General features: G+C 46.5%; 3 protein-coding genes and 1 non-coding gene across 4 annotated transcripts; 2 read left to right on the forward strand and 2 right to left on the reverse strand.

Annotated features, from left to right (window-relative positions):
• Positions 1-63,651: 63,651 nt before the first annotated feature.
• Positions 63,652-224,343, forward strand: CEMIP (cell migration inducing hyaluronidase 1). The gene is made up of 30 exons (XM_060259820.1): positions 63,652-63,837; positions 103,890-104,029; positions 106,561-106,659; positions 127,629-127,731; positions 136,874-137,023; positions 139,086-139,224; positions 139,386-139,622; positions 140,819-140,998; positions 142,755-142,825; positions 144,882-144,977; positions 146,777-146,895; positions 149,804-149,945; positions 151,776-151,967; positions 206,591-206,766; positions 207,799-208,008; positions 209,742-209,947; positions 210,642-210,711; positions 211,445-211,573; positions 211,870-211,955; positions 212,727-212,858; positions 214,463-214,654; positions 217,080-217,260; positions 217,371-217,586; positions 217,711-217,922; positions 218,375-218,560; positions 218,669-218,873; positions 219,020-219,097; positions 219,211-219,368; positions 220,423-220,523; positions 222,515-224,343. Exons 4-30 carry the CDS (start codon positions 127,674-127,676, stop codon positions 222,640-222,642), a joined length of 4,050 nt encoding a protein of 1,349 aa, XP_060115803.1. The 5' UTR covers positions 63,652-63,837; positions 103,890-104,029; positions 106,561-106,659; positions 127,629-127,673; the 3' UTR covers positions 222,643-224,343.
• Positions 224,344-233,313: 8,970 nt separating this feature from the next.
• MESD (mesoderm development LRP chaperone) lies at positions 233,314-237,996 on the reverse strand. Its single transcript, XM_060260321.1, has 3 exons — positions 237,635-237,996; positions 235,789-236,021; positions 233,314-234,536 (listed from the first exon to the last, which is right to left on the reverse strand). The coding sequence occupies exons 1-3, from the start codon at positions 237,884-237,886 to the stop codon at positions 234,272-234,274; spliced, it is 750 nt and encodes a 249-aa protein (XP_060116304.1). The 5' UTR covers positions 237,887-237,996; the 3' UTR covers positions 233,314-234,271.
• Positions 237,997-243,250: 5,254 nt separating this feature from the next.
• On the forward strand, positions 243,251-245,085 carry TLNRD1 (talin rod domain containing 1). The gene has a single exon (XM_060260322.1). It carries the CDS (start codon positions 243,251-243,253, stop codon positions 244,307-244,309), a length of 1,059 nt encoding a protein of 352 aa, XP_060116305.1. The 3' UTR covers positions 244,310-245,085.
• Positions 245,086-245,305: 220 nt separating this feature from the next.
• TRNAL-GAG (transfer RNA leucine (anticodon GAG)) lies at positions 245,306-245,380 on the reverse strand. The gene has a single exon. It is a non-coding gene; the product is annotated as a tRNA-Leu (tRNA).
• Positions 245,381-288,358: the final 42,978 nt, after the last annotated feature.

Consider the following 288,358-nt stretch of genomic DNA (forward strand, 5'->3'; position numbering starts at 1 on the left):
TCATCTTCCTACCTGTGGGTATGTTTGTGTGCTGGACTGCTGTTGCTGGGTGTGTGTGTGTTTGGGTAATTGTTACTCTTCTTTGCTCTCAGCCTTCTCAGGTACTATTATTTTGAGCATTTCTACCCTTTTTGCTATTAAACAAATAAAATTAAAACTTATCTGAGTCATCAGAATGGATGTGGATGTGTAAACCAGTACTCTGCAAGCAGGATATGTGGCTCCCTGGCAGAGCCTTTGCTTTGCATGCAGATATCCCAGGTTCAGTCCTTGGCACCTTCTATGAAAAGGATCAGGTAATAGATCCATAAAAGAGCTCTGTCCGAGACCCTGGAGTGCCGCTGCCAGTCAGAATAGACAGTAGTGACCTTGATAGGCAAGGGGCTGACATAGTAGCAGGCAACTTCCTTGAACAGGGAGGCCTTGGAGCATCTGATTTGCATGCAGAAGTCCCCAAGCTCAATCCTGGCATTGCCAGTTAAAGGAAGCAGGTAGTAGGTGATAGACCCTTATTGGAATCTCCAGAAAACTGCTGCCAGTCAGAGCAGACTCAGACTAAGGCACCTTCATGGGTTTGTATTTATCATGAAGGGGCTCTGATGCACTTGTAGAACGTCTGTTTTGAATGCAGAAAGCCTCTGGTTAACCCCCCACCCCCAATAATCAACTGAAACAATCAGATAGGTGATGGGAAATACCTCTGTCTGAGACCCTGGAGAGCTGCTGCCCGTCAGAGTAGACTATACTGGGGTCTGACTCGATAGAAGGCTGCAAATGCCAGAATCAAAAGCAGCTGGCAATTTGGGCATTGAGGCTAGACAACTGAAGCCTGTTTCTGCCCTTCCTCAGGCAGCCCTGGGCTCTGTTTGGGATCCTTGAAGACAATTCATCTTTGATAGTAGAAGTTGCAAAGCCCTTTCAAGGGAATGGAACCGTGGGGTTGGTGGTTGCAGCAAAATGCTTTCAGACCTGTGGGTATCAACTTTAGAATCACTGCCTCTAGTGGCTGGATCAAGGGCAGGGTGCATAGATCTCTTTCTTTCTTTCTTTCTTTCTTTCTTTCTTTCTTTCTTTCTTTCTTTCTTTCTTTCTTTCTTTCTTTCTTTCTTTCTTTCTTGGCTGGGAAGAGCCCACCACCTCCCGAGGAAGCCTGTTCCACTGAGGAACTGCTTTGTTAGGAAGTTCTTCCTAATGTTTAGTTGAAAACTCTTCTGATTTAATTTCAACCCATTGGTGCTGGCCCTGCTCTGCCCTGCCCTGTCCAGGTCTCTGATTTGCTTACATATATCTAGCTTTGCTGGCATGTAGTTCTAAGTCCCCATTCTGCCACAGGTTTCAGAGGCATGGGCATTATTGATGCTATGATGTTTTTTCTTGCCACTTCAATTTTTTTCTTTGCATCTCTCTTTGTCTCAATAGATCCAGAGGAATTTTACTTATGTCCATATGGCAGATGTGGAGCTAAAGAGCATAGGCCAGGAAATCTTGGGAAGTTATCCTGTGCATTTTGATTGGATAGGCGACATGGATAAGAAAGGAGGGAAGGACCTGCCATCGTAGTTACACAACCTGGCTTCAACCACTTCTTCTCTAGGTGTGTTGCCATCCATGTTGTGCATGGCCTTTTGATGTGCCAAGGTTGTGTTTTCTGTTGCTACTGACATCTGTTAAAATGTTGAACAAAGAACACACATCTTGGATGAATAGTTTTCAAACTTAATTCTGGTGAATGCTTGCACCCCCGTGTAGAATGAGAAGCGGTGGACAAGCTTCTTCTCTGAAATTCTGCTTGCTCTCTGTTGGTGATGATCCCCTAGCAATATGCAAATCCCTTCACAGTCATTAAGTCCTGAAACATTTTTTTATTAACAGATCTTTGCATCTTGGAAATTTGAATTCCACTCCCAGCAGTGGTCCACAAATATCTGCCAACTGTAGACAAAATACCTACAGCTAGGAGGGAACACCTCTTTGCCATAGGAGCTCAAGCTGTTGCTTTGTTTTTTAAATAAAAGAAGTACCTCCAACACAGCAGGGCAGAAAATGCCTTGTTCAAACTGGCAGAAGGCTATGTGCCTGGAGTGACAATATTTAACAGGAATGTTTTTGCCTGGCCCTTGTAGCAGCCTTGATGGTTACTGGGTTCTGTATCCCAGTAGCAGCACAAGGTACAACCCTGCAACATGGTAATGAGAGCTAGCATCTTGTTACACATATGTGAATGAGGATTATTTAAAACTCCAAAGGCCACAAAAATGCAACAATTGTCATTGTTTTTCCACCACCAATCCTGTTAAGTAATGTGTGTGACAAGGAAATCTACCATTGTTTGATTTTCCATTTGAGCTTTCTGAATTCCCTTGTACGTTGTTATTAGTAGGCCCTGGCAGTTTTATTTATGTTTAAATAGATATAGATTTTTTGTGCATTGTCTCACAAAAGCAAAATTTGTACAAAAATGAAGTCCTGATTATTTACATTCCTAAAAGACAATTATATATGTTGATGATAACTGGTTTAGAAGGGTGTAAAAGTTTAGGACTGCACCGTCAGTCTATCTAGGGGCCTTGGGGGCTCTCAAATATGAGATGATTTTGGGATGCTTCCCAATGTGTATATATAGCTCAGTAATGTACCAAGTGACCTTCATGCTCTGCAGCACCATATGTTGATGGTCATTCAATGATCATCAGTCCTGCTTTGCTATGGCAATCAGCCTCTCTCTTAGAACATGAAGCTGAAACAATCTGATTGAAATATTTTCAGCAGTGCATCATCTGGGCCAGCAGCCAGGAATTTCCTCTGAGGTAGAAGAGACCACAGATCAGTGCAAAACAAGGTTGTTTGGCATGAGCACTCTAAACGCTTGTTTAATTTACTCTTGCTTAATTTGCATCTTTTAAAAACTATGATGTGCATTTTTAACCAAAAAATACCAGCACTTCTTAAGCGTCTTTGGATCTGCTTCTTAAAATTTCCCCTTTACCCCATTTGCCAGTTGTTTAGCTGGCAAATGGAGGTATGAATAAAACGGGTTATTGAGATGTTTTAAATAAGATCAAATTTGTTTTGTTTATTTGTATAATAGGAGAAAATTTCCAGAGAAACAGTTCTGCAATGGCTGTGTTAGCCAGATGAGAAAATGTGAAGGAATACAATTTTTAAAATGTACAGTAAAGTTTAAGTATTAAAGATACAACTGGAATCCTGTTGCCTGTTACAATTAGACAATAAAGAAAGAATATGATCTCAATGAAGTAAGATGGCCATACTTACCAGCTTAGAGTGACAGAGTTCTGGGCAGAAAACCACCCCTCAAAGGGAGGGTCCGTTACAACCTAATTCGCAGTTCTCAGTCCCACTGCTTTCCAAATTGTAATAGGCTTCACCATTATAATAGGGTTCAGCTAACTTGGCTGTTGTTAATATGGTCTTCAGGTCCTCTGGTTCTTGTATTGCAACTGATCTAATTAGAAAAAACATCAGATATGGAATTTGTGTATTTAGGGTTGTCATTCCTAGCTGGGGACAGGGAATGTCCTGGTTTGGAGGTAGGGTTGCCAAGTCCAATTCAAGAAATATCTGGGGACTTTGGGGGTGGAGCTGGGAGACTTTGGGAGTGGAGCCAGGAGACATTGGAGGTGGGGCCATAAGTTGTGACAAGCACAATTGAACTCCAAAGGGGGTTCTGGCCATCACATTCAAAGGGACTGCACATCTTGCCTTCCCTACATTAGAAATAATGAAGGATAGGGGCACCTTCTTTTGGGGCTCATAGAATTGGACCCTCTAGTCCAATCTTTTTGAAACTTGGAGAGCATCTTGAGAGGAATCATCAGATGCTATGCTGAAAATTTGGTGCTTTTATCTCAAAACACAACCCCTCCAGAGCCCCAGATACCCCCAGATCAATTCTCTATTATACCCTATGGGAGTCAATCTCCATAGGGAATAATGAAGTGCCTGGCAGACATTTCCCTCCCCCCCCCTCCCCGTTTCTGATGACTCTGAAGCAGGGGAGAGCCTGCTCCCACCTGGGAATTGGCATCTCTACTCACGAGTTGCTGAACTTCCAACTTCTTCAAAGTAACACAGAGCAACCAAAGATTCAAGTTTACCTTTCCTATGCAAATGACCTCTGAAAAGATTGTGCAACCAACGGAGGGTCTGGGCTGCCTTCCCAGCCACTGGGAGCAGCCATGTTGTTCTGCCTCCTCTCCCACCTGCTCCCCTTCAGCCTTAAAGACACAGACACACCATCCCAAGAGGAAGCCTCCGGAAGTGGAAAGGCACAGGGTGACTGTGGGGGTGGGGCTTCCCCCCCGCTGGCCAGCTGACTGGGAGTGGGAAGGAGCCTGGGAAAGCGGGAGCAAGGGTGACTGCCAGAAAACTGGAAACAACTTTACTAAGCAGTTTGGTGAAATAATATCTGCATGGTTTGCCTTGTAAATATAAAGGGACTGAAGCAGAGCTTTTTTTGAGCACAGAAACACAGTTCCAGCTGGCTTGTCAGTGCCGGCTCTAGGCTCTCACTCCCATAGCCAGCATGGATTAGCATGTAAGTATCATTGTAGATCACAGAACAGAACAAGAATACTTGCACATGTCTTTTCAGATGAGTCTGCAGGTACATAGACAGCATTCATTCATCCTTCATCTCATGGAAATCCATCCTTCATCCATAGTGGCTGGAGCATGGATTTATGCATGTGGAATTTGCACACCAGGGAAAAAAGCTGTGTCGGTACGCAGCTTCTGGCTGTGCACATAAATTGGGGACAAAAATGTAGGGGGCGTGAAACCATTGCAGGTAACTTTTTCAGTTCATACACATAGCATATAAATTGGCTCCTTGTATCTTACTAGTATGGAGCCTGGAATGTTTCTGTTTTGGAACTACACTGAACCCCAGGGTTCTTTAAATTCCTTGTTAACTATCTGAATTAAAAGTGTACGCTTGAATTGTAAGTTTAAAAGTTGCTCAGTCAGTTGAAGAGCTAGGGTGTGTCAGCCATTCCAAAGAAGGGGACAGAGTTCCATTTCCTGTCAGGCACTGAATAGGTCCAAAGGTATTCCAGCAGAGGTTCAAACTGGGAAGAGCAGGGTTGATTTTCTTTATTGAATTAAATATGGCTTACGAGTTGGTGGAGAGTAAACTGTTTTGGGTGTGTGTATCTTTGTGTACTGGCTTTTAACAGTTTTAACTGCTTTTAGTTTTGTATTAGCTTTGATTTGGACACTTACAATGTTTGTGTCATATAACAGCTTTTGCTGTTACATTTGCTGCCTTGAGTTAATGGAGGGAGACAAGGTGGGATGTCAGTAATTTTATTTTATTTTTTTTAAATGACTTCTTGCTGTTAAAAACTGAATTGCAATACAGAATTTGTAGGTTCAAATGGATTTACATGTTTCTTTGCAGGTTACTATAAGATTTTTTAAAAAGCTGGATCCCCATTTTATTTTGTATTATCTAAATGGGGAAACTGAATCCACAAGGTTCTGTATGGCAAATTCCAAGCACCCCAGGGGAGGGTCTTGGGTAGCTTAAAACTTGGAGAGGATCGTCACACTTTGCTAGAGTCTGAGAGAACAATCCACTCATGCTGGAACCCCGTTACCTGACTCATTGATCTAGAATAATGCCTCCTCGTTAGAAGCAAGTGAGGTCAGCACTGTGGTTCCTGTAGAAATGCAACAAATAGCCTCCTGAGGCTGGGTTGGTCAGGCTCACAGTAGTCTTTTTAATTAATACTGTTTCTTAAGGCGCACTCCTGGTTCTCTTGCTTCAAGAGCACAGTTTGGATGTGACTGCTAGAGGGTTTCCAGGGGCCATTATAATTGAAAAGATTGATTGATTTGTCATGCTTGTGCTGTCAGCCATAAATATGGTTGAGAACTTGCACGGGAAATCTGGTACTATATATAGACTTCAGATAACACACCGCTGTCTATAAATGAGAGTTGCCAATAGTTGCGCTGAGAGCTTCCTGATAAATTTTTTCCAGCGGGCAATGCTGAATAAGCAAATGGCTTTATCCGTTACTTGTTAGCAGCCCCTGGGGCTTTGGGCTTGTTCTTTGAGTTGAAATTGATAACCTGTAACCACCTTTGCTTTTATAAATAGCCTATAACCATCTTGCTTTCATTACAGAATGAAACTGCGGTGGTTTGAATGCTATTTTTGCACCATACTTCATAATAGGTTAATTGCCAACAAGAAAAAGGACTTGGACTGGGGGGCAATTAAGCTAAGGCAAACTCGTGTTTCCATGAAGGGGGAACCTCTGGCTCCCTACAGTCCATGATTTGCAAGTGGAGATCTGCCCCAGGCCTTCTCTGCAGATAATCCCACCTCCTTTCTCTTCTTGGTTACATGGACTCCGATATTAACCATAGTTCTCTATGCTACACTTTCTATATCTGATGAATTTTCCATAGGCCTGGAAAAGCTGACAGAATGTTAGGAAGTGGCCATAGAAGATGTGTTTTGCACATGGAAGTTTCCAAGTTCCTGACTTCTCCAGTTGCAACTAAAAATCTGTGTTGTATTCTAGTTGAAATGTTGGACTAGGACTGAGGAGATCCAGGTTCATTTCCCTCATTAGACTTAAAAACTCCCTAGGTCAGGGATGGCCAACGGTAGCTCTCCAGATGTTTTTTGCCTACAACTCCCATCATCCCCAGCCATTGGCCATGCTGGCTGGGGCTGATGGGAGTTGTAGGCAAAAAACATCTGGAGAGCTACCGTTGGCCACCCCTGCACTAGGTGACTTCGGGCCAATCGTTCTCATAGGTGTTTCAGTTTGCCCTCTTGAATGCCATCAACCATCCCAGCACATGAATACATGGAACTGCCTTCTACTGAGGCCTTTGGTCTATCAAGCTCAGTATTGTCTACTCTAACTGGCAGCAGCTCTTCGGGATCTCAGATCATCTAGTTCCTGATTCTGTTCAGTGGAGTGGCTGGGGACTGGACCTGGGACCTTTTGCATGCAAAGTAGGCACTCTGCCACTGAGCTGTCCCCTTCCCCAGAAAACTGGGTTCAAGGGGTTTTAAAAGTTTTTGTGCTTGTAATTTACAACATGCCTTGTATCCAGCTCCATCACAGTCAGGGCATTTGTTTTCCCACCCAGGTGGGAATTTAAAGACAGTATCATGGCTAAGCTCCAAGAAGTACAGTATTATGAAATATTTTATTTCTTCCTGTTGAGTGAGTCACGATAGAGTTTTTTGGATCTCCTGTTCGGTTTTTCAGGGCTGTCAGGTCCTTTTGGATCACTAACCCGAACAATCACCTAGTAGGGAATGCAGCAGCTGGCACTCAAGAAAACTGGCTTGAACTGTGAAAACCGTAGACAGGCCCAGGTTTCAAGGAAGCCTGGGAAGCATGGGATGCAGATTTACATTACAGACTTCAAGTTGTTTTCAAAGCTAGTTCCACTTCCCGCTTTACCCATGGGATTTTGGGTATTGTAGTTTTGTGTGATACTGAGAACTTTCCACAGGGTGGTTTCCTTTACCAAGTACGGTATGGTTTCACTTGTTTAAAAATAATTGAACTCAGATGGTGGATTTCCGCCCCCCCCCCCCCCTTTCCAGGGTGCCTTGTTTATTGGCGAAGGAATCAAGATGACAAAAGCCAGTACTGCAAATCCGAGAGCGCATCTGACGGAGGATAATGCCAGGTGTGTAAACAGCATGTCGTGCGGCCATTTTGCAGCTTGTTTAATGTAATGTTATTGCTTTGGGGAGTTTCCAGGGTGTTCAGTGGGATGGGAGCAAAAGCCCATTAACTAGCAAACAAAGGGGCCGTTCCTCCTGGAAGGACATTGCGTCATGCATTATAACAGACCTTCAAGTATGTACTGCATCTATGCATGGCTTATATGCAGATACCTATTGCATGTTCACTATAGGACATCTGCAAGAGTTGCATCAAATCAAGTTATGGGGGAAAGGGGAGGTTTTACCCTCAGAATAAAGTGCTTTACTTTGCCTGTAGGTGAATGCAGGGCAAGCCCTGCCATGAGGCAAACCAGGTGATTGCCTAGGGCACTGGCCTTCTGGGGGCACCGAATTAAGCGCCCTCCCCATGTGACTTGTTAATTCCCCCACACACACACTTTCCAGGGTGCCTTGTTTATTGGTGAAGGAATCAAGATGAGAAAAGCCAGTACTGCAAATCCGAGAGCGTATTTGCCCATTCACCTGTCCTGGGTGAATGGAAACCATTAGCTGGTTATGGAGTAAAGAGATGCATTTAGGGGACACTATCAAGATGGTGACTAAGCCTCTTCCCAGTCCCTGCTGAGGTCAGCTGCTGTGGATCAAGCTCAGTCCTAACAGTATAACTGTGCCTTTTTATGTGCTCAGCCCCATGTTGGGTTCTGTGTTTTGGTCCCATTGGAGAGCCGGAGAGCATGAAAAGGTGAGGCTCAGCTGACCATCGCCTTGGTGACATTTAGGGTGACCATAATGTCTGAAGGCCAGCCAGGGACACTGGGGGGGAAGGGTGCGCGCGCGCTCCGCGCGCGCGCCGCCGGAAACAGGAAGTGACGTCACTTCCCCGCGTCACCTGCCGGAAACAGGAAGTGACGTCACTTCCGGTGACGTCGTTTCCGGCGACGTCATGCCACCACCGGAAACAGGAAGTGGCATCACTTCCTGTGACATCATTTCCCCCGCGTCACCTGCCGGAAACAGGAAGTGACTTCACAGCACTTCCTGTGACGTCCCCAAAAATCCCCCAAATATCACCGCCGGAAACAATTTTGTTCTCAAATCCTGTATATACTTCATCAGTATATGGGATAAGGCACTTTCTCAACTGTGCTGCATAATGCAGCCTATTTATTTTGTCCTGTTGGCTCTGTTGGCTCTATCTGCGCCACCTTCATCACTTTCGGGGTGTGGATCCCCCAGTGGGGTGGTCTCCCGACTCCCTCCGCTGACTGTTTCTGATAGCCCTGCGCCCCCTCTTTCATTTGATATGTGTCCCGTGCGGGTGCCACCCTCCCGCCGGGAGATGCCGCAAAATGAGCCCCCTTGAGGCTTATGGCGGCAGGGCTCGGGGGAAGCGAGCTAGACTGCTGTTCTTTTGAGGGGTTATAGAGTGTTTCGAGCCCGTCCCTGTGGCATTGGTCCCATCGTTGTGGGACCCAGGGGGCCGGCGCAGCGGCACGCCGAAGCAGCCTGTCACTAATAACACCGGTCAAGATGCAGGACAGGAACCTGGAAGTGACCGACAGGCTGCTTCAGCGTGCTGCTGCGCCGGCCCCCTGGGCCCCACAATGATGGGACCGATGCCACAGGGACGGGCTCGAAACACTCTATAACCCCTCAAAAGAACAGCAGTCTAGCTCGCTTCCCCCGAGCCCTGCCGCCATAAGCCTCAAGGGGGCTCATTTTGCGGCATCTCCCGGCGGGAGGGTGGCACCCGCACGGGACACATATCAAATGAAAGAGGGGGCGCAGGGCTATCAGAAACAGCCGGCGGAGGGAGTCGGGAGACCACTCCACTGGGGGATCCACACCCCGAAAGTGATGAAGGTGGCGCAGATAGAGCCAACAGAGCCAACAGGACAAAATAAATAGGCTGCATTATGCAGCACAGTTGAGAAAGTGCCTTATCCCATATACTGATGAAGTAAATACAGGATCTGAGAACAAAATTGCACTAGAAGACACAAACACAAAGCTCCCTTACACTGAATCAGTGCTTGGGTCCACCAAAGTCAGTATTGTCACATAAGAGAAGCCCTGTTGGATCAGGCCAGTGGCCCCTCCAGTCCAACACTCTGCGTCACATAATAACATAAGAGAAGCCCTGTTGGATCAGGCCAGTGGCCCATCCAGTCCAACACTCTGCATCACATAACAACATAAGAGAAGCCCTGTTGGATCAGGCCAGTGGCCCATCCAGTCCAACACTCTGCGTCACATAACAACATAAGAGAAGCCCTGTTGGATCAGGCCAGTGGCCCATCCAGTCCAACACTCTGCATCACATAACAACATAAGAGAAGCCCTGTTGGATCAGGCCAGTGGCCCATCCAGTCCAACACTCTGCGTCACATAACAACATAAGAGAAGCCCTGTTGGATCAGGCCAGTGGCCCATCCAGTCCAACACTCTGTGTCACATAAGAACATAAGAGAAGCCCTGTTGGATCAGGCCAGTGGCCCATCCAGTCCAACACTCTGCATCACATAACAACATAAGAGAAGCCCTGTTGGATCAGGCCAGTGGCCCATCCAGTCCAACACTCTGTGTCACATAAGAACATAAGGAGGGAGGGAGGGAAGGAAGGAAGGAAGGGAGAAAGGGAGGGAGGGAAGAAGGGAAGAAAGGAAGAAGGGAGGGAAGGAAGGAAGGGAGGGGAGGGAGGAAGGGAGGGAAGGAAGGAAGGAAGGAAGGAAGGAAGGAAGGAAGGAAGGAAGGAAGGAAGGAAGGAAGGAAGGAAGGAAGGAAGGGGGAGGGAGGGAAGGAAGGAAGGAAGGAAGGGGGGAGGGAAGGAAGGAAGGAAGAAAGGAAGGAAGGGAGGAGGGAGGGAAGGAAGGAAGGCAAGGGAGGAAGGAAGGAAGGGAGGGAGGAGGGAGGGAAGGAAGGAAGGGAAGGGAGTGAGGGAAGGAAGGAAGAAAGGAAGGAAGGGAGGAGAGAGGGAAGGAAGGAAGGAAGGGAAGGGAGTGAGGGAAGGAAGGAAGGAAGGAAGGAAGGGAGGAGGGAGGGAAGAAAGGAAGGCCGCCCCCCGCCCCCCCCCCCCCCGCTTTCGGCCCCCTTACCTTATTCCAGGGCGGCGGAGTCCAGCGGCGGCGGCGGGGAGTCCTCCGGCGGCGGCCTCGCGGCAAGGGAGGGAGGGAGCTGCCGGCGCTGGCCTCCAGGGACCAGCGCCGGCTGCTCCGCGGCTTCCCCGCGGCCTCCGCTGGTCCCTGGAGGCCCTCCAGAGACTCTGGAGGGCCTCCAGGGACCAGCGGAGGCCGCGGGGAAGCCTTCGCTGGCCGGCGCTGGTCCCCGAAGGCCTTCCAGAGGCTCTGGAAGGCCTTCCGGGACCAGCGCCGGGTGCCCCGCGGCTTCCCCGCGGCCTCCGCTGGTCCCTGGAGGCCCTCCAGAGACTCTGGAGGGCCTACAGGGACCAGCGGAGGCTGCGGGGAAGCCTTCGCTGGCCGGCGCTGGTCCCGGAAGGCCTTCCAGAGCCTCTGGAAGGCCTTCCGGGACCAGCGCCGGGTGCCCCGCGGCTTCCCCGCGGCCTCCGCTGGTCCCTGGAGGCCCTCCAGAGACTCTGGAGGGCCTACAGGGACCAGCGGAGGCCGCGGGGAAGCCTTCGCTGGCCGGCGCTGGTCCCCGAAGGCCTTCCAGAGGCTCTGGAAGGCCTTCCGGGACCAGCGCCGGGTGCCCCGCGGCTTCCCCGCGGCCTCCGCTGGTCCCTGGAGGCCCTCCAGAGACTCTGGTGGGCCTCCAGGGACCAGCGGAGGCCGCGGGGAAGCCTTCGCTGGCCGGCGCTGGTCCCCGAAGGCCTTCCAGAGGCTCTGGAAGGCCTTCCGGGACCAGCGCCGGGTGCCCCGCGGCCTCTCCGCGGCCTCCGCTGGTCGCTGGAGGCCCTCCAGAGTCTCTGGAGGGCTTCCAGCGACCAGCGGAGGCCACGGAGAGGCCTCCACCACTGCCGCCGGGCCGCGGGCGCGGGCGGGGAAGGCGGGAAGTGAGGGAGGGAGCGTCCCTGCGCGTGCGCAGGGGCCCTGCGCAGGCGCAGGGACGCTCCCTCCCTCACTCCCCGCCTTCCCCGCCCGCGCCCGCGGCCCACCGGCTCCGGGGCTGCCTAAACCGGGACCTTTAATGGTCCCGGTATAGGCAGCCCGGGATCCGGGATTGGGTGGCCAGATCCGGGAATGTCCCGGGAGACCTGGACGGTCTGGCCACCCTAGTGACATTACAGGATGACTTTCAAGTGCAAAAAAGGTTTTGCAGACCAAATTGATACTGGTGGGACTTTCAGATCAAATCATTAGCACTGCTTTGTAATGGAACTGGGTCGTGTAGTTGGTGCCAAAAAGCCCAGTTGTGCCCTTGCATTTGTGAACCAGCCCAGGATGTGGAGCATTTGTGAAGCAGAAAGAGGTGGTGTAGAGGGCTAGGGTCAGGGGAGAGAGAGGAGGAGGCAAGTAAAACTGCAAAGAGGGTTTCCTGGGACTTCCAGAATGATGAAGAACACCCAGTCCTTTGGGCTTAAAGTAGAGCGGAGGTTTCTACTGTACTCTTCCAGCTTTTGGCTATTTTTAGCCCTGCTGTACAACATGCAGTAATAGAAAATGAGTTTGCATTGTTGAATGTGTTCCAGACTCATTTATGTGGCCAAAAATACAAATGCCATGGCTTTGTTTCAACTCAGTGTGCAGAGAGAATGGTTTAGCTCTGATTGACGGGGCCCCCTGTAGGTTTATGTCCCATTCCACTCAAGTCGGGGTTATTAACTCATTCCTTTTCTCCAGGTTTCACCCACAGCAAAATGCCAATGCTGAAAAGCCATGGACCCCAGCTGTAATGGATGGCCTCATTGCTTTTAAAAATAATGACCATGGAGCCTGGGCCAGGGGAGGCAATGTTGTTTTCCATAACTGCTAGGAGGTCACAGAAATGCCAGAGGAAGGGGGTTCATTGTTTTGGTTTGGGGTGATATTAAATGGCAGTGTAAGAAAGATTAGCATCATGTGTTCTCTCGTGGTCTATGTGTATTCCATCTTTTCTAGCTTTTCAGACAATGGGATTGGACTCATACTTGCTAGATAGGGTATGTTTTTAGGAAATGCTAATGGAGACATATTTCTGGTACCTCCTTTTTCTGTCCCAAGCAGCAGAAGATACAATCTTCTTACACAGCTTGAGGCTGTCATCTGGTGTTCGTCTCCTGTGCGTATCTTCATAGAAGAACTGACCGTTGAGTGTCTGTAACAAAGCACACCTTGCTGTATCAGACCAGCACCCACCTTGTGCGGTAGAACACATTTCGAATCCACTGGTACCTTTAAGACCAACAAAAGTGTTTTTGAGGTATGAGTTTTCATGTGCATGCACACTTCTAAAACCTGATGCTCTAGGATTTTGTTGATTTCTGTGCCTTTTCCCTGTATCTAGGCCCCCTCCCATACTTTCCCGGGATTTCCAGACAGATGATGAAGAAGATATTGGATTTATATCCCGCCCTCCACTCCGAAGAGTCTCAGAGCGGCTCACAATCTCCTTTACCTTCCTCCCCCACAACAGACACCTTGTGAGGTGGGTGGGGCTGGAGAGGGGTCTCACAGCAGCTGCCCTTTCAAGGACAACCTCTGCCAGAGCTGTGGCTGACCCAAGGCCATGCCAGCAGGTGCAAGTGGAGGAGTGGGGAATCAAACCCGGTTCTCCCAGATAAGAGTCCTCACACTTAACCACTACACCAAGCTGGCTCTCCACACCAAACTGGTGGTACCAGGGAAGGTATCTTATCCAATGTTTTCCTCCTTTCTGTAGATTGTTTTAACTTGTACTGTTTAATGGTTTTATTGATTTTATGATTGCAATCATAGCATACTATGATTTGATGTATACTGCCCTGAGCTGCCTCGACAGGGAGGGCGGGGTATAAATTGAATTAAACATAAACTCTCTTCATTTCTAACCTTTTGGGCATGTAGCGCTGAAGTCTTTTGCGTGGTCTTTATGGGACATAAACCTAGATACAGGGGGTCCCGTCTATCAGAGCTAAACCATTCTCTCTGCACACTGAGTTGAAACAAAGCCATGGCATTTGTATGGTCTTGCGCCTATGGAGCAGTTGGTAGGATCCAACTCAATGTAAAGGGTTCCTAGTGGCTACAGTGTCATATAAGCAACAAGAGAGAGAGATGTTTGTTTATTTATGTGTTTGTGTATTAAAACATTTATATCTCAATCTTCCTCTTGGTTCAAGACAACTTACAATAATAATGTAACAATACAATAACAATATAAGCAACATGTAGAGTTTTGATAACTACCAATGTGTAGTTTGTATAATTAAAAGGAAAAAAGGCAGTGATTTAAGACACAAAAAGTTCATCGCGAGTTCCCAGTTCTGTAGCAAAGTATTTCTATATGATAAATTGTCCAGTGTATCAATAACAGTTTGAAGTAGTTGTGCTATGGAGAAAGTCAAAATAGACAGATGGAAGGAAGGAACATTTCTCAGATTGAACCAAATATTTGAAACTTTGTCCTACTGACAGTAAATAATTATATAGAAATTTTTGCTATAGAAATGAGAGCAGAGGGAGCCGGTATGGCTTATATGCAGGGAAAGGGATGGCTTATATCCAGGAGAAGAAAAAAAGAAAGCTATAAGAAGGTGGGAAAATGCCAAAAATGAGGAAAAGATGTCCAAGATGTGTACGTGTCCTTGTACTAATGGAGAACAGGCGAACTAAGAATTATTATAGGAAAGCAAACAACAAAGTTTTTAAAAAGCTGAATAGGCACGTATCTGAGCAGAAATAAAACTGTAAAAAAGGCCATTGTGACTGATTGAGGCTCCTCTTTCCTAGAGGCAGGAAGCACATGAGAACTTCCTGGCACTTTTTCATTGCAGACAAACCAAGGTTTGTTTGTGACATTTGACCAAAGCAACAGGAGTTGATTTTAAATTTTAAAAATGCCACCTAGACAATGGATTAGATTGTGTTTGAATAGAGGGAATAGTGTCTTTCAGCACAACAAACCTAAGTCCTAAAGATGAATTCCTAAAGTCCTAAATTGCCAGCCTGCGGGCAATTTTATCTTTGTGACCCTCAGAAGCAATTGATTGGAAGAAGTTAAAAGTCAAGTAAACAAGGAACCTGCAACCCAACTAAACCTTGCTAATAAAGACAGAAAGTCCATGTTCAGAAATACATAAGACAGTAATATTTCATTTAAGGGAATACAAAGCCAAAGAGGGAAGATTTTATCACAAATTTAACTTTACTCACTGTACTCTGCTCTGGTAAGACCTCACCTAAATTATTAGGCACCACCACAATTTGATGAATATATAGACAAGCTGGAATGTGTCCAAAGGAGGGCAATGGAAGGTGGTGAGGGGTCTGGACACCAAGTCCTATGAGGAAAGACTGAAGGAGCTGGATATGTTTAGCCTGGAGAGGAGACAACTGAAAGTATTTGAAGGGCTGTCATATAGAGGATGGTGCAGAATTGTTTGAAATTAAATCAGAAGAATTTTTGGCTAAACGTTAGGAAGATCTTCCTGGCAGAGCAGTTCCTCAGTGGAACACGCTTCTTCGGGAGGTGGTGGGCTCTCCTTCTTTGGCGGTTTTTAAAGAAAGGCAAGATGGCCATCTGACTGCAATGATGATTCTGTGAATTAGGCAGATCATGAGAAGGAGGGCAGGAAGGGTTGCATCAGTGCTTAGTTCTTGTGGCCCTTTCTTGCACATCCAGGGAACGCTGTTCACCACTTTCTCCAGGACAGTTTGGCCATGGATCCTAGAGGTTCTTTTTTTCCTGTCTTCTGGGTGTGGAGTAAGTGTCACTGGGGGTTGTGTGTGGAGGTATTTGTGACGTTCCAACATTGTGCAGGGGGTTCGACTAGATGACCCTGGAAGTCCCAACTCTGATTCTATGATTTTTTTTAAAAAAAAGTTATTGGAAGTATACCATATCTAGTAACTTCAGCAGAAAATCATAGAGTTGGAAGATGCCACAATGTTCACATTAGATGTGAACATGTGCCACATTAGATTTAGATTTATTGGATTTATATCCCGCCCTCCCCGCCAAAGCAGGCTCAGGGCAGCCCACAACAGTAAACGGTAATAACAATTCAATTCAATAAATACTGAGTAAACAAGTAATAAAAAAAGAAAAATGAGAAGTATTTAAACACCAACTTTTTAATTTCTACAATTTTAGGCATAATCGGTTTTGCAAATGAAAACTATTGTTCAAAATATGAAACTTTACGGCCAATGAGCTTTAGTCAGTTAGAAGCGGAATATAGTGGAGGTGGTTTTGGATTCAAATCTCCTCTCAGATTTGAAGTTTCCAGACAGGAACTTACCTCACAGGATGCGTGCAAAGATAAATGGAATTTTTATGTATAAAGTTTATATCCTGACCTTCCACTTAAAAAAAACACTTGGGATAGCTTAAATAAGTAACCCCTCTGTAAGATGCTATTGGACTTGAACATAACCCCTAGCAACCTTTGCATAAAAGTAACTAAATTATGAAAGAATACAAACAGGCAATGATTAAAAGGATACTGTATGGTTCAGCTGAGCCCCACTTACACTGCTCTGAGTCCTATGGAGGATGAACAAAAAAAAACTGGTCTGGTTTATTTGTGGCCTTTCAAGATAGAATACAAGCACCTTTCTCTTCTAGCCTACAGAATACTACTTGGTTTTCTTCCTTCCCTAGGACTTTTATTTTATTTATTTTATCAAATTTATATCCCGCCCTCCCCAATCCATGGCTTCCAGATATATGATCATCCAGTCTGATTTACAGAATGCACTTTCAGAAAGTTTAACCCCACCCCACCCCCACCAGATGTTCAAGTGCCACTGACTTCTTTATGAAGAATGCTTGGCGGATGAATCCTCAGAACAGTGTGTTACTGCTGAGAATAGAGAGAAGCGTAAGGGGACTTGTTTTCTTTTCAGATATGCTTGTCTCTTCTGGGTCAGGAACTTTATCTGAGGTGGATTCTGGTGGAGTTTAAACATGGCTTTACTAGCTGAGATGTTGCCATCCTCTTGCAGGATTGTGTGGACCTTGCTGTGTAAAAGTTACACTCTATATTGGAACAGAAAAGAAAGGTTTTTCAACTCTTCTCCTGAGGTAATAAATTTGAAGGTGACCTAGATTTTTCACTTGGGGTATTTTTAACCCACTCATACAATGTTAACCCATTCATATAATGTTTAGTGCTCTGAAAAGTAAATCATGTTAACACAGTGATGACCAGTGTGGTGCCCACTTTTGGTTTTCTGGCACTGTTTGCTTCTTTAACAAAGCATCTTTTCTCCAGAGCAGAGAGCCAGTCCTGGCTTTCCTCCACCATATTAGAACAGGAGGTGCTTCAGAAGAGCTCAGAAGTAACTCCTTTATGTCCACAGGAAGCAACAGCTGCCTGCCTCTGTCATAGGATTTTCTTATGAGCCCAAAAAGCCCATGGCAGCCATTTTGTGATTGCCCCTCCTTTTTAAGCCATTTTGTGATGTTGCCCACTCCCTGTCCTCAAAATTCCAAAAAGGTCCACAAAGTCAACAAAATTCAGGGGCCCTAATTTAACATTCTGTCGCACAACTCTGCACTCTACCATGTAATCTGCCATCTCAGCACATTTTCCCTCAAAGATGAATCTGGAACTCTGCTGCTCTGTCTGATGTGTGTGTGTATGAAAGTTTTGGCAGGTACAGACAGAATTTGACTAATCCCTTGAAAAATGATGGTATTAGGAATACCCTCCCACCTGGGAATACTTCAGGAGTAGGCTTGGCTTGTTGAGAAGAATTATAAGCCTCAGTAAATTTGGACCAAGTTTTGGCTTTGTCTTTTGCAGCAGAAAGTTCTAGAACTCCATCTCATGACTAATAGTCATGCTAAATGGTGAACACCTTCCTAGTGATAATTGAAATATGTGTTTTTAATAGGTGCGTCAACCACCCCTCTGCTGCTTGTATCCTTCAGGGGAAGAAAAAGTCCTTTTGGCCTCATGCCCTCTGATGACTCACATTTCACTATTTATTACTTGTATAAACACTGCTATAAGGTCAGGTAGAGGGTGAGGAATTATTCAGTTTTTTATGTTGCCATATGGAGAGCCCTCTTGGATCAGACCAGCACATTGTCCAGCATCCTGCGTCCCACAGTGATCATCTAGATACCTATGGAACGTGTACAGGCAGGCCATGGTGGGAAAATATTTTCAAGTGTTGCAGTCCCACGACATGCCTCTGAACACTTAGCCATCATAGTTAATAGTTGTTTCTAAGCCTGTCTTCCATTAATTTGTCTAACCCCTTTTTATAGCCATCTGAGCCAGCTGCCGTAACTATATTTTATGCTAGTGAGTTCTACAAGTCAATTATACTTTTGTATATATCAAAATGTGGAGAGCCAGTTTGGTGTAGTGGTTAAGTGCACGGACTCTTATCTGGGAGAACCAGGTTTGATTCTCTACTCCTCCACTTGCACCTGCTGGAATGGCCTTGGGTCAGCCATAGCAATCGCAGGAGTTGTCCTTGAAAGGGCAGCTGCTGTAAAAAGCTCTCTCAGCCCCACCTACCTCACAGGGTATCTGTTGAGGGGGGGAAGGTAGAGGAGATTGGGACCGCTTTGAGACTCTGAGATTCAGAGTCTAGAGTGGGATATATATCCAATATATATTTTTGCTTGTCCTGAATTTGCTGCCTCTCAGTTTCACTGGGTGTCCTTGAGGTGTAGTATTGAGAAAGAGAGAACCATTTTCTCCTTCCACACACTGTGCACTTTTATAAAGCATGATTATGTTTTCCCATGCACATAGCCCTTAATCTTGTCCCCCCCCCTCAACTGAAAAGTCACAAACTATTTAGTTTTCCTCGCAGGGAAGGTATTCAGGGTTGGCTGATCATTCTCCAGCCATGTAAATTAGTTGCTGTGCAAGAGTATAGGCTCATATAAGCTGCAGAAGTTTGATTATGCAGACTTTTCTTGAATTTTTCAACCCCATTTAAAGCCCATGCTTGACTCAGTCTAGAAATGAACATTATTGTAGATGCTTTCCCAAAAAGACTAACTTTTCTCTCCCATAGGGACTCAAAGCCATGATGAGGTTTCAGCAGGTAAACTTCTGGATCATAGTTTGTTTCTTTAGCCACTATGTTATACCAGCTGCCAACTAAACATGTTTCATCTTGCAGCCTCAGAGTTGTAGGGCTAGGCTTTTGACACACACCCCGCCCCACTCCGCAATGAATAGCAACTATTTTTTCAAAGCTACACCTAATGGTGGACGCAAACTGGCCTCTGAATCCTAGACCCTACAAAAACTGTGATTTGCTTAATGAAAAGTTCTCTTCTTGTGATTAATGTTACATACAGTCACCTCAGGAGATTTGTTTTATTGTTCTCTTTCTGACTGATTTGGAGCAACCAAAATACTATGGTGAATTGTTGAGTTGAGATTAAATACAACATTGCTCAGTTGGATGACTAGATAATTATTTTGTAATTAGCTTGTGGATTAGAAGGCTAAGTAATAAAACTAGTCAAGTCTTGCTTAATAGCAGTATAAAAAATCACACTGCTAGCCTGAACCAGGAGTGCTGAACGTATTAGCCTTTGGATTCTAGAGGTTTTGTTCCAAATTTTGTAAGCAAGGCTGAAATGTATTTCATAAAGATAAATATTTTATTTTTCACTTTGTGGGTTTCATTTTGCTGCAAGAAATATGACGCAATATATGGAGGTTTCCACAGGCAGTTCTCCAGTTCCAGTATAGCTTCAACATGGTGGCTGTTTCATCAGACCCTGTGACAAATAGTGTTGCCAACCTCCAGGCAGGGCCTGGGGATCTCCCAGATTTACAGCTGATCTCTAGACTACACAGATCAGTTCCCCTGGAGAACATAGTTGCTTTGAAGAGTAGACTCTGAAATATTACAGTTCTCTGTTTGTAGAGTCTAGGAAGATTGAGATTTATGGAGTTATTTTAATTTATTTGTTTCATTTATACCCCGCCATTCTCTGCAGCAGAGATCCAAAAATGGCTTACATCGTTCTCTTCTCCTCTGTTTTATGTTCTCCCTGTTTTGTGGAGCCAGTTTGGTGTAATGGTTAAGTGTGTGGACTCTTATCTGGGAGAACCGGGTTTGATTCCCCACTCCTCCACTTGCACCTGCTAGCATGGCCTTGGTCAGCCATAGCTCTGGAAGAGGTTGTCCTTGAAAAGGCAGCTGCTGTGAGAGCCCCCTCAGCCCCACCCACCTCACAGGGTGTCTGTTGTGGGGGAGGAAGGTAAAGGAGATTGTGAGCCACTCTGAGACTCTTCGGAGTGGAGGGCAGGATAAAAATCCAATATCTTCTTCTTCTCCTCTCTTCTGTTTTTATCTTCTGCACAACAACCCTGTGTGGTATTTTAGGTTAAGAGTGTGTGACTGGCCTGAGGTCACCTAGCAAGCCTCCAGGGCAGAGTAGGGATTTGAACCTGGGTCTCTCAGATCTTTTGTAACCACTAAACTGTGCTGGACTATTCCCCTTCAGAAGAATAATCCAGCATGAAAGTGCTACATTTAGATTTATCCAGGGATTCAATACTGTCTCTCTGCTAGGTTAAACAAAAGCTTCAGTTTCCTCACTTGCTGTACATATTAATAGCTTAATATGCCTGTATGGATGTACACCCCATGCATCGGGCAAGTGCTTTGACTTATGCTCGAATAAATTTTGTTAATCCTTGAAGTGCCACTGAACTTCTGTTTTTGTTTTTGCCCAAAGAATGTCTCCCTGTCACATAAATGGTTGTACAACTGATGATGTAGCTGAAGTCTAGGTCCTATGACAGTAGTCTGGCTTTAGAACCACCGCTCCTTTTCCCTTGGTGGACATTCCATACCTTCTAGCAGCCTTGTGGCAAATACATCCTTGCTTGAAATGCTTCAAGCTCAGAATATTTGATGTGTTTCCAGCTCTGTTGGAATTAGAAGCATGCAGCAATAATGCAGTAGCTAAAATTAGAGTAAATATATTTTGATTTTTTTTGGCACTGTGTCTAAAGGTTGGGCTGCAGGTGTTCTTTGGTGCACCAGGCCAGTGGTTTGGAGACAATGATGGTGACAAAATCTCAATTTTCCACAATTTGGATGGTTCAGTGATGGAGTATCCTGGTACCTTTGTAGGCAGAGCAGACAACTTCCTGATTTGTCATGGAATGGAATGACATGTGCCGGGAAATATGCTCAGGTAATTCTGAGTGACTGTTCTATACCTAGAAATGCCATATGCTTTCTGTGGGTTTCCAGGGAGAGCAATAAACTCTGTATTAGTTTAAACAGCACATTTTAATATATAACAGTGTGGTCTTTGCAAATGCTATCCTGCCTGGTTTACGTTATAGTCTCTTCAACTGAGTGTACAAAAGCCTTTTTAGTGGTGGGTATCTCCAGAAGAATACAGAAATTGGCAAAAGTGATGAATGGTGCTTGCACCAATTTTTAAGAAGCCTGCTCTAGGTTAGTGATTAAAGCACACACTTTGGAGGCATCAGTGAAAAAAGATCTTGGATGACAAAGAAGAACCTTAAAGCAGCATTGCACTCATTTATTATTTATTTACTTTATCAGATTTATATCCTGCCCTCCCCTAATGGGCTCACGGCGGCTAACAACAGTGTAGGCTACATTTTCACATTTGCCTGCTCTAGAGGAACTTACACAGATCTGGAAGGAGCACGAGAGGCAATGTTTGCTTTGGCAAGTGGAAGGCAAATTTCGTTTTCCAATATGCCATTGCTTTCAGGGCCTAACTGCAGCAAGCCCCTCCCCCCCAAGCCAAACTGGTGTTGCATACATACACTGTGACTTTTAGCCCTGAAAGGCATAAAAGGAGAAATCTAGTCAGGCAGAGCCACAAAGCTTAAAATTGCATTTTGATCTTGGAAACTCCATTACCAAATGTGCTTTTCTTTCCCCTCCTGCTTGGATCCAGAAGACAAGACCCTGTATTCATCCCTGGCACAAACAGGTGCAACTGCCATTTTAGTCAATGTGTGTTCTGATAGTTTTATGCTGGGCTTGGTTTTGATCCAAAGATGTGGGTGCCTATTAGGAACTGGCTCCCCCCCACCCCAGATTCCGTCCATCCACTTTTTCTCTCCTGCTTCACCATGAGACTCTTAGTATACAGTGGTTTCCTGAGTCCCAAGGTTTCATGGATGCTTGTCAAGCATTCCTCAGTGAAACCAGGGGCAAAATTTATCTGAAATTGGTCTCATTTTTATTCCAGACTTCCTGCAATGAGCTCAGGGAGATCTAATCATGGCTCTCCTGTTGCTTCCCATACACAGAAAAATTAGTGTAGGAAGGGTTCCCTAGAGGTGGAAGAAGTGAAAACCACAGCTGTGCTGTGTCTTGCTGCATTTGACATGGGTAGGATTTGTCCCTGTGCCTTTTGTGACCCGTGTGTTCATGAGGATGTATGCTGTCATAAGCACTTTATTCCACATGTTTGGGCCAGACTCTCGGAACTGCTTTCTACTGAGTCAGACCCTTGGTCCTTCTAGCTCAGTATTGTCTACTCTGTCTGGTGGAAGCTCTCCAGGTGTCTCAATTCATTCCCACATTTTGATGTTTTTTCACTGAACATGCTAGTGCTTCAGTTGGGTGAGCTTGTGCATGTATGAATGAATATTTATTTATAGTCAAAGACCATTATTTACAAGCCAAAGGTGATTAACCATAATACATCCTTATTAAAACCACCAAAAATATTCCAAAAAGTATATTTGAACCTTCAAACTTTGTAAGAATCCAACAAGTCTGAAAGAAGTCTAAAATAAGTCTAAAATGTGCCATAACTTCAAACCTTGCCAGAATCTTTATCATAAAGTTCTTTCAAGTGCTGCTTGGCACCACCTGTCTTCAGAGCTTTAGCTTCTCTTCCACATCCAGGAACTTTTTCAGTTAATTAGCAAGCTGCGGGATAGGGCTGGTAGCTCATTGATTGTGCACCTTGCTTTGTACATGGAGAGTCCAGTCCCTGGCATCTCCAGTTTAAAAAGGATCAGAGAGTAGGTGATGTGAAATAAATGCACCTGAGAGCTTGAAGATCCACTGGTGATTGAACTCTGTAGAAGGCAACATCATGTATTCTGGGCGATTGGTGGAATGGCATACCTTGTATAGCTCACCCCTGCTCTAGAATAGCTGTCTGTTAAAGGAGCACTTTCCCCTACCATTTTCTCATCCATTTCTCCTTCCTCTCTGCACATGCCCCCCCCACTCCACGCATACCTGTTATATGCCACGGCTAGTGTGTTGCTTGCTCCAGCAGCAGGGAGGGCAAAGAAGAGGAAGCCGTGGTTGCATTTTCTCCCCGGTGGATTGCAGGCAGCCAAGGACATCTCTAGATTGCAGTCAGGCAATGATGAGTTAAAGGCACAGGAGTCGGGCCAAGGGGGGCTTATTCAGCCCTGAGAGCCCTATATATAAGCACCAAGCATTTGTCTGGGTTTGCTTGCACATGACATCTTATTTCAGGGCCTACTGTAAGCTCTTGGAGGATTGGCTACATCAAGGATGTGTGGCCTAATATGCAAAGGAGCTCCTGCTACAAAAAAAGCCCTGCGTATATGTGCACAGGATTCTGACCCACTGCTTTATTATCAGACTACTTGGTCATGCCGATCCAAAATGCTGAAAAATGGATAATAGGGTCGCCATCCCCAGGTAGGGGCAGGGGATCCCTTGGTTTGGAAGCCCTCCCCCTGCTTCAGGATCACCAGAAAGCATGGGGGGGGGGAGGAAATGTCCGCTGAGCACTCAATTATTCCCTACGGAGACTGATTCCCATAGAGTATAATGGAGAATTGATCCATAGGTATCTGGAGCTCTGGGCGGGGGGCTGTTTTTAAAGGTAGATGCACCAAATTTGCAGCATAGCATCCAGTTCCTCTCTTCAAAACACCCTCAAAGTTTCAAAAAGATTGGACCAGGGGGTCCAATTCTATGAATCCCAAAAGAAGGTGCCCCATTGTAACGTACTCAGGCAGGAGACGCGAGTCGGGCAACATTCTTTATTGAGAGCACGTTGCAAGAGAGAGAACACGCGGGCCGGGCCCCGCTTATATACAAAACCCCGGTTCAGCCTACTGGACAGGTCAGGCCAATAGTGGCCTGTTGAACTTCCCGCCACTGCTGGTGAGGGGCGGAGCTCGTCGTGCCTTGCACTGGGCGTCCAGCCACCTGGTCGCCGTCGCGCAAGGCCTGACGCGCTGCCGATACACTACACCCCTCCCCTCCTAGTGAATGCACATAGTCTTGAAGATAAGCTGGGGGACGCCGTTCCCTGGTGGACCGGCGTAGGGTTTCCGGGGGGACCTCGGCTGGTGGTTCCGCTGGTGTTGGCCGCGGCTGCTGGTCCGATTCTGCCGGTCTATCGATCGCTGCCGGCCCGGCCGCTTCCGGTGTCGGGCTATTCGGTGGGGGGGCTGTGTCCTCCGGGTGAGCCCTGGGCGGCTCCTCTTTGGGTTTCCCTTCTTCCCACCCCACTGGTTCCTCCGGTATTGTGCGGCGGCGTATTTGGTCGATGTGTCGCCTCACTACCTGGCCCCCCTCTGTGGATATGTCGTAGTGGCGGGAACCCGTGACCCTCAGTACTCGTCTCGCCACCCACTCGGGGCCCCTGGCGTAGTTTCGTGTGTACACCGGATCGCCCGCAAAGAACCCCCGGGCTGCGTCCCTGACCTCAGGGTCCCCGCGAATGTCTGAAGCCCTGTCTGGGTGCAGCCTGTCGAGTCGTGTAATGAGCTTGCGCCCCATTAGGAGTTCTGCAGGGCTCACCCCGGTGGCAGGGTTGGGAATCACCCGGTTGTCGAATAGGAAGGCCGCTAGCCGGTGTTCCCAATCTCCCTGTACTATCCGGCTTAAGGCCTCCTTTGTCGTGCGCACCATGCACTCGGCTTGGCCGTTGGTGGCCGGATGGAACGGGGCGGACCGTATGTGTTTGATGAGGTACCTCTGGAGGAACGCCTGGAATTCCCCCGAGGTAAACGCCGCCCCGTTATCCGAGACGATGGTGTCCGGGATGCCGTGGGTGCATAATGCCCTGCGTAGGGCCCGGATGGCAGAGGCTGAGGACGTGGATGCTACGGGAAAAACCTCCAGCCATTTGGTGTAGGCGTCCACGAGAATCAGGAAGATTTGCCCCTGAAAGGGCCCGGCGAAATCGAGGTGAAGCCTCGACCACGGCTTCCTGGAGGGTTCCCAACGTGTGGCGGGCGCTCTAGGCGGATCGGGCCTCGACTCTTGGCAGGCCTGGCACCCCCGCACCCAGCTCTCGATTTCCCCGTCCATCCCCGGCCACCATACGTAGCTTCTGGCCAGGGCCTTCATGCGAACTATGCCGGGGTGGGTCTCATGTAGGGACTCTAGTACCCGCTTTTGTAACTGGGGCGGCACCACCACCCTGCTTCCCCATAAGAGACACCCTTTGTGGGCCGTCAGTTCCTCCCTCCTGGTCTTGTAGGGTTTGAATTCCTCCCCCATGTTCCCCTCCGGCCACCCCCTCACCACCTAGTCGAGCACCCGTGCCAGTATCTTGTGCTTCTGAGTGGCCTTGGCGACCTCCGCCGCGTGTAGGGGTTGATCCGGGAGGCTTTCCACTAGCATGATGTGGTGCGCGGGGGCTGGGTCTGAACCCTCCTCGGGCAGCGGCAACCTACTGAGGGCGTCTGCGTGGCCCATGGATTTGCCCGCCCGGTGGACCAGCGTGTACATGTAGGAGTTCAGGAACTGGTTCCACCTCAGTACCCTCTGGGACAGGATTTGGGGGGTTTGGCGGTCCGGCGCTAGAAGACCCAAGAGCGGTTTGTGGTCGGTGGCGATCGTAAACCTACGCCCATAAAGATAATAATTGAACTTGTGGACCCCCGCTACTATGGCCAGCGCCTCCTTATCGATCTGCACGTAATTTCACTCCGCCTGCGTGAGGGTGCGAGAGTAATATGCTACTGGCACCTCCCTCCCGTCCGGGAGTTGGTGCCCGAGGACGGTGCCCACCCCGTATGGCGATGCGTCGCAAGCCAGTATGACCGGGAGGTTCTCGTCAAAGTGGTGGAGCACCGCATTGGAAACCAGCGTATCTTTCACCGCCTGAAACGCGGCGGCTTGGCGTTTGCCCCAGACCCAAGGGGCGTTTTTGTCCAGCAGCCTGTGTAGGGGTTCCGCCAGGGCTGCCTTGTGTGGGAGGAACGTGTGGTAAAAATTTAATAGGCCCAAGAAGCTTTGGAGTTCGGCCTTGCATTTTGGGGCTGGGGCCTGAACAATGGCCAGTGTTTTCTCCTCCATTGGGTGGATCCCTGCTGCGTCTACAGCGAACCCCCGGAACTCCACTCGCGGAACGCCCAGTAAGCACTTTTCCCGCTTGACCTTGAGCCCCGCTGACTGGAACCGACGGAGTACTTCTCGGAGGCGGTTGTTGAATTCCTCTGGGTCTGGGGCGGCGATTAGAACATCGTCAAAAAACGGTTGGACTCCGGGGATTCCTTTAAGGAGGGCATCCATTATGCTTTGGAAAATCCCCGGAGCCACGCTCACCCCGAACTGTAGCCTCCGCACCCTGAAAGCCCCCCTGTGCGTAACTATAGTTTGGGCCTCTGCTGTTTTTTCGTCTACCGGGAGCTGTTGATAGGCCTGCGCCAGGTCCAGCTTCCCAAAGATTTTAGACCCGGCTAGGGCCGCCAGGACGTGGCTTACTACCGGGACTGGGTACGGATTGTCTTGAAGTGCCCTGTTTATGGTGCATTTATAGTCGGCGCATATGCGCACCTCTCCGTTGGGCTTGACCGGTGTGACTATTGGGGTCTTCCCCGTGGCGTACTCTACTGGCTCCAGTACCCCCTGGGCCGTTAATCGGTCCAGTTCCGCCTCAATCTTAGGCTTGAGCGCGAACGGCACCCGCCTGGCCTTGAGCCTGATGGGTCGGACTGTGGGGTCCAGCGGTAGGGAGATGGCCGGCCCCTTGTAACTGCCCAGGGACCCATCGAACACATCGGGGAACTCTCGGCATACGTCCCCGACCCCGCTGGTGGATAGGATTTGCCCCACCCCCTCCAACCGTATTCCCAGGGGTTTAAACCACGCCAGCCCCAACAGGGTGGTAAGCTGGCGCTTGACCACCAAAATGTCCAACCGCCCCTTGAAGGACCCTTGCTCTACATTCACCCGGGCCCACCCCGCGGTCTGGACCGGGTTCTTCTGGAAGTCTCTTAGAACAAAGTCCGCTGGTCTTGTCTGAAACCACCTCCCGGGGCACAGATCTCTCAGGGTCTCCTCCGATATAATCGAAATGGAGGAACCCGAGTCCACCTCCATTTTGCATGGAGCGCCCTCGATGCGGACCGCCATTTTGATTTTGTTAGGGACGCATGGGGGCAAGTTCAGTACCTGTAGGGAGGTGGATGCCGTGGAGTGGTAGTCTGCCGACTCTTGGTGCGTTGCTGGCCTTCGCCGGCCCGTTCTGGCCCGGCAGGCCCTCGCGATGTGCCCGGTCTTTCCGCAGCTCCGGCAGTCCCAGGTCCTGTATTGGCAGTCCCGCCTGTCGTGGGGGCCCCCGCAACTGGCACACTTGGGGGCAGGCGGCCTTTCCGACGATGGGGGCCGTTCGGCCGCTCGGGCGCGCTGCGAAGCTCGGTGGGGCGGGCCGGCTGGTGGCCGGCGCAGCTGGTGGGCTTCCCCCTCCTCTGGGCAATCCTGGTCCAGGTCCTCGTGGTGCACGGCGTCCTGTCGACCCCTGGGGAAGGTCTTCGAAGTCCGCTCGAACACCACAGCCTCGCTGAAGGCGCTCTGTAGGGTGAGCTCTTCCTTGGCGAAGAGCTTCTGCTGGAGCCTCTCATCACGGAGACCCCACGTGAAGCGATCGGCCAGGGTTTCTTCCAGCTGGGGGAAGTTGCAGTTCCCGGCGATCTTGCGGAGAGCCGCCAGGTAGTCGGCGGCCGATTCCCCCACTCCCTGGCCCCTGGAACAGGAACCGACGGGCCACCCGCGAAGGCCGTGGCGAGAAATGACCGGTGAGGAGCCTGATGATCTCCTCGTAGGACTTCTCCGTGAGGAGGGCGGGAGCCGAAAGACCCTTGGCGATCTCGAACGTGGCTGGCCCGCAGATGCTTAGGAGAACGTCCCTCTTCATGCCGGCGTCGGTGACCTTGTTGGCCCTGAGGTAGAACTCGACCCGCTCCGCGTAGGACTCCCAGCCCTCGGGATTGGCGGGGTCGAATGTCTCGATGTAGCCGGTGGTCCCGCCCTGGGTGGCCATGGTGGCTATGGTGGTCGGTGGTTGCCCTCGATCTCCGTCGTAGCCGATGAGGCTAGAATCCCATCCTCGTCGCCAGTGTAACGTACTCAGGCAGGAGACGCGAGTCGGGCAACATTCTTTATTGAGAGCACGTTGCAAGAGAGAGAACACGCGGGCCGGGCCCCGCTTATATACAAAACCCCGGTTCAGCCTACTGGACAGGTCAGGCCAATAGTGGCCTGTTGAACTTCCTGCCGCTGCTGGTGAGGGGCGGAGCTCGTCGTGCCTTGCGCTGGGCGTCCAGCCACCTGGTCGCCGTTGCGCAAGGCCTGACGCGCTGCCGATACACTACACCCATCTTATTTCCAATGGAGACAAGGCATTTAAAAGGTGTGCAGTCCCTTTAGATATGACGGCCAGAACGCCATTTGGAGTTCAATTATGCTTGTCACACCCTTGGTCCTGGCTCCACCCCCAATGTCTTCTGGTTCCATCCACAAAGTCCCCAGATATTTCTTGAATTGGACATTGCAACCCTAATGGATATGCAGATTTAGATACAACTGGAAAGCAGTCTTTGTTATAATCCTTGAACTCTTGCATATGTTGGCTGCAGTTAGAAATGAAGTCAGTCAGGAAATATTTTTATATAACCAAAAAACCTACCTTTTTTAAAAAAAATGTTGCTTGTACCATTTATTGTATCTTTGTCTGAGAAACAATATTTGTTGTTTCTTTCTCTGAAGCTAGAAGTGCAGCATTTTAAAGCAAAGTTGCCTTGGACTCAGGCTGTTGCTGTTGGTGAATGCCTACGTCTCTTCTTGTGGTGAAAGTGACTGCTGTTAGGGTTGATTTTCCTACAGGCTTCTGATTGTTTAACCAATGAATGACAAGCCAGAATTCAAATAAATGAAGCATTTCTCCCATGTAGCTTCAGGGATAAAGTTATATCTATTGAATTTCTGTCTGTTATGTGGCAGATTGGAAGACCTGCCAAATCCACCAACCCTACTTAAAGCATTCAGAAAAGCAATCCTAAGCAAGTTTACTCGGAATCCCACTCAAGTCCACCCAGTGGGGCTTAGCCCCAGGGAAGTGTCCATAGCACTGCAACTGCAGATGCGGTAAAAATGGCACCATCAACAATGGTGCTTCTGCTTCAAAGCAAGAAAGGGATGGGAGTGTGTAACAGACACTATGGGGGTTGTCTGGATTGGGCTGTAATTCCCAAGTGTGTGTGGATGGGTGGGGGCCTTTGTCATTCACAGTTTGTATGGTTTGCTGTTGGAAAGGCTATGTGAACAAGCCCAGGGGGCCCCCTTCTCTCCTCATATGGGGTCAGCTTAAGTAGAGAATTCCAGGCTCATGGCAAATGGTGGGTTTTGCTTGCCAAGCAGCCCCTGATGTCAAACTGGCAATGACACCCCTCTTTTGAGGCCTTGCTTATCATCATCTAACTCAGAATTCAGTAGCAAATCATGGGTTGCTGTGGCATCGATCCAAACTGATGTTTTGGTGAACGTCTGCAGTTTGGGGAAAGCTTAGTGACATGCAGGAAAATGAAGAGGTATGGATAGGTGAGGAATAGGTAAAGAATCCCCATTGATGTTCTGTTGCAATGCCCTGTCCTTTAATTTCCTCATATGGAATTCCTCACTCTATTTAAAAAAAACAACACAGCTTTAAAAAGGGATTTGTCCACCTTCTTCCACCTCCTTGCTCCCCTTGGCCCCTGCAAGATCTCATGTGTTGCTTTAGAAATGGTTTCTGAAACTCTTTTTCCCCCCACACGGAAACCCAGTTTCTGCCCAGATTGATTCCCCAGGCCTTCAACTGGTCTGAAATCTTTGCATGCCATCTGTGGGAGAGTTCCAGCCTTTGCTTTGAAATAACTTGAAAGAAGGGAGTGGGGGGGACCAGCTCCTACATGCCCTAATAGTCATTAGAATTTAATTTAGAACTTGTTGTGGCTTATGGCTGAGTCAAATACATGTGAACAGGACAGAGCAGGACTTATTTATGTTTAGGTTACTAAGGCTGTACCAAACCTACACTGCATCTTAATGCACTAATGATTTTGCCAGAACATTTCTGTTAGCTCTTAGGAGTTTATCCAGCCACGCTTTCTAGGTCTGCACATAAAGGGAAGAGTGCAGACTCCATAGAGTCCAACTGGGAGGGTAAAATAATGTGTTCGTTTCCAGCAAGAGCCAATCTTGATATTAAAGAGTGTTTGTGGATTTTTTAAAAAAATCTGCAAGTGCCAAGAAGCCCACCAAAGCTACCGGCCATCTTGTCTAGTTTCCTACACAAGCTTCCCCTTTTACAAGTAGAGAATTCCCGCTTTCTTTTTACAGAAGTTCCATTGTCCAGGTGTTGGGAAATAGTTTGTTCTTTTCCCATGCAAGTGTCTCTGTATGACTTCTGTGCCGTGTAAGAAGAACTGCTAGAGTGGTGGTCCAGGTCTGTAAGGTGCACCTGTGTGCTTCCTCACCAAGGACTGAACCATTCATTTTGATGGATGTTTCAGATCAGTGTGCACCTTTCCTAACAACCATGGTCTTCTCCCTTCATTAATGTGAATGGCACTGATTATGCCTTTGGGAACCCTTGCTATTTGACAGGATGAATTACATTATGTAAAATCAGGTGGCTGGTTTGTTTTTATCCCACTTTTCTCCCCAAAGGGGACTCAAAGCTGCTTACAACATCGTTCTCGCCTCCTCCATTCCCAACCCCAGCCCTGTGTTTAGATAAGCCAAGAGAGAGCGAAGCTGGCCCAAGGTCATCCAGGGAGCTTCCATGACTGAGTGAGGATTTGAACCTGGGTCTCTCAGATCCTTGGAGATATGATCACCATCTTCAAGCGCTTGAAGGGCTGCCATATAGAGGATGGTGCAGAATTGTGTTCTCTGGTCCCAGAAGGTTGGACAAGAACCAATGGGTTGAAATTAAATCAGAAGAGTTTCCAGCTAAACATTAGGAAGAACAGTTACAGCAGTTCCTCAGCGGAATAGACTTCCTCAGGAAGTGGTGGGCTCTCCTCTTGGAGATTTTTAAACAGAGGCTACATGGTCATCTGGCAGCAATGCTGATTCTGCAAACTTAGGCAGATCATGAGAAAGAGGGCAGGAAAAGTTGCATCCGTGCTTAGTTCTCATGGCCCCTTCTTACATGCCCAGGGAAATGCTGATTGACACTTTTTTTTCCTCCAGGCCAGTTTGGCAAGAGATCCTGGAGGTTTTTGTCATCTTCTGGGTGTGGAGCAGATGTCATTGGGATGTGTATATGTGTGTATTTTTGAAGTTCCTGCATTGTGCAGAGGATTGGACTAGAAGATCCTGGAAATACCTTCCAACTCTATGATTCTATGATCCTAGTCCAGCACTTCAGCTACCTCACCCTGCAGAGTTATCCTATGATTCACATATAACCAAAACCTATCGCTCATTTTGCAGTGTTCTGTCTTGGCCAAGGCTGCTGTTAGAAAATGGAGGGTCCTGAAAATTCTCAGCCATTTTTCTAGGTTTGGACAATGGAATAAATTCTGACTCATTTGGCAAGAACCAACTTTTCCCTGGCATCTCAAGTTGCTTTCTTTCCCAAGGGGTGTGCATTGCAGTGTCTTTTGTTGTGATTGTGAATGATAAATGGTTTCAGTGAAGTTGGAAGGTATCTCCAGGGTAAAATTCCAAGCCTTGTGCTAGCAAAAGTATGCCAACGATCAAACACTTATGGGGCAACAGAGCTTCACTTCTTCTCTCCCCCCACCCCTTTCCTCTTTAGCTGGACATTCAAGCCAGATATCCTGAGAATCTGACCTTATCAATTGCCAGTGCAACATACCATTCCTATCCTCTGAGGCTACATGGGATCTAGCAGCAACAGTACCAGCTGATGGTGATGATGGCTCAAGTCTATATTGTCCAGTGAGATGGGAGAACCCTAGAAGAAGTCATTCTTTATCCAGCCAGCTTCAACAGGTACCAACAGAAAGGGCACGGCAGGATGGGTTTTAGGTTGTCACATTGTGCTCTAGAGTTGTTCCAAGTTCCTAGTGACTCTGTTTCTTTTTGGCCTTTTAAAAAATTTGACATGAACAAAAGGGGGGGAAGGAATTCCTCTGTTTTCACTTTCTCTGCCATCTCTCTGATGTTCAAAGCTGTTTCTCCTTCCAATAATTTTTTAAAAGAAGACATTCAAGTTTACTGTTGGCATTCTGGCTCCAGGATCAAATCCAGCAGATCCTTGGCATGCACATTCTCATTAGTTTACTTTTGCTGCCGCACTCATAATTTTTTCCCCCATTGCTCTCTGCAGAGGACAGAGATGGTTCCGAGGGCATATGGAGAGCTGCGTTTTCCTTCTGTAGTCTAAACACTTGATAGCTATTTAATTCTTCTGTTATATAAGAGCTTGAAAACACCAGTATTTTCCCTGCTGAAATAATTCAGAAATGACACACGATTCTCTGGGCTGTGCTCCATCTCGGATTCCATGTTTTTCTTCTGTTTTCTGTTATATAAGCTATGATGATACCCCGTTAGAAACATTCTCTCCCCTTCCTCTTTTACTTCTGAAGGTTATTATGTGTTGTACAGATTGAACCCTGCCTTGACTCAGACAAGGTAGCTTCCTTTGGCGCATACCTCTTTAATTTGGAATGGATTCTCAATGCAGGGCAATCCAGTGTGTTTGAAAGGTGGGGAGCCAGGGGTGCAGCTGGCCTGTTCTGAAATTGAAGCAGTGAGAATCCAGTGTTGTCTTCTCATGGTGACATTTCTTCAAGCTTGTTTGATGATAAAGGTTTGTGTCCAGTGGCAGTTTTCTGCTGGCAGAAGGCACTTCCGTCACCTTCCTGCCTTGCCTCCTCCTGCAGAGGTGCCCCAAACTCCCGACTGCTGCTCCTGGGAGACCAAAAGCACCCAAGAATGGCATGGGGGGGGGGGTCTGCAGTGGGAGGGGGAAACTGGCAGCACTTCTACCTGCACATCTCTTTCAACTGGAAAATTACGGCTTGATCAGATTGAAAAGTTCCAGTTTCTTGGGTTTCTTAAATTGCCAGGAAGGTGGGAATGACTATTGTGGTTATGTATATGAGGTAGCTGGAAGACTGTAGAGAGCTCTAGAAACACCTTGTTTTGCAGACTGTGCATAATATGCAAGTTGGAAAGAGGAAACAGACCCCCTATTTTTAACATAGTGTCTGTAACAATGTCTTTTGCCAATGTTCCGCTCCAGAACTGCTCTATCCTGGCAGGCAAGAAGTCATGCCAGAAATGTGGGGGCGGGGACAGAAATCTAATATAACATGTTGCCTTGGGGAGCAGAATCTGAAGCCTTCCCCAGCCCCTAAAAAGGGATCTCTTGGTGCTGAAGAGTCAAGGACCTTCCATGGGGCCTTCCAGCAATGACCTTCCTCTTTTGCTCTTGCTCGCTTGCTCTCGTCTGCATGTCTGAGATGGTGAGCCTGGAACAGCAAGCTAGGCCATGCTGGAGATTCCCAACAGCTGTTTCATAGAATAGCTTCCAAAACATCCAGCCCAGTAGATGAGGATAAAATAACTGCTGTGAGACATTGACTGTGTTGACATCCTAGATCTGAGCTGCCTCTTTGTACTGTGGGGTTTTATGGTGACACACAAGCCCTTGCTTTTGACATGCATGCTATGTGGGCATAACAGGAAGCACAGCCTGCCTGTGCTGACATGGCTAAGGACTATTAGTACTGTCAACATGCAGGGTTTATGAAGCTTTGTAGAGCTGGCTGTGGTGACTGTGTTTTCAGAGATGTGGGGAATAGAATTATTATCATCCCTCCCTCAAGGTCCCCAAGCTGCTATCAGGAAGGAGAAGGGCTGGAGAGAGGAGAGGTACCAAGCAGCTGCTTGGCCTGAGTGAGGAAGCTCCCCTTGCCCCCACCCCATTGGTGTCCTTCACTGCCATAATTTGACAGGAGGGAAGAATCGAAAGAAGGAAGCCGTAGATGCAGCAGCTGGGTGATCAGGAATGTTGGCAAGAGGACTAGAACAAAACTCTTTAGGTCTGCAATCAGAACATAAGAGTAAGCCATGCTGCATGAAACCAGTGATCCATCTAGTCCAGCAGAATGTTTCCAGCAATGGATACAGACAACAGCTCTCCTCTCCTGACTTCTCCTCAGCATCTTACAATTGGAGGCATTCTGCCACCGAACCCGGAAATCCCATTGGACATAAAAAGTAGTAGCCCACAGCAGACATCTCTTCTGGAATCCGTCCAACCCCATTTTAAGACGATCCAAGACAGTGGCCTTGATCACATCTTGTGGCCACAAGGCATTCCATGAAGTAGTACTTCTTTTTCTTAAATTGTCCTCAACCTACCACCATTTGGTTTCATGGGCAATGTTCCTTCTAATCTGTGGAGTCCTATGAGCAAAAATTCTACTTTGTGAGCTACTGGCATTAAAGTTGTGAGCTACTGCATAAATTAGTTTGCTCTAGGGCCATTTTTCCTGAGCTGAGACAAAAAATGTGTGAGCTGGATGCTAAAAAATTGTGAGCTATCTCACACTAACTCAGCTTAGAGGGAACATTGTTCATGGAGTGACCTGAGTTATACTATTACAGGAGAAGCAGAAACATTTCTCTTTATCCTGTTTCTCTACAATATGATCTCAATCATGCCCCCCCTGAGTCATCTAAACTAAAAAGCCCCAGATGCCTTAAGCCCGGCCTCAAAGGGCAGGGACTCCAATGCTGTGATTATTTTGGCTGCCCTTGTCCACTCCTGAAGCATCCTCAATAATCAGGCCTCTCTGGTGTGCAGTAAAGGTTAATTTTATTGATAAACACTCTACAGTGTCAGATCTGACTCTCTCAGGAAGGGCCAGATGTTTATACCCCCTCCCAGACTGTTGTGAGCCCTCCAAAACAGTTAAAAAGCCCACAGTTAAAAAGCAAGGGTGAGTGCTTCTTGCCCAGCCCCCTTTGTGCAAAACAGGTGCCAAGGCAGTCTCTGAAAAAGAGATAGCATGTCCTTGAAGTTCAGACACAGGCCTCTCCATCGGGGCAGAGTGATTATTTTGTAAGTTACAGGTAGAGCAAAGCAAGCAAGGCAAAACAGAATATAACTCTGCCAAACATTCCCATTACATGAGCCCCATGGCACAGAGGTGGCAAGCTGGAGTATTGCAGTCTGAGCTCTCTGCTCACAACCTGAATTCAATCCTGGCGGAAGCTGGGTTCAGGTAGCCGGCTCAAGGTTGACTCAGCCTTCCATCCTTCCGAGGTTGGTAAAATGAGTACCCAGCTTGCTGGGAGGGAAGTGTAGATGACTGGGGAAGGCAATGGCAAACCACTCTGTAAAAAGACTGCCGTGAAAACGTGATGCGACGTCACCCCAGAGTCAGAAACGACTAGTGCTTGCAAAGGGGACTACCTTTACCTTTCTTCTTTTTTTATAAATTTCTCAACTGGTGTTTTTATCTCAGTCCCCTATTCTGATGATCCTGAGCATGGGACTTGCCTTTTTTATATCACCACTGCAGACTGAGTTGACATTTTTGACAAGGTATTTCCCACAACCCCAAATATCTTTTTTTTTCGGGGGGGGGGGGGACATAATCACCAACATGAACTCCATCGGTTTGCATATGAAATTAAGATTTTTTTTTGGCCCCAGCATTCAACAAAGTCTCCAAAAGAGGCCTCCAAACTGATCTTGCAGAATTGAGAGATGTTAAAGCAGCAGGTATACAAGAATTGTCAAGGGTGGGAGTAAGAAAATTGCAAGGGGGCAGCATGTGACCCTGACTTTGCTTTAAATGGTATATCACTGTTACTTTTTAGAATGAAAAGAGGGAATACATTTCAAGATGCCAAGTGAGCTAGAGGAGCTGGGATCATTTGAATCCGACTTGACAAAGAACACATTTGATAATTAATCCCAAAACGCCATTGCTTTGGACAGAGGGAAAAATGTGTAAAATGCAGATTGCGCAAAAGCTTGATGTGTGATAGATGGGCTTAATAGCAGTCTCCTGGTCTTTCTAAGTGTAGCTTGATAGAATCATTAAGGTATTTTTTTTCTCCACTGCATGGACTGGGATTATGGGGGATGCTGATGTTTCAGAGAATGCTGCCTCAGTGTTTCTGGAGAAAATATTCATCATTGGCTAAGAAAAGGCCATCAGGGAAATAAAAGAATTTGATAATGGGGTTTAGGCTGTTCCCAGGGTCATCTGTAATCTTGACACTTGTATGGTTTGCTTCTCTACCATATCTTGAAATGCCAAGAAATCTGCCAAAGCAATGGAAGGATAGAATTAATTAGATGGAACAGATTGTGATGGGAGATAACTTTAAACAGTTGATACTAGGTGATGATCAGGACTCTCTGTTAAGACCACTCTTGGACTCTGAATAGGTCTGCAGTTGGCCAAGGAGGGCAAGGTCAGAGATGGAATACCTTCTCTCCTCCCCCCACTTCTTAAAGGCCTAATTCACACATTACGGAGTACACAAGTTGGGGTTCTGGGTTCCCTGTATCATAGGTGCCATCTGCACCTTCCAAAGTCTTTGCAAATTTATTTATTTATTATTACTTTAAATTTCTATCCCGCCCTCTCTGCAAGCAGACTCAGGGCGGCTGACAACATTCATTTTTACAGATTAAAAACCAATAAAAATAGCTACAGTTTAAAATTATTTAAAAACATTTCATTTCATGATGCTGTATCACTACAATATAATATAAGCAGTGATTATGGTACTCTATAATGATGTACGGTGGCAGCTCTCTCCCGGTTAGATCTCAAAGGCCTGTCAAAACAGTTGTCTTACAGGCCCTGCGGAAAGTAGAGAGATCCCGCAGGGCCCTTATGGCCTCCGGGAGAGCATTCCACAATTCTGGTGCTGCCACCAAGAAGGCCTTAGCTCGAGCCAGCCGCAACCTAGCCTCCTCTGGTCCAGGGATGGACAATAGATTTTTTGTTCCTGAATGCAGTGCTCTCCGGGGAACATGTGGAGAAAGGCAGAAATGATGAGGACTTCATACCACATGGATGATGGGTGATGTGCTTCCCAGGCACACATTGGTTCTTTTCTGTTTGTGACCACAGCACACGGGGAGATGCAGTTCTGGCCCCCTCCCCACAATGCTGTTTCACATCCTCAAAAGGCTCCACTGAGCTGTTGTCAGCTCCATTTCACAACATGCAGCCACATAAGTAACGTGTTCTTTAGAACAGAGCCAACAGCAGTTCCATGGGGCAGTTTTTAGATACAAAACTGGTATTGTAGCTGGTAGGCTAAAGCTGCTTCTAGAATACTAGAGTTGGAAGGGACCGCCATCTAGTCCAACCACAATGCAGGAAACTCACAAATACCTTCTTCTAGCATGCTGTGGTTCCAAGCAGAAAAAAAAGCCAGTGTGTGTCTGGGAGGCACAATGCTCTGTTGGCATATGTGATTTGAAGTCCTTTGTTGTTCCCCAGCAAATGCAAGGACTTTGTAATGTGTCAATGGAGCCCTCAAACATGGATTCTCCTCAGTTGCCTCACATGTTCTGCATGATACAGATCAAGAATATGAGTGGGTTTCCCCAGTGGGCAAAATATCCCAGCCATGGAACCGTTGTAGGTCAAGAAGCTGACCTCTCAGATGGGGAAATGTCTTCTCCATATGTGTTGAAGTCCAGTCAAAATTAGGTCTAGCACATGTGGAATTTGAGAAAACCCATGACTGTTAGTGGAAGTGGAGACCCTTCCCATGTACTCTATTGTGTGAATCAGCCCTTTTAAAAATATAGTCACATATGGAGTATAAACAAGTATCTATACAAATCTGCCACTCTCTTGCATAGTTGTTTTCTCTCCCCTCCCCCAAGTAGTGTGGTGGGATTTGTTGCACAGAAAATACATTTTTTGTTAGGTGAGCAAAACAATCTGGCAGAAGTTTGAATTGTGATATGTGGAGGTAATCTTTATGCAGTTCAAACATTTCTTGATCCTGTTCCATAGGACAAGGGGGACATAAGATAACATTTGGCACAAGAGTATAGAATTTTGGTTGGAATTTTAATTGCAAAGAATAAATTTAGTCCCCTGTAGAACTGATTGCAATACTTTAATGTCTGTTCTTGGCTAACATCAAGAACATCCAAAGACCTAAAATCTTTACATGCTGTTGAAACTGATCTCTTTTCTGGCTAGTGTACCATCATCATATGTCTAATTACAAGGGGTGGCTCCATCATAAAGATAAAAAGATCTATAGAATCAGTCCACGAAAAGCTAAGGGGTGGGCTTCTGAAAATCAGGAGGAAGACTACCAGTTTTCAGAAAAATCTTGAATGTTGCAGGGGAAAAGATGGAGAAGCAAACTCCCCATCCCAATACAAGCAAAGCAATGTCTCTGTATTTGCAGACATTGCAACAAGGAACAGAGCTCCTTGATACATGGGTGCTTGCAAAAACACATTGTGAGATCTATATTGCCAGTTTACGTTGTCAAGGCGATCCAAAGCAACATTTGCCTCCTGTTGAATAAATCCATGAGGCAGAGCTACAGTGAAGAGGTGGAAAGGAAGCAGAGAAAGAGGGGAAGTGCAAGGCAGGGAAAGGATTTCCCTTCCCCTGCAAGGCATCACAGGTTCCCCCACTCATGCCTTCCTTATTTCTGAAAACTTGCACTGCATTCTTTCCGTTTTTGATTTTCTTTCATGTCAGGATTAAAATTGCCTGCAAAACTGGGCAAAGTGGCTTGTTGAGACTGGATGCTTGTTAAGGGCCTCTTGAGAGGAAGGATTGCTTGAAAAAGGAAGCACAGCTGGCAAAAGGGCCGGTGGTAAAAATATGGGCAAGAAGTAGAACCACTTGACATAAGCAAGCTAAGATGTGCCCCGGGACTTTTGGCCCTTCCAAGCTAAAGTAAAAAATCAACATTAAACATATTCTCCAGTTATGTGATCAAGTGCAGTGGATTGCTTGAGTGTTCGTTCTTTAGTTTCAGGCTGAAATGCTCTCAAGAGCACCGGACACAGTGACCCTGACAGAGTATGACATAACATCCAGTTCCATTACCAGAAGTGATGTTACATGGTGTAACATGATACCAAACAATGCTCATCCCTGTCTAGATTTGACAATCTAGTTGTGTATATATATATTTTATTTTAAACATTTCCAAGAAGAAAAAAACCATAAATTGGGAAATGCTTGTTAAAGCAACAGAAATGAAACAAAAAGAGACTGAGACTAAAAGAAATTATAATGAAACAAAAAAAAAGAGGAGGGAAGACTGCCAAATATGGAACACTGCTTCCGTGCTAACATGTATATGAGAATGCATGCAGCCAGCCAGAGCATGTGAGTATTAAAACTGAACTATCAACGTGTTAGGTTAGATTATATGCCTTGCAAAACAGAGACCTTTCCATTCATTGAGTTTGCTTGTAGTTCGTCTTTCCCCCTGACACTCTGGGCAGACTGTGCAGTTAAAACCAGTACAGTCAGAACAACATAATACAATTAGCAATGCAATAAAATAGGGTTGGAAAATTAGAGAGTAAAACACTAATAAAAAGGTAAAGGTAGTCCCCTGTGCCAGCACCAGTCGTTTTTGACTCTGGGGTGACGTTGCTTCCACGACGTTTTCACGACAGACTTTTTATGGGGTGGTTTGCCATTGCTTCCTCCCAAAACACTAATAGTATCCTACATATAGTAAAACAGTATAATACATTTTTTTAAACCCTGCAGAACTAGAGAAACATTGCAGCGGTATATGCATGCCATATAACAAAGCAAAGAAACTGACCTAAAGTAAACAGATTCAGGTGGGTAGCTGTGTTGGATTGAAGCAGCAGAACAAAGTTCAAGTCCAGTCCGAAGATGCGTGTGTGCGCACGAAGCCGATACCTTGAATAAAACTTTGTTGGTTTTAAAGGTGCCATTAGACTTGAACTTTGTTTGAAATTAAACGAGGCTGGAAGTATTTAAATTACTAGGTATTAGAATACTGTTAAAAACAGAGTAAATGCAACAAATGTAATTTAGATTTGTCTGTAATTTAGATTTAAATCCTAATGGCCAAGTGGAGACTTTGGAAGACTGTGGAGAATGAAATAACTGAAGCGCAAACGCTGAATTTGATCCTTCGAGCTTCGGACACGGAGAGGGGATAAAGCTCAAATAGACTTTACCTGTTGCCTAAATTGAGTTCTGGGTGCAGACTGGAAAGGCAAGTAGCACAATGAAAAAGTTAGCATCCCTGTTTCAAGGTCTGGGTACCAGACTGCAGATACCAGTCCTGACCAGAGAGTCTGCCATGCTTGATTCTTATCTAAACACTTCCATTTTTCTCCGTGGTTGCAACTGGCAGTGAAGGTAAGCAAGATAAGCATGCAGACTCTTTCTGTCTGGAACCAACAATAGCAATGTTAACCAGAACCCCCTGGACAAGACGCTTATCTTTTCTGGTTCATTGCAAGTCGAGTTAAGATTAGAGCTAACAGAACAGAACAAAAGACCAAAGAGAGAGAGAGAGAGGCTGTAATTGACTTCAGCCTAAAACTGCAAGCGATATGAAGTGTTGGAATGTTTAACATAAAATGGGAAAGAATGCAGATTTTAAACCACTTAACCCAGCGTTATTGGCTTGGTCTCCGGATGCTTTAGGGCTGTGTCTTGGATTGGGAGCCGTGTGGCTGCCACCAAAGCATTGCCTGCCCTCTCAAGCAGATGATGTTCCTGCCACGCGGTCTCCCCACTGAGGCTTAAGCACAAAGTATTGTGATGGCAAGGTCAGGGCCTTTGAATTGCGGTATTGATTATAAACTTTACGCAGAAGGGTTTTTGTTTCTTTACATTCTCTGTCGAACCATCGGTGTGTAGAATTGACTAGAATAGTTGCTTGGGCACCCTGAACTGACACTCAGTGATTCAGAGATATAAGATGTTAAAGAATTGTAAGTCGATACAGATACATTAGGGTCAGATGCACATATTAAAGAGGATCTGTATTCTACAGCGGGACCAGATCTGAAGAGCTGTTGGGTTTTCCAAACTGTGTGATTGTTCCATGGAATTCTGGGCAATAAGTCAGTCTTATAAGGTTGCAAGGACAAGTTACAGAAGGGATAAATGTGAGGACCAATTTGAAGAGTCAAAATGAGGGGAAAATGGTCACTAATAATAAAATCCCTCAATGTAAAATCTTTGACATAAGGTTTCAATAAAGGAGAGATTAAAATGTAGTCAATTACGCTACAGCCCCTTGGGGAGGTGAATTCTCCTGAATTTGGGTAGCCAATCAAACCATTTAGCCTGCTGAATTTAGAAGGCTATCCTTGGAGTATCTTGGATAGGAGAAAATGGGTGGCATGGTGTCGTCTTGGTTAAAATCAAGGGCTTTTAAAAATATGATACAGTCCTTCCCTACCCTAGCATTAAAGTCGCCCACTAGAATTATTTCTACAGTTGGAAATCCATTTTTCCATTGGTTACTGCTTGCAGAAATACAAAAGCCTGTTGGGTGGGGATGTATGTTGTGCAGATATTGGCAACTGCCCTGTGGCCTCCTGTGTGAATGGTGAATCATAGGCATTTCTGCGTATGTTATTTTCATTGATTGTGGGGCCATACTGCATTGGGTTCCCAACCCCCCCCCCCCCCTTTCCTGCATGTTTTGCCCCCTTTAGGGATTACTTTGATTTTTCATAGCTGTTTCTCTGGGTTTTTTACAAGGGTTTTTTTTGCCATCAAATAGGGTTGCCAGGTCTGACACAGAAAACATCTGGGCACTTTGGGAGTGGAGCCAGGAGCAAGGTTGTGACAAGCACGATTGGACTCCCAAGGGAATTCTGGCCATCACATTTTAAAGGGACGGGACCGCACTCCTTTTTAAATGCCTTGCTTCCATTGGAAATAATGGAGGATAGGGGCACCTTCTTTAGGGGTCCAGTCTTGGTCCAGTCCTTTTGGAATTTTGTCAGGTGTTTGAGGAGAGGCACCAGATACTATGCTGAAAATCTGGTACTTAAATCTGGCCTTAAAAAAAACAGACCCTCTAGAGCCCCAGATACCCATGGATTGATTCTCTACAGGGAGTAATGAACTGCCCAGTGAACATTTCCCTCCCCCTTCCCCCGCTTTCTGATAACTCTGAAGTGAGGGGAGGGCCTCCAAACTGGGGGATCTCCTGCCCCCAACTGGGGATTGGCAACCCTACCATCAAGTCACAGCTGACTTATTTTGACCCCTTATGGCAGGGGTGTCAAACTCATTTCCCCACTCCTCCACTTGCAGCTGTGGGAATGGCTTTGGGTCAGCCATAGCTCTCACAGGAGTTGTCCTTGAAGGGCAGATTCCATGAGAGTTCTCTCAGCCCCACCTACCTCACAGGGAGTTTGTTGTGGGGGAAGAAGATAAAGGAGATTGTAAACCGCTCTGAGACTCTTGTTCAGAGAGAAGGGCAGGGTATAAATCTGTTGTCATCGTCTTCTTCTTCATTTGTTATGAGGGCCGGATCTGACATAAATGAGACCTTGTTGGCCGGGCCGTGTTGGGCTGGGCCATGTGTGTACCTATTTAAGATTAGGTAGCAGGGATATACACTTTAAATGACACAGACAAACACGATAAAAGATTGTTTTTAAAAAAACTTGAAACTTGCTTAAAACATTAGCACTTGTTGGTCTTAAAGGTGCTTTCTTTGTTTTTCTCCTATGGGATCCAGGGAGCTGGGCAAAGGAAGCTCTGGCTCTTTCCTTCCTTCCCCAGGGGACCAAGGTTTTGCTCTGTTCCTCCTATGCGATTGAGCAAGCCTTGCAAAGCAAGCTGAGATGCAGAAGAAAGCAAGAGAGAGGGAGAAAGAAGAAGACAAGAGCCAGTTGCTTGGGGACCTGATAGCCCTCTGAGGGCCTGATTTGGCCCTCGGGCCACATATTTGACACCCCTGCCTTATGGGGTTTTCAAGGCAAGAGATGTTCAGAGGTAGTTTGCCATTGCCTGTCTTTGCATCATGACGCTGGTATTCCTTGGAAGTCTCCCGTCTAAATACCAGCCAAAGCCAACCCTGCATAGCTTCCAATATCTAGCTATCCTAGTCTATCCAGGTCAGGACTTACATTGCAATCCTAAGGAGAGTTACTCCAGTCTAAGCACTTTGAAATGAATAGGCTTAGACTGGAGTAACTGTCCTTAGGATTGCACTGTAAAGAACTTTGGCCACTTGCTATATTTATCACCTAGCCTCAAATACTGTTCCCACCTTTTTTTCCAATGGAAGTAGAAGACAGGTTTATCTATATTGATTGAGCCTCATTATTGACATTATGAACTCCTTAGATTGAGTCTCAAGTCCCCACCCTGTGTCATGTGTAGCAGTCACACAAGAACTGAAGGTTCTCTACAATTCCTGCACCTGTGTGTCCAATTCTGTCTGCAAATGAACACCCACTGCATTATTTTTCTGCCATAAGACAGGCCTGGGGTTGCTTTTTGGCCTGTTGAGGACACCCACAAGTGTACATGTGGGTTTCCCCAGAAGGCAAAAGAAATTCTCCTCCAGGACCATTTCTGGTTGGGGAAATGATGCCAGGGAGAGGGTGAAACCTCCTACACACATGCCTTTGCCATGCGGATCAGGGACCAGGTCCAGGAATGGATCAAACCCCACAACTTACATGTGATTGTTATATCTGGTCAAGGGGTAGGGATGCAGGACCCGACCTATATGTGCCATTAACTGTAGAGGATTAAATATTTTGGAAGAGCAAAAGCAGCCAGGGTGGATGTGATTGGCAACAGAGTGCAGCTGCAGGGGTAATGGAATTGCAAATACTTGTTTAGAGATCTTGCTCGATTTCAGTCAAGAAGTTAGCACTCTTTGGTCTTAGTTGCACAAAAGCCTGGCACTTAACTCCTGTATGCTGCAGTTGCTGCATGGGGGAAACCGCCCCCCTCCCCCCGTGAATAGAACTAAATGTTGAGAGATTCTGGTCTGGAAAAATGACTGTAAAACAGTGTGGAAGAAGGCAATCCATGGCACACCTAGGTGACTTCCTAGGACACTGGAAATGAAGGGGCACCAACCAGCCCAACTGCTGCCTGTGCAATTGGGGTCTACTACAGCAAGCAGCAGTCCTGGAAAGTACTCTGGTGGGCCACCTTATTCCCACCTCCACAGAGCGGGGTGGGGGGCTGAGGAGGAGGAGGGGCTTTGTCTTCCTGCATCCCTGTGGCAGGTGGAGGTGAGTAAGAAGGGCAGGCACAGTGTAGGTGAGGCAGCTAGCCTGCCCAAGCCAAGGGCACCAAAAACCCTCAGGCAGCCCTGAGGCAGTCTGAAAGTGAGGAGCTGGGCAGGCTATGATTGTGGGGTGTATATGGCAATGCCAACTGCTTTGTTATCTAGCCAGGATCATTGTCAGAACTGGAACGAACTTCAGACGATTCCAAGACTTGTTACAAAGTATAGGATCTTTATTAGAGAACTGCAGTGCTAGAGCTACGAGATAACAGTAATGCCGAGTCCGGCATTTGGTTACATTTTATGCCTTCAGCAAAAGTACAATAAAACTATCATTCACACGGGTTACAGACAAGTGTCTCCTTCCCAAGCTCTGTTATCAGAAGGGAGGATGCTCTCCCGTGGCGAAGGCCAAACGGCCCGGCTTCAAAGGGCACCTGTGGATGTTGACCAGAGCCTATCTGTCACCCTTCAGTGAGCACAGAATATTTAGAATAGCTGCAAGGCACTTGGGTTAATTGCTTAGGCTATGTGCTCTGGGTTAGTGTTAGGTTACAACATGGAGTCGGTTTGGCTAACAATAGGCAGAGAAAGTTACAAGTTCTGACATACTGCCCCCCCTAAGCTCTTCGCCTTGGGCTTGTGTGGGTACAGTAGGTGGAATTTTTTAAGCAGTTGCGGAGCAGACACATCACTTGCTTTCACCCATTCATCACAGCTCGGGGGAAAGTACTTCCACCTGATAAGGTAGTACAAAACCCCCCGCTGGACCTTAGAATCTAGGATCTCCTGCACCTCATGGTGGCTCTGGCCCTTCACTCGAGTAGGAGGTGGTTCTGGAGGGCGAGGGTGATAGGACGTAGCTCCAGGATCTTTGCGAAGAAGGCTGCAATGAAACACAGGGTGGATCTTACTCAGCAATTTGGGCAGTTCTAGCTCCACGGTCACCTTATTGATAACCTTTTTAATCTTGAAGGGCCCTAGGTATTTGGAGGCCAGCTGGCGGCACCCTTGAGGAAGAGGGAGGTTTTTGGTTGGTAGGAACACTGTTTCCCCCTCCTTTAGCTCCCATTGGGGGGTGTGCTTTTTGTCAAAGTGCCGTTTGTGTCAAGTCGGCTGAATTCAATAACGAGTCTCTCGGTGAAACAGAGCAACAAGTTTATTGTAAACAGAACTAGAGACCATGGCAAAGATTGAAGGACTAAAATACATAGGCTCTAAACCAGCATTTAAGGTATAGATGAAAGGAATTCCTACGGTGGGGGTAATCTATGCAACACATTTTCGCACTAGGATGCTACTCCCTTCGTTCCCAGGCCGAAGCCTCTCCCACAGAGAGCAAGGCTGGGAAGGCGCCCTTATCTTATTCACATGTTAGCATTTCAAAGCAGACTACACAACAAAGGCTTCTCTAGTGAGGGGGCAGGAAAGTGAGCTAGCAGCAATCGGTGTACACTGTAAAGTACCCAGACTCCTTCACTTCAGAACCAAACTTAATACAGGTATTGAGTAATTCATAGCAGACTTGACATACTGCCCCCCCTAGGCCCCCTCCCCTGCCGGGCGGCCTTGCGAGGAGGGCGATTCACATTTATGGCTCAGCAACTCGGGCCCCGAGAGGCTCCGGCACTCCCCCTTCGAGGGGAGGGTTGGTGAATCTTGTGAGTGCCACTTGGACGGCCCCGGAGATCGGCGCAGTAGGCTGCAATGAAAAACAGGGTGGACTTTACCAAGAGCAGGGGGAAGGTCTAGCTCTACTGTCACCGGGTTGATTACCCGCTTGATCTTAAATGGCCCTAGGAACTTAAAAGCCAACTTTCTAGACGGTTGTGCCAGAGGCAGGTTTTTTGTTGACAGAAATACAGAGTCCCCCACCTTCAAGTCCCAGACTGGCACATGGCTTTTATCGTACTGTCTTTTATACGCCTCTTTGGCCAGCTTCAGGTTTTCTTGTATGGCTGGCCAACATTGGCTGGGACCTTGCCACCATTGCTCGAAACTTGAGCCCGTCAATCCCTCCCCCCCTGGCAACATGGGGATCGGCTTCCCCTCATACCCAAACACTGTTGCAAAGGGAGATGCTTTGGTGGAACTGTGAGCGCTGTTGTTGTAAGCGTATTCTGCGAAGGGGAGGAGGTCCACCCAGTCTGATTGGCGTAGGCTTACAAAGCACCGTAGGTACTGCTCTAGCACCCCGTTCACTCTCTCTGTCTGTCCGTCCGTCTGGGGGTGATAGGCAGAGCTTAGCCCCTGTTCCATCCCTAATAATTTACAAAACTCCCGCCAGAAGGTGGCAACGAACTGAGGGCCCCTGTCACTTATGACCTTGTCAGGGATGGAGTGATGTTTGGCCACGTGGTCGAAAAATAAAGCTGCTAGTTTCTTGGCTGTGGGTAACTGGCTGCAGGGGATGAAGTGGGCTTGTTTTGAAAACGTGTCCACTACCACCAGTATGACTGTTTTCCCCCGGGAGGGTGGCAGCTCGACTATAAAGTCCATGGACACCACGGCCCATGGCCGTTTCGCTGTTTCTAACGGCTGTAGGAACCCTGGGGTTTCCCCCCCCCTCTTTTTTGCCATCACACACACCGGGCAACCAGCCACAAAGTCCGACACATCTTTCTTTAGAGACGGCCACCAGAACTGCCGGTGCACTAAGTGCAAGGTTTTGACATAGCCGAAGTGCCCAGCTAGCTTGGAGCAGTGACACAGTTGGAGAATTTCTTTCCTTAAGGTTTCCGGGACGTACAGTTTCTCTCCCTTGTACCAAAGACCATCTTTTCTTTTCTGCAACCCCTCTGGCCGCCCACCTCCCTCCCGTTCGGCCTCTAGGGCGATTCGTTCTTTGCTTAACCCACTCAATTCCTTTTTTCTCTGTGAGCGGGTGGTAACCATAGCCGCCACTTGCGTGGGGGGGATCAGGGAGTCTATCACCTCCTCCCTCTGGCTCTCATGCTGTGGGAGCCTGGACAGGGCGTCTGCTAGAAAATTGCGGGTCCCCGGGATGTGCTTCAGGGTGAAATCGAATTTGGAGAAGAAGCCCGCCCACCTGATTTGTTTTTCACTCAATTTCCTTTTCCCTGTTAGGGCCTCTAAATTTTTGTGGTCCGTCCATATCTCAAAGGGCACCCTGGCTCCCTCCAACCAGGACCTCCAAGTTTTTAGTGCAAACATGACAGCGAAGGCCTCTTTGTCCCACACCGACCAGTTCCTCTGCTCCTCCGAGAACTTTCGCGAAATGTAAGCACAGGCTCTGAGCTTCCCCTCCTCATCCCTTTGCATGAGAATGGCTCCTACGGCGACATCGGAGGCGTCGCATTGGACCACGAACCCCTTCCGCTCATCTGGGTGGCTTAAGACCGGCTCGCTTGTGAACAGTTGTTTAAGCCGGTCGAAAGCCGCCTGACAAGTCGGTGTCCAATTCAGCCTGGCCCCTGGTCGCTTTGCCTCTTCCCCCCTCCCCTTCGTCTTCAGGAGGTCTGTTAGGGGCAGAGCGATCTGGGCAAACCCCTCAATGAATGCCCTATAGAAATTGGAGAAACCGAGGAAACTTTGGAGCTGTCTACGTGTCCTCGGGGGGGCCCACTCTAAAACTGCCTGAACTTTGGCTGGATCCATGGCCAGCCCGTCCCCAGACACCCGGAAGCCCAAATAATCTAGTTCAGTGCGGTGAAACTCGCATTTGGACAACTTGGCGTAGAGCTGGTGCTTCAGCAGGGTGGCCAACACCTCCCTCACTAGTTTCACATGGGACTGTTCATCTTGAGAATAAATAATGATGTCATCAAGGTACACTACCACCCCCTTGTACAGAAATTTCCGCAATACATCATTTATGAAATTCATGAACACCCCCGGTGCCCCTTGCAATCCAAACGGCATGACCAAGTATTCAAATTGTCCCATCGGTGTGTTGAACGCCGTTTTCCACTCATCCCCCTCTTTGATGCGCACTCGGAAGTACGCGTCCCGCAGGTCAAGCTTTGTGAAAATTTCCCCCCCCGCCACCGTGCTTAGCAGGTCTTTGATGAGGGGGATGGGGTAGGCGTTTGACATGGAAATCGCGTTAATCCCGCGAAAATCAGTGCAAAGCCTAAGACTGTTGTCCTTCTTCTTTCTAAACAACACGGGGGCCGCGTGGGGGGCCGTCGCGGGTCTGATGAACCCCCTTTTCAAGTTCAGGTCTAGAAATTTACGCAACTCCTTCTTCTCAGCCCACCCCATTTGGTAGAGTTTGGCCCTGGGAAGGCTTTCCCCGGGGATCAGTTCTATCGCACAGTCTGTGCTCCTGTGGGGGGGTAGCTGGTTGGCCTCCCGTTCACTAAACACTTCCATTAGGTCGCGGTAGGCGTCCGGGACATGGTGCACCTCTTCCACCAGGACGCACGCCCTCTCCCGAGCGGTTGGCGCTCGTGGCCCCCATGCCGCTTGCCAAAGGTGCTGGCTGCAACTTGGGTCGGGAAATCTGATGGTCTGGGCTCTCCAGCGGATGAGAGGCTCGTGCTTCTCCAACCATCCCACTCCCAGGACCACGGGGTAACCGCAGGCGGGAGCGATCACAAACGTCTCTGAGTCCCAGTGGTCCTCAATCCCCAGGGGGCACGGCTCAGTCTCTTGCGTGCAGGGTTCCCCCCCCCATTACTGACTCATCCATCTGTTCAAAGTGCATGGGGTGGGGTAGTTGAAAGCGTTCCAACCCCAGAGCCTCCACCACCTTGGGGGAAATCAGCTCTCTATTACAGCCCGAGTCTATGAGGGCCCGGATCTGTAGGAACCTTTTTAGCTTTGGGTTCAACAATTTGACCACTATAAAGTACAACCTTCCCGTGGGTCTCACCGTTAGTGGTGCCTCCTCCCGGTCGACCTGCTGGCTGGCACCGTTCAAAGCAGGTCGGCGTCGTTTCCCGCCGGCTCCTCTTCCCACGCCAGCTCGGCCAGCTCCTCGGACAGACGCACCTCCTCCTCCTGCAGGTCCTCTTGCACTAGGAGCGCGCTGCCCTTCGCCGCATCCTTAGGGCGGCCGGTGGTCTTTTTGGGGCCGGGGGTGCCCGGGCGGGTGGCTCCCTGCGATGGGGCAGCCCCGGTGGCTGGTTGGGGGCAGCCGGAGGCCAGATGGTTGGGGTCCCCACACCGGAAACAACGTCGGGGCCCCCCTGGAGCAGCCGCCGCCGGCTTCTTGACTTTAGGTGGCTCAGCCTTCCCGGGGGCTGCTTTCGGCGTTCCCCTGCCGGCGGCTAGTGCTTGGCGCAGCATTGCCACTCGTTTCAGGTTGGTCTCCACCTCCCCCGCCAGCTGAATCCACCCCACCAGGGTATCGGGGCTGGCTTGCGTGAGCGCCCTATCCAGGATGCTCGGGTTCAGCCCATTGGTGAAGTGCTCGATCTTCATCACCTCGTTCCAATTCCGAGCCCGGGCGGCGTTGGCCTGGAAGTCGGCCGCGTACTCTCGGATGGATCGGGCCCCTTGCTTCATGTTCCGCAGCGCCGCCAGCGCTCGGGCTTCTTGCAGGGGGTCCTCGTATTGGGTCAGTAGGGCTTGCACGAAGGTGTTTACGAAGTGGAGGACCGGGCTGTTAGTTTCTCATAGGCTCACATACCACTTCTTTGCTGCGCCCCGCAGCTTCGACCCGAGGTAGTCCACGCGGCTCATCTCATCGGGGAATAGGTCCCCCCAGTAGTACATGTAGCTGTTCGCCTGGATCGCGAAGTAGTTCACTTCCTCCGGGTCTCCATCAAACGTGGCGTCCAGCTCCCGGCCTCCCCCCAGGTCTCTTTGTCTGACCGGGGCAGGAGGGGGCGCCGCTGGGGCTTGCGGGGCCGCTCCGGGTGGAGGGGCGGCAGGGCCCGGTTGAGCCGGGGGTCCCCGCGGACCCGCCGGGGCTGGCTGCTGCTGGCGAGCCCCGGTCACCCCCAGCGCTCTGCCCAGCTGCGCGGTCAGGGTCTGCATCTGGTCCTTGAGGTCTCTCACCGCCCCGTCAATCTCCCTGCGGACCATCGCCCGAAACGTTTCGTAATCCTCATCGGTCTGGTCCTTGGGTCTCGCCCCTCCGTCATCCGCTCCGCACTCGGCCCCTTCGCCTCCACTCCCGGGGTCTTGAGTCCCCGCAGCTCCGGCGCCTTCGCTCGTCTCGCCCGGGTTGGCGGCGGCGGCCTCGGCCAGTTGGACCCGCTTGGTGTGGCGGGTCATGATCGCCTCCCGTCGGATCGGGGCTTGATCCATCAGCGTGGTGGAGGTCCTTGGCTGGTATTGCCGTGGGGTCACCACCAGCTGAAACTGGGGAGGGGAGGCCGCGGTCCTTCTGGCCGTATGGATGTGCCAGGGTGTCTCGGCCCCCTCCACTCTGGTTGGGAGTTCTCCGTTCTCCGGAGACTGTTCGGACATCGCCTTTTCAGTTGCCGGAAAGGTTGAACTCCAAGATAGGGGAGTCCTTCAAAATGTCAAGTCGGCTGAATTAAATAACGAGTCTCTTGGTGAAACAGAGCAACAAGTTTATTGTAAACAGAACTAGAGACCATGGCAAAGATTGAAGGACTAAAATACATAGGCTCTAAACCAGCATTTAAGGTATAGATGAAAGGAATTCCTACGGTGGGGGTAATCTATGCAACACATTTTCGCACTAGGATGCTACTCCCTTCGTTCCCAGGCCGAAGCCTCTCCCACAGAGAGCAAGGCTGGGAAGGCGCCCTTATCTTATTCACATGTTAGCATTTCAAAGCAGACTACACAACAAAGGCTTCTCTAGTGAGGGGGCAGGAAAGTGAGCTAGCAGCAATCGGTGTACACTGTAAAGTACCCAGACTCCTTCACTTCAGAACCAAACTTAATACAGGTATTGAGTAATTCATAGCAGACTTGACAGTTTGTACTCGCCTCCTCCAAATTTTCTTGAATTACCTTCCAACCCTCACGCATTCCCTCCCACCATTGTTGGCATGAAGTGGGCTCGGGGGCTCCAGACGGCAGAGGGAGATTTGGGAAGGGTTTCCCTTCGTAACCGTTGACGATCTGGAAGGGGGAGGTCTTAGTGGAGCTGTGGAGGCTGTTGTTGTAGCCATACTCCGCAAAGGGGAGCAGTTCAACCCAATTTGTCTGTTGGTAGTTGATATAGCACCTAAGGTATTGCTCGAGAAGCCCGTTCACCCTCTCCGTCTGTCCGTCCGTCTGGGGGTGGTATGCGGAGCTGAGCCCCTGTTCAATGCCTGCGATTTTGCAAAACTCCCGCCAGAAATTGGCAACGAACTGAGGCCCGCAGTCGCTAATGACCTTGTCCGGGAACGAGTGGAGGCGGACCACGTGGTTAAAGAACAGTTGTGCCAATTTCTTTGCGGTGGGGAGTTTTTTACAGGGGATGAAATGGGCCTGTTTCGAGAATGTATCCACTACCACCAGAATCACTGTCTTCCCCTGGGAGGGGGGGAGCTCGACTATGAAGTCCATGGAGACAACAGCCCAGGGGCGGCTCGCCGTGGGAAGGGGGACTAGGTGCCCCGGCGGTTTCCCCCTCCTACATTTTGCCATGATACATGTTGGACAGGCGATCACGAACTCCGACACGTCCCTTTTTAGCTTGGGCACCAGAACTGTCTGTTGACTAAATTGAGGGTTTTCACATACCCGAAGTGCCCCGCGATTCGGCTGGAGTGACATTGCTCCAGCACGTCTTTTCTCAGAGTTTTGGGTACGTAAATTTTCCCATTGTGGAACCAGAGTCCCCCCTCCCCTTTTTCGAGGCCTTCGGGCCAGTTGTTTCCCTCTGATTCTGCTTCGGCTGCGAAGCGCTCCTTTTGCTGAGGGTCGGGGGTTCCGGTTTGTTTCCCTGATCGGGTAGTCACTCCGCCTGTGACGGCTGAGGGGAGAATGAGGGAGTCAATTACCTCCTCTCTTTGGCTTTCGTGCTGTGGCATGCGCGATAGCGCGTCGGCCAAAAAGTTTTTAGTGCCGGGGATGTGTTTCAGCACGAAGTCGAATTTGGCAAAAAACCCCGCCCAGCGGATTTGCTTTGCGGTCAGTTTGCGGCGGCCGGTAAGGGCTTCGAGGTTTTTGTGATCAGTCCAAATTTCGAAAGGGACGCGGGCCCCCTCTAGCCAGAACCGCCATGTTTTCAAGGCAAACGTGACCGCAAATGCTTCTTTGTCCCACACTGACCAATTTCTCTGCTCGTTGCAAAATTTGTGGGAGATGTATGCGCAGGGACGGAGCTCCCCCTCATCATTTTTCTGCATTAATATGGCTCCTACGGTGACGTCGGAGGCGTCGCATTGCACCACAAAGGGTTTCAGTTCGTTGGGGTGGGCTAGTACCGGTTCGGAGGTGAATAGCTGTTTGAGCTCATTGAATGCTTGATGGCACTCGGGCGACCAGGATAGGCGCGCTCCGGGCTTTTTTGCTTCTTCCCCTTTCCCCTTTGTCTTAAGGAGCTCGGTGAGTGGGAGCATGACCTGTGCGAACCCCTTTATGAACCCGCGATAAAAATTTGCGAACCCGATGAAAGATTGGAGCTGCCATCGGGTTCGGGGTGGTTCCCAATCCAGCACTGCTTGGATTTTTGCTGGATCCATGGCTAGACCCTCCCCCGACACCCGGAACCCCAGGTAGTCTAGCTCCGTTTTGTGGAACTCACATTTGGACAGTTTGGCGTACAATTTGTTCTGATACAGGGTGGTTAAGACTTTTCTTACTAGCGGAACATGTGACCCAAGATCTTTCTAATAAATAATGATGTCATCAAGGTACACCACCACCCCCTTGTACAAATACTCCCGCAGCACTTCATTTATAAAATTCATGAACACCCCTGGCGCCCCTTGCAGTCCGAACGGCATGACTAGGTATTTGAACTGTCCCATTGGCGTATTGAACGCCGTTTTCCATTCATCCCCTTCTTTGATCCGCACGCGGAAATACGCGTCGCGGAGATCTAGTTTGGTGAAGACTTTGCCTTCAGCTACTGTGCTCAGGAGGTCTTTTATCAGCGGGATCGGGTAGGCGTTGGACATAGAAATCCCGTTTATCCCGTGAAAATCTGTGCAACGTCTCAGACTTCCTTCCTTTTTCTTGCGGAACAGGATGGGGGCAGCGTGGGGGGCCGTGGCGGGCCGGATGAACCCCCGCTTCAGGTTCTTGTCAATGAATTTTTTCAGTTCCGCTTTCTCAGCCCAACCCATCGAGTAGAGTTTGGCTTTGGGCAGCTCCTGCCCTGGTATTAGTTCGATGGCGCAATCAGTGGGGTGGTGGGGGGGTAGTTCGTCCGCCTCCCGCTCACTAAAGGCCTTTTTCAAGTCCCGGTACTCCGTCGGGATTGCCCCTATTTCTTCAAGTGTGAGGCAAAGTCTCTCATTTTTGGGGGGGGCTTTGGGGCCCCATTCGGTTCTCCAGTGGTGGTGCTCGCATCGCCAGACGGGGAAGCGCACAATCTACTCCGCCCAGTGTATGTCTGGTTGATGCCTCGCGAGCTACCCTGCTCCCACCACCACATCGAATGAGGACAAAGGGGCTATTACAAAAGTCTCTATTCCCCAGTGCTCTTCTGTCCCCATGGGGGTCGCTTGGGTTTCCTGGGTGCAGGGTTCCCCTCTCATGACGGACCCGTCCATCTGCTCGAATTGGATCGGGTGGGGCAGGGGGGACTTGGCTAGGCCCAGAGCCTCTACCAAACGTGGGGTGATAATGTCCCGAGTGCACCCGGAGTCTATTAGGGCTTGGGTATGCATAAACCGTTTAAGGTTGGGGTTCAGTAGGGTCACTGCCATGAACAAGAGCCCCCCGGTAGTCCTCACCGTTACTGGTGCCGGCGTCTCCCGGACCTGCTTTGCGGCACTGATTAAAGCAGGTCGTTGTCGTTTTCCGCCGACTATTGATCCCACGACTCCTCGCTCGATTCCCCAATGGTGGTAACCTCCTTGTCAATCGCCATGGAAGCGGCGACGGTGCCCCGACTGGGCTCCTTGGAGCAGCCCCCTCTTTTCTTCTGCGCGGTCGCGGGCGGCTTGGACGGGGTGGGGGTCGGCGTCTGCTTCACGGGGCAGTTGGCGGCCAGGTGACCAGGGTCTCCGCATCTGAAGCATTTCCGGGCGGCAGCCACGGGGGTGGATGTTGTGGGGGGCCGCCTCCCGTCGGGTTTGCTGGTTGCGGGGCTCGGCTTTCCCCCTTTCTTGCCCTGCTGCTGGCGGCGCATCCCGACATGTTGCAGGTCGGTTTCCACCTCCCCCGCCAGCTGAATCCATCCCACCAGGGTGTCGGGTCGTCCCTGGTGGTAGCACCGGTCGAGGATGTTCGCGGTCAGCCCGTTCTTGAATGCGGTGTACTTCATCACCTCGTTCCAGCCCCTCGCAGCCGCGCAGTGCCCCATGAACTCGGTGGCGTATTCGCGGGTCGTGCGGTTCCCCTGCTCGATCCTTTGCAAGGCCTCGATAGCCTTCTCCTCCCACAGGGGGTCCCCGTACTGCCGTAGCATCGCCTGGAGGAAGTCGGCCACTGTGGCTAACTCGGGCTTGCGCCCGGTGTACAGCCCCACGTACCACTTCCGCGCCGCTCCCTTCAGCCTGGAGGCGATGTGGTCTACTCGGCTTGCTTCCGTGGGGTAACTCGCTCCCCAGTGCGTGAAAAAACTGTTGCACTGGATGGTGAAGTATTCCACCTCGTCTCCGTCCCCGTCGAACGTGATCTTCAGTTCTCGGGTTCCCCCCCCCTTCTGCTCCGACTGGTCCCCCGGGCGCCGCCGGAACTGGTGCCCTCGGCGCCGCGGGGGCTGGCGGTGCTGGTGCCGCGGGTGTGGCTGGGACTCCCGGGGCCGCTGGCGCTGGCGGCGGCGCGGGGGGCGCCAGCCCCGCGGGCGGTGGAGCCGGAGGAGCAGCCGGTGGTGGCCCAGCGGGGTCCCCTCCACTCCCGTCACCCGGGCCAGCAGATGCCGGGGCCGGCGGCGGCGGGGCCGCGGGTATACCTCCCTGCAGGGCGCGTATCTGGTCGCGGATTGCGCCCAGGTTCTGCTGCATTTCTTCTGCCATCTGCACCCGGGACATATGGACCTGGTCGTGGATGTCCCTCACCCAATCGAACAGTTCGTTGCGTAGTGCTCGGATTGGGTCCCCCCCGCCGTAGGTGGAGGAGCTGGTGCCGGTTCCTTCTTCTCTGTCTTCGCCCTCCTCGTCTCCCCGGGCGCCGGTGGCGAGAACCCGGTACCGTAGTTCCGCGGCCTCCATTGCAGCCGTGGACTTTCGCGGGCTCCAACTCCGCGAGGGGAAGGCGTCGGTAGAGAAGGGTGCGGGGACCTTGAGTTTGCGTCTCACCCCCGTCACCTTCGGGTCTAACGGTTCTTCTTCTGGGGGAGGGCTGGGCTCTCCGTTGTCTGGAGCCTTTGCTGCCATTCAGCCAGGTTGCCAGTTCAGATAAGTCCCAGAATAAAGGATTACTGTTATAATGTCAGAACTGGAACGAACTTCAGACGATTCCAAGACTTGTTACAAAGTATAGGATCTTTATTAGAGAACTGCAGTGCTAGAGCTACGAGATAACAGTAATGCCGAGTCCGGCATTTGGTTACATTTTATGCCTTCAGCAAAAGTACAATAAAACGATCATTCACATGGGCTACAGACAAGTGTCTCCTTCCCAAGCTCTGTTATCAGAAGGGAGGATGCTCTCCCGTGGCGAAGGCCAAACGGCCCGGCTTCAAAGGGCACCTGTGGATGTTGACCAGAGCCTATCTGTCACCCTTCAGTGAGCACAGAATATTTAGAATAGTTGCAAGGCACTTGGGTTAATTGCTTAGGCTATGCGCTCTGGGTTAGTGTTAGGTTACAACATGGAGTCGGTTTGGCTAACAATAGGCAGAGAAAGTTACAAGTTCTGACCATCATACCCTTGCCAAGTATAAAAATGAAGGGCGGATGAAATTCCTGAGCTCTGCATCTCCACCGAAGAATGTGTTCTAGCCTAAAACTAAGCAATGATGTTAGCCCTCTCCAGGTGCAAATATACAGCCTAGCTTTTAGCAATTACACCCTTCAAGTATAATTCTTTCTGACTTTCTAAGCTCTAAATCATACATACAATTAAATTCTTTGCCAGTGATACACTCGGGAGGGAGAACCAAAGTGATCAGACAAGGCTAGAACAAGCCTATTAACTGGGCATGTTGCAAACATGCTCAGTTAATAGGATTTCCTCCCCTTGCTGTATGGAGAGTCATCTCTGTGTTTGGCATGATTAGGTGATGGGTAAATAGAAAGGAAGATAAAAAGAATGGTTGGCAGGTCCATGAGATATTAGCAGCTATTAATAGTTAGGATGCCAATTAGTGATTTGGCTGCCCTTTTTCTGGGGGGGGGGTGTTGTACTTAAATGACCTCCAAAGAATAAAGTGTTTTCTGTTGAAGGGCTTAAGGAGCAGGTGGTATTCAAGGTCAGGGATTTCTGCTGGAGGGTTCTCAGCACCTTCTCAAGCCATACTTGATGGCTGAGCTGTTTTTGTAACTTTAGCATACCGGTCTGAAAAACAACCAAGCCATGCTGTCCAGTGTTCCTTGGAGGAAATCATGCCAAGGAAATATTTTGGTGTGAACAGAGGAGAATACATAGAGCTGCCTTCTACTTAGTCAGCCTATTAGTCACTCCAAGTCAGTGTACTCTGCTCTGGCTGGCAGCAGCTCTCCAGGGGCTTAGGTCTTCTGCATCACCTACTACCTGCTCCTTTTCACTGGAGATGCCAGCATCCATAGGGCCTTTTGCATTAAACGCAGATGCTCTAGCACTGAGCCGCTGTCCCTAGGTGAAGCTGCTTCCTATGGAATTGGGTCTTGGTTTATCCAGGTGAGTATTGTCTGCTTTGATGGGCAGCAGCTCTCCAGCGCTTCTGGTGGGAGGTCTTTTTAACTGGGGATGCTGGGGACTGAATATGGGACTGTCTCCATGCCAAGCAGATGCTGTACCTCTGATCCACAGCCCCTACACAAAATTAAGAAGAGAAGCCAAGTTCGTTTGGCGCATACCTCTTTATTTTGGAATGTATTCTCAATGCAGGGCAATCCAGTGTGTTTGAAAGGTGGGAAACCAGGGGTGCAGCTGGCCTGTTCTGAAATTGAAGCAGTGAGAATCCAGTGTTGTCTTCTCATGGTGACATTTCTTCAAGCTTTTTGATGATAAAGGTTTGTGTCCAGTGGCAGTTTTCTGCTGGCAGAAGGCACTTCCGTCACCTTCCTGCCTTGCCTCCTCCTGCAGAGGTGCCCCAAACTCCTGACTGCTGCTCCTGGGAGACCAAAAGCACCCAAGAATGGCATGGCGGGGGGGGGGGGGGTCTGCAGTGGGAGGGGGAAACTGGCAGCACTTCTACCTGCACATCTCTTTCAACTGGAAAATTACGGCTTGATCAGATTGAAAAGTTCCAGTTTCTTGGGTTTCTTAAATTGCCAGGAAGGTGGGAATGACTATTGTGGTTATGTACGGTATATGAGGTAGCTGGAAGACTATAGAGAGCTCTAGAAACACCTTGTTTTGCAGACTGTGCATAATATGCAAGTTGGAAAGAGGAAACAGACCCCCTATTTTTAACATAGTGTCTGTAACAATGTCTTTTGCCAATGTTCCCCTCCAGAACTGCTCTATCCTGGCAGGCAAGAAGTCATGCCAGAAATGTGGGGGCGGGGACAGAAATCTAATATAACATGTTGCCTTGGGGAGCAGAATCTGGAGCCTTCCCCAGCCCCTAAAAAGGGATCTCTTGGTGCTGAAGAGTCAAGGACCTTCCATGGGGCCTTCCAGCAATGACCTTCCTCTTTTGCTCTTGCTCGCTCGCTCTCGTCTGCATGTCTGAGATGGTGAGCCTGGAACAGCAAGCTAGGCCATGCTGGAGATTCCCAACAGCTGTTTCATAGAATAGCTTCCAAAACATCCAGCCCAGTAGATGAGGATAAAATAACTGCTGTGAGACATTGACTGTGTTGACATCCTAGATCTGAGCTGCCTCTTTGTACTGTGGGGTTTTATGGTGACACACAAGCCCTTGCTTTTGACATGCATGCTATGTGGGCATAACAGGAAGCACAGCCTGCCTGTGCTGACATGGCTAAGGACTATTAGTACTGTCAACATGCAGGGTTTATGAAGCTTTGTAGAGCTGGCTGTGGTGACTGTGTTTTCAGAGATGTGGGGAATAGAATTATTATCATCCCTTCCTCAAGGTCCCCAAGCTGCTATCAGGAAGGAGAAGGGCTGGAGAGAGGAGAGGTACCAAGCAGCTGCTTGGCCTGAGTGAGGAAGCTCCCCTTGCCCCCACCCCATTGGTGTCCTTCACTGCCATAATTTGACAGGAGGGAAGAATCGAAAGAAGGAAGCCGTAGATGCAGCAGCTGGGTGATCAGGAATGTTGGCAAGAGGAATAGAACAAAACTTTTTAGGTCTGCAATCAGAACATAAGAACAAAAGAACATAAGAACAAAAGAACATGTTGGATCAGGCCAATGGCCCATCCAGTCCAACACTCTGTGTCACACAGTGGCCAATATGTGTTTGTGTGTGTATACACACGCACACACGCACACATATATATACTGTGGCTAATAGCCACTGATGGACCTCTGCTCCATATTTTTATCCAATCCCCTCTTGAAGCTGGCTATGCTTGTAGCTGCCGCCACCTCCTGTGGCAGTGAATTCCACATGTTAATCACCCTTTGGGTGAAGAAGTACTTCCTTTTATCCGTTTTAACTTGACTGCTCAGCAATTTAATTGAATGCCCACGAGTTCTTGTATTGTGAGAAATGGAGAAAAGTACTTTTTTCTCTACTTTCTCCATCCCATGCATAATCTTGTAAACCTCTATCATGTCACCCCGCAGTCGACGTTTCTCCAAGCTAAAGAGCCCCAAGCGTTTTAACCTTTCTTCAATAGGGAAAGTGTTCCAAACCTTTAGTCATTCTAGTTGCCCTTTTCTGCACTTTTTCCAATGCTATAATATCCTTTTTGAGGTGCGGTGACCAGAATTGTACACAGTATTCCAAACGAGACTGCACCATCGATTTATACAGGGGCATTATGATACTAGCTGATTTGTTTTCAATTCCCTTCCTAATAATTCGCAGCATGGCATTGGCCTTTTTTATCGCACACTGTCTTGACATTTTCAGTGAGTTATCTACCACGACCCCAAGATCTCTCTCTTGGTCAGTCTCTGCCAGTTCACAACCCATCAACTTGTATTAGTAGCTGGGATTCTTGACCCCAATGTGTATTACTTTGCACTTGGCCACATTGAACCTCATCTGTCACGTTGATGCCCACTCACCCAGCCTCAGCAGATTCCTTTGGAGTGCCTCACAATCCTCTCTGGTTCTCACCACCCTGAACAATTTAGTGTCATCTGCAAACCTGGCCACTTCACTGCTTACTCTCAACTCCAGATCATTAATGAACAAGTTAAAGAGCACGGGAGCCCTGCGGCACTCCACTGCTTACCGTCCTCCACTGGAAGACTGCCCATTTATACTCACTCTCTGCTTCCTATTAATTAGCCAGTTTTTGATCCACAAGAGGACCTTTTTACTCCATGACTCTCGAGCTTACTAAGGAGCCTTTGATGAGGAACTTTATCAAAAGCTTTCTGGAAGTCAAGGTAAACAACATCTATTGGGTCCCCTTTGTCCTCATGTTTGTTCACCCCCTCAAAGAACTGTAACAGGTTCGTGAGGCAAGATCTTTCCTTACAGAACCCATGCTGAGTATTCCTCAATAACTTGTGTTCATAAGAGTAAGCCGTGCTGCATCAAACCAGTGATCCATCTCGCCCAGCACAATGTTTCCAGCAATGGATACAGACAACAGCTCTTCTCTCCTGACTTCTCCTCAGCCTCTTACAATTGGAGGCATTCTGCCACTGAACCCGGAGATCCCATTGGGCATAAAAAGTAGTAGCCAACAGCAGACCTCTCTTCCAGAATCTGTCCAACCCCATTTTAAGACGATCCAAGTCAGTGGCCTTGATCATATCTTCTGACCACAAGAAGAAGAAGATGATATTGGATTTATATCCCGCCCTCCACTCCGAAGAGTCTCAGAGCGGCTTACAATCTCCTTTACCTTCCCCCCCCACAACAGACACCCTGTGAGGTGGGTCGGGCTGGAGAGGGCTCTCACAGCAGCTGCCCTTTCAAGGACAACCTCTGCCAGAGCTATGGCTGACCCAAGGCCATGCTAGCAGGTGCAAGTGGAGGAGTGGGGAATCAAACCCGGTTCTCCCAGATAAGAGTCCGCACACTTAACCACTACACCAAACTGGCTCTCCAAACAAGGCATTCCATGAAGTAGAACTTCTTTTTCTGTACCTCTGATCCACAGCCCCTACCCAAAATTAAGAAGAGAAGCCACATTCGTTTTTATACCCTGTTCTTCACTACCCAAAGGAGTCTCAGAGTGGCTCACAATCGCCTTCCCTTCCTTTTCCCACAAGAGACACCCTGTGAAGTAGATGAGGGTGAGAGGGCTCTGAGAGAGCTATGATTGACTCAAGGTCACCCAGCTGGCTTCATGTGGAGGAGTGGGGAATCAAACCCAGTTCTCCCAATTAGAGTGCTGCCATTCTTACCTACTACACCAGATTGGCATGTTTGTAGTGTAGAACCTTGAGCAACACTGGTTCTTACAGTTTTCAACAGTCTCTAGAGCAATACTAGCCTGCCTCCCACTTCCCTACTTCTCCCTGTGTGAATTCCCCATGAATCTGATCAAGTTGCCAACTGCACAGTGGAGCTTTAAAAAAATATTCCATCAGCTGTGTGATTTTGCTTAAACTCGTGGGTGCCAAAACTAAAAATGTCAACTGTGCAATTAAAAAAAGACAACCACAAAACAGCCATTGGTTCTGTTTCATCAGTAATTTCCAAGCAAACACAAACAGAGCTAAATCATTGGGGGGGGGGGGATGTTTGGCAGGCTCTGCTGTGTGGTGACTGCACTGAGCCTTGCTGTGGCTTCATTGAGAGCAAATATTTAAAAAAGAGAGCACAGAGGCAAATACCATCCTGAAAATAAAAGCTTAAAATCCCTTACCGAAGAGGTGAAAGTGATCTGTTGTGTAGTGGTGGTGTTCCTGCTTTACAGGCAGAAGACCCTGCTTCAGTCTCTGCCAGCTCCACCTGAATGTTCCCCGGAGGGCTGCCAGGTCCAACTCAAGAAATATCTGGGGACTTTGGAGGTGGAGCCAGGAGCAAGGTCATGACAAGCACAAGTGAACTTTGAAGGGAGTTCTGGCCATTACATTTAAAGGAACTGTGCTCCTTTCTCTTCATTGGAAATAATGGAGGATGGAGACACCTTCTTTAAGGGTTCATAGAATTGGACCCCTGGTCCAAACTTTTTGAAACTTGGGGGTGGGTGTTGAGGAGAGGCACCAAATGCTATGCTGAAAATTTGGTGCCTCTACCTCAAAAAACAGCCCCCCAGAGCCCCAGATCAATTCTCAATTATACTATATGGAGACCAGTCTCCATACAGTATAGTGGAGTGCCCAGCAGAAATTCAACCCCCCCACCCCATTTTCTGCTAACCCTGAAATGGGGGGAGGGTCTCCAAACCAGGGGATCTCCTGCTCCCTTTTGGGGATTGGCAACCCTAGCTCTCTGGGTGGTGATAAAGATGATGGGGAGCCTCTACCAGTCAGACTAGGCCACTGCTGCCCATGGGTGCTGTGGCATCATGTGTTTCCTGGTGCCCACTTGCGTGTTCTCCAACACAAAGAGCCAATCCTGATTCTCCTCTACTTCACTGGAGCAGGAAGTGCTTCAGAAGAGTCAGGGATAGGGTTGTCAACCTCCAGGTAGGGCCTGGAAATCTCCCAAAATTACAACTGATATCCAGATGGCAGACATCAGTTCCCCTGGAGGAAATGGCTACTTTGGAGGGTGGACTGTATGGCATTAGATCCTGCTGACTCAGTATAAGGCTGTTTCGTATGTTCAACAAGATAGTTAGAGGAAATTTCTTATCATACATGACTTTTAGTTTTGTTTGACTGCCCAGCCATCAGTTTGTTTAAATATCTTGTCCCTAGTGAGCACATCTTTCCAGGAAGGTTTGCTACCCCCCCCCCCCCCGCCTCTGCTTTTCAACAGCCACCTAACAGACGTTTAACAGGCGAAGCTTCTCTTGCTCTGGAGGAGGGAACAATTTTACCTGCTAAATACCTACTTGTCAGGATTTGATCTTTCACCCAAACAAATCCCCACTCTGGAGAACCCCTTTAATCTATTGATGATTCAAATCCAAAGTACACCAAGCTGAAGTTCATACCTTCTTCAGGCATGGGTTATTAGCCACCTGTATTTACAAGTCAGTGGAGGCAAGCTGATGTGAATTTGGAAACACTGGGAGTCCAAATGTATAAATTACAGGCTGCAGTAGCAATAGAGCGGAGCACAAACTAGCCCTTTCGAGAATTGCTTGATTCCTGGGTTTCCCATCATGCTGTTTGGTAGGTCAACAAACCCATCATATTTTACAAGGGAGCAGAAAGGACAGACTGTTCTAGCCTCCCAAAGCCAACTTCTGATTCGCTTTCCTTTCTCCTGCTCATTACCAATTGCAGCCAGACACTGCCCTCTAGATTTTAAAGTAATGTCACTTGTGAATTACTGCTGACAGAGAAATTTGCCGGGAAAGCTTTGGTTCGGCAATACTGAAAGAAATCCCACAGGCAGAATTGTTCATGGTATTTTCTGAAGACATTAAAGACTGATTGCTTTCTCCTCCCTTTCAAGAGTTGCCTGCTTTGTTTTTTATGTTTTTCTTACTTTTACTTTGTTCCATAAAGATGCAGCTATCAAAATATTATCTCAATTGCAGGACATTAGGCAATTAAAAAAACTTATTTAGATATTTAAACCCCACTTTTCTCCCTGCTAGCAACTGTAGGCAGCTTACAATATTTTTCTCTCCTCACAATAACCCTGTGAGGTAGTCCCAGGTCACTCTTGGATAGAGGAATACAGATTCAAACTCAGGTCTCCCAAATCCTAGTCTGACATTCTGACCACTTCACCACACTGACTTTGCAGTGATATCACATTATGAATGACACTATCTTCAAGGGGGGAAGAAAACATAGAAGTAGCCTACAGCAGGAGTAGTAATGGGATATAGCTGAATGAAAAGTCCCTAGAGCAGGGGTGTCAAACATGCGGCCTGCGGGCTGCATCAGGTCTGCAGAGGGCTCCAGTCAGGCCCTCCAGCAACTGGCTGTCATCTGCTTCATTTTCCCTTGCCTGCTTTTTCGGTTGCCGTTTTGTATTTCTCCCGGGACAGGCCAGAGCAGCAAAGCAGCCTTTCCCTCTCCCCACTCCCTTTTCCCAAAGGGAGGGGGAGGGAGGAGCAGCCGCAGCCAATGAGGGAACTTGGCTCTATAGCTCTGCTGGGTGATTAAGTTTGCCAGGCTCAATTAATCACTCTGCAGAGCTACTGAGACAAACCTCTCTTCCTTCTAATAAATGGCTGAAGCTCCTTACCCTCCTCATGGCTCTTGGAAGGAAAGGAAGAGCAGGAGCTTCCTTTGCCCATTCTCCACCATCAGGAGAGCTACAAATAATGCTTTTAAAACTATCAACGTTTTAGTGAAGGTATGAGCTTTTTGCCTTGCTACAGAGAGAGAGAGAGAGAGAGAGAGAGAGAGAGAGTTTTGTTGGGCTTGTAACTGGGTTCCCCTCCTCTTTTTCACTGTACTCATGCCCTCCAGTCTTTCTCAATAGGAAAGCATGTGAACTATTTAGAAGAGAAATATCAGCATTAGGCTGAGAGTGTTTTCCACCCCAGGTTTAGCAAATTTTCCTTATTTTTTTCTTTCACATTTTCCTTTGATTGGGGGTCTTGAATTTAGACTTCCCAGATAGTAGGCTGACATTGACCACTGTACATGGCTGTTTCTCTGTTCTTGTTTTTTTTTTTTGGGGGGGGGGGGAGTTGTATTTTTTTTTTTAGTTGCAGTCATTTTTCTGGGGGAAATTATAGTTTTGTAGACAAGCACATAGCCCTCAGTCTGTGCCATGGTGCCTTCACATGTTCTTGAATAGTACTTGAAGCAACTTCTGTACAAAAGTTCAAATGCCCAGCTGCTTCATGTTCCTCTGGGTCTTAGGCTCAAAGCATTGACCATGAGATGTCTGTAATGAATGTCAATGAATCAAAAGTAGGTTTGCAGCTTACAGATGTGCACACCTGAATAGCACATATTCAAGACTGGTACAGCACAGATATTGTCTGCAGTTTTTGATGCAATAATTCATAGCAAGAGGTGACATTTATCAGAGACTGTAAAACAAAATATTGCAAGTGGGCAAATATTTTAAGCATGTTTTATTTTAAGCAAAAATTTTTTTAATTGTGTGTCTGTGCCCTTTATAAAGTTTGTATGTCCGCTACCTGGCATTATATTTTATGATACACATGGCTCGGCGCGACGAGGTCTCATTTATGTCAATTCCAGCCCTCATAACAAATGAGTTCGACACCCCTGCCCTAAAGTATCCATACACTTCCTTGTAGTACAAGCGCAACAAACCATTTGCCAAAACAGATGGAGGAGAGGGATGAAGGGGAGAGAATTTTGAAATCATCCTGTTTTCACATATTGTTTTTCATGCCTAATGTTAGAAAAAGCAGTAGTGTGTTCCTTGCTCCCAGAGGCTCATATATGCTCTTGTTGATTAACTTACTGTTTTTTGTGTACCTGTCTAGACTCTTTTGTGTAGCTGCCTAGGAGAGAAGGTGGGGTTATGAGTGTTGGAAATAAAATAAAATAAAAGCCCCCAACCCAGCCAGAAAGATCCACACACATGGATCTGCCTTCTATGCATATGGCTAGTGTGGTTTTTCATTTGGATGTGCTGGTGTGATATGTGAATGCATATGGAGAGGAGCTGGGTTTTGCTCTGGTCTTTCAGGAACCTTTTGTAGTTGAAATAAAGGTTTTTGCAACCATTGGCTCCTAAATGATCACAGGTTCTGTCCTGTGTACACACAATTCCCCACATCCCTATCTCTGTTTTATCCCCTCATTGCATCTGCAGTGAGAGTGGTCAGCTTGTCTTTTATTTTCTTTTGGCAAAGTTCTTCTGCCCTAAACTCAGCATGTCTGAATGCTTTACTACTTACCTGGCAACATCTCTACCAATTGGATTTCAGTCTGTCGTATAGCTGCTAAAAGCTGGATACAGCCTTTGCAAAACAGGGGGTGGGAATGGTCTCTCCAGTGGGTGCAAAGGTGAAGTTTGAAGTGTAGAACAAATATTATTTTCTTTGTTGGGAACTCTGGCCTTGGGGCACTGATTATCATGTCCTGTTTTGTAGGGTAATTTGTTTGGAATGTTTGGCTACAGAAAATTCTTTTTTTATAAAAAAAATAATGTCAGTGAATTAAACCTATATGGTTTCTGTTGCCCTCCATGCCAGGGTTATGTTAGAATGCCTTGGGTTGTTTACGAGCTTTATCTGTACAAGTAATGGCAAAAATTACATGTTGTTGAAAGTGAAAGGCATGTCCATAAAGCTGGCTGGAGCAAGCAAGTTGATTTAAAGTACCTACCTGGCAGGAGTGGTTTCATTGCCACTCAGCCCAGCACCAACACCCTTCTTGCAAGGCAACTTCAAGTTGTTGTGAAACATGGCAAATTTTCACAGCGAACCCAGTCAACATTTTATTTATTTAGAAAATATATATGCTGCCTCTGCAGATATTAACCTGTAAGTCTGAGGACTGTTGAAATGATACTGTCTGTCTCCTAGCTTACCAGCTGCCTGCCCACAGTGGGTAATCTCCTATCCCTGTACATCACCTTCGTGTTTGCAGAAGTAAAAAACGGGGGCAGGTGGGGGTGGGGATGACATCATGGCATCCACAACAATCTAGAATCGGCTTACCAGGTGCCCCCTAAAGGCAGGCAAACTTCTGGTAATTGTTGCTGATTCCTGCTGACACACACTTGTTTAATGGGCAGAAGCCTGTTGGCAAATGGGAGGGAGATTTTTGTTGCTGTGTGATGATATCACTTCCAGCACAACCTGGAAGCATGGGCATCACCCTGAGATGATGCTTTAGCACTCGCCCAGAAACTCCATAGAATTTCAAAGTACATCCCGCATACAGCATCATCCCGGTGAGATGCTGGCACTTGCAGGTCACAGCAGAAGTGATTTCATTGTTGCCCCCCTGCAGTAAGTACCCACTTACCCCATGTCCCACCTCTCTAGGAACTTCCCCACATCTCTGTGGTCTCTCTCATAGAGAGTGGGGGAAGTTCCTAGAGTGTTGAGGACACTGTGAAATTACTTTAGGTGCTCACTCAGAAGTGATGCAACTATGTCAGTGATGTTTCTTCTCCCCAGGTTCCGCCTCGCTACCAGGGGCTACCCTCACCCCCAGTTCAAAATGGTTATAGGGCTCATCTTACAGCACAAGCATAGTGTAGCGGTTAAAGTGGAAAAGGATCTGGGAGAGCCAGGTTCAAATTTCTACTCTATCATGGAAGCTCATTGGGTGACCTTGGGCAGTTTTGCACTCTCCACCTAGACTACCTCACAGGGCTATGGAGGAGGGAAGAACAAAGTTGTAAGCTGCTGTGGGTTCCCCATGGGGGAGAAAAGCAGAGTATAAATATCTAAAAGAAATCTTTTTTCTTCCATGACCCTTATATAGAAGTTTTCTGAGTTCCTTTTATAGAACTTCTCTGGAGAACTCCTTTGATCCTGGGATGTAAGTTCAGCTTTCAGTCAGGGAATTATATCAGGGTCATTCAAAGCAAGGAGGTCTCTCTTGGTTCAGATTTGAGTACATAGGGTGAGGACATTACCCCGCAGGCCCCAAGATATGCTACTCAAGTTCTTTATCTGCTGAGGTCTCTTGGCTCGCCAACAAATCGCAGGTTAGAGAGTATGCTTGGGAGATGCTCGGCCGACCCTGATTCTTCCACCAAGAATGGCTGCCAGAGTGCCCTGCTGTTTCCTGTGCTGCAGTTCTTTCTTGGCCCACTGCACAGACACATTTAGCAAACTGGCCATCTGGATGTATCATTATGGTGGGAAGGTGGGAGGGAATGTTGTGAGCTGGCATTTGGGGGGGTTGGCAACTGAGGAAGAATTGGCAGCTGCAACATCAGTCTGGCCATATGAATTAAAAGTTAGGGCGCTTTTTCTTTGGGGCTAAGGGAAACTATGTGATGGTTCAAAACAAGACTTGTTAACTGTGGCATGTACACTTCATGATGCGTGAAAAGGGGAAAGGACTAGGATTGCTAGCCTCCAGGTGGAGCCTGGAGATCTCCTGGAATTATAACTGATCTCCAAACAACATAGATCAGTTCCCTTGGAGAAAATAGCTGCCTTGGAGGGTGGACTCTATAGCATTATACTCTGCTGAGGTCCCTTCCCTCCCCAGACCACTCTTTCCCCAGAACTCACCCTCAAATATCCAGGACTTGCCTAGCCCAGCCCAGAATTGGAACACCTAGCAAAGGACCGAAACTTGAAGAATGGCAATTCCACCTGAACTCATGAGTTCACAGACATTTTCAAAAAGCATTTCTCAAAGCCAAAATGGGGATAGTAGCTTACTGAAGACAGACACTAGAAAAGAGGGACTGTCCTGTGGCCGGCTGGGGTGAGGAGGAAATATTGTTTTTACCACAGCCGGTGTTACCCAGGACTGTTGTAGCTGCAGTGAGTCACAGCCCTGTTGGAGATTAAGCAGAAGCCAGTAAAAAGCCAAAAAAACTTCCCAGATATGTTCTGGAAAGACTTCATTACAAATATGTGAATTCTGAGAAATCATTTGCTGGAGGGGAAAAGTAAGGGGGATGCTGTTTTAAGTTCCTAGGCTGCATTTTTCACCTTTGTTATTGGTTCTGGTCTAGTTCAAGGCCTTGCTTGTCCCCCTAATTAGGGAAGATCACTGGAGGTGGTGCAGAGCGGAAGGACGAAAGTGCAAGGCCTCAAGTCAGTTTTGTCTCTATGGTTGTCACCAACACAGTGGAATGACTAATCTTTTTTGGAGGGGAGGTAAAATTGGTACAAGAGGTTCTGTCTGCCTGGAAACCTGTCAGAAAACTGAGCCCTGGGCCTAGGGCTGTCAAACTCTAGGTGGGGACTGGAGTTCTCCTGGAATTATAATTGATTCCCAGGCAAGAGGTCAGTTACTGCAGAGAAAATGGCCGCTTTGGAGGGTGGACTCAATGCCATTGTACCCTGCTGAGCTGCCTCTCTTACCCCATCTCTCTCTCTCTCTCTCTCTTTCTCTCTCTCAGGCCTGCCCCTCAAATGTCCAGGAGTGTTCCCAACCTAGGGCTGGCAACCTTAGCACCTTAGATTCAAGTAGTCAGCCGTGTTGGTCTGAAGTAGTAGAACCAAATAGGAGTCAAGTTGCACCTTTAAGACCAACTTAGTTTTATTCAGAACATAAGCTTTCATGTGCTCTCTAAGCACACTTCATCAGATGAGGAATCCGGTACAGTGAGCAAAGCCACACATAGCTGGTAGTCAGTGGCTCGGAATGCAAACTGGTACAAATGTAAGATCCAAAGACAGTATAGTAAAATTATCTGGTAGGGCGTGGTTTAGAATGCAAAATGGTACAAATTTAAGATCCAGTGACAGTATAGTAAAATCTGGTAGGCAGTGGCTCAGAATGCAAACTAGTACAAATTTAAGATCCAATGACATTATAGTAAAATTATCTGGTAGGGAGTGGTTTAGAATGCAAAATGGTACAAATTTAAGATTCAACGACAGAATAGTAAGATTAACAAATTGAGCAAGCCTTTGATCTGAGTAGCATGAGCATGCAAAAGCAATTGAACAGTAATATGTCAAAATGTGAGACTATCTGTTTATTTATTTATTTATTTTATTCCGGGATTTATATCCCGCCCTTCCCACGAGTGGCTCAGGGCGGCTTACAACAGACAACAAAACAATAAAATCGGAATAAATTAGTTACATTTAAAATCAAGCATTTAAAAACCTAAAACCTTAAAATTAGTATTAACTATAGAGTTATCACAGAAATCTAGAAAGCTACATTTATCCAGTCAGGGGTAGGCTAACCGGAAGAGGGTCGTCTTACAGGCCCTGCGGAACTGGGTAAGATCCCGCAGGGCCCTCACCTCTTCCAGTAGCTGGTTCCACCACATAGGGGCCGTTGTAGAGAAGGCCCTGTCTCTCGTTGTCTTGAGACGCACTTCCTTGGGCCCGGGGATGTTGAGAAGATTTTGGGTCCCAGACCTCAGTACTCTCTGGGGAACGTGTGGGGAGAGACGGTCCCTCAGGTAGGCAGGTCCCAGGCCATATAGGGCTTTAAAGGTAATAACCAGCACCTTGTACCGGACCTGGTATGTTATTGGGAGCCAGTGCAGAGCCCGAAGACCCGGCCGAATGTGCCCCCATCTTGGGAGGCCCAATAACAGCCGGGCCGCAGCATTCTGCACCAGCTGCAGTTTCCGGGTCCGGCACAGGGGCAGCCCCATGTAGAGGGCATTGCAGTAATCCAACCTCGAGGTGACCGTAGCGTGGATCACTGTTGCTAGGTCGTCGGGGTCCAGGAAGGGGGCCAACTGCCTTGCCCGTCTAAGATGAAAAAACGCGGACTTGGCAGTGGCCGCTATCTGGGCCTCCATCTTTAGGGACGGCTCCAGTAGCACCCCCAGGCTTCTGACCCTGTCCGCTGGCCTCAGCGGTACACCGCCAAAAGTTGGCAGGGGGATTTCCCCCCCCCCCCCGGTCCCCGACGGCCCAAACAAAGGACCTCTGTCTTCGCAGGATTCAGTGTCAGTCCACTCAGTCTGAGCCACTCAGCCACGGCCTGTAATGCCTGATCTAGGTTCTCTGGGGCGCAGACCGGTCGGCCGTCCATAAGTAGATAGAGCTGGGTGTCATCAGCATACTGGTGGCACCCCAGCCCATACCTTCGGGCAATCTGGGCAAGAGGTCGCATATAGATGTTGAATAACATCTGTTAATATTAAGCCTGGGTCAGCTACTTTGAGGTCATTCCAAAGCATTCAATGGGTGACCTCAAAGTAGCTGTTTTACTGCAAAGGATCTTCAAGAACAGAACGGAGAGAGAAATTGCTGAATTACAAATTATTATGAAACTTGGAACAAACACTTCCTCAGGACTGAACAGGGATATTGGTTTTTTTTATCTCATTACAGATGCTAAACCCACTCTCACTGAGTAAGTTATACATCCATAGTATTCCAATGTATTTCTCTTTTAGAATAGTGTATCAGAACGATTTTTTGTATTGACACACTCAAAATAGGGATATTGGCTGTTTATCTCATTGCATATACTTAACCTATTCTCACTATATTTTATTGTATTATTTTTTTCTATGGCAAACTAGAATGATGTCTACATGTTAAAAAGTAAATTAGGTGGACAAGAACATCACTATCCAATGTATTTCTCTTTTACCTGTATTGACATACTCAAACAGGGATATTGGCTATTTATCCTATTACATATACTGAACCCATCTCCCACTAATTTTAATGTATTTTTCTCCTAATGGCAAACTATATGTATGTTACATGTTAAAAGGTAAATTAGTTGGATGGGAAATCTTCTGAGATATAAATACCTTCCTTTTGACCCAGGCTTAATACAATATAGTCATTAACAGACATTCTCACATTTTGACATATTACTGTTTTATTGCTTTTGCGTGCTCATGCTATTCAGATCAAAAGTTTGCTCGATTTGTTAATTTTACTATTCTGTCATTGAATCTTAAATTTGTACCATTTTGCCCCAAATCTCCAGTGTAGAGAGAGTGGATAGAGAGGACTCTACTCTCTTTTTGCCACAATGCCAGAACTTGGGGTCACCCTATAACAATGGTTGGCATTAGATTCAATGTAGCAAACCAAAATCCTGTTTCACATAATGGGCATCCAACAAAGGGGGCTTTGGTTCTCAAAACCTCCCACCCTGGAAATCGTGTTGATCTCTGAGGTGCTGCCAGACTCGTGTCTAGCTCTTCTGCTGCAGACCAACACAGCCACCCACCTGACACAAGGGGTGGTCGACTTGTGGAACTTACTGCCCCAAGATGCTGTGATGGCCACTGGCCCAGAGGAATTTATAAGCAGGTTAGGTCTATGGTGTCAAGCATGCGGTTTCAATGACGAGTCAAAGTTGATACAAAACTACGTTTGATAAACTGATACTTTCAGTGTAACAGATTCTTGAGAGTGATGCTGCAAATACATTGATACAACACTTTTAAGGCTTACTTCAAAAGGATTCCAAAGGGTGGGGGCGAGGGATAGCTCTCACACATAAACTATCATAAATGTCTACATTCTCATAGCATTATCGGGACTCTGTCCTTGCTTTCCCCAGATGTGTCGCACTTCCTAATAGGAATGTATGGGAAGGTGCTGATTACTTCTTCTCAAGTTAGTTTCGTTTCTCTCTACTTCTACTTTGCAACCAATAAAGCAGGAAGGGGGAGGGGAAAGAATAACAGAGCTAACAGGCCTTGGTCCTCCAAGATACTTCACAGACCAGTGTTATGGAGGATCCTAAAACAATCAATTAGCAATGGAATTTTACCATGCTTGACATATGGAGGACAAGAGATTTCCAAATTGTCTCTGCCCATGAGGACTCTTAACTTGTGAATAATCCTCCCTGCCTCCCCGCTTGGCTTTCTAGTTAGACTTAATTCCCCCCCCCTTTTTTTTTTTGGTGTGGGGAGCCTGTACACTCTCCCCTGCCAGTCATCATTTTGTTTTTAACAGTTCTTCCTTCAATATCACTGCTTCCATTCCCTGGCTCCATTGTGGACTTCTGGTGCTTTTTTAGTACATACAGTTTTTAAAGCTTACTAATAATAGTAACAGCTGCATATGTTTGTCCACAGTAAAAAGCACATGTTTTTAGTTAATGAACGAAATACTTTGGAAGAAGGGGGTTCAGGAGGGATGGGAGTTTCTTAAAAGCGAAATACTGAAAGCACAATCACAGACGATTCCTATGAAAAGAAAAAATGGAAGAAGCCTAAAGAAGCCGAAGTGGCTCCATAAACAGCTCTCTAGAGACTTGAGAAATAAAAAAGACTCCTTTAGGAATTGGAAGGAGGGCCTTATAACCAAGAATGAATATAAACAAATCACCAGTGCTTGTAGATAAAAAGTTAGGAAAGCTAAAGCTCAGTATGAGCTTAGGCTGGCCAAAGATGCTAAAAACAACAAAAAAAGGGTTCTTTTCTTATGTTCAGAGTAAGAAAAAGATCAAGGACATGGTAGGTCCATTGTGAGGGCAAGAAAGTGAAATTGTAACGGGTAATGAAGAGAGGGCGGAACTGCTCAATTCCTACTTTTCCTCAGTCTTCTCTTCTGAGAGAAACTGTGCTCAGCATGGCAAAAACAGAACATATAAGGAGGGTATGAAGTTCCAACCTAGGATCAGCACAGGGATATTACATAAACCCCTAGTTTCTTTAAATGAAACTAAGTCCTCAGGGCCGGATGAATTGCATCCAAAGGTTCTAAAAGAGCTTGTGGATGTAATTTCTGAGCCTCTGGCTATTATTTTTGAGAATTCTTGGAGAATGGGAGAGGTGCCGGAAGATTGGAGGTGGGCGAATGTTGTCCCCATCTTCAAGACAGGGAAAAAAGAGGATCCGGGTAACTACCGACCCGTCAGCTTGACGTCTGTACCTGGAAAAGTTTTAGAACAAATCATCAAACAGTCGGTCCTGGAACATTTAGAAAGAATGGATGTGATTACTAAGAGCCAGCATGGTTTTCTCAAGAACAAGTGATGTCAGACTAACCTGATCTCTTTTTTTGAGAAAGTGACTACCTTGCTAGATCGGGGGAATGCTGTAGACATCGTTTATCTTGATTTCAGTAAGGCTTTTGATAAGGTTCCACATACTGTCCTTGTTGACAAGTTGGTAAAATGTGGTTTGGATCCTGTTGCCCTTAGGTGGATCTGTAACTGGTTGACAGATTGCACCCAAAGAGTGCTTGTGAATGGTTCCTCATCCTCTTGGAGAGGAGTGACAAGTAGAGTGTTTCAAGGATCTGTCCAGGACCTGTTTTGTTCAACATCTTTATCAATGATTTGGATGAAGGAATAGAGGGAATGCTTATTAAATTTGCAGATGATACTAAATTGGGAGGGGTTGGAAACACAGAAGAAGACAGAAACAGGATACAGGATGATCTTGACAGGCTGGAAAACTGGACTAAAATCAATAAAATGAATTTTAACAGGGAGAAATGTAAAGTTCTGCATTTGGGTAGGAAAAGTCCAATGCATGGTTATAGGATGGGAGAGACTTGTCTTAGCAGTAGTATGTGCAAAAAGGATCTAGGGGTCTTAGTGGATCGTATACTGAACATGAGTCAACAGTGTGACTAAAAAGGCTAAAAAGGCAAATGCAATTTTGGACTGTATCAACAGAAGTATAGTGTCCACATCACGTGATGTGATGGTATTGCTTTACTCTGCTCTGGTAAGACCTCACCTGGAGTATTATGTTCAGTTTGGGGCACCACATTTTAAGAAGGATATAGACAAGCTGAAATGAGTCCAGAGGAGGGCGACGAAGATGGTGAGGGGTCTAGAGACCAAGTCCTATGAGGAAAGGTTGAAGGAGCTGGGGATGCTTAGCCTAGACAGGAGGCGACTGAGAGGTGATATGATCGCTATCTGCAAGTACTTGAAGGGCTGTCATATAGAGGATGGTGTGGAATTGTTTTCTGTGGCCCCGGAAGGTAGGACCAGAACCAATGGGTTGAAATTAAATCAAAAGAGTTTCTGGCTTAGGAAGAACTTCCTGACCATTAGAGCGGTTCCTCAGTGGAACAGGCTTCCTCGGGAGGTGGTGGGCTCTACTTCCTTGGAGGTTTTTAAACAGAGGCTAGATGGCCATCTGACAGCAATGAAGATCCTGTGAATTTGGGGGGAAGTGTTTGTGAGTTTCCTGCATTGTGCAGGGGTTTGGACTAGATGACCCTAGAGGTCCCTTCAAACTCTATGATTCTATGATTCCATTAAGAACAAAAAAATGGAGGAAAGGCTAACTGAATAATGGGAGACAGAGGAATCATCTTCTAATTTTTTTTTGGGGGGGGGGGGAGAAATGTACGCTGTGTACCAACACACGTTTCTTCCATTGCCTAATGCTGTCTTTAGAGCTGCATCCAATCTATAAATGTCAGTATTAGAACTAAAAATAGGATCTCCTTCTGGATCCAGACTTCATCAGGAACCCATCAAATCTTGAAATTAGTATTCCAGGATCCAAGAGAATGACATTGTACCATGCATCTTTCATGACAGGATTGAGAAAACAGTTGTTTTTGACCCATTCCTGTTTATATGAAATGTTATTCTCAAACGATGTAAACAGGTCGTTTACTGGCATGTCCTTCACCATACAGTTATTCATTTTGGCACATCATAGCTGTCTTATTTTCTGAATACTGGACATATGAATTTGATTTTTTTTTTTGGTGGGGTGTCTGACCTCAGTGGAATTCCACAGTTCAGCATGTCTGCTGTTAAGCAAATGTCAGTTGTTGTTGTTTCTTAAACAGCTCAACTGAGCAGGGGAGATCTTTGTAGTTTATGTTAAGCTTCATTTTACGGGTACAACAGCAAAACAATGTAATATGAACAAGCCACAGGAGGTCACCGATCCTGATCTGGCCTAGGCTTCCCAACCCTCCTGCCCTGGCGGGGGACCCTAGGATTTCCAGCCTCTTCCCCCGCTCCCCAAAAAAACGGAAGCGGGGGGAGGGGGAAACGGCGCCAAGGAGCGCGGCGAGCCGCCCCATCTCGGAGTGGGCAACACCGCTGCGCTGCTGCCGCCTCTTCTCCGCTCACCGTAGCTGCTCCTCCGAGATGGGCTCAGGCTGAGCCCATCTCGGAGGAGCAGCTGATGAAGCGGACTCGGGGAAGAGCAGCCAGTCAGCTCTCCGACTGCAGAGCCGCTGCTTCTTTTTCCCAGCCAGCCGCTGGTCTCTCGTCTTTAGCGCCGCTATTTCTCTGCTCCCTCCCCTGCCCGTCCCTCACCTGCTCCCTGCAGCCTTCGAGCAGCCCCCTCCCTCTGGCCAAGCCGCACCTCTTGCCCAATTTGCTGCGAGCCGCCAGTTGCAAAGGCTGGCCGGGAATGCGGGATTTGGGGGCCTCTCTAGAAGGAAGCACAGCTCGGTGCCTTTAACCCCTTCCCGCTTCTCCTGGGAAAGTCATCAATAACCGACTGAGAGCTCTTGGGTTGCGCCCTAGCAATTCCTATCCTCTGGCTGCAGGGAAACGTTCAAAAGGAGGACGGCAGCGCTGGGCCGGAAAAGCTGAACCAGCAGGATTTTGCCGAAGGAGGAAGGGCAGGAAATTCACTCTCCTCACCTTTCCAAAGTGGAACACAGTAGGAGTGAAGTAGTAACTTTAAGACCAGCAAAGTTTTATTCAGAATGGCAGCTTTCCTATGCACACTTCTTCAGATGAGGGGATAGGGAGAGTACAATGGGCTGAAATACATGTAGCTGGTGGGTTAAGAGTGTAAACTGATACACTTAGAATCAAAGTAGGAGTCAAGTTTCACCTTTAAGACTAGCGTTGCCAATCCCCAGGTGGGGGCAGGGGATCCCCCAGTTTGGAGGCCCTCCCCCCACTTCAGGGTCATCAGAAAATGTGGGGAGAGGAGGGAAATGTCTGCTGGGAACTCTGTTATCTCTATGGCGATTTATTCCCATAGAAAATAATGGAGAATTGATCCACAGATATTTGGGGCTCTGGGGGGGCTGTTTTTTGAGGTAGAGGTACCAAATTTTCAGTACAGCATCTACTGCCTCTCCCCAAAATATCCCCCAAGTTTCAAAACGATTGGACCAGGGGGTCCAATTCTATGAGCTTCAAAAGAAGGTGCCCCTATCCTTCATTATTTCCTATGGAAGGAAGGCACTGAAAAGGTGCGCCGTCCCTTTAAATGTGATGGCCAGAACTCCCTTTGGAGTTCAATTATGCTTGTTACAGCCTTGATCTTGGCTCCACCCCAATGTCTCCTGGCTCCACCCCCAAAGTCTCCTGGCTCCACCCCCAAAGTCCCCAGATATTTCTTAAATTGGATTTGGCAACCCTAACCTGGCCTCTGCCCTGAACTCACCAGGCAGCCTTAGGCACGGCCTTCTTTGGTATTCCATTTGCCAAAAAGGAATGATAACGCTGGTTTGCTGTATGGGGCTGTTGTGAGAAGTATAATAAAATCATGTTATGTGGAATGCTCAGAATATTCTGAATGTGATAATAGAATTCTGGACTGCCCAACTTGGGAGTGTCTCAATTCCCTGGATGAAGCAAGCTAGCCCAGCAAGGGGGGGGGGGGGAGCTGGAGGCCCATAGCCCCTCTCTCCCTGGTGTGCTACTTTGCCTTGTACAAAGAGACAATTACTAAGGGGGCAGGAGCATTCAACCACCTGATCCCCCAGCCTGCAGCATAAAGTCTCAAATTTTGTCATCTTGTTCTGTGCAACTTGGATAATAGCAAACATCAGCTTGAGCTTATAAAAGCTGCTGCTCTTGGGGACTGTGAGGAGGGTCTTTGGCTCAGTGGTGGAGCATCTGTTTTGTATGCAGAAGGTCTGCTATTTGAGCCCCAGCATCTCCATTTAAAAGGATCAGGTAGGAGGCAATGTGGAAGGACTCCGCCTGAGATCATAGAATCATAGAGTTGGAAGAGACCTCCAGGGTCATCTAGTCCAATCCCCTGCACAGTACAGGAAACCCACAAATACCTATCTCAAATTCACAGGATATTCATCGCTATCAGATGGCCATCTAGCCTCTGTTTAAGCCCCCCCCCCCCCCCCGAGGAAGCCTGTTCCATTGAGGAATCGCTCTAACAGTCAGGAAGTTCTTCCTAATATTGAGCCGGAAACTCTTTTGATTTAATTTCAACCCATTGGTTCTGGTCCTACCTTCTGGGGCCACAGAAAACAATTCCACACCATCCTCTATATGGCAGCCCTTCAAGTACTTGAAGATGGTGATCATATCACCTCTCAGCTGCCTCCTCTCCAGGCTAAACATCCCCAGCTCCTTCAGCCTTTCCTCATAGGACTTGGTCTCCAGACCCCTCATCATCTTCGTCGCCCTCTGGACCCATTCCAGCTTGTCTATATCCTTCTTAAAATGTGGTGCCCCAAACTGAACACAGTACTCCAGGTGAGGTCTTACCAGAGCAGAGTAAAGCGATACCATCACATCATGTAATCTGGACACTATACTTCTGTTGATACAACCCAAATACTACTGCCAAATACAAGCATTTGCCTTTTTAGCCACCGCATCACACTATTGACTCATGTTCAGCATCTGATCCACTAAGACCCCTAGATCCTTTTTGCACATACTACTGCTAAGACAAGTCTCTCCCATCCTATAACTATAGATGTTGGGGAACTGCTGGTACTTGGAGTAGACAAGAGTGACCATGCTAGATAAGGCAGCTCTATGTATTTAAGTGCTCACCTGCAAGGCTGGTGCATGGAAGGTTTATACTCCTTGCTTGTCTATGATTGGTAAAATCACCTCACAAAATGGTTGCTGGCAAGTGGCCACCACTGTAAATGGTCCTCTTTAGCTATTATTTGTTGCTGGGGTTTTGCATGAGGTCTTTGACTACCCATGAAACTGTCAAACTAAGGGATGTTTGTGGTTCTAAACAGCGTCCATGATTCCTGTTTTTTTTGTTCCCATCCCCTCAAATGCTTTCAGGTTTGTCCACCTTCAAGCTCACAAAAGTTTACAAGGGACATAGCTATTGTTCTCAACATGGCTGTGAATGTGCTTAAATTTTTATCTTGATAGTCTCTGGGCTACCCTGGAAATGTGCCCCTAATTCTCTCTGGAAAAATGATATTGCAAAGCAAACTTGGTGGCCCTCAAGGATTCTGCAGTGGGCTGTGCCTTGCAGTCAGTGTAGGGCTCCTCAAGTACAGCACCACATTCCCCTTTGTGTCTGTAGGAGGCTGATGGAACAACTTTTGTCAGGAGTTCCTAGGCAAGGGGATCACTGTCTTCGTCCCCCTAACTCTAGGTTGGGTGATTTTTGGGGTGGACTCCGGGGAGGGAAGGATATGGGGAGTGACCTTAGTAGGGTATAAGGTCATAAAATCCACCTTCCAAAGCATCCATTTTCTCCAGGGGAACTGATTTCTGTAATCTGGAGACCAACTGTATTTCCGGGAGATCTCCAGCCACCATTTGGAGATGGGCAGCCCAGCCCTACTTCTGGTCCCCATCTCCTTCCTTTGTTCTCCTACTTCAAGGCTGGGGTTGCCAGCCTCCCAGTGGGGCCTGAGATCTGGAATTACAACTGGTCCTCTAGAGCAGGGGTGGCCAACGGTAGCTCTCCAGATGTTTTTTTGCCTACAACTCCCATCAGCCCCAGCCAGCATGGCCAATGGCTGAGGCTGGTGGGAGTTGTAGGCATCTGGAGAGCTACCGTTGGCCACCCCTGCTCTAGGCTATAGCGTTCATTTCCCCTGGAAGGAATGGCTGCTGTGGAGGGTGGTCTGTAGGGCATTATGGCCTGCCCTCCCCGGGCACTATGCCACAGATCTCCAGGTATTTCTCAGCCTGCCTGAAAAGCCAAGTATTCAAGCCAGTGTGTTCAGTACAGCAGATGGCTCTGTCAAGGATAAAACTTTTTGAAATGTGTTTTTGATGTTTTTCTTCTCTATTGTATCTTAAGGTTCTGACCCCCTACAGGGTAGCTGAGACCAGGGGAGGGGGGTGGCAGGAGAGAGAAGTGAGTGCTCCTGTGAGCTTTGTGGCTGAACAGGGGTCGGAGCTGGATCACCCTGTTTTGTCCAGGACTTCTGTCCACTGTGCCTTGTCCAGGACTTCTGTCCACTGTGCCATGCAGTTACTGTCTCTTGGATCCTAACCCTCTGACATCCTGACTGTTGCTGAAAGCTTATGATCTTGATCGTGGTCTCTGTGCAGTCCCACACATGGGTCATGCCGCAGGCAATGGATCCATACCTCGGAGTCTCCAATAGCTCACCTAGAGCGTTTTTTGGCGCGCTCTCCCGCTCGCCCTGGGGAGCAGGCATCGACTGTGCATGTCTGGAGTGAGCAGGAGGCGCCCCTCCCACTCAGTTTCTTCCTTTCCGCCGCCCGGACAACACCTACCTTGCTGCGTCCCTCTCTCCTCAGCTCGTCTTCTCCTGTTTGGTATAGTATTCCTTTTTTCTCTTTATCTCCATTCTGCTGTCTTTTTCGTCCTTATAAATTTTTGTTTTTAAAAAAGCCCTTGTTTCTGCACTTTCCTTTCCCTTTATTTCTTCCCTCCCTACCCCTCCCTTGTCCAGAGCATATGGAAGGGAAAATTACTTTCAAAAAGTGTCAGAGGTGTGGATCTAAAATCCCTACTTCAGACAGATACTCTTACTGTCTTTTTTGCTTGGGTGAAACTCATCGGGTTGATACTTGCCCCCACTGCGCCAACTTCAGTAAACAGGCTCGAAAAAATTGAGCAGCTAGACTTCAAAGTTTCCTGCTCAAAAAATCTCTCCGGGCCATGCCCAGCTCTGATTCACTGCCTCCCCCACACTGAGCGGGAGATTCAGCTGCGTCGGCTGCTCCTCAACTCCTCAAGAAGCATAAGTCCGACAAGAGAGCATCCAAGTACTCCGACACCGGCCATAAGTCTTTGAAGAAGTCTCACCACACCGATTCATCAGCCTCGGCTCTGAAGAAATCTCGTGATCCAACAAGGTCGACTCCGACAACTTCTCCAAGGGCTACCACTTCGACTACTATCTCGACAACTATGGCTTCGGTTTCCACCCAATCGGTCTCGACCCAACTGCTAGTTCCACCAGAGCTTTCGGCGCCCTCTGACATAATTTCTGACATGCCTCATCTCACTCTCCAGCTCTAGTCGAGGTCATTCTGGTTTGATCTTGTTCGCCCTCGGTCCATAGTGTTATGCCGTTTGACATCCCCGAACCCGACCCGCGTTCGGATCCTCTGACTTTCCCTCAGGAGCGTCCCCGATCTCTGCTTCAGATGGGATCTTTTAGCGACATTAGAATTTCCCCTCTATACCGGGAGTCTTCGACACAAGTTTCTACCCAACATGTCCGCTCTCGCTCACCGGTTTGACATCGTGATCTCCGTTCATGCTCACCAGTCTACCGTGGCTACTGGGATTACTACCAGACGGGGCAATATGAGTACTCCTTGGTCTCCAGATCTCCATCTCCTAGACCCGTCGAGACTACCATTGCTACTTTAGTTCCCCCTCGGAGGAAGGTTTCCGACGCTCTCGGTACTATGAACTAGATGTTGTGCCCCACAGAGACCGTGAAGTATCAACACCTTGAATTTGTGACTTTGAATCGCCTCGGTACCATGAGCCTTCTCGAACCTGAGACCCGGAGTATCTCGCTTCTCGAGACCGTGAGCCTCTTCGGTACCGTGAGTCTTATATGCCTCGAACCCATGCCACAGCTTGCACCACTATATCTTTCGCACCAGCCACAACTTCGACTGCCTTGCTGTCACATTCTAAATCTCTTCCTCCCGAAGACCCTGCATCCACGTCTGCACCTACCAAGCCTGTAGCTTCTCCACCCCAACCAGAGGAATCCGAATCTGACAAGGACAGTTCTGACTCCTCTGACTCCGAAAATCCTCCTGGCTCTGATACTTCACATCCAACCCGTCTCTCTCCATCTGACGGTTCAAAAGCCTACCTTAATCTGATCACCACTATGGCTGAGGCCTTGAATGTCACTCTTCCATCCAACTCTCCCAAGGTTTCAGATGTGGTCCACAATCTGGTTCAAGCGGATTTCCCAGCAGGGTCACTCCTACCTATGCTGCCAGGTAGGAGGCCTGGGACAAACCTGCTTCCATTCCACCTACCTTGAAGTGCTTTGATTCCCTGTACAGGGTACATGCTCACAACAATTCAACCGGCCTAGGCCCTGGAGACCATCTTTTCAGAGGCGTCAACACTCTCCTAAACAATCCGACTACTGGAAGAGGAAAACTCCTCAACAAAAACAACTTTTCCAACCGAAGCCACGCTCTCAGCAGACCAAGAAGTCTACCCAGCCAGCCAAGCAGTCTCTTTGACTTCCCTCTGTATCCTTCCCAACAGCTGAATCCCCATTATCACACACGACTCTTCCCATTCTATCCGACTTGGAGCTCAATCACCACGAACTCCTGGGTGCTCACCATAATCTGCCTAAGTTATGCCATCGAGTTTGTTTTGCCACCTCACCATCACCATTTCGTTGTTACCCCACCCCCCCTCATCTCAAACAGGAGATTGTGGACTTGCTCCAAAAAAAATGCGATAGAACCTGTTCCTCATCACCATCAAGGGACAGGCTTCTACTCATGATATTTCCTAGTTCCCAAGAGGGACAGGGGCAAAAGACCCATTCTGGATCTCAGGAGACTAAACAAGCGGATAGTCTACAAGAAATTCAGAATGATCTCCGTCCAATCCATCCTACGCTTAATTCTGCAGGATTCATGGATGGCCTCCCTGGATCTCCAGGATGCCTATTTCCACGTAACCATCAGACCTCAGCACCGCAAATATCTTCGCTTTGCCATGGTACAACATCACTTCCAGCTTCGATCCCTCCCATTCGGACTGTCCACTGCCCCAAGGGTGTTCACGAAATGTATGGCAGAGGTGGCAGCTGCCCTGCATCTTAGCAACATTCCTTTATTCCCATACATAGATGACTGGTTGCTCATCGCTCCAACAGCACATCAACTGGCAAAGAATCTCAAAACAACTCTCTCTCTTCTCGCCTCCTTGGGCCTGTGTGTGAATGCTACCAAATCTCACCTCACCCCAACACAGGACCTACAGTTCATAGGTGCTCGTCTCTGCACCTCCCCTCTCCTCGTCTATCTTCCCATGGATCAAGCCCATACTATTCTGTCTTTAGCCCAGGAGGTCATACGTGCCCCAACACAACCTGCAATCACCATCCAACATCTTCTGGACCTCATGGCTGCAACAACCTCCGTTCTTCACTTTGCAAGACTACGTATGCGGCCACTCCAGCTTTGGTTTGTCCGTGCCTACCACCCACACGTACAACCTCAGCATACTGTTTTCACTGGCTTCTGGTTTGAGAATCCAACAGAGCTGACGTCTCCTGAATAAGAGGAAAACTTAATTCTTTGTTCAGGGTAGTAAGAAGCTTTTCTGGGGCTTCCTGCCTGCATTTCTCAGATAGAGATTTGCCCAGGATTACGTACAGAAGACTTTGAGCTGGTTAACCTCAGCGAATGATTGATCTCGGAGGGGGTCTTTCTGAAGCTTTGAGGACTGGCAGAGAAAAGTGGCGCCATTCAACATCTACAAAGGATTAAAGAGCCATTTAATTGGCATAAGCCTGTTTGGATCTCACTCTCTTTTGGGACTGATAAACATCTGAGAAGTGACAAGACCGAAGTTTAAGAGGCATAGCCGTTTAAGGTACTTTGATTACAATTTCTCGCTCCGAGACTTTTCTAAGCTAATCTAAATAACATTGGAAGGTGGGAAAAATCGAATAACAAAGAAAGAGAGGGGAGAAAGAGGAAACCTGAAATTTGGACTCTGTTAAATTAAAGACTTTGATAGAATCTGGGAATGAAAAGAGTTGTTTTGAATACCTGAGGTCACTGACTTATGCTTCGGTGTTATGGCTCTGCACTCGCAATCAACATAACAAGCATTTTAAAGACCGTGATATTTGGAGAACGTGAACTGGGCTCAGTGAACCAGGAAGTAAAAGCTGAAGGTGTACTTGCATCAACATAACAAGTATTCTAAAGACCGCAATATTTGGAGAACGTGATCTGGGCTCAGTGAACCAGGAAGTAAAAGCTGAAGGTGAGAGGAGCAAGAAGAAGGTCTTTGCTAGGAATTTTTAACCATAGAGAAATTGCGATCGCCGTTTTGAAGAAGGGAAAATTGCCAAAAACTGTTAAAAATCAATATCTCAGACCAGGAAGGTAGGAGGACAAAGTAGTCTTATTTTAAACAGCAAGTTCTAAGCTACTGGACTTGGTGCTGGATTTAGAATTGGGGTCTTTGGATTTTTGAAGGGTTTTTTTTATGTCAGAAGACTAACTCGTGCAAGATCTCATTCTTTGGACAAAATGCAAAGTCAGTTTGATACCATGGAGGCCAGGATCATGAAGGGTGTGGAGAAGATGTTAACAGCTTGTAAAAAAGAGCTTAAGAAGGACATTGGAGACCTTAAAAAAGAAGTTGAAGATTTTAAAAATGAGTTGGGTATGGTTACAAACAGAGTCAAGGATGTTGAAGAGAAAGTTGATGTACATGCTTCCACCTTATTAAAGCTTCAGGAGAAGGTAACAGTTCATGACTGCAGATTAATGGAAACTCAAGTGCGTATGAGAGGAGTCCCTGAAGGGGAGGGAACTGATTTAATGGACTATATGGTGAAAATAATTGCTGACTATTTAGAGGAAGATCCTGAAAGGTCCAGAAACATGTTTGACAGTATCTATAGAGTTAATTCATCATATGCAAAAGATAAAGGCTTACCAAGAGATATAGTTATAAAACTAAGGACAAAAGACATGGCAGGGAAAATTCTGAATAAAAATTTTCAAAAGGCTCTGATAGTAGAAGGGATTAGAGTCAAAATAATGAAAGAGCTGCCAAGACAAGTGATAAACGACAGGAAGAAATACAAGAGGTTAACAGAGAAACTACATGCAGAGGGAACGAGATATAGATGGATAATACCCGAAGGTTTGGGCTTTGAGCAACGTGGAAGAAGGATTACAATAAGGAATGAGCAAGAGATGTGTAGTTTTTTTGAAGAGAATAAAGACTTTGCATCATAATGGATTACAAGTTATTATCTTGGAATATAAATGAACTAAATTCACCACAAAAACAAAAAGCAACATTTCATTGGATTAAAAGACAAAAATGTAATATAATTTGTTTACAGGAAGTTCATATACAACAAAAGGATTACAAATTTTTGTGGAACAAACAATTGGGGTTGGATTGGCGGATCAAAAGAAAAGGGGTGTGGTCTTTTACATTAAAGAACAATTAGAACCAAAATTGATATTTAAAGATAAAGATGGAAGATATATAGCAGTGGAAGTGATGATGGATGCAAAGAAAACGTTGTTACTAGGACTATATGCACCTAATGGAGCAAAAGATGTTTTTTTAAAGACATTAATCGACAGTTGGATGAAGTGTCCTATGACTAGATCTTGATGATGGGTGATTTCAATGGAACAATACAAAACAATATAGATAGGTCTGGCCAAAAGAGCAATAATAAAGAAGGGAGACTGCCAAAATCATTTTTTGAGTTGGTTAAACAAGAAAGTTTGGAGAATATTTGGAGAAAATTTAACCCTGAAGTAAGAGACTATACTTTCTTTTTCAGCAAGACATAATACTTTTTCTAGAATTGATATGCTATGGGGCTCTAAAAGTTTGGACCTCATAACTAGAAAAGTAGAGATTCTACCAAAGGTATGTGCAGATCATAATCCAATATTTTGGGCTACAAAATTGCAAAAAAAAAAAGAAGATGGAGAATAAATGAGGATTTGTTACAAGATAAGGATATTGTGACATTTCTAGAAAAAGAAACTATAGCTTTTTCCAAATAAATGATACCGATGATATAGAATTCCAGACGGTTTGGGATGCTTACAAAGCAGTAATGAGAGGACTATTGATTACATTGAATAATAAAGATAAGAGGGCAAAAGAAAGCAGATGTTGGACATTCAAAATGAAATAAACAAAAAAGGGGAACTAAGAAAAAGACCAGGGAAAAAGAAATAGGGGAGGGACGGTGGCTCAGTGGTAGAGCATCTGCTTGGGAAGCAGAAGGTCCCAGGTTCAATCCCTGGCATCTCCAAAAAAGGGTCCAGGCAAAGAGGTGTGAAAAACCTCAGCTTGAGACCCTGGAGAGCCGCTGCCAGTCTGAGAAGACAATACTGACTTTGATGGACCGAGGGTCTGATTCAGTATAAGGCAGCTTCATATGTTCAAATTAATAAGGGAAATTACTATATTACAAGCCCAAGTAAGACATTTGTGGAATAAAGAATTAGAATGGAATTTAAAAAGTTTGCAACAAAAATCGTTTGAAGGTGCGAATAAACCTGGGAAGTATTTAGCTTGGCAACTGAAGAAAAAGAAAGAAAATAAAATTATTAATAGAATCATGGCTAGCGGAAAAGAGATAGTAGACCAAGAAGGAATTAAAAGAGAATTTTTTAAATATTATGCAAATTTATTCAAAGGTGTGAAAAAAAAAGAAAAAATGGAAGAGTATTTACGAAATATTAAAATAGCACCCTTGACTGAGTATATTAAAAAGATTTTGAATGATCCAATAGAAAAAATTGAAATTGAAGCAGCAATAAATGTAATGAAAGTAGGTAAGGCTCCTGGGCCGGATGGATATACAACTAAATTTTATAAAATTCTCAAAGATGAGATGGTACCAAAATTGCAAAAATTGATGAACACGATAAGAATAAAAGGGAAAATTCCAAATACTTGGAAAGAAGCTGTAATCTCGTTGATTCCCAAGGAAGATAGAGATGTCACAAATGTAAAGAACTATAGACCAATTTCATTATTAAACAATGACTATAAGATATATACAAGAATCTTGGCAGAATGACTCAAGCAATATTTGATTAATTTTATAAAGGAAGATCAAGCGGGATTTCTCCCTAAAAGGCAAATAAGAGACAATGTAAGAACTGTTGTAAATATTGTAGAATATTATGAGAAACATCCAGAAAAAGAGGTGGCGTTATTTTTTGTAGATGCAGAAAAAGCCTTTGACAATCTGAATTGGGACTTTATGTTTGCAGTAATGGAAAAAATGAATCTGGGAGAGTATTTTATAAGAATGACAAAAGCAATATATATGGATCAACATGCAAAATTGTGTATAAATGCAGACCTTGCAAATGAAATGAAGGTGAGCAAAGGTACAAGACAAGGATGTCCGCTTTCACCATTGTTGTTTATAATGACTCTTGAATTTTTGCTAATGCAAATACAAGACGACAAAGAGATAGAAGGATTGAAAATTAGAAGATTTTCTTACAAATATAAAGCATTTGCAGACGATATTGTGTTTATAACTGAAAATCAGATACAAGTGGTACCTTTGTTGCTAGCTAAGATAAAAGAATATGGAGAAATGGCAGGACTCTATATAAATAAAGAGAAATCGAAAATTTTATGTAAAAATATGCAACTAAATAAACAGAAAGAATTGCAGAGTTTGACGGGATGTGAAGTCACTTCTAAAGTTAAATATTTAGGTCTAGAAATAACAATTAAGAATATTGATTTGTACAAAAACAACTATGAAAAGTTATGGCGTAAGATGGATGAAGATATGATGAAGATATGATGAAATGGAATAGACTTAATCTGTCTTTGTTGGGTAGGATTGCTGCAATTAAGATGAACATTTTGCCAAGAATAATGTATTTGTTCCAAACTATTCCGATTGTGAAAGATAGTAAACAATTTAATAAATGGCAAAGGAAGATCTCAGAATTTATATGGGCTGGGAAAAAAACCAAGGATTAAGATGAAAATTTTAACGGATGCTAAAGAGAGGGGAGGATTTCAGCTTCCAGATTTAAGATTATATCATGATGCAGTTTGTTTGACGTGGATAAAGGATTGGATGATGCTGTTAAATAAAAAGCTTTTATTGTTAGAAGCTCATGGAAATAAATTCGGCTGGCATGCTTATATGTACTATGGGAAAAAAAGATGGATGGTCTTTTTTCTCACCATTATATTAGAAACAGCTTGCTAAGTACATGGATAAAATACAAGAAATATGGTGATGAAAGAAAGCCATTATGGATAGTGCCAGCAGAAGTAATAAAAATAACAGTTGAATCTGATGAAGAGAGAGGGTTGTCATATAATCAACTGCTAAAGATCCAAGGTGATAAAGTTGAATTAAAATCTGCAGAAGAGCTAAACAAGTATGACTGGTTTCAAATGCAACAAATAAAAAGTTTGATGGAGAATGATATTAAATCTGTTGGAATTAGACATGAGCAAACGGAATTGGAAAAGGTTCTGTTTGGAGATAATGAAAAATTAATATCGAAAATATATAAATTACTGTTGAAATGGTCTACAGAAGAAGAAGTAGTAAAATCTCAAATGATTAAATGGGCAATTAATGTAAATAAGGAAATACAGATGGATACATGGGAATATCTTTGCAAGAACTCGATGAGAATATCAACATGTCAGAGCATTAAAGAGAATTGTTTCAAGATGATGTATAGGTGGTATATGACTCCGAAAAAACTGGCAAAGATGAGTAAAAAGATGTCGGATAGATGTTGGAAATGTAAGAAACATGAAGGTTCTTTTTATCATATGTGGTGGACTTGTGGAAAAGCGAAAATGTTTTGGCAGATGATACAAAAAATATCTAAAATTTTGGGATATGATTTTAAGAAAGGTGCAGAGACTTTTTTGTTGGGATTACAAATGGAAAAATTTCCAAAAGAAGATAGAACTCTAATTTGGTACTTGCTCTCAGCTGCTAGGACACTGTATGTGCAGTTGTGGAAGCAAGAAAAAATACCAGAGAAATGGGACTGGATCGTGAAAGTTTTATCGTGGAGTGAGATGGACAAACTAACAAGAACTTTAAGAGACTATGATTTGGAAGTGTTTAAAAGGGAGTGGAAGAAATTTAGAGGATATATAGAGAAAGAGTGGAATGTAAAAAGACATTGGACAATTTTTTAATAATGAGTATGAGAAAAGGGAGAAATTGAACTTTGATTGGTTAAGGATACCTTTATAAGTGAACTCAAGTATATAACTTCGGCGGGAGCCTAGTAACAGAGGGAGGGGGGATTAGAAAATATCATATGGGTTAGGGATAGTAATGATATAAACAGACATTGTTACCATATGTTATCAATAAAATTGTTTAAACAGAATACCATTTTCACTGTACCTCAGAAAGTTCAACTCTCCCTTTTCTGGTGGACAGTACCAGACAACCTACTCTGCGGAATGCCTTTTGTCCTTCCTCCTCCTTCTGTCATTGTGACTACAGATGCCTCCAAGTGGGGATGGGGAGCCCACTTAGAGGACAAGACTGTCAGGGGTCTGTGGACTGCGCCCGAGAAGGCTATGCATATAATTTGCCTAGAACTTATTGCTGTTCACAGGGCTCTTCAATCATTTCTTCTATCTGTAACCGACTGACATGTTCAAATCACAACCGACAACATGGCCACAGTTTTTTATGTGAACAAGCAGGGCGGGACTAGATCTCTCCATCTGTGCTGCATAGCCAAAGTCCTTTGGGAGTAATGCATCAAAAACATCTACCTGACTGCCATTCACCTGCCAGGGATAGAGAATGTGTTGGCCGATTCCCTCAGCAGGATTCGCATAGACGATCACGAATGGTCTCTCAAGCCACACTACCTGCATCGCATCTTTGCATACTTCGGGTTTCCACGGATATATGTCTTTGCTGCGAAAGAAAATTCGAAATGCCCTCTCTTTTACTCCAGGAGAGGCAATGATGCCTTCCTGCACACTTGGAGGGGTCCACTTCATTACCTCTTCCCCCCAACTGCTCTAATTACTCGATCCCCACTCAAGATCGTCGGGGACAGTACAGATTGCATACTGATAGCGCCATGGTGGCCACGGCAACCGTGGTTCATGAGACTCTTTCAGATGTCAAACCATACCTACCGCTGCCTTCCCTTGGCAGACGATCTCCTTACCCAAAATTACGACCAAGTATGGCACCACAATCCCCAAATCCTGCGACTCACAGCATGGAGAATTCGGCCTTGACTTTACCACCAGGAGTCGCAGAGGTTATCCTAAATGCCAGGAAACCTTCTACCAGGCACTCATACCAATGCAAGTGGAAGCGCTTCTGCTCTTTTGTGTCTTCTCAACAACTTGATCCACAGTCCATACCTCTCCCTTTGATCCTGGAATACCTTCTGTCTCTACAGGTTTCGGGTCTCAGCTATTCCTCCCTGAAGGTTCACCTTTCAGCCATCTCAGCTTTCCATAAGCCTATTGATGGTCAGACTGTTTTCTCCCATAGACTGTCCAAATCATTCCTCAGGGGCATGTTGCACCTTCACCCTCCTATCAAACCAATTGTGCCAGTTTGGAGTTTGTTGTTAGTTCTTGCACAACTTATGAAACCCCCGTTTGAACCCTTGGCTACTGTGGACCTCAATCTTCTCTCTTAGAAGACTGCCCTGTTGGGCAGTGACTTGCGGGCCAGTGACTTGTGTGCTTTCCGCTCTGACTCACCTTACACAGTTTTTCATAGAAACAAGGTGGTCCTGAGAGCGGATCCTGCTTTCTTATCCAAGGTTGTATCGAAATTTCATCTTTCAACTTCTACTTCGTTGCCCATGTTTTTTCCTGATCCTAAGGACTCTGGACAAAGAGCTCTACAGACCCTCGATGTCAGAAGAGCTTTGTCTTTTTACCTCTCTCGTACACAACCTTTCCGTAAGGACCCTAACTTGTTTCTGGCCTACGGCAATCCTCAAAGAGGCTGCAAAATTTCTACCCAGAGACTCTCTAAGTGGGTATCCATTGCAATCCGGTTGTGCTACGAAGTTGCTAACCAACCTCTACCTGAGGGTCTTAAGGCTCACTCGACTAGAGCAGTCTGAACCTCCTCAGCCTTTCTGGAGGGCATCTCCTTAGAGGGCGTTTGCTCTGCTGCATCATGGTCCTCGCCATCCACGTTCGTCTCCCACTATGCTTTGGACGTTCGTGCCAGACAAGACTCCTCCTTCGGCCAAGCGGTCCTCAGGTCCATCTTCCACTGAAATCACCCCAGGTGAGTGCTTGTATACGTTGTAAGTATGAAAATGTTTTTTCTTGCCAGCACCCACCTTCCTTTTTGACTTTCAGCTTGCTAATCATCCATGTGTGGGACTGCACAGAGACCACGATGAAGATAAACAGGTTGCTTACCTGTAACTGATGATCTTCGAGTGGTCATCTGTGCAGTCACACACGCCCACCCAGCCTTCCCCTCTGCTGGCTTTTTCTGCTCTGGTTTTTACCTGTGTAGACTGTCAGTAGCGGCTGGAAGAAACTGAGTGGAAGGGGCACCTCCTGCTCGCTCCAGACGCAGTCAATGCCTGCTCCCCAGGGCAAGCGGGAGAGCATGCCAAAAATGCTATAGGTGAGCTATTGGAGACTCTGAGGTATGGATCCGTTGCCTGCGGCAAGACCCGTGTGTGGGACTGCACAGATGACCAATCGAAGATCATCAGTTACAGGTAAGCAACCTGTTTATTTATCACATCGTTTGTTGTTCAGTGTACACTTTATATATACATGGGCACAACATACTTTTCAGTTGTGGACACTTTCCTTTTCAGTTTTTTTGTATCCAGGCAATAAGCCACAAAAACGTCATTTTGCACAACTGTGTTGAAAGTGCATCGTAAATATATATACAACAGAAACCTTGCAAGCTGTTAGAAAATGCAATTAAAATTCTTTTGGATACTTAACTCCCCCCTCCACAAGAAGCCAGCAGTTAATGATACCCCAATTCACTAATGTTGTATCGTTAACCAAGCCAAAAGGCCCATTTATCACTAGGACCTGCCAAAATGGATTCAGGTTTGTGTCCCGTTACCACCCCCACCCCCATACATGCATCAAGACACTAATGAAAATGACCCATTCTCAAGTCAGTGATTGCAGAAGATCCCAGCATGGATTGATTGAAGCTTTTGATATTTTTAGCCATGATATCATCAGATAATTGGTGATTTGGCGTACTGTCTCTCCTCCCTCCTCCCAAGTCACCAAGAATCTCTGGGTTTGTTTAAAAAACAAGATCCTCTACTGTGGTACCAGACTGGTGATTGTACAAGGTCAAATCAATGGTTGGCTGTGTTTCAAAGTGTCAATCAATGGTCAGTTTTGCTTCAAATTGTCTATCTTAACTGGTGGCAGATTTTCAGATTGAATGAATGACCTTCCTGCAGGAAAACAATGGGACAAGGTTCTCATACAGCCGTTGCATGAAATTGGCACCTTTACACTGCAGAAATACTCCTGACTTCATTTTTAAGTACATAATTGCCATGTTGGCCTGGATTAAAGGCTAGAATTTTTGGCATCAGCTGTAGCTGGATGCTCATGGGAAGTCCCAGGAGAGAGCCATGTCTGGCAGCCCTTTTCAGGTCTGTTGCTCCTTGTAGTTGCATGTAAGAACTGCTGGAGCTGTTGATGGGTCTGTCACCTGGCCAGGATTGTAGATTCTGTGCAAGGCATGCCCATGCATTCACTATGATTTTGTACCAGCTGTGAATATAATTCCCATTTGGGGGCACCAGTTCACAAAATATACACCCCTGAGCAATACCAGTTGCTTCACTGGGCTGCAGGTTGTGGGTCGCACACTTTTGAAGGCAGTCAAGTATAGACCCCCCCAAGTATTTAGCCACATCTGCTCAAACACGAATGTGAAGGCCAGTGCAGTGTAATGGTTAGAGTGCCAGGCTAGGATCCAAGAGACCCAGGTTTAAATCCCCACCCTTCCACAGAAGCTGGCTGGGTGACCTTGGGCCAGTCACACACACTCCATCCAACCTTTCTCTCAGCGTAGTGGTTGCTATGAGGATACATGGAAGAAGAAGAAGATATTAGATTTATATCCCGCCCTCAACTCCGAAGAGTCTCAGAGCGGCTCACAATCTCTTTTACCTTCCTCCCCCACAACAGACATCCTGTGAGGTGGGTGGGGCTGGAGAGGGCTCTCACAGCAGCTGCCCTTTCAAGGACAATCTTTGCCAGGGCTATGGCTGACCCAAGGCCTTGCTAGCAGGTGCAAGTGGAGGAGTGGGGAATCAAACCTGGTTCTCCCAGATAAGAGTCCGCACTACACCAAACTGGAAGAGAGCAGAATGCTGCTAGCCATTTTGAGCACCAGTGGAGAGAAAAAGTGGGGTTTGAAGTTTTAATGAGATTGTTATGTATTGAACATAAGTTACCCCCTGGGTCCCCGGATGGAGCTCGCCATTCGCCCCGCCCATCAAGATCTGTGGTGGGAAGTTTGACCGACCAGGATTGGCCTGGTCAGAGGAGGGGGGTTGTTCCGGGTACTGTATATAAGCGGGGCCCGGCCCGCGTGTTCCCTCTCTTGTAATGTGCTTCTGAATAAACTATGTTGCCGTCAAACCGTCTCGGTTCTCAGTACATTACAGTGGCGACGAAGGTGGGATTCTAGCTAGCCCATTCCAGAGGGCTTAGCAGATCTGGTCGGAGACGTCAAAGGCAAACGGTTGTAGACCGATGCGCCCGCCGCCGCAGCCACCATGGCTAACCAGAGCGGAACCACGGGCCGGCTCAAAGACTTCAACCCCGCTACCCTGGAGAGGTGGGAGACCTACACGGAGCAGGTCGCGTGCTACCTGCGAGCGAACAGGATAACGGAGGACATTCTCCTGAAGAGGGACGTCCTCCTGAGCGTCTGCGGAGAGGCCACATTCGAGATCACCAAGGGTCTCTTGGCCCCCGCGAGGATTATGGAGAAGACCTACGAGGAGATTATCAGACTCCTCACTGGGCACTTCTTGCCCCAACCCTCACTCGTCGCCCGCAGGTTCCTCTTCCACAAGAGGGATCAAGAGGCGGGAGAATCGGCAGTGGACTACCTGGCCGCCGTCCGCCAAATCGCGGGCAACTGCAGCTACGAAAAGCTGGAAGAGACCCTGAGGGACCGTTTCGCCTGAGGGACGAAAGACTGCAACAGAAGCTCTTTGCGAGGGAAGAACTCACTCTCCAGAGAACCTTCAACGAGGCCATTGCATTCGAGCGGACCACGAAGACCTTCCCCAAAACGAGGGCAGAGGCCGTCCATCAGGAAGAGATAGGCCCCAGCCAACCAGACGAGGAAGAGGCACTCCAGCTACGCCGCCAGATGGGGACGGGCCCACGAGCGCCCCAGTGACCCCGAGCGACCGACAGACCAGCCGCCACCAAGTGCGACAGCTGTGGAGACCAACACGAGCGATGGGACTGCCCCTACCGCAACGTGGTCTGCAGAGGCTGCGGCAAGATGGGCCACATCGCGAGGGCCTGCAGGGCCAAGAGCACCCGCCGCCGTCAGACCACCCACCAGGAATCGACCGAGGACCACTCGATCGCCTCATCCTTCGTGCAGATAATGAACTTGCCCAACAAGACCCCCCCCAAAAGTCAAGGTTTCGGTCAGGATCGAGGGCAACCCCTGCCTGATGGAACTGGACACGGGTTCCTCCAACTCCATAATTTCGGAGGAATCCTTAAGGAAGCTGTGCCCACGTGGCCTGCCTAGACTGCGACCGGCAGCCTTCGTGCTTCGGGACTTTCAAAAAAATCCCATGGAAATCCTGGGGTGGGCAACGGTGGGGGTGGAGTACAATGGGTTTAGGGATAAACTCGACATCTTGGTGGTTAAAAGGAGTCAGCTCACCACCTTGTTGGGCCTGGCCTGGTTTTGGCCGCTGGGAATAAAGATCGTGGGGGTGCAACAGCTGGGGACGAGGGGATTCGAAAATGTGTGCCGGGAGTTCCTGGAGGTGTTTGACGGGGCCCTGGGGTGCTACAAGGGCCCTCCCATTTCCTTACCCCTAGATCCCCACGTAAGGCTGAAGGCCAGGCGGGTTCCATTCGCTCTGAAACCAAAAATCGAAGCAGAGCTGGACTGCCTCACAGCCCAGGGAGTGCTGGAGCCCGTGGCCTACGCCACGTGGGAGACTCCAATAGTAACCCCGGTGAAGCCGAACGGGGAGGTGCGCATATGTGCCGATTACAAGTGCACCATTAACAAGGCGCTACAGGACAACCCCTACCCCGTTCCAGTAATCAACCATGTTCTGGCAGCGCTAGCGCGGTCCAAAATCTTTGGGAAACTTGACTTGGCCCAGGTGTACCAGCAGCTGCCGGTGGGTGCCGCCACAGCAGAAGCGCAAACCATAGTAACCCACAGGGTGGTGTTTAAGGTGCGGCGGTTGCAGTTCGGGGTGAGCGTGGCCCCGGAGGTGTTTCAGAGCCTGATGGATTCTCTCCTCAAGGGGATTCCCGGGGTGCAACCGTTTTTCGATGACGTTTTGATCGTCGCACCAGACGCGGAGGAATTTAGCAACCGGCTGTGAGAAGTCCTCCGCCATTTCCAAGAAGCCGGTCTGAAAGTCAAGTGTGAAAAGTGTTCCCCGGGGGTACCGAGGGTGGAGTTTTTGGGGTTCGCAGTGGACGCTGCTGGAATCCACCCGACGCCGGACAAAACCCGAGCCATAGTGGAAGTCCCCACCCCCAAGAGCAAGGCGGAGCTACAAAGTTTCTTGGGGTTATTAAATTTCTATCATTCGTTCTTACCCCACAAAGCCGCTCTAGCTGAACCCCTGCACAGACTCTTAGACAAAAATGCCCCGTGGGACTGGGGAAAGAAACAGGACGCAGCGTTCCAAGCAGTCAGAAGGCTGCTCATATCCAACAATGTGCTCCACTATTTTGATGAGAGCCTACCGGTAATCTTGGCATGTGATGCGTCACCATACGGGGTGGGCGCGGTCCTGGGTCACCAACTCCCAGACAGGAGGGAGGTTCCAGTAGCCTACTACTCGAGGACCCTGACCCCAGCGGAGTGGAATTATGCCCAAATAGACAGGGAGACCCTAGCAATCGTGGCAGGGGTGCATAAGTTTAACGATTACCTGTACGGGAGACGTTTCAGCATAGCCACAGACCACAAACCGCTCCTAGGCCTCCTCGCCCCAGACTGCCAAATGCCTCAGATCCTTTCCCAACGCGTTTTGTGGTGGAACCAGTTCCTCACTTCCTACACATATGCGCTGGTCCACCAGCCGGGCAAGGCGATGGGACACGCAGACGCTCTCAGTCGCCTACCGCTGCCCTCCACAGACCCCGACCCGGCTCCAGCCCACCATGTGATGCTCATCGAAACGCTACCGGAGAGACCCCTACACGCAGCAGAGGTAGCGAAAGCCATGGGGTGGGACAAAGTACTCGCGTGGGTCCTCGACTGGGTGGTGAGGGGCTGGCCAGAGGAAAAACAGGGCAATGAGTTCAGGGCATACACTACACGCAAGGAAGAACTATCAGCACACAAGGGATGTCTGTTATGGGGGAGCAGGGTGGTGGTTGTTTCCCCCGCTGAGGAAACAAGTGCTGGAGGCCCTTCATGAAACATATCCAGAAATTGTACGAATGGACTTCCGGGGAGGAAAATGGCGAGCTGAGTTGTCTCTCGTAACGGGAGCAAGCTGAAGGTCTTGTTCGGGGTAGTGGAGGGCAAACCAAAGCCCACTGCCTACCTTTCTCAGTGAGAGAAAGGTCCAAGACTTGCACTAAAAACTTTAGAAGAGATTTACCTTGGCTGAAAAGGAGCTTTGGAGAAGGGTCCTTTGAGGCTTTGAGGAGTCTCAGAAGTTTGCAAAATTATCGTCTGCAAGATCTCTCAGAGCCATGGATTTGGCATAAGCTCGTCACGATCCTAACCTTCTGGGACATTTTTAAACAACTAAAGTCTTGGAAGACCAGTGGAACTTGGATAAACAGAGGAAAAAAGGTACAGAAACTCTTCTTTCACTCCGGAGCTATTTACAGACTAAAGAGACGTTTTAAAGGTGGAAATAAGGGGAAAATATAAAACTTGCAAGTAGAAGAAGGGAAGGGTGAAGTTTGGACTATTTTGACATAAAAGACAGTGTTAAAAACTGCTAAAAATTGAAGAGAAATCATTGTTGTGTCTACTTACGATTTGTGGAATGTAAACAACCATACTGCGCAGGAATATACTGGAACAGTCCTCTAACTCTACTGAGCAAGACAGGAAGTGCGTCAAGCAATCTATAAGGTTGAAGGTGACAGAGACAGGAAGCAGTAAAGAAAAAAGCCTACTCTACATCATAGAGAAACATCGGCAGCCATTGCTGGGAGGTCCAATTTAAAACATCGTTTTAAAAAGATTTGGGACTTTAAAAAGTGACAGAAACGACAGGGAAAAGGGTAAGAAGATAAGAACTATTGACTACATTATTGGTGGGCTCCTGGGGTGATTTTAAAAGGGGAAAAAAATCTTTAAAAGGAGAAAAAATCGCGGCCGCCATTTTGGATTTTTTAAAGACTTTTTTGTTAAATATCTTTGCTTTGGGGGCTCAGAAACCAGCGAAATTGGGCTTGCTGGAAAGGGCAAGCCCTGCTCTATTGAACCTGACTGTCAGATTTTAAATTGGTGAGGTCAAAAATTTCGTCATTTTTTTAAAGGGGAAAAATTCTTCAAAAATTTATATCTGGGCCTGGGAAGCTCAGAAGAAAACAGAACAAAGTTTAATTGAGAGAGAAAATTTAGACCTTCTGAACTTGGTAGTCAAACTTGCAAATTGTGCGACGGAAATTTTTGGTATTTTAATTGCATCCCCCTTGCTCTTTGCTTAAATGTCAGAGCCCAGGCAGCTCCGAACAAGAGCCCTTTCATTAGAAAAAATGCAAGACCAAATGGAGGCTATGGAAGCCAGGATTATGAAAGGAGTTAAGAAAATGATGGAAGAGTTGAAGGAAGAACTTACTACAGTGATTAAAAAAGAAGTGGATGACCTCAAAAACCAAATTGGGAAAATAGACAAGAAAGTACAGGAGGTGGAGGAGAAAGTTAAAACACATGATACCACCTTGCTGAAAGTACAAGAAAAAGTGACGATTCACGACTGCAAATTAATGGAAAATCAGCTACGTTTGAGAGGAGTACCTGAGGAAGAGAATGATGATTTGAAAGGATATATAACAAACATAATCGCAGAATTCTTAGAAGAAGACCCTGATAAGACTAAAAGCATGTATGATCACATGTATAGAGTCAACTCGTTATATGCCAAAAAAAATAACTTACCAAGAGATGTGGTTGTAAGATTCATGACAAAGGAAATGGTGGGAAGGATTATGAAGAGAAACTTTGAACAATCATTGATAGTAAGAGGTAGCAGAGTGAGAATTATGAAGGAGCTACCGAAAGAAGTGATAAATGACAGGAGAACATATAAAAAGTTGACAGAAAAATTGAAAGACAATGGCACAAGGTATAGATGGATAATCCCCGAGGGTGTGAGCTTTGAACTTCAGGGGAAGAGAGTCACGATCACAAATGCCCGAGAACTGAGGAGATTTTTTGAAGAAAATAAAGAATTTGCACCATGATGGATTACAAACTATTGTCTTGGAATGTTAATGGACTAAATTCACCACAAAAAAGAAGGGCAACTTTTCATTGGATTAAAAAGCAAAATTGTAATATAATTTGTTTGCAAGAAGTCCACATTAAACAAAAGGATTATAAATTTTTATGGAACAAACAATTGGGAAGGGAATTTTTTTCGTTAGCTGACCAGAAAAAAAGGGGAGTAGTTTTTTATATTAAACAAGACCTGGAGCCAAAATTGGTATTTAAAGATAAGGATGGAAGATTTGTAGCAGTGGAAATAACATCAAATGGGAAAAAAACGCTGTTATTGGGACTATATGCACCTAATGGTGCAAAAGATGTTTTTTTTAAAGACATTACACAACAACTAGATGAGTTGACCTACGATCAAATACTCTTAATGGGAGATTTTAATGGAACAGTTGAGAACTCATTGGATAGATCCGGAGGGGAAAAAAATAGTGGAAAAGAAGGAAAATTGCCAAAGTCTTTTTTTGAATTAGTAAAACAGGAAAATTTGGAGGACATATGGAGAAAGTTTAACCCTGAAGTGCGGGACTATACTTTTTTTTCTGCAAGACATAAGACATTTTCTAGAATTGACATGCTATGGGGAACCAGAGATTTAGGCCTCATAACAAGAAAGATAGAGATTTTGCCTAAAATTGGCACTGACCATAACCCAATAATGTGGATTACAAAACTGTCCAAAAGATTGAGAAGATGGAGATTGAATGAAGACTTGCTACAGAACAAAGAAACAGTGACTTTCCTAGGAAAAGAAACTAAAGAATTTTTCCAAGTGAATGATAAAGAAGATATCGATTTTCAGACGGTCTGGGATGCTTATAAAGCAGTAATGAGAGGGTTGCTGATTACTTTGAACAATAAAGATAAAAGGGAAAAAGAAAAACAACTACTGGATATTCAAAATGAAATAAAGAAAAAAGAAAGAGAGCTGAGGAAAAGACCAGGGAAAAAGAAAATTCTAAGGGAAATTTCAATATTGCAAACGCAACTAAGACATTTATTAAACAAAGAAGTAGAATGGAATTTGAAAAGGCTCCAGCAAAAATCGTTTGAAGGAGCAAATAAGACGGGGAAATACTTGGCGTGGCAGCTGAAAAAAAAGAGGGAAAATAAAATAATTAATAGAATTGTGATAGATGAAAGAGACGTAGTTACTCAAGAGGGAATAAAAAGAGAATTTTTTAAGTATTATGCCAAGCTGTTTAAAGGTGCTGAAGTAAAGAGAAAAAAGATAGATGAATATCTACAGAAAATAAAAATTGAGCCATTAACTGAGAATATGAGAAAAATTTTGAATGACCCAATTGAAAAAATAGAAATTGAGGCAGCAATCAACGTGATGAAAAATGATAAAGCTCCCGGGCCAGACGGTTATACAGCCAAGTATTTTAAAATGTTTAAAGATGAATTAATACCAAAATTACAGAAGCTGATGAATGCAATAAGAGTCAAAGGGAAGGTACCAAATACATGGAAAGAAGCTGTTATTTCTTTGATACCTAAAGAAGAAAGAGATGTTACAAATGTGAAAAATTACAGACCAATTTCACTTTTGAACAATGATTATAAAATATTTACAAGAATTCTGGCAGAACGTCTTAAGCAATATTTGATAAATTTTATAAAAGAGGACCAAGCCGGTTTTCTTCCCAAAAGACAAATAAGAGACAATATTAGAACTGTTGTAAATATTGTAGAATATTATGAAAGACATCCAGAAAAGGAAGTAGCGCTATTCTTTGCGGATGCAGAAAAAGCATTTGACAATTTAAATTGGGACTTTATGTTTGCAGTGATGGAAAAAATGGAGCTTGGAGAAAGTTTTATAAGAATGATAAAGGCAATATATTCTGAACAAAGTGCAAGGCTGTGCATCAACGCAGATCTTACAGATGAAATGAAAATTAGTAAAGGTACCAGACAAGGCTGCCCGCTTTCGCCATTGCTGTTTATAATGACTCTTGAAATTTTACTAATGCAGATTCAAGAAGAAAAAGATTTAGAAGGACTACAAATAAAAGGATTTACCTATAAATACAGAGCATTTGCAGATGATATAATGTTTATAAATGAAAATCCTTTACAAGTTACACCTTTGTTGTTAATGAGAATACAAGAGTTTGGGGAGTTGGCGGGACTTTATATAAACAAAGAAAAATCAAAAATCTTATGTAAGAATATGCAGAAAAATAGACAACAAGAACTACAAAGACTAACGGGTTGTGAAGTTACCTCTAAGGTAAAATACCTAGGGGTAGAGATAACAATGAAAAATATTGATTTGTTTAAGAACAATTATGAAAAGCTATGGCGTAAAATAGAAGAAGATATGCTAAAGTGGAACAAGCTCAATTTGTCACTGTTGGGTAGAATAGCTGCAGTAAAAATGAATATTTTACCAAGGATTATGTATCTGTTTCAAACCATCCCCATTGTGAAAGATGCTAAGCAATTTGATAAATGGCGAAGAAAAATTTCGGAATTCGTGTGGGCCGGGAGGAAATCTAGAATTAAAATGAAAGTCCTGATAGATGCGAAAGAGAGAGGTGGATTCCAATTACCAGATTTGAAACTGTATCATGAAGCAATTTGTTTAGTATGGTTAAAAGAATGGATAACGTTATTAAATAAAAAACTTCTAATGTTAGAAGGCCATGGAAAAAAATTCGGCTGGCATGCATATTTGTACTATGAAAAAAAGAAGATGGACGGTCTTTTCTCTCACCATTATATAAGGAGTAGCTTATTAAATGTGTGGATAAAGTACAAGAAATATGGTGATGAGAGGAGACCTTTATGGATAGTGCCGGCTGAAGTGATAAAGTTAACGGCCAAAACAGTCAAGGAAAAACAACTATCATACAACCAGTTACTAAAAATACAAAGCGGGAAAATAGAATTGAAAACTGCAGAAGAACTAAACTATAAATATGATTGGTTTCAAATGCAACAAATAAAAAGTTTGATGGAGAATGATATCAAAGCTGAAGGAATAAGGAAAGAACAAACAGAAATGGAAAGAGTTCTGCTTGGAGATAATGAGAAATTAATTTCAAAAGTGTACAAATTACTTTTACAATGGGCTACAGAAGATGAAGTAGTGAAATCTCAAATGATAAAATGGGCAATTAATGTAAATAAAGAAATAAAGATGGAATCTTGGGAATATCTGTGGAAAAATTCCATGAAACTCGCAACATGTCATAGTATTAAAGAGAACTGTTTTAAGATGATGTATAGATGGTATATGACTCCAAAAAAATTAGCAAAGATGAACAATAAGATGCCAGATAGGTGCTGGAAATGTAAAAAGCATGAAGGTTCTTTCTACCATATGTGGTGGACTTGTGAAAGAGCTAAAATGTTTTGGCAAATGATTCAACAAGAGATATCTAAGATCCTGGGATATGAATTCAATAAAGAGGCAGAGACTTTTCTGCTGGGATTACAAATGGAAAAATTTCCAAAAGAAGATAGAACATTAATATGGTACTTGCTCTCAGCTGCTAGGACATTGTATGCGCAGTTGTGGAAGCAAGAAAAAATACCAGAAAAATGGGACTGGATTATGAAAGTTATGTCATGGAGTGAAATGGACAAATTAACAAGAAAATTAAGAGACTGTGATTTAGAACTTTTTAACCAAGAGTGGAAGAAATTCAGAAGATATGTAGAGAAAGAGTGGAAAATAAAAGGACATTGGACAATTTTTGAGGATTAAGATTTTTAAGATAACAATATAACTCTTGAAGGGGGTTCTTCTTCCCTATGTTTCTTTTTTGTTTCGTTTTTTTTCTTGATAGTTAAGGGTACCTTTAATATCTGTTTTTTTAAAGAAAATAACACTGGCGGGGGTCAAGTAATTGGGGGAGGGGTGGGAGAAAGTAAGATGTGGGGTAGAATGATGGTCTTTTTCTTAATATATATTAAGCTTTTTATAAGTTGTAGTTATAGTTCTACTACCATATGTTACTAATAAAATTGTTTATTCAGAAATTGTACGAATGAAGGCCTTAGCCCGCAGTTATGTATGGTGGCTGGGGACAGACGAGGAAATAAAGGGGTGGGTCTGGAGGTGCAAAATGTGCCAGGAGTCCCAACCCGAACCACCCAGCGCCCCCCGCAACGCTGGGAAACACACAGGAAGCCGTGGTCGAGACTGCACATAGACTTTGCAAGACCCCTCCAGGGCCAAATAGTCTTCATCTTGGTGAACGCCTACACCAAGTGGCTAGATGTCATCCCGGTCGCTTCAACCTCGACGGCGGCGACCATCCAGGCGCTTCGAAGGGCCCTGAGCACACACGGCATTCCACACACCCTATTCTCGGACAATGGGACCGCCTTCACCTCCTGGGAATTCCGGGAGTTCATGCAGAGATACCTGATACAACACATCAGGTCCGCCCCCTTTCATCCGGCCACCAGCGGCCAAGCCGAGTGGATGGTGCACACCACAAAGGAAGCACTGGGCCACATTGTGCAGGGGGATTGGGACCACCGCCTAGCCGCCTTCCTATTCGATAATAGGATAACTCCCAGCCCAGTCACAGGGGTTAGCCCAGCCGAGCTTTTAATGGGATGAAAGCTAATCACGAGATTAGATAGGCTGCACCCCGACCGAGCCACTGACATTCGAAATTCCCCGGAGATCAGAGAAGCAGCCCGAGGATTTTTCCCAGGGGATCCCGTATACTCTAGGAACTACCCGAATGGGTAGAAGGCCGGGTGCTGAGAGTAATAGGGTCCCGCCATTATGAGGTGTCCACCGTGGGAGGCAATGTATTGCGGAGGCATATTGACCAAATACATTGCCGCACATTGCCGGAAGAACCGGCCGCAATACGGAGCAAAGAGGGGCTCACAGCCGCGCCCCCACAGAGATCTACCCCAACACCGCTGACTGCTCCACCCAATCGGGAGGTAGAGCCCAACCGCAGCAAGGGCGACTCCCAGGAAACTGGGCCACCAGACGCGTTGCAAGGTGCAGACAACCCCGGACCGGCGGTGCTCCCACAAGGGGGAACCATCGCCCCGGCTGCAGCAGAGGCCGCGGCCCTGGCCGCTCCAGCGACCGCCCCGACTCCACCAGTCATCCCGAGGTGGTCTACCCGGGAGCGCACGGCCCCCGCATACTTGCGGGGCTATGTGTCCTGAGCTAGCGGGGAGGAGTGTTATGTATTGAACATAAGTTACCTGGCCGCATGGCGATCGCTACTAAAGGCGGCCCCCTGGGTCCCTGGATGGAGCTCGCCATTTGCCCTGCCCATTAAGATCTGTGGCGGGAAGTTTGACCGACCAGGATTGGCCTGGTTGGAGGAGGGGGGTTATTCCGGGTACTGTATATAAGCAGGGCCCGGCCCGCGTGTTCCCTCTCTTGTAATGTGCTACTGAATAAACTATGTTGCCTTCAAACCGTCTCGGTTCTCAGTACATTACAGAGATAAAGAAATAATGAGGTAATGATGGTGGTGGTAAGTGCTGTCAAGCTACAGTTGACTTACAGCAACCTTGTAGGGTTTTCAGGGCAACGGACAGATAGAGATGGTTCACCACTGCCTGCCTCTCTGTAAGTAACCCTGAGCTTTCTTGGGGGTCTCCCATACAAATACTAACCGGGTCCAACTTTGCTTAGGTGCCAGGATCTGATGAGATAGGGCTAGCCTGGGCCAGTAATAGGATGCTGGTCCCAAACACAAATGTTCTGTTTCTAGCTGCCATAGATAGCAGCCACTGGCAGAACCACATGCTATGAAAGTGTGTTCCTTTAGTTTGATTTCCATTCCACCTTCTAGGCTGGGGATACATCAAAATACTCCAAGATGTCAAATCTTTGTTGGATGCCGACTACATCTGCATGCTCCGCAATTAATTCCGTTTGTTAATGAAAGCGTCCTTCTTCCCTCTTCTGTAATTGCAGGTTGCTCTCACTAGTATTCCTTCAGTTAAATATATTCGAATCCAGATCCAGTCTGTCATAAGAGCTGACAGAGAAAACCACTCTAGGCTGGCTTTCATTAAGATATGTCTTACAACTATTGACATTTACTATTGCATATTCACTGCAATATCTATATATCTGTCTATATCTATATATGGATGTATATGAGGGGGGGGGGACCCTGGCTTCCCAAACCAATTTGATGCAATTGGTTGAATTGTTTCTAGCCTTGGGGAGGCTGCAATGCATTTTTTTTAATCTGTCAAGATTTCCCCAGTCTCTTTGCATTTGCTAACCCACCTCTTCTGTTGCTGTTTGCCTATAGATTGGCCTAAACAAATCCTGACCTTTTCTTTGATGCAGGTCAACCATGATGTCAGCTTATTCTGCAGCCGGGCATTACTCTTCCTGGTTCTAGATGTGTGCTCCGGCACCATTGTGAACAAATGGCACTTCAATCCAGCCAACACTGCAAAGGTTGCCAAGATGTCCATGAAAGAGAGGTGAGTTCCATTGAGCCAGCCAGAGTCCCCCTAGCCAGGACGTGTGGGTGATGGTGGAGGAGCTGACCTACTTTTTTGCAACTGAAACGTATCCTGGGAAGAATGTGATGGAAGCTAAATGCAAACAAAACTCCAAACTATGTTTCCTCCTGGAGGTTTGCTGGGGTCATACCAGATGAAAGCAGAGTGCTGGAAAATTGGCAGCCCTGTGAAGTTAATGGCTAGTTTCCCACCAATCCATAGATAAGACCAGGGGCGTCTTTGCTTCCCCCCCACTGGCCACCACCAAAAAACACCCTCACATTCATATTATTATTACTTTTGCCAGCTTCCCCCATCACAGCAGTTTCCTGGCAGCAGTTTCAATGACTGACTTTTCCATTTTCTAAAATGTGCCCTATTTATTCTTGACGGTGTATTATTCCTCACCCACTCTCTTCTTGGGGACAGATGAGAATCAGAGGTGTTGCCAGGCTTTCCAATAATCCTCATTCCCCACCACCACCTTTATTCCCCCCTCCCCTTTTTGAACAGCTCTGTGACTGGATTTTCTCCCGTCAGCATGCTGAATCTTTTGACTTGAATGTGTTTCAGCAGTGGGGCTGGATCCTCTCCACTGTGCATCTGTTTCACATTCCTTGTGGTTTTCTGCATCACCACATAAACATGGAACAACAGACTTTTATAGACAAAACTCTTGGCTGCTGGCAAAAGCAGGTCAAGTAACCTGAAAACAGAGTTCATGTCTAAGACATTTCAGAACAGTTCATGACCACAAATCTGATGGTTCAGCTGCTACTGCATCTCCTATACATAAAGCGCTCTTCTCGATCGCCCCTGAAAGAGCCAGAGAGTATGCTTTATAGTCTCAGTCTGACTTTACCCTGGCAAGCAAGTCTTAATAATGGTTATTAACATTTTGTGATCTGCAGCTGAGATAGAATGACTGAACCAGAAACCATTTAAATAGCCTGCGTTTTGTACTCAGATTTCTGCAGGTTAAAACTCAACACAGTGTGTAGCCACTCTGTGTGTGTGTGTGTATATATATTGGCCACTGTGTGATACAAAGTGTTGGACTGGATGGGCCACTGACCTGATCCAACATGGCGTCTCTTATGTTCTTAACATCTTTCCATTCTAGCTCTAAAAAGTATTCCTTGAATTTATTTGAAACATTTAGAAGCTCACTTTCTGCCTGCAAACTGGGGCCTAAGGTGAAAAAACATCAGTTAACAGTATAATTCTAAAAACAGCACCATTAAAATAACCAGCAGCAAAACTGGAAAGTCCCAAAAGAGGCTGAGGTCTTCTAAGATGCTGTATATTCTCCTTTTCTCCTAATGTGCTCAAGGCAGCAGAACCTTCTCTCATTCAACCTCACAACATCCTGGCAAAGTAGGTTAGACTGAGACACAACATGTTCTAGGATATCCAGTGAGATATATGGATAAATGAGAATCCATTTATCAGTCTCCAAGTCTGGTTGCACTTATTGTTCTCTGGATTATATTATCTTGTAGCCCCCTGCTTTAGGCAAAATTTGAGCACGATGCTTTCCATGCTGAGGAAAGGCTATGACACAGGGCCAGGGGTCCCTGACCTTTTTGAGTCTTTGGGCACTTCTGGAGTTTGATAAAGGGGTGTGGGCACCACCACACAATGGCTGCCGTGGAAGGCAGCCCAATTGCAAAATGGCTGCCATGGCTGCATGGTACCATTACAAAAGATGGGGAGGTCTCAAGCCAAGCATCCTCCTGTGATGAAGGCAGCTATTTCCAAATGAGTGCTTCCAGCAATGCCTTCTGCAGTCTGAAGTTCTTCCTGCTTCACTGCAGTGGAGGAAAGCCAGGACTTGCTCTTTGCTTCGTGGAAGAAGCAAGGGGTGTCAGGAAACACACTGCTGTTGGGGATCTTTGTGACAGGTGTTAGAACCCTGGCAGGATCAAGTTCCACTATGGGGGGGGGGGGCACTAACAGCTATAAGGAATTTAGGGAAAAGGAAGGTCAAGGCTAAGGGAAACCTTACTGAGGGAGAAGCTGACTCAGGGATAGTGGGTTATAAAATGGTAATTGGCACTGGTGTAAGACCAGACTATTATACTGAAGCACAAACTGAGCAACTTGGTAGGTGAATGAAAGTAAAGTAAGCCAGACCAGCAAAGAAAGCTGTCTGTTGCGGCTTGAAATCCTAAGCAGGTCTGCTTGGAGGTAAAAACCACTAACTTCAATAGGATTTACTTCTGCATGGGACTGTGGCTGTGGATGGATTCCTGTCAAAGGTCATGTGCCTCAAGCGCTATGCTCCTTGTATTACTTGATGTGTTGTGAAGTTGGGTTTAATGCTGATTAACTTGAGAGGAATCTTAACATGAAGTATATTCTTAGGTGTAAGTTCACAATAAAATATTTTCTTGAACCAACTGTTAAAAGTATGAGAGAGAGAGAGAGAGAGAGAGAGAGAGAGAGAGAGAGAGAGAGAGAGATCCTTTCTGTTGTGCTATATGGGCTGCTTGTCTTTTACTTTTCAGGTCAGTTGTTCTTGTGTGCTTGGGAGGCATTGCAGAAGGACCAGGAGAAACTGAGATTCTCATCAGGTTCAGCAAAGCCTGTCATTTTTCACAAAGAAGGTGACTATACAAAAAAAACCTGGTAATGAAAGGGGCCATGACTCAGTGGTAGAGCATCTGCTCTGCTTGCAGAAGGTCCCAGGTTCAATCCCCAGCATCTCCATTTGAAAGGCTATGGTAAAAGCCCTGAAGAGTAGCTGTTAATCAGAGGGAGACAACACTGACACTGATAGACCAAGAGTCTGACTCAGTAGAAGGCAGTTTCAATGTGTGTCCCATTCCTTTGACAACAATGGAAGTTTATTTTTATTTATTTTACTTCATTTATACCCTACTTCTACTCCCCAGTGGTGACCCAAAACAGTTTACATCCTTTCCGCTCTTCCATTTTATCCTCACAACAACTCATGGGACACTGGGCTATAAAACAGCAGGTAGGTGAGGCTGTGTGTGTGTGACGGGCCCATGCTCAACCAGCACGTTTCCATGGCAGGATGGGGTGGAGTTAAAAGTGGAGTCTCCCAAATCCCCATCTGACACTGTCTTTGCCTCACCAGCCATTTTGCCCCACTCTGTGGATTTGGGCAAGAATCTGAGAAAAGTGAGTGCAGCATTTCCAAACCTTTTAAGCAAAGCCATCTTAGGAACAGGCAGAGCATGTTGAAAGGGGCATGAAAGGGGTCATGACTCAGTGGTAGAGCATCTACTCTGCTTGCAGAGGGTCCCACCAGGTTCAGTCCCCAGCATCTCCATTTAAAAGGCTATGGTAGCTGTTGATGTTAAAAGCCCTGAAGAGTAGCTGTTCGTTAGAGGGAGACAGATATTTTCCTGAGCAAATCATATAACATTAAAAATAGTTTTCAGTGAGTCAAACAAGGGAAATATTCTGAAGTGAAATAGCAGGTTTTGGGATGGGGGAAGAGCAAAATTAACACTAGAGAATGCGGAGAGAACATTGCAAATTTTTTAGAGCCTTGCATGTGTGCTACTTTTGTTTTCTTCCAGATAATAATGCTGTCATAGGAAATTCTGCCATTTGGATAACAGGTCTGTAATGGAAGACTAAGAAAACAGAAGATACCTGAGTTTTTCATGTTCAGAACTGAAACATGGGGAGTGGTAACCATTTGCAGTGGTAACCATTTTGGCTCAGTATTTTTAAAATCAGTTTATGCCACTTCTTTACTTCCCACAGTTAGAAACAGACATTCCAATAAGTCATGCAGGGTTTTGTATCATTGTTTTCATACCCTGTTTGTACAGAAGCTGTCTTCAGTACAAAGAGGATCAGATAATTTTAGATAATTCTGTCTGGGAAGAACTGGCCATTCTGGCTGTTTGATGCTTGGCCAGAAATGCCATCAAAGCTTCACTAGAGTAGTTTGCCACCCTGGTCTTCACTATGCCACTGTAAATCAGAAAATAAGAATTGTTTTGCTAGATCAGAGCATCTAGTTAGTGTTACTATCCTCAAGATGGCACCTGAAGTTGTCTCCGAATTCCAACTGAACTTCAGACTTCAGAGACCCATTCCTTTGGAGGAAATGAAAGCTTTGGAGGGTGGGCTTTTCGGCACTGCATCCCCATCGAGCTTCCTCCCCTGAAAATCTCCTGGAATTTCCCAAGAGCAACCCTGCATCTACTGGATAACAAGGAGAACTCTGGAAACACAAATGGGGCCTGAAAAAACATAACTTCCTTTGTTGGAACCTGGTACACTATGATCAAACATAAGGGCTTCTATTTAGCTATTGTGGTCTGCTGTTTTTAAAAGGGGCATTTTGCCATTGGTAAATCACTCTAGGCACCTCAGAATTCCTTACAAAACATGGAAAACAAGGTCCCATGCTACTTCAAGCATCTTTAGAACCATAAAATGGTCTGGGCCTTACATGCTTGTTTACATATTTACACATGTTTACACATGCTTAGTGTTCTGAAGGGACACTGTTTTCTCTGAATAAATATCAAATTGTATAATACCTTAATCGCAAAAAAAATATTAAATAGACAAGTTTTATGTTGGGGAGTCACTGTGGGAATGCGTTCTTCTGATGCTTCACCAAAAGTCGAGATATCATAAGTTTGTATTAAATCCCTTTTAAGTTCCAGAGTATGCTAGTCTAGACAACAGCTGTTGGTGAGAAGGTATTCAGCAGTTAACAGCCCACCGAAGGATAATTTTAACTGGATTTCACTAGGATTTTTCTTCAATTACTTTGAGGCAAGATAAAAAAAAATTAAAAGAATGCTTTGATCGATCTGACTTGGTTGTACCTGCAACATCCATTTCTCCATCCATTTACCTTGGGTACCTATGGACATCCTAAAAGCAGTTCAGCAGAAATTGCATTTTGAAGAGGCTAAATGGAACCCACCTCCTAAAAAAATACAAAAAGGAAGGCCAAAAATTCTTAAATAATGAAGGTCTTGCTGACTTTTTCCATCATCTTTCAAATTTTTATTTATTTATTTATTTTTGAGGGGTGCACCTGGAAGTCATGTCAGCCTCTGGTGACTGACCCCTGCTGGGCACCTGGAAAGGCAGCTGAAAGCTTGCTCCTGTCCTCTTGACTTGGGATTCCAAGGAGGTCTCCCATCCAGATACTAGCCAGGTTTGACCCTGCTTAACTTCTGAGGTCTGACGGGATTGGGCTTGCCTGGGCTATCCAGGTCAGGGCCTTCCTTTCAAAATTAATGGGGAGAAAGTCAGCAAGGCCTTCATTCTGCAAGATTCTTTTCTCCCCCCCCCCCCCTTTTTGCTGTTTTTTGTTAAGGGAAATTGCAGAATCCAGTGCTTGTCCCTGAGGACAAGAAATCTGTGTCCTAGCCAGTCAAACACAGAATTCTTGTCAGATGGAAAGAGTGTGCAAATGTAATTGCCGTATGCCTCCCATCCTTTCTGTGGCATTATTTCTTTACAATAATTCCCCTGGAAAGCAGGTCAGGAGTGCAGCCAAATCTTACTTTTGCAAAGTATAATTCCTTTTCTTTCATTTTTTTGATAAAAAACCAGCCAGTCATCTGTGCCTCAGCTTAGTTGCTTTCTCAAGGTCAACAGTGGACTTGGATTTGTTTCCAGTCACAGATTATGAGTAGCCTTACTTTCTGGATGCTGGAATGTGCCAGTTCTTTCTCCTCCTTTTTTTTTTTTTTTGCTTTGGCATTCTTTCTGACACTATCAGAAAGAAAAGTGACTGAAATTCTGTCTGATGTATACTGTTAAAATATCCATGTTGAAACACACTTACCTCTAGCTCTTTAAATAGTTCAGGTACTGAAGAGCAAAGTGTATTGTTAGGTCCTATTGATTAGAAAAGTTCCGTTTTGTATTTCTGCCCTTGTGTGTACTGTGTAAAAGTGCAGTGGCAGGCGAAATGGTGTCCCGGCTGGATCCTTTTGTCATGAAAATGTACAGGATTTTTTTCTTCTTGAGGGGTGGGTTGGTAAGAGGGCAGTGTTGGGAGACAGTCTTTGTAGAAATGCCTTTGTTGAATTGAAAATCCAGAGCCTGTTGGTAGGTGACTCTTCCCTTGGTAATGGATAAATTCCACAACATGGTGTTGGCAGGACCATACCCTTCATGTTTGGCTGGGAGGAGAGATCTTGACAGAGAGTTACCACATGTGGGCTGTTCTTTGCATGCTTTTCGAAAGGAGCCCGGGTGTTTCAACCTCCCCATTCCCCATTCTATTTGAATTCCTATCTGGATCATCACAGCAGGACTAATTGAAATCCATCCACCCTCTGATTCTACTGTGTGTGGTATTTGCTCTCATGCTCTTTAATTACATTGTCTTGCGTATTTGAAAGGGGTGATGCATTCCTCTGTAGCAGGCTGTTGGAGGACAGATTCTTGCTGTACATTTCCAAGGCCTGAATGTATAGTCTGTGGTGATATTGGTCCTGTGCTGCTGAATAAACCTGTACAGGTAGTGAGGGACTGGGATTGTTCTTGCCTGCCTTTCCTCCCATGGCATTGTAGTCACCTGCTGTTCATATGTTAAGAATTTGTGTTCTTAACACATGAAACACAAAGAAGTTTGCAGAGATAGAGACCCTTTATGTTCATAGGTGGTGGCTCTTAGTTCTTTGCAGATCTTACACTGGGATTCCTGTTCATGTGGAAAGGGAAGCCCCACCAGCCACATAAGTGGATTGGGCAACACACACATTCCCTGCAATTGTTCAGCTTTCAGGCATGTAAACCAGAACCCTGCTTTTCCTGAGTTCTGGTGTGCATGAATGGAACCAGCTTCCACATGGAAAAGCCCACATGTTGCTTTATTTTACATGTATGGATTTGCATGAATTAGTTGCACTGTGTGGATGCAGGTACTCCTGATGTGTGCCACTGGCAGGCTCCTGCATGATGTAACTAGAATGTCAGCATAAGATCTACAGGGGGCTGTAGTCTTATCATGTTGTGGTGTACCCCATGTGGGGCTTCTGAGCAAATGTGAACTCTAGAGTATAAATGACAGGCAGGGCTACAGCTGACTGAAGCTTTCTTGATTCAGACTATCTGAGCAGGTGTGCTTACCCAAAGCTCCTGGGACAGCAGACTTTCCAGTTCTGTAAACTTTCAGGAACATGGAAGCCTCATGACTTAGAGTTTTCATTGCATGAGTAAACATAGGTCAGAACGATGCTCTTAGGAGTCTTTCAAAAAGGGTTTGCATCTCAGGTTGTCCAGGCATTTGCACCAGTGTTATTTGTCAACCAGCAGTGGGGTTAACAGTGTGACAGCACACTGGTGCACCCACAGATTGAGAAGGTTAAGTGTGTGGACTCTAATCTGGAAGAACTGGGTTTGATTCCCCACACCTCTACATGCACCTGCTGATGTGACCTTGAGTCAGCCACAAGTTCTCTTAGAACTGTTCTGCTCAAGAGCAGTTCTGGGAGAGCTTTCTTAGCTCCACCTACCTCACAGGTTATCTGTTGTGGGGAGGGGAAGGGAAAGGAGATTGTAAGCAACTCTGAGAGAAGGATGGGGTATAAATCCAACACCCCCCTCTCTAAATTCTAAGCACTTTTCTGGTCTCATGGGGTCCCTGGAAATGTCAGTTCTGTTCTTCATGGTTCTGCTCACAATCCCTGTGTGTGACGATGCTCAGATTCCAGAACTGTTAATTGAACAAAGAAACATGGATCATCCATTATGCGACAATGAGGTCCCCCCCCCAAAAAAATGTATGTGGGTTTGAGGTTGCTTTCTTAAATAATAACTGGATTAGGTATCTGCTTGCCGAGTTAGTAATGTTTATCCTAAATTGTTTGTCTACCACTGTGATATTAATCACAATCAAGTTCATTTCTCCCCCCCCCCCTTTCTTTATTCTCAGGTAGTTTTGCTATGCTTGGATATAAAGGAAGCCCCAGACCCCAGGCTAAAATCTGCAACCATGCTGCTGATCAAAAATCAATCAGTCCTCTGTCCAGTATTATGAGCCCCTGATTCAGAGAGGATGCAGCGAAAGACACAAAAACTTGGGATGACAGAGGTCACAAATCCATGGCAGTGAGGAAACCTGTGGAACTGAATCTGCTGTATCAAGGAAGCAGCATAAATTGAATATTTGTTTTTGATGAGATTGTATCAGGGAGTGCTTTTTAAAAAAACAATCCTATTTTACAACTAATAAATATGTTATGCACTGACCAAATAGTTTTTAAAATGCTGACCTCTTTTTATCAGACAAAAAAACCTTCATTAAGCAAGAATTAATTTAGCAAGGGAATTTAGCATTAAACAAGAATTAATTTAGCAAGGGAATTAAACAGCAGCCAGTAAATGAAGTGAATGTTTCCCAAGCACAGAGGAAATCTTGCCTGTTATTTTACTCATGGTCATATAGCAACTATATGGACTGTCAGCATGGGGTGTGGTCCAAAGAGAGCCCTGTGTATTAACAGCTTCCAGAATTAATGAAATTTAATTATGTTGATATGAAAGCCTCCAGTTTAAAAATTTCCTTTCGTATCAGATGTTGTGCCCCATGCAATAAAGTGCTGGTATCATTTCATCCCTCTGTCTAGTAGGTAAACCCAGGGCTTTCAGGAATTTCAGCTTGAAGCGATCTTGCATTTGACTCAAGAAGATGATATTGGATTTATATCCTGCCCTATACTCTGAATCTCAGAGTCTCAGAGCAGTCACAGTCTGCTTTACCTTCCCCTCCCCACCCCACAACAGACACCCTGTGAGGTAGGTGGGGCTGAGAGAATTCTTACAGCAGCTGCCCTTTTAAGGACAACTCTGCCAGAGCTATGGCTGACCCCAGGCCATTCCAGCAGGTGCAAGTGGAGGAGTGGGGAATCAAACCTGGTTCTCCCAGATAAGAGTCCACACACTTAACCACTACACCAAAGCTCTGAGTTCTGTTAGCTAAGTCTATATTTAATTTCTTTTTCCTAGGGTATCCTCGTGGAAGGAATCTGCATGCGCTACAGCAGTGGCTTGCAGATTTTCTGCTGAAGAACTCTTTTCTACGCTGAGTTGTCTGCTGAAGAGTCACAGCAAAGTACCAGGGTGGTGGTGGTTTGTTCTAAGCCAGGGGCCTCCTCAGTGTAGGCAAAACCTCCTGGGTCTAGCCATCGCCTCACATGAAATACATAAAACATAACCCAAGTTTCCTTGGGACTGAACAACATAGGACAGAGCAATTGTCCTTCTGGAGGGCTTGTTTGCTGTTAATGAAGAAGGTTATCGTTAGAGCTTTCTGAAGAATGTCAGGGTTCCTTGGCTCAGCATTGGAACATCTTTTTGTGCAGAATGTCCCAGGTTCAAACCATGGCATCTCCAGGTAAAAGGAGCATGTAGTGGGTGATGGATCCACATGGTGCCAGTCTGAGGAGACAGCACTGGCCTTGATAGACCCAAGAGTTTATGACTCAGTAGAAGGCAGCTTCAGGTTTTCCACATGTCTTCTGTCAACCACAAAAGGTTTTTTGGGTGTCATGGAGCTCAGCTTCCAGGCAAACTATCCACCCAAGAACTACTCCCAGAAATCCTTTAGGGCATGCGATTGTCTGTTTGGGCCCATGCCTTGTGCCTGCGGGAAAAATGGCTCCTGAGGTAAGTTCCATGTTTTGCAGAATATATGCAGGAGTTCTTCAGTAGACAAACCCATGCAACAGGTTGTCCTGAAGAGGTAAAAGAGTCTGAAAACCACAGTTGTATGGTTGCACATATTCAGGCTAATTCTTACTGACTTTCACTGTGCACCATGCATTACATAGTACAGTGGATGGCTGCGTTACTGTGCAATCCTAAAGGGAATTACACTCTTCTGAACTTTCATTAAATCATTTATACTCGACTTATACTCCACCACCGCCCCCATGCAGACTCAAAGCAGCTGAGGACGTCATTCTCCCCTCTTTCATTTTATCCATACAGGGACTATCATGTGAAGCAGGTTAGTCTGAGAAAGAGTGACTGCACCAAAGTCATCCAGTGGGGATTTGAACCTGGATCCCCCAGATCCTGGTTGGACAGTCTAAATGCTACATGATGCTGGTTTAGGGGTGTAACTCTTCTTAGGCTTGCCCTGCTAATCTGTTGTAGCAAAAATATTAAACAGGCTCATGCCACTTGTTAGTTGTACAGCAGTTATGACAGGAGTACAGTAACAGGATTCAACTCGGAATGGAACTGAAGTTGTGAATCCAGTTGATAGCAGATTGAGTTCTTTGGCACCTGAGCGTCGATTGCTTTCATTTGGAATAAAAAAGAGGAGTTCAAAATGTGCTATACTTCTGCACATGGTGAAACAAAGTTTAGTGTCCCCAGCCCCAGGTGTTTTTCAAAATTATACCCTGCTCAAGAGATCTGTGTTGTATTAGAGGTTTGTTTTGAACAAAGCTGTGCATCTTATACTCACCCTTCCAGAATGAGTCGTTCCCCACCCCCACCCCCCGGTATAATTATGTAGAGTAACGTGAAACCATAATCCGGTGGTGAGACCATTGTGGGACACCGCTGCTTGGTCGTTTTGCAGCATTGCTGATCTTTCCTTAAGGTAACCTAGCTTAAGATTTCTTCAGTTTCTCATTTGTCCTCCGGCTAGAAGCTTTTGTGCCTCAGTGACAGCTCCTGTGCTCTTGAGGTTAATATTGCTGGCCAAAGTTTGGTGAGTAACGTCTCTGTAACTGGCACTCTCTCTCTTTCTGTCTTGACTGACATCACACTATTAAATCACTTCCAAACCACAGAGCATCAAAACTGATGCAGCTCAAAAGTGTGTCAAAGAAAACGGGGTCTCTTGAGAACCGTGTGGCAGAAGGCTGCTGGAGGCTGCCAGGAAGCAAACAGACTGAGGAGGGGAACCTGGATTGATTTGCTAAGCAGAAGGTAGGAGAGCTGTCCTCCTTTCTTTAATCATTAGCTACTAGAGCAAGCATTGGTGGAGTCCTTGGTACTACAGCATGCACAGCAAAGCTGCAATGTGTGTTTGTTTCATACTGTTTTAATGGCCATGGCTTTCTTTACATGATTCAGGAATTTATATGTAAGGGCTGTGGCTCAGGGCATCTTTGCATGAAGAAGCTCCCAAGTCCAAGTTCCAGCCACTCCGCTTAAAAGGATGAAGTAGTTGGTGATGGGAAAGTCCACCACCAGAGCAGAAAATGCTGACCTGGATAGACCAAGAGACTCAGCTTCAAATGTTGATCTGTAATTGGATGAGGGTGCAAAGGATTGTGTTAAGAGATCTCTTCCCCATCCCCTCGCTCACAAAAATTAAATGGACCCGGAAGCCTCAGCTCTTGGACCAGTTGGGGTCGCAACACTGTGCATCAGAATGGCATCTGATGGAGCGGGAATGAAGTCTTATGTAAGGCTGGAGGGCAGGATGGAGACAAGAGAGCATACCTTGTTCTGGAAGCCTTGTGATTGTTGAAAGACAAAATGAAATGCCTGTCTGGTGGCACTTTAAAAGCCTAACAACATTCATTCCAGCATGAATTCCAGCTTCGTCCAATGCACTGAAGCAAACTTCCACAGCTATATTTAAAGTTACAAGTGGCAGAAGGGTGGGAGCAGGGAGAAAGGGCAGCTCGAAACACGAACTGCTGGAAAAGAAATTGGCCCATTCATAACTTGAAATGCAAATGTAAGATAAAGCTGATAACCAGGAGTTTTTCCCTCCCCTTTGATAGCCCAACAGTTGTTTGCATCATATTTTGTCCTCCTTTGACTGTTATCTCTTAAGGCATCTCACTAATCAGAGGAGTGTTAAGTGAGAAACTGATTGCCTCTCATTAATGCCTTGACTGCAGTAACTGTAACTGAGGAGCCACTTAACTCTCTCTTAACTTTGACAGGCAGCAGGGTTTGTCCTATAAAAGGGAGGCTGGAATCCTTAAGTGCTCCATTGTGTTTAATGAGACTTAGAACTGATCTTGCGTCTTGCACCCAGGGGGACATGCACGAGCCTCTTGGAAACCCGACAGCTACATATTTTACTTTATTATTTACTTCATCTGTAGTCAGTCAGTCTCACTCAGGCTTGGTTATGGTTGCCAACATCCAGGTGATACCTGGATGCCTCCTGGAACTTCAGCTGATTTCCAGACTACGTGGAAAGACAAAATTCAATGGCAGTCTGGTGGCACCTTAAAAGCCTAACAAAATTTATTCCAGCATGAAGTTTTTGTGAGTCAGAGCTCACTTTGTTGCTATGTGGTGTGTAATGATGGCACACAGTGGCATTATGTAATCTGGCCCCTCCCCAGTCCCTTCTGTCCCCAGGCTGCACCTCCAAATCTTCAGGACTTTCCCAGTCTGGAGTTGGCAACCCTATCTACTCAGTTAAACAGTATAACACAGAAAACGGTACAAAAACTCAAACTGGATCACAGGATTATAAAATGAGAATATTAGGTTTTGGTAAAACTAGAGGTGTGAAAGAATCTACTTCTAGTCTAGTATGAAAGAGAACAGTGTCTTACTTTAAAGGAAGCATAATTTTACTCTGGACTGAATTCTGCAAAAAAGAATTGAGTTGGCGAAGTTGTATATTTATGAGGGCCATCTTGTTGTCCAGTTTTAGAAGGTACACAGGTGGAAAATTGTATAGTTCTAGGAGAGAGAGAGCGGGGAAGAACCCCATGAGGCTGGACCACTGCTTTACTGAGATCATTTAAGAATTATAAGTCCAAAAACAGAAGAAAACAGATTCTTGGGAGGCAGAACTTTGTACCTGGTACCAAATTCTGCAATTCCACAATGGAATGCATCATATACTCCCCCCCCCTCCCACCAGATATACTAGGGACTCCTGATCTGGCATAAATCAAATTAAACGGGTATGTAAATCTCATGTTTATGAGCATTTGTTGCAATCTCTTTGATAATCTCTGACAGGTCTGGCCTTCATTCTCCAAGATGATAATATCCGACCCTGAACCAAAGGCAAAAGAGCTGGCAAATTAGAAGCCAGGCAAACAATATGCCTGACCTTCTGGAAAATTACAGGAAAATTACACATGCTAAATCCTGTCTGAAAGTGTGTGGGGGACGGGACGGCGGGGGGGAGAGGCCAGGAGCTGAGGTGAGCCACGCATAAACAGGCACAAAGGGAAACAGCTCTCCACCCTGCTGCTTAACAGCAAACACTTAGAAGGAGGTTTCAGGAGCTACCTTGCTGGACCAGCTGAAGGTCAGCTCCTGTACTCAGTGGGGAAAGGATTGTTGAGCCTTGAAGAGTCTGTGAAGAAAAACCATATTCAGTTGAGCTGTCTGGAAGATTGCAGGTACTATCCACTTGTTCCTTGAGCATGTCCTCAAAGAGGCATTGATGCTGGCTGTTTCACGCCCCCCCCCCCCCATACCATGCTTTTCTTAGTGGGTTTTTTTTTTCAGTACTGAGATTGTGACCAATTTCGCTCTAGGGCTTGTTCCGGGAAGAGACCCCTTTTGTCCCTGGGGCTTCTCTCCATTTTCGCATAAGCTGCCACAGAGAGGATCTCGCTTGCTGTGGAATAGCGGTGCACCAACTCACAGCTCCAGGGCAACTTGTGTGAAAAACGGAGAGAAGCCCTGGGAGCAAAAGGGCTCTCCACTCGGAACAAGACTAGTGTGAAATCGGTCTGTCTTACAGAGTAAAAACTAAAAATGCTACCTCCAGATGGGCATGCAGAACATCTTCTGTTTCTATTAAGATCAGCATTACTCAGAGCTTCCAATGGAGGTAATCAAGCATTCAGCACATTCCAGTAGAATAGCTATGTTCAGTCTTTAATAGCGGGGGGGGGGGGGGAGGGAGTCTGAGAGTGCTGTGGTAACTGGAAGACTACCCAGTTTGGTTGCAGCACATCAGACTGGCAGAGGTTGTGGTCTGTAGTGAGGAAATACTACAGGGTTATCTTTTGATGCAGAAAAAAGGTTAGCTATAGAGCATGAGAATACAGACTATAGAGGATGCTTTTTTGAAAAACAAATGGGGGTCAAGAGTTTTGTAAGTGTAGAAGACTGCAAGCTTTTGAATGAGAATTAATTTTAAAATATCCCTTAAGGTTACAAGATACGCTTACAAGTCCACTGACGTTCCCTGACAGATCTTTTCAGAGGAGCAAGTGCAGAATTTCAGTGTCCTGTATTTTTTGCCCCTTCCCAAAATCAGCAGGCTTAACAGTACCACCCTAAGAACATTTTCGTGGGGGTAAGTCCCACTGAATAGACTTGAGCAGGATTTGGAGCAGATGTGACTTAGACCACTCCCTAAATTATGCTAAGTGAGCACATATGTACAACCTTTAGTTACTTGTCATAATTTTATCCAGGTTGAAGAATCCAACTTTTCTTGACATGGAAATTTGATTTTTCCACCAGCAGAGAGTATATATGAGCAAATCAGACTGTGAGCTTTCAGATCCTTTCTAGAACCGCTAAGCTGCTTTCCAGGCCTTGAGCAATGAGGGAGGGGATTGAGGCCATCTCTGCAGTAATTATGTGAGGAGACTGACACCTCCAGTGGGCAGCTGGCACCGGCCCTGACTAACCACTTCCTGTGTCTATTTTTAACATTGTCTGCTAATATTTGCTCTTTGGAAGTCTCCCAGCAGCTGGGATTATTTGTGTGTGTGTGTGTGTGTGTTTGAAAGAAAAGAAAGTGTCCTGCCAGAATGAAAGATGTAAATCCCACTTGCAGTTGCCAAACAGCCTTTAACGGCTAAGCAAAGAAGCTTTTCTTGCCCAGAAGAGAATTTGCAGCTGGAATCAGACTGACCTTTGAGATTTTCACAGCACTGGCTGCCTGATAAGCTTGTCGCTTTTTTTTAAGGCGTTAAGAGTTGGCTGTTTTTCTCCACCACTGCACTGCACTGCACCTGCTGGACTTCAGTCTGCCAGGCAGTGGTTAGAACTATAGCTTCTGTAAAATTAAGAACATAAGAGAAGCCATGTTGGATCAGGCCAATGGCCCATCCAGTCCAACACTCTGTGTCACACGATGGCCAATATATGTGTGTGTGTGTATACACACACACACACACATATATATATACTGTGGCTAATAGCCATTGATGGACCTCTGCTCCATACAATTGCAGTTGTATTAGTCCTTTGGAGGCATTGTTGTGTATTGAAAAAAAAATGGCAATTTTTGGGTAGAAGTGATTACTTCACAGTAAATCTTATTAATACAGGGGCTGTTCAGGTGAAGTCTGAATACAGTGGGTCACCATTCCCATGTGCCTCCAGGACTCAGAAGCCAGCTGGCAGCAGGGAAAATGTTCTAAAGTTCTTTTTGGCTTTAGGAGTCGATGTGAAAAATACATTTCATTTTAGCTCTTTATTATTATTATTATTATTATTAGTTTATTTATATTCCGTCCATTCCCCCATTGGGGGCTCAGAGCGGAGTACAGCAAATAGAAATAAAATCACAATAATTGTCACAAAGATTGCCAATCCTTCAATCAAAGTCTTTTTAGGAAAAGAAATATTTATTTTATTTATTTAAATATATTTATTGAATGGCTATGCCCTTTCAGTGCTGCTGCCAGAAATGCAAAATTTGGCTTGGAGCGGTTGGAAGTGGAGTGGTTTTTTTAGTGGTGGTTAGCCATTTAGAAGGTGGGAAATCAAAAGGTGAAGCTTTTCCCTCTACCAGTGCATTGCCATACTTTGAAAACTTTCATACGACTGGTAAAGTCGCAGGAACCCCCTCATTATCTATCAAACAAATGGTGATATTTCTTTGGGAAGGACAAGAAAAGTATTGCAGCATTTGATGCTATATACGGGTAAGGAGAAAGTGCTCAGATAGAATAAATTTACTACAAGGTCACTGATTTTGGTAATGAGGAATAAATTGACTAATTGTATAGTCCCATCAAGTGGTTCTTTGGTCTTCCAGGAAAAACATGAGAGGGCATCAAATAATGTTTATATGAAATACCCCTAAACTCTTTGTGCATCTGCAGCCAGCAACTGAGCTGCTCTTTGCCCGACTTGCCTGGTGTGGCTGCTGCTGATATTGCTGCCTCTCCCCCACAGCTTAGTAAAAGGGGCTTATAAGAAGGTGACTGCAGGTTGCAGTAGGTGCCGTGGGCAATGAGGCAGGCACTCAGACTCTGAGATAATTTGTGAGGGGGCCCCCCCAAGATTTCGATTAATCCAGCACTACAGTTGGCCATACCAGGCTAGGTGGACCAGTGGTCTGCTTTGGTTTTGTGGCAGGTTCTTAAGCTCAGCAGTATTCAGGTGTACCATCTGCTCTGCAATTTACAGTGGAATGATGCCACCTTGGATTTGATTTGTGCTAACATTGCCAAAAGAAGTGCCTGTTTGCAGTTGACAGTATTGCTGGTCAAGCGCAACCCCAAATTAACCACTACTACAAAAAAATTGGTCCACCTTAACTGTTAACAGTGACTGTTGTGCTTGAAGGTAATTGCAGGAAAGCTTTGGCTTATACAATATCAACACTTAAAACATCAGTCCTGCTAGTGACACAATTCTATTGAACTGTTGGTTTATAATGTGTTTTAAATGTAAAACTGTATTCAATACTTACCTACCAGTTCCCCCCGTCCCTTCTGGCATCATTTAATGGTCTCTCTCTCCGGGAAACCGGTGTTGATACTGCCCAAAAGAGTGTATGTCTAGAATTTGGGCTGCACGGCTGTATAATATAGGACCTGATGGATCAATTATGGGGGAAGCATTTGTAAACTTGCATGGTGGCGTGAACAGTTCTTGGATTCATGTCTCCGCCCATACAGAACACGCTAGTGTCAAGCAGGCGGATCTCAAGTAACCAGTCCTTGATTTGAAACAGTTTATTGATAATCCATGTGCTTCTATTGAGCCAAGAATTGGAACTGATACAGAGTAATAGCAGAGTGTATACTTAAGGATGGCACATCAAAGGTTCTATCAACAAAGCTACAATTACTAAACAGTCTTGTATTCATGTGTGAAAGTTCATACAGTACTTTCTTTATCTCCCTGCGGTTATACTTCCTGGTCCATTCTTGCCTGGGAAAATGCCCTTGGAGGCTTTATCTTCAAAGAGCAAATTCCTGCATTTGTTAGTAAAAGCGAGAGAGGCGCAGGGAGGAGGCGCCAGCTAACTTTTCTACTTTGATGTGCCTTAGCTTTATTTCAGTGTTAGTAACAGGCACAGTATAGCAGTCACATTCTGATAAAAATAGACAATTAGGGTAAAATGAAACATTGCTTGACATACTGCCCCCCTCCCTAAGCTCCTGCTCAGGGTTTGTCTGGGTGCAGCAGGTAAAATCTTTTGAGAAGGAGGGGGGCCCTCAGGTCGGAGGATTTTACCTATTCATCACAACTAGGGGGGAAATATTTCCAATGGACTAAGTAATATAATACCCCCCTCTTCTTCTTGGCGTCCAGCACTTCCTGGACCTCATGATGACTCTGACCCTTCACTTGAATAGGTTTGGGTTCTGAGGGGCGGGGATGCCAGTTCGAAGCCCCTGGATCTCTCCGAAGAAGACAGCAATGGAAAACAGGGTGAATTTTACTAAATAGTTTAGGCAGTTCTAATTCCACTGTCACTTTATTGATCACCCATTTTATTTTGAATGGCCCCAAGTATTTGTAGGCTATTTTTTTGGATGTCTGTGGCAATGGCAAGTTCTTGGTGGATAAGAACACTGTCTCTCCTACTTTGAAATCCCACTCCGGAGAATGCTTTTTGTCAAAGTGTGCTTTGTAATCCCTTTTGGCCATTTCCAGGTTGTCTTGGATCACAGCTCAGCCTTTTCCCAATGTCTCCCACCACTGCTGGCACGAGGTAGGGGGTTGGGTCCCACTGTTACTGGGTAACAGAGGGAAGGGCTTCCCCTCATAGCCATTTACAATTTTAAAAGGTGATGTTTTGGTGGAACTATGGAGACTATTGTTGTATCCATATTCAGCAAATGGCAGTAACTCCACCCAGTTGGACTGTTGGTAGTTAATATAGCACCGTAAATACTGTTCTAGAAGGGCGTTCACTCGTTCCGTCTCTCTGTCCGTCTGGGGGTGGTACACGGAGCTTAACCCTTGCTCCATGCCTGTCAGCTTGCAGAACTCCCGCCAGAAGTTGGCAACAAACTGTGGCCCGCGATCGCTAATGACCTTGTCCGGGAATGAGTGTACTTTAACAATATGCTGAAAGAACAAATAAGCCAGCTTCTTTGCAGTGGGCAATTTTTTGCAGGGGATAAAGTGGGCTTGCTTTGAGAAGGTGTCCACCACTACTAATATCACAGTTTGTCCCTGGGACACTGGCAATTCCACTATGAAATCCAAAACCATGGGCGTTCGGCTGTGGGGGTTGGCTGGAGGAGACCTGGTGTCCCCCCACCCCTTTTCTTTGCCATTATGCAGACCGGGCAGGTGGCCACAAACTCTGAAATGTCCTTTTTCATGTGTGGCCACCAGAACTGCCTGTTGACTAAATGCAGGGTTTTCATGAACCCAAAATGACCGGCCAGTTTGTTACAGTGGCAATGTGGTAAAACCGCCCGGCGCAAAGTCATGGGGACGTTCAGTTTTTCATCATAATACCAAAACCCTCCTGCCCCTTTTGTAACTCCTTCTGATCTCCCTTCACCCTCGCACTCCGTTTCCTCGATCAGTCTATTGCCCCCCCCCCCCACGGCTCGGGTGCTCTGGGCTTTTTCCCCGATCGTGTGGTCACTGTGCCTGCTATGGCGCTAGGGGGAATGATAGAGTCTACCACCTCCTCCCTTTGGCTTTCATGTTGGGGCAGCCTCGATAGGGCGTTGGCTAAGAAGTTTTTCAACCCAGGAATATGCTTGAGGGTGAAGTCGAAGTTTGCAAAGAACCCGGCCCACCGAATTTGCTTTTCGGTCAGTTTCCTGCGCCTGGTGAGCGCTTCTATGTTCTTGTGATCAGTCCAGATCTCAAATGGCACCCTTGCTCCTTCTAGCCAGGACCTCCATGTTTTTAATGCAAAAGTCACTGCGAACGCTTCCTTGTCCCACACTGACCAGTTGCGCTGTTCTTGTGAGAACTTTTTAGAGATATAGGCGCATGGTCTTAACCTCCTCTCTGAGTCTTTTTGCATTAATATGGCGCCTACGGCCACATCGGAAACATCACATTGGACCACGAAGGGCTTAAGCTCGTTAGGATGAGCCAGCACCGGTTCACTGGTAAACAAGCATTTGAGGTGCTCGAAGGCTTTGTGACAGGTGGGAGTCCAAACCAGCTTTGCCCCGGGGTTTTTTGCTTCGGGCCCTTTTCCTTTAGTTTTCAACAAGTCTGTTAGGGGCAGCATCACCTGGGCGAACCCCTGAATGAAGCCCCTATAAAAATTTACGAACCCGATAAAAGATTGTAGCTGTCTACGTGTCCTCGGGGGTTCCCAATCTAGCACAGCTTTTATTTTGGCGGGGTCCATCGGCAGTCCATTCCCAGAGACCCGAAACCCCAAGTAGTCGAGTTCTGATTTGTGGAATTCACACTTTGACAGTTTGTAAGTAAGTAAGTAAGTAAAATTTTATTTATATCCCGCCCTCCCCCGCCAAGCAGGCTCAGGGCGGCTAACAACAGCAAAATAACAATACATTTAACAAAACATTAAATTAACCCCAAACCGATTAATACATTAGTTAAAACAGTTACTAAGTCTAAAAACATTAAGTTAGATCTGACAGTACCGTTATTAATCGACGCTATGCCTGTCAGTTTGTGTAATGATGGTGGATCTCCAGACTGGACCATTTTGATGTTTCTTTGTGGACTTGGTCAGCCGTTCATGAATGCCTGTTTGAAAAGGGTGGTCTTGCAGGCCCTGCGGAACTGATCAAGGTTCCTCCTCTGGGAGTTGATTCCACAAGGAAGGGGCCGCGGTAGAGAAGGCCCGTGCATAGGTAGTCCGAAGTTTAACTTCTTTTGGCCCAGGGGTGGTCAATCTGTTTTTACCTACTGACCTCAGTGCTCTCTGGGGCTCATACGGGGAGAGACGGTCCCTCAGGTAGGTCGGTCCTCGGCCATACAGTTTGGCATACAGTTTATGTTCATACAGGGTAGTGAGCACTTTCCTCACCAACTGTACATGGGAGTTTAGGTCTTTTGAATAAATAATGATGTCATCCAGGTACACGACCACCCCCTTGTACAAGTACTCTCTTAGGACCTCATTTATAAAGTTCATGAATACTCCCGGGCCCCCTTGCAGTCCGAAAGGCATCACTAAGTATTCAAACTGTCCATAGGAGTGTTAAACGCTGTCTTCCACTCGTCCTCCTCCTTGATTCACACTCTAAAGTAGGTGTCACTCAGGTCCAGTTTTGTGAATATGGACCCCTCCGACACCGTGCTCAACAAATCTTTAATCAGGGGGATGGGGTAGGCGTTGGACATCAAAATCCCATTTATCCTGCAAAAGGCTGTGCAAAGCCTGAGGCTCCCATCCTTCTTTTTCCAGAACAGGACGGGGGCGGCATGCAGGGCAGTGGCCAGTCTAATGATGCCCCTCTTTAAATTCTTGTCTATGAATTCCCTTCCGCTTTTTCTGCCCACCCCATCGAGTACAGTTTAGCTTTGGGTAGCTCTTGGCCAGGAATCAGTTCAGTAGCGCAGTCGATGTCCCTGTGTGGGGGGAGCTCATTCGCCTCCTCCTCGCTGAACACCCTGCGCAGGTCCAGGTACTCTCTGGGGATGGACTGGACCTCTTCCACGAATATACACATTCTTTCGTTCCTGGGGGGTGGATTAAGTCCCCAATCCCCCAGCCACTGATGGTGGGTGCACCTCTTGTTGGTAAAGTCTATAGTCTGATCCCCCCACTGTATGTCCGGTTGGTGCTTAGCCAGCCATCTGACTCCCATCACTATATCAAAAGATGAGGAGGGAGCGATCATGAAAACCTCTACGTCCCAGTGGTCCTCTATTCCTACCAGGACGCCCTGAGCCTCTTCTACGCAAGGCTTCCCCCGCATTATAGACCCGTCCATTTGTTCAAATTGGATCAGGCGGGGCAGGGGGTTTCGGGTTAGTCCGAGGGTGTCCACTAACTTTGGGGTGATAATTTCCCTCACGCACCCGGAGTCGATTAGCGCTCGGGCATGCATGAAGCGTTTGAGCTTCCGATTCAACAAAGTCAACGGGACAAAAAACAGGGATCCGGTTATTCTCAGCCGTAACGGTGCCGTTAGATCCACGACCTGCCTCCCGGCACCTCTCAGTGCAGGTCGCTCTCGTTTCCCGCTGGTTCGGCTTCCCACGACTCCTCACTCAGGTCATCCAGAATTATAGTATCCTCGTCTAGCACCATCGATGTAGCGGTGCTTCCCTGATTCAACTCTTTCGTCCTGGCTGTTGTCTTCTTAAAGCCCATTGCCGTTGGCTTCGGGGTGAGGGGGGGCGCAAGGTTTCTCCGGGCAGTTAGCCGCCAGATGGCTCAGGTCGCCACAGCGGAAACACTTGCGGCCCGAGGGGGTTTTGGTGGCTCCCCCCTGGGTTGACCTTTTCTTCGGCTCTGATTTGCCCCCTTACCGAGCCTCACGTCCCCCCTTTCCCCCTTGCTGCAGTTGGCGTTGGAGGGCCACTTGTTTCATGTTGGTTTCTACCTAACCGGCTAGTTGCACCCATCTCATAAGAGTTGTGGGGCGGGCTTGTTGAAGGGCCCGATCCAGAAGGCTGGCATTCAGGCCCCGCTGGTAAGCCTCGATCTTCATCATCTCACTCCAGCCTCAAATTTTGGCACACTGCGCTCGGAAGTCGGCCATGTAGTCGCGTACCGATTTTGGCCCCTGGTGCATGTCTTGCAGTGCAGTGATGGCCCGGGTCTTCTGGAGGGGGTCTTCGTACTGGACTAGTAGGGCTTGTAGGAATCCGGCCACATTGTCGAGTTCAGGGCCTCGCGTCTTGTACAGACTCACATACCAGCGTCTCGCAGCCCCCTTCAATTTGGACCCGAGATAGTCCACCCAGCTGAAGTCATCCGGAAATGTTTTCCCCCAATAGTCCATGTAACTATTGGCTTGGATGGTGAAGTATTCCACCTCTTCGGGGTCGCCATCAAAGGTGGCATCCAGATCCCGGCCTCTCCTGTATTCTCGCAGCCCGGGGGGCACCGGTGCGGGTGCAGGAGCTGCCGGCGGGGCTGGGACTGCTGGGGCCGCTGGAGCTGCTGGTGGAGCTGGAGCTGGAGCCGGTGGCGGTGCCGGTGGGGCTGGTGGTGCCAGTGTTGCTGGTGGAGCCCTTCCAAAGTCACGCAGCAGCAGCCGGTCGATCTGCCTCTGCATTTCGTGCCATGAAGGTGGCATTTGCTTGTATCTCGTCCCGCAGCTCCCGAGCCATGGTCGCCATCTCTCCCCTTACAGTTTTTGAGACCCCCTTTTCCTTCGGGGGGCTTCCGTTCTCCTCCTCCGAGTCTGACCCCTCGCGGCAGTCCTCATCGGATCGCAGCCCTCCCTGTTCCTCCTCATCTCGGCTGGAACCCTCGTCTCCATGTTCTCCGGGGTTCCCGCTCTTCCCCCCTTCACGGGCCTCATCAGGAAGGTCTCGTGCCGTGCCGGGGCCTCGTCCATCAGGGTGGTGGAGGTGCAGAGCTCCCACTTCCGAGGGGAGATGAACAGCTCTTGGGTGGGTAGTTAAGACCCACGTCCCGTGACTCTTCGGGCGCCGACAACGTGCCGGGGGGGGGTCTTCTACTCCTTCCCAAGGATCAGTAGGTTCTCTGCTATCTGGGACCTTTTCAGCCATCTGGCTTAAAAGTTGCCAATGCAGATAAACCCTATTAGTGGGATCAGTTCCAAAATGTCAAGCAAGCGGATCTCAAGTAACCAGTCCTTGATTTGAAACAAAGTATCGGTTTATTGCTAATCCATGTGCTTCTATTGAGCCAAGAATTGGAACTGATACAGAGTAATAGCAGAGGGTATACTTAAGGATGGCACATCAAAGGTTCTATCAACAAAGCTACAATTACTAAACAGTCCTGTATTCACGTGTGAAAGTTCACACAGTACTTTCTTTATCTCCCTGCGGTTATACTTCCTGGGTCCAGACTTGGCCTGGGAAAATGTCCCTGGAGGCTTTACCTTCAAAGAGCGAATTCCTGCATTTGTTAGTAAAAGCGAGAGAGGCGCAGGGAGGAGGCGCCAGCTAACTTTTCTACTTTGATGTGCCTTAGCTTTATTTCAATGTTAGTAACAGGTATAGTATAGCAGTCACATTCTGATAAAAATAGACAGTTAGGGTAAAATGAAACATTGCTTGACAGCTAGTTTGTTCTAAATTGTATTACCGTAATTTACTGTTTTGCAACAAATAAAGATTATCAATTTAAAAAGTTTCAGTGTTGTGTTTTTATCATGCCAAGGGCATACACCAATTCATGTAACCCTACTGATGTGTGAGTATAGTTTAACGACCTTTGCGCGTCATGCTGAGGGCGTGGGGTTTATGTGCCCTATGTATTGAAAACTGACACCAGTTTCTACAGTTTGAACCTCTGTATAATTTTGCATGAAACAAATGCTAGACAGTTTCTTACATGGTGGTGGCTTCCCCCCTTTCTTTACAGGTCTTTGGAAGATAAAGAACATTGAAGAGAGTGTCACACCTCAAGATGTCCATGCAAGTCAGCTTTGTTTTGCTTCTCTTTGTGCTGCTGGCTATATGGAGAGGTAAGCAGTTGGGCAACTCTGTGGCAATAACCAAGTTGTCACTGTTTATTGTAAGGGCCAGAGCCATTTACAATTCAGGTGTTTCTTTAGCATCTTGATCCATTTTATTCTAAATGTACTTGGATGGTAGATGGGCCACCCCAGTCTTTAAAATATGCACTGTTATTTAAATTTCTACGTTATCTTGTCCTCTAAGATGATTTGGGAATTAAAAGTGCTTGCTTCTTTGTGAGAATCTTTCTGACTATTACTAGACTTCTTTAAACCTCCTTGGGAGGTTATTAGTACTGTTAACACGATGGGTACCTTTTTAAAAAGGTTATTTAAATGCAGAAAAGCTCGGCCACATGCTGTTTTGCCTCCAGTTCACTGCAGGAACCTCCTCACCTGCAGAGCCCTCCTGCCTGATTAGATAACAACTCTTAGTCCTTGCTAAATCCTTAGAGTGCTTCCAATCCCTGCCATAAGCCATGAACTAACACTGAGCCTCAAAGTGCCCAGTGCTGATCTCAACTTAGCTGTGACTATTTAGGCAAACTTCCCCTGTCTCTTGCTTGAGCCCCAGTTATCAAATAACAACTCTGGCACACCAAGCCTTGAAGCTTCCCGCCACACCTGCCCAATACAAATCCCCCAGTACAGTTTTCCATCACATACCTATATCTGACACAGAGCACTGTGATCCACAAAAGCTCATAATTAAATGTGTTACTACTAGTCTTTAAGGTGTCGCTAGATTTGTTTGGTTTTATTTTGATACAACATACTAAAATGGCTATCCCTTTGCAACCAACTTTGCAGGGCAGGAGTGAAGGAATATTGAGAATTAGAGGGTTGCCAACCTCCAGCTGAGGCCTGGAGATCCCCAGGAATTACAACTGGTCACCAGACAACAAAGATCAGTTCCTCTGTAGAAAATGGATCCTTTGGAGGGTGGATTCTATGGCATTACACCCTGCTGAGGTCCTACCCAAACTGTGCCCACCCTTCCACTCCCAAATCTCTAGGAACTTCCCAAACCAGATTTGGCAAACCTAAGAATTAATATGAGGCTCAATTGTTGAGTTGCCAATAAACCATCACTGTGGGTGCCAGCAATTTGAAAAGACAGCTACTTTAGATTTGGCATAATTAATAGAGAGTGAATTACAATTACAGTAGTCATAGAAGGCATTCAAATACCTTTGCAGACCCACACTTGTGCAAGAGAGGATGGTAGTATCATCGGCATAAAGTAATAAGGGGACCTCTCAGCCTGCTAGTTTAGGTGGATGACCATTAATAGGGTTCAAAAATTGTACTAGGTCAGTTAAAAATAAATTAAAAAGATGCGGGGTTAGCACGCAACCTTTTTTAACCTCCTTTAACACTGGGATTTTGCTAGTCAAGTCACCACTAGAAGAAAATTTCACTTGGCAAAAAGTATTAGAATGAAGTTTCCTCAAGAGAAACAGCAGACAAGGGTCCATTCCCAGGTAACCTAGCTTAATCCATAGTTGGGCTCTATCTATTGAATCAAATGTGCCCTTCAAGTCAATGAAGGCAGCATATAATTTTTTTGTCCCGGTATGCATATATTTTTCAGCAAGGAAGGCCAGAATGCAGCAATGGTTCATAGCAGATTTGCCTTTGGAGAAGCCGATTTGTTCAGAACCTATGATGTTGCCTAGGCGCATCCAGTCAATCGGAGTTCTAAATGTTTGGCATACAATTTGCCCACTATAGATAATAAACTAAAGGAGTGGAAATTTTCTGGTAACTCCAACCCCCACTTTGTCTATTCTGCCACCCTGTTATTATTTATTGAACGATACTGAGGGGGAGGTTAGCGAGGCTGTGGCAAAATGTTTGGCTGACATCCTTACATTTAAATCTGATCATGTATGAATGCAACTGTAAGCTTGGTTTCATTTTGATTTTATCTCCAATGTTTAAATTTTTATATTCTGTGCATTTTTATTTGCAACTGTTATGCCATTAAAGGTTTGGTATGGTATGGTAATTAATATGAGGCCTGTGACGGAGTCAAAGGGTTAATGGAGAAGCTGAGGACCCAGAGAGCCCTAAGTCATGTGAGCTGAAGGTGGGGGCCAGGGGTGCTCAGAACTCTCAAGTCCTGAGTGACAGCTAACGGCTTAAAGGTTAACTGTTGGGGAAAAAAACGGTCAGAAAGGGGAGTTGGATGGAGAGTGTGTGAGAGAGGCTTGGTGTGAAGTGAAGCTCTATATACACTCTGTGAAATCAGCCAGGTGGCTGAGCATGAGGCATATCTCTAGGTCACGAGTACCCTCTAAGGAAGAGGAAGGTGACAGAGAGTGTCTAAGTGGAAGACCTTAGTGGTCACAGACATATGATACACTGCTCCTAGGAGTTTATAAGGTGGCTGAGGGAGAGCTGTGGGTCTGAGGGAGTCAGGAGAGCTGGGGCTTGTCAAACCAGACGACTCGAGGGACCAGGCACTCAAAGCCCAAGAGGCCAGCCGGATTAAAGTTTAGGAGAGTGGATTACAAGAAGAACTGTGTACCCTGAAATACCTCAGAGCATTGCTGGAGGGTCTAGCCGACATACTGTATAGAAAATGTTATTCCTACAAGATACAAACTAGCCTCTGTATATACATCCCATCTCCCAGTTAAAGCCTATTTTGTAAATAAAGAACAATAGTTTGCTGTTACATTCTCTGGTGCCTGTGTGATTGGGAAAGACTTCAAATCTGCAGTGGTCCCCTTCTCATCTACCGTATCAGACCCCCGAAGAGACTAACTTATATTTAGCTGCCCTTGCTGAGGCAGGAGGCGATAGGCTGGCGTCACCGTAGTAGTTGTGATAAGGCCCTTTGAACTAAATGCCTTTATTGAATTAGTTCCTACCAGATTTTTCACCGGGTAAAGAGAGAGAACCTGATTCCACCTTCTCCTTGCAGCCCCCTTCCATGTGGGTCTAGAAAGCCCCACCATAACCTTTGGGGGGGGGGTCAAAGGAGGTTCCTCCTCCCTTGGCAGGTAGAGAAGGGGGGCAGTGGAGCTATTTAGAGATGTGTTGCATGAAACCAACCCTGCCTTTGATTTGTTTCCTAAGCAAAATGGCCTAGCCATCAGTTGTGCTGGAATTATTTGCTTCAATTGCCTCTTATTGTGGGCCAGTGACATCATTCCTTCTGTTCTGCACAGCTGTGAATGTCCATGGTGAAGATTAGGCAGAATTCTCCAACAAATTGTTATAACCCAATCATCCCCCTTTACATAATTATCTGGGTCATGTTTTCCAGTTAGATGGCTCAAGAAATTACCCAGCCAAACTTGATGGAGATGCCTATTGCCTGACAGTGGTCCCTAGTAGCTGCTGTTTAGAATTACGTTCATACATAATAATTACCTTGTCTGTCAAAGGTTCATCTAGCCAGGGGTGTCAAACATGCAGTCCAGGGACCGAATCAGGCCCCAGAAGGCTCCTATCAGGCCCCCAAGCACCTGGCTGTCATCTGCTTCCTTTTCTGTATATTTTTATTTCTTCTGCATAGCAGCTTGCTTTGGAAGGCTTGCTCAATTGCACAGGAGCTGCAGAGCAAAACTTCTATTTTCTCCATTGGCTGAGGCTTGTGCCATTGGCCTCTTGTGGAGGAATAGCTTGCTTTGCCAGGCTCTCTCAATGGCACAGCAGATCTGAGTCAAGCCTCTCTTCCTTCGATTGGCTGAGGCTCCTCCCTCCCTAGTCCCCTGGGGAAGGAAGGAAAGAGCCAGAGCTTCCTTTGCCCAGTTCCCTGGATTCCATGGGAATGTTTTAAGCATGTTTTAAGTTTTTAAACTTAAAATGCTAATGAGTGCTAATGTTTTAAGTTTTTTTATCTCTGCTACCTAATCTTCAATAGGTACACACATGACCTGGCCCAACATGGCTCGGCCCAACTCGACATGGCCCAGCCCAACAAAGTCTCATTTACATCAGATCCGGCCCTCATAACAAATGAGTTCAACACCCCTAATCTAGACTTTCTGTCCTCCCATTGGGGCTTTTTTTGAGCAGGAATGCAAAGGAACACAGTTCTGGCTGGCTTGGTGTCAAGGGGTGTGGTCTAATATGCAAATGAATTCCTGCTGGACTTTTTCTACAAAAAAGCCCTGCTTCCCATGAATCCCTTTTAAAAGCCATCTGAACTAGTTGCCACTGGAGTGACAGCTTCACTATTGGGCGAGGTTCTTGAGTCAAGCACATACTATTAGTCCGTTCACCAGCAAGGACTGGCATACAAAACTAAGAATGACCAACTCTGTCCCCAGACTTTTCCAAATGGTTCCACCATGCAAAATGACAATGTTGGCATTCTTGGGGCAACTACAGGGGCCAGTTTCCCTAGAGAAAACGGCTGGTTTGAGAGTAGATCCCTCAGCATTACACCCTGCTGAGGTCCCTCCCTCCACAAACCCCACCCTTTCCAGGATCCACCCTCAAAATCTCCAGGAATTTCCCAAGCCAGAGTTGGGAACCTTAGACCTGTGGCCAGCCTTTGGGCCTTGGTGGCAAATGCTCACCTTAACCTTTCCTTTGGGAACTTAACATTATGGCTCATACTCCTATTTTGTGGTAGCCAATTCCATAAGCTGAATTGCTTTTTGTTTCTCCAACCTAATGCTGTTCAGGTTATACGGTGACAACTTCAGTGCTCTGAAAGGAGTAAATTTCTCTTTATCCATGTCATTCATAATTGTATAGTGCTCCATCATGTGCCCCCACCTCCTCCGTCTGCTTGTCTGTTTGGTGTACTAAAATGTCCCAACTATTCTAAAATTGCATTTACAATGCTAATAGATCTATCCTCTTAAAAAAAAAAACTTTTATGCTAGTGGCCATCTTACTGTTCAAGAGCAATTAATTCAGTTGCAGAGTTGTCAGCTCTGGATTAGAAAATACTTGGGGATTTTAGAGTTGGAGCCTGAGGGGGTGGGGCTTGAGAAGGGACGGGGCTTCAGTGGGGTATAATAGTGCTATAGTGCTCACTTTTCAAAGCTGCCATTTTCTCCAGGGTAACCGATTTGTCCCCTGGAAATCAGTAGTAATAGTGGGAGATCTCCAGCCCCCCTATTCCATTGATTAACCCATAGATTGTATGAAGAATTTCTTCCTTGTGTAATCACCTTACCAGTTTCAGCGGAAGACCCAGAATTCTGGTTAATTTCTTTCGTGTAGTAGTTTATGTTTGCTGAAGACCAGGACCTGGCCTTCTAGAAGCAGAGAGATCCCATGTGCAGGAGAGCAGAGCTCCTTCTTCATTAACTTGTGCCAAAGTGTGGCTTTTTTATTTTCATTTGATTTGATTTGTATCCCGCCCTCCCCACCGAAGCAGGCTCAGGGCGGCTGACAACATAAAACCTCACAGAATTAAAACAATACATATTATAAAATAGTACATTCTATAAAATTATATATTTAGAGATTAAAACAACATATCATTTAGTGCTCAGATCTAGATATTATCTTGTTATATTTCACAGTGTGACGGTATTCCATCTATGATGTAGGCTCCGTATCAATTAAAGGCCAGCTGGAAGAGGATAGTTTTGCAGGCCCTGTGGAACTGACCAAGATTCCACAAGGCCCGCATATCCTCTGGGAGTTGGTTCCACCAGTGGGGGGCAGCGATCGAAAAGGCCCTTTCCCTGGTGACCTTCAGTTTGGCCTCCTTCGACCCGGGGATTACCAGTAGATTTTGTGAACTGGATCGAAGCACCCTCTGGGCAGTATATGGGAAGAGACGGCCCCTAAGGTAGGCAGGTCCTCGGCCATATAGGGCTTTAAAAGTAATAACCAGCACCTTGTAACGAATCTGGTACACTATTGGCAGCCAGTGCAGTTCCCGCAGCCCCAGCTGTATGTGCTCCCACTTAGGGAGCCACAATAACAGCCTGGCCATCGTGTTCTGCACCAGCTGCAGTTTCCGGGTTTGGCACAGGGACAGTCCCATGTAGAGGGTGTTACAGTAATCCAACCTTGAGGTGACCATTGCATGAATCACTGTTGCCAGGTCATCATGCTCCAGGAAGGGGGCCAACTGCCTCACCCACCTAAGATGAAAAAAGGTTGATTTAGCAGTGGCTGCTATCTGGGCCTCCATTGTTAATGCAGGCTCCAGCAGCACCCCCAAGCTTGTGCGCCATTTTCAGTGGTGCACCGTCAATTGCTGGGAGGGGGATTTCCCTACCCAGACCGCCCTGACTCAGGCAAAGGACCTCTGTCTTCGCCGGATTAAGCTTCAATCTACTCAGCCTGAGCCATCCCACCAAGCCTGCAACGCCAAATCCAGATTTTCTGGGACACAGTCAGGCCAGCTGTCCATCAGCAGATAGAGCTGGGTGTCAGCATAGGTGACAACCCAATCCATACCTCTGGGCAAGGGGGCGCATGTAGATGTTAAACAACATTGGGGAGAGCACCACCCCCTGTGGCACCCCACAGTTAAGCGGGTGCCTCCGGGACAGTTCTCCCCCTTTTCAGTCCTGAAGGCTGCTGCAACTAGGCAAAGTTTCTCTTTTAGACAATGATTCAAGATGTTGGAATCTTGACCTCCTTTATGTTTGGTTGTTCCAGCAAAAGGGTGGCAGTGGATGTCCTCCAGAGGTACCAGGGGCGAATGAACGGACTGACTGATCCATCTCCAGTTGTCTCAGTCAGAATGTTTTTGTTTTTTGGAATGTGACAGGAAACTGGATGCAGATGGGGAGAGTTTTGTTTAGCATTCTCAGTTTATCTTTCCATTGGCTAAAATATAAGAAAATAAAAATGTCCAATATGGCTCTGTCAGTCAAAGAATTTCCGGAGTTTTGAAACTGGAAAATATTTAAAGTGGAAAAGGGATCCATATCGGCTCTTCTTTATTCGACGGAATGTGATTTTCCTTTCAGAGAGTTTGCAGCATGGTGAGGATTGGTTGGTTGATTTTAAAATAACTTCATTTAGACACAGTTCACTCCAGCTATTATATGTATTGTGGCAGCAGATTTTTTTAGACCCAGGATGACAACTACTAGCCTATTAACAATATGTTCTTTTAGATTTTCTATCTCAGATTCAAAAATGCCCTAAAAGCTCAGCTGTGTTTTGTGGTTGGGGTTGAATAAACAATATAGGAAGAAACAGATTCACACAAATGCCTTACGTATATGAACTGTGGGTAACCTACCGTAATTCTTTTGTGAAGAAGCATCAGTTATGCCCCTCCCCTCCCCCTAAATCACTGAAGGATTAGCTCAGTGGTAATATTGTAGTTAGGGATGCTGGCCTCTAGGAATTACACCTCATCTCCAGACTAAATAGATCAGTTCCCTTGGAGAAATTGGATGCTTTGGAGAGTGGACTCTGAGGCATTGTAGAAAAAGAAGATATTGGATTTATACCCTGCCATACACTCTGAATCTCAGAGTGGCTTACAATCTTTACCTCCCCACCACCACCACCAACAGCCACCCTGTGAGGTAGGTGGGGCTGAGAGAGCTCTCCCAGAAGCTGCCCTTGTAAGGACAACTCTGAGATAGCTATGGCTGACCTAATGCCATTCCAGCAGCTGCAAGTAGAGGGGTGGGGAATCAAACCCGGTTCTCCAAGAGCCCGCACATTTAACCACTACACCAAACTGTACTCTCTTCAGGTCCCTGTCTTCTCAAAGATCCACCCCCAAATCCCCAGGTGTTTTATCAAACTGAATCTGGCTACCCTAACTGCAAATATGCCAATAGTAGAGTTGCCAAGTCTGTGTTGGAAAATATCTGAAGTTGGGAGTGGATCCGAGAAACGGTGGGGTTTGGGGAGGGGAGGGGCATCAGCATGGTACAATGCTGTAGAGTCCACCCTTCCAAGCAGCCATTTTCTCCAGGGGAGCTGATCTCTGTCAGCTGAAGATCAGTTGCAAAAGTGGGAGATCTCCAGACCCTACCTGGAGAGAGACTGGCAACCCAGAAGAGGAAGGGAAGGGGGGATGTACTAGATTGCCTGTCACCTAGCACTGCTAAAATGTTTCTATTCACCCAGGCTAACTAGACTTCATATTTTTAGATGTATTATCTTGGTCTGTTTTACCATTGCTTTGAGGGTTATAATGTTATAGTTTTCATTCTCTGCAAAAATAGTTTTCTTCTCTCTCCACTCCACATTGTTTATTGGATACTGTTTTCATTTTGTTCCTCTGTAATGATGTCATCCAGTTCTTGCATTCCTTATTAGATGTCTTATAATGGACTTTTATTACATTGTTTTTATAGTTCAGTGATTCCCCCTGAGTTTCACACAAGAAAGGCAGATGATAAATTTAAAAACAACAATTGGCATTTTATGCTACTGACTGTTTGTATATGGGATGCTTTCACACACACTGAATAATGCGCTTTCAGTAAAATGGCAAAATCCACTCGCAAATGATTGCTGAAGTGCATTGAAAGAGGATTAAAAGGACATTATTATGCTGCCAGGTTGTTGTTTTTAAATACTTTTTTAACTTTATGCTGGAATGGTTTTATTGCACATCAGTGAGTTTTACTGAATTGGTAAACTGCATGCTTTGAAATTTCTATTTTTATTATTCTTTTTGGAATTTTGTAAGCTGCTTCAGGCAGAGAGGTGGAGTCTAAATAACCACATCAATCAAATTAGTTCCCCATGGTGTGTGGGGGCTTTGGGAAGGCCAAGTCTCAGTCAGTGCTCTGCCAGACCTCAAAGGACACAGGCCCGTTGGGTTCAGACCAGGCACTTCTCAGGAAAGGCTGAGATTTGATTTCTAGGATAGCCTAGGAAGGCCTTTATGTCTTGCCCAGCTTGCACAAAGTTGTTTGCAAAATTTCATTTTGCCTCATGACATCCCTCCCTTTCCCCTTGTGGTGACAGGATGATGGGGTTCCTTTTAGCCTCTATAGTGGGGCTGTGGTTGAGTTGCAGAGTATCTCCTTGACATGCAGAAGGTCCCAGGTTCAATCCCTGGCGTCTCACATTAAAAGGATGAGGCGATGACAGATGATGTCAGACCTCTACCTGACATCTTGGACAGCCACTGTCAGTCAGAGTAGACCAGACCGACCAGACTGGAACAAGGGCCTGACTTGGTGTAAGGCAGCTTCATGTGTCCAGTGGCGTTAACTATTTCTTTTCTGTGTCCTGACAGCAATGGCCTCATCCTGTCCTGACCAGGACCCACAACTGAAACTCTGGACCCCTGGACATGATGAAGAGAATTTCGTAAATATCAGCCATGGCCAAGAGCTCCTGTTAGCTTCCTCTGCAACTGTCCATTCCATCCACATCACAAACGGAGGTAACCCAAGGAGCTGGGAGCAAGTGATGCCTTCTGAGATAAGAAGAGGAGCAGCAACGTAGTGGAAGGGCACAAGCTTAGGGTTGCCAAGTCTAACAAAGAAAATACCTGGGGACTTTGGGGGTGGGGCCAGGAAACTCTCCCATTCTCTGAAATAAATAAATAAAAATACAGCAATACAGTTCCCCTGAATATAGTCTTCATTTCCTCACTCCCAGCAGCTGGCTGCAGTTCTACTTCCACACTCTCTCACACATACACACATTCACTCACACACAAAGAAGCCAAAATAAACACAGTTTGGAAGCACACACTTTGTGGTCTCACTGGGGCAATTTACTCACCATGGGTTGAATGCTGTATACTTATCCAAGTTCTTCACAGGGAAACCAGAGGTTCTCTATATTTTACTTTGCAAACGACTTCTGAAAGGATTGTAGAACAAACAGAGGGAGTGGGCTGCTTCCCTTCCCTTTCTCACAACTGCCATGTTGTTCTGCGGGCTCACCTCGCCCCCATTGAACCTGGCTCCAGAGATTTAAAGGCACACATTTCAAAATGCAAGTCCTTCCCAAAAGTCTTGTAAGCCTTCTGAGGTGGAAAGGCACATGGTGGCTGTGGAGGTGGGGCTTCCCTCCACTGGTCGGTAGACAGGGGGTGGGAAGGAACCTGCAAAACAAAGGGATCCCCTGCTGGGACCTGGGGATTGGCAAGCTTATGCAGGCTTCACATTCAATTCCTGCCACCTCCTGATGCAAAAGTCTTGGGCAGCCCTTCTGGGAAGGCCCTTTGTCTGACACCTCAAGAGCTGCTACCAGTCAGAGTAGAAAACACTGAACAAATGGATCACTACTCTACCTCGATAAAAAAGTAGTCAAGTAGAATGGACCATGGTAGAGCATCTGCATGGCATGCTGAAGGTCCCTGATTCAGTCCCCTGCATCTCCATTCAGAAGGATCAGGTGTTGGGAAAGACCTCTCTCTGCCTGAGACCAGAGAGAGAGATGCCAGCAGTCAGAGTTAGGGTAGCCAACCTCCAGGCAGGGCCTGGGAATTACAACTGGTCTTCAGAGTACAAAAGATCAATTTCCCTGGAGAAAATGGCTGCTTCAGAGAGAGGGGACATGCCAAAACAGGGACAGAACTGAACACCCTGGGAACCTCACCTTTCACTTTTGAAGCTAGGTGTGAAAATGTATAACTATTACCTGATGAAAGTGAGCCAAGGAGCTGGGTAGGATTTCCAGTAAATGACTGTGGATTTAAGTGAATTGTTTGTTCCTTGCTCCCCTCCTTGCAAGTAGCAGGATAAACAATGGAATCAAATATATACAAATTTACTTGCTTTCTATGTGCTGTTGAATTCATCTTTTCTTAGTGCAGAAATCTGATGACCTATGCACACCATGCTCTCTAAGTGCAATCCTAAATTGAGCTATACACTTCAGTGTCTTCCTGCTTAGCATTGTGCTGTCAATGTATGTGATTTCAGACATATTGTTCAAAATGAAAATTGGATTCTCAGCATGTTCCTATCTGTCCTTGGAAGCAGCTCTCGCACACCTGTGTAAGAAACATTAAACAGGAGTCCAGTAGCACTTTGAAGACTAACAAGATTTATTCCAGTGTAAACTGTTGTGAGTCAGAGCTCACTTCCTCAGGTGCATCCCTTTCATGACTCAGAACAGCTTTTGCTGGGAAAGTTTGGTTTTGCCTTTAAAGTGCCACTGGACGAATTCTGGTGCAACAAACAAACCTGGCTGCCCCTGTATGTAGTCAAGCTATAGCCTTAGGAAATATGCAGAACTTTGCTTTTCTTTCAAAAAATATTTTAAAAGAAATGGGCTGAGATTTTGGTTTTGGTTTTTTTTAATGAGAAAGGAGATGGGATTTTATGTATTAAAAAAAAAAGCATTCTAGGGCACATTTTGCCCTTGTGAGAAAAGCACTGTTGGAAAACACAGAGCCAAGTTGATGAAAAAGATGCCCCTTGATTTTGATGCAGTGGTAGAGTTTTTAGACCAAGCAAACAAATAAAGATCCTCTGGTTTTTCCCTGTTAGGGAAGCTGATCATTAAAGACAACACAGGCCCCATTGTTTTGCGCACTCGACACATTCAGATTGAGAATGGTGGGGAGATGCATGTTGGGAGCGAGAGCTGTCCTTTCCGGAGTAACCTGACAATCATCTTGTATGGACGGTATGTAATTAAACAGACTTCCTCCTATAATTTTAAAGATTAGCCCTGTGGAGCCTGCAGAATTTTTAAAAATACATCAGCCCAGGGCTGCTTAAAGTGCACTCTGCTCTTCTCTATCTTGCGAGCCAATCAAATGACCAGAGTTAATTTTCACTCCACAGGGCTGATGACAGTGTCCAGCCAGACAGTTACTTTGGCCAGAAATATATTGGGGTTGGCAGTGGCGGCACTCTTGAGGTTCACGGTGAAAAGAAGCTCTCCTGGACGTTTCTCAACAAGACCATGAATCCTGGTGGCTTGCAGGAAGGCGGCTATTACTTTGAGCGAAGCTGGGGCCATCGTGGCATCATCGTCCACGTGATTGACCCAAAGATGGGATCGGTTATCCATTCTGATAGGCGAGTTGGCATAAGCACATTTGACTTAGTGAGGTCTCTTCTCACACCATGCAATTCCTGTGTGTCAGCTGGTAGGAATGCTACTTCTGGAGTGCTGTGTGGGCTGATCCCCTGTCTGTGTGACTGATGGCATGGATGTGCCACAGCTCTATCTCCAGAGGCAGTAAGATTCAAGGGCCTTTGCTTTGGTGTCTCCCTGTCCCAAGAATTCTGACTCACCTGCCCTGATTCATAAACTGGCTTTCAGAATTCTGAAGATTTCCCTCAAAGTCCTTTAGAATTTGAGTGGGGCTGATAAAAACCAAGCTTAACAGACTTAAATACTTTTGTGATAGATTTTTAAACTCTTTATAAATGATCCTTGCCATAAACCATTTTGAAGGCCTAATGCTGGCTTTGGGCCAACTGAAACGATCCACCCAACACGTGCCAGGTCATCACAGGGACGAAGCTGGACTCCCAGTGAGGTGTACATCAGAGGAACTCACCTTGAAAAGGACTTGTTAGCTCCATGTGGAGCGAAGCAGCTCCCTTTCTGCTGTCAGAAGTGGGGAGGGGGGCAACAGGAAGTTTCTTCTCCTCCTTTGCAGCCCTGAGCCAACGAACCCTTTTAAATATGAGATCCCCTGATGTACATCGGACTGCACATCCAGTTGCACACTGGCTGTGACCCAGCTTGCATCAGACATCTTGTAGAGCTACACTCTTAGTTTGGGATAGGGGTGCAAATAAACAGCTACATTTGTGTAAATCCCTGTGTGGAGTTTCAGTTGTTAGAAGATGATGAAATAGAATGTTGCATGGCAAAGAGTGGGGAAAAAACCTGGGCGCTGCAGTGGTTCTGAAGGTTGCACTCCTGTCTCCTCCTGGGCACAGGATTTCTCCATGGGCTGCTGAAGAAAACTGTCCCCATCCTCCTTGCCCCTTCATGAGCAGTGGCACCTATGAAGTGGAGAGCCAGGTTCCAATCTCCACTCTGCCGTGGAGACTCACTGGGTGACCCTGGGCCAGTCACACACCCTCAGCCTCACTTGTGAGTCGTGTGGTGGTTGTGAGAACAAAGTGGAGGAGGGGACAACGTTGTGAACAGTTTAGGGTACTCACTGGGAAGAACAGCAGGTATAACTGTCCTGGATAAATGAATGGATGCCCTGCATGTTCTGCTGCTGCTAAACAGCCCCTCCTCCTCCCTTTAGGTTTGACACGTATAAACTCAAGGGCGAGAGCCTCCGCCTTGTCCGGTACTTGAATGCAGTTAACGATGGCATGATCTTGTCGGTTGCGGTGAACGACGAAGGATCCCGAAGCCTGGATGATTCAGCTCGGAAAGCGATGACCAAGCTGGGCAGCAAGCATTTCCTCCACCTTGGTTTTAGGTAGGAGCCCGCTGGGCCAGGGCTACCACACAGAAGCGATATTGTATTCTTCCTGTGCCTCAGTAATTCCACTCACCCCACAGCACACAGGCCGTCTGCACTGCAAAGTTTTCCTTCACGCTCCATGGAGTTTTCAGCGGCTCATTAGATAATTTTAAGAGGAAGACAAGAACTGTTTTATTGTGAGTCTTGAGCGTCAGCACCGGAGGCCAAAATGGAGCTTGAACTGGCAGCCGGAAGGATATCGGGTGGGGATTTTTCTTGAGTGCCACTAGCCGATTCTTGCCAAAGGAGAAAACAGCCCATGCATCAGTGAAAAGGCCTCTTTACCCTGATAGGCCAGAGTGGGTCAGGTGACCCTCCCTGACCCCTATAAACCCCGTCCTGCCTGTTTGCTGATTTTGGCAGCCACGTGGCATGCACAAAGCATTTCCAAGGGCTCACATCTGGGACATTTGCATTAGAAGTTCTTCAGGACTCTGGGGTTTTAACTTGACATTTCTGAATCCCGGACAGACTCCGAAATCTTAGTCACCAGGGAGGACAATTTCAACTCCAGCACATTGCATTGTAGTCCTGTCCCTTGGCCTTTGCCAAGCAGAAAATAGGTTGTGGCTGGTTCCCCTGTCCGTCTGCCCAGATTGCAAGGGGGAAAAAAACCCCTCCTTCCTTGGCCTGTTCTGCCTGGACAGGCACATCTGTCATCCTGCTCTGGCCATTCATGCCCCATAAAGACAAGTCATGGTTGGGGAAATATGTCCGTTCAAACCAGTATTCCTCATTCAATGAGACTGACTGCGAAGATTCAGTCCCCACTCCTGTTCCCTTCCCACCATCAAAGGAAACTTGAAAAAAACAGGGCTTGTTGACTTTTTATTCTGGAAGGGACCCTGAGCTTTAAAGAGGTGGACAACTAGAATGGGGAAGGTGGAAAAGAGATCCTTGGGGATTGCAAGATCTGTTGTTGTATTTGTCCTGTTGGTGACATTTGTAGAAACCATGTCAAAAGAGAGCATTTTGTTTCCTTAGTGCAATGTGTATCTGTGTGGTTTTATGTGGCCATGAACAACGTTTAGATTCCGACCTGAGAACACCAATAGCTCTCTAAAGCAGCAATGAAAACGTATAACTTTCCTGAGGTTTATTAGAACCACAGATCTAATTCATACACCATCAAAATCCAAGAACTTGGCAGACCTTAGACTCATTTTGAGCCCCTTTAAAAGTATTTTGCCAACTAATCAATAAAATGGAATCCCCCTATAAATTCCCAGTACGATGCTTGTGTATAAAATGCTTTCATCATTACAATGTTTTGCCAAATTTGGATTATTTTGAAGGCCAGAGTAGAGAATGCAGCCAAATATTTTTTCAGTTTTTTAGGAGTTTGTTTTACAGAGCTTTGCTTCTGAGTTTTTCATGCTTCTGGTCCTCCAATGGAGTAGTCCTACTAAATTTAATGTGCTTCCTGCCAAGTTTGTACTTTTAAAACCTTATGTCAGAGAGGTATTTACAAGATTGGTTAGCTTCAGTTAAACTGGTATCCAATTTTGAACTGGAAAAGTACATTGGAAATAGAATAGATTTGTCATGATTGGGGAAAAATATAGCTGGAAAGATAGTCTTAGCTTTACATAAGCTGGAGAGTCTCATAATAGTCAGGTTGGAGTACTTTGAATGAACCCTAGTGTAAGAAAGTACAGGAGAGCATGCTTCTTGCAAAATAGTGTACTAATGTGTTATTTTCACATTTTAGACATCCCTGGAGTTTTATTACCGTAAAGGGGACCCCTTCTTCTTCAGTTGAAGACCACATAGAATACCAAGGTAATTCTTAGAAATGGCAGTTTGAAATTAGGAGACCCAACAGTTAATTCCACACAGAGTGACACCTTTCTATGTCCACTGAATTCCATGAGCTTCAAAGCGTGTAACACTGCTTAGGATTGTACTGTAAGGCTATGATCCTAAATCCATGAATTTTACTTGAAATTGTCTTCTACTGTCGTACCCACTGGTCTGTCAAGTTCAGTCCTTCCTAATCTGACTGGCAGCAGCTCTCCTGGACTTCAAGGCAGAGGTCTTTCACATCGCCTTCTACCTGATGCTTTTCAACTAGAGGCCAGAAATTGAACCTGGGACCTTCTGCAGGCCGAGTCAGTGGCATGTCAGTGGCATGTCCTTCTGAGTACACATTTAGGACTGTGCTGGATAAATGTAATCCTGTACCCATTTCCTTGGTGTTCTCTCTCTCTCTCTCTCTCCCCCTCCCCCTCCCTCTCCTTCCCCCTCTCCCTAACCTGCACTCTTAGCTTAGGATAAAATAGGAAGGGAGAACTGCAAACTCCTTGGAGAAAAGCCAGGATAAAAAGTGTGGGTTGAGTCATCTTGTGTGGGGAGGGGTTAGGGTAAATTAGGCTTGCCAATCCCCAGGTCCCAGCGGGGGTTCTTCCACTTTCTCAGGCTCCTTCCCACCCCCAGTCAGCTGGCCGGTGGGGGGAAGCCCCGCCCTCACAGCCACCATGTGACTTTCCACCTCTGGAGTCTTCAGTCTCCGATTGCAAGGCTTCCTCTTGGGATGGTGTGTCTGGGTTACTTTGAAAAAGTTGGCAGCAACTTGTGAGTAGAGATGCCAATTCCTTGCTTCAGAGTCGCCAGAAACAGGGGGGAGGGGGGGAAATGTCTGCTGAGCACTTCATTATTCCCTATGTGGAGATCGATTCTCATAGGGTATAATGGAGGTTTCAGGGGCTCTGGGGGAGCTGTTTTTTGAGGTAAATGCACCAAATTTTCAGTATAGTATCTAGTGCCTCTCCCCAAAGTACCCCCCAAGTTTCAAAATGATCGGACCAGGGGGTCCAATTCTATGAACCCCAAAAGAAGGTGCCCCTATCCTTCATTATTTCCTATGGAAGGAAGGCATTTTAAAAGGTGTGCTGTCCCTTTAAATGTGATGGCCAGAACTCCCTTGGAGTTCAATTATGCTTGTCACACCCTTGCTCCTGGCTCCACCCCCAATGTCTCCTGGCTCCACCCCCAAAGTCCTCGGAAACTTCTTGAATTGGACTTGGCAACCCTAGGGTAAATGTATTTTAAAGAACTAGTTGAAATATTATAATGGCAATCTTTTTTAGGGGGGGGGGGGGGGACAGAGAATACTAGAGGTTTTATTAAAGTGTCTTTGTACTCACTGTTTCCCTACAGACTTATATTGCAACAGGGGGAGCAGGGAAGCAGCCAGTGCCAGACTCTAAAGCTATACTGGTTTCCAACAAAGCAAGCAGCATGTATCCCCCTATATTACTCTCTCACACACACATACACGCATGCAATCCTAAGCAGGGTGACACCCTTTTAAGGCCACCTGAAGTGTCACTGTTTAGGATGGCACTGTCAGTCTTCTACACTTAGACTTCCAAACTGTTTTTCTCCAACTGCCACCAGAAGTAAGTAGAAGGTTTTGGATTGCCCCATTTTGAATTGTAGGGAAATAATTCCCCATCCCTTCAAAATTCCTGGAGAAAACACACGTGGAATCTCTGCAGAAACAACCATTGTTTCTTATGCCAGAAGTGGGTCTTGCCTTGCCAAATGCTCTGGTCAGCTCTGGGGACTTGCAGAAAGACATTCAAATGTTCACTACAATAAGGGGAAGGGTGAACCCCCTGGTTTTCCTTCTGTCCTGCTGCTATTAGTAGTCTTTCCCAGCTGGGAGTAAGCATCCCATAATGAACATGGGGAATCATGCCAAGATCTAGCACTTGTGTTTGAAATTTTGCAGATACTTACAAAACCTGCCCTAAACCCCCAAGAAAGACAAAAAGGTCAAATTCTTGACAGCCTCCTTCAATTACTGTTTGAAAGACCTTTCGCTCTTTTGCAGGATTCAAAGGGTCAGCTGTAGCCAAAGTATTTAAACTATTTCAGGCTGAGAATGGAGAGCATTTTAATGTGTCTTCGACCAGTGAGTGGGTTCAAGGTGAGACTTTTTAAAAAATGCTTCTTTGCCAAGAAGAGTGTGAGTGTGTGTGTGTAGGCAGCTCAATACAGTATTAAATCTTTTTCTCTCCTTTGCTGATTAGAGGACAGTAAAGAATTACTTAACTGCAACAATCCCACAGAGTGATGATCAGTTTCCACAAGATGGAACCTGTGAACTCCAGCACAATCGTGCATGATTTGCGTTGATCTCCCATGTTCTTGAGCAGGGGCAGACTGGTAATTTAACTGATAGGGAAACTTCCCAGTTGCCAGTGCCTTAAAGGGACATTGGTGGCCAAGCCCCAGCAACTCTGCCAGTGACTCAGAGGCCATTGGGCTCAGACCTCTTATAGGTAATTGGTGTGAGATCACACGTTGCCTCTTCCTCCTCTGCTGCCATTGTGGGGGGTGGGGGGGAAGGCAACAGGTGAGCCAAGGCCTGCTGTTGGCACCATTGAGATTTGCAACCCCAGAAGGCCGCTCAGTCAGGCCTGCTCCAGGGCCATTTTCATTACAGTCCGCTCCTGTTCTGGGTGTGCTGTTCTTGCCCTGGATCGGACTGCAGTGTGCATGCAGAAGCGCCTTCAGGTTCCCCTCCATCTGTCCCCATTGCAGACAATGACAACGTGGCCACAGAGTCTTCCGCAGCAGGCCAAATAGCTCCACCCCTGGATTGTTTCTGTTTGGGGTAGAGGGTGTGTGTGTGTGTGTGTGGTGGGCGCTTTGAGAACTGATCCAGAGAGCCAGCAGCACTCATGGGAATAAGGGAGCATATTCAGATGACAAATGACAATGAGCAGTTGACAGGTGGGCTGTGTTGCCTCCGCCCATTTGACTCCATCCCCTAGGCATCAGCCTTGAGTGGAATGGAGGCCTTTCCTTGAACCAACTAAATCGGGGGGGGGGGGGGGCAATGGTACCTCTCCAGATGTTTTTGCCTACAACTCCCATCAGCCCCAGCCAGCATGGCCAATGGCTGGGGCTGATGGGAGTTGTAGGCAAAAAACATCTGGAGAGCTACCGTTGGCCACCCCTGAACTAAATGGTTCTAAAATGTTGTAAGCTTTCTTATCAATAGTCTGTCATGCACAAGCCCAGAAATAAGATGCTCTCTGCACCATTAAAAGTGTCAACTTTTAGAATATTCCTGTTCCCCACACATGCTCCCAGTTATCATTCTTTTAAACTTAAAAAAAACCCCAAAACCCTCAAACAATGTAGCTTTCCTTTACTCATCTTCTCAGTCATTTTAATAGCTCTTTTCTGTATCCGTCTCCATACTTTTACCGTTTTTGCACTTGGCTGACCCCAACTGCTTCTTTCTATTCTAAATCAACATTAAACATTAAACAAAAAAGACTTGTTTGCTTAGTGCTCTGAGTCTTGACAGAGAGCATGGAGGGAAATAAAATCGTCTAAGATTTTATTATGGTGTAGGAGATAAGATGGGGTCTTTCCACAGCCCTGTTTCTTCAGAGTGCCCTTTAGCTATGCCATGAGATGCTGCTCGCTCAAAAGCAATGAAGGTTTGGCTTAATTATGCCCTGCTGTTATGTTATGCCATATTTGTGTTGTGAATCTAAGTGGTGCAGCTTTTTCACCCTGCCCTGCTTTGCCTTCCTTTCACCTGGCACAACATAAATAGCACCGGGACAGCCAGCAAGTGGGCTGTTGCCAAAGAGCATTTGACAGCCACTTGTCTGTGAAGCAGAGTTTTGTTGCTTTGTTGCTGTCCAGAATGCTTGCGGTTGTTATGTCCAGAATGACCTTTTTTCTCACTGCAATGACCTTTTCCAGATGTTGAGTGGACAGAGTGGTTTGAGAAGCCAGAAAAGGCAAAATCCAAAGGTGGAGAAAGACTGTTTGATTTCAGAGCGGCTCACCCAGAAGTCTGTGATCACCCTGTCGATATGCAGGTATGACAGATGAGACCACGAAGCTGCTTTCTCTTCCTGTCGCCATTCTCTCCGCCAACCTGGCGCCCATCCATTCCGGTAGTTTTGTATTAAGCTGACAGCTGGAAAAAGAAAAAGAAAAAAAATTGATGGCAGGCTTTTTTAAATGGCCTGCAGTTTTCTTTGCACTACTGGGCGTAGGTCTTCTAACCTTTCTAGCATAGGGCCTGCTGAGCTGCTGGTAGGATAATGACCTCAGCAGGGTCAAGGCCAGGGCTGTGGCCAGCAGGCCAAGAGAACTTGAGACTGCAAGCACAAGCCAGGTGCTTTGCTCTCCTTTCAAAAAGTCATGCCCCCAAATGGCAGTTATGTAGAGGGCCACAACCCAGCTAGAGATACCAGCCTCCAGGTAGCACCTCATTTCCAGGCTACAGAGACCGGTTCCCCTGGAGAAAAGGGATGCTCCCAGGGCCTTTTTTTTTTTTTTGTAGCAGGGGCTCCTTTGCATATGAGGCCACACCCCTGATGTAGCCAATCCTCCAAAAGCTTACAGGGCTCTTAGTACAGGGCCTACTGTAAGCTCCAGGAGGATTGGCTACATCAGGGGTGTGTGGCTTAATAGACAAAGGAGTTCCTGCTACAAAAAAAAGCTCTGACTATGGGCATTGTACTCCACTGAGGTCCCAGTCCTCCCCAGGCCCCATCCCCAAATCTCCAGGAGTTTCCTGGACAGGATCTGACAATTCTAAACCCAGCAGAAGGGCCTGTGCCATTCAGCTAAGGGTCCCATTCCATGACTTAACAATAGGGTTGCCAGGTCCAATTCAAGAAATATCTGGGGACTTTGGGGGTGGAGCCAGGAACAAGGTTGTGACAAGCATGACAACTCCAAAGGGAGTTTTGGCCATCAAATTTAAGGGACCCACACCTTTTAAATGCCTTCCCTCCATTGGAAATAATGAAGGATAGGGGTACCTTCTTTTGGGGCTCCTTCTGGGAACAGGATGATCAATTTGAGCAAGGCAATTGAATGTACCAGAAAGTACCAGAATCAGCCTTACAGGAAGAAAACTTTTCCCTGTCTTAACTGCTTCCTGTTGGCTCTACCAGCTCTCCTCTGGCAACTGTCTCTGTCCTCAACATCAGTGGATTTTTAAAACTAGGATTGCCAATCTCCAGGTGGGGTCAGGGGATTCCCCAGTTTGGAGAGACAGTTTATTTATTTATTTATTTATTTATTTATTTATTTATTTATTTATTTATTTTTATATCCCACCCTACCCCACCGAAGCAGGCTCAGGGCGGCTTACAATACAGAGATTCTAACATACAATTCAAATTTTAAATATAATAGCAATTTACATAGTTAAGAAATTAAAAACATTAAAAAACATTAAAAACAGTGCATCAGTCCAACAACGTTCAATCTATACACTTCCTTCAATATTTTGGTAATTTGGTGGTTTGGTGCCGGTCAGTTATAGGCCAACCAGTTGCCAGAGGAGAGCTGGTAGAGCCAACAGGAAGCAGTTAAGACAGGGAAAAGTTTTCTTCCTGTAAGGCTGATTCTGGTACTTTCTGGTACATTCAATTGCCTTGCTCAAATTGATTATCCTGTTCCCAGATGGAGGTGGTCCATTCTGCCAGCCTTGTAACATGTGGAGGGCACCACATGGAGATCTTATTTACACCATCTTCATGTACATGTGCGTGGGGGTGGGGGGAGAAAAGTGTGAACATCCATTCTGAAAGACCAGCGATGTTTGGCGGAAGAGGGCAGGCACACCAGTGAGCCTCTGCCATAGGTATCAGAGTCACAGAGAGAGCACAGATAATCCCAGTGCTTTGGAAGCTGATTCCCATTCTTCTTACATGCATATAGTAGTATCTGTGCTATACAAATGCTATAATAATAATAATAATTTATTTATATCCCGCCCTCCCCGCCGCAGCAGGCTCAGGGCGGTTCACAGCATATAATGAATACATAATTACAATATAAAACATTATCAATACAATATAATTCATTAATTACCTTAAAACCAATGCAATTGGTTATAAGCTAACATTTACAGGTGCTATGTTCTAGATGTTCTCCTCTTGTAATTTATGATGGCTGCATGTAGTAGACTAAAATCCACCTTAAGAAAAGGCCAGTTGGAAAAGGGTAGTCTTGCAGGCCCTACGGAATTGAGCAAGATTCCACAGGGCCTGCACTTCATCTGGTAGTTGGTGCCACCAGTGTGGAGCTGCAATCGAAAAGGCCCTTTCTCTCGTACTCTTCAATTTGGCCTCCTTCGGCCCGGGGATTGTCAAAAGCTTTTGTGCACCTGATCTCAGCACTCTCTGGGGCACATATACAAATGTGTTATACAAATATAGGCATATTTCAAGTGTTTAAATCTATTAACATGCAGTATCAGTAATGCCTACAGCAACCCTATGAGGAGGATCACTGTTCATTCATTTTCTAAAAATACTGAGATGTGCTTAAGAGCATCTTATACATTTGTGACTGGACCAAGATTTCTCAGATGGATGGGTATGGCTTGGATCTTATAGCTTTTCTCCATGTGTGCTACTGTTGGGGCGCTATGGGAGCAGTCCTCTGCTGGAGAGCTTGCTTCCTCCAGTGTGCAGGCATTTGGAGTGGCACAAATGGACGTGGCTGGTACTAGAGGAAGGGGAGAACAGCCTCTGGGAGAAGGGCATGCAGTGTTCTGAATTTAAAAAATTGTTATGTGCAGCTGGATTCTGACCCTGATCGTCTATTCTGTTGAAAGGATCCACTTTTATCTGGAGACAAAACACCTGTTTTCTTCATCATCTCATAGATGTTGCCGAACAGATTGTTTTGGTTGTTCTTCAAGAAAAAGAAAAAGAAAAAGCGCTTATTACATCCTGATTTGCCTTTCTGTTATCATCCCAGGCAGTCACACTGGATGGAGCCAAACTGACAACTGAGGTTCTCTACAAAAGTGGCCGTGATTATAGGTTTTTCTGCCATGGCCCAGAACAGACTGATGGAAGCTGCCAAAACTACAGAGTGCGTTTTTTATGTGGTAAAAATGGTATGTGAAAACTGTACGATCAAGAGGAGTGGGGGTGGGAATCTTTTCTGAAATGTCCTTTTCTTGACCTAAAGGAAGCAGCATTTTACCTCAGACCAAATCAGCAGGACCTCAGAGTTATGAATACCTCTGGAGCAACCACCCCAGTGTGCAGGAATTGCTGAAAATCAGCCACTATTGGCTGTGTCTTGCAAAAAAAGGTTGCGTGAATTGCATTCTCAGTGTGAATACATGCATGTATGTTCATTGCTTGGAGGCTACTGGCATGGACTGGTGATTTGCATGTGTGAAGCAGCCATTGCAGATCAAATGTCACAATGAGCTTTTTGATTACTTCTGCTCTGCTCAGACTAAATACATCAATGGAAATTGTTCGTACCTTTTGCTGGGCTTTGTTGAGCAAAATTTATCAAATTTATCAAAGATTTGTCAAATCATGTGACAGTAAGCAATGACAAGCATGCACAGGCAACTAAGATGTCAGAAATCCAGGGTAGAATCCATTTGAGCCTCCCCCTAACAGGCTAGCTTTCCACATGCAGGGAAATTTAGCATAGTGTGCTTCCAAAGAAGTACCCTAATGCTTTGTTCAAGCTAGTATAGATTTGACAGAGGACAGTAATTGCCCAGGCACAATAATGTGCCTTAGGAGAATTGCTGTTGCCCAACAAGAAATATATGGATAGAATACTTAAATGTTCCTTTTAGTTCACAGAGCCCCAAGTACCGTACCTCCTCATAGAGGGGGGTCCCAGCAGCAACTCTGTCTGATTTGCTGGGCATTGCTTCTTCCCAATCATCTTCCACTAAGAATGGGTACTTCTGCCCCAGCTCTGCATTAGGAGTTACTGGGCTGGTCATTTGCTTCCGGTGCAGAGATGCATATAGAAATGCAATGGACAGCTTCCACTAAAGGTATTCAGCTACTGCATATTAAATGGAACAGGATTTTTCCCCTTTCTCTGCAGCCCACTAAGCTTCCTCAGATTTTATTTTTGGAGTCACTGCACCCTCAGAAGCCATATGGGGGCAGTGGGAGGGAGGCAGTGGTCAAAATCACCCCCTCCAATTCTTCCAATTACTTTTGGAGCAATGTGTTTGCTATACAAATGTATATTCTCAGCAATATTCTCAGCAATTTCCTTCAGGAAACATTTAGTAACTTAAATTTAAAGGTTTTTAAAAGGATGCAAGAATTCCCAGGCTGCTATTCAAGGGACACAAGACTTGGCAAAGGGTAGCAAAGAAAAGTGTACTGAAATTTTTGACTGGGCACATGAGGGATTGACAGTATGCCAAGTAAATACTGAATGTTTCATGCCACCATTGTTGGGGAAGCAAGAGTGTTCTCAGAAACAGTTTTCTTTTTTCAGCCATTCATCTAAGCAAACAGGTGATCATGTGCAATTCTTTCTAACATTCTTTTGGAGAGGCAAAAGGTGGGCATTGATTAGTATGAAGAACCATCATTATGTTGGATGTTGCTTCTGCAGTGTCTATAAATAACAGCTCCAAGTGACCACAAATGCTAGGGCAAGGAGGGTGTGCGATAGCCACACCATGAAGAACTACTTTTAAATTTATTTAAGGAGTTAGTGGAAAAATACACTTGCTGGTGAATAATGAATTGAGCCTTTTTTTGTTTGTTTGGGTTGTTGGATTTTACAAAAAAGGCCCCCAAAAACCAGTCCTGTCAATATGAGCTGTCTCCTGTTTCCTTTGGGCCAGTCAACTGCTGCTTTTGTTGATATGAAACACATGTGGTTCAGTGAATTGTTTTGGGGCAAGCATGTTACATAGTCTCCTTTCCCTTTTTTTCTTCCTTCCCAGTGAGACCAAAGCTTACTGTAACCATTGACACAAACGTGAACAGCACCATTTTAAGATTAGCGGATGAGGGGCAGTCATGGAAGGCTGGAGATAGAATTGTGGTGGCCAGTACCGATTATTCCATGAACCAAGCTGAAGAATTTCAGATCTTGCCTTGCAGGAAGTGTCGACTCAATGAAGTCAAAGTGGCAGGTAGGCTTCCATCTTGGAATTTGTGTTTTTCATATTGATGTTGTTGCACAGGAGTGAATGGGTGAGCCAAGGTCTTTGCTAAGGCTAATTAGACTACTCTATGATCTAGGACAGGGGTGGCCAACGGTAGCTCTCCAGGTGTTTTTTGCCTACAACTCCCATCAGCCCCAGCATTGGCCATGCTGGCTGGGGCTGATGGGAGTTGTAGGCAAAAAAATATCTGGAGAGCTACTGTTGGCCACCCCTGATCTAGGAATTCCTCAACTATGTGTGTTTGTGTGTATAATACTTTACTAATCTCCTAAAAAGAGATCTGATGCCTCACAAAGAATAGAAATGGATTGTCCCTCCCTATTGGCTTACAGTCTAAAACAAGGCACAAGAAAAATGGCCCCAGGAATGAGATGAGAGGTAGAAATTCTGGATTTCAAAAAGAAGATGGGTGGCAAAAGTGTAAAAGCAGACAAGGAGGAAGGCAACCCCGTCATCTGTAATGTGGGGATAATAATACTGGTCTATCTTCTAGAATTATTGCAATAACAGATGTGATTGAGATATCCTGAATAATGCAGAGACATGTGTGGAATGCATGAGTATTATTATGAAGAGATATTTGACCTACTCTAAAACCATATAAACCCTTCCTAAGAAAACACACTGCAGATCAGTCCTCTGCAACAGCAACAACAACACACCGTTATCTCTGGTACAATCTGCTAGAAGGAGCTGTAGGTTGGCTTGTTATTAAATGAACATGAAAGTAGGTTGTTGGTTTGTGCCAAGAAAAATATTGTCCAGATTTCAAAATGTCTCATAGTCTCATGACTGAAGATGGCAGGTTCCCTGCAAGAGAAAGTATCTGCAAAACCCAGTGTTTCTGTTTTTGCTCCCCCCAGCAACATTGGAGTGATTGGAAAAACCACATCAAATGCAAACGAGGCAAATGACATCATGAGAACAGTCTTGGGGAACAGTCAATTAAAATAAAGGCTGTAAATGGACATATGTGCAGGTTCCGGGCATTGGAGTACAGAGTTGCAGGAGGAAAGCAGCAGGGAGAGGGGGAGACACCCTCTGCCCACCCACTAGCCTCTCCCTGCAAATTTTCCCTTCTGGATGCTGCTTTTTAGTGGAGTAAGGGAAAGAAATGCCCTGCTGTCTGATGCATCTTCTGTGGGCCGGTAGTAGAGCACCTCCTTTGCATGCAGAAGGTCCCAGGTTCAATCCCTGGTCCCTCCAGATAAAAGGATCATCAGGTGATGGGAAAGACAATACTGACCTCAGTTAGGGTTGCCATCCTCCCAGGCGCTGCAGGCAAGAAGCACCATGCCCCACCAGCCTCCTTCACTGCAGTGAAGCAATGTTCCAAAGTGTCATGTTGTCACTTCCAGTTTGTACCCAGGAAAAACATGACAACACTCTCTTCACATCTCTATGGTAAAAAAACAAAACAGATGAGCGAATTCCTAGAGCATCGTGTAGTTCCCTGCTCCCTAAGGACCCCTGCTGGTTGCCAGCATTCATCTGACCACCCTAGATAGGTCCAAGGTCTGCTCAGCAGAAAGCAGCTTCTAATAGAAGTGCCAGAATTCTTGGCAGGCTGGGTCTTGCTCAGCTCAAGATGGGACTGCTGGCTTTTTTGTTTTTGCCAGAGCCAGACAGGCAGAAATTAAACACCTTTGCATTCTGTGGTGGGAAATGCTGCTCCTGTTGTGCCACCTTAAAGATGCCATGCCAACTCCCAATTCTAAGGCTTTTATTATTAGAATGGCAGTGAACATGGATCTGGCCATAGTTTTATATGGAAAGCAGATGAAATGACCACAAGAGCACTCCATGGTCTTTAAAAACCCCTCCCCCCATGTTTCTGTTTTCCCTTCTGTTGTTTTTACAACAAGACTAAACTACTTTCTAATTCCTTAACAAGGTGTGGCAAAGAATGTTTAAGTGGTATAAACGGTGGATTTATCATTACATGCGTGACTGAGCAAAACCCTAATTGCATATTGGTGTCCTTGTTTTTTAGCAATGTTTTTCTGCACTTGGCCTAGGATATTTGGCTGAAGTGTTTATATTTGACACTTCCTGCTAATAAATTATGCTTGCTTTATAAACAGATAGGAATTTGACGATGGCTGATTTTCAGTAGGAGTCCAGGTGCTCAGCTGTACCCTATAAAAATTATATCCACACGATGTTAATGAATTAGAATACAATGTGGCTTAATACTATGGTGGTGGAAAGTGCCATCAGGTCATAGCTGGCTTATGGGGACTCCATAGGGTTTTCAAGGCTTCAGAGGCAATTTTGGGCTGTATCAACAGAAGTATAGTGTCCAGATCACGTGATGTGATGGTATCGCTTTACTCTGCTCTGGTAAGACCTCACCTGGAGTATTGTGTTCAGTTTTGGGCACCACATTTTAAGAAGGATATAGACAAGCTGGAACGGGTCCAGAGGAGAGCGATGAAGATGGTGAGGGGTTTGGAGACCAAGTCCTATGAGGAAAGGTTGAAGGAGCTGGGGATGTTTAGCCTGGAGAAGAGGCGGCTGAGAGGTGATATGATCACCATCTTCAAGTACTTGAAGGGCTGCCATATAGAGGATGGTGTGGAATTGTTTTCTGTGGCCCCGGAAGGTAGGACCAGAATCAATGGGTTGAAATTAAATCAAAAGAGTTTCCAGCTCAACATTAGGAAGAACTTCCTGACCATTAGAGCGGTTCCTCAGTGGAACAGGCTTCCTTGGGAGGTGGTGGGCTCTCCTTCCTTGGAGGTTTTTAAACAAAAGCTAGATGACCATCTGACAGCAATGAAGATCCTGTGAATTTAGGGGGAGGTGTTTGTGAGTTTCCTGCATTGTGCAGGGGGTTGGACTAGATTACCCTAGAGGTCCCTTCCAACTCTATGATTCTAGGTGGTTTGCCATTGTCTGCCTCTGCATCACAGCCCTGGTATTCCTTGGAGGTCTCCCGTCCAAGTACTAGTCAGGGTTCACTCTGCTTAGCTTCCAAGATTTGACAGGATCCACCTAGCATGGGCTATTTAGGTCAGGGCAGCTGGATAGTATAGTAACAGCTTATAGTCCTGCAGCCCAATGAAGGCTGCCTGTCCCAATAAGGAGCAAGAAGAGTACTCCAAAGAGGAAGTTGTGTGGAGCAACTACTAAAAACTTTTCTTGGTGGGTAGATTGGATTCAGGCAACTATGTTCACACATGATTGTTGAAGTTATCACTTGATAGCTTAGTGGTATGAATCCTGTGTTATCTTAGGGTTGCCAGGCCCAACTCAGAAAATCTGAGGATTTGGGGGGTGGAGTCAGGAGACTTTCCCTAAAATAAATAAAAATACAGCAGTGCGGTTTCCCTGAATACAGTCTTCATTTCCTCATCCCCCAGCAGCTGCACTTCCACTAAATGAAAGTGAACAAACACACACTCACAAAGCAGCCAAAATAAACAGATTGTAAGCACACACTTTTGTGATCTTACTGGGAAAATTTACTCATATTGCTGAATATAACCATCTGCTGTATTTCAACCAACTTCTTCAGACAAATAGGAAAATAAAAGGAGAGCAGTCAAGGGGTGGAGTTTTCCTTCATTCCATAATCAGGTTAATTCCATTTTGCTATACACACAACTTCTGCAACCAATGCAAAACAAACAGAGGGCCTGTGCTGGCTTCTCTTCCCTTTTCACATGGTTCACATGTTCACCAGGAAGAGCCACATGGCTCTGCTTGCTCGCCCTGCCCATGCAGATTTCCTCCAGCTGAGATTTAAAGGCATACACACAATCCAAAACACAAGCAGTTTGCAAGGTTCTGCTAAGCCTGCTGAGGTTTAAAGGCATGATGGTGGCTGCTGGAGTGGGGCTTCTCCCTGCCAGGATCTGGGGGCTGGCAAGCTTAGTATCTCACCTGGTCTTTTTCACTTCCAGTGGCTGCAAGTTCATGTGATAAATTAATAGGCTGTTGGAATCCCTCCTTTATACTTTCATTTATATGCACTTTACGCACAGATTAAATATGACATATTACTATGTGCTTTCTGCACTGACTCTGTAAGTTCAGAGACTTCAAAGACTTCCCAAAATCATAATGCAATCCCAGTTACCTAGGATTGCTGCCCTCCAATTGACCAAGGTCAGTTCCCTTAGGGCAAATGGTTGCTTTGGAAGGTAGACTCTATGGCATTATACCCTGCTGAAGTCCCGCTCCACCCCCAAAGTCTTCAGGCATGTCCCAAAACAGAGCTCGCAAGTCGCAACCCTATCTAAGTCCTTAAAATTGAGCCTAGACTGGTGTAACGCTAGACTGGATTGTACTAGAAATCTCTAACTAATTGTTTGGAAGCTCAAGGTACTTACAGCAGTTTGGATCCTGTGGACCATTTTTGCCAGTGGAAGGAGGTGGGTTTTTTTGCAGATTTCCCTCTCCTGTTGCAGAATTTAGATTCTCTCCCTCATGCTTTTTCTGCGAGTCTCTAGTTTCCTCACCCCTTTCACAACCAAGAAGCATTTAAGGGGAAACATGGGGCTGCAGGAGGAGGTTGGGGGCAGGGGAATCACCAGTGGATCCAAGCCAGCACCTGAAGCTGCTCTTGCTGGTCAAAGTGTTTCTGCTCTGAATAACGTTTGTGTTCCTCACATGGACTTAGGTTTGCCAGGTCCCTGCAAGACACTGGTGGGGGATGGGGGAGCAGGGTTGCCTGATCCAAGATGGAAAACTCCTGGAGATTGGTGGATGGAGCCTATGGAAGACAGGGACCTCAGTGGAGTACAATGCCGCAGAGTCCACCCTCCAAAGAATCCCTTTGCTCCAGGGGAAACTGATATCTGAAGTCTGAAGATGAGCTATAATTCTGGGGGATCTGGAGGCTGCTGGCATCCCTACGATGGCTTCCCATGGTGAAGTCTCAGGGGTGTGCCACCATTGACCTTGACAGTCATAGAGTCCTCAATAAAGATTTGCTGGCTGGTCCAGCTACCTGGAGGGAAATGTCCTGTCCCTTTAGGAGAGACTTAATGTGTAGAAAATGGCAGCTGAAGCTTCTCATGGCAGATATAGGTAAATAACTGGGTTGTTCTGCCTTTTCACTAAGCAGAGCTCTTTATTAATTCAAAATATTTATACACCACTTTTCTGTTTGGCTCAAGCTTGAAGGCTTCCTCCAAATTAAGTGGCTCTTTCACTGCAGGAAGGCTCCTTAGAGGACGGCTGGACCTGATGAGATCTGATGAGATGTGTCTCACTAGTGCTATTCAAATACATAGAGCAGGGGTGGCCAACGGTAGCTCTCCAGATTTTTTTTGCCTACGACTGCCATCAGCCCCAGCCAGCATGCTGGCTGGGGCTGATGGGAGTTGTAGGCAAAAAAACATCTGGAGAGCTACCGTTGGCCACCCCTGACATAGAGCAAAATAAGCAAAATTCCTACCCCAAGAATTTTGCTATTTACATTTCAACAACAGTGGGAGATAGCAGAAGAGATGAGGCAGGCATGGACTAATGCAATCCGAAGTATTAAGAGTACATTTCTGCTTGGCTTTATTCTTTCAGGGCTTATTCCAAGAGTTATGAGGGGAAAGGTGGGGTTTTTCCACCTTCACTTAGGATGTGACTCATATTCGTTGTATAGGGTTGCCAGGTCCAGCTCAAGAAATATCTGAGGCACCAGATGCTATGCTGAAAATTTGATGCCTCTACCTCAAGCAACAACTCCTCCAGAGCCCCAGATATCCAAGGGTTGATTCTCCATTATGGAGAATTAAGAAATAATGGAGTGCCCAGCAGACATTTCTCTCCCCCCCCCCCACTTTTTGATAACCCTGAAGCAGGGGCGAGGGCCTCCAAACTGGGGGATCCCCTGCCCCGCAACTGGGGATTGGCAACCCTATTTATGAGTACCAGTGTCTCTGCAGAGGGCTACTCTCCTGTGAAAGATTGGCTTCCACATTGAATATGAATAGAGTAACATGTGAATTAACTCATGAATTTAGAATCATAGAGCTGGAAGGAACCTCCAGGAGCAAATTTCTGAGTTGCTGGAGCCAGCTCCCCCCCCCCGCCCCCCCTCATAGGTTTTCACAGGCTGGATCTGTGTGGGGGTGGAAACTCATCTCCAGAGTGCTTTGAAACAGTGCAGAAAATTTTGCTCCCCTGATCTGAATAAAGTTTTTTAGCTCTTCTGTTTCTGTGGCCGTTTTCGCACTCACGTTTTACTGGCGCCACGACCCTCCTCACGCCGGCGAATCTGCATGGATTTCGCACCAGAAGCGCCGGCGCACCCAGAAGCGCCGGCTACTTCCGTCGCTAAGCCAGCGCAAACGGAAATCGCAAAGATGCAGGAAAACGTTTGCGCTGGCTTAGCGACGGAAGTAGCCGGCGCTTCTGGGTGCGCCGGCGCTTCTGGTGCGAAATCCATGCAGATTCGCCGGCGTGAGGAGGGTCGTGGCGCCAGTAAAACGTGAGTGCGAAAACACCCTGAGACTCTTTTCCTGTCACTTGAGGGATTTCAGAATCTAGCCATCTTTCCCCCCTCCTATGGGAATGGATTCTTAAAGCTCTTTGACACTTTACATCTGGAGCAAAAGCAGGCATTGGGCTGAAGGAAGGCAGGAAAGGTGGAACCTGGGCAGAATGGAAGGTCAGACCCAAAGAAACCTCACCGCAGTCTTATCTGTAGCTATGCAGCTGTATGTAAAGCCCATTCCAGCCCTGTTAAGTTTCACAGAAAAGGATAGAAATGAAGCAACACCCTTTCAATGGCTGTGGTGGGCTTAATTGTTCAGTGTAAAGCTGTCCTTCAATAGAAGATCGATTACAGTTCATCTGGATGTGTATCTTGTCTCCTACTGGATTGCAGAGTCCGATTATCAGTGGTGGAGGCGGGTGTTCAGGCCATGAGTGTCCTGAAAGCAGGAGAGGAGGACGTTGCTGAAGTACATTTTCCAGACCAGATGTAGGGGCTGGTTTCTCAGGGAATCTTCATGTGTACTTTTTAGGGTGAAAATTGCTATTTGTGCTTTATGGCTGTATTTCAAACGGCCACACACACTTCTGTGGTTAAATTATGTGGCAAAACTGGCTCACAAGTGGCAATAGGTGGTTTTTCCAAATGTAGAAACGTACATTCATACGTTCTTTATGATCCAGAGATCAAACCACATTATAATGACAGAGTCTGTGCACACAACGTTGAAGTGTAAACATTAAAATAAAAGTTTATTTTTTTTTAAACCTTGCTGTACTTGCTCAGTGTTTATAGACTGAGTTATCTGCTAAATAAAACCATAGCACAGAACTTGGCCACTTTGGTGGAGGTCCCTGTGAGAATGGCCTGCAAGGAGGAAAGTTGTGTAAAATGTGTCCGATCTGCCTGAGAACTTAGATAGAATGGGGTGAGGTGTATAATGCACATGTCCTTGTGAAGTTTACAGTATAGTGACACATACTCAACTATTTCAAATGCGCCAGATTGGCAGGGGCAAAGATGCTGGGCGTATGGAATGTGCAGGTATCTCCCTTCTAGAAGCACTGAAGACAAAATATTAAACCAGGTCAAAGTAAAGGCTCTGCAGTATTTGGGAATTCTATTGTATACAGGGAGTCTGCTGGCACAAAGCTTCAGGTGTACTTCCCCAGTGCTAGATAGAAGTATGGAGAAATCTATCAGCTTGGAGGAATGTCTCCCAAATTCATTGTTGTTGTTTTGGCTCCTGAGGGCCCAAGATGAAAAACTCCTGAGGGGGAAAATCCATGTTGCTGTAATTTGTTCTCAACAGAATCCACCCACCCTGAGCAGTATGTATCTAGAAGGAAAAGGGGTGGGTGGGTAATCTAGATGGAGGAAAGATTAGCTTAAACCAAAAGCATATTGTCAGATACCAGCTGGGTGCTTCTAGTGACACTTGCCCTGACTCTGTTAGTGAGGGACACCAAATATACATCTTGGGAATCTGGGCTGCATGATTTATAGGGGGGAGATGCCTTTATATAGTACTTTTGGCCTGAAAAACTTTGTGGCATAAGGTGTGGGAGGGAGGTAGTTGTGAATTTCCTGCATTGCTTAGGGGGTTGGACTAGATAACCCTGGAGGTCACTTCCAATTGTATGAATGTGTGAGCCCCATCTTTGAAAAGTAAGATCTCAGGTTAGGTGATGCCATTCTGTGGGTGCTCTCAGTGGTCTGAGTCAGCATTTTCTGAATGTGTAGGATAACTCCACTAGCTAGAGTTCCATGGGACAAGATGACTGGAGGTGTCAAACCTTGAATTGGTCGATGGGTTGCCAAGCCCATATTGTACAACCCATGTGTATGTTTCCATTACTGCAAGTGCACATTGGTGGTATATTGCATGCGCACATGATTATTGCCAACAGGATCAGCTACACGAGGCTTTGATGTTATTTGCTACATGTGAAGCTGCTTTCTTTTGAATCAGACCACTGGTCTCTCCCGACCGCAGATTGTTGGCTCTGGCAACCACTCTCCAGTGTCAGGGGTAAGGGTCTTTTTCAGACCTGCAGATTAAATTCCGCCCCAGGGATTTAATCTTAGAGCTACCTTGGTGTAGTGTTTAAGATCTCATCTGGAGAACCAGATTGGATTCCTAGCTCCTCCACATGAAGCCTGCTGGGTGACCTTGGGGCAGTCACAATTCTCTCAGAGCTCTCAGGGTGACTATAATGAGGAGAGGAAGGGAAGGTGATTGTAAGCAGCTCCAAGATTCCTTCAGGTAGTGAAGAGTGGGATATAAACCCAACTCCTCCTCTTCTTCCTCTTCCTTCTTCTCCCAATTTGGTCTAACACTGAGGCATGTTCTTTGTGTGCAGTCAGGAGTTTCTGTGTACAAGAAAAAAAAGTTTGACCTGTATAGTGGCCCAAAGGATGCAGAAATGCCTTGCAAGAAGGCTTGCCTGCATTTGGCTCCTTTCCTAGCAAAAGCTTTAATAGGCTTCCATTGACTTAGCTGCAAATGCAATTTACTATTCTTCAGGGCAAGATGTTCTTGCCTTGTTGTGAATTTTCTGGGTTGAATGTTTGACAGCTTTCTTTCACAGCTGTATCTCAGACGTGCCCCATGGACTGGTTTTGCACTGAGCATTTAATGTACATTGGGCAGCTGGTCCTATGTGCTTGTTGCCCAGTTTTGTCCAAGACCAAATCTGCGCCACTTCAGGTCTCTTGGGCACCAGTCTGTTTATAGCATTCCCATTCAGCTTCTCCACATGCTTCAGGTGGGCCTATGGATGTTTCTATGGAATGACTGGTAAAAGACGATTTTCAGCAGCATCAAAAAGCACCCAGCATCTTGGTTGGCCTCTTGTGGAGTAAGTGCACTACTTTCTAAAAGGCAGTGAAGATCATTTCATGCTTTTTTCTGTTAGGGTTCAAGGCAAGGGGGGCTCTTATATTGTGGGGTCAAATCAGAGGGGTTACAGTTAGGGTTGTTTCCTGGAGGATAGGTCCATAGCCCTGATGACTAAAGGGAACCTCTTCATCCAGAGGAAGGAACTTTCTGAATGCCTGTGCTGCTAGGAGGCCTCATCAGGGCCTCTTTGGAATATCTGCTGACCCTTGAGGAGAACTGTTTATTTAAGACATTTATTAGTTGTTGTTTTTTTCTACCTGGCAGCTCTCAAGGCAGTTTACAATATAGATTATCATTGTAGAAGAAAACAGTTAGACCTGGGGCTATCTCAACTAGAACTGCTAATACATAAAAACAAAATGAGTCAAATGCAGTCTTAATAAATTATTTTCAGCTGTCTCTTGAAGATGGAAAGTAAGGGGACCAGGCACACCTCCCTGAGGAGGTTGTTCCATAATTGTGGGGCTGCCACCAACAAAGTCCTCTCTCATGTGCTCAACAGATGAGCTTTGATTGGTTAGACCAGTGGCTTCCCAGCCTTTTTGGCACCAGGGACTGGTTTTGTGGAAGACAATTTTCCCACAGATTGTGGGGAGGGGGGTCAGATTGCTGGGGGTTTTGCCACCCCAGGCCACCCCCCACCTGTGCCCAGTCCCTGCCCCCCATGGGGGTCTTTAAATGGGGAGGGAGAGAGAGACTGGGGCTACTTCTGCCGCCTCCCCACTTGGTGGCCAGATGGCAGAAGTGGCCGATCTGCCTCCCCTTCCCATTTAAACACCCCTGCTGAGCAGCTGATTGGTGGAGGTCTTTAAATGAGGGGTAGGCAAAGGTCGCTGCCATGCTGCCCCTTCCACCCACCTGGGACCCAGGCAGACAAAAGAGGTAGTGTAGCCTCGCTCCAAGGCTGCCTCCCCTGCAACTCTGGAGCGAGGCCACACTGCCTCTTTCGTCCTCCTGGATCCCAGGCAGGCAAAAGGGGTGGTGCGGCACCTCTGCCTTGCTCCACAGCCCAATTGCTAACAGGCCTGGGGTTTGGAGACCCCTGGATTAGACAGTCAAGGGGGCCAGTCCCCATGGTCTTAGTTCCTGGGCAGGAACGTATGGGAGAAGACAGTTCTTCAAATACCCCAGTCCTAAACCACGTGAGGCTTAAAAGGACAAAATACCCCTATTGGTCTCAGGAATGAATTGGTAGGCTGTGTAATTGCTGTAGTATTGGGGTCTTGTATCTTCCTAATAGTTGGCCCTGATCAGCAGTCAAGCCACAGCATTCTGCACTAGCTGCCATTTCCAAACACTCTTCGAGGATAGTCCCAAGTAGAGTGCATGACAGTAGTCCAATCTAGATGTAACTAAGGCATGGAACACTGTGGCTAGATCTAACTGACCCAGGAACAGATTTACCAGCTAAAGCTGGGGAGAAGCACTTCAGAACACTGTAGCCACCTGGTTTTCGACGGTGACTGCTGTATCAAGCAGCACTTCCAGGCTGTGAGTCTGGCTTGTCAAAGGAAGTGCAACCCCATCCAAGACAGGAGAGACTGCAAGTCCCTGATCTGCCTCCTGCTAACTTAGAGAACCTCTGTTTTGTCAGGATTGCATTTCAGCTTTTTCACCCTCATCCAGTCCATTACTAACTCAAAGCACCTGCTCAGAACATCCTTGGAATTAGATGGAAAAGAAAGGTAGACTTGTACCACCTGCACATTGGTGACAACACAGCTCCTGATGAACTCTCCCAGTGGCTACATATAGATATTAAATAGCATGGGGGATAAGAACCCAACAGGCCAGTGGCCATGGAGCAGAGCAGGAATCTCCCAACACTACTTTTTCTAAGACTAAAAAAGTTGGCCACTTTATTAAGCAGAATGCTGGGACTAGATGGACCATTGTTCTGATCCAGCAGAGCTATTTCTTATATGTTCATGTTGTATGTTACGTTAACCATTAAAAATACTCTCAACTGTGAATACTGAGATTCTGTTAAGAAGAAGAGACTGGATTTATACTCTGCCCTTCACTACCTGAAGGAGTCTCAGAGTAGCTCACAATCTCCTTTCCCCTCCCCTCCCCACAACAGACCGCTCTGCAAGAACTTGTGACTGACCCAAGGCCATTCCAGCAGGTGCAAGTGGAGGAGTGAGGAATCTAACCCAGTTCTCCCAGATAAGAGCCCACACACTTAACCACTGTACCAAACTGGCTCTCTTAAGTAGCATTATAGAGATGGAAGGGACCTCCAGAGTCATCTAATTCACCCCCCTGCACAATGCAGGAAATTCACAAATATCTCCCCCCCAACACACACCCCAGTGACCCCTGTTCCATGACCAGAAGAAATATTTGGTTCTGCAAAACCATAATAAAAAATGACTTTTCTGATAGCAAAATCTGAATTTTGAGGTCCTTGGAGATCTTTGTAGCAAGAACTAGGTAAAGTTAGAGAAGAATACATGAAATGTTAGCAGAATTTGATGTTTAGGGACAGTAAAACTTTCATAAAGCTACAGGGAGGGAGAAAGAACCAAATCAGAGACCCAGAAGTGTGGTGAGAGGAAACACAAGTCACTTGTACACCTTCTCTAGGTGCTTCCTTTGAACGTCCAGAGTGACTGATTGACTGAGTGCCATTCTGAGCATGCCAATTTCTAGATTCTTTGTGGATTTCCAAACAAACTCTGCAAAGATGACAGATTCTCTGAACAGAAGTATTTTGCAATAATATCTCCAGGCCCCACTCCAGTGCCTATAGGTATAGGCATATGTGGTATTGACACTTCCACAGGAATTTAAAAAGCCCCAAGGCTGTTTCTTTGGCTTCAATCATGCCAAGTCAAGCAGAAGCACAATGTGAAAACACGGTTTCCGCATAGAAATTTTTTGTGCATGTTCAATATTCTTGCAGGCATTTAAATTCTCTGCATGTCTCTGTAGGGGTTTTTTCCCTTTTTTTATCCTGCACACATGCAAGCCTGACATCTGTTATTTTAAAGCCTTGCCCCATGGACAGCCAGCAAAGCAGTGGCACCGCTGCATCCTTGAGCAATGCTGTTCAGAACTCTAACATTCTCATGGCTCCCTGAGCATTCACCTGGATTTTTTTTTTTTAAATTCTGCATAAGTGACGGGACATGTTTTTGTACAGTATTTATGTGTAACAGCTATACTATCAGCTCTCTTGATTTATAGTAGTGATTGGCAACTGATAGACCCTGGGATAATTCTGGCCCTTTTGAGGGGTGATTTCCAGCTGCCCCAGATTTCCAGCCCTGATGGATGCAGGACTAGCATCAGAACAGATGCTCATTTGAGGCTTAAGTGATGGTTGAAATGTGCATACATCAATGTGCTCACAATCTGGAATAGGCTCAACAAACGATTCTTGCTCCTTGTTGAGGGCAGCAGCAGGAACCAGCTCCAGATCCCTTGAGCTCTCTGGGCGAGCCCTGCTGCACACTGCTGAATTCCTTTGCTCTCCTTATCAGAGGTTTTGGGTGAAGTTTTTACTTACCTGTCTCCTCTTTCTGGCTCCGCTAGGTCTCCATCTGATAACACTGGTGGCCATATCTGCTTCAGCAAACAGTAGTCCCAGATCAAATATGTTCATTTTCTCTCTCAGCTGTAATCGAAATTGAACTCCCAGTGGATAATTCCCTGCCTCCCCCCCTCCCTTGTTGAACATGAAGGCCAAGATTTCAGGCAGGTGTTAGTTTGCAATGTTGTTCCCCATTTAGCTCACATTCTAGCATAACTGAGAAATTATGTTTGGCTTCTGCACACAAAGCAGCAGGCTGAATTCTCAAGATGCAGCCAACTAAAAGGGTGAGCTGGTCTGGTTCCATTCCAGTCATGTTGCCTACTGCCCCCCCCCCCCCCATTTCTCCCATATCCTGAGAGAGTGCTCCTTTCTTTTAATCTGTTTTGGAGAGCCTTCTCCGTCCTCCACCCTGCACCACCTTGAGAGATTAGTTGGGAAGTGACCAGGGAAAGGATCCCATGGCTGGGGTATTTGTGCCATATTGCATTTGGAAGGAGGCAGCAGTGTACTTTTTCAGACAGTCAGGTTAAAACTTAAAAAAAAAAAAACCCAGAGACTTTAAAGCCTTAATCCTGCTTTTTCCCTGACCAATTGCTGGTTTTCTACTGCTCTATCAATTTATTTTGCTACTTTTGTCATATGTTCTGCTGGTTTATAGATTTGATTTGCATTGTCCGTTGTTTAGTTTGTGAACTTTGTGCTTTTAATTATGAGCAGCTCTTGAGATGTTTAGATGGAAAGGTAGGGTATAAGTCTTAAACAAAAATGTAAATAAGCTATTTGTATATTGTTTCCATTGATTCCTATGGAGGAAAATGCTTCACTTGCAAAATGTGTTTTGCAAGGAAAAACCCTGTCTTCCATTCCCAGGTTCAGAAACCTTGGTCCCCACTGGCAGGGATTCTCAGAGAAGTTGGGAATACAGATATACTAGATTTTAGGGGAGGAGTCTCTGTGGACCCACGGTTCAATTCCTGTCATCTGCAGTTAAAAGGACCCAGTAACAGCTGATGGGAAAGAGTTTTGCCTGAGACTCTGGAGAGCTGCTGCCAGTCTAAGCAGATAATGCTGACCTCAATGGACTGGTTCAGTATAAAGCAGCTTCATTAGTTCATGTACACAGAAGCACGCTGCAGCTTTCAAGATGCAAAGCAAAGGCTCTTCTACTGAGCGACAGCCCCTCTCCAAATATACAAGCTTTGTTGCCATAATGACAGGCAGGTTTCTGATTTTCAGTAATGATCATTTCCCACTTTTGCAAGCATTGTTTCTCTCCTCAGTATTTCTGAGCTTTGGGCATTTGTTTCCAATTACAAATTGCACAAGTGAAAATTTTTAATTTTTTTCTCCCTTTAGTACAGAGTGTTTATTTAATGTGTATTACTTGTTTTCATTGGGCTGGTTTCAGACCTTGGGCAGGAAGGAAATCCTTCCCCCCTTCCCCAACTCACATGCTCCAGGCAGAAGGGCTGAATCAGGGGAGAGGTGGCCCATTGGGGTGAGGTGTGTAATCCCCAGTTCAGCTGATTGGCAGTGGGGAGGGAGAGCAGGAAAGAGTCACCTGACTTCCCTCAGTTAGCATGGCAGCACTTGCTAGGTTAGTACGTAGGTGGTCTGCAGTTGGTGGCTTTAGAGCCAAATGTGGCTCAGTGTGGAACCAAATATGCAGGTGCTCGGAAAGGTTGCCAGAACCCAAGTGTGAACCATGGGCAGATTGATGTCAGTGTGCTAAAATAGTGACACAGGGTTCTCCTTTGCTGGGCTTTTTTTTTAGCAGGAATGCAATTCTGGTTGGCTTGGTGTCAGGGGTGTGTGGCCTAATATGCAAATGAGGAGAGCCAGTTTGGTGTGGAGAGCCAGTTTGGTTTAGTAGTTAAGTGTGCAGACTCTTATCTGGGAGAACCGGGTTTGATTCCCCACTCCTCCACTTGCACCTGCTAGCATGGCCTTGGGTCAGCCATAGCTCTGGCAGAGATTGTCCTTGAAAGGGCAGCTTCTGTGAGAGCCCTCTCCAGCCCCACCCACCTCACAGGGTGACTGTTGTGGGGGAGGAAGGTAAAGGAGATTGTGAGCCGCTCTGAGTGGAGGGCGGGATATAAATCCAATATCTTCTATCTTCTTCTTCTTCCTGCTGGGATTTTTCTGCAAAAAAGCCCTATGCTAAACAATGGTAACATGAGGGTGTGTGTCCTAATATGCAAATGAGTTCCTGCTGGGCTTTTTCTTCAAAATAGTCTTTGCTCCTTTGTATACTTATTTTTGTAAGGCACCTTGAACCATGAGGAAATGGAGATATAAATGTTTCAATAAATAAGTAAATAATATATGCTTTATTCTGGGATTCTGTGCCACTTCCTAATGAAGGGCTTGCCACAACCAGTCAATTATCATTAATATTGTATAGCTTCAGTTATGCAAATTGAGTTTTTACATACTGGCTCTTTGTTCCTCTCTAGCTCTGAAGTTCAATCAGGTTTGGCTGTTTAATTATAAATGACTGCTCACCTTTTCAGAAGTGCTTCCAGTTCCAGGCACTGATCAGGGGTCTCAATGCATGGCTGAGAAAGTGGTGCCAGGTTTAACTTTGTAGGCACTGCAGAACTTTCTGGAATGGAGTGGCCAAACTTACTTAATGTAAGAGCCACACAGAATAAACATCATATGTTTGGGAGCCACAGGACATGAACATCAGATGTTTGAGAGCCACAAGGGAGGGAGGGAGGGAGGAAAATAGATGGAGGAGAGGGAGAGGTGGAAAGAAAGCAACTTTGACTTTAAATGCATTCTGCTGGCAGGCTTGGCTTGCAGAAGTGATTTCAAGAGAGAAATGCCTTCTCCCAGCTGGCTGACAGGGTGGTGGGGGCTTTGAGAGCCACACAATATGTGTGGAAGAGCCACATGTGGCTCCTGAGCTGCAGTTTGGCCACCCCTGTTCTGGGACGTACTGAAGCTGTACAAATGAGATAGGCTTCACTTGGGCCGTAAGGGAACCATGTTGCTGGCATTTAATATCAAAAAAGTGGTAGAGCAGCTTTTAAATGAACTCAAGTGAGAAAGCCAACAGGAGCTGGGAAGCACCAATAGTAGAGTGACTTGTTGCTTCCACGCATAACAGCCTGCCTTGGCTGGTTTTTATAGGCATATGTCTAAGAGTCAAATTTGCAGCCAGCTGCTTGGGGGTAATTCTGAAACTATTCAAGCACCTGGTGTTGGGCCAGGAGGTGAGCACCCTGTTGTCTCTCTTGTAGCTCTACTTGTAGCCTCTGCCTATAGCGCTCAAAGGGTGTAGGTGATACTGGAGGGCTGACTCAATTTCACCTGTTAACTCACAGCTGGAGAATGTTGGTGGTTCTGCACCAGTTGTTGGCTGTGACTCCTGGCCAGTCTGCAGTTCATCTTCCTGCTGGCTGCAGCTGACTCCTCCTGAGGAGCCCTCTTCTCCTAAGAAGTACTTACTGAGTGCTGGCTAGGGTGACCATAATGTCTGAAGGCCAGCCAGGGACACCTTGGGGGGGGGGGGAAGGTAGGGGTGCGCGCGCGCCGCCGGAAACAGGAAGTGATGTCACTTCCGGTGACGTCACTTCCGGTGATGTCATGCCACCGCCGGAAACAGGAAGTGACACCACTTCCTGTGACATTTCCCCCACGTCACCTGCCGGAAACGGGAAGTGACATCACTTCCTGTGACATCACTTCCCCCAAATGACATCATTTCCCCCAAATGCCACTGCCGGAAACAGGAAGTGACTTCACAGCACTTCCTGTGACGTCCCCAAAAATCCCCCAAATATCACCGCTGGAAACAATTTTGTTCTCAAATCCTGTATATACTTCACCAGTATATGGGATAAGGCACTTTCTCAACTGTGCTGCATAATGCAGCCTATTTATTTTGTCCTGTTTGCTCTGTTGGCTCTATCTGCGCAACCTTCATCACTTTCGGGGTGTGGATCCCCCAGTGGGGTGGTCTCCCGACTCCCTCCGCCGGCTATTTCTGATAGCCCTGCGCCCCCTCTTTCATTTGATACGTGTCCCGTGCGGGTGCCACCATCCCGCCAGGAGATGCCGCAAAATGAGCCCCCTTGAGGCTTATGGCGGCAGGGCTCAGGGGAAGCGAGCTAGACTGCTGTTCTTTTGAGGGGTTATAGAGTGTTTCGAGCCTGTCCCTGTGGCATCGGTCCCATCGTTGTGGGACCCAGGGGGCCGGCGCAGCGGCACGCCGAAGCAGCCTGTCACTAATAACACAGGTCAAGATGCAGGACAGGAACCCGGAAGTGACCGACAGGCTGCTTCAGCGTGCCGCTGCGCCGGCCCCCGGGGCCCCACAACGATGGGACCGATGCCACAGGGACGGGCTCGAAACACTCTATAACCCCTCAAAAGAACAGCAGTCTAGCTCGCTTCCCCCGAGCCCTGCCGCCATAAGCCTCAAGGGGGCTCATTTTGCGGCATCTCCCGGCGGGAGGGTGGCACCCGCACGGGACACATATCAGATGAAAGAGGGGGCGCAGGGCTATCAGAAACAGCCGGCGGAGGGAGTCGCGAGACCACCCCACTGGGGGATCCACACCCCGAAAGTGATGAAGGTGGCGCAGATAGAGCCAACAGAGCAAACAGGACAAAATAAATAGGCTGCATTATGCAGCACAGTTGAGAAAGTGCCTTATCCCATATACTGATGAAGTAAATACAGGATCTGAGAACAAAATTGCACCAGAAGACACAAACACAAAGCTCCCTTACACTGAATCAGTGCTTGGGTCCACCAAAGTCAGTATTGTCCACTCCAGTCACAAACACAAAGCTCCCTTACACTGAATCAGTGCTTGGGTCCACCAAAGTCAGTATTGTCACATAAGAACATAAGAGAAGCCATGTTGGATCAGGCCACTGGCCCATCCAGTCCAACACTCTGCGTCACATAAGAACATAAGAGAAGCCCTGTTGGATCAGGCCAGTGGCCCATCCAGTCCAACACTCTGTGTCACATAAGAACATAAGAGAAGCCCTGTTGGATCAGGCCAGTGGCCCATCCAGTCCAACACTCTGCGTCACATAAGAACATAAGAGAAGCCATGTTGGATCAGGCCAGTGGCCCATCCAGTCCAACACACTGTGTCACATAAGAACATAAGAGAAGCCCTGTTGGATCAGGCCAGTGGCCCATTCAGACCAACACTCTGTGTCACATAAGAACATAAGGAGGGAACATAAGGGGGGAAGGGAGGGAAGGGAGGAAGGGAGGGAGGAAGGAAGGAAGGAAGGAAGGAAGGAAGGAAGGAAGGAAGGAAGGAAGGAAGGAAGGAAGGAAGGAAGGAAGGAAGGAAGGAAGGAAGGGAGGGAAGGGAGGGAAGGAGGGAAGGAAGGAAGGGAGGAAGGAAGGAAGGAAGGGAAGGAAGGAAGGAAGGAAGGAAGGAAGGAAGGAAGGAAGGAAGGAAGGAAGGAAGGAAGGAAGGAAGGAAGGAAGGAAGGAGGTTGGGAGGGAAGGGAGGAAGGGAGGAGGGAGGGAAGGAAGGAAGGAAGGGAGGAGGGAAGGAAGGAAGGGAGGGAAGGAAGGAAGAAAGGAAGGGAGGGAGGAGGGAGGGAGGAGGGAGGGAAGGAAGGAAGAAAGGAGGGAAGGGAGGAGGGAGGGAAGGGAGGAAGGGAAGGAAGGAAGGCAGGCCGCCCCCTCCCGCCAGCCCCCCCCCCGCTTTCGGCCCCCACCCTCCCAGCTTACCTTCTTCCAGGGGGGCGGGTGGCAGCCTCTCCTCCCAGCGGCTGGTGCTGCTGGCGAGGCTGGCGGCGGCTGCGGAGGCCGGGGAGGGCCTGCGCTGGTCTCTGGAGGGCCTCCAGGGACCAGCGCCAGCCTCTCCGCGGCCTCGGCTGGTCGCTGGAGGCCCTCCAGAGTCTCTGGAGGGCCTCCAGGGACCAGCGCCGGCCGCTCCGCGGCCTCTCTGCAGCCTCCGCTGGTCGCTGGAAGCCCTCCAGAGTCTCTGGAGGGCCTCCAGGGACCAGCGGAGGCCGCGGAGAGGCCTCCGCTGTTCGGCGCTGGTCTCTGGAGGGCCTCCAGGGACCAGCGCCGGCCGCTCCGCGGCCTCTCCGCGGCCTCCGCTGGTCGCTGGAGGCCCTCCAGAGTCTATGGAGGGCCTCCAGGGACCAGCAGAGGCCGCGGAGAGGCCTCCGCTGTTCGGCGCTGGTCGCTGGAGGCCCTCCAGAGTCTCTGGAGGGCCTCCAGCGACCAGCGGAGGCCGCGGAGAGGCCTCCGCCACCGCCGCCGGGCCCCGCGCACGGGCGGGGAAGGCGGCGAGTGAGGGAGGGAGCGTCCTTGCGCGTGCGCAGGGACGCTCCCTCCCTCACTCGCCGCCTTCCCCGCAGGTGCCCGCGGCCCACCGCCTCCGGGGCTGGCTAAACCGGGACCTTTAATGGTCCCGGTATAGGCAGCCCGGGAGGCGGGAATTGGTGGCCAGAACCGGGAAAGTCCCGAGAGGCCGGGATGGTCTGGCCACCCTAGTGCTGGCTGACCCATGGCACCCAGCAGGAGAAGCCTCCAAGCCAGATCTGTGTGCCAAAAAAAATTGGTACTCCTGAATATTTCCTGAATCCCAATATTGTGCCGATATTGGGATTCGGGAATATTGGGAAATACCAATATTTTTCAGGTTCAGTCAGAGCTGTTGTGTCCACTAGACAACATTCAGCAGCTGCCTAGGGTGCCGGCTCTTCGGGTGCACTCTTCAGGCACTGCTGCCACCTCCGCACAGCCGAAGATGCTCCCTGCCAGCACTCTGCGTGGCCCTCCTGCCCCCTGCTTCAAAAGGAGCCAGCTGGCTCCCTTTGAAGTAGGGGGTGGGAGGGCCACATGGAGTGCTGGCGGGGAGTGCACACAGCCCACCTCTGCCACCTCTGCACAGCCGAAGACGCTCCCTGCCAGCACTCTGCAGACCTCCCATCCCTTGCTTCAAAGGGAGCCAGCTGACTCCCTTTGAAGCAGGGGGCAGGAGGGCCGCAGAAAGCGCTGTTGGGGAGCGCGCATAGCCCGCCACCGCCACACAGCCAAAGACGTGCCCTGCCAGCGCTCCACGTGGCCCTTCCACCCCCTTCAAAGGGGCAGGGGCCCACTTTCGGCCTGGGGCACTGGAAAGGCCTGGGTTCAGTATCCCAATTTTTGTGTGCGCACATCCCTAAAAGTGACTAAAGCAGATGTTGTTGTGATATTGAGTGACTTCAACTACCTTCACATTGTCTGGACAAACATGTGCTCAAGTCTTGCTGTAGAAATGAGATTCCTAGACATGATAAATAGCTATACACTGGAGCAGGTTGTCACAGAACCAACCAGAGAAGAAGTGATCTTGGACTTGGTTCTGAACATCGTTCAAGACCAGGTGTAACATATAGATGTTGTTTTGTGATAGAGCTGTTCAATCAACATTTCTTTAATTATGCTCAGAGCATCAAGCTGAGTTAATTGTTTTGTTGGAATGCATTCCCTTCCAGCAGGCCTGGGCAAGACTCTGCCTCCCTTTCAGGCTCCCTGGGAGCCAAGTGCAGAGGGGTGGAGAATGCACAACCAGCTATCCCTATATAGTTTCCTTGTCTCATTCCGGGGAGCTCCCTTCAGGATAGACTAAGAGTGCAAGAAGAGGCTGCTGGAGGTGCAAGGAAGGTTCCCCTCCCCCCTTGAGACTGCATACTGTAATTCCTAGGTACACTCTTGTTAACATCATGGCTCATGATGTATTCAGTCTTAACGGGGGGAGAAGTCACTGCTTTAGAAACAGAGGCATTGTTTGGGCTGAGGGGTGTGTGGCATGTGAGTTCAGGAGCATTTCTGGCCAAGGCTATGACATGCATTCAAGCTTGGGGGCAGGCCACATACCAAGTCATGATTCGGCACAACATGAAAAAGGGTGGAGGAAGCCTTCAGCAGGCTCATATGACCTCTGTTCTCTTGAGGAGCTGACTTCCTGCCAAGCCATCAGCTGTCAGTGGATCTGAAGTGGAAAATTAGCCTGTGCTTGTCCTCCTGGCTATGGCTAGGAAGTAACAGCTGCTCATGGCACTAGACATGTGGAAGGAAGACTGAGCAAGCCCAAACTGGGCCAAAGCCATATCTCAGGTGGAAAGATGGGAGGGTCAGAAGATTCCATTGGAAGGCACTTTGAGACAGGCATGTCCACTGAGTCCATTGCTCTATGTTTTAAGCTTGGGTTAACTCTTAATAAGAACAGAGGGGAATCAGAACACCAGAGGACTCCAAGTGGAAGATCTGAGCCCTGGAAAAGTGATTAAACTTGTCAGTGACCCAGATTAAAGGTGTCAGTGACACCTTTTAGTATGATCAGAGAGAGAAATAGACAAGATCAAATAGGAACTTGAGAAGGATTCAGAGAGCGTTTTCGCACTAGCGTTTACTCCGGCGTAGCACCCCATTTACCTCCGGATCTTTTCCTGGTTTTCGCACCTGTTGCTCCGGCACTGCGGTTTGCTCCAGCGCTTCAGGGGTTTCACGCTGGAGTATGTTTTTCAACATGCTTCCGGAGTTTTTGAAAACCTCCGGATCCACACCGGATCCACTCCTCGGAGTTTGCTGTGGGAAATCCATCCACGCCAGATCGACTGCTTTGTGGGCGTCACCCTCTCCCTTTCCGTCCTCCCACCCCATCCACCCCCTTGGCCAATCATCAGCCGTTCGCGGCGCTTCCCAAAAGTGCCCGCACGGCCATTTTTTTTTTAAACTTCATATTTCTTGCGTAATAGCGATATTTCGAAATTAACAAATAGAAAAAAAAACCCCTCCTGGAATAGCCTCAATTGCCACTTCAATTGGTTTCGTTAGAATTTTTTTTTATTATTATTTACTTTAGTTGCGTTATTTCGCTGTTGCGTTATCTCGCAACTACATTATACATTGTTGGGGGGGGGGAATCTAGTGCCGGCGCGGGCCAAAGCGTTCATGTGTGTGTGTTGCCACACACACACACACACACACACAAACCCCTCGATTTCTCTCTCTTCGTTATTGCGATATTTCGCAACTTCAGAATTTGGGGGGGGAATCTAGTGCTAGGATTCTCCACTGTGAATGCTTCTGATAATACATAAAGGGCTGTGGAGGATACTACAGCTGCAGCCAATCCATAAGCAGCAGCAGCACACAGCTGCAGCCAATCCATAAGCAGCAGCAGCACACGTGATGCGGTTTGTCCACGAAAAGAAGGGGAAGGAACAGCTGTGACTGCTCGATGTTACGTTATTACGTCCTTACGCAACCAGACTTGCGCTTAAAAAAAAAATGATTGACAGGGCATCGAATACCTAATCACTACTGGTACTTCTCAAATCTGTGGTAAAGCAGCTGCTTCATGGGGTGAAATCCATCTTGGAGTTTTATCTCCATATATCTTAGCTTTAATCTTAATCCATGCTTCATATAAAGATTTCCTAATCAAATGATTTCTAAAATAAGTTTGTGGTTTCTTTGTATACCAAAGATTAGAGTGCCACCCTGATTGTAAATCAAATCCTTCTAATGCTAGGATGCGTTTATCTTCTAAAGTCACCCAGTCCTTTAACCATAGGGTCTGACATGCTAAATGATAAATTTCTAAATCAGGTAAGGCTAGACCACCATTTTGCTTTAAATCAGTTAACAGTCTCCATTTAATTCTGGGTCTTTTCCCCTGCCAAATAAACAGTCTATATTGTTGATTAAGTTTAGTAAAAAAAGGTTTTGTCACCGCGAAAGTGACCATTTGTAGCAAAAATAAAACCTTTGGCAATAAACCCATTTTAATTAATGCAGCTCTCCCCATTAAAGACAAACCTAGATTATTCCATTTTTTTATTAACAGCTCCGTCTCCTTAAGTAATGGAATATAATTATTTTCATAGATGGTGCTGCATCTATTGGTCATTATTATACCTAAGTACTTTACTTTTTTCTCAACTTTAAAACCTGATTTCCTTTCTATTTCTTGGGTTTGTTGCTAAGTCCTTGACAAACTTGCTGATGTCTTAAGACACTTCTGATATCCTGCCTCAATGAAAGTTGTTAAATTGAGAACCTAGTTTCACAGCTATGGCAAGATCTAATGCCTGCCTGCTCTATAGGGACATGTTTATTTCTGTCACTGATTCTTTTCAGGAATAGTCTCTTTAAGAGTTTATAACAGGAGCTCAGAAGGGAACAGGTCTGTAACTTTCCACCAGATGTTTTGGTTTTCCAGGTTTCTGAATAGCAATTGACTTTGCTTTCTTGAATTCCCCTGGGAGTCCTCCTGTTCTCATGATGTCAGTGAGAAACTTCACAAGCTGCTTCTTAGCGAATGTGCTGCTGTTGATCAGGAACACATTCTGGATGCAATCAAAGTCTGGTGCCTTTCCCCTCTTGAGATCCTTCAGTGCCTTGGAAATCTCATCAGCACTGAAATCCCAAGTCAAGTCACAGTCTTCATGGCAGATGTATTTCAAAATCTGGAGTTCTTTTTTTATTCTGATTGTAAAATCTTGGTCATTTGGAACTCTGGGTAGAGAAACCTCCAGATTTTACCTCCAGATTTCCTTAGAGCATAGGTGGGCTTGCGCCTAGTTTTTTAAACAGGCCTACTGGAATTCCTGAAATCCAAATTTGCAGTTGCTTCAGTCCATTTTTGTCTGTGTGCAGTGTTGAGTTAACAGAATAGTTCATCAGCCACTTCTGGGTCTTTGCTGTTGAGTAAATTTTGATACAGCCTCTTGCTCTGATCACTCCAACCTGGAATATATTCTTTCCAATATCCTTGAGGAATGTGCCTTTTTGGCCACAGCTATAACAGCTCCAAGAAATTGGCAGTGGTTATTATGTGCTGGAGGGACCCATCCAAGCCACCTATCCAGATCTTCACTGAAACCTTTCCAATTCGCCCTCTTAAAGTTCCATCGTGGTCTTGGAAAACTGAATTTTAGCTCATGGATTATAGGTCGATGTTGGCTGTGTGGGAAGGCCTCAAGAACTCATCTGGATAGAGGCAAGGGCTGACTTCTCTAGTCTGATGAGACAAATATTAAATCAGGGTGAACTCTCTATTCCAGGGGTGGCCAAGGGTAGCTCTCCAGATGTTTTTTGCCTACAACTCCCATCAGCCCTAGCCAGCATGGCCAATGGCTGGGGCTGATGGGAGTTGTAGGCAAAAAACATTTGGAGAGCTACCGTTGGCCACCCCTGCTCTTTTCCATGCCACTGATCTGAAAGTGCCTCTGTCGTTAAATGCACTGAAAATGAGATGCAAGCCATGTTCTTCAGCCCAAGTGTCTCACTGTTCTTATCATTAGCCATGTATCTCCAGTTTCCATGCATATACAAAAGAACAACGATAGGTTGACAGGATATGTGCTTGCCATGAAGTTGCAGGAGATTTGTAGATATTGGCCAGCACCAGCTTCACATTTTCAATGATGCTTCAGGCATACGTCACTATGCTGATGGTATGTAATGCCAGTAACATAATATCCCACAATTTTCAGTTTCTAGCAGGCTTGATTTCTATGATCAAGATGGGTTTCTTGAACAAGAGCTCAATCAATTTTATTGGCGAGTAGGATTTGTGACAAGTAGTGGCATTTAAACTTGCTTATACCCAGCGGGGGTTCTTCCACTTTCCCAGGCTCCTTCCCGTCCCCAATCAGCTGGCTGGAGGGGGGAAGCCCCGCCCCCACAGGACCATGTGCCTTTCCACCTCCGGAGTCTTCAGTCTCCGATTGAAAGGCTTCCTCTTGGGATGGTGTGTCTGTGTTGCTTTGAAGAAGTTGGCAGCAATTCGTGAGTAGAGGGGCCAATCCCTCGCTTCAGAGTCACCAGAAACGGCGGGGGGGGGGGAGGGAAACGTCTGCTGAGCACTTCATTATTCCCTATGTGGAGATCGATTCTCATAGGGTATAATGGGAAATTTATCTGGAGGTTTCGGGGGCTCTGAGGGAGCTGTTTTTTGAGGTAGAGGCACCAAAGTTTCAGTATATTATCTAGTGCCTCTCCCCAAAGTCCCCCCCAAGTTTCAAAATGATTGGACCAGGGGGTCCAATTCTATGAGCCCCAAAAGAAGGCGCCCCTATCCTTCATTATTTCCTATGGAAGGAAGGCATTTAAAAAGTTGTTCTGTCCCTTTAAATGTGATGGCCAGAACTCCCTAGGAGTTCAATTCTGCTTGTCACACCCTTGCTCTTGGCTCTGGCCCCAATGTCTCCTGGCTCCACCCCCAAAGTCCCCAGATATTTCTTGAATTGGACTTTGCAACTCTATTCGATATTCATTTACATTTATGGGAAAAACCTTTGGAAGGCAATAACTACATGCGGGGCTTCTGGAATTGGAAAGATGGGGAACTGACGCATCTCCCTTTCGTGGAGTGGTCCAACGCCTTTGTTCTGGACATAAAAAGTGTTTTTATCACCTGCTGTCTACCCTCCCAGTTATGGGAAGAGTCCAAGACATGCTTGCAAGATTTTGAGGAGTTTAACTTTGGCTGGTGAGGAGTCCCACTGGGGCTCCTTTTTGGCTTTGAAGAATCTCCTGTGAAAAATCGCATAGCAACGTCTACAAAGGCTTTTTGGAGTCATTAAGTTGACATAAGTTCATCCAACCCCAACTTTCTATGGACTATAGACTACTGAAGATTGGAACGATCGGTGTAAGGAAGTTTTGGACACTTGATAAGGTACAATTCTTATCTTTCATTCCGGGATTTAAAGAACGTTTTTAAACTAAAGAAACAAAGATTCGGAACTATTTGCAAAGAAGTAAAGCTGTGTTACAGAGGCTGGGGGTGAAATCATGGCTTTGGGACTTTAATAGGAGCTGTAAAACTCAAAAAAACAAGATTTGTTTACCTTTGTGGCTTCTGCAAAAAAATCCCCCGTCATAACAAAGCCTCGGCTTGCAATTGGGAAACAGGAAGTGACGATCAAAATATCTCGAGAGTGGAAACCATTGAGAATGGTACTTCATTTCCAGAGAGTCAGAAAACAGCGCTGGGAGAAGAGGGACACATCCTAAACCTCCAGGCCTACTCTAGCCCGAAAAATCATAGAGTTGGGGCCTGAAAAAGTTGCGGCAGCCATTTTGAATGTTTACAAAACTTTTAATATTAATATCTTGGCCCAGGAAGCTCTGAGGATGGCGATTTTGGGCTTGCTGAAGAGGGCATGCTCTAATCTATTGAACCTTGTTATCGGTTTGTAGTTTGGTGAGGTCAACTTGGGGTCTATTATATGCTATGGGAAGACTGATGTCTGATCCAAAATACGAACTAAGAACGTGTGGAAGAGCTGGCTCAGTAGAGGGCAAAATGTCTAAGATTGCCCAAGAACAGCTGGATGCTATGGAGGCCAGATTAACAAAGTGTCAAGCATGGTAAAAGTCAATGGTGACATATGGGTTTAGGGCCCTCCATAAAGCTAGTCTGTAAAACATCATGGAGGGCCGAGGTAACATGGCTCTGTTATTCTTTCCCCCACTCCCTCTTGCTTTATGGCTTTTGTAGTGAGTTAGAAAAGGAAATTAGAAGAGAAGAGAAGGAGTGACACCTTCCCATACATTCCTGCATGGGAGTGTAGACCATCTGGGAAAGCAAGGACGAGATACTGATAACGTAGTGAGAATGTAGACTCTTATGATAGTTTATGCGCCGGCTGGCATTCCTCACCCCTTCGTGTGAGAACCCTTTGATGTATGTCTTAAAAGAAGTGTATCAATGTATTGTTGGCATCACTCTCAAGGTCCTGCACCAAGAGAGCATCTCGATTTAGCAATAAACGTAGTTTTGTATCTACTTGACTCGTTCTTTTTAAAATCGTATGCTTGACATTTTGAGAGTGATCCTAGAAGAAGTTTAACGGCCCTGGCAACTTTGTAACCGGATGGCTGAAAAGATTCCAGAGAGCGGTGAACTTCTAGAACCTGAAGAAGGGGCAAGAGCACCGACATCACCGTGGCACGTGTTAGACGCCCAGAGAGTAGCGGGGAGAGGCTCCCCTCTCCACATTCAACAACTCTCAGTCACCCCTCATCAGTGGCAGCCACACACGTCCACAACCACGATGGATGAGGCGCAACTGCGCCGAGATGCTATTCTGACCAGGCACATGCGAAAGGTGAGAATGGCGATGGGAGCGGACGAGGAGTGCAAGCCAGGGGAGGAATGCGGAGCCGCCACTACCACACTAGCGGAGAGGGAAGCATCCCTGTTAGAGATGGAGGGAGAAGGATCCCAAGAGCTGTCGGGCCCTGATGAAGAGGAAGATGAAGGGGCCCGGGAGTTTGGCCTAATGGTGAGAAAGGAGGTCGAAGAGGTCACCAAGGGGCTGCAGGATGAGATGCAAGTGATGGCCTCGTTCATGGCCAGAGAATTCAAGAAGCAGGTTGATCGTATCCTGAGACTTGCAGACCCAAGGGGAATCCCGCAGCCACCCGCGGCTAGACCCTTGACAATCCCACCCAGGGCGCAACCAGCGAGCGCACCACTTCCTCTAGAGGGGCCCCGAGGAAGAGAGCTGGACGTAACCTTTGATGGGGACCCGGAGGAGGTGGATTATTTCACCATACAAGCCAACAGCTACATGCACTACTGGGGAAACACCTTCCCTGATGAATTCAGCCGGGTCAGCTACCTCAGGTCGAAGCTGAAGGGAGCGGCTAAGCGCTGGTACGTGAGCTTATATGAGGCAATGAGCCCAGAATTGGACAATGTGGCCACTTTCCTCCAGGCACTGTTGACCCAGTATGAAGACCCTCTGCAAGAGACTTGCGCGCTGGCCGAGTATGCGGCCGAGTTCTGTTCCAATGCAGCTAAGGTGAGGGGGTGGAGCGAGCTGATGAAGATGGAGCACTTCACTTGAGGTTTGAACGCGAGCATACTGGATTGGGCCCTACAGCAGGCGAGGCCAGCTACCCTAATAGGGTGGATACAACTAGCAGGGGGAATTGAGACCAACATGAAAAGAGTGGCCCTCCAGCGCCAGCAACAGAGCGGCAAGGGAGGTCGGGACCAGAAAACCTGAGTGAAGAAGACCCAGGTAGGGGGAGGAGTAGGAAAACTCCCGCTGGCCCGCAAGTGCTTTCGTTGTGGGGACCCGAACCACCTGGCTGTCAACTGTCCTAACCCCCCAAGACCCGCATCGACCATCTCAAAGGCAAGCACCCCAATGCCAAAGAAACCGACCAGCCTCCCTAAGGATGCGACGAAGAGCAGCGTGGCGGCGAGTTTGATCCTGGAGGAAGAGACCATCATCATTGACCAGCTGAGTGAGATGTCTTGGGATGACGAGCCGGCGGGAAATGAGAATGACCTGCTCTAAATGGTGCCAACCAGCAGGTCGCGGAATCACCAGCACCACAGGGTGAGAATAGCGGGGTCATTATTCTTTGTTCCAGTGACTTTACTAAACTGCAAGCTGTCAAGTCGGCTGAATTCAATAACGAGTCTTTGGTTGAAACAAAGTTGCTAGTTTATTGAAAGCAGAACTGAAGACCATGATAGAGATTGAAGGACTGGGGTACATAGACATTAACCAAGCATTTAAGGTATAGATCAAAGGATTCCTACGGGCGGGGTACTCCATGCAGTATATTTTCACACTAGGATGTCACTCCCTCGTTCCCAAGCCAAGGTCTTGGCGCTTCGCACTCCCACAGACACCCAGCTTGAGAAGGCTCCACTATCTTGTTCACATATCAGCATTTCAAAGCAGGCTACACAACAAAGGCATAGCTAAGCGGAGGGGGGGGGGGAGGAGAGGTAGCTAGCAGCATTCGGTGTTCAGTATGAGCCCAGAATCCCTTGCTTCTGAACCAGAGTTAGAAAACATGTTAATAAAAATACAGCAGACTTGACACAAGCTTAGGAGATTTATTCATGTGAAGGCCATGATTGACTCGGGGTGCACGAGGGACATAATCACCCCTAAGTTAGTGGATGCTTTGGGGCTTCCCACAACCTCCTTACCCCACCCCATTCAGTTTGAGCAGATGGACGAGTCAATGATAAAGGGGGATTTTAAGGTGGGGGATATTGTGTTCATATCGACCAAAAATTTGCCACTGAATCAACCCTCCAAAAAGCTGGCCTACCGGTTTTTGGGACCATTCAAGATTAAGTGGGTAATCAGTAAAGTGACTGTAGAGCTGGAGTTACCCAAACTGTTTAGTAAAATACACCCTGTCTTTCATTGCAGTCTTCTGCACCGAGACCCGGGTGGTACCCCTTGGCACCCTCGACCACCAGCTCCACAACCTATCCAGATTAGGAATCAGAGTCATCATGAAGTGAAAGAAATTTTAGATGCCAAAATCAAACGTGGAGTGTTGTATTATTTGATCAGGTGGAAACACTTCCCTGCCAGCCAAAATGAATGGGTGGCAGAACAAAATGTATTGGCCCCGGATTTAATTGCTAAATTCTACAAGGCGTTTCCTCATAAACCCCAACGCTGATTAAGGGGGGGGGGGGCAGTATGTCAAGCATGGTAAAATTCAATGGTGATATATGGGTTTAGGGCCCTCCATAAAGCTGGTTTGTAAAACATCATGGAGGGCCGAGATAACATGGCTCTGTTATTCTTTCCCCCCCCTCCCTCTTGCTTTATGGCTTTTGTAGTGAATTAGAAAAGGAAATTAGAAGAGAAGAGAAGAGAAGAGAAGGAGTGACACCTTCCCATACATTCCTGCATGGGAGTGTAGACCATCTAGGAAAGCAAGGATGAGATACTGATAACCTAGTGAGAATGTAGACTTTTATGATAGTTTATGCGCCGGCTGGCATTCCTCACCCCTTCCCGTAAGAACCCTTTGATGTATGTCTTAAAAGAAGTGTATCAATGTATTGTTGGCATCACTCTCAAGGTCCTGCACCAAGAGAGCATCTCGATTTAGCAATAAATGTAATTTTGTATCTACTTATTCTTTTGAAAATCTCATTCTTGACACAAAGGCAATGAAAGATTTGATAACTACAAGTGAGAAAAAGTTAACTAAAGAGACTAAAGAAATAACTAAAGAGATAACTAAGGAACTAACAAAAGAAATAAATTCCAGTGCTGAAGCTGTAAAGAAAGAGATCAAGAAAGAAATTGAAGATCTGAGGAAGGAGTCACAAGCAACAACACAGAAGATGCAAGAGGTGGAAAATAGAGTTACAAATCAAGATGTTACAATAAAGAAGATTCAAGAAAAAGTTCTATTACAAGACTGTAAACTGATGGAGAACTTTGTACGTCTGAGGGGGGTGCCAGAAAACAATCAAGAGGACTTAAAGAAATATATCATGACTATTATTGCTGAATATTTGGGTGAAGATCCAGAGAAGACTGAAGATCAATGTGATTACGTGTACAGGGTCAATTCAGAGTTTGCCAGAAGGCGTAAATTGCCAAGAGACACAGTAGACACAATTTACCAATAGAGATATAGTGGGAAGGATCTTGAGCCAACAATTTGCAAAAGAATTGGTGGTGGAGGAGAGCAGAGTCAGAATAATGAAGGAACTACCAAGGAAGGTCATCAGTGACAGAAGACAATTTAAACGTTTGACGGATATAGATGGATTTTACCAGCCAGACTTACTTTTGAGTATAAAGGGCTGAAGTTTTCCATAATAGACATTCAAGGCATGGAAGGGTTTTTGGCGGACAATAAGGATTTTGGGGACACGGCTTAATTGAAGAATCATTATGGATTACGAATTAATTTCTTCAAATGTTAATGGCCTAAATTCGCCGCAGAAACGAAGAGCGACATTTCATTGGATTACAAAACAAAAATGTAATATAATTTGTCTACAAGAAGTACACATTAGACAATCGGATTACAAATTTTTACATAACAAATTTTTAGGGGAAGAATTTGGTTCATTGGCTAAAGAAAAAAAAGGGGGAGTGATTTTTTACATAAAGAAGGAGCTGGAGCCAAAACTGATTTTTAAAGATAATGAAGGCAGATATTTGGCAGTAGAAGTTTTGATGTATGGCAAAAAGACTCTGTTGTTGGGACTTTATGCTCCTAATGGGGCTAAGTGACTTTTTCAATGATATTATGAAAAAACTGGATCAAGTAACATACGATCGGATAATGCTTATGGGTGACTTTAATGGAACTATCCAGAACTCCTTAGATAGATCTGGGGGGGAAAATGTAGATGGGAAACTACCTAAAGCATTTTTTGAACTAATAAAACAAGAGAGCTTAGAAGATGTGTGGAGAAAATTCAACCCCAGGGTACGAGATTATACTTTTTTTTCAGCCAGACATAATACCTTTTCTAGGATTTATATGTTATGAGCTACAAAAGAGCTGGGGCTGATCACAAAAAAAGTAGAGATTCTTCTGAAAATAGGTGCAGACCATAACCTGTTGATGTGGTTGGCTAAAGGGAGGAAAAACGAGAGGAGGTGGAGGATAAATGATGACACTATAGAAAGTGGAGGTAGTGGCATCTCTAGAAAAAGAAACTAAAGCTTTTTTCCAAATAAATGACAACCAAGAGGTACAATTTCAAACGGTTTGGGATGCCTATAAGGCTGTGATGAGAGGAACATTAATGACATTGAATAATAAGGACAGAAGGGCAAATGAAAAGCAATTGTTGGACTTACAAAAGGAAATAAGTAAAAAAGAAATTGAATTAAGAAAGAGACCGGGGGAAAAGAAAATTTTGCGAGAAATTACAATTTTTACGGAGTCAGTTAAGTCATTTACTGAATAAAGAGGTGGAATGGAATTTGAAAAAACTCCAACAAAAATCTTTTGAAGGGGCAAACAAACTTGGAAAGTATTTGGTGTGGCAAATGAAGAAAAGAAGGGAAAAGAAATACATAAACAAGATTAAAACTGGTGGCAAAGAAATTGTAGACCAGGAGGGCATCAAAAGGGAATTCTACAAGTAGTATGCTATTTAAACGCCAGCGAGTTGGCAAAGAAAGAATAGAAGCTTATTTACAAAATGTGAAGGTAAATCCAACAACAGAAATGATGAAAGAAACATTGAACGATCCATTTGAAAAAGGTGAAATAGAAGCTGCAATCAGTTCAATGAAAATAGGGAAAGCACTGGGACCGGATGGCTTTTCAATAAAATTTTACAAAGTTCTTATAAATATATTAGTTCCAATGCTCCAAAAATTGATGAATAATATCCGTTTGGATGGGCAAGTGCCAAATACTTGGAAAGAAGCAGTTATTTCATTGTTACCAAAAGAAGACAGAGATGCTGCAAATGTGAAAAATTATAGACCAATTTCATTGCTTAACAATGACTACAAAATCTTTGCAAAAAATTTGGTGGAAAGGCTAAAACAATACCTGCATAAGATTTACCTGTGAGGAGCAAGCAGGCTTTCTCCCGAAGAGGCAAAATAGAGACAATATCAGAATACTGGTGGACATTGTAGAGTATTATGAAAAACATCCAGAAAAAGAAGTGGCACAAAGAAAGCCTTTGACAATCTTAATTGGGACTTTTTGTTTGCGGTGATGGAAAAAGTAGAGTTGGGAAAAGACTTTATAAGAATGGTGAAGCCGATGTATACTGAACAGCGAGCTAAGCTATGTGTTAATTCAGATTTAACGGAGCAAATGGTTATCAGCAAAGGTACAAGACAAGGTTGCTCTCTATCCCCATTGCTACTCTAGAGATTTTGTTGTTGCAAATAACAGAAGATAAGGAAATAGAGGGGCTAAAATTGAAAGAATGGACTTATAAATATAGAGCCTTTGCAGATGATGTGATGTTTATTACTGAAAATCCAATACAAGTATTACCATTGTTATTGGAAAAAATCAGAGAATACCTTGCTGGGTTTTACATTAACAAAGAAAAATTGCAAATTTTAAGTAAAAATTTATTATTGTGCAAACAGAAAGAACTTCAAAATGCAACTGGATGTGAAGTCACCTCAAAAGTAAGATATTTGGGTGTAGAGATCACGATAAAAAATATAGATCTGTTTAAAAATAACTATGATAGACTTTGGCGTAAAATTGAAGCCAATATGTTGAAATGGAATAAACTGAACTTGTCTCTTTTGGGCAGGATAGCTGCCGTGAAAATGAATGTCTTACCAAGAATGTTGTTCCTCTTCCAAACAATTCCAATTGTGAAAGATGTTAAACAATTCAATAGATGGCAAAAAAAAGATTTCTGAATTTGTATGGGCAGGAAAAAAACCAAGAATCAAAAGGAAAATACTAATTGATGCGAAAGAACGAGGAGGTTTTCAACTGCCGGATCTTAAATTACATCATGAAGCAGTATGGCTCAAGGACTGGATAGCCTTATCCAACCAGAAGTTATTGGCGTTAGAAGGTCATGGAAATCTATTTGGTTGGCATGCATATTTGTATTATGGGAAGGAGAAGATGGATGGTTTCTTCCAGCATCATTTTCATTTTTTTTTTCATTTCATTTCATTTGATTTATATCCCGCCCTACCCCACCAAAGCGGGCTCAGGGCAGCTCACAACATAAAAATTCTAACAATAAAATTCAAGAATTAAAATACAATAATAATTTACATAATTAAAACAACTAATATATCAATACATCAATCAGTCTCAGTGTGCTATCTTATAGTCTTCCGTCAGAATATTTCAATATTTCAATGTCGGTCAGTTATAAGCCAACCGGAAGAGGACTGTCTTACAGGCCCTGCGGAACTGTCCAATGTCCCGCAGGGCCCTGACCTCTTCCGGAGGTCCCTAAGGTAGGCAGAGATGGTCCATAAGGTAGGCAGGTCCTAGGCCATATAGGGCTTTAAAGGTAATAACCAGCACCTTGTACCGGACTCGGTATATTATTGGCAGCCAGTGCAGTCCCCGGAGGCCTGGCTGAATGTGCTCCCGTCTAGGGAGCCCTAATAACAGCTGAGCGGCAGCGTTCTGCACTAGCTGCAACTTCCAGGTTCGGCACAGGGGCAGCCCCATGTAGAGGGCATTACAGTAATCCAACCTTGAGGTGACCGTTGCATGGATCACTGTTACCAGATCGCCCTGCTCCAGGAAAGGAGCCAACTGCCTCGCTCGCCTAAGATGAAAAAATGCGGACTTAGCAGTGGCTGCTACTTGGGCCTCCATGGTTAAAGCAGGCTCAAGTAGTACCCCCAAGATCTTCTTCGTGGTCTCTGTGCAGTCCCACACATGGGTCTTGCCGCAGGCAACGGATCCATACCTCGGAGCTCCAATAGCTCGCCTATAGCGTCTTTTGGCACGCTTTCCTCCCGCCCTGGGGAGCAGGCAGCGACCGCGCATGCCTGGAGCGGGGGGAGAGCGCCCATTCCACTCAGTTTCTTCCCTACCGCCGCCCGGACAACACCCTCCTCGCTGCGTTCCTCCTTAGCTCGTCTATTACCTCATCCTTTGCGTTCCTTCTCTTCACCTTCACTGGTATCGTATTCTTCTTCTTCTTATATTCCCTTTTCGTCCCGGAAAAATTTAAAAAAAAAAAAAAAAAAGGCCCGTCTCTGCGCTATCTTTCCCCTTTTCTCCCTCCCCTCCCCTCCCTTGTCCGGATCGCATGGAAGGGAAAGTTACCTTTAAAAAGTGCACGCGCTGTGGGACCAAAATCCCCTCCTCAGACGGCCACAGCCACTGCCTATTTTGCCTGGGGGAAGCCCACCGAGTCGACTCCTGCCCTCACTGTGCGAACTTCGGCAAGCAGGCCCGTAAGAACCATGCAGCCAGGCTCCGGAGTTTCCTAATTGAGTTGTCCCTGAGGGCTATGCCCGCGTCGGACTCGCCGCCTCCCCAACAACAAGCGGGAGATTCGGCCTCTACGGACGTGTCTCTCTCTAAACAGAAGCACAAGTCCGAGAAGAAATCATCGAAGCACGCCGATACCGGCCATAAGGCTTCGAAGAAATCGCGCCATCTTGAATCCACGGATTCGGCGCCCAAAAAAGCTCATCATTCCGAATCGGCTGATTCGGCTCCGAGGAAACTCCACCAGTCTCATTCGGCTCCTAAGAAGCCTCGGGCACCCACCTCGACTTCGACGTTCATGGATCCCACGGCCCCAGCGCAGCCGTCACTTCCGCTTGAATTGTCGGCCCCGTCGGACGTCATCACCGACATGCCGCAACTGACGCCTCACTCCTCCACAGCAGTGGAGGTCATACCAATTCAATCCCGTTCACCTTCGGTGCACAGCGTGGTTCCTGCGGACTTTCTACAACCCGACCTGACTACCGATTCGACTCAGGCATACCTTAAACCTCCTCTTCGGATCGGATCCTTCCGAGATATCGGGATTTCTCCCCTGTACAGGGACTCTGCTACTCAGGCTCCAGCTAACCAAGGTCGTTCTCGTTCGCCTACTCATCGAATCCGTTCTCGTTCACCCACCCATCGAATCCAATCCCGGTCGCCGACTCTCCGAGGCCGCTCCAGATCTCCACGTAGGCGCCGAGATTCCGGTTCTTCGGGTTACTATCAGGACTACTACGCCCCTGCAAGGTACGACCGCCATTACTCTCGGTCTCCTTCGCCTAGACGCCGGCCTTACCACCATTCTTCTCGGTCCCCATCTGTGGAGGGATCACATTACTCCCCGTACTCAGCAATCCGGTACGAAGACTCCCCTGGACCCCGTGGGCGTGATCGACTTCATGATTCCCCACGACTCCGTGATCTCGATCGGTTTCCAGATTCTCCTCGACCCCGTGATCGATATTATCCACGGCCCCGTGATCAAGATCGGACCCGAGAACCTGATTACTCTCGCTATTCCCCTCGACTCCGTGACCACCGTCGGGTTCGGGAGCATGAATACCACTCCAATCTGGAGCCGCTTCGAGCCCGGGACCACTATCATCACCGAGACGTTGCTAGGCCGCGCACTCCATCAGCCTCGGCTTCGATTGCCCCCCCGGTCTCCACTCCTACGGACCAGCGTGATCAGATCGTTAAGCCTAAGACCGTCCCTTCGGACCCGATCCCGCCTCCACATCCTCCTTCGGGTGAGGACTTCCACTCCGACGCCGACTTGTCAGCATCATCAGACTCTGAGGACCATCCAGACTCGGTAGTCTCGGACTCGGCGCCACAGCCCCGACTTTCCCCATCGGATGCGTCCAAGGCCTATCTCCATCTGATCACCACCATGGCCGAAGCCTTAAACATTACTCTTCCGTCGGACTCACCAAAGGTCTCTGACATCGTACATGACCTCGTACAAGCAGACTTCCCACCGGGTTCACTGCTTCCAATGCTACCTGTGCACCTCGAAGGCCTCCGCGAAACCTGGGACAAGCCTGCTTCAGTCCCATCCACCTCTAAACGCTTTGACTCTCTCTACAGAGTTCACGCTCCTGAGGCTAAATTTCTTGCTTCTCATCCAGCACCTAATTCTATTATTGTGCATTCAGCCACTAAGGCTAAGCCCTCCAGACATCCGACACCTCCAGACCGAGAGGGCAGGAAATTGGACACTTTGGCCAGGAAAATGTTCAACCTTGCCTCCACAAATTCCAAGCTGAACAACTATCTAGCCTACTTTTCGGCTTACATCTTCAACTTGGCCAACCAATTTACGCCTCTCATCCCTTCCCTTCCTGAACCTTCTCAAAGGACGGCCTCGGGCTTGGTATCAGAACTGTCTAGAGTGTCGAAACAACAGATAAACACCATACGCCACGCTGTTTCCTGCTCTTCCAGGGTCTTTGCGTCCTCTGTTGCCCTGCGTCGCCACACCTGGCTAAGGTCCACCAACTTACAACCGGACATTAAGCAAAAGATTGAAGACCTCCCTTTTGATGGTCTGGGCCTCTTCCATGCTTCTACCAACGAGGTTCTCACCTCAGTAGATGATGGACGCAAGCGTGCGAAGCGCTTGGGAGTTTCCCAACCGTTCTCCCAACAGTTCAACCGTACAAAACCCTGGAGACCATCATTCCAGAAGCGTCAACGGTCACCCAAGCGGAATGACTTCTGGAAGAGGAAGAGTGTACAGCAGAAGCCTCAGTTTCAACAAAGACCTCGGTCACAACAGCTCAAAAAGTCCTCCCTTCCTTCCAAACAGTCTCTTTGACTTTCCTCAAACCCCACCAGCTTTCCGCACATGTCTATCACCTTTTCTTCCCACTTGGAACTCGATCACAACCGACTCCTGGGTGCTGACCATCGTGCGCCTAGGTTACGCAATCGAGTTCATTTCTCCACCTCGCCACCACTACTTCATAGCTACCCCCCCGTCTTCACTCCTCCATCAGGAGATCCTGGACTTGCTCCAGAAAAACGCGATAGAGCCCGTCCCTCCGCTACATCGAGGGACAGGCTTCTATTCAAGATATTTCCTGGTCCCCAAGAGGGATGGAGGCAAGCGTCCCATTCTAGATCTGAGGAAGCTCAACAAGCACATCGAATACAGGAAGTTCAGAATGATCTCCCTGCAGTCCATCTTGCCCCTCATCCCCAGGAATTCCTGGATGGCTTCTCTAGATCTTCAAGACGCTTACTTCCATGTGACCATCCGACCTCAACATCGGAAGTATCTGCGGTTTGCCATGGGCCAGGACCACTTCCAATATGTGTCCCTACCATTCGGCCTCTCCACTGCGCCCCGCGTTTTCACCAAGTGCATGGCAGTGGTGGCAGCTGCGCTTCGCATCCGGAACATCCCAGTCTTCCCATACATCGACGACTGGCTTCTTGTAGCTCCGACCCAACAGCAACTGCAGCACAACCTCGACACAGCTCTCACCCTCCTGAGTTCCCTGGGCCTTCGCGTGAATGCATCAAAATCACACCTCACACCTACCCAGGACCTCAAGTTTATAGGCGCCCTTCTACGCACTTCTCTCCATCGTGTTTTTCTCCCCGAGGATCGGGCACTAACTATCATTGCCCTGGCCAAGTCAGTTCAACAACAACCTTGTCGGTCTGCGTTCACAATCCAACGCCTGCTGGGCCTTATGGCCGCCACAACATCTGTCCTTCACTTTGCCAGGCTACGGATGCGACAACTACAGCTCTGGTTTGTACGAGCCTACCACCCTCAGGCACAACCACAGAGCGTTTTGCTTACTGTTCCGCAGAGAGCGCTTCTATCTCTCACGTGGTGGACTGTACCCAACAATCTCCTCGAGGGCAAGCCGTTTCTACCGACTCCCCCGATGACCATAGTAACAACAGATGCCTCCAAGTGGGGATGGGGAGCCCACTTAGAGGACAAAACCGTCAGAGGACTTTGGACTACCTCCGAGAGTGCCATGCACATAAACTGCTTAGAACTGATTGCGGTACACAGAGCTCTTCAATCCTTTCTCCCACTGATAAGGGGTCGGCACGTTCAGATCTCCACAGACAATATGGCAACAGTTTACTACATAAACAAGCAGGGGGGCACCAGATCCCTCCGTCTGTGCCGTATAGCCGTACTGCTCTGGGAATGGTGTGTCAAGCACAACATATACATGACTGCCATTCATCTCCTGGGTGTGGAGAATACTCTGGCCGACTCCCTCAGCAGGGTTCGCATAGACGACCACGAATGGTCCATCAATCCGACCTACCTTCGGCGTATCTTCCGATGCTTCGGAACACCCAAGGTGGACGTCTTTTCTTCCAGGGACAATGCCAAATGTCCTCAATTTTATTCCAGGAGGAGCAACGATGCCTTCCTACACAACTGGACAGGTCCCCTTCACTACTTCTTCCCACCAACCCCCCTTCTGACACGGGTGTTGGTGAAGATAGCACGGGATGGCACGGACTGCATCCTCATTGCGCCATGGTGGCCTCGGCAACCGTGGTTCACGAGGCTTCTTCAAATGTCCCGCCACACTTACCGCCGGCTTCCTCCTGTGGGCGACCTTCTCTCTCAGGCCAGCGGTCAGGTTCTTCATCACAACCCTCGAGTCCTGGCCCTGGCAGCCTGGAGAATACATCCGCCTACCTCTCTACAGAGGTAGCCAACATCATCCTCAACGCAAGAAAGCCTTCCACTAGACTTTCGTATCAACGTAAATGGAAGCGCTTCTGTTCCTTTGCGACATCTAATCATCTGCAGCTAGAATCAGCACCCCTTAACCTGATCCTTGATTATCTACTTTCTCTACAAAAATCAGGACTCTGTTATTCCTCCTTAAAGGTTCACCTTTCTGCAGTTTCTGCTTTCCACAACCCGGTTGATGGCAAAACAGTGTTCTCCCATCCTTTGTCTAAGTCCTTTCTTAAGGGCATGTTGCACCTCAATCCACCTGTTAAGCCCTTCATCCCGACTTGGAGTTTATCGTTAGTCCTTTCCTGCCTGATGAAAGTTCCCTTTGAACCTATGGCTACCATAGACCTCAACCTTCTTTCCTGGAAGACAGCATTGCTGGTAGCCCTTACCTCAGGTAAACGGGCAAGTGACTTATGCGCCTTCCATCACGATCCTCCCTACACTATTTTCCACAGGGACAAAGTTGTTCTGCGACCGGACCCTGCGTTCCTTCCTAAGGTTGTCTCCCAGTTCCACTTATCAACTTCAACTTCTCTACCAACGTTTTTCTCCAACCCATCCGACCAGGGACAACGAGCCCTGCATTCTTTGGACGTTAGAAGGGCTTTATCTTTCTACCTTGATCGTACACAACCTTTCCGTAAGGACCCTAATTTGTTTGTGGCCTACGGGAATCCTCACAAAGGACACAAAATTTCTACCCAAAGACTGTCTAAATGGGTAGTTAGTGCCATCAGGTTGTGCTACGAACTGGCTAAACAGCCTCTGCCCGAAGGTCTTAAGGCCCACTCTACTAGAGCGGTCTCGACGTCTTCGGCTTTTCTGCAGGGCGTCTCCCTAGAGGACATTTGTGCGGCTGCATCGTGGTCCTCTCCATCCACGTTCGTCTCCCATTATGCTTTAGACGTTCGTGCGAGACGGGACGCCTCCTTCGGTCAAGCGGTCCTCAGATCCATCTTCCACTGAAGCCAGGGGTGAGTGCATCCGCTTCCATCTCTACGTTGCATAATATGATGTGGTTGCATATGATGTGATTGGATTACGTGACTAACTTTCTTTTTACCAGCACCCTCCTCCAGGACATTTAGCTGGCTAGTCACCCATGTGTGGGACTGCACAGAGACCACGAAGAAGATAAACAGGTTGCTTACCTGTAACTGATGATCTTCGAGTGGTCATCTGTGCAGTCACACACACCCACCCAGCCTTCCCCGCTGCTGGCCTCTTATAATTGTTGCTTAACCTTGTATACTGTTAGTGCCAACGGCGGCTGGAAGAAACTGAGTGGAATGGGCGCTCTCCCCCCGCTCCAGGCATGCGCGGTCGCTGCCTGCTCCCCAGGGCGGTGTCAGAACTTGTAACTTTATTATTGCTAGCTTAATGTAGAACCAGTATAATTGATGGTTGGCAAGTATGCATAGAGTGGACCTGAGCGTTGAACCAGACCGACCCCATATTGTAACCTTTCTTAACCTGAAGTGCCTGAGTAGTAGTTAACCCTGCCCCGATGGTATCCAAAGTATTTGGGGGCTGTAGACTGAATAATGTTGTATCTCTGTACTTTCTCACACTAACACCCTTTGAAGCCGAATCGTGTGGCCTTCAGAGTAAGGAGGCAACGTCTTTGCTGATAGCACTGGTGGGAAGACAGATGTGCCTGTAACGGTGTGAATTAAAGCTTTGTGGGTTGTTTGTTTTACTATATAAAACTGGGCCAGTGCTGGCTCTCGCCATCACTGTTATCTTGTACCTTGTATCTAACAGTTCTTAGTTCTCTCTAATAAAATCCTAGCTTGGAAACTAAGTATGGGATCTGCCTGGAGTTCTTAAGTTCTGACATTATAACAGTGATCCCATTGTTTCGGAGCTTATCTGAACTGGAAACCCGGCCCGATGGCTGCAAAGGTTCCAGACAACGGAGAGCCCACCACTCCAACGGAGGACCCGCCGCTCGACCCGAAGGTGACGGGGGTGAGGCGCAAGATTAAGGTGCCCGCACCTTTCTCGGTGGACGCGTTCGCCGCACCCCGATCCTGGAGCCCGCGAAAGTCCACGGCGGCGATCGACGCGGCGGAGCAGCGGTACAGAAGTATGCTGGGCGACGGGGCAAGCGGAGACGGAGACGACGACCAGGGCGAAGGTCCAGAACCGCGAGGCGGGGACGACCCGGTCCGGAGCCTCCGCAACGACCTGTTCGACTATGTACGGGAAATTCACAACGACGTACACGCCTCCCGAGTTATGATGGCCGAGGAGATGCAACAGAACCTAGGCGCGATCTACGACCAGCTCCGCACCTTGCAGACGGCGGTCCTGGGGATCCCCGTGGGAGGGCTGCCGCTGGGGCAACCGCCCGTGGCTCCACCGGCCCCGCTGGCTCCCGCGCCGCCGGTGGTGCCCGCTCCAGCCCCACCGGCCCCACAACCAGTGGCGCCTCCGGCCCCGGGGGCCCCCGCGCCGCCGGTCCCAGCGCCTCCGGCGCCGCCAGTTCCGGCGCCCCCGGCGGTCCCCGTGCCCGCACCGCCGGCGCCGCCGGCCCCAGCTGCACCAGCCCTACCGGCCCTGCCGGCCCCGGTGCCCCAACCCGCGGCACCCCCGGTCGCAGGGGGGGGGAGAGAGCTGAAAATTACATTCGACGGGAGCCCAGAGGACGTGGAGTACTTCACCATACAGTGCGACACGTTCTTTACCCACTGGGGTGCGGACTACCCGACCGAAGCCAGCCGAGTGTACCACATTGCGTCCCGACTGAGAGGTCCAGCCCGCAAATGGTACGTCGGGCTGTTCACCGCGAGGAAGCCCGAGCTAGCAACTGTAGCGGGGTTCCTGCACGCCATGCTCCGCCAGTACGGCGACCCGCTCCGCGAGGAGAAAGCCATCGCAGCCCTCCAGCGCATCGAACAAGGCAACCGATCCATTCGCGAGTATGCCACGGAGTTCCTGGGCTACTGCGCGGCAGTGAGAGGGTGGAACGAGATTATGAAATATACTGCTTTTTGTAACGGGCTGAACCCGAACGTCCTCGACCGCTGCTACAGCCACGGGCGACCCGACACCTTGGTCGGGTGGATCCAGCTAGCCGGAGAGGTCGAGACCAACATCCAGCACGTGGGGCTTCGCCGACAGCAACTGGCGAAGAAGGGGTTGAAATCCACACCCACCAAGGCGGAGGGGCGGCGGGCCCCGACAACCTCGACCCCCACCACTGCCCGAAAGTGTTACCGGTGCGGCGACCCGGACCACCTCGCCTCCAACTGCCCAGCCAAAGCGGGGTCCACCCCGCCGACAGCCAGGCCAACCGCATCGGGGCCCAAGAAGAAAAAGAGTAGTCGGCCGAAAGAGCCCGGACGGGGCTCCGTCGCCACCACCTTGGCGACTGACGAGGATTTTACCGCCGAACCAGAAACCGTGGAAGAATCGACCGGGGAGTCGGACGACACCGAGTCGGCGGGAAACGACAACGACCTGCTTTAATGGGTGCCGCGAAGCAGGTCCAGCAACAGCCGGCACTCCTCACGGTGAGAGCCACTGGGGGTTTATTGTTTATGGCCGTAACCCTTCTCAACCCGAACCTAAAACGGTTCATGCATGCCCGAGCACTAATCGACTCGGGGTGCAACCGGGACTTAATCACCCCCCGCCTAGTAGAGGCGCTAGGATTAGCCACGTCCCCCCTCCCGCTACCCATGCTTTTCCAGCAGATGGACGGGGGGCCCATGAGGGGAGAGCCATGTAAGCTAGAAACGCAGGCGGTCCCCGTGGGGACCGAAGAGCATTGGGGGATCGAAACTTTTGTAATTGCCCCCTCTTGCTCGTTTGATGTGGTGATGGGCTCGGGTTGGCTCGCCCGCCACCAGCCAGACATAAGGTGGGAGGAGCAGATCGTCCGATTCCCGGACTGGAGGTGCGAACACCACCATTGGCGCCCCGAATGGGGGCCGCATCCGCCTCCCCGGAATGAGCGAGCCTGCCTCACCCTCGAGGAGGTCGCCTCGATCCCCAAAGAATACCGGGACTTAAAACTGGCCTTTAGTGAGAAGGAGGCGGATGAGTTGCCACCTCACCGCCCCACGGACTGTGCAATCGAACTGATCCCGGGGCAGCAACTGCCAAAAGCGAAACTGTACTCCATGGGTTGGGCGGAGAAAGCGGAACTCCGCAAATTTTTGGACAAAAACCTGAAGCGGGGGTTCATACGACCGGCAACAGCCCCCCATGCCGCCCCCGTCCTCTTCAGAAAGAAAAAGGATGGGTCGCTTAGACTTTGCACAGATTTTCGCTCGATAAACGGGATTTCGATGTCTAATGCCTACCCGATCCCATTGATTAAGGACCTATTGAATACTGTGGCCACAGGGAAAATATTCACAAAACTCGACCTCCGAGACGCGTACTTCCGAGTCCGCATCAGGGAGGGGGACGAGTGGAAGACCGCGTTCAATACCCCGCTAGGACAATTTGAGTACTTGGTTATGCCTTTCGGGCTACAGGGGGCCCCTGGGGTATTCATGAACTTTATCAACGAGGTTCTGCGAGAGTTCCTGTTTAAGGGGGTGGTGGTGTACCTTGATGACATCATTATCTATTCGCCAGATCTCAAGTCACATGTACCACTAGTCAGAAAAGTGTTGAGCACCCTGTGCAAGCACAAGTTGTATGCCAAACTATCAAAATGTGAATTTCACAAGACTGAACTAGACTATCTAGGCTTCCGAGTATCGGGGGAAGGGTTGTCGATGGACCCAGCAAAGGTTCAAGCGGTGCTAGACTGGGAGCCCCCACGAACCCGCAAACAGCTCCAAAGTTTTCTCGGGTTCGCAAATTTTTACCGCGACTTCATAAAGGGGTTCGCCACCATCATGTTACCCCTTACGGAGCTCCTTAAAACAAAGGGGAAGGGGGCAGAGGCAAAAAAGCCGGGCGCGCGCCTAACGTGGACGCCCGAGTGTCAAAAAGCCTTTACAGAATTGAAACGCCTCTTCACCTCGGAGCCCGTGTTGGCCCACCCTGACGAGTTAAAACCTTTCGTGGTTCAATGTGATGCTTCCGACGCCGCCGTCGGAGCCATATTAATGCAAAGGGGGGACAACGGGGTTCTGCGCCCCTGCGCCTACATTTCACGAAAGTTCTCGAACGAGCAGAAAAATTGGTCAGTGTGGGACAAGGAGGCTTTTGCAGTCATGTTTGCCTTGAAAACCTGGCGCTCCTGGCTTGAAGGGGCCAGAGTCCCATTTGAAATCTGGACTGACCACAAAAATCTCGAGGCATTGACCGGGCGCCGCAAAATGACTGCAAAACAAATCCGGTGGGCTGGGTTTTTCGCCAAATTCGACTTTGTACTGAAACACATCCCAGGTACCAAGAATTTCTTGGCGGACGCCCTCTCCCGCCTGCCACAGCATGAGAGCCTCCGCGAGGAGGTGGTGGACTCCCTTATCCCCCCTTCGGCCATCGCGGGGGGGGTCACCACCCGCTCCGGGAAGAGGATCGGTCCCCCGGAGCCAGACCTCTTGTCTCAGTTAGTTGCGGAGACTGCTCGGGAAGCAGACCAACCACCGAACCTCCGTAAAAGCGAGGACGGCCTCCTGTTGCACAACGAAAAGATCTATGTGCCCTCCGCCCTCCGCAAGCAGATTTTAGAGCATTGTCATTCCAGCCGCCTGGCGGGCCATTTCGGCTATGTCAAAACCCTCAACCTCCTTACCCGACAGTTTTGGTGGCCTAGGCTCAAAAGAGACGTCTCCGAATTCGTCCTCTCATGTCCCACCTGTCTGATGGCTAAACGAAGAGGGGGTAAACCTCCCGGCCACCTAGTGCCCCTCCCAACAGCCACCCGGCCTTGGTCGGTAGTGTCTATGGATTTCATTGTGGAGCTCCCGCCGTCGCAGGGCAAAACTGTTATTTTGGTAGTGGTCGATACATTCTCCAAACAAGCCCACTTCATCCCCTGCAAGCAGCTCCCCACGGCTAAAAAACTTGCCCAACTTTTCTTTACACACATTGTACGCCTACACTCGTTCCCAGACAAGGTCATTAGCGACCGCGGGACGCAGTTCGTTGCCAACTTCTGGCGGGAGTTTTGCAAACTTGCGGGTATTGAGCAGGGCCTCAGCTCAGCCTACCACCCCCAGTCGGACGGACAGACGGAGAGGGTTAATAGCCTTCTAGAACAGTACCTCCGCTGTTTCATTAACTTCCAACAGTCCAACTGGGTGGACCTACTCCCATTCGCTGAATACGGCTACAACAACAGCCTTCACAGCTCTACTAAAACCTCTCCTTTCCAAATCATAAATGGCTATGAGGGCAAGCCTTTCCCAACGCTTCCCCTCCCTGCCACCCCCTCAGAACCCACATCGTGCCAACAATGGTGGGAAGGCCTTCGGGAGAGCTGGAAGGGAATTCAGGAGAACCTGGAGGAAGCGAAAAAGGCTTACAAAAAACAGTTTGATAAAAAACACTCTCCTGAATGGGAATTGAGAGTGGGAGACACTGTCTTTTTGTCCACAAAAAACCTCCCCCTTCCTCAGCCCTGCCGCAAACTTGCGTTGAAGTTTCTTGGGCCTTTTAGGATCAAACGAGTAATCAATAAGGTGACTGCAGAACTCGAGCTGCCCAAGTCTCTAAGCAAAATCCATCCTGTTTTTCATTGCAGCTTGCTCCGGAAAGACCCTGGTGCCACGTCCTTCCATCCCAGGGCTCCGCCGCCCCCTCCGACGACAGTGAGGGGTCAGAGTCACCATGAAGTCCACGAAATCCTGGACTCCAAAGTCAAACGGGGGAAACTGTATTACTTAATCAGGTGGAAGCACTTCCCCCCGAGCTGTGATGAATGGGTCGAGTCTCAGAACGTAGCTGCGCCGCAATTGTTAAAAAAGTTTCACCTGCTGTACCCGCACAAGCCCAAGCCGCCACCCCCCGGGGGAGGGCGCTTAGGGGGGGCAGTATGTCAGAACTTGTAACTTTATTATTGCTAGCTTAATGTAGAACCAGTATAATTGATGGTTGGCAAGTATGCATAGAGTGGACCTGAGCGTTGAACCAGACCGACCCCATATTGTAACCTTTCTTAACCTGAAGTGCCTGAGTAGTAGTTAACCCTGCCCCGATGGTATCCAAAGTATTTGGGGGCTGTAGACTGAATAATGTTGTATCTCTGTACTTTCTCACACTAACACCCTTTGAAGCCGAATCGTGTGGCCTTCAGAGTAAGGAGGCAACGTCTTTGCTGATAGCACTGGTGGGAAGACAGATGTGCCTGTAACGGTGTGAATTAAAGCTTTGTGGGTTGTTTGTTTTACTATATAAAACTGGGCCAGTGCTGGCTCTCGCCATCACTGTTATCTTGTACCTTGTATCTAACAGTTCTTAGTTCTCTCTAATAAAATCCTAGCTTGGAAACTAAGTATGGGATCTGCCTGGAGTTCTTAAGTTCTGACAGGCGGGAGGAAAGCGCGCCAAAAGACGCTATAGGCGAGCTATTGGAGCTCCGAGGTATGGATCCGTTGCCTGCGGCAAGACCCATGTGTGTGACTGCACAGATGACCACTCGAAGATCATCAGTTACAGGTAAGCAACCTGTTTCTCTTGACCCTGTGCGCCATTGTCAGTGGCACACTGTCAAGAGCTGGTAGGGGAATTTCCCCTCCCAGACCACGGCGACCCAAGCAAAGGACCTCTGTCTTCGCTGGATTTAGTTTCAACCTACTCAGCATGAGCCATCTAGCCACAGCTTGTAATGCCAGGTCCAGGTTTTCTGTGACACAGTCAGGCCGTCCGTCCATGAGTAGATAGAGCTGGGTATCATCAGCATACTGGTGGCAACCCAGCCCATACCTCCAGGCAATCTGGGCAAGGGGGTGCATGTAGATGTTAAACAGCATTGGGGAAAGAACTGCCCCCTGAGACACCCCACAATCAAGCGTGTGCCTCCGGGACAACTCACCCCCAATCGCCACCCTCTGTCCCCGACCTTCAAGGAACGAGGAAAGCCATTGTAAGGCCAACCCCTGAATCATTGCGTCAGCGAGATGGCTAGTCAGCAGCTGATGGTCAACCGTATTGAACACTGCCGATAGGTCTAACAACATCAGCACTGCCGAGCCGCCTCGATCCAGATGCCGCTGGAGATCATCCATCAGAGCGACCAGCACTGTCTCCGTCCCGTGACCCGGACGAAAGCCGGACTGATGGGGTCGAGAACGGAAGCATCCTCCAGAAAACTCTGCAACTGCAACGCCACTGCCCTCTCAATGAGTTTACCCAAAAAGGGTAAATTCGAGACCGGCCGATAGTGTGCCAATTCGGCCGGATCTAAGGTTGGTTTTTTCAATAGAGGGCGGACCACCGCCTCTTTAAGAGGTGCTGGAAAATGCCCTTCCATCAGGGATCTATTTATGATATCCCGTACAGGATATCTAAGCTCCCTCTGGCAAGCTTTAATAAGCCAGGAGGGGCAGGGTTCCAGATTACAAGTTGTAGGGCGAGCAGACAAGAGAATCCTGTCAACTTCCTCCAGGCTGAGAGCATTGAAACCATCCAGGACACACTCCGAAGACAGGCACGGAGCTTCAGGTTCACATACTGTCTCCAATATGGCGGGGAAGTCGTGGCGGAGCGATGCGACCTTATCTGCAAAATATTCGCAAAAGCCTCACAGCCAATCTCCAATTCATTAAAATTTGGTCTGCCTTGTGGCAGAGTTATCAGGTTCCGAATTGTATTGAACAGTTGTGCCGGGCGCGAAATTGCAGACGCAATCTTAGCCGCAACGTATGTTTTCTTTGTGGCCTTGACTGCCATCTCATAGGACTTCATAACTTCTCTAGTCGCTTCGTTTCAAGTACGCCGCCATTACCTCTCTAGTCGTCTGAGTCCACGCTTTAATTGCTGCAACTCCTGGTTGTACCAAGGTGCCAGCTTTGGGCGGGGGCGCAGAGGACACCTAGGTGCGATCTCATCGATGGCCCTGGAGAGTCTATCATTCCAAGACTCTACCAGGTCATCTAAGAAATCGCCATGGAGCCAGGGATCCCGTAGAGCCGTCAGGAACCGTTCCGGATCCATCTGACTCCGCGGGCGAGCTAAAATACGCTCACCGCCTAAACGGGCTTGGGGTGGGACATCCACACGAGCCTTGAGGGCATAGTGGTCCGACCATGGCACTGCTTCAGCAGTAATATCGTCCACTGAAACTCCCGCCGCGAAGATCAAGTCTAACATGTGCCCCGCCTGGTGAGTGGGCGTTGTAACAATTTGGGAGAGTCCTAGTGTCGCCATGGATGACACCAGGTCCATCGCCTGACTGGAGGTCGCGTCATCGACATGGACATTGAAGTCACCCAGGATCAGAAGCCTTGGATGCTCCAATGCCCAGCCTGCTGTGGCCTCCAGTAGGGACAGTAAGGCGCCAGCTGGTGCGTTAGGCAGTCGGTACACCAGCCAGATTGCCAACCCCTCCCCAACGTCCCACGCCAGACCGGCACATTCAATACCCTTGATCTCTAGGACCGGGAGACCCCGGAAGGAGTAAGCCTCTCGTATGAATAGGGCCACTCCTGCCCCCTGCCCGCTGGTCTGTGACTGGGGAAAGACCGAGTATCTTGGGGGGTGCATCTGAGAGAGAGCTACGGTCTCCCCATCATGCACCCAGGTCTTGGTCACGCATGCCAGGTCCATATCCTGTTCAAGCAGGAACTCCCGAAGGGTAAAGGTTTTATTATTTATGGACCTGGCATTGCATAACACCAGTGACGGAGGCGAGTACTTTAACCTGGCTCCACTACCTGTCACTGTCGGGATGAGACCCAGGCTGGAAGGGGGCCGAGCCTTGTCATGTCTCAGCCTCCTTCCCTTATAATTCTGCCTGTTCCCACCATCATACCTTCCCCTCCCCAGGAGTACTGGAATCCCCAGGCCAGTCATCTCCTGCCAGTGTCACCAGAACTTCAGACCGGTGAGACAGCTGAACCTACTCCCTCCTCAGCCCTCCCCTCTCTAGCCAATTTATCAATTAAAAACTAACCTGCCAATAATAGCCAATAATTATTTAATTAGAAACCCTACCCCACTCTACCCATTACTCCTTAGCTAAAATATAATTTAATGAATTGACTCCACAGGCTACTTAATTATAAAACCCTCCCAATCAAATTATCTTCCCCAATTAATTTGCCACAAATATCATTCTTCAATTTAGCTAATTAATAAACCAATAATCTTATTTAAATAACCAACAATTATCAATTTCTACAATCCAAATCTAATAAGATTGGCAGTTAAAATCAACTAGAGTTTAAGGGATTAAAAAGGGGGATGTAAACAAACTAAGTAAAAGTGCTGCTATTTTTAAAGTGTCGGTGCCTGTAAGGTGCGAGTGTTCTTATTCCTGTTCTTGGGATGTGCCGATGTCCGTAGAGTGCAATTGTTGTTATACTTGGGGCAGTAGCCGTAAAGTGCAAATGTATTTTTGTTCTGGGGGTGTGATCATATCCAGAGGTACAATATACTGTCGTGCTATCTGGCAACCTGGAGCAGCCTGCCGCACAACCTAGGGGACCCAGGGGGGTGCCAGCCTCCCTGTGTCCCCCCAGTCGCACAGCCGATGCCCTCAGGATCACCAGAGAATCACAGGAGTCATACGCCTGTTGATATCTCAGCCCCGCCAGTCAATCTTCCGGCCAGTCTTCGTCCACGGTCGCCCCCAAACCCTGCCAGTCATAGCAACCTAGGGTGAGGGGGGGGGGAAGGAGAGATAGGAGCCATTGTCCCGTTGGCAGCCTCAGCTACCTTGGTACTTCGCCCCGTCGTCTCTTCTCACAACACAACCGTCGTCTCTCCCAGCAGCTCGGCCGGCACTACCATCACCGCCTCCAGCCTCCCGCTGGCATCCTCCGGCTTCCCAGCCCCAGTTCTTTCACTCCACACAGCTCTCCTCCGCTCTCAGCTGTTACTCAGCTCCGCCACACCCCGGCCTGTGGCTACAGCCGTCCCAACACCCAACACTCGACCACGGCCGGTCCGCACACCCAGCTCCCAGCACAAGCCGGCTCACAGCGTTGCCTGAACAGACCACGCCTGAAAAGACCACGCCGGGCCATCTCCAACCAGGCACAGCTGGTAACCACTTGCTTTTTCGGGGGAAGGATGAGGCAAAAAGTTCTCAAACCGATACTCGCCTTCCCTAACAGCATATACTCAGCGTAGGCAGCAACGGGAAGTTTTAGTGTATAATGGAAGGTGGCAGAAAGCTGTTGTTCAGGGAGCATTAGCACTGAGCTCCTCGACCGCCGCCATCTTGCATGGAATTTTATAAGAAGAAGTTTGTTGAATACTTGGAAAAGATATTTTAAATATGGTGATGAGAGGAAACCACTGTGGATTGTACCAATGGAAGTTATAAAATGGATTTCTGACTCACAGGAAGACAAATGGGTTTCATACAAACAATTGCTAAAAATTAAGGGTGGCAAAGTAGAATTAAAAGCAGAGGAAGAACTGCAAGACAAATTTAATTGGTTCCAGATGCTACAAATTAAAAGTTTAGTGGATAAGGATATGAGGACTACAGGTATAAGGCAAGATCAGACAGAAATGGAAAAAGTGCTATTAGGGGAAAATGAAAAGTTGATTGCAAAGATGTATAAATTGTTATTGAAATGGTCTACAGAAGACGAAGTAGTAAAATCTTAAATGATTAAATGGGCAATAAATATGAATATAGAAATTTCTATGGAGACATGGGAACACCTATAGAAGAACTCTATGAAAATATCGACAAGTAATAATATAAAAGAAAACTGTTTGAAAATGCAATACAGGTGGTATATGACACCTAAGAAGTTAGCAAAAATGAACAAGCAGGCATCTGATCGGTGTTGGAAATGTAAAAAGCATGAAGGCTCTTTTTACCATATGTGGTGGACATATGAAAAAGCAAGACAATTTTGGCAAATGATTCAACAAGAGATGTCAAAGATTTTGAGATATGCAGTAAAATGGGCACCAGATACCTTTCTGGTAGGATTACAAATGGAAAGTTTTCCGAAGCAAGACAGGATTTTGGTGTGGTATATGTTGTCAGCTGCAAGAACATTGTTTGCACAAAGGTGGAAGCAAGCTGAAATACCAGATAAATGGGACTGGATTTTAAAAACTTTACATTGGAGTAAAATGGATAGACTTACTAGAATCTTGAAAGACAGTGATGCAGAAAAATTTAAAGATGTATGGAAGAAGTTTCAGGACTATATTGAAAAGCAATGGAGAGTTAAGAGACATTTGGTGGTTTTTGAAAGTATACCCTGAAATTGGGGAAAATGGGGGAGACAGGTGATTAGAAAGAATTTTTTGAATCAATATACGATAGCTCCTTTTATTAGCAGTTAGAAAATATAGGGATAATTACAACAAACAGTTATAATTGATGTGGTAATAGATTGATGAAAGATAAGTGTAATACTTAAAAAGAATTAAATAGCTATAACTGATGTGATAATAGATGAAAGATAAGTGTAATACTATGGGTGAACTAAAAGGGTAAGGTGATATGATTTAGTATATTGAGATAAATAAGTTCAGGATGTGCTAACAAATGTCCTGAAGGAAAGCTAGAAGACTGAATTATAAATAGAGATATAGAGATGTTATTAGAGTTTATGTAAGTTTTATAGTGCAAGATTCTAAAACGGATGGTACCTTAATTGTTTTTTCTCAATAGCTTGAAGCACCGACAGAGGTCAAAGAAAAGAGGTGAGGGAAGTAAGAAAAAAAAAGAAAATGTGTAATGTATTGATAAGGATTGAAATATTGCTTTTTTCTCTTTTTTATTATTTGAAATACATTTCAATATATTGCAAAAATGTAATAAATTTGGTTAACTAAACAATAACAATAACTAAATGCTGCTGAAAAAGACTAATGTGCGAGATAGACAGGGAGAATAAAAAAAACTTTTTAGCACTTTTGAGGGACTGCCTGCCTTGCAAAGAAGTGTAGGAAGGAGTTTCTAAGACTTTTACATGGAGTGCATTAAAAGGACCAGACGATAGTGAGAGACGATAGCCAGCAGATTTGAACCTAAAGAAGGCATCAGATCATACAGAAGTTTAGATGGGTATTGGAGAAGAAAAAAGACAGATACATAAAGAGAAAAAAGAAAGAATGGGAGTAAGAAATGCACATGAAGATATACCTGTAGGTGACATACAAGGAAGGAGGCCTGTTACCCAAATTTTGGGGGAGGGGTGTTTTCTCCAAATTATTTTTTTTTTAGCAAATTGGAGACTAGCAAGATGGGATAACTAGGGGATCTCTACCAATGTTTATGAGAACTTATTTATTTATTTTATTTATTTCATTCTATTTATATCCCGCCCTACCCCACCGAAGCGGGCTCAGGGCTTTAAATAAACAATTCTGAATTAAATAGAAAGGGTTTTATTTAAAGAAAACGGAAGAGCAAAACATACAGAAGACCACATGAAGGGAACACACATACAAGGCTATCAAAGAGAGTAGCATGTATACAGACTGGGGCTGGAAGGATCTTTGCTCCAGAGAAGAGCAAAGATGAAATGACCAGTTTTCAGATGTGAGATTGAATCCAGGAGAACCCATACAATTTAGGACTGAAGAGTCCTCAGTATGGGGGAAATTCTCCCTGGGGCAGGGTGATTTGGATGCCCCAAAACAATTCCATAATTGGATCTGTTAGGGAGAAACAATGTGCTGAGTGAGGCTTGATGGCTTTTCCATGGATGAAGGAAACTCATGTCCACTTGCATGAGAGTTGCTCATGGTGTTTGATGAGTTCGTTGAGTGTGGCCTGAAAGTATTAATGTTTTCTGATGAAACTGTTGAATGTAAACTAAAGGTGATGCTGTTTCTCTGATGATTCCTGCATATAAATAGCCCATTAATTAGGGTGAGTGAGAAAGGGAAAGCAAGACTAGGTGCAGGGAGGAGTTCTCAGGAAACCCATTATTAAGATTGAGTATCTCTTTTTAGGATGAGGAGAGATCCATTAGCAAGTCAACAACCCTGAGTCACCTACTCAAAATAGTTTCCCAGGCTTGTTTCCAGCCAGCATCCATTTTGTTTGTTCCATCTTGGTCCCATTCCTAGGCCAGGCTGTACAGTACACACATGATTGGAGGGTTGATCATTAAAGAGTGGTACCTTGCTGTAAGACTGCCCCTCCGCAGGAGGGGTCTGGCTGCCAACAGGCCAGCCGGGAAACAATTGGAGGAGAGCACCATGGTCAACAGTTAGGCTGATCAATATGGTAGTGGTACGCTCATGACCTGAGTTCGATCCTGGCAGAAGCTGGGTTCAGGTAGCTGGCTTGAGGTTGACTCAACCTTCCATTCTTCCAAGGTTGGTAAAATGAGTATCCATCTTGCTGGGGGGAAAATGTAGATGTCTGGGGAAGGCAGTGGCAAACCACCCCATAAAAAGTCTGCTGTGAAAACGTTGTGAAAGCAATGTAACCCCAGACTGGTGCTTGCACCTTTTCCTTTTTACACCATCTGACAGGGATGAGAGCAAAACAATATGAGAAATGTTTCCTCTGCTGTGGGAGGTTCACATCCCCCCAACCGCAGCCACCAAACACTACACTTATCTCCAGCCATTTTGTCCTTATCACACTGCACCATCTCCTTAGATTTCTGATGTATGTACTCTAATCATTCTAACAGAGGAAACATTTCTCATATTTTTCAGTTGTTTTCCTCTCATCCATGTCAAATCGTGTGCCATTACCATATTGATCACCCCAACTGTTGATACAGGAATGATATAGAGGAATGATTTTAAGCCGTAATAAAAGTTTTGTAAATTGTTTTGTATGAAGATGTGGTAAAAAGGGTGTCGGTATGTTTTATATTTAAAAGATGTTAATATTTGTTTATTTGAATTAAAATGTAAATATATTGTGAGGGTTTTTTTTGTGTATTTTGGTGTTTTAAAATAACTTTTAATGTTTTATAGGGAGGCAAGGGCATTGCTCAGAGAAATTTTAAATGAAGGGGACAACAAGGGTCCCTTCTTTTGTCACAGTACCAACTGGATGGTCAGCTACGGTTGCCAGGTCCTCCCTTGCCCCTGGCTGGGGACAGAGGGCTAGAGTGGCCAAGTTGGGAAACTCCTGGGGATTTGGAGATGAAGCCTGGGAAGGACAGGACTTCAGTGGAGTACAGTGCCACAGAGCCCACCCTCCAAAGCATCCCTTTTCTCCAGAGGAACTGATCTCTGTAGTCTGGCAATGAGCTGTAATTCCAGGGAATCCCTCAGAGGCTGGCATCCCACCTACATTCTGCCCACCATTTCCACATTCTACCACCCATTGCCTATGTTATCCAACCATGTCAGCTGTTCTAATTGTGTTGTATACACACAACACACTGGGGACCCAAAGCGACTTACATTGTTCTCTTCTCGTCTGTTTTATCTTCATAACAACCCTGTGAGCTTGGTTAGGCTGAATGGCCCAAGGTCACCTAGCAAACTTCTGTAGCAGGCAAAGTCAACATCTGAACCTGGTTCTCCCAGATCTTAATTTCCCATGCCAACCATCCCGCTGTGGCATCTTGGACTCCTCAAGGACTGGCTTCCTCAAGGCCACAGATCCCTTTGGCCCTTGCTAAAAGGCTTGCACCTCTGGCCATACCCAAGAAGCTCAGCTGAGGTTTGGTGGCCATGTTGCCAGGAACTCTGCTTCCTCACTTGAATATTTGAACACTGAATTTTGCTTTACTCTTTTAGGGAAAGCGACCTACCTTCACACAGGGGAGGAAATTGATGGCGTTGACATGAGGGCAGAAGTTGGTCTGCTGAGCCGTAACATTGTGGTGATGGGAGAGATGGAGAAGGGTTGCTACAATTACAACAGTGGCCTCTGTGCCTTCTTTGATTTTGACACCTTTGGAGGACACATCAAGGTATTGGTTGTTATCCTCCATATATATTTTTTCCTGTTCAAGGAAAGCTTCTGTCACATTTTTATCTCACTTTCCCTCCCTCCAAGAAGCTCAGAGTTCCCTTTCATTTTATCCTCACATAACCCTGTGGAGTAGACTATACCCAGAAAGTTTCAGGAGAGAATGAGGACTGGAACCCGGATCCTGCTCTGGCATTAACTAGTACCTCCTACTGGTTCTCACTTACTCAGATAATCACCAGTACAGTAAAATGGCGAACTACAGCTGGGGAACTCTGGGTTCAACTCCCCATTCTGGCATGCAAACGACTCGGCTGCCCAAGTGAGCTTAACCACAGGGACAAACCTTGTTCCTTAGAGGAAGGGAATGGGCAAGAGACAACACAGAACACATGCTAGCCCAGGTATCTCCAACTTTTCTGAGCCTGTGGGCACCTTTGGTGTGGGGGTGAAAGCACAACCACAAAATGGCAGCCATGAGAGGCAGAGTTGACTACACAATGTTAGCAAGTGAGTCAATATTTCAGGGCAAAGCTCTGTTCAACAGGATCCATTTTAAAATGAACCTATTGTTTAAAAAATATTTTACTGCATCCATAAGGTGTACCTTCAGTCACACAGGAAGACCCTTGTGCTGTGGGGGCAGCTACTGATGAAACATTTAAAAAAAATCTCTGCCACCAATTGGATCTCCCATGGCCAATCAGAAGCTATGCTAAAGCCCCACCCACTTCCTAAAAACCCTCCATGGGTGTCAGGAAAAGCCAAGGCAGCCATAGGCACCCTGTTTGGGGACTCCTGCACTTGTCATAGGATCACTTTTGTGTTTTCCATATAAATGGGCAAAATCCAGCCTGTTAATGTAAAATCTCCACAGACTTAAATCTCCCTTCTAAAATAAGCCAGCCTTGACAATGCTTTCACTTTGGCTGGATCACAGCTATCTCTCTCTATTCCACAGTAGCAGAGCCACAGTAGCAGGGAGCTGGATTCAACAGCTGCAACTTGAATCGGTTTTGATATCGTTTTTCAGGTTGCTCTTGGGTTTAAAGCCGTGCACATGGAAGGGGTAGAGCTGAAACACATGGGCCAGCAGTCCCTGGGACACTACCCAATCCACTTCCACATGGCTGGAGACGTGGACGAGAAGGGAGGCTACGACCCACCCACCTACGTCAAAGACCTTGCTATCCATCACGCCTTCTCTCGTTGTGTGACTATCCACGGCTCCAATGGCTTACTGGTAAGAATCCACAACTGGATCAGCAGCAGCTGCATAAGGCAGGGCACAAAACCATGCTGAGAGTAGAGGTTGCTGAATCCCAGGCCAAAATCTGAGTTATGTGCATAGCAGTGAGACAAATGAATCTTATTAATAAACTAGACTAGCTTTTTTGTAATCCCTAGGAGGACCCAAAACAGCTGATAACATTGTTTTCTCCTCCCTTTAATCCTCACAGCAGCTCTTTGAGGTAGGCTAGACTGAGAGAGTGACTGGCTGGAGGTCACACAAGCAAGCTTCATGGCCCAGTGGGATCTAGATCTAATTGACATTATCCTGCAGTGCCTGGGTCAACCTTCCCCGCAGGTTCTTATCTCCTTAGCGATTTGTTTTGCAATTGACTTTATTAGCAAGCTTTTTTTAAAAAGTATTTGAGAAAGGCTTGGAACAGGTGTATCATCTGGAGTCCATGTTTTAAATATTTCCCTATGCGCAGTATTCATTGCACAGGTCTAGGTTTATACCATCTTTCCTTTAACCCTTTTTCTTGTACTTTCTGTGTTAAGGAACTGAATTTCTTGTTGTAGGGCAGGGGTGGCCAACGGTAGTTCTCCAGATTTTTTTGTCTACAACTCGCATCAGCTCCAGCCATTGGCTGGGGCTGACGGGAGTTGTAGGCAAAAAACATCTGGAGAGCTACCGTTGCCCACCCCTGTTGTAGGGTATGGATACACATGGAGATCACCCCCTCTAAAAAAGGGGGAAAGCCAAGTAGCAGCCTCAGTGCCTTACATTAAAGGCCACTCAAGGTCTCCCAATAGCAGCCAGTCTCCTCCAGCATAAAAACAAAAAGATCACTCACCTTACAGACTGTTTGTTTCCACTCCAAGCACCAAAACCAACCTGAATCCCTAACTCCCCTGCCTCCACTGAGGCCAGTCACATGACTTGTGCCTGGCAGCTATTGGCTAAGAGGATCTCAGGATATGCATTAGAGAGAGAGAACGTGGCCCAAGTTGACTAGGCACAGAACTCACTTTACACTTCAGGTTTCCATTTGAAAGGCTGCAGTGGCCTGCTTCCACAATCTGTAAGATTCCATTTTGCTCACTGTGTGCCCCTCTCATGGTGGTGTTCCCTTGGGAACCAGAAATGCTGCTAGAGCTCATGAACACTGCTGAGAACATTTCTGGGTTCGTTGCTGGAGATTCCTGCATGTCTTGTGGAAAATGACCCAGTTGTATCGTGCAAGGGGTGATGCAAAAAAAAAATTTAAATAGGTTGCTGTTGTGTTTATTTACATTGTTAATACCACACCTTTCTTCCCACTGGGGACCGAAAGCACCTTGCTTCCACCTGTACTCCATTTTATTCCCACAACACCCCTGTGAGGCTGAAAGTGTATGTGGGAGATGGGGGAGGGGGTGTTCTTTGCAAGATCAGTCCAAGAAAGCCGTTGGGGAAAATGTTATGTGCAGTGATTGTTTGTAAAATCATGAGCACCTTTGCTCTTGTGATTTGAACTGCAAGGGCTCCTCCTGATGGTCTCCAACTACAGTTCCCAGATTCTCTTGGGGACAGCAGTCACAAAACTGGCCAAGCTGTAACAGAAACAAGCCAGGAGATGTCAGTTTCACTTCAAAGTTTTAAAAGTTGTTCATAATTGAGATTTGCCAGAAAAATTGTGGTTAAATCTATCACGAGCTTATGGAAAGATGACTCTTTATGTGCATCCCTTTCGTATGGGCATGCAGGTCAAAGATGTTGTTGGCTATGACACCTTGGGCCACTGCTTCTTCACTGAAGATGGGCCTGAGATACGCAACACATTTGATCATTGCCTCGGACTGATGGTGAAGCCCAGCACATTGCTACCATCTGATCGGGACACAAGGATGTGCAAGACCATTACAGAAGGAGCGTACCCCGGATATGTCCCCAAACCTAGACAGGACTGCAAGTAAGTGGGAAAAGAATAACAATTTTGTTTGGAATATCTGAGGACAACATTGAATTCAATAAACGAAGCCATGGACTTCACTTTGCAAGTAAGGGCAGTAAGGATCTGATGTTTGGGAGGCCATTAATTAACAGGGTTGCCATAAATTGGAAGCGACAATGGCACATAACACACACAGAAAGGACAACATGACTCTCTAGGGTGCAGCAGCTGATGCTGTTTTTCTGTGAATGTTACAATCCATGTGAATTTTCCATTCCAGCAAACTGTTTTTCCAATATACATCTCCAGGAGAATTATGCCAAAACAACCAAGTGCTGGGTGTGATCCAAGCCAAAGTTAAGTCCCTAACAAACCCTCCAGCTTGTACAAGGAAACCTTTATTGCACTATAAAACATAAGCAATGTCTAACCACTTCATAGCAGGTTTGGAATTTCAATAGAAATTACTCCTGGAATTCCTGAAGGCTTTTCAAGGCAGGGCTGTTTTTGCTCTGTTTGTCGAGGGCCACAGCTGTCCAACAATGAGAGAGAAAGTGAGTGCAGCCACAGTTGTTACACTTCACAAAGGTGGAGAGCTTATCTGCTGAGTTATCCAACCTGCCTTTGCTCTATTAAATGGAGCACAGCCGTGCTCCAGGCACCCTCTTTGGGTATCATTTTTCATTCTTCTCTTTTGTTATTGATCCAACAGTGCCGTGTCCACCTTCTGGCTGGCCAACCCGCACAACAACCTTATGAACTGTGCAGCTGCAGGATCTGAAGTAAGTACAAAGGGCTCTTCTCTGGGACAATTTTGAGCAACTGGCATCACTCTGAGATCTTTTTTCCTCCCTTTTGTTACCCCCTGAGGGGGTGACTACAACTGATTTCTGGCATTCAGGCTATTCTGAAAAGCTGATCATTCATCCATCTGGGATTGGAAATAAAATCTTACTTTCTTTGCCACCTGTCCTATTGGTCATTTGTTCAGTTAGACCATTGTGTCCCCAGCTTCTGACAGATGATTAAAATTGGAAGCCTGTTTCACTTGTAATACTCAAAAAAGGGTTCCTGGATGAGCCTGAAAAGAGTTAGAATTACTTGCCCCAAGAGGTGCATATTGGGCTGCATACAAGCGCTATAATTTCATAGAGCTTCAAGATTGTGTAGGAGAAACCAGTATTCTTCTGTTTGGGCCAATCTTGTCAGATCTTGGAAGCAAAGCAGAGTTGGCCCTGGTTGCTACTTGGATGGGAGACCACCAGTAAGTCCACAGTCACTAAGGAAAGGCAGGCCATGGCAAACCACCTGTTTATTTCTTGCCTTGAAAACCTCATAAGGGGTTACCATAAACTGGCTGGAACTTGATGGCCCTTTCCTCCACAATTGGGTATGGGGGTACTAATGTTGAAATTGAGATCTCTGTGTCCAAAAGCATCCAGCCTTCTTCCCTGTTCCGCCCCATTCAAGACAAGGTGAGGGGCAGGCTCAAAAGCTGTATATTGTCTTATGCAGGAAACTGGATTTTGGTTTGTTCTGCATCATGTGCCAACGGGACTGTCTGCAGGAATGTATCCCCCTGGATACTCGGAGCACCTTCCAATGGGAATGTTCTATAACAATCGGGCACATTCCAACTATCGAGTAAGTCAGCATTGCATTGGAAATGGTCTTTATGTGCTTTTTTATTTTTAAAGAAGTCCTTGTGTTCCTGTTGAATTCAAACAACATGAAAGGTTCTAGGAATCCAGACTAGGCAGGATGTACTCAAATAGTTCTACTGTTGCAATCAAGTCCAGTTTCACTGACTGCAGAGGAAACAGGTAGGGGCTAAATCCTTAGATTACATAAAGATGATTTACAAAATACTTTCTCTTCTCTTCCCTCTCTCCATTACCCCGCCTGCCCACCCCCCAACTACTCAACTGCCTTTTTTCCAGGCTGGAATGATAATTGACAATGGCGTTAAAACAACCCCAGCCTCTGCCAAAGACAAACGACCCATCTTGACCTTGATTGCTGGGAGGTAATGCAACTTCTTCAAATGTGTATTTGTATAATCTTTCTAGCATTTGTATCATCTTTCAAGTATTCAAAAATGCTTCACGTAGAGCAGCATGATGCCCATATTGTGCTGCGTTGTGTTTGGCAGGGAACATTTCCCTTTGGTACAAGAAAGGGAAGCTGACACCTCAGGAAAAAGGGACAGTTGACAAAAGAACTGCCCCTTCTTCTGGTGGTGTCAGGTTGCTTTCACCAGCATGGCAGGTGCTAGAAGGCATCTGTGGAAAAGCTTTGAGTGGCAGTTTCCTCATGCCCCAGTGCGAGGGGAGTCTTTCAGGCCACTGTGGCTCAGCATCTGCAAGCTCAGACATCTCTCTCAGTCAGCCAGCCAAGACACGGAGGCCTGACATGGGCGCTGTGGTGGCTGCCCTGGTGCTCATTTGCTTCACCACCAAAGCATCTCCCCCAAGAGCAAAGAGATAAGCCTGGCTTTCCTCCATCTCATTGGAACAGCAGATTCTTCAGATACATGAGGATCTTTGACTTGTCATCTCCCGGCATTTTCTGACTGGCCCCAGCACCACGTGGCAACTATTCTCCATTCTCAAAATTCCAAGAGTGCCCACGGGCTCAGCAGGTTTGGGGATCCTGGCCAAAGAAAAGCAAAATGTCTTTGCAAAGTGACAGGGGAAACTGATGAGATCTGAAGGGGCAGGCATTCTGGCTCAGTCAGTTCTCCTGAAGCAGCAGTGCTCTCCATGGTCAACTGGCCCTCTGCCTCCTGTGATTACAGATACAGCCCCCATCAAGATGCAGACCCACTGAAGCCCAGGGAACCGGCCATGATTCAACGTTTTATTGCTTACAAAAACCAAGATCATGGAGCCTGGCTGAGGGGAGGGGACGTGTGGCTGGATGACTGCCAGTGAGTATCAACCCTCTGAGAATAGCTCAACGTTTGTGGCAGATAGTGGTGTGAAACTGGAAAACAGCAACGAAGATGCACACCTTGGGGGTTTGGGGGACAATAAATCCTGCTTTGCCTGAATTGCAGGGCCTGCTGTGATGTTGGGGCCCATAATATTTTTATTTTTACATAATAAACAACATAAAAACAATAACACAATAACAATAACACAAATGTTATAAAAATGCAAAAACAACAACACAATAATAGCACAACTGTTATAACAATGCAAAAACAAAAACACAATAGCAGAAATGTTATAACAATGCAAAAACAACAACACAATAACAATAGCACAAATGTTACAACAATGCAAAAGCACAATAACAACACAAATGTCATAACAATGCAAAAACACAATAACAATAACACAAATGTTATAACAATACAAAAACAAAAACAATAAATGAAAAATATACATAAACGAACATTTTGGGGGAAGAGAACTTTGATCTGGTTCTTCTTCTAAGTTCATCTATCAGTTTCATTAAATCTTCTCTTCCATCACCCCTCTCCTTTATTAGTACTATTTCTGCATGTTCAACCAATCATACATGGGCTGCCAAACCTCTTTACATTGATTTAACTTCGTTGCGAACAATCTGGTTGAGAGAAAGTCCATTTCAGCTATTTCCAACATGGGCCTGCCGTGATGTTTAGGGGACCCGTTACAGAAAGAGAGAGCAGAAGGGGAAGTCGTCACTGCCAACACCTTTTGGCACAGTAGTGGCAGACAGAATTTGCAGGGCTGCTTTGCAAGTCCCTAGAGATGGCCATGTCCCAAATGCAGTGGCAGTCTCAGCATGGTTTGGAGCTCCTGCCACAATTTATTTGCATTAATCAGGCCTGTGTTTTTCAGGAACCTTGCGTATGTCTGTTTCTCATCCACCAGCCCAGTAGCCGTGGTTTTGCATGATGCCTTGAGCTACAGCCGTCAGTCCTGCTACACGAGGCACTCTAATCAAACTAGACTCAGCAGTTGCAGTTGGAATTGAGCCAGGAAGGCCCAGTCTACATAACTAACTAATTTCTAAGATAATATCTGTGTCACGGGCCCTTCTGCAGAGAAGTAATTTGCCATGCTGTTAAATTTCTAGCAGTGTTTATCTCAGCAAATTTAAAACGAGTCTCCAGCCCTCATGCCTTGGAATGTTTATAGACCTAGGTTTAAGTCTGTTTAAATATTTGTTGCCATAATATATTACACCCGGAGATTCTTCAGTAATGGGAATTGCAAAACACGCACATCTTTCAACACAATTTTGACACAGCAGGAATGGCGCACTAAAAAGAGATCATGTAACGTGTCTGACCTCTTGTGGCATAATAATTTCAATGATAAACCGCAAATTCTGACTCCACCATGAACATCTTAAACCAGTACTTTTTGCCTCAATAATAAGGGGACACTGTGCTGTTCGTCCTGAGATATAGACATACCTCACTGCATGGATAAACATTGCCAATTAGAATCCTGTGGACTGGCAGAGGGCTGTAATTTGAATTTACCCAACCCACCAAAACTGCTGCTCTTATCTTTGTATTTCTTCATCCCATTCCAGGTTTGCAGACAATGGCATTGGGCTCACTTTGGCTAGCGGTGGAACCTTCCCACATGATGATGGTTCAAAACAAGAAGTAAAGAACAGCCTGTTTGTCGGTGAAAGTGGGAACACCGGGACTGAAGCCATGGACAACAACGTCTGGGGGCCCGGAGGCCTGGACCACAGTGGGCGGACTCTTCCAATTGGACAGTAGGTTTTGCTTGATTGTTTTTATTCCATTTAATGTACTGTAAACTTTTCTGCTCTAGGGAATGAAAAAGAAAATATTGTCTTCCCTTCTAGTAGTGGCCTGTACTTTTTGTGTATGACATCTGTAAGTTATTTTGTGCCCTGACCTGGCTATTGTGATCTCCGAAGTTAGCCCAGCCCTGGTTAATACTTGGATGGGAGACCACCGAGGAAGCCCAGGGCTGATATGCAGAGGCAGGCAAGGGCAAACCACCTCTGTTCATCTCTTGCCTTGAAGACCCTATGACAGGGGTGGCCAACGGTAGCTCTCCAGATGTTTTTTGCCTACAACTCCCATCAGCCCCAGCCAGCATGGCCAATGGCGGGGGCTGATGGGAGTTGTAAGCAAAAAACATCTGGAGAGCTACCGTTGACCACCCTTGCCCTATGAAATTGTCATAGTGGTGAGGAAGTGGTGAGACCACTCTTAAAGGAACCATCTCTTGATCTGACCGATACAGCCCCGTTTTAAAACCTTCATTCCTGGGTAAAAGAGTTAAGATAGTGGCAACGGCTTCCAGGCTTTCCTGGAAGATTCTCCTATCTTGGATCCATTCTAGTCTGGCTTCTGCATGGAGATGGCTAGACTACTGTAACTTGCTGTACACAAGGCTACCCCTGAGATTGACTTAGAAACTCCAGCGGGTCCAGAATGCAGCAGTGCATGTCCTGACAGGAACACCACTAAAAGCCCATATACAGCTGGTGCTGTGCCGGCTGCATGGACTCCTGGTTGAATACCAAGTCCAGTTCAAGGCTCTGGTTTAACCTTTAAAGCCTTATGCAGTCCGGGACCAACATACCTTCAGAACTCGCTTTCCTGGTATGTCCCTCAAAAAGCATTATGCTCTATGGATCAACATCTGCTGGCAATCCCCGGCCCAAAGGAGGTATTCTTAGCCTCAACCAAGCCAGAGCTTAGTGGAACACTCTCCCAAGAGAGATCCAGGCCCTGAGGGACTCAATGGCTGAGGCAGCAGAGATCCATCTGTATTGGCCTCCCCGTGCTTGGTTCCATCTTGCGCTATTCTTCTCATCTGCCCATCTCTCTCAGTATTAGTTACTATCTTAGGGTTGCCAAGTCCAATTCAAGAAATACCTGGGGACTTTGGAGGTGGAGCCAAGAGACTTTGGGGGTGGAGCCAGCAGTCATGGGGCAGAGCCAGGAACAAGGGTGTGACAAGCATAATTGAACTCCTGGGAAAGCAGAAGAACCCCCGCTGGGACCTGGGGATTAGCAAGCCTATACTGTCTACTATGCATATATGTGGAGTTTACCCAGGAGCAGAGGTATCAATTGGCACCATTGATTGCTATGCAACTGTTATTACTGACTGATGTTTACATCTGGGTTTTAATGGTTGTTTATGTTTTAACTATGGTATCATATTGTTTCATTCTACTGTTGTAACTCACCCTGAGCCTGCTATGTGGGGGGTGGGCGTGGAACGGGCTAGAAATCAAAGTAAATATATTAGTTGGCTGTGACTTGACACTTCCCACCACCAAGCTGCCTTGCACTTCATTGGTGTATCTTTCAAAAAGCACTGCTATCTGGGTAACTGGCAGGACTTTTTGTGTAGCAGGAACTCCTTTGCATATTAGGCCACATACCCTTGGTACCCTCTACTTAGTACAGGGCCTACTGTAAGCTCCAGGAGGATTGGCTACATCAGGGGCGTGTGGTCTAATATGCAAAGGAGTTCCTGCTACAAAGAAAGCCCTCGTAATTGGTGATGTGAAGAGCCCCGTGGCGCAGAGTGGTAAAGCTGCAGTACTGTAGTCTGAGCTCCCTGCTCACGACTTGAGTTCGATCCCGGTGGAAGCTGGGTTCAGGTAGCCGGCTCGAGATTGACTCAGCCTTCCATCCTTCTTAGGTTGGTAAAATGAGTACCCAGCTTGCTGGGGGAAAGTGTAGATGACTGGGGAAGGCACTGGCAAACCACCCTGTAAAAAGTCTGCCGTGAAAATGTTGTGAAAGCAAAGTCACCCCAGAGTCAGAAACGACTGGTGCTTGCACAGGGGACTAACTTTACCTTTTTAATTGGTGATGTATGGGTTTATTTAAATTTGTACTCCTTACAGACCAAAACCATGTGAGATCTCTAACTACATGACTGTAGCCCCTCAAGTCTCCAGTTTTGGATGTTGTTCCAAGGCATGAATTAGCAAGTAACAAAACAATTTAGTGGGTATAACTCTTTATTCAAAGGCCCAACATTTTATCAAACTTCTTTCTAAGTGTGCTGAGCAAATAAATATTACCTACCAGGAGGAGTTAAGCGAGCGGCACTACAAAGAGCTTCTGTCCTGGAAGGAAGCTCTAGAGAAAGAGTAGCTGCCTTATTCTCTACCATTAAAGCTCCTTTTTTCAAATGTGGTACAGGAATTTCCCAATCAGAGGGATTCAGTTTTACGATGGGCCAATCAATGTCCAGAACTGCACCTTCCGGAAGTTTGTTGCACTGGAGGGTCGCCACACCAGTGCCCTAGCATTCCGGCTGAACAATGCTTGGCAAAGCTGCCCAAATAACAACGTCACAAACCTACACTTTGAAAATGTCCCGGTGAGTTTTTCCTCAGTTTAGCTCTGTTGTCAGTTAGAAGTGTATATCTCATCCAGTAATGCTATGAAGCAATCCATTCAGACTGTGTGTGTGTGTTTCCTTCTGTTTAGATTACTTCTAGAGTATTCTTCGGAGAACCAGGGCCCTGGTTCAATGGGCTAGATATGGATGGGGACAAAACGTCAGTATTCCATGATGTAGATGGATCTGTATCTGAATATCCTGGGTCATATCTCATCAAGGAAGATAACTGGCTGATCCGGCATCCAGATTGTATTGACGTACCAGACTGGAGGGGCTCTGTCTGTAGTGGACATTATGCACAGGTAATAAACAGTGCCACCCAATGTATCCTATGGTAGTGGTTTTCCAACTCGTGTTTGGGACATGTTTTTGAAAAAGCTCTTTCCTATTAATGTATAACAAACTCTCATGGGTTTTCTACTCTAGGTATACATCCAAGCCTACCGATCACCTAATCTGCAAATGAAGATAATAAAAAATGACTACTATACCCATCCTCTGTACTTGGAGGGGGCTCTGAGCAAAAGCACCCACTACCAGCAATATCAACCAGTGATAACTCTGCGGAAAGGCTACACTATCCATTGGGACAAGGTGGCTCCTGAGGAACTGGTTCTTTGGCTGATTAATTTCAACAAGTGAGTGGTGTGACCCCTTAACAACCACATTCCAATCCAGTCACATAGCTGCAAGTTGTCTGAAAAAGGATGTTATTAGTTCAGAAACACATTTTTCTAGATCTGACATCAATATTCCAGGAAATTTACTGTGAGATTTGCCATCTTCTCACCTAAGCTTATTGGGTCCCTCCAGCACAGATAAAAAAGCAGTAATGAAATAAAAATGTATGATATTGAGTGAGCCAAATTGTCGTTTAATGGATTCTGTGAGTCCACCTGTGGAAAAGGTTGGTCTGGGTTACTATGAAGGATCTTTGAAAGCCTAAATGCTTTAGAATTAGTTCTACCCAGGCATCTAAGCATTTAGCCTAGTAGGAAAGAATTAGGTTTAAAGTGATTTAACTTGGCTTGCCGCATGTTCCAGGCAACTCAAATCACTGGTATTTTTTGTAATGTAAACTTTTATTCAGGAACGACTGGATCCAAGTTGGGCTTTGTTATCCAAAAGGGACAACATTTTCCATTCTCTCAGACATCCACCATCGCCTTTTGAAGAAAACTGAAAAAACAGGAGTTTTCTACCCATCTCCTCAAATGGACAGACTTGAGTATCGATACCCTACAAAAGGATACTACTATTGGGATGATGAAACCGGGTAAGAAAACTGCGGAAATTTGGTTCAATTTTCATGAGTGTATATAGATACATATACTATGTGTACACAGCAGATGCTCACTAGCCTTTCATCCCCTCCTTTTTGCAGATTGCTGTTTCTCAAGCTAAAAGCTCAGCATGAGAAAGAGCCATTTGCCTTCTGTTCCATCAAGGGCTGTGAGCGCATCAGGATCAAAGCCAATCTCCCCAAGAGAGCACAGATCAGTGACTGCCAAGCTAAAGCCTATCCAAAGTATGCAGAGAAACCCTCGGTCGATGTGCCAATGCCCAAGAAGCTGCCTGGCACACAAGTGGTAAAGTCACATCTTTGGATCATTGCGTTTTACTCTTAAGAACCAGAAACATATTGTTGCACGGGTGTTCATAGATGTTTTGTCTTTGTTTAAAAGAAAAGCACTTCATTAATTAGTCTAACATCAGTTTCTCATTATTTGAAAAGGACCATTTTGTGGAGCTGAAAGTGGAAAGCTACAAGACCAGATACTTGCATCTTAAGGACGATTTTGCTTATATCTCAGTAAGGGTTTGCTCCACATCCTTTTTTTGTTTTACATTGTTATTGTTTTTCTGCATGTTCTGATAGACTGGTGCCATAAAACGTTGATCAGGAAATGCCTTTTGCTCCTGTAGGTTGACGGCAAGAAGTTCTCTCTCTCTGAAGATGGTATCCAGGTAGTTGTGGTGGATGGGCACCATGGGAAAGTGGTTGACCAAAGGAGCTTCAGAAACGCTATCCTCCAAGGAATCCCTGGGCAGATAGATAATTATGTCAGCAACATCAAAGACAAGTAAGTTTCCTCTTTTCTGCATCTTGTCCCTATTGTCTTGCCATTTTTATATTTCTGTATGCTGAAATACTTTTGTATTGTAAGAGTGGGGGAGGGTGCCTGATGCTTGCTTCACTCTGGCTTTGCTCTATCCATTGTAACAATCACAAGTTGTATACCAAGAAGGGAGTGAAGCTGCTGTCTCAAGGCTTCTTTATCTCTTCTCAGATTGCTAGATGTTTAGGGAACAAAAGGTGTTTGTGGGAACCAGTTTGTACTGCATTACACAGGTTTTTTTGCCCTGTTCTTTTGGAGGGCTGCATAATGGCCCTAGATAAGGTATAAGTACTGGCCAACCCAAAAGGGGAGTCGGTTCTGACACAGACGTGTATTGCTATTGTTTCTATCTATCAGTAAAGCCGGTTTTCTGACTACACTGGAAGCCTTCTTTAATTGAGGATAGCCTCAGAGCTGACATCCATCAATGATTTGGGTCAGCTGAAATGAGTTGAAAATCCCATACACCCTAGTGCATTTGTGGAGCCTTAGAACTAGAAGACCTGTGCCATGACTTGTTGGCCTGTCTGCTTTATTCAGCTCCCAGGCAAAAATTCTTGAGACACTGTTCTGACTAGTTTAGGACCAAGCACCATTGCGGAGAAAGTTTTATTGCTCCTCTCTGATGAGGAACCAGTAATCTCCTTTGAGGTTGCTCTTTTTTGCCTTAGCTGCCAGGAAAATTTGATCTAAATTGGAGTCCAAAGATTAAACCAGCAAAATGTTATTCCCAGCTGGACAAATATTCAAAGAACTGCTTTTATTAAGTGCATTTTAATTGTTATGGAAATGAAATTTTTATGTGTATGGCAGCAATCCAGTTTTATTGTTTTGTTTACCTGTTGTTATTTCATGTTTGTTCTTGTTTTTAATGCCCTGTGGTGCTACACAATAAAATCAAACTTGAACCATACGAGCTAATGTGCTACATGTTGAAGATGAGCTCCAGAATGAATGCTGTAGGGCTACGTTTAAATAGGCATTAAGTGGTTCCTGAATGTTTTTTTCTCTTGTATAGCTCTATCGTGGTAATGATGTCTAAAGGAAGGTTCATTGCAAGAGGCCCATGGACAAAAGTCCTGGAAAAGCTTGGAGCAGAGAGAGGCTTTAAGTTGAAAGGTAAAGTGTTCTTTTTAAACAGAGTTATGCATAGTGTGTCTATAACATTGTAAGCCCGTACACAAATGTATGCACCCATGTAGTGTTTCTCCAGAAACAATAAGTGGACAGACCAACATGTGTGTCTATATCCAGTCTCTCTCTAGTATATGTATAGACACTGTACGTGCCTAATGGGTGTGTTTATACATGCATGATTATAAGTGTATCTATATCTTATCTACACACACATACATCTATACCTAATCCCCATTACATAGAGCCACAGTGTCTTTTAGTAAGTATAGACTAAGTAAGTCTTATTGAGATGCTACTGATGTGCCTAGGTATTAGTGTGTCTCAGTAAGAGACACTGATATATGGTGTCTCTGTAGACACTGTATGTACAGTATGTCACAGAAGTGAGTACACTCCCTCACATTTTGTAAATATTTTTTCATGTGACAACACTGAAGAAATGACACTTGGCTACAATGTAAAGTAGTGAGTCTACAGCTTGTATAACAGTGTAAAAGTGCTGTTCCCTCAGAATTACGCAGCACACAGCCATTAATGTCTAAACTCCTAGCAACAAAAGTGAGTACACCCCTAAGTGATAATGTCCAAATGGGGCCCAAAGTGTCAATATTTTGTGTGGCCACCATTATTTTCCAGCACTGCCTTAACCCTCTAGGGCATACAGTTCGCCAGAGCTTCACAGGTTGCCACTGGAGTCCCACTCCTTCATGACGACGTCATGTAGCCGGTGGATGTTAGAGACCTTGCGCACCTCCGCCTTCCGTTTCAGGATGTCCCACAGATGCTCAATAGGGTTTAGGTCCAGAGACATGCTTGGCCAGTCCATCACCTTTACCCTCAGCTTCTTTAGCAAGGCAGTGGTCGTTTTGGAGGTGTGTTTGGGGTCATTATCATGTTGGAATACTGCCCTGTGGCCCAGTCTCCAAAGGGAGGGGATCATGCTCTGCTTCAGTATGTCACAGTACATGTTGGCATTCATGGTTCCCTCAATGAACTGTAGCTCCCCAGTGCCGGCAGCACTCATGCAGCCCCAGACCATGGCATTCCCACCACCTTGCTTGACTGTAGGCAAGACACACTTGTCCTTGTACTCCTCACCTGGTTACTGCCACACACACTTGACACCATCTGAACCAAATAAGTTTATCTTGGTCTCATCGGACCACAGGACATGGTTCCAGAAATCCATGTCCTTAGTCTGCTTGTCTGCAGCAAACCATTTGCGGGCTTTCTTTTGCATCATCTTTAGAAGAGGCTTCCTTCTGGGATGACAGCCCTGCAGATGTTTCAGATGGTGTCAAGCGTGTGTGGCGGCAACCAGGTGAGGGGATGTGGCAGTGCACTTGCTCAGAGCCGGGCTCTGAGTGTGTGTGCTGCCTTCGGAACTTCGCCGAGGCCTCCCGAGGCTTGGGAGACCTCAGCGAAGTTCAATATATGTGTGATATGTGATTCGGACGTCATCAGAGAACACTCACTTTGCGTGCAAGAATACACTGTGGGGGTGGAAGAGCGGGTTTTGGCCTGGGGCGCTGAAAACCGTAGTGCCGGGCCTGAGTTGAAGGCAACCTGAAAAGAGGAAAACCCAACATGAGAGGGATTAACTCAATCAAGGAAGCCACTATAGCTCTCAGTTTGCAAGATCTCAGCAAGGCCGCTTATGAGAGGATATTTTGGAGGACATTAATTCATAAGGTTGCCAGAAGTGACTTGATGGCACTTAACACAGAGACACATACAACCAGAGAGAGACTTGATCTTACCCTGGGATATTCTAGTCCACCTCTAATTACAAGCAGAGGCGACTACAAGAAAGGCAAAAGCAGGCTGGAGCCAAAAGCTTTTAAAATCCCAAAACCTTCAGTCTCTGTCCTGCTTTGCATCCCACATGTTGTCCTGGCCTGGTCCTCTTTGCACTGAGGCATAACCTTGGAGATCCTGAGCTTCCTTCTTCATATTCTCTCATTTCTTTGTAGATAAAATGGCTTTTGTTGGATACAAGGGCAGCTTCCAGCCCTTCTGGGTCAGGCTGAGCACCGATGATGAAGCGGTGAAGATCTTTCAAGCTCTACCAGTTCCTGTGGTGAAGAAGTTGAAGTTGTGAAGATCATGGTCCACCATTTTTTGCACATCCTTAACAGCAGAAGGACTACTGGGCTGTGGCAACTCTGAGAAGTAGTATTTTTGTTGCTGTATATAAGATCTTATTGCAAGAGTCTAGCAGCCACATCAGAAAACCAGCATTCCTTGGGCAGGTTTAGTGGCCAAAAGATTGTTGCTCTCTCCCACAAGCACAATACATTTAACTCCCCAATGCCACATTACTTTTCTCTCAGGTAGTGGATTTGAGCTCTCTAATGGATATGGCAAAGGCTAACATCTCAACAGGCCACATTCTGTTTTGGATGTTCAGACAGCTAAGATGGGGAAGAGAAATTGTAAGCTAATACTCTGCAGTAATTCAAACATGCAAAGTTGAACTTGCGACAGTTTGGAAAGAAATGATAAATACCTTGTTGATGTTGGTGTTCCCCCAAACTTCTTCCACTTAGTCTTGTGTGTGGGCTGGACTGCTCCAAGGATATGCTCAAAGCTGCAGAATGTGGAATTGCTGATGCAGAACGCAGAAATATGAAGAATAAAGAGATACCACCCAAACCCTGTTTCTGGAGAGCCAGTTTGGTGTAGTGGTTAAGTGTGCGGACTCTTATCTGGGAGAACCAGGTTTGATTCCCCACTCCTCCACTTGCACCTGCTAACATGGCCTTGGGTCAGCCATAGCTCTGGCAGAAGTTGTCCTTGAAAAGGCGGCTGCTGTGAGAGCCCTCTCCAGCCCCACCCACTTCACAGGGTGTTTGTTGTGGGGGAGGAAGGTAAAGGAGATTGTGAGCCACTCTGAGACTCTTCGGAGTGGAGGGCGGGATATAAATCCAATATCTTCTTCTCATATAAAAATGATTAGTTAAGCTACTGTGCAAGAGGCCAAATAAGAATGGCTGTCTTTCTACGGTTGTTGCCACACCTGCAAGCCAAGCAACTTTGAGCAATGGTGATGAAAATACTAACTGCTGCTCCATTGAAAGTATTTTTTCCCTAGCATCAAAGAGGAGCCTTTCTTGAAAAACAGACACTGTATATATACACTGCTGGAATAAAGCCATGCAGAGGTCAGTCCCATTGCACTCTATCTGGTGTGGATGGCATTTAACTAGATCAAAAAGCAGCCTCCCATTGGAGGCTATCCACCCAGAAAGTTGTAAAAATAGAATTTAAAGGTAACCAGTGCATGTGCACCCTCTTGCAATAACTGGAGTGACTGACTCAAGTGTGGACATTCACTATCTGTGAATCGACCTTGTCTACAGCTGTATTATAACAAGCTTTCACCCCTTTGTATCTAAGTGATCTTATTTTTGTGCACATGTCAGTCCAGATATTTTACCCGAAATAGCTGGTCCTTTTTCGGAACTAGATGTATAGTATTTTGTATATATTCCAAAAGTTCCCAGTGGTGGAAATAAAAGATCTATTTTCTATTTATTTATTGCCAAGGCACTATGAGAATTTAAGCTGAATGAGCTGTTCCTGGGTTGAAAGGACTCAGAAATACATTCCTTCAGATAATCCGCTTTGCACTTGAAAATTCTTAACAGCTGCAGAATGTGGAATTCTACTGGCAGCTGGTTTTACGACAACAAAAACTCTCGGAACATTGCTTCAAAATGTTTTTGCTTACCAACTTAGTATTTAGTTGTTTTGGAATACACCACATTTATTGGAATAAAATTTCAATGCAACCTTACAACTTAAGTCTATTTGTGATTTTTCCTTTCTTTTCCTTTTGGTCTGTGTGACTGCATAAAAGAGATCACTTCAGGAAGAGAGGCCCAGTCAGTCCCATAGTGGACTTCAAAGTGTGCAGCTGATTCGGATGTGTAGTGTGAGTCCCACCAATAAAGTGGCTAGGCAGGAGTGTGCAGCTGGCCTTTCTGCAGCCACCATCAGTAACATTGCCAACATGGATGACATGGAACAAGCTAGTCTCCACCTTGTTCTCCTAGACCAGGGGTGGGGAACCTTTTTTCTGCCAAGGGCCATATGGATATTTATAACATCATTCACGGACCATTATCAACAGGGCTCCGCCGAGGAAGAATGATTCAGGCTGGCAAAATAAATGCAAATAATTGTTTTTTCTATTTGAAGTCTTGTGGGGAAAGCCTAATCTGGCACACACACACACCCTGCCCGCTGCCTTAGGCAAATGCACAGGTCCAGGGCTTTTTTGTAGAAAAAGCCCAGCAGGAACTCAGTAGCATATTAGACCACATCCCCTAATATTAGCATATTAGGCCACACCATCTGGGATAATCAAGTGCATACTGAACTGTGACAGTAACTTTTCCAGGCCCTGCAACAATTCTTGCCGGCCAACCAGGCCCCATGGAGGCTGCCACACAGTACATCTGGGCCCTGTGATCCCTGCCTGGTCCTGGGGAGGCTGCTGCACAGTGTGGCTGGGCCCCACGATACTCACTGGCCAGCCAGGCCCCAGGGAGGCTCCCACATGGCTTGGTTCGGCCCAGCAATCCCTGAGGGCCACACCCTCGAGAACCGTACACGGCCCTCGGGATGGAGGTTCCCTACCCTAGACTAAAGCCTGAGGAAGTTGGCAATATTATTTTCTTGCTCCTTACCCACTCCTTGCCCCTTCAAAACCTGGAATATATTTACATTCATATTTCTCTCTTACACGGAACTTTATCACTCTTGTTACAGTGCGATCCCAAATGAGTTATAAGCCTGTAAGCTTAGAAGAATGTAACTCTGCTTAGTGGGTTCACTGTATGTTTCACCCAACATAATTTAACATTTACTTAATATGCAATCACTTATCATTGTCTGGCAAATGCTTCTTGACGAACATCTCATTTAATTTCTTTCCTGTGTGGTTTCTGCAGGAATAAAGACCCACAAGAACATTTATGTCTTGGGACAGCTGCCACTTCCATAGATAGGTTTCCTGATCAATGCAGCACATCATAAGACATGCTACTCTCAAGTCATTAGCCCTGAGCCATTCGTGGGAAGGGCGGGATATAAATCCCAAATAAATAAATAAATAAATAAATAAATTATTAGTCCTTAGTAGACATTAGACATTAATTATGTGACATTGATTTCTGCTACAATTATGTATGAGAACTTGAGGCATATAATTGAAAACATTCACCAACACAGGCTGATTTTTGAAACAAGGCGCGCCAGATGATCAGGAATATAGCTTAGTAGCCCTCACTCAATAGCCCAGGCAAGCCTGATCTTGTCAGATTTCAGAAGCCAAGCAGGGGCCAGTTCTGGCAAGTACTTGGATGGGAGCAGCAGTCGGCAGGCAGAGGCAGGCTTATCAAGCCATTCTCTGTAAGACCTCCATGTCCTCGTAGGAGTCGCCAGAGGTTGCCATGACTCCCAGGCAAGGGGGGGGCATGCATGTGCACACACACACACAGAAATGCAAAATATACCAAATAAAGGGGGGATATAGCTCAGTAAATGGAAGAATAAATTAGTGGAATGAAAGGCCGCCTTCAGACTTCCTCACAAGTTGTTTTCAAGGCCTGCTGCTTTGGCAGCAGAAGCATCCTTAAAAGGGGAACTGATGGCAGAAAACTATAAAACTGGTTGAGAAAAGGGAAGGAGGACCTGACTTCTGTGCCTGGTAAAACTGAAAGGGCCTTGTGTCTATGTTTTATTTTCTCTTTTGTTTCAACAAACACCTTCTTCCTCAAAGGCAGAAAGAAAGAACTCAAAGAGCTACTTCAGAGTAGCCAAAGGATCCACCTTTTCCCCTTTGAATAGCATTCCCTTGGCCTGTTGGCACAATGCAGACTTCTCTTAACTCCTCTATGAAACAAGTTTCCAATTGGCATGGGGCAAATTCCTGTGCTAGAAACCCCAATTGTCATCCAACAGCACAGCTACTGAAGCACGCTTCATGCAGAATGCATGGGATGAGTGCCCAGGGCACACAAATCAGCAGTGATACACATGTTGGTTTCCCTCTTGATTATATTAATAACATGTGAAAGAGTGGCTAGGAATTACAGCAGATTCTGAAGGCTATGAACAAGGTTAGGATGTCATTTCAGCTTTTGGAAGGGGTTTGGGAACCAACCTGCCTTTGGGTTGCAACTGAAAAATCAGGTGCTCCTGAAGCTTGGAACGCAGAGGACAGTGCCGACAGGTACTAATTCAGCCATTTTTCATTTATATTCTGTTTCTTTCAATGTGTACATTCATTTTAAGTCCCGACTAGCTCAGAGGCAAAGCTTTAAATACCCACAAGCCAAAGTGAATATAAATGTTAGGAAGCCTGGCCCAGTCTAGCCGGAAAAATCTGTGAAATTAGCCAGGTGGATTGCAGAGTGTGGAAATCATGCCCTGAGAAACTGTTTGGCTTCCTAAAGATAGATGGGTCGAGTGATCATTCCTTCAAGTGGCGCTCTGAAGCAGGGACCCTTCTGCTCCTGACGCAGGGACAGCTCACCGAAGCAGGCACAGCTCAGCTCCTGGGACAAGGGAGAGCACCTGCTTTCAGGTATCGCCTGCACAGCCCAGCAGCTCAAGCTCCTTCTTATCAAACGCCTGGTATACAGCCCCGAAGTGCGCACTCCGTCATTCTCAAACGACCCCTTTCATTTGGTAAGTATGGGTGGACGGTTCTCTCAGGCTGAGCAGAAACATTTAGGTGAGTTAAAGTTTTTGATCTAAAAGTCTGGCAGATCCGTGACTTCTGGCCAACTTAAGACTCTGTTACAAGAGATCAGTAAGCAATGCCCCTGGTACCCAGAGGGAGGTTCTCTTAAACTTCGGGACTGGGAAAATATAGGGAAGACCTTTCACACAGAGCCCGAGCTTCTATTAAACTTCTGCAAGTCTGGCATAAATGCAGGCATGCAGTAGAGAAATTTATGCCCGTTTCTAACCCAAGCCAGCTCTCCAAAGATTGTCCCCTAAAGGGCACTGGTGTCCAACTTGTGCCCCCTGCCCCTCCTCTTCTTCCTCCTCCTTCTCCCCCTCCTCCACCAACAGATCCACCCATGGGCCCACTATCTAACGCCCCGGGACACATGGTCTGTGAAGCTCTGGAGAAGGAACTTGACCAGGCTAAATTGGAAAATGTCCCAGAATTGGCAGAAATGTTGTCTATTTGCCCTGTACATTTGACAGGGGAAGAGTTGCCTGACCTTTTATCAGTATGCCCAGTAACATATGCACAGAATGAGAATAGGCAGCAGATTGTTAACTCTGCTGTGTTGCCCCACTCTGTCTTGAGTGAAACTCAAAAGGCTATCAGAGATATGGGCATAGAGGGAACCAATGTGCAAAGTCTTTTAGAAGGAATCTCTAATGGATACACTGTGATTCCTCAAGATTGGAAAAATATATGGATGATGTTAACTCCTAAACAGTATGTGGTATGGGACAGTGAATATTGTAATTTGTCTGATGCTCGAGAAAAGTATTTCTTTCTCTGCTTTCTCCATCCCATCGCATAATCTTGTAAACCTTTATCATGTCACCCTGCAGTCAATGTTTCTCCAAGCCAAAGAGCCTCAAGTGTTTCAACCTTTCCTCATGGGGAATGTGCTCCCTAACAAACTTTGGCAAATGGATATTAACCATATAGTTTCCCTGAAACCCTGATACTGTGTCCATATTTGCATAGACATGTACTCTCAATATCCTTAGGCTACTGCTCATTGTGATGAAGCCACAAAACATTTCATGGCTCACCTTATTTCTGCCTTTGCGGTAGTGGGCTACTCCTCAAAGAGGGGAGTCTGCTACTCATGTCATTGCTCACTTAATTGCCGCCATCACTGTCCTGGGCAAACTTCAAAAAACTCAGGACAGACAATGGTCCTGCCTACTATTCTGCTGGTTTCCAAGAATTTTGTATCTAATGAGACCTCAGTCTCAGTCCTGGTATTCCTTATAATTCCACAGGTCAAGCTATTGTGGAACATGCTAATCAGACAGTGAAAACCACTCTTCAAAAACAATTAAAAGGAGTGAAAATGAAGGTTCCTACCCAAATGCAGGTTCAGGAACAATTTAATTTCTTTGGGCTTATTAACTTGGCATGGTTCAGCTCCCCTTACCTGGGGGTGCAGGCATGCTGCTGTGTTTTCTCTTGCAGATCTTTTGTGGGTTCTGTCACATTGTATTTGCCCGGCTAAAGACGGCATGGCATCAGGGTCTCTCAAATCTGATTCCCAATTTCAATCTCAGCCTCAAACGGCAGATTGTGCGACGCCACACACCCAGACAGCTCATGATATCACATGGGGAGATGTGAAGCCTCTAACTAATCAAGCTCCACAAACGCTGGAAGAGGCTGGGCAAGAGCCATCTCCAGAGCATTTGGTGGCTGCTGTTTTTGCAACTCACAATGAAATCCATGACTAGTCTCTATTGTTTGTATTTATGTATTTTGTCTCCTGTCAAGGCTATTAATTTTACATTTAACACAGTTTTTTATCTTCCCAATTTTTCATTCGTTTAAATCTGAAAATTCCTTTTGTTGTTGGTTCTGAATTTTTATTTTCTACAAGAACAGTGAGGTAGAAAATTCTACCTCACAAATTTTGGTTCCTACAAGACCTGTTTTCATTTGAAGTTACAGCATGTGTTATAAAAGAACATCTATACCCTTCCTTGGTTAAAACTACCCTCTCACTGTGCATCTTCTCTCTTAAGTCTTGAAAAACTAATACTAAGACCCAATTATTCTCAGTGTCATGTTTCTCATAGAAATACCTTTTCTAGATTTGTTGGTAATTCACTAGGCAGAATTCCTGAAAACTCTTAGTCTTCATTAGAAATCTGGACTTTACGAATGTTCTGCATTCCTCAAATGTATATCTTCATTTGCTCTCTTAATGTCATTTATAGTTATGTTCCACCTATGAACTGTACATATCAATCTTCCTATTTAGCTATTTGGTGAACTTCTTACCTGTGGAAAGAGGCATCTACATGCTTATCGATTTTATTTTATGCCTCTAGAGTATCTTGTTAGAGTTTTGACCTTTTCAGAGTGTTTTGTTTAGAAAATCCTTTCTATATTTCATGTTCTTACCATGGTAGGACTCCAGTTCTGCTTGATTTTGTGTTTCAATCCAGTCTACAGTCCTGGCCAGGCTTGCTACTGGATAACACATTTCCATTTGCTTGTTTTAAGTTTCAGCCTCTCCATTATTTCAACCTTCTTCATCAAGGTGCATGTTTTAGCACCCTGCTTTATGCATCAGTTTTGACTTATAACTTTGCACTGCCCCATACATCTCCTTGGCTATTCAAGCTCCTTACTAGATTTTCTCCTGTTTATATATTTATTGCATGCTTATTATAAATAGATTTAAGAACTGTTTTGTGTTTGTCAAGGTGTATTAACCAGAATTTTTGCATTTTGTTGTTAAAGTTTGTTGAAACCCACTCTCACACCTATGTGAGACCCACAGAGCAAATTTTGGATGAGCTGCCAGAGAAAAATGGTTTAAATTCTCTGATCCAGTTCCCTAATCATTTTGAGTCTGATCCCTCGTATACATGTATGTTAAAGCTGGCAGTGTTCTATTGAGGCCTCAGTTTTGTTTTGTTAGTTTTTGAAGTTTTTCTTATTTTTGACAATTTCATATGTGCCAAAGCTATAGCAAAAGTTTTTCTTCCCTTTTTATGACCATTTTCATAAACCAGAGGTAATTCCAACTTTGGTGATCTCTTTTTGGAGCTCCAATCTTGTGCACAATTTCCTGGGTTTTTAAAAAAAATTCATATCTGTTGCAACAAAGTAAAAAGCATCTCATGAATCTCTAGGTGCATGCTTTCTATATAGGTGTACACTAGCCTGAATCATGAGAAGTGATGCATAGGTTTATATTGTGGATTTGTATTCTGCATAATGTATGGTGTACAAAATTTGCCCTTTAACGATGGAAGGATAGAGACCTTGTCAAACTAAGACTCCATGTGAGGAGGAAGAAGTCGCCAGTCCAAAACAAGCGTGGTAATTTATCTAATGTGTGCAACCCTATCTCAGCAGGGTTGTGCTCAAGTTATGTCAATTTGTGGACAGCCAAGAAAAGCTTTAAAGGGGAAAAAGCACCTATTATTGTTGTTTTGTTTGTTTGTTTCTCCAAGTATGTTTTCCAGGCTCTTCCATATCTACCCAAAGGTCCTGAAATGTGCCTGGCCATGCCTCACTGATGTTGGAAGGAAGGCCTCCCCCAAAACCCCATCCAAACTGAGTTATGGAGAAAACTTATTTCCAGGGAAATTCCTCTGCCTAGCAAAAGGTTGGCTGACCCAGCTGATCATAATAGAAGCCCCACTGCCACTTACAAGTTGTGCTTCCAGGAAAAGGAATTCCTTTTGGCTGCAATAGAAACAGATTTCCCTGTGAAGATTGTCATGCATAGAGCATGCAAGCCCTTTAAAATGCAAACTCTCCATGAACTCAAGAAAGAAGACCTTTTGTTAGACTAAGGGAGGAGGGGAACAAAGAATTATTCAGGAAATGGTTTTTGTATTGTAATAATGTAGCCAGTATGGTCTGCCCATCTCTGGCGATGCTCTCACCTATGTTTGATGTGTCATCCTGATCACCCCTACCACAATAAGTTGCTTGCCATAAAGGCACATGAATTGATTCAGTCTATAGCATGTCACTTGCATACATCCCTTGCATATCCAATTAGGGCTAGTCCTTTAAAGAGTCTTGAGGTTACAAAACAAATCGTGTTATATCATAAATGCTTAGCTATGATCAGGCTGTAAAAACGCCTTACTATATTATCACCTATTATCTATGGATAAAGTAGTTGGGGTGAATACGAGTGTGTAGACAGCCTGAAAGAAAATAAAAAAGAGTGGCATGTGGGAATCATGCCCTGAGAAACTGTTTGGCTCCTGGGTCCCACAAAGGGACTGCCCTCTAGAGGTTTGCTATTCCTTGCAAACATATTTTGAGTTTTAGGTGTTCGAAAGATGTTTGTGGCCTGGGCCTCTACTGTCACAAGAATACCTAGAATAATGTGTAAACGGCTTTCTATAAGCTTCTACCTTAATGCTGTACAGCAATTTTTCTGAAACGATATGTGTGTGTTAGATTATTATTTATGGGCCAATTCCACACTAGACCTTTAATCCTGGTTCAGCCCTGTTCCCAAACTGGTTTTCTACAATAGTTGGTTTCTATGATTCCATGATTCAAGTGTAGAATGTCAGTTTGGGAACAGGGCTGAACCAGGATCAAAGGTCTAGTGCAGAACTGGCCCAACTTTAACATTAAAGGCATTCTCCAAGCTGGCCAAAGGGGCAGTGGGGGCTTTGAGAGCCACACAATATGTGTGAAAGAGCCACACGTGCCTCCTGAGCCGCAGTTTGGCCACCCCAGGCTAAGCTCAATCCCAGGGAAGGCAGCAGCCCTTTAAAAGGCTGAGACCAGAGGCTGAATATGATAGTACGTTGTTGTGATGGGCACAAGCCTGCAAAGAGGTGAGAGGGAATTCCCCTCGCAAGTATCACAGGCCTGCATGTGACTTTCCTCAGCACAGCTGAATGGCCACAGTTTTCCCTAGCCCAGCCAGAGAAACAAGAGGGGGGAGAAAAGAGATAGGAATGATGGAAGAGAAAATGAGAGAAAGAACGAAACATTAAGTAAGAGGAGAGACTGAGAGAAGGGGCAGTGAGAGAGTGTCAGGAACAAGTCCCTGACAATGCTTCTTTGACTAATGTTTGTATTGCTGATGTTATTGCTCTGGAATTATTATCCTTGCTTATTAATAAGTTCATAGTAAATGTAGCATGTTCTGGATTTCAAATAATACTAACCTCATTGTGTAAACTTGCTTTCAGTGTTTAACAATCACTAGGTTTCTTTTTGAATATTTGGTATCTTGTGTGCTGTGGGATGCTCCAGGCTTGCAAGTGGAAAGAGACCCCGAGGAGACAGTTCTGATCTGGTCTCCCTGGGCAACACTGAGAGGCACCAATTGAAGAGAGGACCTGACCTTGACTACTAAGGCCTGAGAAAGAACTGCACATTATTTCGAAAGACTTGGAGGATGTGGGAAAGTGAGTAGCAGTTTCCCCCCTCCTCTATAATAGTTGATAACTTTCGATTGTGCTCCAGTCTGGCAAGATCTAGACTAGTGATCATTTGCCATGTAATGTTTAAGTATCATCATTAAAGCTTCTTTTGATCCTACTCAAGAAGACCCATGACTGCACCTAGGCAAACCCTTACAGAGAGGGAACTAAGCAAAGGTAGAGAAATGGGATGGATGATGCCACAAGTTTCTTACAGGTCTCCACTTGTAAAAGAACAGTCTTAATTAAAAGTACGCTACTCTTCCTCTAAAAAGGACAGACTCACCCTGTGTTATCAAAGATTTCAGGTTTTCACAGCTGGTAACATCATTAGGGTTTGTAGAATCTTTCGGGCTCAAGTGCCGTGTTCTACTGGAGAAAGTTTTTCTTCCAGAACGAAACGTCTGGAAGAAAAACTTTCTCCAGTAGAACACAGCACTTGAGCCCGAAAGATTCTACAAACCCTAATCACCCTGTGTTGGTCAGAAAGTAAAGGAAAAGGCCATTGATGTGTTTGACATATACAGGGCGCCACCAAGCGGCCACTATGATCTGAACGCAGAAACCATAATAAGACAGAGGAGAAAGGGATTGACTTCACAGATCAAAAACTAACCTGTTTGTTCTGAAAAAAGTGTACAAATTTATTAACATTCTGGAACAAGCATTTGAAGTGAAAGCCAAATGTCAGCACATAACACACACACACACACAAATGCCTCAAATGAAGGCACTCCAACTATATATGGCAGATTTTGGCACCATGGAATAGCAATCCTGCCACCACCAGCTTTTAACCAAGAGCTGTGATTTTCTCAGTTAACATTCAGGAGGAAAGCAAAACATGCTCTCGTACAAGCAACTTCCTCCATGCTCACCTCCGCCTTCACACAGCAATTCTGAAACACTCTAAGCCTGCTGGGCAATTGATTTTTAGGCTAGTGGCCATCCACTTTTTTTCCTGCTTTCCTTTTCAGCCTATTTCAATAGATTATGTCAGAGCAGCTGAACTGCGCCCTTACAGTAGAGAAACAATAACTCCAGTTGAAGGAGGGATCTCCACTTTAGTGGGGCAGTATCTAACCATTAACATTTTAAAAAGAAAAATCAGATTACATATCTTTCCGTTTTTTGTCTCCAAAACTGGGCTTCTGACAACCTAGCCTGGCCACATCAGCAGGAGTTTCAAGGCAAATTTATTTTAATTAAATGAAAATCCTGGAAGTACAGACGTTTATAAAAAAATCTTGATCATCTTCTGCTTATTCATTCACTATATTCCATTCACATTGCTGGCTCATCCTAAATAGCTGGTAGCAAAACTATAAAAAGTTAATGGTCTTTACACCTCCCTCTCATCCTTTGAGTAATGTTCATAATAGTAAGTTAAACGCTCAAGTGCCTCTGGGCATCAAATCCAGTCAGAAATTAACACCAGCAATCTGTGGACATTAGTCCTCATGAATAAGTAAACTGACCCCTTGAAATCCAACAGGCTATTCCACAGCCTCACTTCCTTCTTTCCTCTGCGCCCCCCCCCACCCCCGAATATGGTGCTCAGTCTTTTTAACTTATTATCATAGATCTTCTTTTGGTTTGCTCGCCCGGTTGCTGTCTTTCAGGGATCCAGATTTCTTCTCTGTATCTTTTTTCTTTTTGGATTTTTCAGGTTTGGTCTTATTTTTCTGTTTTTCATTTTCCGGGGCTCCTTTGCCAGGATATACCTGACCCTCCAGAGTTACATCTGCACACCTCTCTTGATTGATCAGGAAGTCTTTGATCTCCCATGCGTAACTTCCATCACGCAGCATAAAGATGGCACGGTTTGAACCAACAATAAACCTAGGTTTTAAAAGTCTTTCAATTAGTGCCAGGTTTTTAAAGCACTAACTCCTTACATGACATGCAGTGCAGAGCCAAAAATAGGATTGATAGGCCAAAGTATAAGTGCTATACCTGCATTTTAAAGGCAGTTGGTATCTGTCTCAGAACTCAGTGATGCATGAAGTACAATTTCTGCAGTATGAGCTTTATTACCCACTGTAATTTACTACCTGGTAAAAATGCAGTCTCTTCTTAAAATGAACAGATAAATCAGAAGACACAGAAACTGCCCCTTCCCCAGACTGCAATGGTAATAAAACCTTGTGCCTTACCAACCCTCCTTTGATGGAAGCAGAATTGTTTTAGGACTTTGTCATACCCCAGAGCAACCTGGGTGCAGTGGGGGGGCCTCAGGAATGCCTCTGGAGAAGGTCATTTCAGAGAGAAAAAGGCAATACTGTACTCCAAAAGGGCATAAAGGGCCAAAGACTGCCAAGTATTAGCCTCCTCAGGGATAAAGGCATACTTAAGTGCAGACCGAGAGTGCCAGGAACTGGGCAGGCCTGGAGGCGATGGGATAAAAGGTCAGAGCAACAAGAAGAGAGGGAAGAGAGATAGCTGGTGAGACCTGGGAAGTCAGAAGGGCGCAGAGTGGTGACATTCCTGACCACAAGGGAAGCAAGTTATTACTTTACTGGGGCCTACCAACTTCAGAAAAGACCTAATCCTGCAGAAAGGGTGCAGCAGTTAAAGGTGGCAAGTAAGTAATCTTGGGCAAGAGCCCAATCCTGACAGCAGGAACAGAGATGTGATAGAGATGGGTGGAGACACCAGGCTGTAATTGGGCATTTAAAACCTGGAACTCCATTATTGTGGACAAACTGCACAATAAGCCACGACAGTAGCTCTGTAGAGAAAGCTGGAAAATGAGAAAGAATGACTGTCTTTGAGACATGAAAAATGGCTGCCACGTGGGCAGGAAAATTAGAATCTTCCCACCCATCCACCAGCCATTCAAGCTTCAGTGTGATGTTTCACAAAGCTTTGGAGCAAAACAGGTTGGAGAATGATTGGAGAAAAGATGGAGAACCCCAGGAGGGCACCACAAGACTGAAACCCAGTTCCCAACAGCACTGAACCTGGCGCAGATAACCAGTGCAGATACGGTCACAGCTAATCTGGAACTCTTCCAGTTAAAGGCAGAAATTTTTATTCCTATTTTTTAATGAAATGAAAATTTCAATCTACAACTCCAGACAAAATCACTTACCTTTGTACATCGTAGTTGGCATTGAAAAGGCTGCCCTGCCACAAATTAGTGATCTGCTCTGTTTCTTTCTCAGTGGGATCTCCTGACACAGTGACAAACATCATCAGAGTCTTTCCTTTCTTGGTCATCTTCAAGACACTCTCAGGCTTGCTGGGATCAATCTTTGAGAAATCTATGGGTGCAGAGGGACGCTTGTGCTCGGGAAGATCACCTTCTTCAATATCGTCATCTTTCTGTTTTAAAAACAAACACAAAATCTCTAACGTCTGTCACCAACTAGAAGCAAATTCCTGAGACTTCCTGCAAGAGTGCCAAGTTACAATAAAGATAAAAAGATGCATAACCAGTTTTTTTGCCACATTATTTTACCTCTTTAACACTTTTCCACCAACTATTCTTCCTGGCTAGAACAAATGCTTTACCATTCACAGAACTGTTGGGTCACTGGGAAGGAAGGTATTAGCTGCCCTCATCGTGGTGTCATAACTGAAATTTTATTCCATTACCTATTTAGCTGTCACCTATTTTTCTTCTATAAAAGCCAATTTCATACTGCCTTTATTGAACAGGTTTCCATTTGCCATATCCTTTGGTTGGCAATGACAGGAGGGTGACTTTGGCTACAGCAAAGTCAATACATCCTTAGACTTAGGCAGGCACCCATTAGAAATAATAACTCTAGTACTAGTGTGAATATAGATTTGTTTCACCAAGATGCCTTGGGGCACACAGGCGTTCTGATTTTGGCAGAGAAACAGGAACCATTGTTATACATTTTCTATTCTGCACCAACTGCAGACTGCATGAATTAAAGATCCACAACACTCTTCTATATTGGAAAATTTATTCCCACTCTAAATTGAATTTTTAAAGCCTTTCAAAAGGAGTTATGTATATTAATAATGGCTATTTTATACCTATTTTTATTCCAGCAATGGGGGCTGGAATCAAGCCCATACATGACCCCCAGTCCCTCTCTTAGGAAAATATGCCTTTTTATAGGCTTTCATGGAAAGTTTAAACGATAGATCCAGGTGGGCAGCTGTGTTGATCTGAAGCAACAGAACAAAGTTGAGAGTCCAGTAGCACCTTTAACACCATCCAAGTTTTGTTTAGTATGAAAGCTTTCGTGTGCATGCCATTTCATTGTCTGATGAAGTGTGCATGAACATAAAAGCTTCCATTCTGAATAAAACTGTGTTGGTCTTGAAGGTGCTACTGGACTCCCAACTTTGTTCTGTTGCTTCAGACCAACACGGCTGCCCACCTGGATCTATCGTTTAAACTTTCCATGAAAGCCTATAAAAAGGCATATTTTCCTAAGAGAGGTGCTGGGGGTCATGTACGGGCTTGATTCCAGCCCCCATTGCTGGAATAAAATAGGTATAAAATAGTCACTATTAATATACATAACTCCTTTTAAAACGCTTTAAAAATTCAGGGTGGGAATAAATTTTCTTATATAGCAGAGTGTTGTGGATCTTTAATTCATGCAGCCAGCAGTTGGTGTAGAATAGAAAATGTATAACAATGGTTCCTGTTCCTCTGCCAAAATCAGAACGCCTGTGTGCCCCAAGGCGTCACGCCTTATTAATAACTATAAAAAGGAACAAGGTTCCTTCCAATTGCTATGAGAATCTGGGAATTGAAGATTAAAGGCTTGCTGAGATTACTGATTTCTTATTGTACTTTGTATCTATAAATACTAGTCTGGTTTTAAATTATGCCAACAATGGTACTGACTGAATGACAATGAATTACGGCGACCATCATCAGTAGCCGAGGGCGAGGCCTCGAAGCAACGCGCGGCTGAGCCCCGGCACCTCTCCCCCCACCCACCCCGTACCTCCCACTGCTCCAGCAGCCGCGCCATGTCGGCGTCGTTGTAATCCCGAATGTCTTTTTTCTTCCGGGCCTTGGGGGCGGCGCTGTCCTGCTCCTCGGCCTCGAGGGCGACCGCCAGGCCGCACAGCAGCGCCAGCCACAGCCACCGCCGCCCGGCCTCCGCCGCCATCTTAGTCCCGGCGTGAGGAGGAGCAGCAGGAGGACGCCTGGCTGACGAAGGCGCTTCATTGCCCCCCCCACCCGCTCTACGCATGCCCGCTTAGAGGCAGCCAGGTGGAGAGGAAGAAGCGGTCGGTTGGCGCGCTCCTGTGTCTCTGTATCTCTTGCTCTCTTTCTGTTCAGAATAAAACTGTTGGTCATAAAGGTGCAATTGACTCCTATTTTGTTCTACTACTTCAGACCAACACGGCTGTCTAATTGGATCTCTTTTTCTGTGTTCTTCCTCCTCAGGGGTGGCAAACGATAGCGCTCCAGAAGTTTTTTTGCCTACAACTCCCATCAGCCCCAGCCATTGGCCATGCTGGCTGGGGCTGATGGGAGTTGTAGGCAAAAACATCTGGAGAGCTACCGTTGGCCACCCCTGCACTGACTAATATAGCAAGGAGAAAAAGATGCCCCATAGCAAATCCCAACAACAAAAAACTCTGCCATCCCCTTAAGCACAGCAGGGCTTTGCTTTTATTTTTATTTATTTACTTTGGATTTATATGTCGCCCACTCTGCAAGCGGACTCTGCGCGGCTAAAAGTCATAATAAAACAATTTAAATCACAGTTGTAAAAGGATAAAAGACATATATAAACAATTTAAAACCAAACATTTGGTGCCATGAAAAAGATTTTTGTAACACAGGCGGTTTATATTAGGCGATCTCAGTTCTTCTGTTAATCTGTTAGCGGTCTTGCAGATAGTATTGCTCAGCAGCAAAATGGAACCCTTCACTCGGCTGGAGGATGCTGACAGAGGCCTGGAGAGGCTGGCCTGAAAGACCCTCCTCCACACACCCACCCCCTTGCTGCTCTAGCTCCAAATACAGCTTCTGTCTTGGAGCCACAAACCCAGATGACCTGGAGACAACCCATGGTAGAATTGATAAAGGAAAGGAAAGGTACCCTGTGCAAGCACCAGTCATTTTTGACTCTGGGGTGACGCTTTCACAACGTTTTCATGGCAGACCTTTTTACAGGGCGGTTTGCCGTTGCCTTCCCCGGTCATTACACTTTCCCCCCAGCAAGCTGGGTACTCATTTTACCAACCTCGGAAGGATGGAAGGCTGAGTCAACCTCGAGCCGGCTACCTGAACCAGCTTCTGCTGGAATTGAACTCAGGTTGTGAGCAGCGAGTTCCGACTGCAATACTGCAGCTTTACCACTCCGCGCCACAGGGCTCTTGATAAAAACTGCTGCCTATTTTGTTCTTGGTGGATATGGATCACTGTACCACTCCCTCTGGGGAAGCATACATGCAGTATGTCTTAGTAGTAGTATGTGCGAAAAGGATCTAGGGGTCTAAGTGGATAATACGCTGAACATGAGTCAACAGTGTGATGCGGTGGCTAAAAAAGGCAAATGCAATTTTGGGCTGTATCAACAGAAGTATAGTGTCCAGATTATGTGATGTGATGGTATAGCTTTACTCTGCTCTGGTAAGACCTCACCAGGAGTATTGTGTTCAGTTTTGGGCACCACATCTTAAGGATATAGACAAGCTGGAACGGGTCCAGAGGAAAGCAACGAAGATGGTGAGGGGTCTGGAGACCAAGTCCTATGAGGAACGGTTGAAAGAGCTGGGGATGTTTAGCCTGGAGAGGCAGCGGCCGAAAGGTGATATGAAGGGCTGTCATCTAGAGGATGGTATGGAATTGTTTTCTGTGACCCCGGAACCAATGGGTTGAAATTAAACCAAAAGAGTTTCTGGCTCAACATTAGGAAGAACTTCCTGACCATTAGAGCGATTCCTCAGTGGAACAGGCTTCCTCGGGAGGTGGTGGGCTTTCCTTCATTGGAGGTTTTTAAACAGAGGCTAGATGGCCATCTGACAGCGATGAGGATCCTGTGAATTTAGGGGGAGGTTTTTGTGAGTTTCCTGCATTGTGCAGGGGGTTGGACTAGATGACCCTAGGGGTCCCTTACAACTCTATGATTCTATGCTTTTCCCTCTCCTCTGTTTCATTCTCATAACAGCCTGCAAGGGGGGGGGGGGGCATGGCTGGGAAAGCCAAAAATTTGGTAGCCTTTAGAATGCTTGGGGTTCAAGTCTCTGCTCTGCTTGGAAATTCGTTAACCTTGGACCAGTCACTGACCTACACCACAGGGTGGTTGTTGTGAGGATAAATTGGAGGATGAGAGAATAATGCTGTAAGCAGCTTTGGGGTCCCATGGGTGTGAAAAATGGAGTATAAAGGACCTGTCATGCCCAGGACCTAGGGTAATACTAACCACTACACCATACTAAACCATGTCCTCCCAATTTGTTAACCAGTTTCTAAATAGGATAATTTACAATCTTGCCACATGATACTGATAGAAATATACTTTTTGTTAGGTTTATTATTAGAATTGCTCATATAATCTTATTTTATCGTTGAAAAACTGAAGAGGAAAAATCGCATTTGCCCCAAAAAACTGTTGTCACCCCCCTCCCCACCCCACATTGGGCCAGCCCACATAAGGGCCAACTAATGCTCATGGCAGTAATGCTCACAGCAGCACTTTGAGCCCACAATGCCAGGTCTTGCTGAAGGACCTGCCTTCTCTCTGAATCAGAGGCTCAGAGCGGGAATCATTGTGGATTCCCCCTTGAAGGTGAAGCAAACAAGCTCTGCTCAATTGTCCACATGATGCCAGAAAAATACAGTCTGTCCTTTTCACTCTTACCTTTTTTATATGTGCCCAATGGACATGAAAGAATCTGGCCAAGATGGCCTGCTATACTGGGGAGGTATTTCACAAGCCTGTATTGCACAGGTGTTCTTAGGTACTTTCCAAAGCAGAGAGGATATTTCCTAAAGGTATCTTTTCCAAAGAATATTATTGCAGGGATGAAGACCAATTTTCTAGTTTTACACACTGACTCATAGCACCAATGGTCCATTTCTGGATTGTCATGGTGGTCTGAAAAACATGCATTTTATGCATGAAAAACAAAGTCAATAGAACAATTTGGTTGAAAAATCAATTCAGGCCCACCTACTGAGTCAAATACAGAAGTCCAGTCACATATGTCAGGCCATGAAACCTCCCATTTCATTCCCCAGGCAGGACAGCAAGAACAGGATCAACTATCTTGCAGGCCATGCTGTAAATCTTGATGTGACTGGGAGAAAGGTGGGCTCACATGGCTTAATCTGGCTGGTTTTTATTCTGGATTATTTTGGTCATTTAAAAAAAAAGGTACTGCTTGATTATCAAATCAGGGTGGCTTCCATGAATTAAATTTGGGATTGGGATGATTTTTAAAAATAAACATCCTTGTGCCTAATTGGCCAACCAGAGGATTGCAATCCAATCAAGTTGCAATTCCCCAGGTGCACCTTTTACATTTGTTTTGTCTCTAGAATTAACAAGCAAAAGCAATATTAAGTGCCTTGTATTTCTGAGGGTCTCTAGCATCCAAACTAAAACAATGACCACAGAAGACTCTGGTACTTCTCAGAACAGATATAAATGCATGAGACCAAGTTGTACACAATATAATGTTATATATTCTAAAGTATAATTTTAACTGTGTGCATGTATATGTATGTTACAGCGTGTATACATTTGTCCAGTGCATATATATATATATATATATATATATATATATATATATATATATATATATATATATATATATATATATATATATACACACACACACATACATACGTAGGACAACGCTGCAAATTTCAAGTATATATTTAAAATTCTATTTTATAGTATTTTAATTCGCCCTCTCTGCATATTTAAAATTGCATTGCATGAGCAAACGCTGCCCTGCCCAGCCCAACGCGCTTAGTTGGAAGTAAATACCGGGCCTAAACGCTGCCATGCAAACGGCGGCGGTTTCCGCGCTAGGGAACCCGCGCCCAGAGCGCATCAGCCTGCGGCCGTAAGGGCAGGCCGGCAGCGGCCACAACGAAGCCGCCGCCTCCCTCCCTCCCTCCGCCCGGGGAGGAGCTTTCAGGCTGCCACAGGGCGTGGGGAGGGCAGGATTTAAAACGAAGGGCGGCGACGCCGCGCACAAAAGCTTGCTATAGGCTTAAGGGAGGTTACAGTCAAGGCAACGGGGGAGGTCAGCAGGCAGGCGCAAAGTGGGGGGCAACAAGCAGGCTCCGCGCCCGCCTTCCTCAACCATGCAGCAGGCCGGCCCGGCAGCCGGGAGAGCCCCTCCGCAGCTGCTCCCCAAGAGTTGTCTCCATGCGGCACATTTCTGAAACAAGACTCGCAACTTGGATGGAAAGTGGAAGGAAGGAAGCGAAGCCATCCCTGGAGAGGAAGGGGACGCCAGGCGGGAGCGCGTAAAAAGGCGCCGTCGCCGCCCTGAAGTTGGTGAGTCAGGCCGGGCAAAAAGGAGAGCGAGGGAGAGGAAGAACATGGCAGGAAGAGAGCCAGGCTGGCCGGGCGCTTGCAGCATCTGCCGCAGTGGCCGCCACCGCCGGGCGCAGCCGCCACCCTTGTGCGCAGCAGGGCGACTCTGAAGCGCTTTCGTTCCCGGCACGTCGGTGGGATGCGGCCCCGCCTCGGCTAGAGAGCTGCCGGGGATGCCCCCTGGGTAGGGAGCCGCCAGGCCAGGGCCAATTGGGCTGCGTCATCGAGAGAGGGGCTCCCTTCCTTCCCTTCCCTTCCCCATTGTACGAGGAGGGTTCCCACGCGCAGCCTGCCTTCCCCCAGCGCCGCGTCCTCTCTTGCTCCCGAGGTGAGCCGGCTGCAACCCCTTGGGCCGCTCCGAAGCCAACGCAGCCGGGCCACACCCTCCGCCGGCCTGCCTCATAAGCGGTGAGGAGGGGGAGGGAGCGATGTGCGCCTGCCTCCTGCTCCGACGCTTTTAAAGGAGCCTATGGCGCCGGCTCACCTCCTTCCGGACCGCGGGGACAGGTTGGATTGGAAAGGACGAAAAAGGTCCCAGGCTCGTCCCGCCCTGGCCCTTCCTTTCTTGCTCAAGCATTGAAAAACTGGGATGTAGCCCTTTCCAACAGGAACGTTCTTCTTCCCCCCCCCCCTTGTTAAATTTTCAACAGCGGGAAGTGACAGCTGGGTTCCAATCAATCAACTCTCTGCAAACGGGCTAAAAAGAAAAAAAAAAAGAATCCAGCGCTGAAATCGAGAATCAGAAGTTCTTTACTCTGGTCAGCAAGCAACTCGGCTTGGGTTATACTGAAGTGTAGCTAGCATCCTTTTCACTGTGAAAGTGGAGTAGTATCAGGTGCAAACCGAGCTGAGTCTGGATTTTGGCTGCCTTTCCTCCGTCTCCCTTCTCTTCCCTCTGGCACCTAAAGACTTCATTTTTACCAGTGGAGATTAATGGAATGATGGTGCGGAAAAGGCAGAGAGATCCTGCCGGGCTCAGCAGGGACTCCTTGGGGGGTGACAGCAGCAGCAGAGGGGTCCCAAGAGGCATGCAAGTGCCCCCCAGGCACTATGGCTAGCAGCGGCTCTGGCAAAGCTACCAGTGAGGCATCCACCCCAAGCAGCAGTGCTTTGCAGAGGAAGAAGCTTATCTCCATCTGTGACCATTGCAAGATCAAAATGCAGCTGGTGGCAGATTTGCTCCTGCTGTCTAGCGAGAGCCGACCTGTCAACACTGAGAGCCTGTCAGCCTCTGGGGAATCTTTTGAGAAGTGCAGGGACACGATCATAGCTCGGACAAAGGGCCTGTCCATCTTGACTCATGATATCCAGAGCCAGCTGAACATGGGGCGGTTCACCGAGGTGGGGGACATCCTGGCAGAGATGGGGGATCTGGTGGTCTCCTTGACCGAATGCTCTGCCCACGCTGCTTACTTGGCGGCAGTGGAGACTCCAGGCGCACAGCCTGCTTCGCCTGGCTTGGTGGATCGCTACAAGGTCACCAGGTGTAAACACGAGGTGGAACATGGCTGTGGGGTCCTGAAAAGCACCCCGCTGGCTGACATGAGCCCTCAGTTGCTGTTGGAGGTGTCCCAGAATATGTCCAAGAACTTGAAATTTCTGACCGACGCCTGCGTCCTGGCCAGTGAGAGGTCCAAGGACAAGTTTGCCAAGGAGCAGTTCAAGTTGAGTGTCAAGTGCATGAGCACCAGCGCCTCAGCCCTCTTGGCCTGCGTCCGGGAGGTGAAGATTTCACCCAGCGAGCTGACACGGAATCGGTGCATCTTGTTCAGCGGACCTTTGGTGCAGTCCGTCTATGCTCTGGTGGGCTTTGCCACTGAGCCCCAGTTTTTGGGCAAAGCGGCTACCATCAATCTGGAAGGCAAAGCCGTGCAGACTGCCATTTTGGGGGGTGCTATGAGCGTTGTTTCGGCTTGTGTCCTCCTCACCCAATGCCTCAGGGATATCGCCCAACACCCCGACAGTACCTCCAAAATGACTGAATACAGGGAAAGGTTGAAGAACTCTGCCTGTGCCATCTCTGATGGTTGCAACCTGTTGTCTCAGGCACTAAGGGAAAGATCTTCCCCCAGGACTTTGCCGCCAGTGAACAACAATTCTGTGAATTAATGTTTTTCATTTTGCATATGATGGTCACTACTTATGGAAATGTACCCAGGTCTCCTCTCCCTGCTCTGGTTTTGTAGATACCAAAGAATTTGTGTGAGCCCAAACCTTTGATTTCTCAAAAATTTAATTCTTTTGGCATGGTGGGGCAACAAAGCTACACATTTATTCTGTGTGGAAATAATCAGCTTTCAGTGGCTGACATTTTGGGGCAGGAGGTCTTTTTTTTAAAGTAAACCTTCCTTATAATTTACTTAAAACACCTACAACAAGTTAAACATTTCATGAGGTAGGAGAATCTTTTTTAAAACAAGAAAAAGCTTTAATCGTGCTGGATGCGGTTTAAAAAAATTGGTGAGGGTCTAGTTTTCCTTTCTTTTTTGTGTCTTCCAGAGTTTCTCTTCTAAATTTTACTGTTCAGTTGTGCAGGAAGAAAAAAAAGTTACCTCAGTTTTCATACAGTTTGAAAGATGCGAAACTTTCAAGGATGGATGTAGCTACTTTTTGTGTTGTCAGTTGTTTTGTATGATCCCTTTTGAATCAAGTGTTAGGTTAGAAGTGCATTTGCTGTGTTGTGTGGAGGATGGTTGTAATCTCCAAACTTGGAGACGGGAAAGCTACTGTGAGTGTTTTTAAAATGGGGGAGAGAAATTACACTATAACATGAAAATGATTTGAGAAGGGTGTTTTTTCAGCATCAGGTTTTTTTTAAAAAAAACAACAACAACCTTGCATGTACTGGAGTATTTATTTCATCTATTAAAATGTTATGTTTCTCAGATGACTTTCTGTGAATCTCTTCATGCTTAAACAGTATTCAGGCCAGCTGAAGACTTGTCACCTCTCCTGGAGAATTGGTGAACATACGAACATATGAAGCTGCCTTATACTGAATCAGACCCTTGGTTCATCAAAGTCAGTATTGTCTTCTCAGACTGGCAGCGGCTCTCCAGGGTCTCAAGCTGAGGTTTTTCACACCTATTTGCCTGGACCCTTTTTTGGAGATGCCAGGGATTGAACCTGGGACCTTCTGCTTCTCAAGCAGATGCTCTACCACTGAGCCACCATCCCTCCCCTAAAGGGTGGTTATAGATGCAGTTCATTTGGGCTGAGCATTGCATTGCACAGACATGAATTGTCTGACTACTGGGTAGTTAAAAAAAACCCACACCTTTCCTACCTTGGGTTTGTTGTCCGTACTTTCTCCATTCCCACCCCAAAACACTTTTAACTTTAAATGTGAGGCTTTAAGACTGCTTCTAAATGGATGACATATGGCTCAGAGATGAGCCTCGTAAAAGATGCTGTCTTGTGCCCCCCTACTAGAGAGTAAACTCCCATAAACTCAGGGTGGGGGAGCAATGTGTTAAGAGTGTAGACTGCAGAAGCCTGAATTCAAACCCCCATTTAGGGATGAAACGTGAAATCTTTCTGCAGAACTTGCCCGCTAAGGTTGTTGTGGGGGACAAAATGGGCGGTTGCCACGAGCTCTGTGGACTAGAAGTATAAAAAAGGAATCCTAATGGGATTTCTGAGACAAATGCTAATAGGATCAGACCTCACAATTTTTTCCCCAGGAAGACAAATTCTAGCTTGCCTTTAGGGAAATAGTCTGGAGTATGTTTTGTGACCTGGTTTGTTTTTCTGTCAAAGATCTTTATTGTGATGTTTGATGGCTGAGCTGATATAGCCAAAAATACTGCAGAACCTTCTTCCTTCTATGGAGTGGCCGGCTTTTATTTAGTTTGGTGTTGTTTAGTCTTGTTTAGGACATGTTGCTTCAGAGTTTGCTTCTTTTTTTTTTTAAAGGATCATTGTAAAAGGAAATTCTTCTTCTGCTTTGCATTCTCCATAACTCTGTTAAGGGCTCCTGAAAGAGAAGTTCATCAGTAGCAGAGAAACTTTCCTGGAAGCCTGCTCCTTCCTAACTTCTCCTGAAATGTGCCAGTGCACTGGAGCATTGATTGGGGTTTAGGGTACGTTTCTGCTCAGAGGGAGATGACAAGGTCTGGCCAGTTCCCCACCTGAACTGCAGTATGTGTCCCAGTTTTTTGGGGCAACATGCAAGAAATCTGTAGCAGGTTTGTCTATGCAAAAAAGGCAGAAAAAGACAGTATTTTACAGCAATGAGGGATGTATTGGTGTATTTCAGTTTCATATTGTTCTAATTCTTGCCTAACAGTTTGTCTTTTTAAATGTTAGATTTGAAAGGGTTTGTCCACTCAGTAGGGGAGGTGGTATAATTTCAGGTGGCAACAGCGCCATCCTAAGCACAGTTACCTGCTTCTATGCCCATTGACTACAACAGGCTTAGAAACACAGCCTAGCATGGCACTGCAAGAGACTTTAGGGTATGTGAGGAGCCATTCCCTCAAAATTCCAGATCTATTAGCGCAGCAAAATTAAGCAGGAGTCCAGTAGAAGATGACCTTTAACTGGTAGGCAACATGTCCTTTCTATCTCATGTTGGTTCTCCCATTTGGAATGTTTGGGCTGAAAGCACCATCTCTGAACTTGACCTCTTCCTTTCTCTCTCTTTTGCAGCCCTCTTGTATTTTGAACATCCTGTGGACCACTGCAGTGTTAAGACATTGCAGCAACAATAAACATGCTGCCCAGTCTTTGATCCTAATATGGGACCTGGGTGAACTGGAGTTTGCTTTCCCTCTGCCATAAACCAAGGTTCTGAAACTTGGTTCATAATAGCGGCATTTGGTCCAGAGGCTGGGTCATGGACCAGCCCATAGAACTTTTTGTTGCTGCTTGGAAGGACTCACTTAATAGGCATGCATAGAGAGCATTCACTGGCTTCCCTTTTTCTTCAGTGGGAACCCATAAAGGCCCCTCAAGTTTATCCTCACAACAACTCTGTGAGAGAGGTTATGAGAATGCATGACCGATCCCAGGTCACTCAGCAAGGTTACAGGGCAGAGTGGGGATTCTAAACCCAAAAGCCTCACCCTCACTTGAGAGGGGGGAAGAAAAGTGCGAAGACTTCAACAACCGTGTTTGTTCTCATTACAAGCAGCTCTCTGCCAAGATGTCTGAATGTAGCCATTATTTCAAGAGTTCGTAAAATCGACCTGTAATTTAGGCCAGGATTATTTACCCCATCTTTTAAGGGGGGGCAGTGCTGAAAAACTGGTTTGTCAAAGGCCAGCTGCCTGTGACCTCACAAATCATTCTCGTAGCCTAGTGGCTAATATGGTTTGGGAATATATTGGGAAATCTGGTATTTTGGGCTGATGTTTGTTCTACCGATGTGTGTTCAACAACAAGGGGCTGCTATCCAGAACATCATAGCACTCAGTCCAGGGACCACACAGTTTGCAGAGGGAATGGCATATGTCCTTTGTATCTATGAGAGGTTTGCCTCAAATATACCCTCTTTTCTCTCATCCATCCAAGCAAAGGAATGCATTTTGCTCCACTCGCTTGTACACGAATATAATCCCAAAGGTTTAGGACCCAGGTAGGGATTCTGTTAGCACTAGAAGAATCTCTCAGCTTGCTCAGAGACCCTACATGATCCTGGGCCCTTGCCTGAGAAAGGGTGCTAATTAATTGTCTTATTTAACAACAGGGTAAGAAATCATAAGATCAGGTCCCCTTAGTCCTGCTCCCATTATTTGCTATAATATGACTCAAATTTACCTGCTCCATTTTGCAGGCTTTAAAGGGGCAAAAACATCTGAAGGGCAAAAGTATAAATCTGACAGGAAACTGGCTCCTACTATATAATTACAGCTTTCCTGTAACATTAATTTGTTAGAGATAACTTTAGTGGATGTATTTTCAAGGCTGTTGGTCCAAAAAAAAATCTTCTTGTTCACATGCCAACATATATCTGTAATTTGTGGTCTAAAATATAATTTGTGGAACTTGCTGTGATGCAGGTGATGGTTTATTTGGAGTATAGTGGAGTATGATGTTGATCAGTTCCATGGATAATGTTTTAGTATTTTTTAAATTCTTCCTTCATATTTCTTCTCTCATCTGTGACATCCATATATAACATTATGGAATTTGCTTTTTCTCACTTAGGAGAAGGAAGTTTATTCTAATGTGATAAAATGAATTGTTGAGAAATCAGAAGCTAATTTTTAGGACAATGTTTTTCCATAAATATTATGATATCCTGACTTTCCTCTCAAAAGGAGCCCAAGACAATAAAACTAGTTTCTGTTGAAATCTTAAACCAAAACAACAGCTATAAGAAAGAATGCTACCATCTATAGCAGCTTGTCAAAAATTAAAAATCACCTCCCCCAATCAATAACTTTGTGTTGATTCATAAACAGTTTGACAACCAGTCAGCAGAAAAAAGTCTCTTGAAACAGAATAGTTCTACAGAACCTTTTCAAAGCCAACGGAGCAGATGCCCCCCATTACAGAGCAAGGTGCCGTGCGGAGAAAAGCCTGCAATCTAAATGGACAATCTACAGATGAAACAGCAAGTCAGAGATGTTGGAGAGTAGTGCTTTTGTGTACTGCTTCCACATGGAGAGGACATAAAAACAAACCCTCTGCTAAGAAAATACGGCAGCTGTGTGCAAGTGGTGTGACAACACCATGCACAGGCCCCTGACCCTGTGTGAACCGAGTCTTTGCAAAAATATGGGAATGTGCCTGTGATCACACTGGAACCCCTTTAAAGCTCAGAAATTCTCCTTTTCCCTCACTTTCCTATTCCCCACTGAGCCAAAACACAAATAATTAAATATAAAATCCATAAAAGCATCTCAACTGGTTCGCCCATTTCCATTCATTTACCAGAGACCAGCTTGGCCGAGTTATAGCTTTTTTCCTAAGAATGCCTTACTAAACTTGGGTTTTGGAGTGTAGAAATACATGTGCTAGTGCCTTAAGCATACAAAGTACGTTAATAGAAATATTGTAACCAGAGGGGGAGAATCTATGGGTTGCCATTTTCAGAGGCATCCCTGTGTATCATTCCACTGAAACTGTTTGGCACCATTTGGACAATGGCCTGTTGAACTATTGCTCGGATAAAGAGAATGTTAAGTTTGAATTGCTGCATTCCCTGCTAGTGCAGTACACTAGAAAAAAAATGGGGGGGTGTACTATATGCTATGGAAGACTATATTTAGGCATGTAGTCAGCTCTGGAGCACTGAGCCTCTGCTTTGAATGTCCTGGTTCCTTGTCAGATTGCCAGCACTCTGGAACTCCCTTTGCTTTCTGCAATTTCCTTTTTATGTTAAACATTTAGTGTGAGTCTGGCTCCTTTCTGTTTCTCCTTGGAGCATTTGAACTCTTATGCCAGTGCTGTTTCTTTAGTAACTCCTTCAGTTTTGCCTGATAAGATGTTTATTTGCTGAGAAGCTCCTCTAAGTTAAACATTTTGAGGATTCTGTTTCTCTCCCCCCCCCTCCCCAGTAGTATAGTTACTATTAATAACATGTTGTTTAATTTTGAAAATGTCAACCCTATCCTATGCAGTGGTAGGCTGAAGCCACAGTACTGAAGTCCATGGACTTGGATAAACATCTGAAGCAGTGTTTAGTGAGTCACAGTACTGGTCCTTTTAGCCCAATAGTGTCTTACCAGTGACTTTCCAGGCAGAGATCTCTCCATTCCGTGGTATTTGAGATCTTTAACTGGAGATGCTGCAGACTAAACCTGGAACCTCCTGAGATGTTCTACCACTGAGCTGGGACCACTTTCTGCAGTGCCTAACCGCACAGGATTGCTGCCTTGGTATGATTTCGAAATGAAAGGTATGCCAGCATGGCTGATCTTACACAAACAGACTTACAGCCTGCTTCATGTGTACTATTTTGATTTAAACTAGTCTAAGATTAGGCAGAGGCTGTAGCTTCATGGTAGAGCATCTGCTTGGCATTCAGAAGGTCCCAGGTTCAATCCCTGACACCTCCAGTTAAAAGATCTGGCAGTGGGGGATGTGAATGATCTTGGGAGAGCTGCTGTCAGTCTGAGTAGATGATGAGTAAATGAGTCAGTCTGATGGACCAAAGGTCTGATTCAGTATAAGGCAGCTTCATGTGTTCAAAATCTAATTCCTACTGAATTGATGCATCTGTCTGGGCTCTTGTCACTTCAGACTGTGGGTGAGGGCTCAGATGATAGAATTCCCCAAACAAGCAAGTTTTTAAAAATCCCTGCAGTCAGAAAACTAACACAATGGTGAGAGCCTAGCTTCCCTGACATGCTATCCTTCTGTGTGCAGAGATGGGAAACTACTTTCAGCTGAAAGATACATTTTCCTACCCTAAATTAAAATTGGAGACATACTTCACTTTTATATCCAAGCAGGTTTTATTTTTATACAAATATCCTGCCCTAAAAGGAGCCCACTTCCCTGGTTTCTGCATGAGTCACTGTTCTGGGCAGGTCTCCTCTGAGGACAGGTAGTTTTGCTCTGCCTTTGCACCAGGACTTATTGACTGCTCAACTGCATCCCACAGAGAGCTGGGACAAAAATAGCTCCTCTCCACTGGAAAGAAGCAAAGCCAGAATAGTAAGCCATACAGAGATATAGCAGAAAGCCTCATGTGTGAGTTCTTAAGGGTCACAGGAGCTTTTATTGTTCATAGCCCACTAATGAGATCCCATGACATTCAAGGTGGGATTTGATACTCTTATTCTCAGGCATTTCCATATTTCAGTCAGCTGTAAATATGATTAATTTGTTTTGACAGATTTTTTAAAAAATGGATGCATGGAAATAGCATCTCCCAGTATTGCGTAATAACTCACAACTTGTCCAAGCTATTAGTTCCTCTCTCCTAAATTCTGCTTCCAGACACCCACATAAAGATGTCAATGTGATCCCACTTTGAACAGATTTGTGCCTCTGCTTTCTCAGTATTTTCAAAGGAAGTAGGGAAAGTAGATCAGTGACGTACTTTGCAATTTTGTAATAGTTTTTTTTTGTAATAATATGATAAATGGAACTAAATCTGAGAGAGAAGCTTGGACTTGTTTGCTGTTGCACTGGCTGCCTTAAAAAGAAAGTGAAAGGTGAACAGTTGGAGTTCCTTGTTCAACAATGAAATGAGATAAAAGGGAAATTTACAGACTGATGAATTAGATTTGGAAATAAATGCTCAACAAAACTGACTCTGCATCCCAGATAGATCCTGTTCAGTTGGCCTAGAATTGTTAAACTAAAGTGTCTGACCTTAGTGAGTACTCAGGGAAGCTTTCATGTTTATTGTGAGAAGAGAGTGACCACAACTGGCCCCAGGTTTGGAGCATTTTAGGAAAGCTGAATGCTCTGAGGAACAGAAAACTCCATGTTATACAGGGGAGTAGTGGAAGAATTTGGGTTTGTCTGCATCACCTAAGCTAATGTTGTGCTTGGTCAGCTTGCTTGCAGCCAAGATCATCAGTTTTAACTTACATTAAGTTATCTAACAGGGCTTAATGCTGTTGCATTATCTAACTGGGCATAACTCTCACTTTAGAGAGTCTGACCACAGATTTTGTGCCCCTTTATCTTCTCATAAAGAGGCCAGGATCAATTCTATGGTTACCCTGGAAAGTCTGGAAACTTCCAAAACTTTTAACCTTTCATTTCAATATTTTAAGAAACAAGCCTTAGTCTTCCAGTGATTCCTTTGTCTGCACAGCTCTCTTTTCCATATTGGAGCTCCAAAGCTGGCTCTTTCTGGCTTGTGCAGACAGCTGCAGCTGTAAACATGGCTCTGTTTAAAACTTTTGTTCCTTTTGTCCCACGTGCTCTCCTTGGGAGAAGACCTTGGCTTAAAATTCAAAGCACAGTCAGGCCTGGCCCTTGTGTGGTGGTGAGTAGCTCCCATTTCCTGCTCACACTTGATTTAAATGATCAGGCTTGAAAATGAAAAGGGTTTTCACCTCCCAGGTAGTTTTGCTAACTTCCCTCAGGCCTCCCCTTCTGAATCATGTACAGTTGGGCTGGTGGGGGTTAGTAACTCAGCTTTTGCAATGGAGATGGAAGTAATCATACTTTGGGCCTCTTTGGCATTTCACATTTTTGAAGGGTCCATTTAGGACAGCATAGGCAGCCTTTATGCTTTTGGTGCTGAACAAGATGCAGTGTCCTTTTAGTTCTGAGCCACTGCAAACAGGTTCTGGAGACATGGCATTTGATAAATAACTAAATCCACCTGTGAAACTTCAGTGTGCTAGTAAACAACTGCTGAGGGGGGCATTGCTTTGCATCTCAGGGTTTTGCCTTGGCTAGAGGCTGTGCAGGCCTGGGAGATGATGGCAGGCATAAGCTACCCCTATAACTTTCACCCGTGCTCTGGCCCCAGCAGTTCTTCCAGTGCTTTGGTTGTAAAGATCTGGCCCCAGGTGCCAAGCAAAATGGCCCAGGGAGGCCATTTGAAGTTGTTACATATGAAGTTGTAAGGATCAGTGTCTGAAAGAAGGTTGCCCTATTGCATGGGGTGCTTATGCATTGGCCAGGATGGAACGATTCATTGTAGAATAAATAATGATGATGATAATCCTGCATTGCAGCACCCCTTTCCCCTCCAAGTCACCTCTCCTCTTTCCAACAACATGCGTAGTAGTTTCCCTCCGAGTGGCTGGTTTAATGTCACGACACAGCAGTTTTGAAAAAGCTGCTTTTGCGCCACAGTGGCGAGGCTTTTCCTAGAAGTGTGTGTTGTGGGCCTGTCAGAAAGGCAGACCACGCCCTTCCCCTTTCCCACTAGTTTCCTGCTGAAGTCATGCCTTGAAGCCTTCTCAAGCCTCCCCACCCCCCCACCCCCATTCCTTATGCGCTCAACTGACTACTTAGGAGCCAAGTTTCCTTTCTGTCGCACAAAAGCAAAATGTGGGTCCCTAATTATCAAAGAAGGAAATCCTTCCTGTAAATCCATGTGTAATCACTATTGTTAGCCTTCCCAAGACTCCCCCTCCCACTTGTGACTACTGCTCAAAGTTTGTGTATGTGTGTGCAGTGCTGTGCACGCACACTCAGAGTGGGGACAAGTGGTTCCTTAGAGCTCTCGGCTCAGTTTTTTCCCCTTCTCTCATCCAGGCAGTAGCTTGGAACAGTTGGTGAATTCCATTTTCTATGCACTCTGGTCTGGAACACTAATTAGTTCAAGGAGGCAGCTTGCTGTTTAGAACTACAACAGTTGCTATCAGAATCTTCTCTCTCTGAAGAGCTGGCAAAGTTTGTAGGCTGGGGAATCTCTGTGGCGGTCAAGCCAACTCTCTGGTGCCTTTGATTCCACACAGTCCAGCCACAGTCTGCTTCAACTAAGTGAATTCAAAAGACCAGAAAGAATGCAAACACAGACATCTGCTGAAACGAAGCAGCAATTTGAAAATTAGATGCATTTTTGCCTGGTTTCATTGATGCAAATGCTGAGTTTGGCTTTAAGTTTTTCCCGCCCTGTCTAACAATGAACCATTTCCAAGTTTGCTTTTCTCCCTGTCTGAATTGCTGAAAGTACATGCCCTTCAGATTGTTGCACTTGGCACTGAATCTAGAAGCTACCACTTCCTCCAGAATAAAATGGCAAGAGGGCACAACATGGTCCTTCAAAGACAGGAACCGCAACAGATACATTGATACATCATTCTCTAGGTTATATTTTCTGGAAAGCAGCTGGTGAATTCCATTTCAAGAGAGATCTCCTTCACAGAACTGACTACCAACTGATATAATTGCAGGTACTCTACCTGTAGGGGAAGGAGTATGCCACTGTTCTGCAAGAGCAATACAGTTCAGCTTCCTCCTGGCCAGGGGTCGTTTTGCAGAAAAATAAGTGGTACAGCTCATTAGTACAACTCATTAGCATATGCCACTCTCCACCTCCCACCAGCCAAAAGCAACCTGATGCAAAAAAGGAGAGCCCTGGGCAAGTGAGGCCTGCTGGGTCTGGCTAGAGATCCAGCCAGCCCAAGCAGGCTTTGTTCACCTGGGGATCTCCTTGGCTACCCCACCCCCAGTCAAAAGGCCAGCAAGCCACCACTGCCCAAAATCACATAAGTGGAGAAAGGGTGGTGTGGGCTTCTCCAGGGGTTAATGAGGGCTGCTGGGTGTGTGGCAAAGCTCCTGGTGGCTGGCTGGCTGCCTGCTCTCCTAATCCAGGGATTGTTATGCAGCTGCACCTACTATTCAATGGACAAGGTAGGTGGAGAGGAGGAGGGCCCCCCCTCCCCTGTAAGAAAGCTTCAGGAGCTGCACTCTTGTGAGCTGCTGAAATCAAGATCTGCTCCTGGCTTTCACAGAAAAAAGCAAATTTCTAGAAAGGTGGCAAAAACTGAAAAGCTAGATTTGAGTCCAGTAGCACTTTAATGACCAACAAGTTTTTGGGGGGTGGGGGGAAGGGTAAGTTCCCAAAAGCAAAGCTCTCTTTGTCAGAGACCAGGTATCTTGTCAGATACCTGACAAAGGGAGTTTAATTCCTGGAAGCTTATAACCCAAATTGTTGGTTTCTAATGTGCTCCTGGACTCAAATCTAACTCTTCTAGTGCAGACATAGCTACCCCCTAAAACAACAACAACTGAAAAGGACTCCTGTTTTTTGGGAGGAGTTTCAGTGTTCCACCCCACAAGTAGCAAAACCAGCATGCTGAATAGTAAACTGCATAACAAAGGAATCTTACAGTTCTCAGGAGCCACAGATATGGCAGGCTTACAGAAATACACAGAGGGGTGATCATAAAGCTTCCCCCCCCCCTTTTTTCAAACAGCAATACATTTCCAAGTTGCTGACTAAGAGGCCAGCAAGTGTGTGTGTTTCGTTTAGGGAAGGATTGGGTGTGTCTGTGAGGAGGGGCCTTGTTTTCTTCTCCTCAAGGAGGACCATTTCCAGGGCTTTGTTTTTCATCTTTTGATTAGAAGTGAGTATTAAATTACCCAAGAGCAGTTATAATTCTTGCCACCTCTACTCAGCCTTCCATCCTTATGAGGTTGGTAAAATGAGTACCCCACTTGCTGGGGTGGGGGAGTGTAGATGACTGGAGAAGGCAATGGCAAACCACTCCGTTAAAAAGTCTGCCAAGAAAACGTCATGATGTGACGTCACCCCATAGGCCTGTAACGACTCGGTGCTTGCACAGGGGGCCCGACTACTTTTACCTTTTAGTATGATAGTTTGCCTAACAAAATCCTCCTAACAGTGGTGTTATGGCAGAAAATGGCCATGGGGTGAAGTTTTATTCATATTCTCTTGAATTTCCACAAAAGAAATTAAAAACATTTCTTGGTTTCCTGTAAAATACAGAAAGTGGCATCACAGCCCAGAATGCTGTAGCAGCATGGTACAGTGAGCAAAGTGTCGGCTTAGGATCTGGAGTTGAATCCCCATTCTTGCCAGGGAAGTTTGATGGGTGACCTTGAGCCCTTGCTGATTTCTTTCAGGCCTCATGCATATCAGTCTCATTTCCCCCACATTCCCTCCCCCACAGACTGCTAGAAAGGCTTATGGTTTCAGATGGGTCCACTGATGTTTGGTGGTTGTCGTTGTTTTGGAAAGCCCTGAGGTGAGGGGGGGATGGCAGGTGCAGGGGAAAGCGCTGTGGGGATGCTTGGTTGCCATTGTGGATTCTTCAGTGCACAACAGCAAAGAGTTATGCACAGACCTATCACTGTGTGGACAGAATATGGGGATTTGTCTTTACTTGGGCTAAACAGCAGCCAGGGAAAAGGTGTATGTGTTTTGGATGGAAGAAAGTACAGGATGGGAGGGAGACATTTCTGAAGAGCTGCAGTTCTGATACCATCCAGTTCTGGGCCAAACATCTAATCTTGTTGGCTCTGAAAGCACATAGAATCATAGAGTTGGAAGGGACTCCCAGGTCATTTAATAGTCCAACCCCCTGCACAATGCAGGAAATTCACAAATACCTTCCCCTAAGTTCACAGGATCAGCATTACTGTCAGATAGCCATCTAGCCTCTGTTTTGCAACCTCCAAGGAAGGAGAGCCCATCACCTCCCAAGGAAGCCGGTTCTACTGAGGAACTGCTGTGTCAGGAAGTTCTTCCTAATGTTGAGCCAGAAACTCTTCTGATTTAATTTCAACCCATTGGTTCTGGTCCTGCCTTCTGGACAACAGAAAACAATTCTGCACCATCTGGCAACCCTTCAAGTACTTGAAGATGGTGATCATATCACCTCTCAGTCGCTTCCTCTCCAGGCTAAACATATCCAGCTCCTTCAACCTTTCCTCATAGGATTTGGTCTCCAGACCAAGCTGCAGAGTCTTGTGAGCAAAAATTCTACTTTGTGAGCTACTGGAATTAAAGTTGTGAGCTACTGCATAACTTAGTTTGCTCTGGGGTCAGTTTTCCTGAGCTAAGACAAAAAATGTGTGAGCTGGAGGCTAAAAATCTGAGCTAGCTCATGCTAACTCAGCTTAGAGGGAACAGTGTTCCAGACCCTTCACCATCTTCACCCTCCTCTGGACCTTTGCATTCAGCCCAAGCTTATCTATATCCTTCTTAAAATGTGATGCCCAAAATTGAACAGGTGAGGTCTTACCAGAGCATGATATGGACACTTTGCTTCTGTTAATACAGCCCAAAATTGCATTATTGCATTATCCCTGTTAAAATCATTTTATTGGTTTTAGCCCAGTTTTCCAGTCTGCACAGGATCATCCTGTGTCCCCTCTCTGTCTTCTACTGTATTTGCAAACCACCACCCCCCAATTTAGTATCATCTGTGGATTTAATGAGCATTCCCTCCATCCAGATCATTTATAAAGATGGTGAACCAAACAGATCCCAGGACAGGTCCTTGAGGCACTCCACTTGTCGCTCCTCTCCAAGAGGCTGAAGAACCATTCACACACACTCACAGAGTTGACACACATTATTTCAGTAAACCTTGCCATGACCCTGGAAGGCATCGAGCCATCTACAGACTTCACAGTACAAAAGCTTCCCCACTTTTTTATCCTGAGGAGGGCCACATTACACTCCCCCCCCCCCATGTCATCTCCTCAGGAACAGCACAGGAGCCAAGGTGAGTGTGTGTGTTGGGAGGGAGGTGGAATTTTAAGAAATTGCTGTCCCCCACAACCCACAAATGGCAGTGCTGTTCCATCAGAGGAACTATGGGGTTTGTGCTATTGCGAGAGGGCGAATCTGCATTTAAACAGCTGAAATTGGCACGTCTTGCTCAATAGAATTTCCCACGGAGCTGTGCTCATTGTTGGTTGCTTAGGAATTTGCCCCTTTCTCTAAAATAACAGCCTTGTGCCTGATCTTCTGCAATCAGTTAAGGTTGGTAGCATTTAGCAGTATCAATTCCAGGCCTGTAGCCACAGGGGGGCCTGGGAGGGCACTGCCCCCTGACTTCCAGGCAGGGCCCCCTCACCTCCAGGGGGGTACAGCCTTCTTTTTTTCTTTTTTGTCATGGCTGAGCTGCCAAAGCATCATCAATGGCAGCCAGAGCTGGGAGAGCTGAGCGGGGCACAGGGCACTGCAGGAGCAAAAGCAGCGGGTGGAGAGGAGAGAGGTAGCCACACAGAATGGGTTGGGGAGGGGGAGGACGTATGGAGCTGCTGGCTGCAAAGTGCCAGGGTAGGGGAGAGGGAGGTGAAAGGAACCCCTCCCCCCCACTTGCATGCAAGATGCAGCCCCTTCTTTTCCAAGATTTTAGGGTTGGCTTCCCCGATTTGGCCACTTTCAGAACCTCCAGCTTTTGCCCCTACCCCAGAAAGCTTCTGAGAAGCGGCAAGCCCCCACAGTGGATGGGAAAGGGGGCCCCCTGACTTTTTAAAAAGCCCCCCAACTTTTAAAATCCTGGCTATGGCCTTGATCAATTCACAGATGTATGTTCTCTCTTCCTTTCCACCCTTCCATTTTTGGTTCCACAGAGATGAATCAACCTATTAATTATCAACCTGCCGGCTTTTTCATTAAAAGTTTCCATGCAATTTAATATGCCTTCATTGCAAAACACAGGGCTCTATTACATTTGAATGAAACCCTGGGTTTCCCAGAAACAAATATTTGTCCTTCCTGTCCATTCATGAATATGCAAAAAAGGGGAGACCCCACCCCCCCCCCCCGCCACCCCCTTAGTTAACAACAGGAAACTAATAGCTTGTGTTACTGGGAGACATTTCCTTCACAGCAAAATAACAACAAAAAAGGTCTGAATAATTTGCAGCAAGGCTTCACCCATTTCCTGTAAAAGGAGGAAAGTATGTCGGCTGGACCCCTTGGTTTCCATCCCTCCCTTCTGGTTTGATATCCTGTGTTGAAAAAGTTTGGCTTGGTTCTCTCCATGGCAGAAAGCATGGCACATCTTACTAGAAAAAGACAGGTGCTCGGTGGTAAAGCACATTCTTTGCATTCAGCCTCTGGCGTTTATGTTCCAATCACTTTGACCTAAGTGCTAGGGGGAAAATGCATGTGCAAAATGGGAGGAAGAGTAAGGGGGTACCTGGCTGGTGTGTGGGGGGAGGAGGAAAACGGGGGCCATAAGGTTATAGGGCAGGGGTGGCCAACGGTAGCTCTCCAGATGTTTTTGCCTAAAACTTCCATCAGCCTCAGCCAGCATGGCCAATGGCTGGGGCTGATGGGAATTGTAGGCAAAAAACATCTGGAGAGCTACCACTGGCCACCCGTTATAGGGTATAGAAAAGGGGCTGGTGTATGTTCGAAAATCAGCACACTCCTGCCCCATCTGCTTTTAGTTCTTCCAGACAGATTGGACTCAAGCAGCTGTTAATTTGCTGTGAGGCTGGGGAAAAGGTGTAGGAATCCCCTGTGAGGTTGTGTGGAAACTACACAAAGATAGACCTAAAGGTCCATGAGGGAGCAGCCGTCGAGAGTAGACCCATGCACAGCTGTTCAAAAAGATTCACTGTGAGGCTTGCAGTGGTAACCAGGATCACAACACGTGCAAAACTCATGTTTGGTGTTGTTATTGACAAAGGACATGGACCAACACAGCTTGTAAAGAGCTAACTCAAAAAACAAGCTGAAGGAAAACGAAGTATTCCCAAATGTCCCTCCAAGTGTATGTTCTTGACAGAGGCCGGCAATGGAAAAAGTTCATCTCCTAAGGAGAAGGTGACAACACCCTACAGGTCAGAACACCAAGAGTGATTTGTTGCTGTTCCTGGTTTTCCAATATTCACTGGAGGTATGGCAAATTTTCACGTCTTATTCTGAATACACTTCTCGTTTCCCATTGTTATAAAATGCAATATATCCCTTTCCAGAGAACATTTGCTAAGTCCAGATTTTATAGTTTGTCAATTCTAGGTTGGGAAATATCTGGAGATTTGGGTGAGGGGAGGGCTGGGGGGAAGGGAGTTCAACAGGGATGTGATCCATACAGTCTATCCTCCAAAGCTGCCATTTTCTCCAGGCTCAACCTATATAGAAACAAGCTAAACCTTTTTACTTACGGTTGTGTTTCTCTGTGTTATGAGGGGTTACAAGGCACTGACTCTTTTTAGTTAAACAGAATAAGAAAGATCAGTTTGCACAGAAAGAAGAGCTTGGTTACTCCACTTGACCCTCTTTTTCATAATCAGCAGAGTGGCCCCAATCTAGTTCACAGTTACACACAGAGCTGCTTTGGACAATAGCGAATGTCAAGAAATCCGCTCTCTTGATTTCCCAGCAACTATGACCTTCAGACCTCATTTCCCAATGGAAACAGAAATCTGAGAACCCCTGGCTGGATTTTTAAGCAGATATGTCCCTCTTTTTTGTGTCACACACACCACAAAGCATGATAAGGAGAGGCTCATGTATTTTTGCAGTATGAATCTGCTGATACGTTTTTTTACCACCGGGTGAAGTAAAGCAGGGGGCAGAAGGGTTATCCCAGAACTATTCTTGGCTCAACTGATGCCAGTTTAGTGGGGGGGGGGGGTTACATTCCATCTTTCCTCAAATGGGCTTGAGGGAGCTTACTACCATGACAAGAAGCCACAACAGCATCCATTAGATACCAAATCTACACTAAAATCCAGTCAGTATCACAGAATGGAACCTCCGGCAGCCCGCTGCATTGCGGCGTGGCTGCCGGGGAGATTTTGCCTCTCCCGGTGGAAAGAGCGGGCGATTTAGTGCACTTTAGGCGTGTCTTCAGGGGGCGGGGCTTCAGCGTGCCTTCTGAAGCCTCTGCTCCCCTCTCGTCAGTCCTCCTGCGGTGCTCGGTGGAGTGTGCTGTCACGCTCTTAGCTGGCATCGGGGGGGGGGGGATTAGGCCTTGAAGGGCCATTGGGCGCGGAGCGTGGCGCAGCGTTGGGCTCCGACCTCGTCGTGGGACTGGTGCAGGGAGTCATTTTAGCACGGCGGGGCATCCTTCATCTGGCTATCGGTCCCTTTACAAGGCCTGAGCAGCATGGTTCTGTGTCAAAACCTTCCCTTTTTCCCCTTGTGGTTGGCGGGGTTTTTTTTGGGGGGGGTTGCAGGGGCGCTTCATAAGGCGACGGGGGGCTGCATTATTTAGAAGGCCTTATTCTGTTAAGCCCCTCGTTTCTCAGTGGGTCTCCCTCTTAGGGCCTGGTGGCCTTGGCGGCCATTTTAAGTGGGCCTGAGGCGGCAGCCAGCGGGTGAGTGAGCGTCAGCCATTTTATGAGGCACTGGAGTTGCTTTCTTCCCTCTTGCTTCTTGTCCCTGGTGGCCATTTTGTGCCTGCTTTTTGCCTTGCCGCTTGTCCCTGGTGGCCATTTTAGGTGCTTTTGAGGCGGCAGCCATTTTAGGGGTGGCTTTTGGCCTTTTTTCTGCGTGAGGAAATTGAGTGGTTTGGGGGGGTTGTGAGACTTAGACCCTGGGGCAGAATGGTAAAGCTGCTGTACTGCAGTTTAAACTCTCTTTCATTTTTGTTGGGTGGCAAACTGTCAGGGCGGAAAGGCGATGGAAAATCAAAGGGTAAGCAGCCTGCTCGTAAGGCTCCTAAGCCGCCCCAGAAGCGTCCTCCGCCCCCCCTTGTCTTCAGAAGAGGAGGGAGAGGACGAGGTGAACGCAGTCATTTTTCAGAGGCTGCAGGCCCTGGAACGGGCATCTGGCCTTCCACCTTCTCAGATGCCAGGGAAAGGGCGGGTTCCTAAGCTGGCTTTGCAGGCGGATATACTGACCTGTTTGTCTATTTTGGAGGGCAGGTCTGCTGCGACTGCTAATGGAGGAGCTGTTGGGCTGGTCGGCTCAGATGCTGGATCTGGCCCATCGTCCGGTGCGGTTGGTGTGGGAACAGCATTGGTGCCTGCTGTACCTCCTGGTAAGTTGGGGGATGGTTCTTTGCCCTATACTGGGCCTGTGTGGCCCTGGGTGTCCTGGGGATCTGACACACCTAATGGGGCTGGTGCTGCTTCAGGTGGTTCCGGGACTCCTTCAATTTTGGGTGTGGGACAGCAGAATAACTGGATGTGGCCACATGGTCAGTTTGGCCCTTTCGGTAATTGGCCTGGGGCCAGGCAGCAGGAGGCAGCTGCGGCTTTAACTGGCGGATGGGGTTTCCCATCTCCTTACGGGGCGGTCCCGTTTGGTGCTATGCTTTTTGGTGAGGTTGCCTTACCTTTGGGTGATCACCTGCTGCCCACCACAAGAGACAAAATCCTTAAGGGGGAATATGTTGACATATTCTCCCTTTTATTTAGGAAATTAGAAAAAAAAGGATAAGGAAGAGCTTGATGATAAAGAGAAGGAGAAGCTTAAGAAGAGGAAGGTCGATCGGACCTGGGCCAATTGGCTTCCAGGGTTTTTTATATATGCAGGAGTAATAGCGCGTGCTGAGCCCTGGCGGGCAGCAGCGCTGATTCAGTACATGGACATCATATACAAAGGGTATACGATGTTCAGCGGCCCGGCCTGGATTCAATATGACCAGGAATTCAGGATGAGGGCCGCGTTGTACCCTTCTCTCCCTTGGGATCGAATTCACCAACAGTTGTGGCTGCAGGTGATGTCACTTGTGCGGCCCAATCTGGGGGACCGCTCTGACAGCAGTCACTTAGTTTCTAAGGGTTCCTCTTCTCCTTCCTCATCATCATCTTCCCACAGATCTGCGGGGCAGGCTGTTCAACCCCGCTTGCTTTGCTGGGAGTTTGGGTTGCAGGGGGCGTGCAGTCGGAAAGCTTGCCAGTTCAAGCATGAATGCCCCCTGTGTGCTGGCCCACACTCGTTTAACAACTGTCCAAGAGTTCGGCCACGCAAGGGTCAGAAAAGACCGGGTGAGGGTCCTTCCCAAACTGGAAAAGGGCCCCAGCCCGATAAAGGTGGGACCTCTTGAGCAATGGCTTCGTAGGTACCCACGTAGGGCTGACAGTTTATATTTGTTGAATGGTTTTACATTAGGTTTTAGAATTCCTTTTCAGGGTTCTCGGGTACCAACTTGGTCTCGGAACCTCAATTCAGTTAAGGGTTTAGAGCATGTAGTGGAGGCTAAGATTGCCAAGGAGCTGGCGGAGGGCAGAATTTTAGGATTTTGCTAGTCCTCCGGTGGTTAACCTTAGGGTTTCCCCTTTAGGGGTGGTGCCAAAGAAGGCGCCTGGTGAATTTCGTTTGATTCACCACCTTTCTTACCCCAAGGGTTCTTCTGTTAATGATGGGATACCTGAGGAACTATGCTCAGTTAGGTATATACTACCTTTGATCAGGCCGTGGGTGTCATTTGACGCTGTGGTCAGGGGACTGAGTTGGCTAAATGCAATATCAAATCTGCATTTCGCCTTCTCCCTGTCCATCCAGATGATTTTGAGCTTTTGGGTTTCTCTTCTGCAGGGCAATTTTACATGGACAGGGTGTTGCCTATAGGCTGCTCTGTATTGTGTGCTGCTTTCAAGTGTTTCAGCACATTTCTTGAATGGGCTGTGCGCGAGAAAGTGGGTTTACAGGATGTTGTTCATTATTTGGATGACTACCTGTTTGTGGGCCTGCGGGTTCTGGACGCTGTGCTCAGTTGTTGTCCGGCTTTATTGAGCTGGCCGCTGAGTTGGATGTGCCATTGGCTGAGGAAAAAACAGAGGACCCAGCCCATTGCCTTGTGTTTTGGGGGATTGAGCTGGACACTTTAGCGCAATCGTCCAGGATTCCTTGCCAGAAACTGGAGGATTTGAAGGAAAGGATTAATACTTTCCTCCTCAAAAAGAAGGTTACGCTTCTTGAGCTTCAGCAGTTAGTTGGGCATCTTAACTTTGCTTGCCAAGAGGTTGCCCTGGGTAGGGCTTTTCTTTGCAGGTTCTGTGACGCTATGGCAGGCCTTCACTTGCCCCAGTACAGGACCAGGGTTACTAGCAGCATGAGGGTGTGGCAGGAGTTTTTAGAATCCTTTAATGGGATTTCTTTTTGGAGAGAAGACATGAGGCTTGAGGCGGAGCTTCAGGTTATGTCCGAAGCTGCTGGTTCATTAGGTTTTGGGATCTACTTCCGTGGACACTGGTGCATGGAGGTGTGGCTGGATTCATGGGTGCAGGCGGGTTTGAGCCGGGATTTCACGTTTCTGGAATTTTTTCCCATTTTGGTTGCAATTTGGCTGTGGGGGAGCGATATGGTTGATCGCACTGTTCATTTTTGGTGCGACAACATGGCTGTTGTTCATGTTATTAATTCCCTTTCATCCAAATCATAACAACGGGTTATGAGGTTGGTGAGGGCCTTCACTCTGCGTTGCCTGCGGCTTAACATTTTGTTTTTGGCCAAGCATGTTCCTGGGGTGAATAACGGGGTGGCTGACACTCTCTCTCGTAAACAGATGGAGAGGTTTCGTCAGCTGGCCCCGGACGCCGATCTGGAGGCGGCACCAATGCCCCAAGAGCTATGGCTGATTGGAGAGCCGAGGCCTGCAGAGCAATAGGCCTAGCCATTGCACCTAGCACCAGGAAGTCTTACGAATGTGCTGTGCCGCAGTTAGAAGACTTTAGGGCTGAGGTAGGGTATCGCATTGTTTGGCCACTCCCGGTGGAGCAGTTGCTCCATTATTGTGTTTCCTTAAAAGGTAAGGCATTGGCCGTGCGATCAATTAGGGGACGCATGTCTGTGCTGGCCTTTGCTAGCAAGGCGTTAGGGTATAAGGAGGAAGCAGATTTTCATATTCGAAAGATGCTGGAAGGGTGGTCCAGAGAGGTTGGGCCTAAGCCTGATACCAGGAACCCTATGTCTCCTGAGATTCTTAGGGGTTTGAAAGGGGCGTGGAGAGCAGTTTGGCTGTCTCATTTTGAGGCTGTTTTGTTTCACGCAGCCTCTTTGGTGGCCTTCTTTGGGGCGCTGAGGATTAGTGAATTGGTGGCAAGCTCCAGGAATGATGTTTCTGGCAGGGTTTTGTCACTAAGGGATATTAGGTTAACGGGGGGTAAGGCGGCTCTTACCATCCGCCGATCCAAGACGGATCAAGAGGACATTGGTACTGTGTTGGAGTTGGGTCCGTGTTGAGGTGGAGCTTTGCCCAGTTTCTACATTGGCCAATTATTTGGCCGTGCAGGGAGGCTGAAAAGCGTTGATGTTTTGTCATTTTGGAGGCAGCCCTCTGACAAAACATCAGTTTTGGGCAGTGACGTCTAGGGTTTTAGCTTTGTTGGGGTTATCTGGAGTGAGGTTTGTTACTCCTTTAGAATTGGGTCGGCCTCTACGGCCACGGCCTTGGGTTATTCTTCTTCGTCCATCCAGCGCCTTGGCCGTTAGCAGTCTCAGGCTTATAAAGGTTATATTCGCCCCTTGCTCCATTCTTAGCGTTGTTATTTGGAGCTGGGGGTGGTTTAAGGTTGGGTTTTATAACTTGTCTGTTTCTCTTTTTAGATGCTGTTGTTACTGGCCGGAGGAGCCGAGTTCTCATCTGCGGGCACAGTTATGTGTTTTGGGCGGCACATCAAGCTCAGAGGACTGCCGTTGGCTCTCAGCTGGGGCTCAGCAAATATGTTATGGTTGAATGGCGGGGGCACCGGGGTCTTCAGTCTTGCTACTGCTTTTATTTCATGGGTGTGTGGGCCCTCCTTCTCAGGTTTTAATTATTCACCTGGGGGGGAATGATCTCGAACTGATTAAAGGCAAGGCTTTGATCTTTCAAGCTCGAGATGATTTCAAATACATTAGGAAGAGATGGCCCAGTACCATTATAGTTTGGTCGGCCATGATTCCGCACTTGGTGTGGCGCTGTACTTGGAATCCAGCTGGGAGAGAGAGGGCTCGTTACAGAGTGAATAAGGAGATTCGCAAGGCACTGAGCCACTATTTGCCTCATCCGGATATTTCTTCGGAATGTCTTGACCTCTACAGAGGGGATGGGGTCCATCTCTCGGAAAAGGGTAATATGCTTTTCCTGAGGGATCTTCGGCTAGGGCTTGTGTTGGCCTTGGGCCTTTCAGTGGGTGCTAAGCCCTAAGTAGAGACTTGGCCTTAGTTGTGGCAGGTTTTTCTGGGTTTATGGCACCATGCTGCCTGGGGAGGACCGATTTTGGGGAGTTAGGGGTCTGGCAGGATCAACCTTTGGGTATTGGTGACCCGAGGTGTGTGAATGCATACTGTCCTGGAGACTCGATCGGATGGGTGCCTTTTGCTGAGACCCACGTCTTGTGTCTGGGCCCTCCGGTGTGAGCCTCCCTGCTGGGCCTGCTTGACGGGAGCTGTGACACACATCTCTGGCTGGGGAGCCAGGTCTCTCGCCCGCTGAAAAAGGCAGGGGAGCAGTCTGAGGAGACCCCTGGCCCTGGCCTGGCCGCAGTTTGGATCTTCTTCGTGGTCTCTGTGCTTCACACACATGGGATAGAGCGCCTGCACCAATCCCCGAATCGGTACCTAAAAAGCCCAGGATTTTTTCGTGCTCAGCACCAACGGGCATGCGCAGGCATCCCAATGTGTATGCTCGTAGGTGCCAGAGCAAGGATCCCGCCAGTTCCTTTCTGACCGCTGCACTGAGAAGATCTCCTTTCGTGTCCCTGGTCAGTAAAGTAATCTTAGATTGCTTTTTTCCTGTTGTATATAGCCCGTTTGTTATTTTCTTAGTGTAGTTAGTTAGTTAGTTGTTAGATAGTTAGTGTTGTTTTAAAAAAAAAATTGTTGGACTTGCCCTTCAGGGCTCAGTTTCCCCCCCGTGTTTTTCCCCTCAGAGACTTTCCTGGGTGGGTTTTTTCCTGGGCGTCTATGGAAAGACGTTGGGGTTTTTTTTAAGAGGTGCCGCTCCTGTGCGAAGAAGATTGCCCCCCCCCCGACGGCCATTCCCTCTGTCTCCTCTGTCTGGGAGAGGGACATCGCGTCGACTCTTGCACACACTGAGTTTCTCCAAGCAAACTCGTAAGAATCGAGTGGTGAGGCTTTCGGCGGTGTTGGTCGAGTTGGCACTTCATCCTCAAATGATGGCATCGGGCCCGTCGGTACCAATGGGAGAGGCCGCGGCCCCTACGGTCACATTGGCTGAGGTTTCACCGATCAGGACCGAGGTGCCAGTTGAGCGCGGGCGTTCCACAAAATGGCCTTCTGAAGAGTCAGTGGACACTCCAGCTAAGAAGCGTCGGGATGATTCAGGGACCCGATCATCCGCGCCGAAGAAGGTGAAATAGAAGGAGAAGCGGAAGAAGAGACCATCCCACACCCCTTTGCCTTCACATGACGCTTCGACATGGACAGCTCTACCGAGGAAGATCTTCCTCGGTTGTAGCCCTTCTGTGTCGAGACACAGTGCTTTGCAGCTGCGCCTATTGGCATCAGAGCAAGAGATGGTCCTGACTCAGCGCTCCCACTCTTCAGGGTCCAGGTGTCGCAGTGAGAGCGACTCGGTCTTGGTGGTGGAGGTGTCGGCGCCGATGGAGCCTTCGGCACCGATGGATCAGGCGAGAGGTCGGAGAGAGCTGGAACCGATTACAGTAGCTCATCGCTTCCCACCGCTTCCACCATGGGAGCAGCACCAATGGCCTCCTTACGCCTATCCCTACCCACTGTACCAATGGTACTCTCCTCGCGAGTTCGCAGACTGGATCCAGCATTCTGAGGCATCCGATATGACCAGGCTGTCTCAACACTCTAGACCGCATCCTTCAGCATCGATCTCTGTCCCACCTGACAGACGCAGCGTAGTGGTGGAGGAAGTCCAACCTCGGTTGTCGGTGTCGATCCGGTCGCCCGTCAGAGAGTCAACACTGGTGCTCTCAGAACACTCTCTATGCAGAGAGTCTTCATTGTCGGACTCTGAGGTCGGTACCTACGATCCGGACCAGGCTTTGGAACCTTCCCCAGTGTCTCATACGGCTGAGGATCTTCCCATCTCACCATCGGAGGATCTGAAGTCGTACAGGGACCTGGTGAAGAGGATGGCACTCTCCCTCTCACTTCCAGTGACACAGCCGCAACCCGTTGTAGATGATACCGTGTTCGACATCATGCAGCGGGATACGTCTACAGCGGTTGCCCTGCTGGTGACGAAGGTCATCCTACAGGCGGTGAAGGAGCCCTGGGTGAAGCCTGCTTCTACACCCGAGTCATCGAGAAGGTTGGACCATATGTACCGTGTCCAAGAGTCCGGGGCTGAGTTCCTTTTTACACACCCAAAGCCCAATTCGGTGGTCATTTCCTCCTTGTCGAAGGCCCGCAAGACGCACTCCTCTCCACCAGACAAGGAGGGAAAGAAGCTGGATAACATCGGGAGGAAGTTCTACTCTGCTGGGGCGCTGGGAGTAAAGGTATCTAACTATGCCGTGTGCATGGCTAGATACCAATACTCAGTGTGGGAACAACTTACCCCCCTCCTGTCTTCCCTGAGTGAGGAGAAGAGGTCATCTGCAAAGAAGTTGCAGAAGGAAGGCTTTGCTGTAGCCAAACAACAACTGGCTGCAGCAAAGCACATGGTCGACGTCTCAGCAAGGACCATCACTTCTGCCGTCTGCCCCTGTTGCCACTCCTGACTCAGATCCATGGCCCTCCAGCAGGACACCAGGGCCCAGACGCGTAGAGAGGGGGGGGCGGGAAGGGCGGCCCGCCCCAGGTCTGGGGGTCCCCGCGTTGGCAAAGGGGCCCCCCAAACAATGGCCGTGACGACGTGACGTTGCTGCAAAGGGGGGGGGGTAGAAAAAGAATGGAGGCGCCCGCGGCGCCCGGCAGCGAGGGGAGCGCGCGCGCACACGGCAAAAGAAGGGGGTGGGGAGGGGCGCGCGCACGCACGTCGGGGCTCCTCGTTCCCTTCCCCCCCTTTTTTTCCCCCCTCACTCTCTCACACAATCGAAAGGCTTGAAAGCAAAGCGCGGGAAAGGCGCGTCGCTTCTCCTCTCTCGCTCCCTCGCCTCAGAAGGCGCGCGTGCGCACCAGCCTCCTTCTCGGGCTTCTCCAGCGGCGGAGAAGATAGGAGAGCGCTGCAATATCCCTAACCACCAATTCCCTTTCAGTGAGATCGTCCAGTGTTCTGGCACTGTAGTTCTTTGGAGCTTGTAAGCCCCAGAGATCCTACCACGTCGGATTTAGAGCAGAAACTACAAGTTCCAGCATCCCCTTTGGGGAACAGTCTGCACCACGTGGGAGAAGGGGGGAGGCTTTGATTTGCCAAATAAAATTGTCGCGGTGCCCGGAAAGCCGGTAAGTGCTGGGAAGTGGGTCGCCTTTTATTCCCTATGGTGGACGATCGGACGAAGCGGCCGGGGTGGGGGTGGAATCATTTGGAATCATTCGAGGCACAAAGACTTCTGGCATTTAGAATGCCGGGTAACTAATGCGGAGACCGCCGAAGAGTCTGAGGAATTGGCATGCTTGTTACTCGCATCTCCCAACATTTACCAAGGCCAAATCCACATGTAATTTCGGGGCGATTCATCTGGATTCTGTCTATCCCGCGCTTTCCTATCCAGTATCACCGCACACCATAACGCCTCACAGCCCACTCTCAGGACTGGTTTCGTTATCTTTCTGTTGACCCTTCATTCAGCCAATCAGCATTTTCTGCCCTCTGTGGGTTCTTTAAAAATACACACATCTCCCTTGATAACATCATGTTGTCTGTAAGCATCTAGAAGACAGCTTCTAGTGCTGTAAAGACTAATGGTCCTTAGCCCCCTCCCGGATTTACTTGAAAGATAGATGACCCTGAATGTAAAACAATCCTCCTCGCCAATGTCATACACAAGTTTTGTTTTGTTTTTAAATTGTAGGTGACAACCCACTCTTTTCTTATACTGAGTGGGAATGTCTTGCGTTTGAGTGAATATTCAGTGCTCAAAGATGTCAGACAACCAGATTTACTCTCAAGTATTAATTAGAACATGTTTTCATTTTGTCATTGAAAACTATTTTTAATTATCTGCTGCCCCACCTTAACAAAAGTGGTTTTGCATTTAAAGCAGTGACCACTTTGAAAAGCATTGACTCTAGGGTTGCCAGCTTGGGTTGGGAAATTCTTGGATATTTGGGGGTGGAGCCGGAGGGGGCACAGGATTCAGAGATAGGAGGGATCTCAGCATGGTAGGATGCCATATATTGCATACTCCAAAGCAAGCGTTTTCTCCAGGGAAACTGATCTCTGAAGGTCAGTTGTAATTCTGGAGGTCAGCTATAATTCTGGGAGATCTCGAGGCCCCACCTGTAAATTGGTAACCCAGCACTGATCTTTAAAACACCTAGCACTGATCTTTAAAACCGCAGCTATTAAAAAGAACAATAATCTTTAAATGTTCAGATTTTTGGCTTCTCATCTCATAAGAGACTCAACATGAATATTTTTGTCCACATCAGAAATATATTTGTATTTTAAATTTGCTTGGGGGTGGTCTATGAAAATGTTTAACTACAAAATATATATCTTGCCTTTCTACCCTCATGAGGACCACTGAAGGGGTTAACAGTTTTAAAAATACATTTTAAAACCATTGAATCCCCCACCGACACATCTTTAAAACAAAAACAGTTAAAATGTGTATAAAAAACAAAAAGCAATCAAAAGACTGGTCCAGAAGGAGAGATCACTGAGAGAATGGCAAACAAAAAAACCCTTCATCCACTGGTAGAAGATGGCAGCAGAAGGGGACAAACAAATATCCCTGGGGAAAGAATTCCAGAGCCTTGGTACCACAACCAAGAAGATCCTCTGTCTTCCCCTCAGGTGGCAGTAGCGAGGGTTGTCCACAGTACATTTTTTTAAGATGCACATTTAAAAAAGTGTACACCTAAAAATAAATGCAACAAAAACTTATTTGTAGGCATATGAATTATATAGATACACATATATCTGAGAGTTGGGATTAGCTGTGACTCCTTGTTGAGCGTAGGCTCATTAGCAAACTCCAGGACTTTTTGTGTAGAAAAAGCCTAGCAGGAATTTATCTGTGTATTTGCCCACAGCCCCTGACATCACCATTGTTTCATACAGGGCTTTTTGTTTTTTTAAAAAAAGCCCAGCAAGAACTTATTTGCATATTAGACCACACCTCCTGATGCCAAACCAGTTGAAACTGCATTCCTGTGTGTTTCTGCTTCAAAAAAGCTCTGGCATATTCCAAGTTGCTGTAATTTTTCACAATGCTTTGGATGGAATAAGCTACCAAATTTATGCCGCATGGGTGGGATTGCCACGGTGTTTGTTTTGTAATTAAAAGGAACAGGTCTTTTCTCTGCCTGAGAATGCACAAGGCGACATCAAAAGAATGTGCAACAGAAAAGAAAAATGCTATTGTGAAGATTTTAATTAGCTATATAATTATAGGGAAAATCTCAGTTATTCCTGTTCTGTGTAATTACACATCAAATGGTCTATAAATTGCTCAATCATGACTGGATTGTCTGTGTTGGTTTATAGGGGTTCAGTAGTACTGGCCATATTTGAGTCCAATTGATGGTGACCTTGATCTGTGAGGATACTTCTATTCTGTTGTCAGTGTTATTTATTTACTTCACCTTTGAAGAAAGATGAATCATAATTGAATAAAAACTAAGGCAGATTACAAAAACTAAATTTATTTATTTTATTTATAGTCTGCCTTTCACAGGGCACAAGGGGAACAGCTGGGCCAGCAGGCTGCTTGTGGCATTTCTCCCTGTCACATGGTGTGGTGGGGTAATCAGGTTATCAATCACATGACCTAGATCGCACCAGCAGTGCCATCGGGGGGGGTTGCCGCCCCCAAAGTGACACCACTTCCTGTTCCCCCCCACAAGTGGTGGCCATTTTGGGGAAGTTACATCACTTCCTGTTTCCAGCAGGGCTCCCTCGCAAGTGGTGGCCATCTTGCGGAAGTGACATCACCGGAAGTGACATCATATCCTGTTTCTGGAGGCGTGCACACACATGGGGGGCCCACATAAATCTTGGGCCCCGGGCCCCCAAAGCCCTAGCTACGCCACTGCCAGGGCCTTCGTTGAAGATCTGCCCTTCGAGGATGAAGGCCTGTTCAGCTCTACCACCGACAATGCGCTCCAGGAAATGGATAAAAGTATAAAAACTTCCAGGAACCTGGGCGGACCGGCATCTTTCAGAGCTGCAAAATTGAAACAGTGGCACAAGCGTTGGGCAAAGAAGCTGTACCAAAAGTTCTCCCCGGAACAGCAGTGGAGCAGCTGCTCAACCTGAGAGCAGGTCCCCATACAGGGGGAACGACAGAAACCGTTACGCTTCAGCACAGACCACTGGCAAGTCCAAGGGCACTCACCCTCAAAAGCAGGGCCTTTGACTTTCTGGCAGCACGCATCACCGTCCCCTCTTCCTCTTCATCTATTCACCTCCACCCATTCCTGTCAGCCTGGGAGTCCATCACTACGGACAGGTGGGCGCTTTCCATCGTAGCGGAAGGCTACAAAATAGATTTTGCTCAGATTCCGAACCAATCTTAGGTAATTAGCACTCCCCCTTCCCCACCTCTGCAGGCGGAGGTGAGCATCCTCTTACAGAAACAAGCCATAGAAAGGGTCCCGATGGAGGCCAGGACAGGAGGCTTCTACCCTCGTTACTTCCTGGTTCATAAGCAGGAAGGGGGTCTTCGGAATCTGAACAAATTTATTTTGTACCAGAAGTTCAGAATGTCCACTCTGCAAACAATTCTGCCCCTCATCAACCAAGGGGATTGGATGGCAATGCTGGACCTCAAGGATGCATACTTCCATGTCAGCATCCATCCTGCGTTCAGACGTTTCCTTCGGTTTGCAGTAGGTTCTCAGCACTTCCAGTTCAAGGCTCTTCCTTTCGGTCTGTCCACTGCACCTCGGGTGTTCACGAAGATGATGAGCATTGTGGCTGCCCATCTCCGGCTTCAAGGGATAGTCGTCTTTCCGTACATCGACGACTGGCTCCTTGTGGCGGAGTCGAAAGAGAGTTTGTCATCCCACATTGCCATCACTCTTCGTCTTCTCGACACCTTGGGTCTGCAGGTCAATTTGGAGAAATCACACCTTACTCCATCAAGGACAATTCAGTGCATAGGGGCTTTGCTGGATACGAACCTTCATCGCACGTTTCTGCCTCAGCAGAGAGCGATGGACATTATCAACCTTGTCGAACTTCTGCAGAGTTGAAAGTGGGGCATGGAGCAGCAGCTGCAGCGGATGCTGGGGCTAATGGCAGTGACTACAAGCATGCTGCTCTTTGCGAAGCTGAGGATGAGAGGCCTACAGCTTTGGTTCCTTCGTCAGCTTCGCCCGTTAAGGGACTCACCTCGAAAAAGGTTTATAATTCCACCTGTGACACTTCACAACACTGCAATGGTGGAAGTCAAAGGACAACATTTGTCAGGGAGCTCCCTTCCATCTACCTGCACCAAATGTGACTATCACAGCAGGCGCGTCTTTATGGGGTTGGGGGGCCCACATGGACGATCTGTGTGGGGGGGGTCCTTGACCTTTGAAATTGACTCTGCCACATAAATTACTTGGAACTTTGCTCTTCGGTCTTTCCGCCCCATGGTGGCGGGGAAGATTGTTGCTCTGCTAATAGACAATACCACTGCCCTGTGTTACATCAACCGACAGGGAGGGACAGTCTTTCGATGGCTTTGTGCGTTGGCACTGGATCTGTGGTCGGAGTGCCTCGACCACTACATCTTTGTGAAGGCAGCGCATCTCCCAAGGGTCCTCAACTTGCAAGCAGACTCCCTCAGCAGGGGTGCGGCTTCCCCGCACGAGTGGCACTTCCTTCAACTCGTGTTTCAGCTCTGGGGGTATCCTCAGGTGGATGTCTTTGCCACAGCCAAAAACCGGAAGTGTCCTCTGTTTTGCTCCAGAGGGGGCTCAGATCCAGAGTCATTGGGAGACAGTCTGCTGTTCCCGTGGGAAGGTCAGTTCCTTTATCTGTTCCCACCTCTGCCACTACTGACGAGGGTGGTCAACAAGATCGCAAGACAGAGACCATGCTGTATCCTGGTGACTCCCTGGTGGCCTCGCCAGAACGGATTCCCGATCCTGCTCCAACTGGCGAGGGGGGTCTTCTGCCAGTTTCCGGCAGAACCGGACCTTCTGTCAGCTCAGGACGGTTATGTACTCCATCACAACGTGCCCCACCTGAAGCTGACAGCGTGGTTCATCAACCCTGTGGGTTCTCTAGCAGAGTCCAACATGTTTTCTTGAACAGCAGGAAACTTTCTACCCGCGCTTCCTATGATAGGAAGTGGAGGAGGTTTCTACAGTTCTTAGTTGATCCCTCAGTTTCACCCCAAAGGGTGGGATTGTCGATAATTTTTGAGTTTTTGTTATCTCTGGTGGATGCTGGCCTTGTTTTTTTCTTCCATCAAGGTTTATTTGGCAGCAATTTCTGCATTCCATGAACCAGTTGAAGGGCACTCTGGTTTTGCACACCCTCATTCTAAGAGGTTTTTGAAGGGTTTGCTTAGGCTTCATCCTCCATCAAGATCATCCCCACAGTTATGGGATTTGACTTTAGTGTTGGACAGGCTGACTCAACATCCTTTGGAGCCAATGGCCACATGTTCCTTACAGCTTCTATCTTGGAACACTGCTTTTTTGGTAGCCGTCACATCAGCATGCCGTGCAGGGGAGCTCACGGCTATGCGTTGTGACTACCCATATCTAGTTTTTCAGGAGGCTGGAGTGCCGTTAGCTCCTGATATTTCTTTTCTCCCCAAGGTGGTTTCTCAGTTCCACCTCAACTTAGAAGTTTGGTTGTCCACTTTTCATCCTACACCTTCCTCGGATGAGGAACGTAGGTTGCATGCTCTAGATGTGAAGCGTGCTTTATTGTTTTGTTTAAGTCGCTCCAAGAGTTTTTGTAAGGACCAGCAGCTTTTTGTTTCTTATGCTGCTCCTAAGTTAGGTTCCAGGATATCGTCTCAGCGACTTTCGAAATGGCTCACTGAGACTATTAAACTGTGTTATTTGTTGGCAAAGAAGCCGTTACACACATGCATATATTGGCCACTGTGTGACACAGAGTGTTGGACTGGATGGGCCATTGGCCTGATCCAACATGGCTTCTCTTATGTGTACAAATTCATATACAATGTTTTAAGGTGCAAAAGGACCACTGATGCGGAAAGGAAAGAGCAAGACTTGTCGGCTATCCTCTAGGTGGAGACTGAATATCTCCCAGAATTACAATAGATCTCTAGGAATTTCACAGCCTGGAGGTGACAACAACATTACACCTATGTGTGTAAGCCAAAACCAGATTTTCAATTTGCTGTTTAAAAAGTCAACATCTGTTTCCACATAATTCGCAATTCAAACAAGTGAAGAAGGGTTTTTAGCTGGACATAGATTGGATTTTAATATTTCAGCCCTAGCTTCACCCTAGAATGATCCATTACCTTCATACCCTACTTCACTAAATAAAAATATAGGCTGCTCTTTAGGCCACCTGGCCAAGAGACTTTAAGTACTTTAAGCTGATTTAGGATGACCTCTTTCCAGAGGTTTCCCAGAGAGAACAAACATGTAACTAGGGCATGGTTTGCTCCAAAATAGAGCGAGGTCAGGGCTTAATTGAAAAAAAGCTCAGAGCATCCCATGATACCATAGGGCTAGAAATAATTGGTGCTGCTGATTCCGATGAAATGCCATTTGCTGCTGCTATGCTCTTAAGAGCCCCATTAAAGGCAATAACTTTAATTTTATTCTCTTGGGTAGTTGACTATGAGTTAAGAGACAATGTTTCTCCAGAGAGTCAAAGGAAATTTGAGAGAGGCTGATGCTCATGGGGTATGTGCATATCCCCTTTTCCCCTCTGCTAGACTGTTTTTTCAGATAGTATGTTTGGGAGTATCCAACAGGACAGACATACCAACCAAATGCATTCACCTCCCATGATTCTCCCTATACATATAGCTGCCATTTCATCTGAAACCTTTTCAGTGATCACATTTATTGGGAATGCCTGCCCTAGGTAAGCATGGCAGGTACGCCCAAACATTGGGTGCAATCACGTGAGCAGTTTGGCCTGCCATAGCCACCTATTCCCTCGGGATTAAATGAGTGTGATCAAACAGGCACATCTGGCTTCTGTGACCCACACATCCCTACCTCGTGCTAAAATGACTCCAATGCAGATTAAATGTTCATGTGTTTCCATGTGTGCCCGGCCAATCAGATGCCTGGAAATATGCCATGGAAGCACTTTGCCAAGGTAGCCACTGGAATTTGTAGCTTGGTGAAGCGCTCCCATGGTGGGTTTTCAGGTGTCTGACTGGCCGGGCACGTTATGGAAACGCATGAGTTGTGTGATCATTCCACTCTGTTTCCAGCTCATTCTTTCCCCCCCACAACCCCACTCTGACGTGCACTTCAGTCCCCTCATAGAGTGTGGCCAGGAGTACTTGTGTGCTTGTCTCTTCTGCGCACACACAGAGGGAATTTGGAGGGGGAAACAACCCAGCCACGGGCCCGTGATTGCGCCATGTCAGCAATGTGGAAGCCTAACCATGGGCTTGCAGCGCTATGATGGCAGCTGATGGACATAAATGGCCCTAAACGCAAGCAGTTCATTTAAAGCTGAGATACTGCTGCAGCAACTTGCCCATCCGACCACACCCATAATCTCTGAAAAAGGCTTTTGTATTGTTTCAAAAACTGATTATGACCAGAGTAGGACCAAAGAAATATGGGTGTACACCCTAGGAAAGAAGACCTCAGAACACTCTTTAAACAAAAATCTTAAAAAGGACAAATATGGGCAATCCAGTAACATAGGACATGCTGGTCCTCAAGTGCAAGTGGCTCTGTAGCATCTCAGGATCATCTTCCAAGAGAGCTGCACATTCTATTTAACAAGGACAGGAATAATTATCCACCCCCCCCTTTGTATTTCTTCTTCTGAATTCAGCCCTGCCTTCTTCAATTATTGTTGCTGTTTAAGTTCATTTATACCCCAGTTTTTCCCCCAGTGGGGATCCAAAGGTAGTTTACATATTTATCTCCATATTTATCCTTGCAACAACTCTGTGAGGTAAGTCCGGGTGAGTGTGAATGGCCCAAGGTCACCCAGCAGGCTTCCATGGCATAAGTGGGGATTTGAGCCTGTGACTTCCAGATACTACTCTGACACTGCACTACACGGCTCACACTGCTTTTCACCTTTCGTTGCTACTGATTCTTTTTTGCCCACTATCTTCCCCCTCCCCAGTCCTTTGGATTGGGCTGGGTGAGGAAAAGTTTGGAATGGGTGAATGTGGACTTGGTATAGTTTGGTTTTAATTTTAATAAGGCCAATACAAACCAGGACTAGGATATGGGAGACGAAGGTTCAAATCCCTACTCTGCCATGAAGCTTGCTGGGTAATCTTGGGCTAGTATTACTACTGACTTGCTGCTGTTTCCCCCCTCCCCTGTCAGCACTCAAGGGGTTGGGGAGGAATGGGGAACAGTAACCAGCATCATTGCTTCTGGCTACATCAACAGAAGTGACACCACCATGCTGTGGGGACACTGGGATTCATCTAGAGCAGGGGTGGCCAATGGTAGATCTCCAGATGTTTTTTGCTACAACTCCCATCAGCATGGCCAATGTCTGGGGCTGATGGGAGTTGTAGGCAAAAAAAACCCATCTGGAGAGCTACTGTTGGCCACCCCTAATCTAGAGCTTCAGGAGGATCCTAATGTGCCCTGCGGCACAGTTATGTCACTCCTGGTTACGCAACAAGAATTTAATGGGCAAGTCCCATCTCCCGAGGGTTTTCAACCAAGGACTGGTATGCTTACTTTGGGTCAGTATCTTCTCTCTCCCTGAATAACCTACTTTACAGGGCAGTTGTCGGAGAAAAGCTGCAAGAAAAATGTACTAAAATGAATAATTTCTAAGAAAACTGGGAAGGGAATGTGTTGTATACAATTCTGACCTGGATGGGCCAGGGTAGCCGGGTCTTGTCTGATCTTGGAAGCTAAGCAGGGTTGGCTCTGGTCAGGTTTTGGATGGGAGACCACCAAGGAAGCCCAGGGTCAAGATGCAGAGGGAGGCAAAGGCCAACCACCTCTGAACACGCCTTGCCTTGAAAACTCCATCAGAGGTCACCATAAATCGGCTGCGACGATGGCAATTTCCACCACCCAAAATGAAAATAGTCACCAAGTTTATTTGTTAAGCCCACCTTGGGGGAAACCTCCCCAATCAGCACTGTCCTCCTACTGTTAGCCCAGACCTGAATTCAATGAATTCATTCACAGCTGCTTAAGAATAAAATCAAAGTTGGATGGGGGAGGGAACTGCCTGTTAAACGGCTGAACATTTTAAACTGTTTTGTCTGTTCGTGCCCTGCTTGCCATCGGGGTGTGTCTTTTTCGCCAAGCTGATTATGGAACTAATAAGCAGACAGCATTCCCAGCCCCTCCCCCCACTCCTTCCCTTCTTCTACCCTTTGGACCAGTTGCTTCTGCTGCTGCTGCAGAGGAACCACACCCGGCTTGTTATTGTGGCGTTCAAACGTTTAAAAGGTGGGCGCTTTCTATACTTTCCCTTAGCCTTTCACCCTGATTTTAATGACAGCACATTAGTGTGATATCAACTTCACTGGCCAGACCGTTGGATGAGAACTTTTCTATAAATAACTTCCCTGTTAAATGATAAAAAAGAAAAGGGGGGAGAGAGAGACTGAGAGAGAGGCTGCTGCTGACCCTGGACATTTCAGCATTGCATCATCCATGTAACCAGATAGGTCTACCAAGTTTTAAAGCCAGCAGTGCCCATTTCTGTTTTGAAGTTAAATTGTGTGGGCTATACATTATTTCATCTTTCTTATGGCAAAGAGACCAAATCTCATGTAAAGCAAAAAATAGACACACATTCAAATCATGACAAAGTTCATGTCCCAACTTGAAACATGGTGTTTGCTTGTTTATTTTGAATGAACAAATCTGTCTTGGGCAAGAAAGATGCAGACAGTCCACAGACATTCAGTGGCTCTTCTAAGGACTGTCCCCCAATGTGGGGAGGGGGGCACAGGAAAGTGGCTGAGAGGCTGGGCCTGGTGGAGCTGGTGCCTGGCAGGTGGAGGAACAGGGTTGCCAATTTTGGCTTGGAAAATTTCTGGAGTCTGGAGGGGTGGGAAGGGGGCTCAGTGGGGCTGCAACACCACAATCCACCCTCTGGAACTGCCTCCTTTAGGGGAACTGATCTCTGTTGCTGGAATTCCAGGGGAACACTACGCTGCACCTGGAAGTCGGCCACCTTAGGGATGAAAGTAAATGTGGATCTTTCAATTGATGGTAAGTGGGAATGGGACTCTCTCTGAGCCATGGGGTGAGGGCTCCTGGTTTACAGAATACACACCCAGCAGCCTACTTTCTTCCAAGGGCCCATAATGCACATGTCCTTGACACCAGTGAAAAAGGAATCCCAAAGGTCTGTGGGAGAGTGTGATTCCAATCACTTTCAAAGAAGCAGTGGTGGGAGACCCTTCCTGAAGAAGGCCCACATAGTTCCTGCCCAGCAGCCCGCATCCTCTGCTACCACATGCCAAGGCACCTTGGTTAAGTCTTTCTCTGGAGCCCGGGATCTCTTCAGTTTGGATTGCCTGCACAGTTCTTTTTCCTTCCTCATCTCCATATTGGTCATCCCTAGCACCAGCGGTGTGGGGATAGGGTTGTGGCAGATGAAGAGGAGTTTTAGCAATATATCAAGTTCTGTGTAGCAATCATTAAATCCACCTCTTTGATGTAAATAAAGTTAGGCTTTATTTAAATGATGAGCATGTCAACAGCAAAGACAAGCCTTGCTAAAACTGACCTGTGCTGAACAGGTCTCACTTTTATAGATTACCAAAGACTGTTAATTATGTAGGCCTCAAGCACCTAAATTAAGGCGGGGTTAATATTCAAAGACAGACACCTTCACTCTCCCCCCCCCCCCCAAGTTCACATAGCTATTCTAAAAGCTTAGCGGTAAAAGCAAATGATTTACTGGGGAACCCCCAAAAGCCCAAATAAATATATTTAACAATATGCAAGACTAGTCTTTTTCCAAGGGATACTGTAAAACGGGACCTTTGGAATGCCCCTTCCCTTGAGGTTCACCTGATGCCTATGCTACTCTCTTTTAGACACCACATCAAAACATGTCTGTTTACACAGCCTTTTAATTAATGGGTTGATCTTTTAGTACCATTTTTGTAGTGTGTTTTAGCCCCAAATCTGTTAAATTCATTTTCAGCTGCTCAGTGATTTGTGTTTTTTCTGCGCTGGCTGTGTTTTTATTAACAACTTGTTCAGCAAGCCTTATGGGATTATTTTATAAATATGTCGCAAACTGCCTCAGGCAGGTTTCTTGTAAAGACTGCATAACATATTCTAAACAAATAAATAAACACCCACTTTCTGTAACACAACAGAACCCTGTAACTATTCTTAATGTAAAACCTGAGGGAAACTCTTTTACCATATTTGGAGAGGAAAGACAAAGTCTCACTGAATATAGAAAGCAGTTAAATGGGAAGTAAACCACTGAACCCTAGAGCAGAGGTGTTGAAAGCCTTTATCACAAAGGCCGGATCTGACATAAATGTCACTTTGTCAGCCAGGCCATGTATGCCATACAATGTCATGCCAGGTACCAGAGATATAATTTTTATAAAAGACCCAGAGAAACCCAATTAACCATGTTATTTTTTACTCAAATTACAAACATGAGCAACTGATGCTTAGTGGTAAAAGCAAATGATTTATTGGGGAACCCCAAAAAGCCCCAATAAATATATTTAACAATATGCAAGACTAGTCTTTTTCCAAGGGATACTGTAAAAGGGGACCATAGAGTTTTCACTCCCAAATTTTGGTCTGAGAAAACCATAGTTTCCCTGGAAACACCTAGAGCAGCTGCGTGTGACATCGCCAGCACAACGATGTCACTTGCAGGTGACGTCACCATGTCGCACAGGTGCAAAAGTCCCCCCCCCCCCCGGAGGATGTAGGGGACTTGGCAATCCTAAATTTGTGACTCACCAGAAGAACCAGATTTACACACAAGTGACAAGGGCCTCTCAGTGATAAAAGGCCTCTCAATACAAGGATTGTCCTTTTGTTGTTGTTGCTTATGCTACGGTGGCTCATAAACTTGATATAACTGAGCAGGTCTTAATCCAGACTGCCTCACTAAGCAGTATATGGCCCACCTGCCAGGTCTGCTGTGGGATGGGGAGAACCTACCTGGAGAAAGAGGCCTTTCACTGGCATTGCACAGGAAGTGACATCATCACACTGGCGACCAGGCCCGTAGCTAACCAGGGGCTCAAGGGGCATGGCCCCCTGACAGATTTTGGGTGCCCCCACCCTCTTCCTATGGCCACTCCTATCTGCTTTAAATTGCACCACTGCCCCTCCCATGCCATTTAAATCACACAGGAAGGAGAGGGGTGGCCCCAGCCTCTCCAGCTTTCTGTACTTACCCCAGGGGCCCCTCCCCTGTGGCTCCTAGCTAAGGTATTTGGGCAAAAATCTATGATAAAACCTTCTACCATAGCATTTTTGCCCAAATCCAAGAGCATCACACAGATGTTGCTAGTATGATGGTGTCATTTTCTGTGTGACACCGGTAATGAGACCTAGGTATGTTTCTGGCCCCTTGGTGGCCAGCTGATAAGCAGCTGGGGCCAGCTGATAAGCAGCTGTCCTGTAGGTATGGGTGTCATTTTTTGTTGCTTGCCCATGTAAAAATTCCATGCACATATAATGTTAAAAAGCACACCCAGGGAAAAGTTTCGATCCCTCCCAAGCTGTCACACACTGTGTTAGTTTTCTGCTTGAGGTTAAGAGGTGCATGTGCAAATGTTAAGAATTGGCACTCCAATCTGGATTCAGAGTCCCCATCAACAGTACCACCACCACCATTTGGTAACCCAGCTATACTTACTTGTTTTTGTGGAAGGGTCCCTTGTGCACCGGATCCAATTTCAGCATACTTTCAGCACACAAGAAATCCATCTCTAGTGCTGTTAAAATGTCTTATAAAAATCTGTAACAAAGCACTTTTCATAATTTATGCAAGGCCTCGTTTATGAAGCATTCTCAAATGACCAGCACACCTCAATTTATTCAGAGTTTTGCTTTTAAATGGGTAGTGATGGTAAAAAAGATGTTTAGCTGTTATATTAAGAGTTATATTAAGAGTTATGACCATATATTAGTCCAGAGCGGGTATAAAAGTTCCATAAGGGTGGACTTTTCCAGCTATTGTACTGAAGAAAAAACAGAGACTTGAATACAAACAGAATAATAAGACAGATATCCTGTAGCACTGTCTGCCAAGTTAAAGATCCCCCACATTTTTTTGGGGGGGGGGAGGAATCCACATTTCCCATCTGTTATCATTCAGAGCTTCAATTTAAACAAAGCTGCAGACATATTTAAATTAATGTCATAGGATTCTGTCATCAGAATAACCATAACTGGCTCCAAAGGATAGGGAGGGTAAGCACAAACCTGGCAGAAGGCCTTAATTTTTAAAATGTCTAGCTCAACTGACAGGCCACTGCCTTGTTGATAGGGTTGCCAGCTGATATGGCAACCTTGTACACAGGGTGCATTGTGAGGACTCACATGCTCCCTCTAAGCACAGCTCCTCCTGGGCTCCTGCTTTGTGTAAACCACATCAACATAACTGGAGAGGGTTGTGGAACCATCAAAATGTGGAACTCCACATAAGAGAAGCCATGTTGGATCAGGCCAATGGCCCATCCAGTCCAACATTCTGTGTCACACATATCTGCCCCTTTGCATTTTACACATTCCCCCCCCCCCCCGAAAATACTAAGGCAGCCTGGAGTTGCTCTCAAGATGGACAGTGCATGGGGTTTTTTGGGGTTTTTTATTAGAACTTGAACATGGGTAATTTGGGGTGTGAATTAGTATGAGATGGATTTAACGTACTGAATCTGAATTTTGACACGAGGTTGTGTCTGAAGTTGCAGTTTGAAGTTGCATATCTGAAGTTGCATTTTGTAAGAAATAGCTACACCTGCATCTGGGCATGACTTGTGTCACAATAGCATGTAGCTTGCATTTACTTCTACATACCTGTAGAGGAAGAAATATTGAGCTGTGCCAGAAGTTATAGGAAAAGACAATTCCTATCATAGGTTGGTTGTGGAATCAAATGAATGTAGGAGGGCTGTCCCTACATAGCGAATGCGCTGTCCCTTCTTTTAGGGCCATGCCCCTTAAGGGTGGCACATGCTCAATGTAAATCTGCTTAACAACAAGAAGCCACCCACTTTGGTGTATTCTAGGCAGCCTGTCTAAATGTGTCAAATATCTTCAAATTTGCACTATAGATCCTGTGGGTTAGATTCCGTGATCTGTGGGTGTGAGGATCTTTCCTTTGTCTCCTCCCTTTTCCCAGCAGTCCTTGCCAACTCCAGGCAAGCTAATTCCCAATGTCATGAGACCCACACTTGCAGGTCAGGGAGCTACACTGAGGGGAGAAGGGGTAAATTGCCCCTTGACCTCTTAATCCATAACTTTCCTGGGGTTCAAAAGGTCTGCTGGGAAGAAGGGGTTCAAAGGGGCTGCTGTTATTAGAGCCTTCTGCCAATGGATCTACAGCTACCTTTAAAGGGACTGTAGAACCGCATCTGGCCCCATCACATCCTGACAAATAGAAGGGGAAGACATGGAAGTAGTGACAGACTTCACATTTCTGGGATCCAAGATCACTGGTGACTGTAGCCATGAAATTAAAAGAATGGTGGTTGCTGCCAAATTATGGAAGAGGGAACAAAGTTTGCTTGAACCAGTCAATTTTGGAAGAAGATAATTCAAAGAGGGCTGGCTCAGAGATACCGTGTTCACCGTTTTAGCAACACTGATGTTATCTTTCTAATACTATATTTTCCTGATTCTGTGATTCATATGTAAGGTCAATGATTCACCTTCAGCAGCCTTTTGTGGCCTGGGGACTGGAGAGGGGGGAGGCATAAGGCAGAAGTCAGCTTCAGTTGTTGGCAACCAGCTGCAGGGTTTCCAAGCCAGGGAGAGGGAGTTATGCTGTGAGAGCAAATAGTTGCACCTTGAAGGGCTTGCTCCGAGGGCTGGGGTGGGGAGCGTGGAGTTGATGTCATCATGCCCTCTGCTCCTTTTTTTAAAGGGTCGCACAGACTATCCCCTGGCCTCACAGACTCTCCTCTTGCCTCAGCCGCAATAGGTTCTCCTTTTCAGCTCCTGGGCAGCATTGGCTGGAGGTCAACAGCTGAGCCAGCTTTGAGAGCAGGAGAGGGCAGCATGGTCAGACCAGAGGAACCTAGAGGTGGTTTTCAGCCGGCTTGTGGCAGTAGACAAGCCTAGGCAAATTGCGGGTGGTCGGGGGGGGGGGCAGTCTTCCACATGAGATTGGGCTCTGTATTTCTTCCAGCCAGCATAAATCATTCTAGTGAGCTAGCCACCTCAGCAGGAGAGCTGTCTCTTTGGGACCTCCACTGCTAGGTGTAAATATTTTACATGGATTGCCCCTGCAAGCATGTCCACAACTCCCTTTTCTGCTCCTGTTCTTGGAGTGGTAAAGCTGCAGTACTGCAGTTCAAGCTCTCTGCTCACAACCTGAGTTTGATCCAGGTGGAAGCTGGGTTCAGGGTAGCCAAGGTTGCTAAAATGAATACCCAGCTTGCTGGGGGGCGGGGGGTGGAAGTGTAGATGATTGGGGAAGGCAATGGCAAACCACCCCATAAAAAGTCTGCCATGAAAATGTTGTGGTGTGATGTCACGCCAGAGTCGGAAACGACTGAGTCGGAAAGTGGACTACCTTTACCCTTACTTGGACAGTATTTCCCATCATGGTTGGGCCAGTTGTACTTTCTTCTGTTGGTTTGCATGCTAGCTGTAAAAGGACCGGAAGGTTTTGCAGTATCCACAGTGGACCAACTCACGTTGGGACACTCAGTTGCTGGTGTTTTGCTTGGCATATCCAGTGAGTAGGGTCCTCAGCTTGGGCCTGCACTGCCTTGGGTTCTTTTTGTGGCATTACAGCCAAGTGCATTTGATCAGTGGGCATTTTAATTTTCAGGTTCTGCAACCAGTAGCTCATCACCACACCACTAAAAGTGGCCTCCACATTTCCAACCAGGCCCTTTCTGACCTCCCAAATCCTGTTTGCTTCACAAGGGATCATGTAATAGCGAGGCCTGCTGTGCTTGGCACCTTATATGTCCATGCTGATGGGACTGGTCTCTCAAGATTTCAGTTTGTCAGCATTTTGTGGGTGAGGAGGAAGCTGGTCCCTGGTTTTGTACATTGTGGAAGTTTTTTAGACAGAGGAATGAGCAATTTCTCACCACTGCAAATAATAGAGAAGGACAAGAGAAGTGGGAGCAGGAAAAAGCTAAAGCTACCTGTGCTAATGCACTGAGAAAGGGGAGTTAGTCTATATCTGTGCTCATTCCTCTGTATTGCACCCCTCTTTTTATTCAACCAACGGTCATTTCTGCCCTTCCTCCAATGCACATAAGAACATAAGAGAAGCCATTAGATCAGGCCAATGGCCAATCAAGTCCAACGCTATGTGTCACACAGTGGCCAATACACTGTAGCTGCCACCTCCTGTGGCAGTGAATTCCACATGTGAATCACCCTTTGGGTGAAGAAGTACTTCCTTTTACTCAGAGAGATGCACTTCATTGTCCCCTCCACACCTTTCTCTTCTCCATTTTGTCCTCCCTGTGAGAGGTAGTTAAGGCCAACAGAGAATGACTGGCCCAAGGTCACCCAGCAAACTTCCACGACGGGTCTCCGAGATTCTAGTCTCACACTTTAGCTACCACACCATGCTGCCTTACATAGGTCAGGAGACCTTGCCTCACTTATAAATGAAAAAAATATACTAGGGAGTAGAGGGGAAAAAAGGACGGGAGACCAGTTTGACCAGTTGGGGTCAATCTGATCTGCCCTTATGGCCATTTTCCCCAAAAGGATGTAACTCCCAGTGGCTCCTGGACTTTTGGCTGGTGGTGGTGGGGCCAGACAATCCGCCTCCTCGCGTCTACAGTCTGGTGGTTAGAGCAGAGCTTTCTCTAACAGCAAGCTCCTTCTCTGCTGCTGGGAGCAGACTGCACAATTATTGCCAAGATCAAAGAAAGGGCTGTGTGCACTCTTGAAATATGACATTTGTGATCACCCCAAGAAGGGAGATTGTAACCCTCTTGCCAGAGAAACTACTTTTTTCAGTGTAATGAATTAACAATGAGAACATCTTGTGCCATTCAGCGCTAGTGAGAAATATTCACTGGTCCGTTAGAACTCACTGTTCGTCCAGTGCCACAAAATTATTAATTCCGGGGGCTGGGGGGGAGAGGGGACCCATTGCATGTATGCCTGTTAGCAGACATTTGGGAAACTGCGATAATTTAATATTCAGATGTCAGGGCTCCACACTCTGAGCGCCTTCAGAACAGTGGTGTTGTGTGCTTTTTATTGCTGAAATCAAAATAGTTCCTCCACCAAATGACTGCGTGGGAGGACTATTCAGCTGAGGCTGGATGGTGGCCTAGCAAGCCGGCCTTTCATGAACTAATGGCTTAATTATAAAAGCTCTGCCCTGCCCAGCTGCCTGTTTGTCACAGCTGATCTTGCCCCCCCCCCAGTTGAGGTGGGTTCACTTTTTCAACAGACACTAACTAGGGCTGCCGTCTGCTTTGTATCCTGCCCCCATTGAGCATGCTCAGATCCTAAAAGAAAACCTCATCCATGCACAAAAAAGCTTAGCTCCCTTCCCTCATTTCTGCCATATGCAGAACAAACCAAGAGGATGGAGCTCAGATCTTTAAATGAGTGTGTGTGTAAAATCCAAAGTTCGGAATACTCTCGAGTTTAACTCAGTCAGATCTTTTGCTGGGCTCACAGTGTGGTCTTTCAAATTTTTACCTTGTCCATTCCCCTGAACAATGCAGGAAAATTACAAATACTTCCTCCAACATACATACAGCATTTCCCAGGGTGTATAAGAAAGGGCTAGAAGAACTAAGCACTGATGCCCTTCTCATGGCCTGCTTAATTCACTGAATCAGCATGCTGTCAGGTGGCCATCTAGCCTCTGCTTTAAAACCTCCAAAGAAGGAGAGTACGCCACCACCCAAGGAAGCCTGTCCCACTCAGGAACCGCTCTGTCAGGAAGTTCTTCCTAATGCTTAGTCAGAAACTCTTTTGATTTAATTTCAACACATTGTTTCTGGTTCAACATTCTGGGGCAACCAAAAAGAATTCTGCACCATCCTCTATATGACAACCCTTCAAGTACTTGAAGATGGTGATCCTATCACCTCTCAATTATTTTCTCTCCAGGCTAAACATAACCAGCTCCTTCAACCTTTTCCTCATAGGACTTGGTCTCCAGATCACACCATCTTTGTTGGCCTCCATTGGACCTGTTCCAGCTTGTCTATATCCTTCTTAAATTGTGGTGCCCAAAACTCCAGGTGAGGTCTAACCTGAGCAGAGTAAAGCGATACCATCACTTTGTGATCTGAACACTATACTTCTGTTGATACAGCCCAAAATTACATTTTCATTTTAGTCACACTGCTGACTCACGTTCAGTGTACAGTCTACTAAGACCCCTAGATCCTCTTCCCTATCATCTAACTATGCATTGGATTTTTCAAACTTAAATGCAGATTTATCCCTGTTTAAAATTCATTTTATTGGTTTTAACCCAGTTTTTCAGCTTATAAAGATCATCCTGGATCATGTTTATGTCTTCTACTGTATTTGCAACCCCTCCCAATTTGGTATCATCTGCAAATTTAATAAGCATTCGCTCTATTCCTTCAGCCAAATCATGGTGAACAAAACAGGCCTCAGGACAAATCATTGAGGCCTCAGGACAAATGCTTGAGGTCACTCCTTTCCAAGAGGATGAGGAACCATTCACAAGCACTCTTTGGGTGCAATCTGTCAACTCTACAGATCCACCTAACAGTAACAGGACCCCAACCACATTTATCAGCTTGTAACAAGACTATTAATGTGGAACCATATCAAAAGCCTTACTGAAATCAAGATAAACTATGTCTACAGCATTCCCCAGCAAGGTAGCAACTTTCTCAAAAAAGATAAGGTTAGTCTAGCATGACTTGTTCTTGAGAAATCCATGATTACTAAATCACAACCCTCTTTTCTAAATATTCCAGGACTGACTGATTTGTTCCAAAACATTTTCAGGTATTGAAGCTGACAGGTCAGCAGTTACCCCGATCCTCGTTTTCTCCCTTCTTGAAGATGGGGACAACATTTACCCACTTCTAATCTTCTGCCACCTCACCTGTTCTCCAAGAATTCTCAAAAATAATGGGTACTCAGAAATTATTTCTGCAAGTTCTTTTAGTACCCTTGGATGTAGTTCATCTGGCCCTGAGGACTTAGTTTCATTTAAAGACACTAGGTGTTTATGTACTGCCTCTATGCTGTTCCTAGGCTGCAGGTTGCCCTTTATTCATCACCTGTTACACTTTCATAGTGTTACTATGCAGCTGTGCTGGGGCATCAGAGAAAATACATCCCCCCCATTTTCCCTCCAGTTTTTTTTAAAAAGTTAGATGCCACCCCTGACACATCACATATCCTGATTTAGAAAAGTTTTGTTTTTAAAATTGTAGCTGCAGAATAAATATACCAGAAGAAAAAGAATGGTGCAGTAAGATGTGCATGCGTAATGGGCCTGTATCCTGAACCATCCATCCCAAACTCCATGAAGTCTAAAAGAACACAGATTTGCACCAAACCATATAAAACCAGAAGTTACATCCAGACACACTAAAATCAATGCTACAGATCACCTCCCA

The sequence above is a fragment of the Heteronotia binoei genome, chromosome 19 (assembly GCF_032191835.1).
Source record: "Heteronotia binoei isolate CCM8104 ecotype False Entrance Well chromosome 19, APGP_CSIRO_Hbin_v1, whole genome shotgun sequence".
NCBI classification, from domain to species: domain Eukaryota; kingdom Metazoa; phylum Chordata; class Lepidosauria; order Squamata; family Gekkonidae; genus Heteronotia; species Heteronotia binoei.

Coding starts and splice junctions, on each gene's coding strand:
- MESD (XM_060260321.1), bottom strand. CDS start 237,886: ATGCGTAGAGCGGGTGGGGGGGGCAATGAAGCGCCTTCGTCAGCCAGG. Junction 236,022..237,634: donor GGCTGCTGGAGCAGTGGGAG/GTACGGGGTGGG, acceptor TTTTTAAAACAG/AAAGATGACGATATTGAAGA. Junction 234,537..235,788: donor GCCAACTACGATGTACAAAG/GTAAGTGATTTT, acceptor TTTAAAACCTAG/GTTTATTGTTGGTTCAAACC.
- CEMIP (XM_060259820.1), top strand. CDS start 127,674: ATGTCCATGCAAGTCAGCTTTGTTTTGCTTCTCTTTGTGCTGCTGGCT. Junction 139,225..139,385: donor ACAATCATCTTGTATGGACG/GTATGTAATTAA, acceptor TTCACTCCACAG/GGCTGATGACAGTGTCCAGC. Junction 142,826..144,881: donor AGACCACATAGAATACCAAG/GTAATTCTTAGA, acceptor GCTCTTTTGCAG/GATTCAAAGGGTCAGCTGTA.
- TLNRD1 (XM_060260322.1), top strand. CDS start 243,251: ATGGCTAGCAGCGGCTCTGGCAAAGCTACCAGTGAGGCATCCACCCCA.